Below are 272,573 nucleotides of genomic sequence, written 5' to 3'. Positions count from 1 at the left end.
ATTTTTCGTTGATGTAACTATATTGGCGACTAACTGCTGATTGTTCACCTTGAACTTCATTTAAATTGACAATTTTTTTTTTTGATAGTGCGTCTCGTCGTTTTAGTGTTGTGCAGAGTAGTATTTTTATATGTTCAACGATAGAATTGAAAATGAAAATTTTTTCTACTTACGCTGCTATATCTTTTGAGTTTTACATATTTCATACTTGGCTACGTCTTGCAAACCGAGATGAGAGTTAAAAATGTGAAACTTAAATGGTGTACCAGGGGGATCAATACTTTGTCGAAGGTATCGCAAATTACGATGACTTTGATGAGTGTAATAAAATGTTCCTCATTAAAGACTTGGAGTACGAAATTTTTTGGTTCCATTTTTAACGATGGGCTATGCTATAAGAACCTGAATTATTCAGGTTAAAGTTCACGTTAGGTAGAGTTAGGTTCAAGTTCAGACAGTTCAGTTTTTTGAAAATTCTCAAATTCCTTCAAATTCTTGAAAAAATTTTAATTCAACAATTTCCGAAATTTTTTACCAATTTCTGAAACTTTTGCAAGTACTCGAAATATCCCGAAACTCTTGAAAATACTTGAAGAAATTTTGAAAATAGGCCCTGAGTTCCTTTTAGCGAATTGACGAATTTCAGGTCAAATCAAACCTGGGTCCAATATACTAAGTTCGGTTCTGGTCGAAATCTGGTTCGGGCAAGCCTGAACTGAAACAGAACCCAAATTTCTTCTGAGCATTGCGTCACACCATCAGAATTAATCCAAACCTCGGTGAATTTTTATTTTCATTTTTTTTTACTTTGCAAACGATTATAATGAAGGGATCGTTCTCAAATGACGTCAAGCAACGCATTACAAATTATAGCCTCTCTCCGAATTGTCTCACAAAAGAGGTCAAACAAATAACGAGTGTCTAGAGAGGTGGAAAAAAAGTTTCCAAGAGAACCAGCCAAGAGAACTTCCCGGTTGAGACTTATAGTAAAATTTCCCGGTCATAAAAAATTAGTGTATTAGAAAGGAACATAACTTTTTCCCCGTTTTCTTCGCTAATTCGCTTCTAGAGCGAACATTTCGAAAAGAGAAAACAATTAATCTCCCTAGCGATAAACTGTGTTGAGAAAATTGGTTTTCGCAGTGGTTCTTTTCGCAAAAGAATATTGTTCTCTTAAGCGAAAACGGTGGACCGAATGTTGTCAGTCTCTTTGTAGTGAAGGATCACTCATGCAGTCGTAAATTAAATAATAATTACTCTTCCTAGCTTCCTTATTTTGTAGCGTTAGTTAATGATTCCTGAGCTCAGATTCATTATATTCTATGTAGTGAAAAATGATCACTTGCCAGACGAGCATAACAATAGTATTTTACAAATATTAGGATAAAAAGCAGAGTTTTCGTGCGAATTTTGTTGATCTGAGGCAAAGCCGAGGTCACTACACGAAAACGAGACTTTTCATTTTTATCCCGAGTTATGTAATGGATTTAACATGTTGAGGGCGTCGAAAGAAGTGCTAGAAACATGAAAAGAACGGTCTTCGACGCATGAATGTTAGCATGCAAAAATAATTTTCATATTACAGTAGTAGTTGTTATCAAACAACTACTGCCTGAGGAATGACACGGCCTGACTCAGAACAGGAAAGGAAACTGTTGATAAAAATCTGTCCATTTAAAGTAAGTTATTTACACAATTAAATTATTGTTCCGGTTGCAACCATGATACATAGCCAAAGAACAATCAACGATTTGTGATTGAATTTGTACGCGTAATATATGTTGGGCCTACGGAAGATAGACTTGATAAAACGTTTTTCTTTCGTACACATGTGTTGGCGTATTAAGCTTAAACAATATTAGGCAATGTGTGTTATAGACAAGCTTTTGAGTGAAGAAGTTCCAACGTCTTGTACGACATCTTTCAATTGACTCAAATTCAGTAATTGTTTTGGCTCAACATGCTCGTGTTAACGAATTCGTTTGATTGAAGAAATCGGATATTTTATTGAACCATCCACTCCACAACATACTTTCCAAAAATTGATATGTAGCTTTCGTCTCAGCTACCTACGTTATGTAGAATATATCAATGATGAAGAAAACACACTTATCATTACACAAGAACAAATTTAAAAATTTTAAAACTAAAAACCAAAACCAAATTCGATAATAAAAGGAAAATGTAAATTTAAACTAAGAAATTGAATGAAATAAAAATATAAAATTCTATCGATAAATAAAAATTATAAAAAGTAAATAAATTTAAAAAAAAAACGATCAGTGCAATGCATGTTTTGTATATAAAAGTAAAAAATGAGAAATAATTTATAAAAAAAAATTTAATGAATAAAACACACAGATAGAAATTTAATATAAAAAAAGAGAAACAAAGAGAAAAATATAAAAAATTAAAAATGGAAACAAATTGTCTAGTGAACACAGAATGAGAATGGTGTTATACGAGACAGCATTAAACGTATTATTGTAATGTATGATCTTTTCATTTTATTTTATTTTGAGATATTAAAGAAACCTATAAAAAATGGCTGTGGTTTGATCTTCTTCTCTTTAAACATAGTCATGCTGTCATGTTTAGACACCTTGATTGGTATGCAGTAGTACAATTTTAATTTAAGTCAATTCATTTATAGTTTTGAGTTGGATCTGTCTCACGATTGGGCTGAACGAACTTTAAATAAGAAGAGGACCTAACCAAACATTTTTCTTTAAAAAATGTTTTTTGTGCTAAAACAATTCTGGGCAAAAAAAATCGTCTACGGTATGCCTCTAATTTTTTGTTTTTTTTTTAAGCTTCACTTTCAGCAAAATTTTAAGCACAATAAATACTCGAGTTATATAAATTGAGTGGGACTGTTGTAGCAACACCCTCTCTAGCAAACAAACTTCGTTTTGACACAGTCACAGACACAGACACCACCTTATTTTGACAAATTTGACACTGGCTTTTTTGTGATGGAGTTGCCGTGCCGCGCTTTATCTAAAGCAATATCGACATGAACAAATTTTAAATTTTATTTCGTTTTTGCACATCAAAATGACTGAACAAAACACACAAAAAAAAGACATCCAAATCACAAATTATTCATTTTCGAACACCGTAATGTTGACAAGAGACATAATATTTTCAACATTAAAAAGGACATTACTGATCATACTTTATTTAATTTATTTTTAGAAGCGTAAAATGTTCTATTACTGCATACACTGTACAATTTTACCACCCTAATTGTCCTAGTTTGTTTGCTAGAGAGGGCATTGGTTGGAGTTTTGCAATTGATATAACTCATTCAAAGAATCACTGTAGCGAAACACTAGTGGCCTAAATGATTGAATTGAGTTTTAGGCATCAATACGAGGTTCTAGTGTAAACATCGGAGGTTTATTAGTGGTCCGGATTGGAATCCGTGAAATTCCAACAGTATGCTGTATCTTAGTACTAACATGATTCCTATCGGTCTAGGGACTATCTTTGAAAAAGGGAGGATAAAAGTGTGACAACTAGCAAAATTACTTTCTCTGGATGATTTATCACTAATACAACCAAAACTGTCCTAACATCACTCCTTATCATCACCTGGATTTTCAGCTTTTTCCCCATTTTAACATACTTACACCTTAAGAGAAACCTAAATCGAATTTTAGCGAGTCCGACCATGTATATTGATCTTACGACCTTATCCCTACACATTTTGATAGTCAAGGGACCTGACGCGCCGCTGGGTGCAAGTACAAAGAATTAAAAAAAAAATTAGAATTCACTTGAGTTATTCGCAAGGGCCAGGTAGCGTCCTCAGTGGAATGGTGCAAATTTAATTTCGATTTATCTTCATTCTATTCGGACTCTATTTACCCTTCACTTAGGGCTGAGTAGCAGCCTCAGTCCACAGGCATATTTTTGGTAATAGTGCTAATACATACATCTAAACTATGATGATAAATGTAAATTTTTATTGTGCATAATTATTATTTTCACTTTCTATAGCTTCTATAAGCAAGCATCGAACATTTCACCAATAAAAAACAAACTTAACCAATACACAAAACATAAATAGAATCCTAAAAAATATGAAATCAGCTGACACAACGCACTGCAAGCACTAGTGATCGTAGTGACAGCTGTCAAATAGAGTATTATCTTGTATGAAATGCGGCTTTACAGTTGTATTGAGAGTACCACTTAAGCTTGAAGTACGTTGGCTGACAACAAAACTTTTTTAAACAAAATGACCGCACAAAATGCTCTTTGAAGGAGTATATCGGCACCCAAACTGCTGGTTTCCTCTTCGAACTATCATTTCCATAGAAGTCTTGTCAACTCTCTTGTGTGACTCTATGCGGAAACGTTTTTGTACACGTGAAAAATTTTGACGCGTAAAAATATTTAAATATTTTGTCGTTAAATTAATCCCGAGCAAAGCCGGGTACTACACTAGTAATCGATAAAAAGGAGTGATCGTTCTTCATACTTGTGACTCATCGACTTTAAGGACAAATTTATTTTCGCCGTGATACTTCTTCGTCTGAACATACCACTTGCCTTCGAATTGGTTCAGTTTTGCCTCGTACGTTACTTGAATAATAACAAAATGACCCAAGTTCTGACCTGCATCTCCTGTCCCCTCTTTATACTGTTTTGTCAGTCCCATTCGTTGCGTTCTATCCGAAAAAAACCCTCCAATTGTATATTCACCGACATCATCGCATCCAGATCCACTAACAGTCATTGAATGTGGATTAAATGATAGGTGCAATTGATGTGGTCCATGCCATGTTCCATGTTGATAAAAACGACTTGACCACATGCCTGTTTGAAATGCATTTTTTACAAGTGCGTACTGTTGATGGGATAACTCAGAGTTGACGAATTCTGCATGGTTTTTCCTTGGTCGACCCTTATGTTTATGGTGACAACAGTAGCAAAGAAAAATCGATGCTCCTATGCCTGTACAAATCCCCATAATAGCTAGGAACTGTTTCAAACATTCACTACCAACACAATTTGATTTGCCACCTGAAGGACAGAATAATTTGTGGAAAATGATTTCATCTCACTCGAAAAATAGTTTTCATACTGTTGTTGTGGTAACTGCTTCTATAGCCTCCGCCACCACCGCCTCCACCACCTCCTCCTCCACCTTGGCAATTTATTACAATTGCAGAGTAGACAATGAGAAAAAGCACATAAAAGACTCTACGGTCGACGTTATGCATTGCTTATTAAAACCGAGATAATTCTGGCCAAATGTATATTGTAGGTACAGAAGTCAAAGAGTGTATTAAAATCAACTGTAGTCAAAAGCGTTTCACTACTTTGGCTAGTCCTGAATCTTTGCAATCACAGTAATACAAATCGTATATTTTTAAACTAATCTCCAGATTATGCATACAAAAATTAGCCGATGCACAAATACAAGTTAAAAATTTGCTTGCAGCTTTGGTTTGTACATGTCTTGATTGTCTAAATACTTCTACGAACTAAACATTTTTAGAATTTTTTTTTGACTTGTTTTCGATGGCATAGCACTAACGAATGTCGAAAATGAGAGCGAAAGTGTATGTATCTGGATGATTCCATATAAAAATAGAAAGTTGTATCGTAGTCAGTTGTATTAAAAAAGCTATACCATTAGGATGACCAAAAAATTGATCCCGATCGTGTATCAATTAGCTTTCTACATTAACGTGTCCTTCAACCTCATTTTGGCTAATAGATTTTCTATACAAACTCGAAACCAATGTTTCGTTGAAAATCATGTAATATGCCATATAGACAATTTTACGAATATATCAACGCGAAACGTTTTTTTCGTTGTTTTTTTCGGTAGACCGGCTCCTATAGCCGGCATATATATAATGTGCATATTGATATGCAGTTTGTATAAGTTCCTAATATGATGTCATTTATATATATCAAGGCGTCACCTTAGTAAGGCACCGTGACGCAAGTCCTGACCCACTGAAAAAAATTGAAAAAGAAAACATTTCCGTAGGACTGAGGAACTTTTGCCACCCCAAATTATTTTATTTGTATTCAAATTTATTCAAATTATTTTTTTTCAAATGGTCCGCGATTCGTGCAACAGATGGCTGAGGTCAGCTACCATAATATGTGGTCGGTCCATCAGAACAAAAATGTTGCAGAGATACAGCACTATTTGAAAGTTGACCATATTTTGAGTGGGTGGTGAGTGCGGACGACAGAGTGGGCTCCCTCCTCAAGTTATTGATAAAAAAATGTTTTGACCACCATCTGACATCACATGACATCTAGACACATTGCACACAAAGTGGATGTTATTTGAAGAAAAAGGCAGATAAGTTCGCTAGAATTGAACGACAAATCGAATGAGCTATAACTCAATAATATCGGAGAGAGCTTATTTTAAAAATTGAAAATTTAATATAAAACAAAGAGAAAAAAAAATAAAGAAGTTAACACAGGACGGTAATTAAACTTATTTAACGTATTATTGTAATGTATGATCTATTAATTTTATTTTATTTTGAGATATTAAAGAAACCTATAAGAAATGACTGTGGTTTGATCTTCTTCTTTTTCAAACTAGTCATGCTGTCATGTTTGTAGGAAGCTTTATTGGAACGCAATAAACCGTGATCCTGTCGCTACATGGATTTTTAATCCAACGAACACATTAAAAAAACACCGTAACTGTACTTTATCGCTTGAAAAAAATTTAATTTGTATTTTTAATACACGTCTAAGTGCTTCTCAAGATTTTCGATGATTCTCGCGCTTTAAAAAAGTACTACTTTTAAGGGTTACCAATGTAAGAAAACCAATCAAAACTGTCATTGACACTTTGTTGTTGATAATGATGTCAAATTTTTATTGTGATTTCAACATTTTCGTAAGGAGATCATTGTGATAGCATAAAATTCTGAATGATTGGACCCGGAATTTTCATTGCAATAGGTAAGCATCGCATAGTATTTCATGGTCGATTCATAGTATATCAAAAATACGGAGTGTAAATAACTTTAACCAAAATTTGAATTTAAATGACAACAAAACATCAACAAACGAAATATCCCCATCAGCTGGTAAAAAATTTCCCATTTAATTTTTATTTAGAGTTTCCGTACTCGAAAAAATATCTTTCTGTACGAGTCCATTCCTACAATGATTTCTTTTAATTAATTTCTAAAAAAAAATGTATAAGGATTTATTAATGGTTTTTCAGCTAAACCTGTTTTTTATAACAACGCTAAACTTTTATTCAAAAAGGCTCTCGATCTATTTAACACAATTTCAGTTTTTTTAAGTCAATTCATTACTAGTTTTGAGTTGTACCAACTGTATCTGTCTCACGGTTGGACTGAACGTACTTTTAATAAGAAGAGGCAACTCGGTGTCGGGGAATCTCGCACACGCGATCATAGTATGCGTCCTTTTACGACATGTAACGAAAAGTCATGACTGTGTGAGATTCACCACTTAGAGGTGAATCTCGCACACCATGAATTTGTGTGGTGTGCGAGATTACCCTACCCCGGCAACTCACTTCAAGTAAAAGTGGTACTGAAACTTGACAGTGCATACAAAATTTTACACTGAAAAAAAGAGTGGGGTGTCATAAATAGCACTTTTGCTTGAAGTGCGTTGGAAGAGGACATAACCAAATATTTTCCTTTACAGTTTTTAACATTCAAAAGTATCGACATATTATACATGTCTTATTTTGCTTACTTCTCTCATTTCTCCATATACTCGTTATGGAGAAATGAGAGAAGTTGGAGAAATAAGTTATGTATAATAAAATGAAAGCAAAATAAAATGATCGAGTCTGGTTTTTGACATTTGAATTTCAATTGTCAAAAACCAGACTCGATCATTTTATTTTGCTTTTACCTTAATGAACCCGTTATTACATTGGCGACGAGTATTATCGAATCCAAACGAGAACGAATAACAGTTTAACCAAAGAAAATAGATCGAGAAATAAACAAAATAAATAGCGCGTATTAAAAGCACAGCCGAAGTGTTCAACACTCACAAATATTATTCCGACTATTTTAATGAAAATAGGTTAGAAAACATAAGGGGCGGATAGCAGCCTCAGTCCACGGGTATATTCGTTGCTATTTGGTATACCACGCTATTACATTGAATTACATACATCTAAACTGGGATGATAAATGAAAATTTTTATTGTGCCATTGTTGCATACTTATTAATTTTTTCACCTTAGTTTTCTATAGGCATTGAATATTTCTCTATTAAGAAACCACGCAATATAAAGCAAACTTAACCAATAAACAGAATGCTAAAAATATGAAATCAGCTGAAAAAAAAAATGAACAAATGGCTACTGCCCGCACCGAATGCTTTTTCAAGTAACATCGACACCCAAAATACTGGTTTCTTATCAGAACCAGCATTTTCATAGAAAAGCGCCATCTTGCCAGCTCTCAAATGTGTAAACATTTTTGACGCGTGAAAATTTTTGACGCGTGAAAATATTTTTAATGCGTACAAATATTTAAGTATTTTGTCATTTAAATAATACCGAGCAAAACCGGATACTACACTACAGTAATTGATAAAACGAAGTGATCGTTCTTCATGTATATGACATATCGACTTTAAGGACAAATTTATCTTCGCCGTGATACTTCGCCGTCTGAACATACCACTTGCCTTCAAATTGACCCAATTCTGCCTCGTACGTCACTTGAATAATGACAAAATGACCCAAGTTCTCAACTGCATCCCCTGTCCCCAATTTATAGTATTTTGTCAATCCCATTCGTTGCGTTCTATCCGAAAAAATTCCATCAATTGTAAATTCACCGACATCATCGCGTCCTGATCCAATAACAGCCATTGAATGTGGATTAAATGATAGGTGCAATTGATGTGGTCCATGCCACGTTCCATGTTGATAAAAACGACTTGACCACATGCCTGTTTGAAATGCATTTTTTATAAGTGCATACTGTCGATGGGATGACTCAGAGTTGACGAATTCTGAATTGTTTTCCACTGGGCGACCATTATTATTATGGTAACAACAGCGGCAACAAAAAATCGTTGCTCCTACACTTGTAACAATCCCCATAATAATGAAGAACTGTTTCCAACATTCACGACCAACACAATTTGATCTGCCACCTAAAAGACAGAATTATTTGTCAAAACTGTTTCGTCGCACTCGAAATATAGTTTGCATACTGCTGTTGTTGTTATAACTAGTGCTGCTTCTATAGCTTCCGCCACCACCGCCACCATGCCCTCCTCCTCCACCTTGGCAATTGATTACAATGACAGAGCAGACAATGAAAAAGAGCACATACAAGACTCTACGCTCGACGTTATGCATTGCTTATTAAAAGGGGTAGTATCTCTAAAAAAGCGAGATAAGTATGGCCAAATGTATAGAAGTCAAAAAAGTGTATTAAACTCAAGTATAGTCAAAAGCGTTTCGAATTGTTCCACAACATATGCTAGTATTGAATCATTGTACTATCGTAGTATAAATTGTACATTTTAAACTAATGTCCAGATGATGTATAAACCAATTAGGCGAAAAAATACAAAGACAATTTAAAATTTGCTTGCAGCTTTGTTTTGTACATGTCTTGATTGTCTGAACACTTATAAACTGAGCATTTTTAGAATTTTTTTTAAACATGTTTTCGATGGCACTAACGAATGTCGAAAATGAGTGCGAAAGTATAGGTATCTGGTTGATTCTATATGAAAATAGAAAATTGTATTTAACGTGGTCAGTTGTATTAAAGCAGGTACACCTTTAGCTGCACCATATAGCAATTAGCATATTACAGGGAGGTGTCCTGTAATCTCATTTTGGCTAATAGATTCTTTATACAAACTTGCAACCAATGTTACCTTGAAAATCATGTAATATGCCATATGTCCAATTTTACTAATATATACCAATGCGAAACATTTTTTTCGGTAGACCGGCTCGTATAACGTTTATATATGTATATTGATACGCAGTTCGTATAAATTCACAATATGATGTCATTTTTATCACAGTTCCACGTAAAAGTAAGGCACCGTGACGCAAGTCCCAACCCGTGACCGAACTTTTTTACTGTTGCTTTCACCAACCCCAACGAGGCATTACACATTAAAATCTGTTAAGATTTGGCTGATATATTAAATCTCGTGCGTCACAAGTGGCAGATGTTGAGGAAATCATTGCAAAGAAAATTTGAGAACACAGAAAATATGTCCTGGAAGAAATACATTCATAAAGTCGAATCATCTGCCACTGTGTGAAATATAATGAAATAGTAATTTATTTTTAATAACCAATTATTTGAATCAATTGTTTATTTTATACTATCCTCTATCCCCTAATATTGAAATTTCAACGCGCTAAGGTTCATGGTACTTTGATCATCATGGACGGCATCTCATCTGATCTATGGAAGGTATGAGTTGATGTCTACTGGGCGTTACTAATGTGGTGGAATGGAAAGCGCCTACCCATCGAACAGTGCCTAGGACCGGACAGTACGAAAGGACGGTTGTAAAGTAAAATGTGTTCTCTCTTTTTAGCCCCGTACGAAGTACTGGGGGCTTATAAGATTAATATGCCGTTTGTAACACGTCGAATTGGAAGCAGACAGTAAGGGCAAAGCATTTGGTTATGTTAATAGATGACGAATCCGCAATAAAAAAAATGTCCGTCCGTCCGTCCGTCCGTTCGTCCGTCCGTCCGTCTGTGACCCCTCTAGCTTGAGTAAATCACAACCTTTTTTGAAAATTCTTTTTTTCCCCGATTTGTATCGACAAAAGTAAGGTCAAGTTCGAAAATGGACATGGTAGGGTCGGCCCTTCCAGAGCTAGGGCCTTATAGGTGTTTTTCAGTCTTTCGACGATATCTACCGAAATACGCACGCAATAGCTGCTTGTGATATATCAAATGAAAGGTATTGACGAGTAGAACAAAGTTGCTGAACATTGTTTTTGGGTAAGATCCAACGTGGGCTTGTTGGGAGAGCTCAAAGGTCGTTACTAGGCCCTAAGTGTTTTTTGCACATAAATCGAGTAAATCTCATCCGATTTTGCCAGATTTAGTTTTTTATGGAAGGTAATTGAATACCGAAAAGAACGTGGCGAAAAAAGTTTCAAATTTGGTCCCTTGGACTAAGGCCGCTACTCGGCCCTAAGTGTTTTTTGCACATAAATCGAGTAAATCTCATCCGATTTTGCTAGTTTTTGTTTCATTTGAGAGATAATTGAATGCCGAATAGAATGATGGCAAAAAAAGTTTCAAATTTGCGCCCTTGGACTAAGGCCGCTACTCGGCCCTAAGTATTTTTTGCACATAAATCGAGTAAATCTCATCCGATTTTGCTAGTTTTTGTTTCATTTGAGAGGTAATTGAATACCCAATGGAAGGTTGGCAAAAAATTTTGGGTTTCTAAAATAATGTCGTAAATTGTTGGTTTCATTTGAGAGGTACTTCGCACGGGCTTTCGTAATTGCGCTATGCGCAATTTTAAAAATGAACACTTTCAGTAAATTTGACCGTGCCCAACTTGACTTGCATTTTGGTAACAGACGCATTAGAGGGTTGTAGACGTATTAGGGTTCCGGGCGTATTACGGGTACGGACGTATTATGGTTACGGACGAAATAGGATTACGGGTCGTACGGGGCTAAGTCGCAGCAAACGCTCCGACTGTTCTGATGCCTTGTTTTCTACTTCTTGAAAATTGACAATTAGTTTTGGTTATAAAACGGGGCTCACCCATTCGGCCTAATTATGTACGTCTAATTTCAATGAGTACTAATGTATGTAATTAATTCAGACCCAATAAACCTAATCTAATCTAATCTTATGTTATCCTCATAATCTGTCATTTGTGACGCATTTTTTTTTGCTTGGTGTCGAAGCTATGAGCGTCACCCAGCCGATAACAGTTCTTTTGTAAGTGGATAAAGTGACTTGCGTCACACATCCACTGTGAGTGGTTTTTGGAAGATGTTGACTTCTCAAAACATTTTGCTGATTATTATTGCTCGTACGAGGGTGAATCGTAAAAATTAAAATCGACACACTCTATTGAAAAAACAAAGTTGCGATATTTCAACGCTAGTTGGGAATAGGCTATTTCGACCTGTGCGTTACCGTAGCAAACATTAACTGCAGTCTAGTCGATAAGGGCAAACGTTTACCAAAATCAGTTGCTCAAACAGCACTTAAAATTCTTCTAAACTTTTTCTAACAAGAAGAGACAAAAAAATTTTGCCTAAAAATTTATGTCTCTTCTTGTTAAAATACTTTTAGAAGTATTTTAAGTGCTGTTTGAGCAACTGATTTTGGTAAACGTTTGCCCTTATCGACTAGACTACTGTGGATTCGGCAGCTTTATTTGAATAATTTGTGATTGTTGTGTTTTTGGTGTGACCCACGGTGTGCCTGAACCAAATTTAATCAAAAAAATTTGCATCTCTGATTTCTCGTCGTGTTTTACTTTCTTCAAACCACTTTTGTTCGAACGGTAGAGTGGCGCAGCGGGCGCTTTTCGAAATAATGTAAAAAATTAGGCGTGTTTCATCGATTTCCATACATTTTTACGAGGTACTGAAAGTGGCGAAAAAAAATCTTCTCATTTATGGAATCTGTTGATTGAATGTTGTTTGTGGACACAAATTAAACATTTTTTTGTATGGTGACACCAATGGTAAGCCGATAGATTTGGTATAAAACTCCCTTCAAACACGTTCTGAACGTTATAAAAAAACATGAAAAACGTATACTTCGACGGCAGTTATTTCGAAATCTGTACATTTCCCATTGGTGTCACCATACAAAAAAATGTTTAATTTGTGTCCACAAACAATATTCAATCAACAGATTCCATATATGAAAAAAGTGAAATACGAAGAGAAATCAGAGAAATTGATTAAATTTAGTTCAGGCACACCGTGGACCCCTTCGTCTTAGATAAAAGTAATTTAAAATCATAGGGAATCTTCAAGTTGACGAGAATTTAGTCTTTGGGTGACATCCATCAGTCCCCTTTCTTAATTTAATCTGTTTCTGGTGTTCTGGTAATAAAGACATTACTCGTTTTGACTATGTTATACCGTGCCATACGTATCCTCGCCTTAGTCTTAGTAGTTTCTGGTTTTCATATGTGACCCAAATGGAACTGGAAACTCTTATTGTTTAGGATTAAAATGGCCAAATTTTGGAATTTCAAATACTTATGAGATTATGCACAAACGAACAATTTCCATGGAATCACTTACAACCCGACAACACAATCGGACTAGAATAGAGTAAGTAATTCGTTCTCGCATTATTCGTTCGTCCATCCTGAAAACATGTGGAAGCATAATAAACGCATACTAAGCTAGCTAACCTTAATCTATAGCGAAATGGGATTGGATTCAAATAGTACTATTTTAAAGCACTTGCTCGTACTTTTCGTACATTTTTATCGAAACTCTAAATTGAAATCGTACTTAACGAGGATATGCAACGACCACCGTATGCAATTGAACGTTGAACGAATAAAATAGAAAAATCCAAAATTTAAATTGAAAATCAAAAACATCCACATGCGATGTTCTCCTGTGGCATAATTTATTCAAAACGACTACAAAACCTTTAAAACTTTTGCTTCCATTTTTCTTTTTGCTTCTTGTTATTCCATAATTTTGCGGAGATTCAAATTTCTTCACATTTTCCGTAACAAAATAAATTTCTTTTTTCATCTCGGTCATTTTCAATGATTTTGTTGGTTTTTTGGCTTAAAAAAGTAATGAACTGGTGTGTGTGTGTGTGTGCGTGCCTCCACTCTCCACAAACATTTTGTGAATTGTCACTGTTCGATATTCGATTCCAGCGGCCGAAGCCTCTAGGCCACATAACTGTATTCATCGCCGGCGCTCGGAGTTCGTTCAATATACTGTTTATCGATGAGCGATTCGATGCATTTTTTTATCATCGGAATGCTGGGCGCAAAGCTGACTCTCGATTGCGATAATATCTGTGGCCAATGAGAAATTTTCCATTGAAATTATCATACAGACACTGACCTACCGGTACCGGTTCACTCACCTCCTGGATCAAAGCGTTATGTTTCAAAATCTTTCTCGATTTCATTATTCGCACAATTGCCGCCTGAAGATACAATTTCCGGTCATCGTCGACTGAACTCAGCGTATGTTCGACTTCTTGTGGGGTTTCTTTTTGGAGAGCAGCTGTGATTTTGAACTTTGTTCGCTTATTTGAATAGTCCAAATTCAATTTAACTTCGGTGTCGTCATCGAGTGCTTCGGACGAAGCAATTAATAATTTCGCCTCCAGCAATCCCTGCAAATGTTTCTGGAAAGTGTCCGCGTTCAATTGCAGAGTTTCCTGAAAAATGATTGTTAAATCGTCAAATCGTTCAATTAGTCCCTTCCCGTTGTTGTTTTGGAATGGTTGGCGTCGAAAGTACCTGCATCTCTTTACAAGTCATTTGATTGATTGATTCAAACAACAGCAGCATTGCCATCTGATACGTTTGCATTATGATAATGTACTCCTTGTTGAGGTACGACGTTTTCAGTTCTCCGTGACACAAATGGTGCAGCCAGGTCAATTTACGGCCGTTGAAGTTTAGGTGGTAAAAGTTTTCGTACTGAAAAGCACGTTCAATCAGAAAACGAAACGGAATCAAATGAACCGCATATTACCATTCGAATGGACCGTTCGAACTCCTGCGGTATGGAGAACGGGATAACAACCTGAGTGGGACCTAACGGCCAAGCACCAGCCTGGAGCACTTTTATTGACAAATTAACACCTGCCGGCGGAGAAAAGTTTAATTTTAGCGTTAGTCACGATGGTCGCAAAGGTGACACCAGGCTCCACCAGTCTTTTACCTATTTCACCGCACGTTTCTTTCAGATAACTATTGAATTTGTTGTTCAGATCGGTCGATACCGATATGTCCGTGAACATCCTATGCAATTTGTTTGTGAATTCATAGCCGCAGGCTTGCTGAAATGTTTTAGCAAACGTGATACAGTGAGCCCGAAAAAAGGGTTTAGCTGTCCATACCTTTAGCCGATTTATCATCGCTTCTTCAGCATCCATACTTTGCGACAGTTCGTGTATCAACCGTTTCGCCAACATTCTACTGTAAAATTTCTGATAAACATCTTTGTCCTCGATGTACTTGAATATGGTGATGCTGTTGGTCAGCTTGCTGTCGATTTCGTTTTCAGTGCTTTTCGATTTTTTCAGAAGGCTATCACAATATTTGGCGACCTAGGGTGTGCGAGAAATTGGTGTATTTGGATGGTCGGCGGTGGGAGGAAGTCGAAATCAATAATTCTTACCAATTCGGCACTTCGACACGCCTGTTTCTCATTCATTCGTTTGTTAATAACACTAGCGCACGCCTTGTCCAGCGCACTCAAAAACAGCGGGTCATTCTTAAATGTGTGAGCAATCAATTGTTCGTATTTGTGGTGGACTTGAAGCATATTTTCGACGAATTGAATATGAATCTGAAAACGAACGGGATCGTTACATTGAGACTGAAATTTGTCGGCTATTTGCATCTCGCCAATTTACATTTTCCCCTTTCAGCGTCGAAATCGTTTCGGTGCCTTCGTTTTTGATGTGATCGAGGAATATTTGGATGAGATTTTTTAAACCGTCCGGAATCGGTTTCAGTAAGATGTACATATTGCTCAAGTCGGCGCGCTTCTCTTGCGAAACCATCTCTTTACACTCCGAATATAGGAAGTCCAAATGGTCGGTGATCATTCGTTCTTCACATTGTTTTCGCAGTTTCGATATGGAGCTGAAATATTGCAAATGCATTAGTCGCTAATCATACGGCGTGTCATAGTCAGAGGTGCTGCCACAGTTAAAGTTGGCAGGAGAAAAACAAGGGGAAATGTTGCTTATGACACCGTCAAGTTTTTGAGTATTATCACGATCACTGGCCAAGCTTCCAATTTTTGTTGACCAGCAGGAGCTCAGATGGAAGTAATTTTTCGGCATTAAGAGTTCAAGAAAAGGTCATGCCCATTCGAGTGCCTTTTGATAAAAAACTTACACCGTCTTAGCTTCCTCATGGCTGGAAACAAATGTAGAAAATGACTGAACGATTATATAATCTGCCGTGTCTTAGGCAACAATCCCCAACTTTTTCCAACTTCGAATGATTTGATAACAAAACCATCAGTCGGAATCAATGGAATCGTTGGTCGAATAATAATACAGACTGATCATCCTACCTGTTGTGTAAATATTTTTGAGCTCGCTTGTTCTCATCCTCCAATTTTTTGATCAATTCTTCCATGTATTGACTAACCGAACATGTCTGCAGCAGTTTAAACGCTTCGACCCTATAAAATTCGCCGCTTGCTTCCAGCATCGGCGTTTCGAACAATTCCTGGTACATTTTCAGATTGCCTTTCTTCTGGTAGTCTTGGACTTGCACGAAACTATGAATCGAGCCGCGTAACACCTCGTCGAATGACGGATTGAAATTGGAACCGATTCGATCTTCTTTAATTCCGTTCAGAATTTGTTTGACCAATTCATCGCCTAACGACTGTATCATATACACTCGCCATATGTCCAGGCCCAGTTCGCCGATTTCCATCAGTTCTTGTGTTTCTAAGCTGGCGTTGCCGTAGATTATTTCCGCTTCGGACATTCGTTGCTTTTTTATGTGTTGTTGATTTAAATACCTGTAAGTGAGAGAGTGAATTGGGAATTTGCTGAGTAAAAACTCTTGCTGACGGATCGAGATACCCAACAAAATTCAAAATTCAACTGAGGGATCATGCAGGCCCGGACTGACTACCCAAAGTCGGTTCAGGCGATAGCCTTCCAGAGGTTCTAGAGTTGTTGGAGCTACAACACCTCAAGTCAAATTTTCGCGATTAGCCCGGTCCGCCAATATGGGCATTAAAGACGTCACACGTGCGAAAGCGACGAAAGATATAGTCACGCATGGTTTAGAAAGTTATAAAAATAGTCATTAGACATCACGAACGTTGTCTATAATTACACTTTTCGTCGTCACAGTGCTCGAACTGAACATCCAAGTGACACGAACGTGTGTGATTGATACCGGGAAAATTTGATAATTTCTGCTCATCTGACTTGTCATCTGTCATTGATATCGTCGACTAAATAATTGATAAACTCTCTCAGAGCCAGGGACAGATACGTTTTCTGTATGTGAATCTGACGATTAAATTTTTCTACAGCGGAACACTGGTCTAGCTAAATAGTGACCCTTTGTTCTTGTCGGCATACAAACCAAAAATAATGCAACTCTTCGGTAAATGAAAAAAGGATAACAGGATGGAGCGAGCTTCAGCGCTCACCAAGAAGCCATACCCATCTTATGATTAAATTAGATTTGAAAGTTACAACGGTTACAACTGAAAAATCCGACTTGAATATGACTCATGGTCCAAGCCGGATTTTTCAGGGTATTTAAGGAGTAATGATATCTCTAACTTAACAGGCCTTAGTGTTGGTACCGGTAAAAAAATATTCTTGCATGGTCTGAAATCATAAATTCAACGACTCTGACACGAGGCCATTTGGAACAATCAATTGATAAAATCGCAATGAAACCCACGTTTGGTTACATCTAGAGATAAAAGCCTGAAGATAAAGAGATTACGCGGATTAACACGATCAAGAACTCGTGAATGCTTCAAAGAAAGTTAAAAAAGAAAAGAATCATGTGACGTGACAGTTAGCTCGTCTGCTACGGCTATGAGCATCACTGAAACAAATTGTTCGAAGACTGACAAAGCACAGATCAACTTAAATTCGAATGATCTTGAATTTATGCATAAACGGTGTAGTCGACTGACAAAGTATCCCGCGTACCCGTTGAATCCGTGGGTTTTCCGGTCACATGCATTATATACGAGACAGATTGGACTTACTGGTATAAATAGTTGAGATATGAAATCCCTTTGCTGTACTCATTCCAAGCGGTATAATATCGTTGCAACAATGAACCAGTAACATCATTAGCGCCGCTATCCTCATCTATCCGCCCAGGCGGGGCAACTTGTGTGGCTAAGAAATTCTGCACATGATTTTCCAAGAACTGTTTTGTTTCCTGGTAAAGTCTGTCGGCGAACGGTACTGGATACGCCACACACAACGCATACACATCACTGCAATATGTGAGCGAACGCAAAACGAATTGAGTGTGAGAGCACGTCAAAGGGAACATCAATTTATTTACCCGAAACGGTGATTCCAAATACTTCGATCCACCTGTGCTAATGTGATCACTTCTTTCACAGTTTCTCGCAGACTTTGCCATGTTTCGTCGAAATTCACGTTTTTTGGTTTCAATGACATATTTTCTTAGCAATTTCCTTATATAGATCCACGTTCAAGGATGTCTTCTGTGTACAGTTCCAATAGCAAATATTTACGATTGATAGTGACAGACAAAGTCTTTTGTGTATTTGAGTCCGATTCTGTTTGTAATAGAGAAAATAAGACGATTTTACCGATTGATATACACAATTTGAGTGACGGTGCAAATTCTATAATTAGGATTTTTTGACTTTGTTCTTTTACTTTTCGTCGAAATCCAAACAACAATTAAATTACTGCGTTCATAACACTCTCGTCAACCTCCAACATCATAGAGATGATAATATGTTGGGGAAAAAAAGCATTGAGCTTCAAATTTCACTGCGAAAAACTCATCTGTTTCGATCGAACTAGCTACCAGATGATGCACATTCGATTGCTAACATACAAACGAAACACTCACACAACTTTTAGGCTCCTTTCCAGCACCATAAACGGATTCAAATTCGTATAATTTTGGAATAGAAACCATTCACTTAGATCGCGAGAAAACAATTTCACTTTACCTTTCAAAGAGAATTAGGTTAACACATCAAAATGACTGTGTTGAAGTTGTCTTTGTGAGCCATATATTATAAATGGCGGTGCCGTTCGGAGGTGATATTTGAATGGAAAATTGTTGTTTTGGCGGTGTGAAATTGTTATTTCGTGTTTTTCTTTGTCAACGCATTACCATTCGAAAATGAAAGATCAACTGTATGTCATGTCAGTTGAAATAATTGACTTCATTTTCCGAGTGCACTGAATGCACATAAAATTCACTGGAATTTTATGGAAGTGAACTAGTGAGTTTTGAGATCAAACGGACATGGTCTAACTGATCCAGAAGTCATTGGTTAACTGAACCTGAACCTATAAGGCTTACTGAACCTGAGCTCATTGGACCAGTATTCATATTTTAACTGATTTAGAAGTCATAGGCTAAGTGAATCATAAGTGATAGGTTAACTGAATGAGAAGTTACTAGTTAACTGAGCCTGAAGTCATAGCCTAACTGAACCTAAAGTCATGAACTGAACCTGAATTGATAGGTTAACTAAGCCAAAAGTCGTATGTTAACTGATCCTGAAGTCATACCTCAACTGAACCTGAAGTTTTGTCGTAACTGAACCTGAAGTCATAGGTTAACTGAACCTAAAGTCATAGGTTAACTAAACCTACAGCCATAGGTTAACTGAACCTAAAGTCATACGTTTACTGACCCTAAAGTCATGAATTGAGCCTGAAGCAATGGTAACTGAACCAGAGAAGTCACAGGTTAACTGAACCTGAACCTATGTTATAGATGAACTGAACCTATGCCATAGGTTAACTAAACCTATGTCATATGTTAACTGAACCTGACGTCGTACGTTAACTTAACATGACGTCATAGGTTATCTGAACCTGACGTCATAGGTTAACTGAACCTGATAGGATCCGAACCAAACCTAGAAGATTTGGTTTCGGTCAAATTTACATTCATTTGTTGATTTGTTCAAACATGCTTCATCAAGAAAAGTCACTTTTGTTTTTTATCTATTGGTTCATTACAATAATACAAACCTTCAAAACTGAAACCTCTAGTGAAATGAAGAAGAAAAAAAACGGAAATTCATTCAACGTATTAACTGATTTTTATTTATAATATAACAACATCGGATGTGTATTCAGGCTATTCTTACCATTTTTAAATATTTATTTTTTGCTGAAAAAACTTAAAATAGAACCTTGCTTGGAATTGGCATTCGGCGGGGAAGTTTTCTTCTTCTTTGTAGTCTTTTCAGATACTTCAGCTGGTTGAACTTCTTTGGCTGCTTGGACTGGCTCGGCAGCAACCACTTCAGTTTCGTCTTCGGAACAGGAATACTCTACGATTTCATTTTTTGTCACTGCAAAAACAAATGATTTTTCTTAGCAAACTTCGTCAGTTTTTTTATGGATTCGCTGGAAACTCGAGAAAGAGGAGAAGTAGACATACGAAGATGAAAATCCAACTAATAAAAAATTATCACTTTGAAACAACATAACTGCCAAACTTTCCCAGATAAGGCAGACCTAAAACTGTGAGAAAACATTTTCCGAAAGACTGCCGCCATCCATTTCAATCAATTCAGAATTTGTTGCCAAACAGAAATAATTATTGTGACAAGGTTTATCGTAAAATCGACTTTTTCGAATCGAAGTTGATCAATGCGATCAACTAACGACTCACCTAAATATCCTTCTTCATCTTTGAATGTACGCGAAACGGTTTTTTTGGCTTTTCGTCGTTTCCCTTTCTCTACTGCAGCTTTTTCGTTTTTGGGTGGAGTTTTGTTTTCCTTTTCTTTGACCGGAGAAGCCAGCAGTTTCCTTTGCTCTTCCTGATTATCTGTTTGTAAAAAAAAAATTAAATAAAATCTCGACACCTTGTGGAGTCAATGATTGAAGGTATACCATCGTCATCGCTAGAATCTTCCATTTTAACGATGCGGCTGAGCTTAGACTTTTCCGAAATTTTCTTTGTGATTTTTTTGAGTTTCTTCGTGTCCTGTGGAGTTCCCGGTATCTCGTCACTATCGCCATCTAAAAACAATTCAGAAAATCAATCTATCACTATCTGTTCCAAGTTCCGAGGTCGGTTCTTACCATCCACATCAACGATCGATCGCTTCTTGTTAGTCTTTGCACTGACTGGTTTTTTCTCTTCTTTTTCCACTTTCTCGACCGTAGGAACTTCGTCAACCTCCATCGAAGAGTGATCATCGAACATGTTGGACGATTCTTCCTTTTTCACCGGCTTAGGCAATGCTTCCTTCTTAGGCTGTGCACCAGCAGATGAAGACTTTGAGAAAAATGAGGAAATCGATGACTTGCCAGATGCCATTTTCGGAGTTTTGATGGGCTGAAGAGATAGGAAAGTTGCTAGGAGAAAAAAAAAACACAAACGGCTCATCGACCAACCTCTTTCTTTTTGGGTGACTGTTTTTTCGGTGTTTCCTTTTCCGTTTTAATATCAACATTTTGAGGTTCTGGTTTCACTTCCACTTTCTTAACTGTTTCACTGGCCGAGAACATTGATTTAATGCCCTTCTTTGAAGTGGCTGGTTGTTCATCATCTTTTACGGATTGAATGGGAGGTGGTGACTTATCTAAAATGCAGGACCAAAATGATTTTCAGTAATGGAAATGGGATGCAAGAGTTCCCTGATGACCACATTAAGGCTTTAAATCTTGGACGGGTTTAAGGGAAACTCTTCCGTGTCAAACAATTCAACACGCTCTAGAAACGTGACTGGTTGAACTTACCAACAATATCACGTTCAACATGTTTAGCTGGCAGATTAATCCTAAAAGAAACTGGGAATTTAGTCATTGCAGTGACGCAAACCGCAATTTGTTTACCATTTGCATTCATTCGGCTTGGCGACATTCAGACGTTTCACATTCGATTTGCTAGCCAATTCGATGCTGTACAGGGAATAGCAGGATTTCTCAAACTTTTTTTGGACGAAATCCAATTTATCTTCGGGTAAAACCTGTTGACAATAATTTCAAGTCACTTCGTTGCTTTGTGTTTCTGGTAATTGCGACGTATTTTTTTCACTCACCGTAATGACACAGTTTCCGCTATTGTCCACACCACGAATCAAAAACTCTTTGTTCAACGTTTGATTTCGATTCTTTTCGATCCATTCCAGTAAAACGGTCTCACTGTCTCTGTGCGATATGTTCCAGTTGTTGGATACATCGGAGATGTTAACCTTAAACGAGAGCGAACGGATTTGTATTGAATTGTCAGTGAACCAGTTGACGGAGTCTGTACCTTTTTATCGGCATCACAAATCAAATGGGTAATTTCATCGAAACAAGCACCCTTTAACGTCTCGTTCATTTTACTTTGGGAATTTTTTGTATTATTTCTATTCTGGACTCATCAACTCCCGCTAAATACACACTGTACACAAAAACCACTGACAGCTGTCGATTGTGGTAAAGCAAATGCTAACAACTTTGAAAATAGAAAAAGATTTTGAAATGGTAAGGCAGTTCGATGATGGCACAAACATTTGAAATTCTTTTATGTCGTCTTTCAGTGTACTAAGCCAAGGTTCTAAGCTTTGAAAAGGTGGTTGTTATTGAAGAATACATATTAAAACAATTGAAGTAAAAGATTTTGCTTCAATCTGTGGAAAATATTTAGATAAAACCAGTTGATAAAAGCAAGTGCCACTGTATCCAGATATCGGAGAGTCGCATTTCATTGGATAGTAGCAGGCCCGACAGACTTCTCGGGCAATCTGCTTAGATGCAGCATAAACTTATTAAAGGACGCAAGTTCTGCTCGGAGGAGGCGGTAAAATAAGAATTTTAAGTAAAATTCCAAGGGCGCATCGGGATGACCAGTCCGAGGCTGAATATAAGTTCTTTTATTAATTTGTATGTCCTAAAACATAAAGTTTCCCAGGGCCTAATATCAAAATAATTTTTTTTTTTAATCTCCATTGCGAGAAAATAAAGAAGTCACACTTTACAACGAATACAATCCAATTGATGTTATTCAATCCACATGCGATTTACACGTTATAAATACATATAGTTACATACGTAAATGTCGTAACATTGGTAATGTATGTGGATTGAATAAGGAGAATTGGATTGTAATTGTTACTTCTCATTTTTCCTCGCATGTAGTAAAATTTTGACAGTTGTTTCCGAAATGACTATACAAAGACACTGGTTCTTTCCTTCTCTTTTGAAGGCTGAATCATCAAGACTGAAGTAGACTTCCTTATGAGACGGACAGCTCTAATTTCATCTGTTATTAACAACGACGACCAATATAAGCGGTAAGCCTAGGTAAAATATGTCTTATAACACAAAATGTATGGTAAAACAAACGAAGTAATTGATTTTGTAACGACCTGTTGAAAATGGTTTGATCAAAAGAAGTAATAGATTCGATATCACTCTATTCGCGGATTTGAAAGCTTTTCAACAATAAAGTATTAGAAATCTATATACTGAGCTGCTCCCATAAGATACTTAAACTCAAAATGCTATTTGTATTGACGGACGGCCACACGTCTAAAACAGCTGTTCTCGAGTTATAGAGGAAAGAAATGACTATTTCTACCATTTGACTCCTGGCGGTGAGCAGTGAGACTCTAATGCAAAATAAGATGTATAAGAAAATGATTAACTCATCTCCTAGCACTGAACCACCCATCTTAAAACTCTCGTTCTTGGTTCATCTACAAAATGCACTATGCTCCACTAACAGTTCTGTTACAAAACTGTTACACGAAATAAGGATTAAAATTTTACGCTTCTCATCAATAAAACACGTATGATAAACCACATCTGTTCAACTTGTGCGCAAGACCGCATTTTATTATGCGAAGGAAATTTATTTGAAAAGATAACATTCGAGGGAAATGTCAAATTAGAAAAATTTTTGTAAATATTTTCATGTACACAAAAAATATTGGTAAAACGGGCAAGTGTTTATATCGCATAGACTAACAAATTCAATTATGATTTTACGGGAATTAGTTAGATTGTCGTCGCAAAACCGAACGCTGTATTGTTATTTGATATTAAGTGTATGGATTTTTCTTCTAATAGCAGGTGAGACAAAATATTAATTTTCGGTCTTCGATTTTCTCTGTAAAACAAACATGAAACACACATAAACAAACTATCGAAAATCTCTTTCCGATTTGAGAATCGGTATTTGTGCTAGATACTAGACGTAAACACTGATGAGATAAGATAATAGTTTTGTCGATTTAGATTTACACTATGTCTAAACTTGGTTCGCTCTTGTAAAATGACTAATCGACAATGGAACACGATAGAATCGTGAAATATTTAATCTCCGTAACTTATGTGTTTTACTTCTACGACGTGAAATTGAGAATTCTTTGAAGCAACGCACTCCAATAACAGGCACAAGAACAGATTTTTTTTGCGTCGTAGAGGCCTCCTATTTAATTCTGGCACCATCCAAGAACCTTGGTTGTCTGAAGCGAATGTTTCTTAACATGCTTCCATACGATGTAAGATGACATTTGTTATCAACAGGACAACTAAAATAAGCGATGAACTCTGGAAAATAACGTCTTTATGGGAATTCTCATGTTAAAACTAATGAAGTAAAAGATTTGTTTCCACTTGTTTGAAAATAGTTTGATGGAAAAAAGTAAAAGATTCGACCATTATACTGGTGACACAATGCTTGCCTTCTGTAAAAGGGTAACGCAGATATCTATTTATGATAGAAGTTGGACAAGTTGCTTAATGAGATAGATTTTCAGTTCATTCACGCGTTGACCGCTTCTCCAATTTTCACTACCGTAGACAGATTACACGACCACAAACACAAGCGATGAATAAATTGATGTTCATCGGTTCAATTTTCTATAGCAAAAACTAAAATATTTCTAGGAATGTACAAGTACATCGGCGCTAATAACTTCCAGTCATTCCTCACCGCTAAACAGTATAACCACTTCTTGCGAAAAGAAGAATCGTCACGAATCCAGAAATATCAACAAGACTGTAACCCAATACAGACGATAGTACGAAAAGAGGATGGGGGCATTTTAGATGGATGGAATTTGCAGGGAGTATTGCTACTGACACGACATGGTGACAGAGGACCGATGAGTCATGTGAAAGGAATGAGTCTGGTGGATTGTGGCCAGGAAAACGATCCACTGCTCAATAAATACAAAACGTTTCTAGCCAATTTAACGAATGGTGCCACAGGAGCTACAAGTCATCCGACGTGGACAAAAATTGGTCCGTTTCATAGTTTTCCATTATTGCCAGCTTTCGCGAAGAGTTGCATGCTAGGGCAATTAACATACAAGTAAGTCATTTGGCGGTTATTAACGTTGTCTAGTTAATAATTGGAAGAATTTGTCGGTTCTTTCAGGGGTATTGCTCAACTACTTCATGTTGGCGATGTTATGCGACAAATATATGGCAATCAATTAGGGTTATTGGCAAAGCCGTTCATGCAACGACAACCTAACAACACATCCCAACCGAATTTCATATCAGACGAAATAGTTGTATATTCCACTAGATACAGACGCACCTTTCAATCAGCAATGGCACTTTTGTATTCCTTTCTTCCCACGGACCGATGGCAGTCGTTGTCGATTAGGGAAAGTCATAGCCTAGCATTTTGTTTTCTGGATTGTGCTTGTCCGCAGGCAGATTTTTTAAATAATCAAATGGAGAAAGAGACTGTACAGCAATTGTCGAAGCATCCCACCGTGGCAGCTTCAGTTCAGTGGATCGGAGCGAATCTTTTGCAGAATCCTTCGCCGAAACTAAAAGCGATGGAAGTTAGAGATGCTGTTTTGTCGATTATTTGCCATAACGCTGCATTTCCCTGTAAAAATTCCTTCAACGTGAATGGAGAAATGAGTCGTCAACCGGCTAGCACAACTGATCCATCTGAGATAATAAATATCGATCAGGATGATGGAGGCAACGACGCGGGAGTAGAAATTAATAAATTTGGCGAACACTCCGATTCGTCGGAAACGGAGACATTATCAAATGGTTGCATAGAATCTAATCATGTTGCAGCACTTTTATCGTATACGAACTGGCAGGGACAAAGAGAATCTGAGCATAAATTTACCAAACATCAAGGGATACTAAGGGCGTATGGAATCATTAGGAGCATAGTCAATTACATGTTGAAAATGGTGTCTGGTGATAAAACGAAATTTGTTTTATACTCTGGCCATGATCGAACCATACAGTTCCTGACGGCAGCATTAGGAATCAAAAGTCAAAATTACATTGTACCGTACGCAGCGCGTGTCATATTCGAAGTTTACAAAAGTGATAAAGAGACAGAATTCTATTTTAGATTGGTGTACAATGGCATCGACGTGACGCGAGAAATTGATTTTTGCGAAGGGGGTAAAAGCTTACGAGTGACGAAAGACAGTAGAGGCAATAAGGCCGATTTATGTCCGATTGAAAATATCATTCGCTTTATACACGACGATTATTTTACCACTTTGAATGCGACTAATTTTAAGGATGCATGCACAGTGCAGAAGAAAAATGAGTTTTAGATAAAAATTATCATGTGAATATCGTTTATTCAGATCGAAAGTAAAGAATGTTATCCATGTTATATATGCGTTTGGTTTCTTTGCGTAACCTTAAACGATGGATATATTTACCTAAATTTCCCGAATTTTCCCAAGGATAATCCCTGCCTTAGACATGTTAAAAATGTTCAATAACATACAGACATAGAAATTCTGTTACCAGTTTCATCTGTTTTCGAACTTCATCATATCAAGATCGTCCCCAAAACGGAGTGCTAGAAGAAAAGAGGGGCCTGTCGAAACAACTTCAGTTTGTATTCCGCGCAATGATTATTATGGAATGATAAAACAAATGATTTGAAAAAAAAACTTCCGAGTAAGATGACGATTGAGCGGAGACGAAAATCGTCGCTTCCGGATTTGTGCAACAATAGCATCATCGTCTCCCCACGAATTTTTCCGCTGCTTTTTATCGTCTTCGTCCATATCTTTGGTGATGAGCGGTCGATTTCTTTCGAATATTAGTGATTTGTAGAACAGAACCACACAAGACACTGTCTTGAAGACAGATGGTTATTGATGGATTAAAAGCATATGTGCGTAACTATTAATTTAACTTGTCATTTCGAAAAAATGCATTTCTCTGTTTAATTGTAACACACATTCTGAATAAAACATTCAGAGTTATGTGCAACCTCACTCTACTACCGTAAAAACCATAAATCCGTTGGATAGTTAGGAAAACATTTCTTCCGAAAATACAGGCCACGTTAGTAAAATTTAGACATGAATTTGCTTCAGCTGTTTTTCAGCTGGTCCATTCATACAAAAAAAGTGCTCATAGCTACCTAAGGCTCTGAACAGGTCAGTTGAACCTGAAACCTGAACTTGAAAGCCTGAAACCTGATTCGACCTGAAGCTGAACTGATAGATGTTGACCTGACCTGAGAAAGACTGATCTACATCGACTTTTCTTATTGGAAAGTAACAGAAAACTATAAAAATATGGACCTAGTATAAGGTTCCCATTTTTGAATTTTGAAAAAGAGGACATTTAGGCGTCAAAAAACAGGACAAAAAGAAGACGCTTTCACATTCAAAAAAGAGGACGAAAAGTAAATTTATGACGCGGAATTACAACGACTGTACATACACTTTGTGCAACTATTGCGTAACTTACACCACAGTTCATACTGAAAACAAAAATATTCAAAAATGCTCTGTTCAATATGCACTGAAGTCGTCCTGATATTCTTTTGGATTCCTTCTCAGTGATAACATCCACTCCATATTACCTGAATAAAGACTTTGTTTAACCTTAACCTTGCGTGATCTTTGGTATCTTACACAACGCTACAATATTTTATTCCTTGTAATGCGAGCGGAGCGAATTTTTTTTTGAGATTAAGATTTCGTTGTATTATCTTTCAGAGATTCTCTGACAGAGAAGATTATTAGTTAATGCCGCGCAGCGAAAATTTTTCGTTCTTTAGGTATGAGCTGCATTTAATTTACTTAAAAAAGAAGAAGACCTGAAAAAAAAGAGGACATAGAGGACGTTTTCATCAAAAAAGCGATGTTCTTAGAATTTTTGTAAAAAAGAAGAACGAGACGAAAAAAGAGGACATGTCCTCTAAAAAGAGGACAAATGGGAACCCTAACCTAGATCTAAATATTTTTGGGGTTAACAGTACGTGACCGAATCTTTTCTAGAATTAAAATTTAATTCCTTCAGGGATTACTCGAACGTATCCCCAATTGAGTAATCTCTAGAGGAAATAAATTTTAATCTTTTAGGCTCTGACTTTTGACACTGATTTACTATGCGCTCTGAAATGAAAATCTCATTTTATCCGATCAAAATGTTATTTGTAGTGAAAAAAAAAACAACATTGTTCTAACCTTTCCTGACAAAATTTTGAACCTTGGACCTTCTGCACTCCAGTCAACGATCTTACCACTGCTAAAATTTGTTCTTAATTCACACGTGACTTATTTGGAACCGTTGTTTCAAAGAAACTAATTCCTAGTGGGATTAAAATGGAAATTAAAATGCAAAATGTCATATGGCAAGATCACCAGTTGGAACCTCAATATTTTTTTTCATTTATTTAAGTATTTAGCTGTTTAAATTCAAAAATGTCTAATGTCCCATAGTAATGTACCCAATGTACCGTTAAAATTGGTTTTCTTTCCTATTTCAATCTTAAATTTCACCTCATTTTCATACTGATTACACATATTTAATGATTTCTTGAAACTGGTAGTATCTTTTCAAACCGACTTAAAATTTTAATGCTTAGCCGGTATCGCAAGGCAGAATAAAGCATTGAAACATTTTAAGACCTATTTAATGTGTGTTTCAATAGAAGGAAAATGAGGAAAATTCTTAGCAACATTGGAGGACGCCAGCATTTTTCGACGAAAACGATAATGCCCCACAATAACAGTAATTCCCAACAATAATGCCCCGTCAAAAATGGCGACCAATGTGAATGCATTCACATGGACAAGTCAATTTTCTATTTATTTTTGATTTTTATTCTAAAAGTTCGTCCGGATCTATATTTTATCACAGCAATCCGTAGATCTAATCTGTAGCGAGCTAGCGACTTTGAGCTGGAAAAAATCTATTCACTTTACAACGCGCTGTACGACGACAAACCTCATGTGTTCCGCTTGCAGGTTAAGCACGTGTTTTTTGTGTAGTGGATGATGTTTGTCGTCGAACAGCGCGTTGTAAAGTGAATAGTTTTTTTCCAGCTCATTGTCGCTAGCTCGATACAAATTAGATCTACGGATTGCTGTGATAAAATATAGATCCGGACGAACTTTTAGAATAAAAATCAAAAATAAATAGAAAATTGACTTGTCCATGTGAATGCATTCACAATGGTCGCCATTTTTGACGGGGCATTATTGTTGGGAATTACTGTTATTGTGGGGCATTATCGTTTTTGTCCAAAAAAGCTGGCGTCCTCTATTATCATCATTCAATCCCCAAAATTGTTGTTTAGTCCTACCCTACCTACCCTACTATGTGTGATAGGTTGAGTTTCTCTTTATGCTGTAAGTAGCAAGTACATTGTGTACAACCCACAATGTGTTAAAGAAAAACGAGCTCTGCTGTATGGTAGAATAAATCATCATACGCATGCACTACACGACTATACTGTATAAAATGCGACACATTTTCTACACCTGATAACCTAATTTCAAAATTCTTATCTTGATATGTTAACGATTTCCAGCTTATATGCGGCATTAAAAACTAAGACGTCCGTATCAGCGACACATAATTTTTGTATATACGAAAAAACACCAACAATCTTATGCAATCTTAGAAAGTGCTAAGCTAAGTAATAAACAGAAAATGTTTACAATGATGAACTCTTACCGAATTTAGCCACGTGTTTCAAATGAGACGTAAACAATTACAGGAGACTTCCATGTATACATTGTCAATATATGTATCTAAGCGATGATCCATCTATTTAGTTTCAATGAAACTGGCCCAGTCTTAAAAGTAAAATCATGTCAATCAATTATCATTTGGGTGATCCTTTCTCAATCTATATTCTATAATCATCATCGCATTTCGAGATACAAAACGAACTCTGAGATAAAACCGTTTTGAAGCAAGGTCGGCGCACAATACAACAAAAAATTATAAAAATAAAATCGAAGGTTTCGACCAAGAGCGTGTGTCGCGATAAAAAATTAATAATTTTTTTTTAACTTAATGCATCTCTTTCATCTCTCCAACGACCTTTTTCCTAAAACTCACTACTCACAAGCAGTGCAAAAAAATAACACAAATTCTCTGATCAAAGACTGTTTTTAATCTTAATATGTGTTTCATAAACACAGCGAGCAATAAGTATACAAGATAAGCGTTCCACATAAACAAAAAGTAAGTACTTGTTACTTACGAAGTGCAATTGAAGTCAAGTACATGAATATACCACCGAATATTCTGGTTGCCTGTTACAGTACAGTACATTGTATTGCTTATTTTGATATTTTAAAATACATCAAACGCGGGTAATCTTAAGCCGCATTAAAATTTCCAATGTAGAGAAGAAGAAAAAACCGTCCACATACAAAATGTGATGCCCCGATATACACTCGCTTAACAGATGTGTGTTGTTCTGGTAGTACGATAAAATGACTGTAGCTGAAAACGGGGGATATTGACCTTTCATTGAAACGAGAATTTATTTACTTTAGCGAATGCATTGTGTACGTGCATGCATGCACAGAAATACACTTTCATTTTGTAGAATTAAATCTTATACTTTATCGTCCAGATACGATCAGCTGAAATCTTATACTCGTCGTTATGAGGTGCTGAACTAAGAAAATGTTGAGGTAAATTTTCCTACATTTAGAAACGGCTTATGTACGTGCGTGGAGCGTGCTCAATTGGGACCAAACGAAAAGGTTGGTTAGAGCAGTGAACAAATCCTAAAAGTCATACGAATACCCTATATTTAGCTCTGCAGTAAACGTATATAAATTTCATTAACTCGCTGGACTTTAAAAAGCGTTGTGTCGCTTATATATAACTATTTCAATTGAAACCCCCAAACCCTTCACAAAGATTTCGTCTTCAGTACCATTACTTCCATTTGTCATCTAATTTCATAGTCTGTCATAAACGGGAGGTATAGATTGGTAAGCTGAAGTTGCCATTTTTCTCTTTCACAGCGGTCAATTGAAACAGTAGCACAAGCTAAGGTCTTGAGGGATAATTTTTAATTGAATTATTTTGTCATTATTGAAGCTTTAGTAATGACACTTCAACATTTTAGCTATAATTCGCGACGGTTCTAGTTGAGTTATATCTGAGTGAATCAAACGGTCGAGAAACGTAGAGAGATATAACCGATGATAGAGAGGTGGCACATCATTCGTAGATATCGAATCTGATACCTCATTTGATCCGAGTATTTTCAACAAATCGAAATAAAATCTTTTACTTCATTTGTTTTCGAAAATATTTTGCTACATATAACACCATTTTTGTTCGAGTCGGTCGCTGATATTTTGCTGTTGATGTTGGTAACAGATGATATTTACGTACATTGGGCTCGGAGCATAAATTCTGTAGTTTTTGAGTCGGTATAAATAGCTTTCCTTAGCATATTTCACTGCAGGTTTTTTAAGAATGCGCGGAAATGGAGGCATGATGGGAGACACTCACACGTCAAGCTTTATTCCAAAACGACAAATTTATATGCTTGAATTTCCTGAAACTGTTGAAAGCTTTAGAAAAGTCGCAAAAAACAGACTAAAGTTGAGTTCACTTAGGATCAGGATTTATTTCACACCCACACACCATCTGAAGATTACGTTTCATGTGACAGTATTTTCAGTGATTCCAAACGTCCTGTAAAAGTACGCAACGATTGATATACACAGGATTTTCGTCTAAAGAAATGAAGTAGACTGCATCAATGTAATGTTAGTAAAATGAAGACATGTGTTGCCTAGCTATGTGTAGTGCTAACTGAAAACAAATTAGTTTCAGGCTCAACGTAAAGTTGACCTGTTTATAGGCTGTCGAATAATCGTCACTTCCTGTGTGAAAGAATCATGTGTCTAAAAGAACCGGAATAACGACTTGTTTCGTGCTCTACTCAAGACTTAAAAAAACTCGTCAATGTTCACCAAAAAACAAACATTTTCGCAGTTGTTATTAATTCTCGGTACACAGTCCAACCATATTTTTCTGCCGACAAGTAAAATTTAAATCATCATGCATATGAACAGTGACCACTGTATAAAAAAAACGTTGTTGACACCATGGATGGTTAGTTACATTTACATGGAAAAATACAAAAATGTCGAGAAAAATATAACAAGAAATTTTATAGAACTGAACAACAAGACTTGACCGTGATTTTACTTCGGGACACACGTGTCCTCAGTCCTCATGTCTCACAGCCTTATCTTATACTTGGCGCCTATAGCCTTAATTAAAAATTAAAAATTTCCATATTCGTCCGTGGTGTGGTATGACCTCTTTTTGAGAGTTTATGGTGCGTGCAATCTTACTGGTAATTTATTGTAGAACTATATGTCACAGAATGCACGTACACCTCGTTTAAATCAATACATATAATGTCGTACCTACTCCACAGTTGTTCTGTACCGAAACACTCCAAAAAGTTTCGTTTTTCGCTGAAAGAAATGATTGCCTCAATGAATGAAAATCGTAATACACTTTTACTGCGGCGATGCAAAATTCAATATTATTAATAGGGAAACATGAATACATTTCGAACAATCAGCATTCCAAGTATATAGTTTTTCGAACGAAATGTGACCGTTTCCGTAAACTTAACTTACAGATTTGTTAAAGTAATAAATTCCCTGATTTACCGCCGATCCATCCATCTGATATCACTATTCATACATTAAAGTATTATGCCAATTTAATCGCCACTACCGAAAACAGGTGCATTGCCTGACCGTGTACTTCAATAAATTCAAAATGTGTATGCAATGGCAAAAAGTGCATGTTAATTATGCTTGCCTTTTACTATACACGTACACTACAAAATGAATTTTTTCTAGTTGTGCAGCGGTCTATTAAATTATTTTATTATTATTATTATATTCTGCTTATTTAATTCTACCAGGACCGCATAAAAATCGCATGCGAAAGAAAGAAAAAAATTGGACTTCTTCTGGTGATATTGAAGACAAAAAAGACAAGCATCGACTTTTGGGTATAGACTTTGTATGCTTTCGAAGAAAAGTGAACATTTTTAGTGAAATTTTCGAATAGGCAATCATAATGCCGTTGGTAGATGATATTCTTAAAGGAATAACAATTTAGTACAATTTTATTGGTTTTTCTGTGCCAACATAACGTAAGTTTAATGGGCGAACAGAATTCGATGGTAGTGTGTGTATGTATATGGTGGATATATCTCTTTCGAATTTTGAATCGGTTGTGGTTCTCTTTGCTTATATACACGGCGAACATTTTCTTTTTTGTTTAGATCATGCGCCGTATGGTAGCTGCAAACTGTTATGAGCTCCTCATACTGCATCAGTCAACAATTCGAGCAAAAATTTTACATCAAAATAATTTTTATAGTTTTCCAATATTAGAGTGTGTTGAAGTTGAAAAGTGTTATGTGGTTCGTTTTTGCGATCAACAACAAACATAACATCAACAAGTGAATATACATTTTGAAAATGTTAACAGATTAAGAACAAGCAAGCACACATTTCAACATCATTTTCAGCCATTCAGCCTGCCGTTGCATGGTTTCTCGTCTATAAAATAGGGGGGCCAAGGTTTATACCGGCGCGAAAAACAAAATTGTTTGTTATTCAAATTTCGTTTTATATTTTATATATGGAATGCGAAGCGATGGTTATGATGGCCTGGTACATGATTAAGTCAAAACCTTTCTCAGAGCTTCTTTGTGGAAAAAAAAGTTATAATTCGGAAACGAACAGGCACATGCAAACTAATTAATAAAAGTTTTTTATACGATGTTTGCAGAAACTATGACAGATATCGTGAGTAGAGGTATGGTTTTCGTGCCTTTCGTCTGGTATTCTTCGATAAAAATAACGGACTAATTCTGGTTATCGTTTTCAACTAATGAAGTAACAGATTTTGCGTCGAATAGTGTAACAAAAATGAGTTTGTAAGTGCTTTCCTGTTGTAGGTCACAATGGGAATTTCTTGTTAACTTCTATACATTCGAAAGATTTCAGTGAGCTTTCGTAATTCAGATGAATAGATTCGGAGACGTTATCTTACCGCAACAAAATTATTTTGTACTTGTTGATGAACTGCGATGCCGTGTTCGAAATGGTTAATTTGAGTATTTGGCATGTTGAATTTGAGAATCTTTCGAATTTGATACGTAGAAAATTAACCTGTTATAGACGGATGTCATCTGTTATCGACAACGACAGCAATAATAAACGGCAAGTTCTAACTAATGAGGTCTTATGTAGCAAAAAGCATGTTCAAAACAAATGAAGTAAAGGATTTCTGAAATAAATCTATGAAAATCTTCGATCAAATGAAGTAATAGTTTGAATAGTAAAAGTGTTAATATGCTTGCCGTCTGTGACAGGTTAAGATATATGTGTCGGCCCTATTTTCTCCATTGGAATGTTATAATCTGAGCGTTAGCACAATGGGCCCAAACTGTGACTCCCGAGCATATTTAACTTGCTGAAACGCCTGCTTTTTTTAATAATAATCGGATCGAATCAACACTGAATTGAAATAGAGAAAATTTCATAAAAGGAAAATATTCTTTGCCACAACTTTCTTTTAATATCTTCAAATGGTTGAAATGGTTGAAAGCCTGATAGTTGCAAACTTCGTAAAGGAAAAATATTTGTTGCAACTACTTCAAAACATTTTTAATAACAGTATTTTACTTGCCACCCGAAGGTGACAAGAACACTCTTTTGAGAGACAAAAGATTGAATCTGCGTTCCTGATGCCATAAAACTGAATTTGCGTTCTTGATACCATTTTCAGTAGATCAGTACGAAATCCCAAGAAAAGATTTCTAAAGTCATTCTGACTATTCGTGCGGTTAATGCATGTCTAAAATTGAAAATAAACTCTCGAAACAACAAGGCCAAATCTTTGTCCATAGTCCAGTTAAAACGCGTAACCGTTAACGAAAACAAAAACAAAAGAAAAATGGTCAGTCAAGTCTTTCCCTAGAGTACCTAAAGACGCCGTTTCGTCCTGCTGATCTCAAAATTCACTAGTTCACTTCCATAAAATTGCCGTCAATTTTATGTGGAAACAGTACACTGGGGGACTCGTCAGGAACGACAGTGTTGAGAATTTTGTGTAAGTAAAATACTGTTATTAAAAATGTTGCAAACTTCGTAGAGGAAAAATATTTGTTGCAACTACTTCAAAAGTCTTTTTCGGCATTGATGACCTTAGGTATTTTCAAATCTCATTAATCAATAACATATTCACAGTTGTTAATACCTACTTCAAATTTGAAATATTCGTTTTTAAATATGTGCGTTTCGTGAACCTTCTAAACTGGGTGGGGCATTTACTTCGTGGATTCTCTGTCCAAAACACACAGTAGTAAACAAGTTGCAAAGGTGTTTTACACAGCAAAAACAATGATCTGAAATTTCTGAGCGATTTTCCAGATGATTACAAAACATCGCAATGTTTGTTCCAAAGTGAGTATGAATAGTGAGAGTTTCTTGCATTATATGAGAAGATTTAAATGCAGAAACGGAACGTGTCACATTAGCGAATTATAAGGAAAGTTAAATCTCATTAATTCAGCTTCGTTTCAAATAGGTTACCGATGTCAGTTGAAGTTTGGTTGACAAATTAAAACAAAAAAACATCGAAAGTTGTTTCGAAACGGAGAAATCAAAGAAAAGTCAATTTTCTTATAATTCGCTAATGTGACACGTCCCGTTTCTGCATTTATATATTCATTCATTATACATTTTCCATGCGTTGTTATTTGTTGTTATTGTTTTAAATCAAAATAGAACACTTCGCAGTTGATTATACCCATTATTATCTAATTTTACATTAAAAACAATCATCGAACGTAGCTGGTTTTATATCGAGCTCGTGCGATTATACAATTGAACTTACATGCAATTACAAATTCAAATTGACACCACTTATTACCTCTTGTTTTTGTATAATTTTATATTCCTCTCTATAACTGCTGAAAGTAAATAAGTTTTCTGTAAACAAACAACAAACACGTCATTTTCCCCCAGTGCGACTATTCAGTATTTATTATACATAACAATATAATATATCATGGTCAGCAGCTGCCTGGTCATTCGATTATTTGCATCAGTATAGATTTATCGTAGTAGTAAAATATAAAACTCTAGAATGAAATCAACATCTACTAATATATAAGGAATGTGAAGGCATGTCGTTTGTCACGGAGCACACCGTGTGTTATTTGGCACGAAGTCTATTCTATGTCTCGTATAACATTATATTGTCGCAATGAACGTTCCTCAATCAACTTTGTCGATTAGCTTACGTTATCACTAGTCAATTGTTCACACATTTATCACTAATGATGCCCAATATGAAACAGATAAACACAACATTGTATCAAGGCAATAAGTCTATATATTGTGACTTCCTCATCTGCAATAAAGGCAACATTTTATACATGCATGGCCTATGTCAACGCTTCTGTATTTTATCGGACAAGGTAAGCAATTTATTGAACTGGAAACGATTTGTAATTGTAATGAACCGCTGAATGTATTCAAAATTAGTAGTCATATTCATTCATTTTTTGTTTTGATCAACCAATTTCAACTTGAACCATAGCTTGAACTTTGTTGGATGCACATGTTCTCATATATTCGAATCCATTTCGATTAAAATGAAGATGATCGCCGTTGCAATTGACATCGCTTTCCTTTCTTTGTTCGGGAGATCCATTCAATTATACATTCATTTACTCCTCAGTGACTTGAACGATGAAATTGCAACTTTTTCAAACGAAAAATTCTAATTTTTTTCATTCGCAAACAAGAGAATTATCATTTTTCCCCATATTTGTTTGTTGGAATAATTTCGATGATATAAATTTATTGTTGGCCATAATTAGTCACGTAGCCTCTCTACCGTACTTTATGCTTTCCATCGGATCGATAATCAATATTCCATATGGCGAATTAAGATAAAGTAAACTTATAGATTGAAGGTCGCTTTTGATTAAAGTTTGTAATTAAATCAACAACAAAAAAACAGAGAAGAGTGCAACAGAAAATTGATTTTCATTCAAATTTGCAAATAATTAAAAGCAGAAACAATACATGTTATTTTAGCGAATTATAAGAAAAATGACATTTCATTCTAGCTTAACAAATGATATTTCATTTTTCTTATAATTCCTGTTCAAATATAATAAATATTCTTTGAGGCACTGCCTGTGTTTTAGAATAGTTTTTGAAAAAATCAAGAAAATTTAAGAAAATGTAGAAAATTTAAGAAAATCTAGAAAATTTTAGAAAATCAAGAAAATTTTAGAAAATTTGGAAAATTTTAGAAAATTTAGAAAATTTAAGAAAATTTTAGAAAATTTCAGAAAATCAAGAAAATTTGAGAAAATCAAGAAAAAATTTCTATAAGGTAGGCAGTGCTTTGAGCTGCAGTATGTACAGTAGACTGGCCCTTAGATTTAAAGGATACATGAAGAAATCCTTAAATATTGTCTTGAAGGTACGATAGGTCATTCGTCGTAAAGTTGAATAAAAAAAAATTCCTAAAACTGAGGACATCATTGGGAGGAACAGGATGGCTTAGTGGTTACGTACTAGCCTTCCACCAAAATGGTCCGGGTTCGATTCCCGTGTCAGACACAATTTCACATTGTATCGTATTTGTAACGTTCTACAGTTCACTCAAGCTTCACAATTTGGGTAGTTGCAGTGTGTGTGTCTGTAACGATGTACAAACGTCTAGCCTACATTTAGGCAAGATATCAATTACGCACCTAACTTTCCCTATAGAGTATTTGCATACTTCTAGGCATGGCTGCGAAGTCACGTTAGGCCGGTGGTCCAGACTACACTTGTTTTTGATCGTAAAAAGGTTCTTAACGAGGTCCCTAAAGAAATCCAATCAAAAGTGATTTGCTTCAGGTCATAGCTGAAGACAATATTTTTCAAGTCTACATTTATGTTGTTGTCTCTGTAAATGGTAAATGCTCTAATACAGTCTACTCCCATCCAAGTTATTTCGTCCTCGAATAAATATTGGTCAATTCCACAATTTACGTTACGAATTTAGATAATGTAACTTAGTCGCATTAATGATATCAAGTCCATCGCAACTGTATCACGTGAATAATCGCGTAAATCTCTTAGTTCTTGCTTTCGCATATTTTTCAGGTGCAAAATCTATTACTGCATTTATTTGATCGTACCTTTTGCTGTAAAAAGTCGACATTTAGTTCATTGATTATTTTTGTCGATGTTGTCGATAACAGATGAATAAGCGTTTCTGAAAGGATGTATCTGGGCGCTTGTTAATATTAAAGTGGCGAACCTTGGGTCCAATTTCATTCGAATCCGATCGAATTTGAAAGATTCGATAAATACAAATGAAGACGAAGATTGTGTTTCTATTGAACAGTGTACAAAAGACAACTTCATTTAGATTAGATTGTAACATTGTTCCATTGAGTTGCTTCTCAATTTGATGATAAATGTTTCAAAAGTCGTTCGGTTCAATCAGCCACTGCAAAGTTTGTGTATACATCGTATATGTCGCAAACAAACTCGTTTCACTTCCAACAACAAAGAAATTTTTTATGTTACAATCATAAACAATGTGCCAATTTTCCCTCGGAAATTCGTAAATATTAGCTGGTTGTTCATTTTTTTTTATGACAAACCAGGCGACATAAACGCTGTAGTAATTTGGCGCATGTTAAGTAAAATTCTCACACTTGTGCGTGTAATTATTAATAATTTTTCACATTTTCCCCAACGGTTTATTAACATTGAAATGGCGCGCGTGTACATCACCATTATTCATTTCTTTAACGAACTGAATTCCCAACTGAAAATGATGTAATATATTAGTCGATACCTACAGACGCACATGTTGTTGTTTCATTGATGATAAGATTTGACTGTCGATTGTTGGTTTTTTTGGTAGGAAAGCTAAAGTCCGCGTCGGTAAACAATATAAATTTCGTGGAAATTGGTTGAGTTTCTAATAGACTCAAAGGTGTTGAGTTGAAACTGAAAATAAGTTTGAGGATTTGAACAGAAAATGAAATGTCAGGATTTTTCTTTACAAGTACACTCACCTCAAATAGTTAGCAGGAAATTCATGTCAATATTGCTAATTATTTTGAGATCAGCACAGAATATCAAGTCACTAGAGTGCCTTAAAAAGTGTTCCCTAAACGATTTTAGTGAAATACCAACGATAAAAACTTAATTTTTATGAGACATTCTGATGGTTGCGTCGAGCAGGCCCCTTATTTAAAGAAAATCTATGTCAGAACAAATGAAGTAATAGATTTTGAATCAATCTGCTGAAAACACTTATACTTATCTAGTAACAAATTCAATAACTAACTGTAAAAGGGATGATTTTTGAAGAACAATTTCAAAAATTGTTTCTTTTCGGATCATCTATACTTTTTAAAGTTTTCAAGTTTTCAAGTATGCTGTGAGTGTGGATGGTCGCGAAAATTTTTGTTCCTTGAAACTAAATTTAAAATCAAAATAAAATCGTCTAATTATCACTAAATATTAATTAAACCGTCTCGAAAGTATCTTGGACGGATGCGCCTTGCTTAACAGTGAAATTTGCACGAAGTGGCTCTTTGTTTTGAGACTTTCGCAGTAGACTAATTTTTTGTCTGGCTTCATAAAAGACTTGCAGATCGCGATACCGTAGTTGAGGATTACTTAAGTCAAAAATTGTGATGCACTGATACACGGGAAGCTATGTTTGAAGATTGCGAGAGATGGTTGCCCCGTCTTGGCTTTGCTCCGTATCCCACTCAAAAATGCATAGGCGAAATTTCAAGCACTACCAGTTATTTTGAGCTCGAGCAGTTGGTTCATCTCCCCACTGCCACTTACGATGGGGATCCCCGATTGGACTAGAATGATCTTTGGACTATTGGAAGCTTTTTTTGGCGGATAATAGATTGAAAAATGAATTTGAGAGCAAGTCTACATGAAAACTGTTAATTTCCTATACGAGCTGTACATGAATATCAATCAATTTGGGTGGATGAATGGAATGGTTTAAATATTGGAATCAATGCTGGTAATAGCTACGATCTTCTTTTTTGCATATTTTATTATGACGACAAATCGAATGGGCAAACAAGGTACTAACTTGAATGAATAGATGCAACTGACTCAGGTAAATCAGGTCCTCTGATTACAGGTAATTTCATCGAAGACTATGTTCAACTATATTGAGACACATTTAGTAGCTAGTCCGGCCACAAGTCGAGCGACGGTGGTTGTTTTTAGTTTTAAGTTGTACATGTCAAGTTGCGCGCCAGCGCTGTTATTTTTGGACTCACGTCCATTATATAACTTGGAGGATCAAAAGGTGGTTCTGTCGGTAAAACTTTGTTCTACCAAAGTTCCAACGTTCATATCCTTCTGGTCGTGTGAAAAGGCACCAGGCTTGATTGTGTCAGGTCAGGTCAGGATCTATACTTTTTAAAGCCCGACCTGTCCCGTTACGTATTTCTGAAACCCAACCAAATAACACACGATTTCATACCAAAAATTGACCACGCCATACATATTTCATTTAGATGAATTTGTTTATATGGAAAAGGTGTGCTCCAACGCATCTAAAAAAGGGAGGTCGGTATGACCTCCTCAAAGTTTACAGCCAACCAGAAGGTTTATTTTAAAACCCGTACAAACTTGGTCGATGCCGAAATTTATTTTTTGAAACCCGATTATTAACCAACTAACAAACCGACCGCCCAAAACCCAAAGGGCTGCCAGATCTTCTGGGTCAGCCTGTTCATCTCTAATACTCAAGGCTCCCTCAACCTTTTGCTATTACGGTGTAATGGTGAGTAAGGAATTAATAATAGTATTGAGTTATTTTTGCTGACTGATTCAATTATTTAAATTCCGATTGTACGGTCGTTCAGACGTTGATCATACGATATAACCCAAAACAACAACATGCAACAAATCAACACAAAATCAATTCAATAATCTACTTTCCATTAAAAAGAAATATTCCCATTATACCTGACACAATACTCGTACTAATTGCAAATTCATTTCGATGCTGCATCACTGTCTGTGCATATATTTTAGTAACAGATAACACTCCGACTAATTATTAATATTAAACAATGAAAACGTGGAACGTAAACATTGTTCATATCGTACGTCGTTTTGTTTTCCGATATATACAAAAATAATTCAACCGTGACTCATGTTACTCGTCGATTTTTCCACCGAAATGTGGTTGTACCTTTTCATCCAATTTATTATAAAATAATGCAAAGCCAAACAAAATTCTTTTTTGTTTCACTTTATCGCAAATTCGAATAGAATAAAACCAAAAAACAAATATAATTCGGCGAAACAATTTTTTTTCGAAATAAATATTGACTTGATAAGTGTTTTTGATTATACCCAGCAACTGTATATATGAGTACCTACCTAATTTGACTTTATTTTTTGAGAATATTAAATATTTTAAAGAAAAATGATATCACAACAATAACACCAATATATTTATTGTGTCTATACTATGTCAATATAATGTATATACCTTTCATCATGTTTTATCAATACTGGAAGGCCATTCAATCGTTGTGATTAGAATTACAAAAAAAATGGTTTTAAATTTTCGCTTTTATCTATACCCAAAAAAATCGTGTGTACAGAGTTTAAGACCGAAAAGATTATGCTCTTCAATTCGCTGTTCGATTTATAATACAACGTATAGAGTGTGGAGTGGATATATCTCGTATATATCTATATCTTTATCTATACATTTCTTGTTCACATTGCCAAAATGATGGATTTTTATCTAAACTGATTTAAAAAAAAATTTAGCACCAATGCTGCTTATACTTGCGATAATATTATTCCGGCATGTGCAAAATAATATTTATTATTTGAAATGTGGCTGTGAACAATTTTGTTTTCTTCGGCTCATACATACCGACAGAGATGTACATTATATTACATAAAAAAGCATACCAAACATTATCAACGAAATGTATAAAATGTTGCGTATAATGCTTGGAGTTCTATATTTAAATGAATATGTACATAAAGTTAAAGGCGTGTTATATACGACTAAGAACCATAAAGAAACTACGTCGCAATAAAGCAACAGAACTGTATTCGGGTACTCATTCAGTGTATAGTACCAATGGAATCAATAGGTTTTTACATGAGAAGGGATAAAAAGACGAAAAAAATACTCTAGTTAATCCGAGGCGAAACCGAGGTCAATAAACACACGAAAACGAGACTTTTTATTTTTATTCCGAGCTTTGTAATGATTTGTATATGCTTTTGAGCTTAAAATCCATAATACTTTTCATCCATATGGTTGTAATAAGTCACTTTCGACCATAGGGAAAAGAAAAGTATGTAAAATAGTTATTTTCGTATCTGTGGACGGTTATATTTTAGGCAATTTCGCGAGCGACAAAAACGTGTACAAGTTTTCCAGCTGAGGGTCTAAATTACGAGAAAAAATCCTAGATTTATGTCCATGAAAGCCTTTAAACTCTGAACTCAGTGTAATAAGAAACATAACACTTAGTTGCACATGGGGTGCTATGGTTCGATTACATAATTCTCACGTCTATATCGTGTCTATCGATAGAAGTTGAATGAGTGAGGTGTTAATTTACATGTTACGTCTGATGTATTAGCATTCTGTAGCTGTCTGATGTTTCAGCTGTGAAAATTAATCATTTAGGTATGTCACATAGTGTGAATTTTGTCTTTCATAGAACGACATGCACATCATCGGTGTAATTATCGAATGGATGGTAATTAGCAAACGTTATTTATTGTTGGTCGGTCGTTATTGATAATTAAGTTGTTCAATATTCGAATCTGGTTGGTATCAATTTCATGAAAATAATATTTGCAAAAGAAAAACATTTAAACTTTATCGAATCTATTACTTGATCTTGTTCATATCTCTAGATTCATACAATAATACTATTTTATATAAAAAGGGATAAAGAGATGAAAGATACAGTTTTCGTGTGAACTTTGTTGATTTGCTACGAAGCCAAGGTCATTAGTAATGTAATGGAAACGCGAAAAGTACGGTTTTCGGCACATCTGTCTTGTACAATCTTTTACGTGTTACGGCATGTTTCATATTCATTTACATTGCCTAATCACGTAAAGCATTGTACTTACGAGGTTCCAAGTTGTTATTTGACAAGTGAGGAATAAAGCCCTCCCCTTCGGGTCGGGCTGTAACACCCCACTTATCAAATACACAACTTGGAACCTCGGAAGTAATATACTATTACTTCATTTGTTTTACCTATCATTTTGCGATATAGATCCTTATGCACCAGGTTTCATTGCTTATTATCATCATCACTACGAGAACAAATTAAAATGTTTGGAAGTAACGTTAGTAACGTCTCATGTATGTCCCACCATCAGATCTGAATTGTTGTTTCGTGAAACGGTTCAGCTCTTGCATTTGAAACAAACGAAAAGTTTTCACATATGAAACGAAATTTCGGGAGCAGTTGGCATTCGTTTCGACAAAATTCTAGAAATTCCCGGAAAACCTTCTGTAAATCTTGAATATTTCGATAAACATTCGACAGAACAGAAAGGGTCTAAAGGTCTCATATCTTTCACTGAAAGAAACAGTATGAAACATGCATGTACAATTATCGCACTATATAACCGCGTCGCATTTAAATTTGCTATCAAATCTGAAATGGTTCGAAGGTCCCTACATCTATCCCTCTGAATGATTCGTTGAGTCATGTTCCACTTTTATCTAATCGGATGTCTCAATCCAAATTCGTCTCTGACACACACTCATACAATTATATGAACGCGTACGATTCTTTATTGATAAACCAGCTCGTACACTCGACATTACAGCAAAAGAGTCTAACTTTGTTTTGTCAATGGTTTATAATGCTGAGCTTGATTCAATGAACGTTTAGTTTGTGTTCGACAATCGCACAGTACGGAAGTAAATTGTTCTCTTCATTGAGTGAATAAATAAAGCGAATTTTAATTAAAGCAAAAAATTTATAATCAAAAAACCGGATTCATATTTCAATAAACACTCAGCGGCATTTAAGAATTAGTTTTTTGAGCAGAGAAAAAAAATATTTTTTTTCTTTCTTTTGGTGTTTAACTTGTGTTTTAACATTTTGCCGGCGTATAACTATTTTTTGCGACTAATTTAAATAAAAAATATTTTGGAAATCGAAAATGTCAGCATCACCGATTGCCCGCCAAGCATGCTCGCATGCACAGACGATACCATCGAAACGTGTTCTTGTAACAGATGCCAGCCAGTTGCCCGAACTATATTCGTCGACGCCTGGTGGAACTTTGTATTCAACCACTCCAGGAGGTAAGAATTCTAAATTTAAAAAGAATTTTCGATGCGGTAAATTTGTGCGCGTTATATTTTAATACAATCCCATTGATACTCATAACGCACTGGGTATATAATGCATTTTGACTCGACCTTTACGACTATATTTACTGAAAGTGATTAGTTGTACGAATTGAGTGCGGTTATCTTTGAACGTGTCTCAGAAGCCAAAAGAGATAATTTTTTTGTTTCTGATATGCCTCCGATGATAAGAGTAATTTCGTTTAAAAAAATTGTATAGACAGGCCATGTCGTTTCAACCGTTTGATATAGATATGAGTTACATTAAGTCAACGTTAAGTCAACAACACTCACAAATAAACTATCAGCAGCACACCGCTTACATAACGAAATTTCATTTATTTTTAAATTAATATCAATTCCAAAGGTAAACAAACTCTCGTTGTATAATATTTACACATCTTCAACATAAGAAAACTTACATTTTTTTGCAAAGATAAAAAAGATCATCTTTGCTATACGTGTACATACATTCTCGTCTCTTTGTACGTGCCAAAATATATAACCAGAAACTTTTCTAATAATCTTTTTATATATAGAAAAGTTACTCACATATATAGAACCCAGACGATTATATTATTTGTTTCTTATTTACATTTTCGTACTGTACGTACGTATAGATATATGTACTGCGCACTAAATTTGAAATAATCATTTTACAGAACCTGATGGTGATAATTTAATTCGAAAAGAAAGAAAAATTTATTTTTATTTGACTATTTTGAGAGAAATAATTTCGATTCGTAGGCCAATTTTATGGAGGGGTAAACTACTGTGTGATATTTTGTATAGCTGTGACCAGACAAAAGTCACAAATGGCTTCAAAAACTCCTTAGAAAAATCTTAGGATCATGAGAAAATTCTCGAGGAAATCTTAATTTTTCTAAATTAAACCTGAAAGTAGCATTTTCACCCACCAGCTGAAGGTTTAGTTTCAATTTTAATTGAGTTTTGAGTATCAAAGATATTATTTCCTTGTTAAGGGTCCTGGCGTTAATCATTAAAGTCGTCCGGGTGTTGGGAATGGAAGGGGTTCAACAAACTGTTTTTCTAATCTTATAAGGTATAAGAAAATCTCGAACATGATGTAAAATATTTTCTTGAATTAAGTTCCAAACAAAATTTTTTTTATTTTTTATCGATGGAGAACCTAATTATAAGACACTTTGTCTCGTATCATATGCCAAAAAAAGTTAAAACTTTTTTTATAAATCATTTTGAAAGTTACTAAAAACACGAAAATTCGAATAGAAATACAGTATGTCGTGTTTTCGTGTTTTCAGTGACTTTCAAAATGATTTATAAAATTTTTTTTAACTTTTTTTGGCATATAATACGAGACCAAGTGTCTTATAATTAGGTTCGCCATCGATAAAAAAAAAAAAAAAATTGTTTGGAACTCAATTGTCGGTCGTAAGTTTTATCGAATTTTCGTAAACTATTTTCAATAAAATTATGAAAACTCACTAATTTTCACCAAACACTTGAAATTAGACGTTGGATAGAGGGTCTCCGAAAAAATGGGAAGAAGGGTAGATCTTTGCTATCGCATCTATTACTTCTTTTGAAGTTTTTATTTCATTTTGTGAACATGCTTTTTTGTATAAATAAGACGATACAAGTTACAACATATTATTGTCGTTTATTTCTGCAGTTGCTATCGATAACAGATGATAACGATTTTCAAATAAATCTATTTAGTTCAAACAATGAAGTAATAGATTCAATAGCAAAACTTATGATTGCCGTCTTAAGTTAAATTAATCCTAAAGATCAAAACACCAATTGTTGCTATTTCGATAGAAAACTGCTCCCCTTCAACAACATCATTATTCAACTGTAAATAATACCTCTCGAATGCGACTCCAAATGTCCGTTCATGCAAATTAATTTTGTGTATGGATTAAGACATTTTTCCTCTCTAAATTTGCATAGCCATAAATACCCCTCGCCATTTCATTGATAATGCGAACGATTTTTGATTGCGTCAACCCAATTAAAAAAAAAATGATCGTCAGTTCCTTATGTAACGAAACGAATTATTTAGAAATGAGGTGATAAATAACTTTCGTATGCTCAGAAAGAATTTCAAGATAATAAAATTTGCAAAAAAAAAAAATTTTGCACGTTACACGAGTGTTTCTTTTCTTAAGTGGGTCACGAATAGAAAAATTTACTCAAAATGATTATGGTGTTGACAACTTAATATTCATGCTAGTAGAGTAGAGACTGTTGCTCGGGTCTATAAAATTAATTTGGAGATAGAATTTGTAAGTAATAAAATGATAAGATTGTCGACCAGCACTCGGATGCTTGATTATGATATTCATTAACGAAGGCGATCAATTAAGAAACAAAAACTGAAATCTATGAAAGTCGAATATTTTAGCACATTTAGATGTTAACCCAGTTTATGAATTGGTGAAACAATTTGAATTTCCTGCAAAGCCAAAAGTAGATTAGAAATGAAAAAGATATCAAGGCTAACGATTATACGTATAATAGATTGTATATAAATTGAATTTTAGTAGTTTCTAGTAGTTTCCAATAGTCTAAACGTAATACTCCTGATACTCAATTTATTTGCGCAATCAGTATTTCAATGCTCATTTAACACATTCAATTTCTAAATTACTTCTTATTTATTTACAGGAACCCGAATCATTTACGAGCGTGCATTCCTCATGAATTTGAAAAATTCTCCACTCAGCCGAACACCTCCCAGTAACGTACCCAGTGGTCTGCTACGAGGTCATCCCAACGTACCAATATCCATAAAACAATCGCTACCATCGAGACAGGCACCGAAGCCGAAAATTGATGATCCTCAGGAGCAATTCGAAATAGATCTTTAAGTAGAATTAAGGGATTCGTTTAGCTTTTAAGGACAATTTTGTTGTTAAGTTTACTATTAAGTTTATTATAAAGTTTCATTTTTTGTTAATGAAAGATTCATGCACATAAATTGACAATTTCGGAATTGTTATTTTTTTGTAATTAAGGATGAAGAAAACAAATTTTCAATTATAAAATTAATAAAATAAGACTTCAGCCCTATGTGCTTCGAGTTTTTTGATTTTTAGTTTTGTGTATCAGTCAAAAGATCCTTTAGAGGATAAAGGGGACTCAAGTCAACAACTGATGTCGGTGGGACTGAACACTTTCAACAGTATCTATAGGAGTTGCTGGGTCTCAGTTTTCCATATGAATGAACATAAAATTTTCAATTATCTCAAAATACGAAATTTTGCTTGCACGAGCATTCATCGATTGCAGCCTTGAAACATGGCTAACATCAATCCTCTAGCACTATCTCTAGAGATAATTGGTTACTTATAAACAAAATCCTTCCTACACCTATACACCCTCTGCACCTACTATACTTCATCAGTTAACTATAGCGACGAAGCTACATAAATAGGTCATTGCGGCTAATACCGACTTACAGCAACATACACATAAAGCCTAATGAAGCAAATGATTTTGCATAAACTTGTTGAGTTTTGAGTAGATTGATCAAAAGAAGTAGTAGATTCGATAATTATGCGTACGCTGGACGATGTGATTACCATTTGTGAGTGGTTAATATTACAAAGGAACAAGGTTTATGAATAGACTATGCTAATAGTGAAGACATTAACTCAATATTTGTGTTTGTACGTGTGACCTAAAGATTGCTGTTTCGACAACAAAGATATTTTGGGTCTTGAGACGCTCTTCTTAGAATGAAGATTAGAAGCAAAAAAAATATTTTTGATTTTAAGAAAATATTGATTTTCAGTTTGTCGACTCGAATCATAAATTTCACAATGAATTTAGTCATTCATCCCTGGACATAGGAATTCTTTCCAATTTCCTATTTATAGTCACATTAAGGTCACTAAAATTCAGTTGTTCTTGCGAAGGTTAACAGATGAGTTTGCCGGTAGAAAAAAGCCGGCATAACACTTGCGAATTTTATTTCGATCAGTTTTTTCAATTGCAAAGTAAATACTCACTCATGGAATGTAGAATTTGAATTAATATTGGTTCAAGTGAACAACATTTTCACTTACTCATTTTTTCAATTTTTACGAAGCACATGACAAGGTCTCTAAGCCATGAGTTAGGCGAATGTTAATGTTGTCTTAAATAACAAAAATGTTTTTTTCAACTAATAAAGTAAGAGAGTTTTGGACTACTGGGAGAGCGTTATCCACACAGTATCTGTTACTCCTTCCTTCTTCGCTTGTTAATTTCTTCTAACCTTTCACAACCAATTTTCTAGTCTGTCTTCTTTTCAGTGAACAGCCTCAATGTATTGAGGATGTCTAATTATATAAAATCTTACAAAGGATAAGAAAACGTCAAAGAAACCTTTAGAGCGACTGCAAGAATTTATATTCAAAAGTGTAATAGACGTGCAGCATTATTGATACCATGCCGATTTTGCCTACAGCATCGGCCACCCATTATAATTTCGTCACTGATCGTTTCTCCATCTTGATGTATTCGGTTTGTGGAATGATTCGTTTTTCCTGTTCCAATAAAGCTTTGTCGTCGTTCATATAAACCTGTCACATACGGTTATTCATCTGTTGTCGATAACGACGACAAAAATAATGACATGCAAATAACAATGCTCTGGGTAGTATGGTCCTTTATATAGTATATAGCATGTTAACAAAATTGAAGTACAAGATTTGAAATCAACAGATTAAAAATACTCTGATCGATTGAAGTAATAGACCAGATAATAATTACTGGTCATATGCTTGCCGTCTGTAACAGGTTAATTGCAACCAACTTAGACCAACCAGAGTATCGCAGTCTACATGACAATTTACAGTATACAAACATCTGTTTTCAGTGCTGGTATTTTTGGTTCAAAGCATTTACGATGGCTGGTAAGGAGCCATTTAAAACGCATCGACGTTTTAGTAAATTTTCAACAGATTCCTGATGGATAAGTTGGAATTTTTGTACGGTTCTGATTGGATTTCAAAATTAAATCTCTGATCAGGTCGACCTGATTTAGTTTGGGTTTATCTGAACGTGAGCCCAACATAAAATTTCAGGTTCAACCTGAAACATACCTGATAAGACTCATTTCAGGCTGAGGTCAAAGTTTAGGTTGACCTGAACCCGACTAGAAGTTACCAGACCGGAAATACAAATTTCGAGACATGTGTCAAACCTGACCTGCACCGAGCTTGAATAAATCTTAAATTAAACCAGAAAACTCTTGTACCCACACAACTTTATCAAGTTCTCTTACCATGGCATTTACCACTTTTTAACTAGGTCCTGAAAGAACAGTTTAATACACCTTTCCTTTGAGTTGGTCATTGCAGCAAAAAAATGTATGGCTCCTCCATCAACGTAGAGCAGAACGGCTTATGCATTAAAAATTTTATAAAAACAATGAACTGAACTGCTGCCAGCTGCCTTTGTGAGTGTAACCTGGTCTTTTAGAAGACGTATTAATTTACGACATTAAGAAATTCTACTAGAGATAGGAGTCCTGTAGCCAGAAAAACTACGAAAGTGCTTTAGACTGCACCCGCATTGAGAGCTTAAAAGGACTATTTGACTCTTTTCCACCGACCAGTCGAAAGATAAGTTTTTTTACACAAAATTTTATTGAAAAGAATACAGAAATTTCAACCAGACTCTTTGGTCAAGTCAAAAATGTTTACCGCGAATTTAGATCGGTTCGTCTCCAAAAATTATGCAGCTCGGACAAAACCACAAGCCCTCCGGTGATTTGGTCAGTCCGACACAGTCAAAGTGGTACCACTTTATCTTGCAATTTGCATCGTCACATTCCACCATCTGTCCGTATTCTGGTGATCGGCAATGGCACAGTGCGTCCAAATCGTACTCTTCCTCTTCTGTTGACGCTGCTTCTTCACTTACGGAATTTGACGCCTCGCCAGTTCCATATCTGTAACAAAATAATATTCAATGGAACTGAACGAACATGTCGAAAGCGAATCATGCATCGAGTTACCTGTCTTTCATTTCCGAACAGATGCTGACCACTTTATCAATGAATGTTTGCAGATTGTCCATCTGAGGTGTCATATCCGAAGCTATATTTTTGGTCCTTTGTTCCAGCATTTCTTCCAACGTTATTTTCTTAAATTCTGTGCTGAATAAGTCACTGTTTCCATTAGAACCATCAAAATCTGATCCATGGTCTTCCTGGTCACGTTGTTCACTATCCCGGTCACGCTTTTCCATTTTCTTGATAACATCTACGACTACAGCGTCTCCTTCAACTGGCTTGTCCAGATGAAGTTTAATGGATGCTAATGTCTTTGCTAACTCGTCATCTTGGCCATCAGCATTTACCGGATTCGATTCAATACTTTCCACTTCTCGTCCAAGCGATGCAAAATATTTGTCGAGAATGTCACACGATTCTCTCGTCAGTGTCTGTTTGTAATCCTCAAGCGTTCGAATTTGTCGGACTTGGAAATAAATTTTTTTGATCTGGAAATCCCGATCGGCTACATCAGCGTGGTTCAATTTTCGCTTCTTTATCATGTCCATGACAAGCTGCTTGAACTTTTGTTGAAGGTCCGATGTTACCGTCTTTTTTCTTTCGACCACCAGTTGTATTAAATGTTGATTTAGTTGAATTTCTTTGGACAAAGTCGACAGATTTCCAACGTAAAAGTTTACGAACTGTGAAGCCATGTCGGTCATGTTGAAGATTTTGATTTTGTTTTCAGCACACAGTAGAACAACTATCAACACAAAAATGGCTGTTGAACGGGTTAAGTAACTGAATGATTTTCCGTCTTTTGTTTATTGCTGATTACACCACAAGTAATATGGGGGTAAAATTCCGTTATCCCTAGCCATCTATGACGTGTAGTCACACCAGACTGGAGAGCTGCCAAATTTCAGCTGCCGAAAAACGGCGGCTAGGTCCAAAACGACCCGCCGCCGCCGCCGAAGATTTTGGTCGGCTAATTGCAGCTAGCCGCCTTCAGCCGCCGCCAGAGGTTTAGGTCGGCTAACTCGGCGGCTGGTGTATATTTTATCCATAAAAGACAAAAAGATGACACAGACCAACAAAATTAAATTCATTTTTTGGGACAGTCACTTGAGAATGTACCCGTACTTTTAATGTCGCTTGCGATGCCTATCTTTAAGATATTTTCTACTTTGATTTTCGTACATTTTTTATTTTTTCTTCAAAACGACATTCAAAGAAAAATTGAGAAATTTAAGAAAATTTTCAAGAATTTGTTGAAAATATTGTCGAGGAACATGGTCTTTTGTTTGTGAAATCCCAAACTTTATGAAAATCGTGAAAATTCGTAAAAATTGCGAAAATTCGATTCGTAAAAGATATGAAACTTCATGAAAAGCGAAAAAATTCGTTAAAAGCATGAAAACTTGTGAACAGAGCGAAGATTCGTAAAAAGGGTGAAAATTCGTTACAAAAAATTGCAAAAATCGTGAAAACTACAAAAATTTGTCATCTAGCCGCCGCCAGCCGACCTTTCTGGTCGGCGGCTAGGCCCAGTCGCCGCCTGAACCTTTTTAACGGCTAAGCCGTACTTAGCCGCCGCCGCCACCTCTTTTTTGGACGGCTAGACGCCGGCGGCGTTTATTTTTCGGCTCTCCACTCTGAGTCACACATATTTGCATTTCTTTTATTTATTTCTCCCCGTTGTGACGCAGACCTCAATGCAGTTAGGTTGTGACACCGTCTGTGTCTGAAGTGTTCACGTGATTTTTGTGATGACAGTGAAAGGAAACAAAGGATCACAGTATCTACCGTCCACACCACCTACATAATGGTTATTTATGACATCGAGTGCAAAGTACTTTATTACTGGCCTTTTAGAGAGCGACGTATGGGCGACGTATAGCGTCAAAATTTTCAGAATTCTATTGTTAAACTATTATGTGCGTGAGTTGAAACAGATGTACACACACATCCAATTTTGTGTATTAATGCCAAAAAACTGCCTTAGCATTTACTCGCATAGTTTCCCCCTCGTGCAAACTATACCCAGGAATCCTAAACATCAATCATCTGCATGTACTCCAACACGACAGATTAAAATAAACCAGGCAGGAGCGGTTCATTTTCGAAACGTCAAATAAGGGACCTAATACACTGTGTGAAAATGAACTCAAATGAACACTGACATAAATTGAAAAATTTTGTTCGGAAAAAATATTGGACTACTAGATTATTCAGGTCACTTGTCAAATCAGCGCTCCTGTCTGGTTAACTTTACTCTGTCGTGACTCCAACTATCAGGTATAATCTAAGCCTATTATTTGGGAATCGATTTTGGGAATATTTGGGAATTTTGGGAATATTTGGGAATATTTGGGAATTTTGGGAATATTTAGGAATATCTGGGAATATTTGGGAATTTTGGGAATATTTGGGAATTTTGGGAATATTTGGAAATTTTGGGAATATTTGAGAATTTTTGGAAATATTTGGGAATTTTTGGGAATTTTTAGGAATTAATTCCAAAAAATTGATCCTTTTGAATATATTCTGCCAAAATGTTAGTTTTATTTTTTTGTATTGTTATCAACCAGGCTTTATGAATCGTGTCTAAATGCCACTGACATTTAATGACATCCATCAGAAGTTTTTTAGAGGGTATTCTTTTGAATTTCGACTGACCGAAATCAGCCCCATTTTTTTCGGAACTTTCTTATATGTAGTGGTAGTATATAAGAAAGTCCCGGAAAAAATAACGCTGATTTCGGTCAGTCGAAATTCAAAAGAAAGCTAAGAGTAGCTGTTCACGAGTGACTTAGGAATATCCAACGACATTACAGCAGGTATTTTCTATCGTATACATTTCTTCAATCTTCTACTTTCCAATTATTCCCAAATATTCCCAAAAATTCCCAAATATTCCCAAAAATTACCAAATATTCCCAAATATTCCCAAAAATTCCCAAATATTTCCAAAATCGATAACCAAATTATAAGCCAAGAACGACATCTATTCGCGAAGCAGCAAAGCGTATTTATATCGGAAGACTTGAAGAAGAGAATACGATAGAAAATAATTGCCGTTCTACGGACTCATCTCTACTGGATCATCTCTTTTCTAGAATCACGGCCGACTAAAACCAGATTAATTTATCAGAAATCAATTTAGGGACTTAGATGACAAGGTTTTTGAAGTCAAAGCAAAAATTTGGATCCTCGGACGTAATGTGCTTGACGTGATTAGGCAATGTCAATGCATATTCCTTATGAACAAAGTGTTATTTGCACTTAACACTTAAATCTTTTGGGGTTCCTCCATCGGCTTAAAACAGGTCATTTTGTGTATTAAAAAGTTTATAAGGATAATATCCACTGATCGTTCAAATATTTAAAGGGTAGTTCCTGAGTGAAAAGACATCTGCGTCTCTACAGACGACTTGTTCAATTCAGTTCAATATTTGGGAATTTTTGGGAATATTTGTGAATATTTGAGAATATTTAGGAATATTTGGAAATATTTGGGAATATTTGTGAATATTTGTGAATTTTGGAAATTTTGGAAATTAATTCCCAAATAATAGGCCCTGGGTATAATTACTGATTATGGTGAATGGACCCGTAAATTCCTGCGTCGTACATAGTTTAATCCCTTACCTTTGGACTGCTTTCCGATTGAACATGGACGGGCGAGCGGAAGTTTGTGAAAATTAAACATTTTGTACTAGAAGTTGAAAAAAGCGCCGCGAGCTGGATTTAGTTTTTAACTTCTGATTAGTAAATTTATATTTTCACTCATTGATCGAACCACTTCATTATGTTAGAGATAATCGTTTGGTTCTTGTCGAATCTGCTTTTTCTCTCAATGAAATCACACACAAAAAACTTCCATGAGTGAGAGCGGTCTCAATTTGCCTAGTCGGTTGGCCGGTAGAGGCGCCACATTTTTTATAGTACTTCAATCTCACTGGACTATTTTTTTGTGTAACAACCTCACATTGATTCATTCCTATGAAATGCCTCAGTAGTGAAGTTTGTTCATGAAAAAACATTTCAGTGACAGCAGTCTTTTTATGAAGAAAAGTACTAAATTGTACTAGATTTTACCCTTAGTTTCTAAACTCCATTCTCCTATAGGAACTTGAAGGTGAGCAGTTACTTAGCTCAGTATTCTATCATGTTCTTGAAATGTTCTAGAGCTTTAGAAAATAAAGACTATGACAAATCCAACAAAACTGTACATACAACTACCATAAAATTACTTGGTTCATAGCACTGAACCAAGCACTAGAATAGATTTTCTTAACGGATATTCTTAACAGCCACAAGTTTATTTAATGAGAGCCTCTAAAGTGGCACAAAAAAATGTAGCAAGTAGGTCATTTCAAACAGATCGCACAAATAGTTGTCAAATATTATTCTTTAATGAAAATTTGTCAATTAACAATCAGATGAACAATTTAATTATCAAAATCAAAATACTACCAACAACTGTGTGCCATGTGTGTCTAAAATATAGTACACTAGCAACTTTTATAATGACAACATAGTAGAGTTGCATTCGCAGGTCCCTCTTGAAAAATCTGTTCCACTGCTTGGTTGCAGATGCTATGATTGGTTTCATTTTCAAACAAAATGCGCACATTTTTGAAAGTGTAATCTATACACGGCATCATTTCATGACGGCTCTTTGCAGCGACAACAAAATCAGCTGATGTCTGTCATCGAATAGCAACTCTAAAGGCAAACCTTTTGTGCTTTCTGTTTACGATTATTAAATATTCTTTTTCTTGTTAAATTTATTAAATCATTTCGTAGAACATTAGAACCACATTCCGTAACCATGACCGATGATGTCAAACGATATTTCAACAGTCTCATGCAAAAGTTAGTTCCATCAAATTGATCGGTTTCGCTTTTTTTTTGGCAATTATATTTTCCGTGTATCCAATCCATTGCAGGATAGTAGGTCTGCAATCGGTTTTGGTTACCGACCGTGATGGCATTCCATTGATACGTGTCGCCAACGAACATGCACCGGAACTGGCAATGAAGCCCTCGTTCCTCTCCACATTCACCATGGCAACCGACCAATCGAGCAAACTAGGTCTGGGCAGAAATCAGACAATCATCTGCATGTACTCCAACTATCAGGTATAGCATTTTGATTTTCCTTTTTTTTTGGTCAACTCCAACGGCCGACTCTAATATTACCATTGTTCGCATTTTGTAGGTGGTTCAAATGAACAAATTGCCGTTGATCGTCACGTTCATTGGAAGTGAAACTTGCAATACAGGCCACATCCTGGCTTTAGAGTCTCAAATCGATAATTATTTAGACGATGTAAAACAAGCTGTAATCGAGGCGTAGCCATATGGCCCGTAATATAATTTCATTAATTTTTTAACTTTTTTTTGTTCTTTCTTCTGAACTTCGTAGAATATAAGCAAAGACTTGACCTATAGTTGTAAATATTGTCGAAAATTTTCCGCTGAATGTAAGTATCGAATATGTGAATGAAAAGTAATGTAGGTCTGTCACACCTAAATGCTACCCAAGGAAGCTTTTTGCTATTCGTTTCGTCAAGACTTTTTAAAGAATTTAACAAATAGTGAAAGAATAAAACGAATGTAAATTCTAGGTCATAAGGTTTGGCGTCCTCGGATACTATGGATCCGAAGCATTCGATATTATGGATCTCAAGCGTCGCATATTATCGATCCCAGGATGAGGAGCTACGATTTTCTGATTGAAATCACCATTCAAAACGTCTTATTGAAAACAATGGCAAATTTCCCTGATAGCAGTGAGGCCAGGGAGTATGGAACATAATTCTACATAGAATGAAGTGTGTTATGATAAAATGGGTAGGCGTCAATTCAATTCAAATTAAGATTAAAATACTGAACAGTTCCACCAATTTTACTTACCATCAACGCTAATCAAACAAATTTTATTCGACAAAGATCTTCTATCGAAATGAACTTATGGCGATAAATTTTACGAGAAAACGTTTCGTAGATTTCTGCTACTTTTTCATCAATACATTCAAATAAACTGTACAGCTCCTCTGCTACCATCAATAAGCTGCTATTCGTTACATAACCGTTGGACAACGAAAAAGTTGGCAACGAATCAGCCATTTTTCCAACCGCGGTTATGAAATGCTACTTGGGACTATGCCGCTACCATACTTTGGTAGATCGTCGTTCAATTTTCTATTCTCCAAACTTTACGATCGAATTTCTTTAGAATAAAAGCCAAGAATTGGGAAACAGTTGAAGAAGTCAAAATTGTTGCTCTTCACTACCATCTCCAAACTCGCAAGCGAAAGTGTCTAAAATCAATTATCCAAAGCAGGTGTAAGTTTTCATTAAAAGGGCCAAAAACTCTGAAAAAGATATTGAAAATTTCCCTCTTTTTCGGCCCTGAAGCATGAAATAGTATTTTTCATGTGTCGGGGCCGAAAATGGGGGAGTTTCGAGATTTTTCTCTGGTTTTCGACCCATTACATGAAAAATTTTTTGAGTATCTGTTTTGGACGATTGATTTTAGGCACTTTCGCAAGTAGCCCTCACTTCGTTCGAAATTGCAACGTCCAAAACAGATACACAATTGACTATTACTATTACGTCAAACTTGAAAAAATTAAGATATGCAAGCTTTTCGGACCTTCAAAGTACAAATTTTGTTCCCAACGGAAAATTGCTTAACTCACGAATACATTAGAAATCTAACAAAAGAGTTTTTCAAAATTGAGAGCAAAATGTCAAGAAAATTTGCATTTTAAATATGGTTTCAACTCAAAAAAGCAAAAATTTTAAAAATTCAATTTTGTCTCTCGCATTGAGTACTTTTTTGATAAGTGGAAATCAAGCCTTGATGCAACACAAATCCGAAAAGCTTCATGAACTTTGAAAAGTTATCTTTCTCACTTGGTGAATGTCTTTGTTTCTGAAATAGGTTGTCCTAGAAGAGGTTGAATTAACCTGTTACAGACGGCTGTCATCTGTTATCGACAACGACAGTAATAATAAACGACAAGCTCTGACTAAAGAGTTCTTATATAGCAAAAAGCAAGTTCAAAGCAAATCAAGTAGAAGATTTCTGAAATCAATCTATGAAAATCTTCGATCAAATGAAGTAATAGATCAGATAGTAAAACCGTTAATATGCTTGCCGTCTGTGACGGTTAAGCTTTTCAACGATACCTCGCATGCCATTGTAGTGTTACTGTCTAGAGGGATTCTTATTTGTAAGTGCTGTCCAAACTCATTCTACTCGCCTTTGATTCTCTCGTTGTTTGCATAACATAATCTGAAGTAAATTATGAAAATCCTCATCCCTTTACAAGGTAGCTCAAACAAAAATGTCTTCATATCGCGATCCTAAACGGCCTCAATCGAATTTCGAGCGGGTGACAAATTACGGTACTACGTGAAACAACGTTCTGCTAGCAACAAGGTTTTGTATCGAAGAGGCTGAATGTGCCGTAAATACCTAATTGTAATTGATAAAATCTAACGAAAACAAACATTTCTTGCACAACATCTCACATTTTTATTCAATAATTTTTCTTCAATTTTCATTTGCACCTTCGATAAAAAAGAAAATTTTCATTGATGGAATGCTTGAGACATTTTGTGAACCGAATACTTGTATCACGTTTAAGTTAAATAAAAATAAAATTTTGAATTTCAATTTCAATTTCTTGTTTGATTCTTCTGAAAATTGTTTTGAGTTATTTATGTTTATTTACATGCGATTAAATGATTGACAAATCAAAGTCCATCACGCACCAGTCCCATTGGTTTTTTATTGGGAGTTTGTGATGATGGGACTTGCGTTGAAGATGTGTGTTCATAATAAGTTTTTGTGCTTCAGCAATTTCTTTCAAATAAAATTTTTTGTTAAATTATAACTGGGGTAATTTGAAATGTTTCATACCCTTTTCCTGCCAACATTTTCAACTCATCAATACAACTGAATTACGTTGAAAAGTTTGACACAAAAAATAAATTAAATTTTATCGATAATCGGGTTCCTGTAGCCGGCTAGTCCGAGGGAAGTTATTAAATATCAAGCATCACTGGCCTGAAGTGGCCCAAGCCGTTGTTGGTGATATTTGCTTTTGGAATATCAAATGATCAAATTCCATTCCAAAAACGAAAGCTTTTCAAACCACACATCGCATCAACATTTTGGGCCATTTAAGGGCCAGTGATGCTTGCAATTTAATACCGATCAGAACAATTAAGTGAAACCACTTTCCTCGGGCTAAAACCAAAACATTAATTGGAAAACGGTTGGAAAACTTAAATGACCACACCTGTAGGCCGACGAATAGCTTTGGTTTTATGTCGAAAAGAAATCCGAAATAAAATTCCTAGTCATTGACACCGAGAAAAACGACACGACCCGATTATCGTACCGAATCAACCGAAACAAGAAATAAAAAAAATTTTGATTTCATTTATGAGTATAGACGGATTTACTTAAATTCCCATTTTTTTTTTAATTTTTTTTAAAATTAACAGTAAAAAATATAAACGAAAAAAATTCTCTTGATTTTACAAAAAAAAAGTTTAGAAACTTAGGCAGGTCAATTCAAAAAATTTATGATATTCAAGTTATTTATGCGATACGGATCGATTGGATGATCTGGAAGATAGCTGAACCACAAACGACAAACAAAAAGAGTGCCAGCAACCATGGACCAACTGGATATTGATCTTCTTTGCTTTTCTGAAAGTAAACAAAATGAAAATTTAGGATTAGAAAATTCATGAGAAAATCGACTAATTTATAAGGCTCAACCGGACCCCATCCGACACTTATGCCTTGAAAATATACGTCATAAGCAATTTTGTAATTAAATTTCTTATTTTCTAAAAAAAAATTGGCTCAAGAGCAGAGCAGTCGCAGTTGTCACGGCCGCCCGGGTCAAAATGTTAATTCTTTTTGTTCCTTCAAAATGCAATTTATCGAAAATTTGAATGGACCAGCCTCAGAAAATTTTCTGAATCCGCCTCTGCTCAAGAGGGAATTTTGTTAATAGAAAATAAAATTTCTAGAAATTTAATTAGGACATCCGTGAATCCATACTTAAGTCAAAAATATTCTACGTCTGCCTCCGCCGCCTATCTTCTCTCTTATTTCAATTAACTACCAGATTTTAAAGGCTTCCCACAGGAATTAACGAAATTATCAATCATGGATGTGTAACTGCTCTATTTTACGCTCCTTGTTATTGAGTAAAATTGTTGAACTATTCAACAATCATAAAGTGACGAAGGTAGGCAACAGCAGTGTATTCATTCTCAATAAACTAACTTTTATTACGGTCAAACAGAATGCTGCACGAATTGGTCATGCATGCTTTCAAATTGATCACAGTCAATGGAGCAATTGACTTTTTTTTTCACTTCTTGAGAAAGTGAAACAATTCGCTTGTGTAACCTCTATTACGTTCAAATGTTTTGCAAACGGTGCAATATCACTATCAAAACACAAAATTACATCGCCTCGCATGAAATAGATTTTTTTTAAGAGGTCGAAAACGTATGATTGAGACGTTGAGTAGTACTCTATTCGTGGACAGATTTTTCAATCCGATATTGAAGCAACGTAACCACAACATTATAGGAATGGAATCGTGTTTGCAAATCAGTTGATATTTATCTGCCGAAATTGTTAACGTCACAACTGTATTCGACGTGGAAAACCAGTTTGAATTTACTTGTAAAAACAATGTGCAACGATTGTAACGAATTGGTCTGGTCTGATAAGACTAAGTAGAGTAAGTGCTAATGCACTTTGAAGTAGTATGACCTAGAGCTGGAAAAACATTTTGATTATAACTTTTGGTGGAGTGAACTTTTGCAAATTAATAGTTAAAGATTGCCTTTCGTGACTACAAAATAGGGTAAATCTACCAAATACTGCTCCCTGCTAACAAACAAAAGAAAAGGTCATAGAGGGCTTGTGTTACAGAAGGCGCTCTTATTTCAGCATGGGCTCGTATTACAACATTCGCTCGTACTACAAAGAAAGCTCGTATTTAATGGGAGTATTTAGGAAGCAAATATCGTTTTCGAATCAAGTTAAAATGCTGTGAGTTTGTGCTGCTCATATTTGACAGCTTCTAATATCACCTCTGTTTTGAGCCTACAAAGTTTGTAGTACAAACTCTGAATTTTTTTGGAAAACACAGCAAACAGAGCAAAGATGGGCGGAAATTCCGTTCACTGCTTGTGCTTAACATGATAAACATTAGGTCAGACCCTAAACATATTTTCATCTAAAATTTCCAATCAAATTAACGCAATGTCCGGTGCGAATATGATACATTCACGCAAATAACTCGAATCGACGTTGAATGCGTTGCATTCATGTACGCCGATATCTCGTTGTAGATAACCTCATTGATACAGAAGGAAAGAATTGGTTTTTTGCCATAAAATCATTAACTGGCCCAAGACCGGCCCGTCCACCTGAGCTACTCAATTAAACGAAAACCTGGAACGAAAACTAGTTGATTCGGCGTTTGTCCCTACGGAAAAGTTTGGTCTAATTAATCCGTTACTATTCGAACATGGTATCAAAAATTAGACGTAAATTGCACAGTCTATTTTCACCGAATGCATGCACAGTTCCGCTTTACAAGCAAAACCAATCGATGACTCATTTTATTGGTCGTTAACTGCAGAAGCTTCAGAACGTGTAATTGTAAATTGATGTGATAGCAACTTCCGGGTACGTACTGTGAATTGAACATTCCAGCCATTATTTCCTTAATTAAAGTTCAAATAACCAAAATGTTTGCGATGGAACAAAGTTACGTTTCATGTACTTGGGCTAAACTCTCATCTAAAAGTTACGACTTCTTTGGTGTACATTTTCGTCTTCTCATTGTTGGTATGGATTCCAAGAGATTCAATTACAATCGAGATATGAACATCATGATGAATTCGTAACCCGGACTACGGTGTGAGGAGGGAACTTACATCAAAAGGAATGTTTACGAAACGCATTCAAAATGTTTGCTATACATACACAGCACACGGTGTACGAGCATTGGAAACTGCGCTGCAGGTTGATCAAATATGAACATTTTACGAAGTTAGAGTTTCGGATTTCGAGCAACAAATGAGAAAGAAATTTGATTTTCGGAAATTTTGTTTTTTGGCCCAATATTGCAAAAGGTTCCGATTTAAGGTCACCCGTACCAATGTAAAAAAAAACTCTCAGCGAAATCAACGAGAGACGAGCATTCAACACATGCAGACGACATTGGTTGGACGGAGATTGTATTCGATATTGAACAATTTACATTTGAAACAACACAAAAATGTACCACGTTGCAGATTATTTCTTTGTATTGGATGTGTTCAATATGTTGGTAAATGAATGCTTATCGAAACTAGCCAAATTGTGATAAGGCCGATGGAATTGTGCGAACAATATTGAAGATGAAACGGAGTCGCAATTTGTTTTTCCCAATTACATTTTGTGTCGCCTCAATATCGTCGCGTTTGCATTTCAATTATTATTGACACAACTGGCACCCAGTCATCAAAAAAAGGAAAATTTATAATTTCGGCAAAAACAATATGCCCATTCGACAAGGTAGATAAATACGAATAAACAGCAGACGTAAGGTGTTGATTGTTTTCAAGGCGACAAATTTAATGTCGTCGAAGCGAAAAAAAATAGAGAAACAATAAGGAACACTTGGAACAGCCGGAACGATAAAAACAAGACACGTAAATATGCAACATTAATTTCACACACACTCACCGATGTCTTGGGTACATTTCCTCGCATCGTGATGTATTTGCTGGCCTTCTCGTTGGCGATTTTCATCATTTGTTTTGGTGCCATTGTAACGAATTTGTTGTGTGTCTGGAGTTAATCAGGACGTTCAAAGATGTTTTCTTGTTTAGAAAGTTAGCTTTGCGAATTTCTTTTTTTTTTCTTGCAAAACTGATGAACCACAACCGAACAGCTTGCTCACAGATTGGAAACTGTATGAACAAATTTTTTGTAAAATGAAAGATGACACGTCGAAAGAATGAGTGCGTCCGATGGTCTCACACGTATGTACTGTTGTTCAAAAAAAAAAAAAAAAACTAGAGTTTACCGTACGGCGGCAATGGCGTGGTGATGTGAGGCGTATTGTACTACGTTATTTGAAATGCAATGCATTAGGTGTGGTATTTACCAGTAGGATTGTACGAGGGTTTCTATTCAAATTTGTGGCCTCAGAACAAAAAGAAAATTCGTCCAGTCAAGTCTTTCTCTAGAGTACTTAGACTTAGATACACTGTTTCATCCCGCTGATCTCAAGTTTGGGTCTTTTTAGGAGGAATTACCACAGTAGAACAATAAAAAATTCCTTTCGACTAGTCACGGGAGCCAGGCGTAATTTTTAGTCAAATTTTCATATTGAGACCATCGTGGTACGTCTTCCATTCTTGGTATCTCTCTGTCATGTGTAGCTTCCAAATGGTAATATATATAATGGCTCAAGAACATGTTATTGTTCTTATTGGTGTAGTTCCTCCTAAAAAGACCCAAAGCTATCCGCTACCACAGTGACTACCATCTAGAAGTATCAGAGTCCACAAATATAGATAGCAACCCTCGTATACGTAAAAACTAATGAAGTAGAGGATTGTATCAATCTGTGAAATTAGACGCTGGTAACTAATACTTGGGCCCTTTGAAGAAGATGCAAGTGTTGTTGCAAAGCGTTCTGAGGAAAAATTTATTTTACAAGTTTTCCAACCACTTCAGGCGGGTCTTTCAGCCCTTACGGTCATATTCCTCACTCTACAATTCTGTGTCAGAAGTGTCGGAGATACGCTGGGTATGATCTGAAGCAGGGTATATTATTGGTTTATTTACCAAATTTAGCTCGTTCAGAAACTCTTCGTTAAGTTTCACTTTTCACTTTTCAAAATATGTCAAAATCTTCACTTTTGGCAACGAGTTTGCAGTTCCTGAACGAGTTTCAAACAATCGTAAGCGGTAGCTCTTATCACGAAAGGCTCCAAATTTGACACTTGTCAAATCAGTGTTCATGCTAGGAGCAGTGCTTTGTCCCGACCGAATAATTTTTAATGAATAAATTATCAATCAGGGAATTATCGCCAAGGAATTATTGCTCGCTGGACATAGTGAAGTCGGACTAAGAGGATTTAAAATTTCACTTTCCTGATATAAACATCTCTTGCACCATATTGCCTTTGCAGACTTCCAAAAAGATCTTAGAGATTCTTAGAGAATTGTCTGGGTACTGATTTCTGAGTGCCTCCCCGGCAGGGCCTATTTTTGGAAATTTTTTTGGAGAAGATAATTGAGAGTCAGCTAAAACGCAAGGTTGAGTTCAGCAGTTGGCAAAACAGTTCGAAATGATGGAAAAATTCGATTTTTGGACGTTCCCAGTTTTAGGAAATTTTTGGCAATTTTTTGGAAATTTTGGAAAAAATTTCCAAAAATAGGCCATGCTCCCCGGACAATAATTTATTTAAATTGTTTTAGTCTCACTGTACTAAAATTCCCTTTACTGTCAAACTCACTTCCTCAATTCTCACATACTTCATCGTTTCATTTCCAACAGTACCACGTTGTGCTCTTCATGCAGGTATTCAGACTACATTTGCCGATGGTTAGGAAACTCAATAGTTATGCCGAAGACCGTTACTGCTGTCGGAGGTTAATAAAAAGATTTGGCAATTTCATTGCAAAATTTAATTAAAAATGGTTTGGCGAACTAAAACATTCAATTTAACGCCTCCGTCTATCCCCACTACGCTGTTTATGCCGTGGAGGAGATCTGCGCGAATACGGTTCGTCTCTGTAGTGCGGCCGACTGTTATGACGATTTTGCATCTTTAAACTGCTGGAATGTCTAACAGAACTATCTCTATCCGCGAACAACATATCGTAGGTGGGTCTCGTCGGCACATCGGACTGACGGCTATTCGTCTGCAGCATATTCAATTGCAGCATATTCGATCCCATCGATATCAATTTGCTTACATCTATGTGGCTCATGGCATTCGTCTGTGGTTGATTGCTAGTACGTTGAGATAACAGCGGTTGCATTTGCATTGACGCCTTTGTCGGAATCGGATTGAAACCAGATCGCAACGATGATAGTTGATCGGGACGATCAAAACGGCTGCTACCATTGTTACCGAATCTCGCATTGGAATCGAACGGATTTCGTAACGGTTGCGGTTGCTGTGGCATCGGATTTTCCGGTCTTTGTTGAGCATTCGGATTGTTACTGTTCCGTGGCTTAATTGTAAGTTCACGATTGAATAGCTGGGTCCCTTGAAATAAACTTACGGCATAGGGAACTGAGACGGCATGAACCTAGAAATCAAGACGAGAATTTTAGATCTCAGCGCCAACGAAACACATGCAACTTACGTATGTTACAAAGGCGAAGGCACGAGCACGACCATCTTTATCTTTTGGTTGTGACACTTTTTCGAGAGGTCCTCCCTGAAATTGAAAATCCATTATAGAGACGAATGCAGCGCGTTACGCTCGGACCATTTTACCTGCATAAACAGTTCGTATAACAGTGCTTCAGTCACTTTGTCGGATAAATTTGCAATAAATACGGTCCGCGAATCTTCATCTTCGTATTCAGACATAACTGAATCGACAACAAATGAAATTATTGGAATAAACAAATTTCGTTCGGAGATTCCGGTCAGTGTTACGTTCAACAAATGGAAAAATATGCAACGATATCCTTGAATTGAAAAACGTTTTGCCTGACACGTAGGCCGCTTTTTGGTTTGTTTCTAATTTAGGCAGGTACAACTCAAACTGAGAAGTTATTTAGGTGCAAAAATAATAACAATTTGAAAAGACGTATCAAGAACTGGACCGTGTTTGTAAAATAGATGAAAGAGTGTTGTCCTACTGGTATATGTCAAGTTGACACACAGCTTATGAGACTCCTTGCGACATCTTTGTTCTTTCAAACGAATCGCGTCTGAAATGGCGAGGGAATTAGTGCAATGTATTCGAATATAAATATTGAAGTTGGGTATGGGTAGAGAGACGATATGTCGCGATTAAGCTTTACGAAATGGCTAGAATGCATGTACGGGTCAAATTATCGATGGAAAAGGTTAAAAAATCTCAAGTATTGCTTCTCAACAGCTTTTTAGCTTATAGGATTAGGCATTTAGTGAATCAAAAGACTTAAAATTGTTTAAATTGAAGTTGGGTGCAGAGACGGTATTTCGAGATTAGGTTTCACCGAATCGCTAGAATATATGCATGAGCGGGTCAAATTACCCATGGAAATGGTTAATAGATCGAACGTTTTGCTTCACATCAACTTTAGCTTACAGATTAGAAGATCTTTCGCATCTAGTTCGATAATATACCTTCACGTGACCCTATTTGCATAAATAACTATGATTGACCACAAAATGTGTTACTATATGTGCAGGTGTCGAACATTATGATGCTGAGTTACATAAAATATAGAACTATTTACATGCGTAGAACTGGAAAGTGGTATCTCGGTTCGAAGTGGCGTAAATGGTTCGAGACGAAGTCGAAAAAATGGTTTACAGTTCTAGGTATATAAAATACTATTACTTCATGGTTTTCACATACAGTTTGCTCTAAAGAGAAGAGACCTCTCCTCTAGCTGAAGATAACGTCTCATTTGTAATGTTTCTGTCGATAGGAGCAATGGAAGTATACTCTATAGGTATAGTCTAATGTCAAAATTTGTATGGAGCGGAGGAAATAGCGTATTCATATAAGCAAACTCACCTTTCAATGAAAATCATTGAATCATACATATCTCAGTTAGTTTACGCATTATAAAATTGAGAAACAAAACTTAAAGAAAAGGAGATGCGATAAGTTTGCAAAATATATTTGAAACAACAAATAGTAAATTGAATGACAAGGGGCGAAAGTAAAAAAATTCAACCGTGTGCGAGAGTTGATGCCCGCGCCGAAGGCAAGTACCTCAATCGCACAGTACTTTGACGATCATTCATAAATGACATCCTCGTTTTGCAGTGCTGCCAGCCGATATAAATATTAATAACTAAGTAAATACGCGTTTTGGAGAGTCGAATGTGGGTTCCGCACCAATTAGATCTGTTTGGGAGTACAAGTTAATTATTAATGATATCAGTCTGCTTCTGCTGGCAGTATTGAAAGAAGAGGACGTCATTTATGATTGAGCTTTGCAACTGCAAATGCAGTAGGTAATAGTGTTTCTGTTTCTTAATCATCATGTCAAAAGTTAATTGATAACAGTGTCGCAATGCCTATATTCGCGAAAATATTTTCAAGAAATTTCTCAAATTTTCGCGATTTTTGTGAAAATTCACGAAAATTTGAGAAACTAGTGGAAATTTGAGAAAATTTGTGAAAATATTTTCGCGAATATAGGCACTGCAGTGTCGACAAGACTCTCTTCTAACAAAATGGCGGATGGTATTGTCTCTACAACAGTATACAGACCTGCGATACCTGCATGCAACTGGACCCACAGAGGACACTTTGGTGCCTGAAGAACACTAATCAAAAAACCTGCCAACTCTCAATTCAGAAATTGTTTACTCTATTCTTCAGCAAATTATTCAAACACTTTAGTTATTACGTCGGTTACAACAATTTCAAATATAAAATCATTCCTTAAATCTCATGGCACCCCGTACAATCCACGTTTTACAGAAGTGATTGTACTGCGACTAAAATTAGCACAAATGTCGCTACCGCAATTTTATTGGCTGCAGATTTTTGCAGTACCACTGTACTTTTGCCGTCATTGCCCGAGGTAAAAGCAGCGGTTTTTGCTGAAAGAATTTTTATTTTTAGGATAAAGCAGCAGGAGAAATACAGTATGAGCATAAATACCTATGCATGCGTCCTTGCACGCAGCATCATCGCAAATTTCACATAAATGATTTTTGGAACTTTGGTAGAACATCGTTGCTTTCTTAGCTGAAAAGAAATATTGTGAACGTCGATAGGAACGTCGAAACAGAGAGAGCTTATCCTTTTACTTACAAGTGTCGTAGTAATCATAAATTATGACCGGAGACGGCTTTTGATTGGCCACCTTATTTGTTCGATATCCATCGATGGCGAAGCAAAGTTCTTCCGTTCCCAAATTGTCAATGTACACAACGATGGTGGTATCCCCATTTTTCGTTTCAACTTTCTTCACGCCTTTGGACGATTCCAGCGAAGGAATCCGTTCGGGATCAGCAATGACACCACTGGGATATGAGACTTCCATAACAGCCATGTTCGATTCCGTTTCATCACCGGATGGAACGAAACTGGTGCAAACGGTCAAGTGCAAATAGTCTGCATTTGAGTTTTTATTGACTTGCGGATCGAGCACAAATCTAGGCCATGCACCGGTTACATTCAGATTATATTTGTAGGACAGCTGGCAAAGAGCGAAACCGCTACCGGTTGCTTTAACGTTAATCGATCGTACTTCGGGCGGGATCTGCAGACATTAGGCAGAAAATGGAAGATATTCGATAAATCGACAAAGAACGAGGAAATGTACCTCTAGTGTCTGCAACAGCAGTGAGTTCTCCTTGTTTATTCGAATTGCTGATTCGCTGCCGTTTTTATATGAGACGCCAAGTACAGCATTACTGTCACCGAATGCTATTTTTTCAGCATATTTGGCCAGAGCGGTAATACCCACAACAGTGTCCTGAGTCGATTGGAAACCACCGTTTTCATTTTGTTGGCTCAACAGCCACTTCATAATTGGAAGTCCTTCCGTAATTTGATTATTGTTGACCAATGTTAACAACGCATAGGCAGTCATTTCAACGTTGATTGAATTTGGCTGCGAAAGCCATGGGTTCTTGGCCTCTTCTTGTGGTGTTGACTTTTCCCAATGTTTCAGGTCACCTGAAAAAGTTTTGCTCAGATGAGTCTCACTTCCGGCTTCACAGAATATAAGGCTTCGGATGAAGACTTTCGACCTCTGCATCACACTTTACCGTTTGTCTTAGCGCTAGCATCTAATTTTTGGAATAGGACGGTGCGAGACTGATCTTTGGCCAGTTGAGTGGCATACGAAGCTACTGCCAAGGAATATGCATCATCGACGCCTTCCAAGTTCCTAATAATGTACTCCAGTGCTCTAGTGATGGTGTCACGATAAGTAGCGATCTTGGTCGGATCCTCTAAAAATGCAGTAACTACAAATGCAGTTAGTGCTACACCTTTGCTAGAACCTCCTTGCATATCCTTATGGATGACTCGACCCACTTCCGGGAAACTTCCATCCGGAGCCTTCATTAAAACAACAACAAAATTGAGAAATGAATAGCGGAGACCGCCGGAAATAGCCGTTTGAGCACTAACCTGATTGTCATTTAACCAGTTCAAAGCTTCTGTGATAATTTTGTCTTGGACCATTATGTGATTTCTGGCCTGAAGGAACGATCGCACTACGAACGCCGTCAACCATGTACTTCCACTGCTGTCTGTTTTACCAAATGCACTGAACGACCCATCGTCATGCTTGTAGGTCAATTCTCTTTGGTATCCGATTTCCATGAAGTTTAGCGCTTTACTTTCGATAGACTTAGTTAGTTGACCGGTATTCTTCAAGTAGTTAATGGCCACAATGCATGGAACGAAATTCAACATGTTCTGTTCGCCGCATCCGTTTGGCATTTGAATGAGTTTATCGAGATTTTTGATCGAACTACTCATAATGTCGCCTGGAAAGACAACTCGTTGCAGTTCGCTTTGAATCAAATGAAGCTGAAACTACTTACCGACACCAGATACAGTGATGCGCGTTGAGTCTGGTACAGCATTTTTCGGTATCTCCATAGTGAACTTATCACTGAACTCTGATTTGTCTCTCAAATCAATGAAGAACGCCTTGGTTTTGTGTTGTGGCACACCTTCCGGCACAACCAGCAGAGTCTTTTCAATTGCATCACCAGCTAGTGATGAAGTGGCTGTAACCTTTATTTTAATTGGACCAGCTTTTGTGGGCGTAATTAGGAATGATACTGGTGCGCCGTCATTCGATTTGATGTTGATGTTCTTCTTACGACTTTTTTCGATTTCTATTTTCGGCAGAAGTAAAAATCCCAATTAGAACTCTTCCCACCGGGCGAATCTATAGACAAAATTCTTACTTGGCTTCTCTTCGACTTCATTGGATGGATCCGAAAACACGAATTCCTGTTCAGCATTTTCCAGTGTAACAGTCGCCGAAACCGATTTGTCCATGTAGTTGAAAACAACGATCTGTATGGCAACGGCTTCACCTCGTTTTATCGAATAAGGAAGGTTCAACGAGACGAAGAACGGTTGGAACACCTTTAGAGTGCTTGGCGATTTTGTCAGACCCAGTCCGTACACATCGTTCATGGTGAATCCAGTAATCACCCATGATGTTATTGTGTCGGGAACTTTTTTCTGGATCGTTTTGGTTCCGGTGCTGTACAGCGTAAAAATTAGGGAATTAAAATCCACTTTTAATGGCACACAAAATGAGTTAGTTTTGAAGCGTAACATTTAAGGTGCAGAGTGCAAAAATAGTTAGAAACAAGTGGTGATTGGTTAGGTAAATCTAAATACAATGTGGTTGGTGTAAATGAGTGCAGAGTATAATCATCTAGGGTTATTACTATCATGCAAAAACAGAAATCACCAGAAAAAATAAAGTTTCTACGTTTCGTTACAGTCAATTAGGTAGGTTTCCCATGCTAAGAGTATCAGATTGTTTAAATTGTTCTACCAGAAGTCTTTCAATTCTATACTTTATACTGAACGATATTACGTTCAAACATGCAATAAAGAACTAGACATTCGATAAAATCACATCCTGAATTGAATACAAAAATTTGGATAAAATATGGCAAAATCATTCGCTATCTACCAATCTTACTCTACCATGCCATTAAATTTTGAATTTGATGGCATCTTTGTCCCATTTTGTCACAAATTTTACTCACACAATTCAACTAGAATTTCGAAAAAAAAGTCAAACTTTCACTCGCTATTCGAAAAATATTTCCAATCCGGAAGTGACAATCGAAATTTGTACTCGTCCTAAAATGTTAAACGGTGTGATCCGTGTTAATTTTTGAGTTCATGTACTTGTCCATGGTAAAATTATAACTGCATCGTTTTACAGTCGACGACTTGGAAATAAATGTCGCATTTTGTGTCAGCTGTTTTTCATCACACATGCAAACAAAAGTGTTTCTACTTGTTTATACGCATTGTTAGTAAAACCGTTTAAAGATGTAAAAACACATTCGTTTGTATGAGTGGATCAGCTGAAAAACAGCTGAAACGAAATGCGGCACTTATTTTCAAGTCGTCAACTGTAAGTGAATTTTAGTCAATTAGTGCTGTGATATTAGATCGTTGAGATATTTTAAATTTTGTAAACAAATCGCAGATTATAACCGTCTCGATGATGCAATTTATTTTGAGTTTCTGACGTTTTTTACTATAATTTATAAAACTAATCGGGCTTATGGCTAGGCCATGCATAAGATCTGCCAAAGAGTACCTTGAATCATCTTTGAATTTATATTTATTTTATATCGAAAATGTAATTTACATACAACTAGTCACCAACATGGAAATGTAAAACATAGAGGAAATCATTGAAGATGCAAGCAGATGAATTGGAATTTGATTGAAAATTATTGAAAATTTTGGTTGATTCATTTACATAAAGGAGTTTAATGTCTGCCAATTTTTAAAGCAACACGCGTTTTCTATTATATCTTGACGAGATAATCTCCAAGCTGTTTTTCGTTTACTAAGATAGGGAAACAAGAGATATATTGAAGTAATAGATTAAATGAGAAACTTTGGTTGAGATGCGCTTGCCGTTTACAAAAAGATATGAAAAACCTCAAAAAAGGATGTGAAAATATTGAAGTAATAGATTTTGTATCAACCAATAGGAGAAATCCTACAAAAAGAAGCCTAGATTTAATGATTTGAATGCGAACGACTCCAGTTTCATATCGGTCGAAGGCAAAAAAACAAACAAATTATTCCTAAATAAAAAGTAATAAAGACGCAGTAGTGAGTCAGTCTTGTCCAGTTATGATAGAAAACCGATGTTGACTTTAAAAATTTTTGGTGACTTTAATTTTGTTTTAATTGAATGGGTCGACCACTTCTTGTACCATGCATGCTGCACTAAAATTCAATTTCTATTCCTAACAAAATGGTTTCTCGGAATGTTGGCTTAAAATTTTGAATAAATTCGATTTGGTTTTATGACTGTGCAAGAATTTTCTTTAGAATCGACCACTGGAAACAACTGTCGCTCTGTCGACTATATCCAATTAAATTCGGTTATGAGATTAGTTTGTTCGTTAATTATAATTATTTGAAAATAAATAAATATCCAAGAGGATCAGTTTCATAACTGTTCCAACATTTACCCGGAATAAATATCACTAAACAACCAAGTGTCCCTAATTTCATGGCTAAGCAAAACTCGATGTCGTTTCCATTTCGATTTTGGTATTCTACTGAAAGCTGCATTTTGATGAAATTTTAATTATAAATTACACGTGAACGAGCACATTTTGATTATACAAACAGGAACACAAAACTAACCATAGGGCCCTGCTAACGGTGGCTTCGTATTGGTTCGAAGTATATGCGCTGGACCAATGTCGGTTTTCTTTACGGTCGTTATTTCACCAACACCAAATATTTCATTTTCGTATGGGGACTTCGTCGGCTTAACTCTAGCTATAAAATTATGATTTTTTTTGTCTTAAAATTTTTTTTTATTTGTGGAATTGTTGATGTTGCATCAAGAGACCTTAATAACATTCTCAGGATTTTGTCGGTAACGAGCTAGTGATTGTATCAACGTCTTTATACAAGAGCTTAAGCAATCACCTGAAAACTTTCTAGTTTATATGAAGAGTAAATGTAGAAACTGGGCATGTCACATTAGCGACTTATAAGAAAAATAAAATTTCATTCATTTAGCTCAACTTACACTATTTCTGTTTTAAAAACAATTTCTTTTGACAACGTCAATCAATTTGAAACGGGGCTACATCAATGAAGTTTCCATTTTTCTTATAATTCACTAAAGTAACATGTTTAGTTTCGATTCATATATCGGTGGTAATGTTGTTGATGAATCAAGAAGGGGACAAGGGGGTGATAAAAGTAAATGTTTTTGGTCATCTTGGAAAACACACCTTTCTACGATACACTGAAAATGTTAACAGTTTAGTTTTAAAAAAAGTTCTGAAAATAAAAGATTTCTTCTACGGAAGGCGTCCAATCCGTGTTCCATATTGTTTTTATTCACTACAAAACTACCAACCTATTAAAATATGTCCAAATCCAAGTCTCTGGAAAGTACTGTCTCACTAGTTGTATATTATTTACGGATGCTACATTTTTCTCAGTCACACTACCGTCATCGTTCTGGAATTCTTCATACTCAATGTCCTGTAAAGCTATACTGAGGGTCGTCAATTCTGCGAAAGAAAGCGGTCCACAAAAAATCCTAGTGGTCTATAGACCCCAAAAAACAACTTTTCAGGCTTAGTTTTTGATTTTTCGCCACCTTTCAGGCCATAATCTTAAAAGTGGTTTTTCGGTGTCTACGTATCAATAGAATTTTTTGTCGACCGCTTTCTTCCTCAAAATGGACGTTCTATACTTAGCAGATAAAATTGGCTTAGAACCAAATTTAAGCATTTTTCGTTCTAAAGTTTAAAAAAAAGCCGGTGACAATTTTGCCTATCCAAAAAAAAACAACCGTCACCACAGTGTGATCTTATTAGAAACGTCTCATGATTTGAATCACACGAACCCATTATTGAGAAACGAATGAGTTTCCCAGATGAACGTCTCAGGGAAATCCTTACGTATCGTTGGTATCACGGATCCGCTTGAAACGAATTCAATAATACCTTCAGCTTCTATTCTATTGAATGCTATTTGTAATTCAGCTAAAATTCCAAATTTTAAAAGGAAAAATTAACAAAAAAAAAATTGAAAAAAGCGTTGCTAAAACTATGAATGGAATCTAATTTGAATTAGGTAACAGTGTCGTTTTATTCTATCCAGGAACATGAGTACGCCCTATACGTAAGAGGAATAATATTATCCAGTTTCTTAAACACCCAGTTTCACTGTTCATTCATTACGAAACAAAATGTCACATGCACCCATCTTTAAGCGATCCAAAGTCATACTAGATTAAACGATACGCCACAACATGTAAATCTATTACTCCAGTCGTTAAAATGTGTTATTCTATGACTGTAGATACTGGATAAACAAACCTCAAGTTACTGTTAACCACTGTCCAATGACTGTCATTAATCAATTCAAATATCCAGGTTTCAGGGAATTCGACTCGTACAGTAGGACTTCGTACATCTCCTTTTTTAACTGAATCCTTTTTTGAATTATCATTGATTCGAGTGGTATCCATGAAATTCGAAGCGTCATCATAGTCGTAATACTCAATGACCTCTCCTAAATCATTTTTTTAAATTTATTTTATACCCGTCACTGGTGGGTCCTGATGGACAGGGTCTAAGGTTTCGGTCATTTGTACATTATAACTAAACATTAGTTGGTGAAGATGAACTTGAACAGAATCATTGTTCACATTGTCGCTGATTCTTCGTGATTGATACCAATAAACCGAGTAATAAAATTGACGAATATGAGCTGTTCCTCACCCATCAAACTTTTTCAAACGATTTTTCACAAATCACCAAGAACGTTTTCACAATGTCGAACTTGATGTCGAAGGTCGAATAACTATTTCACTAATCTGAACAGTAGTGGTGATATAGAGGAAAGATAGACGTTTCAATCAATTAGTTGCATTTTTGCAAAAATCACCAAATGAACTTGAAAATATAGCGCAAGCGCAACAAGGAGGACCAATACTATGTTGTAAAGGAGAAATAAAAAGTTAGTAATTGCGATTCAGTCAATATTATCATGAGTTTGGGTTTTAGTTTCTCGTATTACCAAAAGAAACCTCTATAAGAGCGATTCCGATATATAACTAACGTACCTCAAGATCGAACTATCGTCAAGTTGGAATTGCATCCAAATCCAAGTTTCAGGAAAATCTCGTCGAACACTACTTATAGCACTCATAGACACTTCATCCAAATCTTCAAGTGCTTCTTCCTCAGGGAACTCACAACATTCACAGTTTGGACAATCGTCAAAAGCTAAAAAAAGTGTGTGCGAAGTGCAGAAAAGTCTGAAGTTAGGAAGTAATTCATTTTTGTCTCAGTTCAGTCTTTTTGAAGAGGAAACGAAAGAAGTGCAAGATGTAGAACTAAATTTGTGTTGCTTTACTGTGAAAAATGAAATTTCAGAAATGCTTCCTTAGGCACACAGGCTAACCTATCTTCGGCTAAAATATCGTTCCATATCCATGTCTCACTAAAATCTTTTCGTAATTGTACGGTAGAAAATACTTGTAGAGTCGGAGCTGGAGTTGTGATTAAAGTAGTTGAAAAAAAAATTGATGACGTTTGAATAGGAGTAATCGTGGAGGTGATATCTAGAAAAGATGCTGTAGAAAGAGGAGAGTTGCGTTCAAGTTCGTAGTTTCTTCAGTGCTGTCATCGAAATTAAATCTCAAATAACTCGAGAAATACGCACTCTGCAAAGTTATATATATTATACACCTGTTGCCAAGATTGATATTTTGACGTGTAGGACATTATTGCCCTAGCCGAAGGCGTAGGCCATAATGCCTACACGTCAAAATAACAGTCTGTGTCTGGCAATAGGTGCATATCATATTTTATCTTTCGAGAAGAGTATAATAACTCTGCAAAGTTATATATATTATACACCTGTTGCCAAGATTGATATTTTGACGTGTAGGACATTATTGCCCTAGCCGAAGGCGTAGGCCATAATGCCTACACGTCAAAATAACAGTCTGTGTCTGGCAATAGGTGCATATCATATTTTATCTGTCGAGAACAGATATATCGAGATAAACAAAAACTCCCTAGAGGGATAAGCTCGAGATTATCGTTCTAGACAGATAAAAACTATTATCTACCCCATTTTTGAGGGAATATCGGTCTTAACTTCGAAGAGTGTATATTTCTCGAGTTGTTTAATATTTAATTTTGATGACAGCACTCAACCAACTTTATGCAATTTATAAATGAATGAGCGCACAATGTGGAGATGAAGATAATTATGGGAACCGATATTTCAATCCAATTTTCTTTGCATTCCAAATTTTACATGGACTACCCCATGAACACAATTTTACGAATCGTATAGCTACCCCTAGATATCGCAATCGGCGTGAATTTGAAGCCATGTGAAGAGAAACGAACAAGAGGAAAGAGAAGATAAAGAATTTTATGCTTAATCAAAAGTGAACCAAAGTAATTATTCCAATTTGGCTGTTATCTGGTAGTTAAGTACAGGGGACGACAGTAAAGTTTAGACATAAATTTTCTGCAGCTGTTTTTCAGCTGGTCCAGAGCAGTTTCACCCATGTAATCAATGTAAACTAGCTTTTGTTTGGATGAGTGTATCTGTTGAAAAACAGCTGAAGCAAATTTATGTCTAAATTTCACTGACATCTCCTGTAAAAAGTAAAACTCAAATATTAGACAAAATAGAGATTAATTTTCAATTTAACAAAAGGATCAACATAGCTGGATTCCCGTCAGAGTATTAATTGGACAGTTGGAAAATAAAACTTTACGATAAACTGACACTAGCCTAGAAAATTCAAGGCTGTAATAATTTTGATAAGATAACTTTACTCTCTGGAGTCAACTAATAAACTCTGACTGAAATTGAGCTATTAACCAGAAAAGAAATTGTTATTTACAATTTACTCAAAAACTATCGATTAAAACCCATAAATTGTAAAATATTTGTGCAAGAAACCTTAAACGTCTACTACAACAAGTAAAACTCGTATTGTGATAGCCATACGACAAACCTAAAATCGTCCAAAATATCCCAGATCCACGTTTCAGGAAAATCTTTTCGAACGATTGGAGTCGAAGTTTGAGGGTCTGGCGAAAAGTCCTCTTCATCTTCAAAACCAAATCGATTTACCAAAGAAAACTCTACCTCAGTAAAATCTAAATGGAAAACCAAATTTTAGTTGTAAAATGTTGAAGTATCGGATTTAGATTCCGATACGTCGCCCGAAAATTCTTTTTGCCTCGACTTCCAATTGAAAAGCTTGCAAAAGTTCCTTTAATAAAAATCCTGTTGTGTCGAACTACACTCACGTAAGGGACTCAACTTACATCTAAAAACAAAAATGTTCGCTGGTTTAAGGAGACAATACACATGCTTTAGGAATCTTAAAATATGCGAAAAATTCTAACTCGAATGCAATCTATACCTTTAAACATTCAAATATTTATCATGGCCACAATCCAACAATGCAAAAATTGATCGAACAACTTCAATTTTAAATTTTTGAAAGTGTCTCTTCTTCTGGGGTCATTCACAAACAACGTATGCACAAAGTTAAGAGTAAGTTTCCAAAATAATATCTCCCACATGTAGGAAGTGCGTAATTTGTGAATGACTTCGTTATATTAGGCTTCGTTACAAATTACAAACATAAATATTATCAAACGAGGTTGATAGATGCACAAACCTATCAATGACGGTATAATCCCAAACAAAGGTTTCCGGAAAATCCTTCCGAATAATCAGCGACCCAGGTTTTGAATCGCTTTCTGGAGGAGGACTATTGGTGAATCGACTTTTAGGTCGTGAGCCTTAAAAATAGTATAAATCATCAAATAAGAATGTCGTATCACTAGGGCTGCGGGCTCACATACTCGGAAGACCTTGGTTGTTTTTTGTTAGTTCGGAATATATTTGAGATTCTTATAGTTTTAGAAGTCATCGATATTCCCAGTCAACAAAGTGTTTCCAGGTTATGATATTTTGGCACAAAATTTGAAAATCCCTGAGCGAATTCAAATTTCACGCCAAAATATCAAAGATTGGGAAGAAATTAATTGACTGGGAATATCGACGACTTTTAAAGCTAAATTGTGATTTTTAAAGATGAACAGTCAATGTGTACATGTTCGAAAAATTCAACTAGAACCTCAATTCAAGAAAATATTCAATTTTATAGGCTACCGGACAGTAAATGGTAGATTGGTAGGCGTAGGATTAACTAAGGAGATAATCATGGTAGAGAAGAAATTCAAATCCATAAAATGAGAAAGTAAAATTAAAAGGAATTTGTACCCTAACCCTACGAAATAAGCCCTGACAAATATTTCATTCTGTAAAGCAGTAGTGAAATTATAGCAAAATTACAAGAGAATGTTACTAGAGAGCTAAATTAAAAACTCTCTCGCATACCAGGTACTAAAATCTCGTAACAAACCTCTCATCATTAAAGTAAATTGCATTCCAAATCCAAGTTTCCGGAAAATCTTTACGAATAACTATTGCTTGCGGCTGAGAAGCAGCTGAAACATTAGCTGACGCTGGTAGCGAAGACGGACGAGGTTGAGATATGCCAGTAATTCCTCCATAACTTGCAAGTTGGTAATACACTTGTCCTACACGTTCGATCGAAAGTGAATTTTGAATTTATCGCGTTTTGCATCGCAATTGTTGCTATGTATAACTCGTTAATCGTTAATTATAAATGGGAAAGTGGAATTTCTCTGGACACGTTTATTTTTGAGTATTTTCCTCACAACGACGCTTCACATGAGTCACTGAGCTGTGGAGTGGACCAGAAACATTTTTCCTTTAACAGAAACGATTCACAATTATCCATTCAATCAGAAAAAAAAAACAACTTTGAGTCCAATTAGCTTGTTAGGCATACAGAAATTATTGATATTTAGAGGAAAATTGAACAGAAGGGATACTAACTACTTTAGCAATGATATCATGCACCATCAAAGGCATCGTAGACATATGAGATCACGCTACAGGAACAAGAGTCATAAGTTCGTTACCGACCACAGAGCAGAATACCCTATAGTTATGGTAAAAAAAAAAAAAAAAAATTGCATATCGTTGAATACTGTAATAAAGGCTGCATATGAATATGCAGGAAGGGGTCGTGTCCAATTAGCGAATTATAATAAAATTAAGATTTAATTTATTTAACTTTGTTTCAAATAATCTGACGATTTTAATATAGAAGTTTTTTGATAATTGGGAAGAAAAAACGTCGTGAGTCTATTCATTCCCAATGATCATTTTTTCTTATAATTCGCTAATTACACATATCTCCTTTCTACATTTAGATATTCATTAAAGGAAACGATTGTAAAGCTGAAAAGCTCATGTGAAAAGAAGTCATTTATTCCATAGACTAATGAAAGAGAATCCACCCGAAAACTTCTGTTCATGCAACACAACAGACCTGTCGGTGATGTTAAGGAAATCCAACATCCAAGTTTCTGGAAAATCTTTACGTACTTTTGCAACTTTTGCATGACTGACAATTGAGTCTAGCTCGATTACCGGATCGTCGAAGACAAGACCATGATAGAAATGTCGTCCTGTTTGGGTCCGGAAAGAATGAATTGCAAATCTTTGTTTGTATGTTTGTATAATAACTTAATAGAGCAGTGTGTTAACAGTGAATTATTGAATTGACAGTTGTGGGTTCGAAACTCAACCGCAGCACAAATAATTTGCTTCATCAGGCTGTCGTCCACAAAAATGACATCTGACATAGCACTGAATCAAGCACTAGAACAGATTTTTTTAACGTCATTTCAAACTTATTTATAGAAATTCACACAAATAATTGTCAAATATTATTCCCCTAACGAAAACTTGTCAATAAACAAATAGATGAAATGTTTAATTATTGAAACACCAAAATACTTTCAAGAACCTCTTGTCCCCTCTTGGAAAATCTGTTCTACTGCTTGGTTGTAGATGCTAGGCATCTGATTGAATCGGTTATTAGGTTGCTTCTTGGACTTAGTACCGATAACGTCTCTTTGTGTTACATGTTCGTTGGTAATGACATTCAGTCAGTTAGATAAAAAGCTCTTTGTGTTTTATCTTCAAAAAAATGTTTGGATGCTGTAATGCAGGTTACGGATGTATGAGGGTTCCACGATTTAACTATACAATTCGCATTTTTTAATTAATAAAGGCAAAAATGTATGTTGCTAGGGCTTCATTGGCGGGCATGGTGCGGAGGAGTGTCGATCTGTAAGCTCTTAAGGTGTCATAGAAATTCAAGCTCGACAACCGATCATCTAAATGTTTGTATGAGTTTCGAGCTTATTCTCAACAGGCAAACAATTTCTATGTCAAATTCGAGCGTCTGTATCACTGTCTGTTTCAAAATAAGAATTAACCTTTTCGAACGCAGGTGGTTTTTGTTTGGCTAATGAGGTTATCGATCGATCCTCTAGATTACGTTTAAAAATTAATCAAGACAAACAAGGAAACAAGGACAAACAAAAATGATCCAATAAGTGCAAGGCCACAAAAACCACATTCGTCATCACTATACGAATCCCAACTATGTCTAAAATCAAAAACGACCCCCATCAAGCAGGAATAATGACCACGAGTGACTAAACTTTTTACAATCCAAACGTGAAGGTTAGAACATATAAAATTATTGACAAGACCATAGTCTCCATGCCAGTCGCATACCCTGTTTCATTAGTCACATCAATCGACATCGACAGCCAAATCCAACTTTCTGGGAATTCCTTTCTTACATTTAGAGAAGTGCCAGGAGGCGTAAATGTTCGGATTGAGAAGGTATCACCATCAACCACATCTACGTCTTCTACAATTCCTCCACGATTTCGACATGTAATGCAATGGTCTACTTAGAAAGTGGACTTATAAAAGCGAGCATTTCACACCACTTCTTTCTAAAGTGGAAGTGGTCGCAGTTCGGAGATTTGTTTTTGTATCTATTTATCTAAGTTCATCTATGTCGTTTGCTACACGATATCTCTTTATCACGATTGACAAATCTCTCTCGATCACTTCAATCTAATGAACCATATAAAAAAATTGTCAGTACTCACGTCGTTCTGGTTCAATTGCATTGGTCAACAAGACAACATTCTAAAAAATAATTTTGCAATTAGAACTCCTGCATAACAATGGACGAGCAAATATTACTTTGAAGTCTTGCCATCCATTATAGTCGGTCCATTGGGAATAACGCCCTCGATTGTATTCGTCCAATTCACTCAGAACTTCAGATTTCGATAGATCGTTACCTACAAAATCGATATACGAATGACATTAGTTTGTTGGACACAATATTAGCTAACACAGCAGTTCTTCTCACCGTCTTTAAGAAGAATAACACTTTGATCGACGCCAAGAAGGCCAACGAACGATCCTGCCTTAGTTGAGACCGTGATATCGATATTCTGTCCTGGTTTAGCTTGAGTGGCTGATGTGTCGACTTTTACCTAATTATTAGAAATTGTGGCCTTTGAGTCGCTTGGACCAACTGATCTATCTGGATCGTTGGAAGAAAACTTACGAAATTGTGAAGTTCTTCGCCGAATTCAATCTCGATTTGGTCGGATATAATTTCGCCGTCCTTCATGTAATAAACGATCAATTGAGCTTTCGGAACCATTGCAAATGATGCCAGGAAGTTGAACACAAAGTGAGTGGTTTTAGGTACCTGTTACAAATCGATCAATTTTAAATGAGAATCTGTGGAATGTAGTAGTCTCAGCCAAAATATACCGGTTCCGTTCGGGTCACAATAATATCACCGCGCCCCAATATTTGATACGTAAAGTACTCCAGTGGCTCAGTGGAAGTAACTTCAACAGAAACTTCGCGATCTATGCGAGGACTGCAAATTTAGACAGACATTGAGATCATAATTATGTTTGCGGTGTCGCATGCTGATTCACTTACTTCGGCGTTTGGACTCTAGCTTGGATATACTGTCCAGTCTTAGATTCAGATTTCGTGTAGTAGCCCAAATTCACTTCCTGTTCCAAATATTTAGCCTGTGGAGAGGATGCGATAAATTCCATGTTCCTCTAACATTATAGCAACAAAATTCCTTACATGGAAGTAAACTCCTGAATTATTTGCAGGTATCGAATATTTGACATAAATCATTCCATTCGAATCTAGAGTGTATTCCTCCGACGTGCCCTTCGATGCGTCCCATTCATAGCTACGAATTATGTTTACTTTGTTGATTGTATCCACAACTGGTGCTCCGTCGTGATAAGCAATTTTAACCTAAACAAACATTAGTTTAACAACTTCTCTTCAATTCAAATGTGACACACTATAATCGAGAGCTAATCGTTTCTTTTAGTAATCGTTGACGATAGGACCGGACTGGCACTTCAGGCGGCCAATACAAAAAATTCCAGGTCGACCACAATCCATATAAAAATGCTGTGGGCTCTTCGACCGCCGCCCGATATAGCCAGAACGAGCCTCGAGTCATTGAAAAAATGAAATGGTACGTTACTTACAGTTATTACGGATGGCAGACCTGGCTTGTAAGAACTTTGTGAATCTACTGCTGTAATGGTGTATTTATACTTGTGAATTGCTACAGACGCTTTACCACTCTGCGTGCTTCCTGTAACACAAAAACAAAAATTTGATAGACGATAGAAGTTCTTAAATCGTCGACTTCATTTGAAGAAGCCATTGTCGTTATTACCAACCTGTTAAATCTTCCGTAACCGAAGCTTCAATGATAAAATCTCTCTGGTAAGCATCGTTCGCCTTCAAATCGTTCTTAATATCAAATTCAACATATCCTTTCCCATCAACTGTAATCGTTCGACGACTCAATAAATCTGATACCAATGGTTGGTAGCCACCATACACTTTGGGGCCGACAGTGACAACAGCTTGTCCTTTAACTGGTTTTCCGTATGTGTATCTTTGGAATGGAATTGAGATAGAACAACCTGTATTATCATCATACTCGACATATAAAACAAAGTTTTCTCTTACTTCGCTCTGACTGTTACGCGAATTTGACCGTCTTTGAAGGTAATGTCCTTGTCTGTGTCAATAGTCACTTCATATTTTGGCAGAACATACTCGGCTATTTCAAATGATTTCTTCTTGGTTTCACCGTTCACCTCCACATCTTTTGATAGAAAGTTTTAAAACTTAAAAATGCATTCCTTTTCAAAGCACGTGAGGTCTTACTAATGTTCCAATCGCCCAAATTCGGAAAGTCGGATAGTTGAAGCTCACCAATGAAGACACCTTTAGTGGTCGTTGCATTCAACCACTGTTTAATTCGATTGTTGGAGCTGTCCTAAAGGGTTTAAAAGTCCGTTTCAATCATTCAATCTTCGTCTGCCGTTTCAAAACTCACGCTCATAAACACTCTCATGTCACCTCTGATCGCATTAGGTTTCAGATTAAGATCCAATACTAAAATCCTGAAATTTACTTTATCACCCGGCTTGTACATGGCCTTGTCAGTTTGTATTAGAACGGTTTGAGCTTTCTCGTGCAAAGTAATACTCGATTCGTTGGTGAATATGATTCCACTTACACCTTCGGCAACGATTGAATAGTCACCATGTTGCAGGTCACCAGTCTATTGTGTACCGTCGAAATGGTTTGTTGAATTAAATTTAGAATAAAATTGATTTTCAAAGTAACGTACACTGAACGAAACCATTTTAGTGGTGTAGGGTTGAACGGTAACTTCCTTCGAATCTCTGAAGCCCCTATCGTTTTTCACGGTCAATCGAATGGTACTTGGCTCGTTGGCGTCGTGTAACGATGCTGAGACATGGTAGTCTGAATGTGCTCGAATGTTTTGTGGTGCAATGATGGTGTAATGACTGTGAGAGGTCGAAATTAAAGTGAATTTCAGTTGTAATTATTTTCATGCAAATTTTTGTGATACATAAGCCCTGTGTGCCCGAATTGCGTCATGAATAATATTAATGTAAATTTTCGTTATATTACTAAGATCACTCGTTTGCTTGCTAGTCATAGCCGGTTTTGTTATGTTGCTTCTCCATCACTCAACACAAACATCTTTCTACCAAGAAATGAGCATATTGATTGCACATATAGACGATACGAATGAACGTCGTCTCATTAATAATCCTTTTTTTGTATTATCCGAAAGGCATCTTAGTTAAGCTGTGTAAACTAGTTAAAAGCCAGTAGAACAGGCTCTGGTAATAATAATCTAAAAATTGATTCAACAAAAAAATTCAGACTTGTTAGCCAGTTTATTAAAATTGGTGAATCACGGTTCGCCAATGACCCTCAATCTTTGCCTAAATAATTTTTGCTAGAATCCATAATTTTGTAGTCAAATATACGTTTGGCTTGTGCACTCTCTAAGATGTGCAAGCCGTATTTGTCACAGAAAAAATTTCGGTAAAAGAAATCTATCGAGCAAGTAGGAGTCACAATAAAGATCATTGAGATTCGATAGCTAATGAACTAAAATCTCGGTTACAATTCACGAAAGACTTTTCATTAAGCGCTTCAAAAGGAGTGAAAGAAAACCGTCTTTGTTGTATTTGATCAGTGGTTTCTCATTTGGCTCGCTTATAGAAAAAAACAATCAACGATCCGTTCAAGCTGTGGCGTGTTGGAATCTTCCATTGGTTCTAAAGAACCCAACTGTCTAACATAATAAAAACAGTATTCACGACCCCTTCCTCTGACAAGGATGCACTTTTCGCATCCAGACACCAAAAACAGATAACTAATCGAAAAAATATGAGTTAGGTACGTGTTCTTCATCTGTTATTGGCAAAACAATGAATGATAATCTCCAACTTGGGTTATCTTCCACAGTGCGAAACGTATAGTTAAACAAAAGAAGTAGCAAATTGAATCTATATATGCCTGCCGTTTATAAAAGGTCAAAAGGAAAAATATAGAAACTGAACTATACTGAGTAAGTGTATCGAACTGGCTCATTACTTATAAATCGTAGATGTAGACTGGACTTATGTGTCACTCCTACATTATAGGTAGCTCTTATATTTTGGTTTTTATTTTAAGTTTAAAATAGTAAATTATTGCAGGAGGCCTCCGATGTGCCCACGAAGCAGCTGGGAATATACTAAGATTACAAAGGTCAATTTCCTCAGAAAGTTGATGCTGGAGACTATTTTTGTGTTTTACCACATAATTCCTTGCATTATGCAAGAATGACAATAACACCGGATGGATTGGAGTACAAATTCAATTACAGAGCAGTTTTAAATGAATTTTCTTTGTGTTCCCAATATTTTAATAAACAATAATATGATTACGCCGCAGTACGCATACGGTACTTGAACAGAATAAATCTCAATTTCGGAACCATTAGAATATAAAACCGACTGGGAAAATCCAGTTAAGCAATGACGAACGACCAATCTGTTTTTGTTTTTTCAATTTTGACAATAGTTTTTCATTTAATTTAACACATCCACTAATAAAGGTGAAAAAAGCTTATACGAAGGACAGATGGGTTGATCATGCACATACGTAGACTGTCATTTTAACTGCATGAATCACTAGAACGCACTGTCAAAAACAATTTCATACAAAATACTCTATTTGGCAGCTATAGACTATGATCACTTCCACTTGAAGTGAGTTGATAAAGATTAAATATTTCAAGTTTGAATCCAAATCTGTTGCTTCATTAGTCTAGACGTGAATTTTACTTGTGGTCTGACACTGATACTGATTAAATTTCATCACTTATATTGCTGTCGATTTTGATAACAGACTATAGTGTTCTGCAGTAGGTCGTAAATGTCAAGGTTCTGAAAGAACCAGGTTAAGACAACTCTGAGTTGATCACGAAGGCGGTGACACACAAATTGAGTTCAGCGGCTACGAAGTTTATATGAAAAAGGCAACGTAACAAAAACAAAATTCCGAATTTTCCTAAAAAACATTTTCTTCAAGTTGATTTCACACACAATCTGTACTGAGTGCGTGTATCAATTTCGGTGTCACCCGCTTGGACAATAGTATTTTTCCTAACGCATGCTATGACCTAAACCAGCACCAGCGTCATCTAAGGACTTCAGACTGCCGATCGAAACACCCTTACCAAAATGCAATTTAGCTTGTCCAATTTTCGTCCCCAATCATATTCGGACGATTCTCAGCAGAAAAGCTAACTGAAATCAATTTCTGAAATTTCCAATATTTCTTCAAATTGATTTTCACAACTAAATTCTTTGAATCATATTTCTGACATTCAGATGATACTCAAACAGATAAACAATCAACAAAAGTTCTAATTTTTCGAAGCACAAAAACTCGATTCCGATTTTCAGCTCTTTACGAAAATTGTTACAATTAGGTTTTCCCGTTCCTCGACTTAAGAAGTGGAACTACAACTTTAAAACCAACTACCAATTCAACATGTTCCAGTCGAATATCCGAAGCACCAACGACAGTTCTTCCCACGGAAAAGAACCCATTGAAAATTATTGGAGCACAACAAGCGAAACTTTATATTAATTTGTAAAATCTCTAAATTATTCCCTTGACTGAAAGTCACCAGAAACTACCGAAAAATTTGGGTAACAAAATAGTACATTGAATGACAAGGGGCGAAAGTAAAAAAATTCAACCGTGTGCGAGAGTTGATGCCCGCGCCGAAGGCAAAATGCGGGGGTCCAGGGGGCGGCAGCCCCCTGGTATATAAAAAATTTAATTATTTAGCCATCACAACAACAACACACACAAAAATTAACAAATAACTAACAAATCATTCAGCAACAAAAAGTATCAACTTCGTATGTTAATTTCAATAAGCGCACTGGCGCACGCTTTATTTCAATTTTGATCGCAGTACACTTGTTGACAAGAGTCGACTATTACATTATGTAGTCGACTTTCGCATTATGTATATTGACTTTCGCTTTATGTATTCTTTCTTTCTCCCCGCTCAAACACATAACTTGCATTTTTTTACTTTCGCCCCGGATTTCGAGGGCGAAAGTATCAACTTTCGATGTTGGTATCAAAAAAAGGTTCACTGTGATTGAAAATGTATGAAATGCTATGAAAAACGGTTAATGTGAGTAACAGTTTTTCGTTGAGGGCACGATAACTTGAGTAATTCTCAACTAATTTGGATGATTCTTTGATACGTGGAATTAAAATCTTGAGGCTAAGTTCGAAGATGGGCTATGTAGGACTAAGGATCTGGAAGCTATCCGAGAAAAACGGGATTTTATACTGTTGATCATAGCCTCAATTAAAAAAGATTACTTTGATGAAATTTGACTTTGTTTGGTAGTGTGTGTAATGGTTATTTGTGTACCTGTTTTGGACGATTGATTTTAGGCAATTTCGTGGATTGTAGGCCGAACGAAGTGAGGCTTACAAGCGAAAGTGCCTTAAATCAACCGTCCCAAACAGGTGCACATGTAAGTTTTCATGCAGAGGGCCGGAAACCCGAGAAAATTCGAAAAATTGACCTAATTTTCGGCCCCGAAGCATGAAATAGTCATTTGTGTACCTGTTTTGGACGATTGATTTTAGGCAATTTCGCGGATTGTAGGCCGAACGAAGTGAGGTCTACAAGCGAAAGTGCCTTAAATCAACCGTCCCAAACAGGTGCACATGTGAGTTTTCATGCAGAGGGCCGGAAACCCGAGAAAATTCGAAAAATTGCCCTCATTTTCGGCCCCGAAGCATGAAAATCATATAAGTTGGTTTTTTTGATACCAACATTGAAAAATGATACTTTCGCCCCGCATATGAGGGGCGAAAGTAAAAAAATGCATCCCACGGGGAGAAAGTACTTAACGAAGAGCGAACGCAACTGAACGAACAGCGAAAGTGACTGACGTCACAGAAAATGAGAGAAATGAGTCGAGTTGTCAACAAAATCCGCTCATATTATGCAGAATACTTTTCATGCTTCGGGGCCGAAAATGAGGGCAATTTTTCGAATTTTCTCGGGTTTCCGGCCCTCTGCATGAAAACTCACATGTGCACCTGTTTGGGACGGTTGATTTAAGGCACTTTCGCTTGTAAGCCTCACTTCGTTCGGCCTACAATCCGCGAAATTGCCTAAAATCAATCGTCCAAAACAGGTACACAAATGACTATTGATCAAAATTGTAAAACACTGTGCGCCAGTGTTCTTATTGAAATTAGCATACAAAGTTGATACTTTTTGTTACAGAATGATTTGTTAGTTATATCTTAATTTTTGTGTGTGTTATTGTTGTGATGGCTAAATTATTAAATTTTTCATATACCAGGGGGCTGCCGCCCCCTGGACCCCCGCATTTTCTGGCTAAATGCCTTTTTATTTCAACATTTTGTTGCGATGTTTGCGATACGTATCAATTTTCAATGTTGGTATCAAAAAAAATAGTATGAACGACTCGGGGCAAAAGTAAAAAATTCAACCTGTGCGATTAGAGCCCTTGCCTTCGGCGCGGGCTCCAACTCTCGCACACGGTTGAATTTTTTTACTTTCGCCCCTTGTCATTCAATGTACTATTTCGATGTGCATGAAACTAGTAGGAAGAATAATTTCATCAAATTTGATAGTTGACTATCAAGTTGTTTGTCATTTATCAAGTAGGTAGTTTTTTACTTCCTTTACAACCACATCTTACGCCAGCAAAGTGCCTGTTATCAAATTAGCACACTTTGATTAAAAAGTGTACGAAATTTTAATAAAAAAGTTAAATTTTTGCAGGCAATATAAGATGAATTATCTCAACTAATTTCTGAAGATTTTTTTAAATACATGGAGTTAAATGAATCAAAGAGAATATTGTAAAACTTTTACGAGTGTGAAGTTTGCGGCCAGAGCGAAGCGAGGGCCGTAATTCACACGAGTCGTGACAATTTATTCACGATTGAAGGTTTGAAGGTTTGAAGGAAATTGATGGATTATTTTTTCTCGGTCTAACAATAAATTTTTCCTTGTACAAATATTTTAAATCCCTTTACCATTATAGAGTCGAAATTTACCGAAAATATTGGTAAACTGAGTTATTTTTAACGATGAACCAAACACTAATAAAGTTCATTTATTACCATGTCACAATGTGAAGGTATATTAAGTACCGGGGGACTTCTTTTTTTTTCATCTATCGCACTGTTTTATTTCGTTTCACATTCACAAAACAAACTTCGCATATACTCTGATGTAACAAAAAGTCAATCAAACAGAATAATAGACAGCTCATACGAGTGGGAAGTTTACGGCCAGAGCGAAGCGAGCGAGTGAATATCTGCAGGGCTCAGAGATTGATAGTTTTTGGCTCACCGGGTGTGCCTGGGTTTCAGTACCTAGTTGGTCCAATTCAGCAAGTTCTCTAGAAAATCTTTAAGCAAAGAAACGTCTTAAAAATATCGCTTAGTGCTTGTCCATGACAATTTTTTGAAAATTTTCTACTTGACATTCTTGAAAATTTGACGTTCCCTTTTCACCATAAGTCTGAAATCTTGCAAGCATTCTCCGAACAAATTTAGCGTTCTCTTTCGCAAACTAGCATTTAATTGGTCTCCCATTTTTATATTATCCCAAACTTAGTATCAAATAGCATTGCTAGAAGCTGGTATTCAATATTGCTCACACATGACCTTCACACCAAATTACTTTTTATTGGCGCAGTTATTGCTCACACATGCACATACGCGAATATTTCTTCATCATTATCCTTTGTTCTTTGAACCACCCACCCAGGATGATCCTTTTATTCTTTAAAATTTTATATTGCGTTGTTATTGCAGTTGAAACCGAGAAAAGATATCGTATCATTGCCCAAAAAAAAGCTGACCAGAAATTACCTCATACGTTCGTGACTTATTTGGTAAATAAATATTTGCATTTGAATAGTGAGTGAATCATCTGAACGATTTTGAAATATAAATTAGTAAAATCGTCGAAATTGTTCGATGCGATTTCGATAGAATCACACCTGAGACAAAGTTTATTTTTATAGTAATTCAGCTGTAACATCAGCTGTAACAGAATTGCTACATTATTGTTGCGGTCATTATCGATTTGATCGAAGTCATTAAGTGTTTGTCAAGGGCATATCCTCAACCATTAGACCGGAACAAAGTAACATCAAGCATCACCTAATTTGCGTAGAATGCAACAACAAACGGTTGACAAACTAAACTTTTTTTTTGAACGTAGACAGTGAACCAACAAAGGTCACAAAATGAAATCTCTTCAACTCAGTGTCGATCACATAACAACACTTAAAGTGAAAAAATGAGATACAAATCGAACGTAGGTAGAAAAATGTTTTTTTTTCTTCACAAAAGAGATCTTATTCTTCTTGGAATAAATAATAATCGTCGCCAACACAAAATTGCTGCTGCAAACTTATTGAACTTATATTAAGAAAACTATTTCGTTTCGCATGGTCGATGGCATTTCTTAAAAATTTGATTGACCACTGTTAACCGTCTTTATTTGTATCACAAAATCGATAAAGTCCATAATTTTAACAAAGTACCAACCCTTCACCGTAACTGCTCGTAACAAAACACGCTAATAGCACAGGTATAAACAATTTTCGCAACATATTTTGTTGCTTCACACAAACACTTGTTGCTGATAGTAATACAGTTGGATGGCGTTTATAAGATGATCACTTTACTCAACGACGATCACCACTCGAATAAAATTGTTAAATGATCCAACCCACAACATATAGAGCCGACTGCTGGTTGACGGTGTAAAATAAAAATCTAGTTTTCGAATACATTATTATTTAACATTTTTAGCGAAATGTTTTATACTTGTGTAAGTTGTAGAGGTATATGTGTTGATAGTAAGGTGAATCGATAGGAAACTATATCTGTGATCTCGGCACAGAGTTTTTTTTCTGAATTATTTTCATTGAACACGAACAGAGTCAAACCAAAATTGTAATTGAATTGTAAGTGTTTGTCACTGTTTGTTAGTCGTGGGTGGATTTGTAAATATTTGATACTTCCGGTACCTTGGTATATTTATCTTTTACGCGTTTTGGTTTCTCAATTGGTGATGCATTAAATCAAACATTATCATTTACACACCGGCTATGTTATCTGCTATCGACGGTCACGACGAAATAACAATAAGCTCTGGCCGGTCATGTATTTATAGCAAAATGTTTACAGCTAATGAAGTAAAAGATTTTTTATCAATTTGATTGTAAATGTTAGAAGAAGTAGCAGACTGGGGATATACTTTAGGAACGTTTTTTACTTGAATTAAAAAAAAACGACTGCAGGCCCAGACTAAGTTCTTTGTGTGAACATACACCATGTGTAATATACATACCTTGAAAACCAGGTATGTATACAATTAAAATTCAGCGTATTCGCTCAGAAGAAACTAAAGTTAGTAATGAATGGTCATTTTAGTAGAACGTGTTGATAGTTTCAATGAGTGAAAAATACGTTTCAGTATTGGAAAATCATATATGTTTAAATTGTCTAACTTTTGTACCTTACATTCGATAATATAAATTTAAACTTGGATCGGCGATGCCCCGAAACAGTTTAACTAGAAGAAAAACCACCAAAAAGACTAGGTTAATCAAGAAGCTTTGGTTATTGCTTGTACGAATTGAAGCCTGATCGTCTCGGAGTTACAATATCAGTAAAATTAGTGATGATACAGAGTAGATGTTGAATCATAAAACATGAAAATTTCAAAAGGAAAAGAAAGGTTTCACATTTTTTTTATACGCAATCAAAGAGCTACAATGGACTTGCGAAACCTGTCAGGAAGGAAAAGAAAAGAACTCTATGAAAATTGTCAACGCTTGGCAAATTCCTCAACGGAAGGTTCATTTTTGTTTAACTACTTTCTTTATCATATCAGTCAAAAAAAAATCAGCCATAAAAATAGTGACCTATGTCCCTACGACCACTCATGCTTGCATTGCATTTGTAGAATGATAAAAACAGTATTCAGAGTTCTGTTGTTTGTTGTAGCTACTTAGAATTGAAATCATTGACTACTTTCGTCTTCATTTCTTTGTCAATAACAACCTCATCTAAAAGGTCGATTCAAACTTTGATCAAATTCCTATCTCACCATTCAAAATATCTATTTTCCAATAGTTGTAGATATCTAAAGTATAAATTACGCTAAAATGGTCGACACTTTTTATGATTTCGCTGTTCCAATCGTGTATGTAGTTTTGTTGATGTTTGGTACTTTCAATCTTAGAAATAAACCGTCGGTAAAAGTTTGTGGTCAGGTGTCAGGTATCTACGCATTATTAACCTGCATGGTGAGGTTTTTACAGACTGCCATATGATCTTTTATCGACAACCTTGTGCATATTGAAAAAAAGACATTTTCAGGGGACGCCAGTGAAATTTAGGCATGATTTTTTTCAGCTGTTTCTCAGCTGGTTCAGTTACACAAACGAAACTCCTACTCATACGGGATTATTCGGTTGTAACACACATGCCTGTACCTATTTAACCCATATAAATACTTTCGTTTGCATAAGTAGATCAACTGACAAACAGCTCAAGCAAGTTCATGTCTTAATTTCACTGACGTCCCCTGTAGTTTAATGTGTTAAAATAACAAGAACAAATCATATACGTAACAGATGTGATAGTTCTAATAATGATATGTCATCTGCGAAACGTTAAGCTTCTATTAATCTCTCATCAGTATACAAAATGTTTATGAATTGAACCTTACAATGTCGATTAACGAGGTAAAAAATTACTTGAACCGTATAACGCAATAATTAATAGTATTCTTGTCAGAGAATCGATTTTATCATTTCGGTTGGCACATGATTAGCCATTCTTTTTTTTCTTCTTTTTATTCGGCTCTAGAAAAACAACACAACAGAATCAAACGAGCTAGGGTTTAATTTGGTTCGTTCGTTCAGAGAATTTTATAGAATCACTTTTTTGATTGGGAAAATCCAAATTTATTTTGTTTTTGTTATTCAATTTTTTGTTGCGTTTGCATAATTATGTTGTTCGTAGAATTGTTTTTCAGTATAACAATAACATTTGATCTGATAAATGATTAAGAGGAGACGTTAAAGTGCTTTCTTTTAGGTTTTACATTAATGATCTTGCGACACTTAGAATAATTTTAGTCCCATATGATGTGTAATCATTTTCGAGATATTTTATTGAGTAAAAAGGTGTCGTTCCCCAACATCTTATATGATCTTCTTTCTATTTGCTTAGCGCTGATGTTTTAAGAAGTCAGTCACTAAGACCTAGATAAAACCAAAAGAATTTAAGTAACTGTGGGGAAGCACAACAGGCCCATCTGAGGCTTAGGTGCAGGTTATATTCCACCCACTTATTCTATCTATCTATCTAAGACCTAGATAAGCAGTTTTTCAACTTTTTCGGGGTGGCACAGATGGCCTTACCTGAACTGTTTTGCACATCTTTAATATTTGAACTCTAAATTATGAATTTGTTCAACTTACAATCGGGAAGTGTATCATACATTCACCTGCGTTGATTTGTTCTACTTTAATGACGAAGGAGTGAACGCTGCGATCTCCGGTTCTTCCAATCGATACTTTTTATACCTACTCCTATACCTTTAAGAAAGGGGCAAACACATCATCTATAGATGCCTTAAATTCCTTCAATTAAGACATAGAGACTACGTTGTGCATGTGCAACCCTCCGAAGTGGCCGCTCTGGGACCTGACATTTTAGACAAGTTCCTGATGACGACTGTAAGGTTGTCTTGATTTAAATGATGACCGTACCACCCTGATTAATCTAAATACCTACAGCGAATTTCCCCAAGCACCTGCTTCATTTTCAATCAGTATTCAATCCAAGTCCATATCGTCGTCATTGTTGAATTCTGTCGAACCAACGCACTGTCGGTGAATGATTAATTAAATTAATCTTTATTAGGAAGAGGATCGCCTGTCATTAAAAGATTTTTTTTGCCGCATTACCTTTTACGAACGAATATGTAACATCTGTTAACGGCGCTGCAGTGGAGACATAACTTAATTAGAATGTCACTTTGATGTGGACTTTTATTGTAAATTATATGATAAAGCTATTGAAGTAAGAGATTTGCTACTCCCTTCAAAATGTGTTAATCAACTGAAGTAACAGATTCGATAATTATATTGGTGATATTTTAGAAGCACAACAGGTCCATCTGAGGCTTAGGTGCAGGTTATATTCCACCCACTTCTTCTTCTATATTCGTGATATTTTTGTCTTCTATTAAAGTTTCTCAAAGATTCAGAAAGATTTTATGTAAAAATATGAGAAAAATGAATTCTCAGCTAAAAATTAGAATGAAAACAGCAAAACGTCAAAAGAAACGATCAAAATTTAGTCCTTAAAGTATTCTGGCGCATATCCAGCTAATTGTACGATTAAAGACCAATAATTTCCTTCGATTGCGGACTACGAAAAAGATATGATTATTTTTAAGAGGTCAGCTTTCATGTAAAGCTAAATCTTCAACTTACTTTGAGCCACACGTTGATGCCGACGCCATTGATTTTTGCAAATTCCTCCTTGATATTACCCAAATCGATTTCGCATCGTCCGACAATAATTCGATGCAGTACATTGTGGTTGATGCCGAAATTCGACATTGACTTGTTCAATTGTTCAGCTAAGAATTGAGGACGATTACGAGCACATTTTGCTACAAAAAGGATAAATTTTCACTTTTTTATATTTTCTTTCCAAAGATCATTGACCACCGTTCGGTGCTGCACTTAAATTAGCGGCCATCTCTTCGTTGGCGTTTGATTCGAATGCAGCACGAAGCAATGGTGGCGCTCTCTAAATTATACATTAATTATTATGTGTTACGTACCAACAGCTAGCAATGTTTTCTTGACATCACTACTGAATTCGTTCTCAATGTCGACTTCAATCTTGTGTCCGTTGCGACGTTCATATTCAGCAAATATTTCAGCCAGTTCAGTAAAGGATTTCTTACAGAAAATGTCGCGGATCGTATCCTTATTATTTGACCATTGTCCGCTACCTAACCGGTTCAGGGTATCAACTGTATATGAAGGTAATGCCACCGAATTCGGACTATTGTCAGGCTCACGTCCCTTTATTAATTCGAGTAAAAGGTCCCTGAAGAAACCGCTTGTATCGCCCTTTATGTCTTTTTCCAAAGTCTTTTCGTACATCTGCTGATATGCACTAGACACTCTACGCAACATTTGTCCATCTAAGCTCGCAGTCAATTCAATCAACGACCGCTCATCCGTACCCAAACCTTGAACAGCATCACGAAACTCTTTTGCATACATCTTCTCGGCGGGCCAGAACAGATACTGAATAACATCGAGTATGTTACCATCGAACTCGGTAAATAATTTTTGAACCAAGTCTTGGTTGTACAACGTTTTGTAGGTGGCAGCGATTTCGTAACGTTGACTGTATGTGTAAGTAGCGAGAATTTTCAATATGGTTTCAGAATCGCGGCCGATACCTTGCATGCTTAATTTCAGTAGCTCACAGATGTGTGTGGGATTGAAGGGCCTTGCGGGTAACACCGTTGGTATATTGAGTGTAACATTCTTCCCATTTGTGCCGAATATGCTACCCCATTCTGGTTGTAAATGTAAAATGAAATTAAATTATTAATGTTATGTCCACAATGTTAGGAGTTGGTAAATGCCAGAAGAATTCTAGCTGACCTACATGCATTAGACTACATGTAGTGCAGCACAACTGTAAAGTCTGAAAAATGGGTTCTACCTCTATAACTCTATAAAGTCTAACATAATCAGCCTTATGGTTGTTTACAGCGAAAAATTGCTGAATACCTCAGATACACAAGTCACTAGCACCTACATAATTAAGTGACATCATTCAGCGATTGTTTGGATTTAGTTATAGGTTAAGGTAAGAACCGATTGGAGCACTAAAAAGCATGGGCCAAAAGCAAATTTGTCACAGCTTCAACTAATTACTAAAACTGCAGATGCTGAATGGTCTTTTGCTCGGATTGAAGGCTGATTTTGGGCCAAATAGAAATCGGTTTGTTCCATAATTCACATAATAAGTCAAAGACGAAATAATTGAGGTGCCAACGACAGTTACCTAACGGTTATCGCTAATTTGATTTGATTTTATACGTTCCTGGTTGACCTCTTGATAAGCAAGTAAATAATATTCTACAAAAAAATGTCGGCCACCAGCATCACAAATGAAAAACGTTATCCTATTCACTAATGGATGATTTTAGCATGGAATGAAATGAAACAAAACTTTTTTTTATCTATCTCTCCATACTCCACGTAAATAAATTTTTGGAGCTTGAGATTAATGCTTTTGACACGGTCTCGTAGGGTCATGTTTTACGTAAATGAAAATTTCTCGGAAAGCTTTTAAGTCATGAAGTATCCAGATCCGCTCGAATTCACAATAAAACACGTCTTGATGAATTTTACTGTAAACTATATGCAAACACTTACGTAATTGACCATTAGTTTCTTGACAAATAATACTGAAGGCACCAACTAGCAGAATGTATTTTAGCATAATTGCAAATATTTACTTATTCAATTGATGGAATCAAATTGTTGTTTTTTTTTTGAGAGAAAAGCAGATCGTATTTATGCAATCGACGGCTGGCGATAAACTAAAGTTTTCGAACTGCTCGCAGTAATTTGAGCGAGATTTTTTTTGAGATAATGGAGTACGCATAGTAGGGTATTGATGACTGGGATCGGTTTGTTTCGTAGAGATTTATTTAATGAGTATTTGTTTAAAATCCTAGAATTTTAATATTTGATTTAATTTCTTTATTAACAATTTGATCGGTTTAACAATTGGTTGGTTGGTTGGATGTTGTTGGTTGGTTGGTTGGTTGGTTGTTGCTTCTTAGAGCGATTCAAACAGAATGACTATAACTAAACTCCGATTACCGCTCTAAACGAACATACAAATACTGATCATAATTTATAATAGATGACGCGCATCGATTACCCTTAATTCGGTCATATTTACAATAGCGATTCAAATAGTCGCGGCAATATTATACAGTATTTAATGAGTGTACGGGATCAATGTGTAATGACAAATCGTTATTTTAACTGTTCATAGGCATTTTCAGCAGATTTAAGAATTTTCAACAAATGTATGCTGTCAGTGTGCCTAAAATTTGAATTTCAAGTGAACGATTCGATGAAAAAGTGAACCGAAATAGTTATTTACGTATCTGTTGTGGACGGTATATTTTATAGGCAATTTTAGACCTAAAGCGAAAGTGCCTAAAATAAACGGTCCACAACAGATGCGTATACAACTTTTCATGCTGAGGGCTTATTTACGAGAAAAATTCCGTAATTTTTGCCCAAGACATGAAAAGTAAATTTCAACGCTTCCTTGTCGCTTGTTTTCGGCGGAACAACTGCTTGATTGGATCTTTGAATCCTCCAATTGGTGTTGGAAATTATTTTCTCATTTTCCTATTAAAATTGTTAAAGACAAACAGCCTTTGTTACACGTACGAATTTTCTTGCATAAATTGACCGAAAATATTCTTCCGACTATTTTAAGCCAGCCAAACATGGCAGAAATAAACGATGACCTCAGTCAAGAGTTCTTTTACGTAACAAAACGTAAGGTTAAATAAATAAGATTTTGTATCATCATTTATACAATACTGTAAACAGATTTAATCGTGGCGAATAAGCGACGTGTGTGTGTCTCAGTTAATGCTCTTTATATTTGGTTGAGTAGAACTCCTCTAAGAGTGAAGTTGTTCATCGTCTACCTTACCTTAGCTGGTTTTTCCACTGCTTAAAATTTTCAAATTTGGATTTTCTTACTTCAACTGTTAATGCCAACTGGCCACCGATATTTATCATTTTAGATTTTATTTTCCAAATTATAGTTCCACAAAGCAATAAATGGATCACAAATGAGTTTTTTGTTTGTTTGAATGTAACCGACAAATTTCCAAGCGAACAGTAATCTTTGCAGAGATGAACGAGTATGTTGCACTACCTTGATCATCTGAAAGTCAAATCGAAACCGTTGAAGAGCGCTCACCCCTTGGCAAATTTTTAGCCTACATTGTGCGCAAAAATATTCGTTTTTTAATGATTTCTCTGAATCAAAAATGAAAAATTTGGTTTGTGAGTTAAAACTTGACCTACTGGGAGAAAACATTGCAAAATGTGTAATTTACACATTTTGCAAATGTTTCTCCAAGTGTGATAAGCTATCAATCACAAACACTTTTTTCCTTTAAAAGTAACACATTTTTGCATGCTTTAATGGTTTTACTTTTTCTAAAAAAAAGATTTTGGTTCAGAGAAATCATCAAAAAACGAATATTTTTGCGCACAAATGTAGGCTAAAAATTTGCCAAGGTGTGAGCGCTCTTAACATGAACGGTTTACTGAAGTTAAGATGTTACATCTCAACACTTGAGATGTTTGTTTTGAACTAAAATGTACAATTATTACTAAAATGATCAAAATGGTTCATCAGTTACTCGCTGCACAAAGCTTTTAATTCGTACACTAAATGATTGTGCACAATTTGCTCAATTAGATATGAGCATAGAATTACTTTAGACTTATTATTTAATCAAATTTTGTTTGATTGAAGTAAAAACAGGCATCCTCGTTCATCGTGTACACAACACAATTAACCTACACTCAAAAGGAAACTACTCAACCATGAACAGCATACTTGTAACTATCTAATATGTATATGCAATGAATAGCACTGTTACTAGCATTAAAATCTGTCAAACAAGCCCAAAATTTTGATATAAATGATTTATTCGGAGGTGTAATTTTTCTCGGTTCTTGATGAAAGGATGAGCTATGATTTTTTCTAAAGTAAAAAAAATGTATCGTGTGGGGTCTCATTGTAAAGGGAAAGCTATCAGATAAATTTATATTTAGAAAAGCTGTCACATAGCACTGCGCAAGTGTTGTTTTTTTAATTAGCAAACACGGCATTCTTTTTTATTTACAGTAAGACGTAAAAAAATGGATGAGCAGCTTAGAAAAGTCGACATTTTTTTAACCCACGTTAGTGTACACTAATTGGTGTTGTGTATTTTAACTCACACGAATTAAGCATATCACTCATGTCTTAACAAAAGAACTGTAAAGCCCATTCTGATCCCATTATCCTCAAAATATTTTCTGTGTTAATGCTAGGAGCAGTGCTATGCCAGAATCAGTGAACAAAATCACTTCAACAACAACGTCTCAGCGCACAAATTACCTAATTTACGAATCAGATTAAATTACATTCAACCGACTTTGCTCGGAATTACTTATAGAGTTGTGCTCTTTGGGTTTCCTAATTATGACAAAATATTTCCACGCGCCAAAAGTATTTTCACGCGTCAAACAACGCATGAAAGTAAAAAAATTTCTAAATTTTCCTCCTGTCTATATATGCCAAGTTGGAGAGAGAGAGAGACACCAACAAACATTAAGTTTTATATTATAGATGCGTTTTTATTTTCTCGGCTGTTTCAGTGTACATAATATAGGGATGCATCGGACCGTGTTGAATCAGTCTACATTCTGAATAACACGAATAAGTTTCCTCAGAAAATGGCATTGTTCATTGTTTTGTTGTTTACCATCATTGGAACCGTTTTAGCTGGTAAAATTGTTTGTTTTTTTTTTAACCAGTAACAGACGGCAAGCATATTAACAGTTTTACTCACTGATCTATTACTTCATTTGATCGAAGATTTTCAGAGATTGATTTCAGAAATCTTTTACTTCATTTGTTTTGACCATGCTTTTTGCAACATAAGACCTTTTTAGTCATAGCTTGTCATTTATTATTACTGTCACTGTCGATAACAGATGACAGCCGTCTGTAACAGGTTAAAAAAAACATGACTATCGTTAGTTGGGCTTGTAGTTAAAAAGGTGATTTTTTTTGGTTTTCAGCTCCACCACTGACATCTGTGTAGGTATCCATAGACAAATAAATTATCTGGCCTCTGCTGCACTCTGTTCTTTCATAACAGCGCCTAAGGAATTTTAAATGGCATGCATCTAAACTGATCGATGAAAAACAGGAATTGATCGAAAGGAAAAGATGATTCGATCGAGCGAGGAACTGCTTGTCAAGTTTTTAATTTTAATTTTGTTCAAGGAAAATGTATTCTGCGATCGAATTTTCCTTTTCCTGCGATCAATGCTTCCCATTTAACAGTACATTTTCTACCTTGGTGTATATTTCGAGAATAACTTCGTATGTACAATTGTATATAACGAGTGCCAGCGAGTGTATATACAATTGTACATGAGAAGTGATTCAAAATTGATGCACAGTTTCCTCTCTGAATTTCTATTGAATATTGTTGTATCAAGAAATTTGTCAAGCGCTTTTCTCCAGTTTTTTGTTGCAACAGTTTTCCGATTTTATTTATGAATTTCTTAGTGTCCTCTCCCATTGGCCCGAACGTTTCGAAAGCGATAGGAGTGAATTTGTAGTCACGTTTTAATGCCATGTAGTGATTATGTTTATGACGTTCTGATTGATCTGCGACCGATCCAGCGATTTTCGCTGATTGGGCCAGGTATGATGGAGCAACGGTGTCGCTAACTGTAGCATCCCAAATCAAAGATTTTCCTCGTTCCCATGGAGTGATGGTTACACCGTCAACGCGCTTTCCGTCCGATCTGCTTATTCCAGGCGGTTCTAGCATGCTCGGGAAATCGATTTTAGATAAGGCATTCAATGTTATTTTATTGAATCCTACATGTCTCGGAATTCTGCCAGCGCTCCTAATGCATGATAAACCGTGGTGGCTGTTTTCTTCGACAGTTTTTCCACATCGGCAAGTGTGTTTTTCGCATACTTTCCCTCCCAAACGTATGGCAACCGCAATTCGAGCTGTATTGTGGTTCAAAAGTAGTCCCAACTCAGACGACGGTATCACTAGCAACCACTTTGACGATTCGTTTTTGGATGATGCAAGTAAGCGCGCTCTATCTGTTTGGTCAGCATTGCTCAACAATGTTTCGAAAATTAATTTCATATTCAGGTAATCCCAATTTGTTTGGTTTTCACGTTTTGCTTCTGTGTCTGGTACCAGGCTGGACGGCAGATCATCGATCAGTTTTTTTAATTTCAGTGTCAACGATGTCCAAATTCAATTGACCTAATAAAACATTTGATAAATTTTTTGATTGAAAAATTGAAGAAAGATATGCGGGAATCGCCAAATCTTCAAGTTTTCTTATGCCAATTCCAGCCAATGAATAAGGTAACGATGTTTGTCTCCAAACTTTCGGGGTCATTTTAATGTTGCAAATATTTTCCAATGTTTGTCGAAAAAGTTCATCAACTTCTTCCAGAAGATTTTGAAACATGAAAGTTGGACAAGTTCGTAACAGATAGATGAATTTCGGCGATGACATGCAATATCGGAACAGGCACAATGCCGGGTGGACATCTAGAAGTTTCAGTCTTTCGCACATCGATTGTACAATGTCTTTTTTCTGTTTAATGAAGTTTGGAATTAATGAATTATGTATTAACGATCCGAGAAGATCAATTTCTTCCTTCAGACGAATGCCGGGTAATTCTTCCGATATAGCAGCGTACATGGCATCTTTCTGTTCTTTGGTTGCGTTTATGATATGTACATCGCACTTCGATGGATTAAGTGTCAGGCCTGAAACCTCTCGTTATGTGATTTGTTGGCGCAGTGGTCAGCATGTTTGGTTGATATGCTGCTGGTCCCGTGTTCGCTTCAGCCGTTCGGCGATTTTTTTTTCAAATATGTAGATGGAAAGTAAATTTACCCTAGGTGGGTTATGTGTGAATTATCCAATCGTATAGGCTGTGGTTTTGTATGTGTTTGTGTTTATATGCAGAAACGCGTAATGTATGAAATATCAGCTTGCAGGAGATAAAAGCACGTTTCGTTTGAATATGAGTGGATCAGCTGACACAAAATGCGTGACTTATTTCAAAGTTGTCTACTGTAATTTGTATTTCTTTAAAAACAGGCCCTGTTTCATAGGGAGAATACGATCGTACTCGAATTTTAATTGCATTTCTTTAAAATTAACAGATCGAGAGCGTCAAGTCCGACTATCAGAGCATTAGCAAATGTAAGTTAATGTTTTTTTTAATATCATTAAAAGCTGTAGAGAATTCCCAAAAACATCCGTTTAATTGCAGACAATTTTTGGTGCTTCTCGTAGTACATTATTGCACGTAGCTGTGATCCTAGGTAATGCAAACGACGTTTTGTTTCGATGAATATTTACTTTTAATATGATTTTGATTAATTTAGATCACGAAGATCACATAGTTTCACTTATTCAGAAAGGCGTCGATGTGAACAAAAAAGACATTCATGGAATGGCATCACTCCATATGGCAGCTGCGTTCGGTAAACTGGTATAAATAGCGTAATATTACGGAAAATGACATTGTGTGACTTCATTGAATATAGGTTCCGAAACTGCCGTCAAGTTGCTAATTGCTAATGGCGCCAATGTAAATGAATATGCAGATTACTTCGATGAATACGAAACTGCACCACTCATTTTCGCTTATAAATATGGTAACTGATCAGAAAATTCCACTATAGGATTGACGAGTTATGTGAACTAAATGAAAAGATTTTCAGGCCGAGACGTAAATGTCAAATTACTGTTGGAAAATGGAGCAGACAAAAAATTGCTAGACCATTATCAGTTTGACGAGTTGCATCCTATCATGGCATGTGGAGAATACGCAGGTGAAACATTCTTCTCTCGATGATTCTCCGAAATTAAAAAAAAAATTATTCGTTCAAATACACAGATCAGTCGGATGAAGATGGCCCTTCTATCGATCAGATGAAGGAATCATTCAAACCTTATACAGCGGACTACGATAAAGTTGTGCGAGGCAAGAGATATTTGAATTTCACATGTATGTTGAATGAAACGAAATTTCAATTTGATTTATTTAGCTCTCGGAATTGCATAAAGTGAGGAAAACATTCTCCGTCCTCGATTTGACAATTTCTGTGACGTAAAACTGTAACTGTATCATTGTACATTGTCTCCTATTTAGACACGATTACCACAACGACGAATTATTTTATCGAAAAAGTAGGATGTAAGAATGGAGCGATTCGCTAAACGAATTCTTTTAATTATGCGCAGAGAAAACTATCTCTTTGGAAATGAGAATTAAAATTAATTAATTAATTAATATCTTCCAAACTAGTGACGATTTGGCTTTTAGCTACTAGGAATCTCACACCCATCCGGCATGCCGCGGCACATATTACCATTCTTATGAAGAGAACCTTTTGAAAAGAAGTTTGTACACCAGTCTAGAACAAATCACAAAATTGCGTCGAAAATTAATATTAAAGTAAGAGATACCATAAGTTATGCATGCGTCCTGACAACGCTTTCCAATCATGAGTGGTATTCTAAATCGAGTACTGATCATACAAATTACTCTATTTGACACCTGTCACTCGAAGCAATTTCGCTTGAAGTCCGTTGGTCTTGATGCATTTTTTGAATTTGATTTGTCCAAGGAGTGCTTGAAGAAAATCTTTCAAAATCGGCAAAATAGAAATTTGGTTCACTCATTGTGTACGAACAGAGTAAAGTTAATCAGGCAGGAGGGCTGATTTGACTAGGGACCTGAATAACCTAGTAGCCCCATATTTTTTGCGAATAAAATTTTTCAATTTATGACAGTGTTCATTTGAGTTTTATACAGTGTTTGAGGTCCCTTATTTGACGTTTCAAAAATGTACCGCTCCTGCCTGGTTTATTTTACTTCGCCGTGGTACGAACAATGAAAAAGCCAGCTCAAGCAAGAACATAAAAGTGGAATCTTAATTTTGATGCTCACTGTATTATACAGTGTATAGTCAACGAAGAACATTATTCGAGAAATTACGCCAAAATTTTTACCGAAAAGTAAGCCCTGGTTCGCAATGTATATAAACAACGCACTTCAAGCAAAAATGGTACTCTAATTAGGGTACTGAAACTTGACAGTGCTCCATACAAAATTTTAGACTGTAAAAAGAGTGGGGATAAAGTCTCATACAAAATAGTACTCTATTTGGCAGCTGTCATTAATAGCACTTTTGCTTGAAGTGCGTTGATATAAATGTTTAGAAGCGTTCCATTTAAAGAGATAAGATTAACAATGTCGGTTGTTACAAAATTTGAAGCAGACATTTCTATTAAAACTCTCGTTCGGAGGAAATAATGCAGTCGTTAGATGAAGCTATTGCACGTATACATGATGGTAAGTCTCGACCGAGGTCTTGACAAGCATGAATTGATTTTTAACAAGATCCAAGAAATCTCCTATTTCTCAACAGAATATATGACCTGTCAATCTTACTAGTGCTAGGCCTCGCCAATTTTGAAACAGCGCTAGAAAAATGACAAGCGCCCAAATGCTCTGTAAGAGACATGTTTTTACGTTATGCAAAGGAAATTTCTGCCAATGAAAATATAAATTTATTTATTTTCCATCGCATACATAAATGCGTGCAATGTAGCAAAGGAATGATATGTTCAACAAGATCAATAACCTAGCGCTGCCTCGTAATATTTCAAAATGAAGTGAGATCCCACTTCGCCAATTAGTATAGCAGGCAAATTTGTGTTTGTTGTGACTATAGATGGCTGAATCGAGTTATCAATAACTCTTAGTCCTGTGGTTTCAACCACCCTAGATGCACAGAAAATTTAATGAGCTGTCGTTCTAGTACACTAATTTGAAGATTTACCTTAACGTGGCATCAACTACTGTATTCTTGTCGAGTGGAAATCCCATTCTGCAGGTGGAAGTGTAATGCCTACATTAAAGAAATTTTGGTTTTCAAATCAAGCGAATTCTTTCGATTAACTATTTCATTTGAATTGCAACACCAACCACATTGTTTGCGTAACATGTCGAATGTAACATTCCCAATACGCGTCATTATCCTTATCGGAGTTACCATGCGATTCACATCCGGGGAATAATTCTGGTGTCAATTTCGCACCAATCTTTTTCATCGTTTCAGTCTCGGCCATTTTTAACGCAAACTTTACACCTTTTACAATTAGAAAACAATTTTGAATCAATCAGTAGGGACATAGGTCTAATGCTTGTACCTTCCAGGACTGTCTGAACATCTTGCTTCTCATCGAGATAATTGGGATCGATGTAAAGTCGTTGACGAGGATTTTTACTTCTGAGCTTTACCTGTCCCACAGACTTTGGTAGATTCAGAGAAAGAACAAAGAAGAAAACATCTTCACCAACAAGCGAGGCATAGTACTTCTGTAGAACGCCGTCCTTGTATCCGAATGTTTTTTGGAAGAGGTCGGCAGTGTCGTTTCGCATTTTTAAATTTTGAAAGTTATAGTAGAGACCCGGATAATGTTTTGTATCGAACGAACTTGCTATAAGTGCACCGCCACTTAAACCAGCTCCACCAAATGCAGCATATGGGCCTTCATCGAAATGTTAATGTCATTGAAAACCATCTTTTTTATTGCTTCGAATTCACCTGTTCCCCCATTCAAAAACTCGTGTAAGGTGTCTTCATTAAGATCAGCATCAAAATTCGGTTGTGCCGTCTTGCTTCTGTCATAGGAAAATGGTCCTACGAAAAACAGAGCATGATCTTGGAGTCCTTGACCAACTTGCAAGTCTACGCGCGTAGCGATATCATGGAGGGCCAAATGCATTTTTGGACCTATACCAGACAACATCAAGAGTTTGGCGGAGCCCAATGTTCCCGCGCTGTTTCATTGAAAGCACTTCGAATTTTTGAGATGTTTTATATGAAAGTTTTGGGATGCATGGTTTACCTGACTATCACTTCCCCATTGACAGATGCAAATCGTGTAACTCGCGATCCATCAGTCTTTGTAGTCTCGTAGTAAACTCCCTGTACGCGATTGGTATCATCAAACTTTATCTGAATGGAAAGAACACAGTAGTCAGTTGATCTTCTCAATTTTAGAAACCGGCAAAACTATACTTTATTGGCAGTGGAGTAAGGTCGGATGGTTAGATTCGGCCTCCGTGCCGCTGGATAAATATATGCTCGTTGAGTGCTAAATCTCGTTCCATCTTTCATAGTGAACGCATGCGGGAAAAAACCTGAAAAATTCTGAAAATTAGAATCACGTTGTCTGTTGACGGTTAACTAAAGACCTTCCTCTTGTCCAACACCATTGGGATCTTTAATATCAAAACCTAATTCTTTGCCGACTGCTAACCATTCTTCAGTTAGTGGAGCAAATCGGCTAACTTCGATGTTCATTGGACCATCCGTACCATGAACATCATCTGGAAGAGTACGTCAAGATTGCAAAATTTTGTAATTTTCTAGTCGGACCCTTTTTACCAATGGGAAAGTCTCCCCGATAGCTTTCCATTTTCTTGAAAAATGGCAATAGACTTTCGTAGCTCCACCGTTCATCACCGGTCTCATTTGCCCACCTATCGTAATCATTTGGATTTCCACGCATGGCAACCATAAAGTTTAAGTTAGATGAGCCTCCGATACCTTTGCCTCTTTGGAAAATGCAACCCTACAGCAATGTGAAGGGAAAATAAATTCTTAAAAACTCTTCACTGGGAGGAAAGTTAATTCAGTTCTTATTTTGACAAAATTCTTGCTTTTGCCGTGTAGGCCATTCCAAAGTTATTCCATTCGAAAAATATATCTTATCGTCGTCAATTGGCGATTTTCACGATCAACAGATGTCACTGCATTCTATGTATGATTGGTACTTCTTAGTATAGATATATGTAGCCACACCTTTTGTCGAAAACCGCCAATAGACCGGAATACCATAAGACTTATACTAGACTTTATACTAACATTGTCCTTAAAAGCCTGACAAGCGTTTCGTTGAGGTGCAATTTTGTCGGACCAGTCAATCTCAGGATTGTTCATTAGATCGAACACCAAACCTGGAACGTTAGATAACGGAAATGGATTCCCTCCGCTCTCCAGCAGAAGGACCTTGTAATTGTGATAATCCATGGCAAGACGATTAGCTACAACGGAACCAGCGGAACCACCTCCAACTAAATCAACGTAAATGTTTTATTTTCGAGAAATGTTTCATTTTAGATCCTTCTTTGCCTTTCACAGACGTGTATATCATCGGGTTATAATTATCGAATCTATAACTTCATTTGACTTAAGTATTTTTGATAGGAAATCTACTACTACATGAATTCGCAGTATACGGCAGAATTTTTTGCCAGACATCATTCTTTACCTTTACTAACATTTTCGATTACCGACGATGATACAGTCGTCTGCAAAATGGTATTGATATCTGTAACTCACAAACTTACCTACAATAAAATTGTATTCCTCGTCTTTTCCGTCCGACTCACAACTTAGCTCAGCATTACGTCTATCTGCCTCGTAAAACTCTTTAAAAAGATCGCGTAATGAGGTCTCTTTATAAAACAATCGGGTTAAATACTCAAAGGTTGATGCAAGTGGAGAAGAGTACATCAGATCCATTTTCTTTTGTGGTTTCTGTGAAGACAATATTGCATTAAAACGTGGAATGGCAATTGTTTGCATTATTGATTTTACCTCGTGGAAATGACTGGTTTCAATATTCGTCAAAAGGTAATTTTTATTGACGCGGCAGTCACCACTTGAAGCTTCATTAAATTTTTTTCATTAAATTGTCGAATCGCAAAAACTATGAGAATGTATTACCAGAACATGTTCCTTCGTTAGCCTTTTGACCTTCCGCAGAAACAGAACAAAGACAGGCAATAGCAAGGATTACAATTGCTACTGAGTAAAACAATTGAATAATACGTAAGTCGCCCATTGTTGGTTTGAACGTTCAGCTACGTTGATGTTTCAATAATGAATGAGTTAAATTGGAATCGGAATGTCCACGTATATTTCATAGAAAATATCTTATCCGCAGATTACGTGGTATCGTTCAAAGTATAAGGCGTAATCATTCGTAAGATAACACTGATTTTTGGATTGGAAGAGAGGTAAGTTTACCCAAAGCACCAGGTTATAAGTAAAATTTTCTACGCCAAATTGAGTATCTCAAACTCTAATTTGACCGAGAGCATCAAATTCCAAAAAAAATGTCTTAAATAAATATGTCTGATGTAACCTTTCACGGAGAGCAAGCATATTACCGGTATAAATATTTTTCTTGGTCATAGTATTTTGAAATTATTTAGAAAATCATGGTTTTCAGTTTACTTTCGATTAAATCTTTTCAGTACATTTTTCAACCATTTCCCTAACAATACGTTCCTCAACATCTGCCACTTGGGAAGCAAATTATTGTTGTGCACAAATTTTTTTCACAAATTTTTTGAGTCAATTTCTTGTTGATAAAACTTTTGCGTGCGACGTACAATGCGTCACCCTCAGCGATATCAGTTATTTTGTAAGTAAGATAAAGGACTTGCGTCACATTTACCCTTTAAGGGTTTTTTGACTGATATCACCACTTTTGTAAGCATGTCATTTCGACAACATCAAAAAACTTTATGGAAATTAAAAAAGGCTGGAGAAATCAGTCTGAATCCCAAAATCTAGAAACCAATCTTGGTACACCTCACTTATATTGAAAATAACCCAAATCAATCGAAAAATCCGATGGAAGTTAGGAAGTGCTAGAGGAATCATCTGTCATCCCAAAATTTAGGAACCAACCTTGGAACACCTCACTCATGTCGAAAATAACCCAAATCCATTAAAAAATCCGATGAAAGTTAGGTAGTGCCAGAGGAATCATCTGTCATCCCAAAATTTAGGAACCAACCTTGGAACACCTAACTCATGTCGAAAATAACTCAAATCCATCAAAAAATCCGATGGAAGTTAGATAGTGCCAGTGGAATCATCTGTCATCCCAAAATTTAGGAACCAACCTTGGAACACCTCACTCATGTCGAAAATAACCCAAATCCATCAAAAAATCCGATGGAAGTTAGGAAGTGCCAGAGGAATCATCTGCCATCCCAAAATTTAGGAAACGACCTAGTGGAAGTTAACACTTAATGATCCCAACAATGGGGGACTGAAGTTTCAATAATTTCGATAGACAACATTATTCTAAGCAACAAATTATTCTAAACTATCGCAAAATTATAAACATTTATATTTTTAATTAATTGTTTTCTGATTTTCAAGGATCAGTCAAACATAAAAAAGACTATACGTCTCTATATGCCTCTCTTTTCTTCTCATGTCATTTTTTCTTAATTCTCTCACGAAAAAGGTTTGCTTTTAGGTTGAATTTGGGTCGTAGCCGTAATTCAAATATGAATTAAAAGTACAAAACTTGAAAATTCTGTAATAGTGTAGAACAATTTTTTGTTTACAATAACATTCTTAATCAAAATACAAAAAATGTCAAAAGTTCAATGTCCCATTCCCAACAATAAATACATCCCAAAACATATCCATATCATGCAACAAAATATACAACTCACACACACACATACAAATTGGCTTTTATATGGCATTTGTATGGAGACTTTGGGGAGCTCCAGCACCCAAGATATGAGTTTTTTCAGACTTTTGAAAATTCCATCCTTATTTTTGGGCCAATATTAGCCTATAACCAAAATTTCAGGAAAATCTATAGAAACTAACGTAGGTAGGCGATTTCAGTTATCTGAAAAAACTAAATTTTGCTTATTTTCATACAAACATCAATATTTCGAAGTTCAATATCTCGGCCAATTTTGAAGCTGCAGTAACGTGTGATAGCTTGTTGAACTCGTATGGATTCCTAGATTCTAGACATTCTAGTATGTTGTTGGAGTTAAAGGAAAGAAGTCAAAAAGTTGCTGTAAATATGCTCCGCCGTCCTCAAAAAAATTTTGTTAAAACTTTTTGGTAGTGGACTTGCGTCACGCCCGCTTACTAACGTGCAGTCATGATTTTCAAGACAACGAAGTCGCGAAAAGAAATTATTAAGCAGACAAATGCACTATGATAAATAACTTGTCGTCGCTGTCGCTAACAGATGATATAACCAAACAAGAAAGGTTAATATTATGAATTTTCAATTTCAACATAATAGTTACGTGTCTTAATGTGTATATATGACGATTTATGGCCGAGTCATTGAATTATCATTTACTATCTTGTCTGGCACATTCAATTTTTATCAATGAGCTTTTACTTCAGTTTTGGTATCTTTTCGTTGTAAGCTGATTGGGAAAATCTAATTTCTATCTAATTTTCACTTTTTGTCACAGACGGCTTTTATCTGTTATCGATAACGACTTCAAGAATAAACGACTAGCTCTTACCAAAATGAGGTCTTATATATAGCGAAAAGCTTGTTCAACAAAAATGGAGTAAAGATTTAAAGACTTGACAACATACTTCACATGAAATGAAGTGATAGGTACGACAGTAATAGTAGATTATGTTCGTGGGTCCAAATTTTTATTTTGACGAGTTGGGACGTTATAGCCACACCCGAAGGGGAGGGCGGCTTTTCCTCTCGTCAAAATAACAATTTGGACCCACTGACGTACTGTGCTTTACGTGAATAGGCGAAGCATCATTTACATTGCCGTATCACGTAAAGTAATGATACACTGGCCGTCAGTGCAATTTAAACAGAAATCTGCTTCAATAATCCACTCATACAAACAAAAGTATTTCGGTTATTATTATTATACGGGTGGAATAGTAGCGTATTGTTTGTATGAGTGGACCAGCTGAAAATCAAATGACGATGTTTTATGATTTCAAAATGACTGCTTAACTTACTTTGTATTTCCCGAGGATCACCAAATTTTTCGTTGCCAAAGCTAAACTGTCTTGATACGCTTCCTTTAACATTGGAGAACACAAGCTAATGGTTGGAGGAGTAGATGACAGATCGCAGGTCGTGGGATGTGTACCAAGGGCGCCCTTTTTCTTTTCAGGCAGCCATCGACGCCGTTTAATGAGAAATAGAACATGGAACCATTGTCGAGGGCACACAGCAAATAGTTGCTATGTAATGGTCAACTTTCGCATACAGTAGGCAGTAAAAATAATAATTGTCAGTCGTTACCTTCGTATCAATTAAAATGTGAAAGGAAACGTTTAGCCATATCTCTCCGGCTGATGGCAGTCAGTATTTTACAGATTCAATTCCTTTGTTGAAAATTATGCTCGGCTCTGCACAGTAAAACCAGAAAAGAATTCGCAATCGTGTCATGGAATGTATTTTATTGATAAGCAAAATAACGGGAACAACTACAAAGATCAACGAGTGCCTTCGACTTAACTCTAATTTTTCAACATTTTAATGAACCAAAGTTTTCTGTACTATGGCTACGATGTCATCAACAGATGACGCATCAATTTTATCGAGAATGTCCATCGCCTGCAAATATTTGGTGGATTTCTTCTCATCATCCGATTTGTGATCATCAGTTTCGTCGTATATTTTCTGCGCTTCCTGTTCGATTCAACGACGAAAAAAATGTGAAATCTGTCCAGCTCTCTAATTTCATTGATTTTACCTCTACTACACGCTGCGGAAAATTGGCCAGCTTGGCGACGTGAATACCGAAACTTTTATCCATTACGCCAGGTTTCACTTGATACAGCAACGTGAAATTTTCACTATCGGCTACGGCTACCATATGACTGTTTTTGACGGTTGGTACGTAGGCAGCGAGTTCGGTTATTTCATGGAAGTGGGTGGCGAAGAGTGTAAAGCATTTCGTAACTTTCGCTAGATGTCTGAAATGAAAACATGACCAATGCTAGAAACATGTCAGGATCACCGACAATTCATCAAATTACTCAGCAATCGACCAAGCGATTCCGCATCCCTCGTACGTAGATGTTCCCCGGCCAAGTTCATCTATTACGACCAAAGAATTCTCCGTCGCAGTCTAATGGTCGCAGAAGCGTTCAATGTAAACAATTTTAAATTTTAGTCCAACGGACATCGCAAGCACTTACCCGAATAATTTGAGCAGTTTCAATCATCTCCACCATGAACGTACTCAATCCCTTGTTTATGTTATCGTCAGCACCGACTCGTCCCAGAATACAGTCAACGATCGATATATTAGCGTACTCGCAGGGAACAAACGATCCAACTTGTGCCATCAGAACAGCCGCACCAACCGATCGAATGTAAGTACTTTTTCCGCCCATGTTAGGACCGGTAATGATGCTCATGTGTGTTTCCTCTGCAATCGTAAATTCGATATTTGTATTGGTTGCGGAAGATGTGCCGGTGTCTTACCTTTTTTGAAGGAACAATCGTTTGGAATGAACGTTACATCTTCTTGCAGTTCCAGGCATGGATGTCGTAATTGTTTGAACTCCATTACTCCATTACCTTCGGGGGACATTGTTGGCCGAGTGTAACAAATTGGTGCTGAGATTGCCGCAATAGCAAAGCTTAACAGACAGTCCAATTGTGCCAATTGACCGTTCAAACAGCTAAGCGGAGCCAGGTAGCCAACTGAAATGTTTGATCGATTTAGTAGTCGAACGAAAAATTCAATTTTTCTTAGGATTTCTTACGAGCGACGCGAATCACTTCTTCAACAATGCTTTGCTGTTGTTCCTCGTACGCCTTTCGCGCTTCGTTAAACTCATCATTTAACGCAACCAATGCGTCTGTGTTGAATCGAACGCCACCCTTAACTGCGTCCAACGTTTTGTACTTGGTATTCTTTCGTAGAACGCTCTCATTACTCAACGTTATGCGAAAATGATAGCCGTGATGTGCGACATACTCCAATTTTATTGCTGTACCAGCGTCGAGATTCAGATCACTAGCGGCAGCTTTGAGTTTTTTGTTTATCTTCTCCTCCACTTCATCCATCGATGCTTTGACCGTTTCCAATTCGGTGTCGAACGATGGTCTTATGAAATATTCGCCTCGTTTTATGCCTTCTGCATCGATAACCTGTTCCACCATTTGTTTGAATAACTTCAGATCCTAAAAGATTGGAAGAAGATTAGCTTAATGCTCATCGAAACCGGTCGGTTGGTTTATCTTACTCCAAAAGTTTCCTTCATTGGGGAGACAATGACACTGTCGACTGCCGGATTCAGCAGATCCGATAGGATTGCTAAAATTTTCGGAATGCGAGCAACCACTTGATAGAGTCTGTACAGGTCTTTCAGGCAAGCCTTCTTACGCATAAGCTTCTTGCACAAAACCTTCACAACGAAATGTTGGGATGATGAGTGACTGAGAGAAAGATAAAGATTTGACAGACACTCACCATAACATCCGGCATCCTTTTCATATAACTATCATGAAGATCCGTTCGCGCCGTACTGGCGTCAATGAAACATTGGACAATATCATGACGATCTTTGATGATCGATTCATTTCGTAATGGCTGCTTAACCCACTGTGCCATTAATCGGTGTCCCTGAGCTGTTTTACATCTATCCAGAACGCCCAGAATACTATGCCATTTGTATGCGGACGAGTTTATCAGGGTTCCCGGCTTCGGATGTAAATTTAGAGCGGAAACAGCTGCAGCATCCAAATGAACAAATCTAGGAAAGAGCACAAACGATTAAGCGGGCCAGTGTTGGCATAGAATTAACGTTCCTGAACATACCGTTTCAGGTCCAGTAATTTCATTTCGAAGTGTCCCAAATTACATGAATCACCAATGAGATTCAAATACTTTAACGCCGCTCCCAATGCTGACATAGCAACCGTTTTCGACATCTCTGGTAATGTTTGGGCATTCTCTTGTTGTCCCTTTTCGAATTTTAACAACTTGTTTAGGTCCTGAACTAAATCCGACTTCTCCAAATTGAAATCCGTCTTCTTAGTCATGGTGACCATCACGTTATTGCGATCCAATAACTTTTTGATCGTCTTGAACTCTCCGTCAGCGGTTGGCAGGACACATTCTTTCGGTCCCAACAGTACGATTATAGCTTCCAGTTCGCTGAAAAAGTCGTCGTCAATGAATTCGATGATCGAAATGACTCTTTCGTTCGCATCGACCGACGCTACACCGACTTTCTTCTGTTGGTCCTGGAGTTTAAAGTTCAGTGCAATCAGTGTAGTGCCGATATCCATTTCGTTGTTGTTGAACAAAACCGACTCGAATTGGATTAAGTTTCCTGGTGAGCCCTTGGCCTCGAGATGCCAGTCATTCGATCGAGAATCATTATTCTGAAAAATAGGACATTGAGTTCGTTCATTCGTATGTTCCCTAGTCTCTCCAAATTACCTTTCTTTTGAACAATTCCGCCCTGAACAATTTCACGAGTAGCAGCTCACGCAAAAGGATTTCGTAATTGCCTTTACTCAAGCATAAATAATCCAATCCGGCGTTGCTGTCCGGTTTCATTGTTTTTATATTCGAAACCGATTTGAAAATGCATTTTGCTGCCAAATGAGAGTCCTCACCGTGGACGCTGTAATAGTCGGTACGGTCGAAAAATCGGACTGTTGTGCTTGTTTTCTGGGAAAGAAAAAATTTATAAATTACAGCCTGGTCACCACTCGCACCTTGTTCATGTTAAATGTTCTTTCAACGACCGTTACTTTCTGTTCAACTAATGAAAGGTTTTCATCGCAATCAATTCAATTCGAAACATATCTGCCGAGTAACGAATCCATTCAATCTATCATCATATTTCTATACCGAAATGGTGGAAAAACCTAAATTATAAAGAGCTGGCAAAGACCATTTTTTGTTCCAATAAACAACGTTGATTTTAAGCGTTTAAGTAATTCTTAAGAAACATCTTTTTGGAGAGCTCATCTCATTTCTCTTCTTCGAACAAATTATACAGAAAGATCGACACAAAAAAGCACCGAGTGAAAACAGAATATTTCGCCGAAATGGAATTAAAAATAACGAATCCACAAAAAAAAAACAACGATATGTCGTCGCAGCCACTTTGTCGTGCAAGTATACGCATATAATCTCTTTATTTTTTTTACAAATGACGAATGGATTGGTGTGTCGTAAATCATTATTAGAGACTTCTTATCCATAGGTAAATTAACATTCGTACAGTTCTCAGTAATTCACTAATTCACAATTGCGTATAGTTAGCGGCCCACTCATATGATTGAAGAGGTGAATAAGATGCAGACAAGTAGTCATTATTTAGAATTTTAGTCATAGAGATCTTGCATACCATACCGTTTTAGTTTAGCGAAATGTGCATCATCTTATTTGAATAGATGAGGTAATTAAACGTATACATCGGAAATGAAACGATTTATGAGATCAGTGTCTACTTATAATCTTGTTTGTGGTCTTTAATTCATTTACCAGAAAGTTCGGCAATGATTGTTAACATTTTACAAATAGCAGGAACATCATTTCATTAGTAGAATCTATGTCATCTTTTGTTTAATGAAAATATTTTCAAGAGACTGATGAATACATATTCTTTTACTTCATTTGTTTTAACATTAATATCTCAGCTTTGGTCAACATCATTAATTATGCTATAAAGGAATCAGCTCATTGCTTACGTAACTGTCGATAACGGATCATAACTGACTTAGATTGATTCTGATGACTCTTTGACGGACGTCTTACGCATTAAAACATACTGTAAGTTCGAAATTAAAAGCAGTCGAAGAACAATTAAGCAACAAATTCTATTCTCATATTGCTACTGGACTAAATTTATTGACTAATGATCGTAATTTCATTTAAAAGACCCAGCCTGACTAAACCATTTCTTAAAGTTTGGTTGAATAAAACACTGTTCGGCAATAAGAAAACTTCTTGTAAAATAGGCGTATGGTAATGACGTCTATTAGATTTTAGTCTTTATGCGACTAACACGGATATTTATGTGGAATGGTCAAGTCTGTTATCTTTCACCTCTCCTCGAATCCTAGTTTCTGATAAAATAGGTTGGGCCAATCGTGAAGACGGCTGTCAGCAAAATTTGAATGGTTTAGTGAAGCTAAAGCTCAAATGTAATAGATTTTTGTACAGTGCTACTACATTTCTAGTACATTTCGTCATAAAATTGATAATGTCTGCGCTCTATTTTGTTGTGAGCCAACTTCACTGCTATCGCATTCCAGAGTTAAGTTGTTTCACCTGTAAATATAGCAGAAAGAATGAAGCACTGGAGGAAATTTTGTCGTCTCCACAGGCCAACAAATGTTTTCTAATTTCAGAGATAGTAAGCCTCGGATGGTCTGTAGAGGCGCCACGATTTTTTTCAGTACTTCATTCTTTGCGCCAGTACCTATATTCGCGAAAATATTTTCAACAATTTTCTCAAATTTTCGCGATTTTCTCAAATTTTCTCAAAAAAAACTTTTTGGGAAAATTCACGAAAATTTGAGTAAATCGTGAAAATTTGAGAAAATTCTTGAAAATATTTTCGCGAATATAGGCACTGCTTTGCGCTCTATTTTCTGGTGAAATAACTTCACTTTGGTTGGTGAAATATCCATGAAATTTGATAGCAGTGAAGTTTGTTCCGCTAACATCAGTACTTTTATGACGAAATGTAATAGAATTCTATGAAAATCTATTACATTTGAGCTTTAGTTTCCAAGCGTCATTTCCCCATGAAAATGGTTTAACAAAGTGATTAAACTACCCATGTAGTAATCGCTTTGTCGTCAACATTTATGACAACTCTTCAGAGTTATGATACTCACGTTTCTATATACAAAAAGCAATGGAAAATCGGAAAGCAAAATTTTAAATAACTTTGCAACTGAAACCGTCAACATATTTACTATTAAATCTGTCTGTCGATCAGTCCTTCAGAATCCGCGAACGGTTAAACAGCGTTCTTTAAAATAGAATTCAATTCGTTATCGTTATAGTTAGAAGATGATTTTGTAAAATCGTCTATCGACTTTCGTGAATAGTTTAAGCAAAAAGGTGATCATCTAAACATTTTTATTAATATTTTAATTTGGAAACAAACTTTTGTGTAGTTCGTGAACAATTTTTGATTAATTACGCAGGTTCTTCACATTTCTCAGAACATAGAGCAAGTATAAATATATAATGGTTCCGCAAGAGGTTATCAAGTGTTAGGTTGAGTTACACATAAAATTGATATTGCGGCAAATCAATTCCAGTGTTTTTGTATTGGATCTAAATTAGCTGACAATTTTTCTTCTACAAAGTTCGTTAAACGTAAACGACTTAATGATGTTTTCCAAGAATCAAGACTATTGATTCAAGAGTTATCCTTGCTGTGGCAATTAATTGAAGATCATTAAGATATTTCAAAGTCTTGGGATCATGTGAGAATCATCGTCTGTCCTAACATACCTATGTGATCTGCAATCTTAGGGCTACAACAGATAGATTAAGGAATAAAAACACTCAACATAAATCACGCGTTCCAACAAGAATCATAAATTTGAAGACGGTTCTAATTATGATGCACTAATTAAATTGATTAGTTTTTATCAGCTCATTGCGTTTTTTTACTGATAACAACTCCCATTAACATTAGCAAAATTTAGAAAAAATTGGACGGGAGATAGAATGTGAATACAAAAAATTCTCTTTCATTATTTTGTGATGAGGTTGGGGCACGTAGTAAGATGTTTTTACAATAATCAAACTAACAAAAACAAAATAGATGTGATTGCCTAGCTTCGTTGACTATAAGTGAGTTTATTAGTTGAGGGTGGATCTCGCTTTGTTTTTAGATGCGGTAGCAATTATTGTAATTGAGATGAATCACCTTGGCAAATGTTTTTTATAACGACAACAGAAAAGGCACATGATCTCAGATAGTATATCACGAAAGCTAATTTCATTTTATTTATTTTCTAAAAAAAAACTTTTAACAAATGAAAAGCGCAGCTTCAGCTAAGGAGCTACATAACGTTAAAACTAATGAAGTAAAAGATTTTATTTTGATACATTAAAAATTCCTATGCCAAAAACAGTAATAGACTTTACTATGCTGGTGCATGTAATGAGACTATTACATGTATAGGCAATAGCCTTTACATCACTCGCATAGTAAAACGTCGTACTACACACGGAAAATAAAGTGATATATGGTATCACGATGAGTAAATGTACCTCGGGCTAAAGCCCTCGGTTACTTTTACTCATCTGGATACGAGATATCACTTTACTTCCCTTGCATAGTAATGTACTATTACAGTTATACTTTTGATGAATAGAATTCCAACATATTTTATAATTTATGGTTTAGAAGTGGTTTGGAATTGTTCACACATATTGCTATTAAAATAGCTGAACTGTCGGTTCAATTGAACATGCACATACACAACATTAGTTAATTAACCTTCGAGAAACTGGCAAGCTTTCCACGACTATAATCGTTAAATCTGCTACTTCCTTGGTTGTTTTAAGAGTCGCAAAGTGATTACTACAAAATAGGAACCACCAACGCTTCATATTTGTCAGACCAAAATAATGACCGTTGATTTGAAAATTGTGTATTCACTTCAGTGATGTACAAGTCTGAGAAAGATCATGAGAAACGTATAACCATAGACAAGCAAAGCATCGCCTTTAATTTACTAAAAAAAAAAAAAATTCAAATTTACAATTTTTTTTCGTAGAATAAACATAAAACCGATTGGCCAGAATGGGGTCAAGACGATTGATAACAGTGCTTCTTGTTTGTCTTGTTATATACAACGATATACCAAATACACAAGCAAATGTGGGAAATCATCAAGAGGAGAGACACGAATATCAATATCAACGTTCATCAAAAGTTGTCGGTGGTACAGGGTAATTGTCTCGAATCCCTTGAACTCTTTCAGTTTTACAGATTAATTGAAATATTTTCATTTATTGTGTCCAGCTACTACAACAGCAGGTCGGGAAATGCTGAACAAACTGCAGAAAACTTCGATGGTTGGACACAGAGCCAAAGAGACCAAGTTGAGGGAATGGCTGAAAAACTGAGGACTGAATTAAGCACCGCTCAGCCATACTATGGACAAGGATGCAGTAAAATTTGTGCCCTAATACCTGGATTTGCAGGCAGAAGTCAGGAGGAAATCGACCAAATAGCCAAAGAAATGACAACGCAAATTATTGAGGATTTGCAAAGTGGTAAACTAGTACGGAGTCAAATGAATCAACCGAACTGGTTTGAACATCAGGTTGCGCAGAAAATAATTGACCTCAGAAAGCATCACGAGGAGCAATATCAGCAAAACGTTTACAGAGCCACAAGCCGATTCCATGAAAACCAAGGCTCTCAAGTACAGCCGGATATGTACGCTGGAGGTGGAACTTACAACAAAGAAACTGAAGACGTACAACAACAGCAGGAAAATGTTTTCACTGATGATGATTTGAGGCAGATACAACAGAGTGTTTTCGATCAACGACAACAGCAGCAACAGGGCAATTTCTACCAACAACAGTCACAAAATCAACAACATACTGTTTACACACGTCCAGTGAACAGATATTACAACACTCAGACTACCAGCAGAGATAGTACGAATGAACAAAGATTCCGAACAGTTTATCCTACACCAATGGTTGTGACAAACAATGTAAAAGAAGAAAAGAACTTTACGTCTTCCAGTAGCACAGCCTCCGTTCCACAAATCAATGTTTACAATCAGTATGGTCGCACAGACAAAGAAATGGAAGATACAGAATATACTCGAACCCAGACAATACCTGTAGTCATTCCTACTCAACGCACTACAACAACTACAAATGTCCATGTTACACAGGAGGAAAAAGAAGTAAGACGACAACCGCAATTGCCTCGTGTTTATAATCGAGAAGAGAACACTGCGGAGAGAGAAACAATCTATAATCGAAATCGGCCAAGCATTGTACCTCCACCTCGACGAACAAGCTACGAAGTTCATAATACCGAAGAAGAGCAAAAAATCGTAGAAGTGCATACTCCATCTCCAGTGCCAGCTACGAATAACAGACACAGCATTTACAATCATGTTGAAGAATCTGAAGTAGTACCGAACTACCAACCACGAGTAACAATCGACAAGAATACGGAATTTGAAATTTTGGATCACCGACGAGATTACCGACCACAAGTAAGTTCCTCAAGTCATTTTTCAATCAGTTTTAGTGCAGAAAATTCATTACCCAAATCTTATTCCTAGGTTCCAACAACACACACCCAAACTACTATTCATGAACGCCAAGAAGAAAAACATCATCAGCATCACATTCCTGTAACACCAGCGACGCCAGAGACAACTTATTGGGAAGATCGCAATGATGTGGAAGTGACTCAGGTAGTCCAGCAAGTAACTCCCCGTTATCAGCCAAGTACGAGTCATCATGTGATCACAGTGAAAAACGAAGAAACCAGTTCACATCTTCGTCCACGTCCATATCCAGTTTACCCAAATCATGGCCTCACATTTGAACGAAATCAGACATCAACTTCGACATCATTTGGGCGTCCAACATATCCTATTTATCCATCATTTAGAACTAATGCCACGACATTTGAAAATGGCGATACTTACATCAGGTACGAATCACACATACCCACAACGTATGTTATTAAGCTGACTGCCGAAGAGTACGAAGAGAGATTGCATCACTTAAGAAACGTAATGAGTCATCTGGGCTACGCTCGACTGACAGACGAAGAGTATAACGCGACTATTGCTGCTGGTGGGTTTACGCATAATGGTTACAAGTTCATTTACAATGGTGACTCAGGACGTTTTGAGAAGATCACAGTTACTGATTTAACTGTCGAAGAGTACAAAGACAGATTGTACTGCTTAAGGAACGAACTAAATTTACTGGGCTACACTCGAATGACAGAGACAGAGTATAATGAAACCATTGCTACCGGTAGGTTTACATACAATGGATACAATTACGTTTACAATGGTAACACTGGACGTTTTGAGAAGACGACAGTAGTTATGGATTTAACTGATAAAGAGTACGCAGATAGGTTGTACCGTTTAAGAAACACACTAAATCAACTAGGCTACAATCGAATGACAGAGACAGAGTATAATGAAACCATTGCTACCGGTAGCTTTACGTACAACGGATACAATTACGTTTACAATGGTAACACTGGACGTTTTGAGAAGACGACAGTAGTTATGGATTTAACTGAGGAAGAGTATGCAGATAGGTTGTACCGTTTAAGAAACACACTAAATCTACTAGGCTACAATCGAATGACAGAGAGAGAGTATAATGAAACCATTGCTACCGGTAGCTTTACGTACAATGGATACAATTACGTATACAATGGTAGCACAGGACGTTTTGAGAAGACGACAATAGTTATTGATTTAACTGAGGAAGAGTACGCAGATAGGTTGTACCGTTTAAGAAACGCACTAAATCAACTGGGCTACAACCGAATGACAGACACAGAGTATAATGAAACCATTGCTACCGGTAGCTTTACGTACAATGGATACAATTACGTTTACAATGGTAACACTGGACGTTTTGAGAAGACGACAGTAGTTATTGATTTAACTGAGGAAGAGTACGCAGATAGGTTGTACCGTTTAAGAAACACACTAAATCAACTGGGCTACAATCGAATGACAGAGACAGAGTATAATGAAACCATTGCTACCGGCAGCTTTACGTACAATGGATACAATTACGTATACAATGGTAGCACGGGACGCTTTGAGAAGACGACAATAGTTATTGATTTAACTGAGGAAGAGTACGCAGATAGGTTGTACCGTTTAAGAAACGCACTAAATCAACTGGGCTACAATCGAATGACAGACATAGAGTATAATGAAACCATTGCTACCGGTAGCTTTAGGTACAATGGATACAATTACGTTTACAATGGTAACACCGGACGTTTTGAGAAGACGACAGTAGTTATTGATTTAACTGAGGAAGAGTATTCAGATAGGTTGTACCGTTTAAGAAACGCACTAAATCTCCTGGGTTACAATCGAATGACAGATAGAGAGATTAATGAAACCATTGCTACCGGTAGCTTTACGTACAATGGATACAAATACGTTTACAATGGTAACACTGGACGTTACGAGGAGGCTACCAAAGTAGAATACGAAGCTATTTACAAAATTTTGCAACAGAAGTTACGAGAAATTGGATTCGGAGAAATGTGCCAACAGGAAGTTCAGCAAGCCATCACTACTGGAGTATTCATTCGTGATGGCAACAAATTTGTTTACGATTCGGGACGCGAGCAATACGAAAAAATTCGAATAACGAATGAAGAGCGCAAGGAAATATTTTCTAGAATTCAGGTGTTGTTGCGCCGAGAGGGATTACGTTTGTTGACGCAGAAGGAGAATGAAGGTGTTCTAATCAACGGACACTTCATACGAGCCGCGCATCAATGGATCTACAATATTGTTAATGGCACGATCGTGAAAACGATTTTTGTGGGTGACTTTGCTGAATTCACAGATGATGAATACAGGGAAATTTACCAGAAGATCCAGGAGACATTAAGAAGCATAGGATATGCACAGATGAGTGACGGTCAGTGTAATGCAACAATTACAAGTGGTACGTTCGAGCGGGGTGGTATTTATTGGAGTTATAATCCGGATAATGGGAAGTTTGAGAGAATCCTTCTGAGTCAAGAGGAGTATCGGGATCGAGTGCAAATTTTAAGAAATGCACTCCACCGGCTAGGTCACAGAAAGCTGTCTGCAGAAGAATTTAGAGAGATAATCTATCAAGGATACTTCTATCACGGCGGCTATCGATACGAATACGTCAGACAACAGAGGCGATATAAAAGAATTGAATTTACAGCAGAAGAGTACAGAGAAAGACTACGACAACTGCAAGAACAACTAATTAAAATAGGTTACGGTATAATGGATGAAGCACTGTGTAATTCAACAATAACAACCGGTAAATTCTACTTTAACGGACACGAATGGGTCTACAGTTTCAAAACCCGCGACTACCAAATCGGAAAAGTCAGTAGTGTTAGTGGTCGAGGAGATATACCTGCAACGTTTTTCGGGGAAGATTATGGATCGGACGAAATGGTAGAATCAGAACCGGGAGTGGGATACTATCCGATCGGTAAGAAACCTGAAGTTGGATTATCTACACCCGAACCATTCGATCGAATTCGCGAAAATACGGAAATACCAACAACCACTCGACCTGAACCGACATTTATTGTTCCCAATGAATACCAACGAGATCGCTACAAGCATGAACAACATTTGACTACTCAAATGTGGCCGACTCAGCCTACAACCGTATCTGAACGACGCTATCACAGAAAGCAAACAACTTACACACAGACGACTGGCGTACAGGTAAATGTCTTTGAACCAAGATTTCCCGTGAGATAACCCGATTGTTTATCGTTTGTATAGCCTCAAACGTTTGCTACACAACGATCTACGAGACATGTACCTGGCAGTGAATTTGGTGAAGACAACGAACTAGAGGAAACCAGTACTCCCTTTGAACCGCTAGTTGTTTCTACGCAAGCCTACTTGGTGTATGACAATGGAAATGGAAATGAACGACCAAGACCGTACAGGCCAGACGATCAAAGCGAAATCATTGAGCGTTATTTGAACAATGAAAGACCATATTCACCAAAATATTATGGTAGTGACAACAACGAATATCAACAACAAACAGATCCGGTAAGCTTTCCAGGGCAGATTTTGTTGCTCCTCGTCCAGAAAATTATTTTTCCGATTTCTTAATTACAGACACCTGAAAATATTGAAGACCTTGGTGATCTTGACTTCAATGGTCAGGCCGAAGAAGACGTTCAGCAGCAATTGGTCGACTTGGACTTTGAAGCTGAAGATTTGCGACAGCAACAAGTTGATGTGAACAGTGATGATGACCGAAATGATCAACAGAGACTACTGGACGGTTATGCTAGAGAATCTGGACGAACCGAATACAATTCCCATTACCATGGACAAAAGGAGACGGCAGACGAATATGACGCTCAGGTAAAGTTATTTTTCAGTTAAATAAAACGGATTGGAAAATTGAATTTGTTGGTTTCCGTGACAGGTGGTTCAAGTTACCGACAAAGCTGATGGGGATAACAAAGAATCGCCTGGATTATGGACGAGGTTCAAGGACAAAACGAAAGATATTTTCGGTTGATTAGACTAAGCATTAATGTGTAGAGAAGCTGTTAAAGTTAAGAATTGAAATAAATGAAACCTTGTCACGATCGAGGTCACGATGATTTCGGTTGTTCCATAAAGAATAAATTTGTCAGAGTTTTCTTTCACGTGCCAAATCATTGTCCTGAAATTTCGACGACATGAGTATCGGTGACTTCCTGAAGAGACGGTGAATTCTTGAAGAAACGACGAGAAGAAACGGTGACTTTCTGAAGAAACGACAAGAAAAACCGGCCACTATACCATTTCTGTAGGATGTCACCGTTTCTTTAGGAAGTCACCGTTTCTTCTCACCGTTTCTTCAGAAAATCTGGAGAGTCGTCATTACACGTCGCCGTTTTTTCAGAAAGTCACCGTTTCTTGGAAACCGTCAAATTCCTGAAGAAACGACGAGAATAAACAACGACTTCCAGAAGAAACGGTGAAATGAAACACGCAACTAAAACAAATAAAATAAACACTTTCGTATTTTTTTTAAAAATCTACCTACGTACAGTGGCTTATTCTTGAGTTGAGCTGAAATTTCGATTTCAAGAAAATCTTCAGATGACAATCTCAACTCAAGATTACTAATTCAGTTGATATTGAGATCCCAAATCTACTCTAATTTTCTTCTCGCCGTAAAGGCGTTTTGTTGGTTTCTATGGAATTCATCCTTTTACGAAATGAAAACCAATTTTCATTGCACCTAAAAAGCGTTGAAACTGTGAAACTTTTATATGAAAAATTTAAATTTACAGAACCGAATTATAGACTGCAAATATATATATAAAACCAATTTCATAGACTAAAAACGATGCGAGAGAAAAAAAAATTAACTCCAGGGCAATGGACCGGATCGCTCAGCGTGTTAAAACGCTTTTTATGTACAATGAAAATTGGTATTCATTTTGTAACAAGAAAATTGGAAATTGAAAATTGGATGGACTGTAAGTTTGGCAAGAACGTTGTCCATAACTTCAGCATAACTGTACTGAAGTTACAGACAATGTACCTGACAACTGGCTTTTGATACGTTTCGTAAAAGGATGAGTTCCATATGGTTGAACAATCGCTTTTTCGTAAAATGGAAAATTGCCTATGGTTAAACAAATTTCTTTTCGTCACATTTCGTAAAAGGATAAAATATAGCGGTTTACCATAGGGAATTCATCCTTTTACGAAATGTATCAAAAAGCAGTTGACAGGTACTTTGTCTGTAATTTCAGTATTATACATGCTGAAGTTATGGACAACGTTCTTGACTTTCATCGCCTGGCTCCACTTCAGCTCGGTCGGTTTGTGTGGCCTGTTTGTGTTTATTGGGAACTTTTCTAGTTGTTTTGTTTTGTGCTTCTACGGTCTCACTTCTTCCGAAAGTCAAAGCTTCTTTAGAATGTCACCGCATCTTCGAAATCGTCGACTTAATGAAGAAACGATGAGAAGAAACTACGACTTCCTGAAGAAACGATGAGAAGAAACGGTGAGTTCCTGAAAAAATGATTAGAAACTTCCGTCGCCGTTTCTTCAGGAACTTGTCATTTCTTATGAATTCATCATTTCTTCTCGTCGTTTCTTCAGGAAGTCATCGTTTTCACAGAAAGTCCCCGCTTTTTACAAAAAACGGTGACATCCTGAAGAAACTGTGACTTTTTGAAGAAACGAAGAGAAGAAACGGCGAGTTCCTGAAGAAACGGTGACTTCCTGAAGAAACAGCGACTTCCTGAAGAAACAGCGACTTCCTGAAGAAACAGCGACTACTCGCCGTTTCTTCAGGAAGTCGCCGATACTCATGTCGTCGAAATTTCAGGACAATTGCCAGATCGAACTGGGCAATATCTTTCTTGCACAACGAACAGAATTTCACGCCGGTGGCCCAATTTTGGAATTTTTCTCGTCACTTCACTTCTTTGAATGAAACGTTATGTCACTCAGTTCGAGCTACTCCCAAAATTTCCCAAAACTCTATCTATCTATCTATTTACGAAAATTGTAAAAATATAATTTGACCGGTCAAAGGAATGGATTAGTCGGCAACGTATTTTCAATCGAGAAAACAAATATTATCATCACATCTACACTGCCACTATTTTGCTTATCCAGTCACAAACAATCGACACAAATAAAATGCGAACTTACCTCACCGAGGGACTCCCAAAATTTGATGAAGTTCTTTTGCTGTTGAACGTCTGTAATAAAGAGGAACGAAGTCATTGCTTGTAAAGCGAACGAATGCATTCCAAACCGTACCCAAATTCAATGCCTGCGATGGCTTCACGGCGCTCTTTACGTTGGACATCGTCAGTTTAATTTATTTCGGATAAATTTGATCGAATTTCGATAAACACTGCACTTCTAATAAACACGGCGGAAGGTTATGTATTTGTTGTTGATTTGCGCTCGTTCCGCTTGTTCCTTAATATTGTAAAAGATGTCGTTGCTGGCGGCACGAGCTTGTTCAGTTTCTGAAACGTAAACGAAAGCGCGGCCAGAGCTCATACGTTTTACCATCAATGTCCCCAAAGTGAAGGCAGATGAATATCCGCAAAAACCCACGGAGACCTAGTTTCGGGTAAATTCGAGTGCAAATTCGCTTCATCATTGCAGCACTTGCGATTTCAATAGAATTTTTGCAGTGAAATTCTTCACAATACTCACCACATTCCATCAATTCTGTAGAAATAGATAGTGCTTCCTCAAACGATGTATTTTCACTCGGAATTTGGATTCCGTATTTTTTGTAATACGCCAAAGATTTACATTAACTTCAGTGTTCAATGTTCATTTTCTTTCCAATGGCACAATGTAATCGTCGAATCTTTTACTTATTTTGTTGAAAGTTGTAACTAGGATTTGGTTTAAAATTTTCAGCTTCATTAGTTAAAACATGCATTTTGCTATACTGGGTGATTCGTTTGAATCTGGTCGGTAAAACTTTTCAATGAAATTATAAACCAGGTATGGTCTGTACATACAAATCGGAGGACATATTCTCATGAGAGGTGAGTTTGTTTATCTGAAATCGCTATGTCCTCCGCTCCATACAAAGTTTGACATTCAACCATACCTTGTGTTGACGTTCATTGGAATTTTTCGACGTTCTAGTAGTTAGGGAAAATTTTCTATTTCCAATGAGAAGTTATGTTTCTGTGACCAGCTCACAGCGGTTTTTGATGTAAGCTACAGGACGCTATACTAAGCTGATTTTAGTCGTCATTGTCAAAAATAGATTGTTCCAAAGATCGTCGATCATTCTTTAATTTTTTTTATTTATTTATGTAGACATCAGTAGACAAATTCAGAAGCGCAGCGACTTTGGTTTTGCCCATGGGGGCAAGATAATTTTTCTGAAATTTGCCTAACCAAAGTCAATGTTAGGAATCTGTTTTGGTTGCTACTCCGCATCGAAATGTTTAAACAATCCTCTAATTTTATTGGATGCCCCACAAACTTTCCGCAGCCCCCATCGTCTCGTGGACTCTGCGCCACTGGACAAAACGCGGTCATTTTTGATTTGAATATATTGTGTTATTCATTGACTGGAAAGTGTACTGGAAAATGGCCAAGGGCTAAACAAACGCTGCTTTGAATTAGTCTAGTTCACGATCTGGCATAATTTGTATAAGAGACTCAGTAAAAATTTTAAACAAAAGAATTCTTTTGTTTACATTTTTTCACTAAGTCCTTCATGCAAATTACGGCAGCGATATTCTCTTGTATTAAAGTGCGTGGAAATATATTTTTCAACTCATTTGTTCATCTTTTGACTTAAAATTTAAATCCTGAAACGCACTTACGGCGTGAATTTCATATTTGCTCATTATTCTGTTTTCTAGAACACAGAAGTTGGGTTCATAGACTTCACAAGGTTAAAATTGGTTTGGAAAAAATGATGTTTCTTTGGTTGTTACAATTACAACAGTGTGTTATGTGCACATACTCAGATGTACTTATCTTACCTTGAAACAATGTTGTCCCAATTAACAGCTGAATCTGATGTGCACATAACTCATTTTACCATCAAAAATTTCAAATGAAAAACCATTGCTGCAACCTGAAACATCTGTTGCCTGTTTTGAATTTGTATACAGTATGAGAACTTCATTCAAGTTCAACCTAAAATAGTTTACTCAAACAAATTAGAAATTATCTGTTAGACGAAATGCAATATTTAAACAGACGTTATGTTCGATATGATAGAATCGATAATTAGCTGATGGTCCACTCTTCATATATCTGGTATAAATACCACACAATATTGCTTCAAAGGATTAGTTTAGTTTTGTGGATCGAAAAGTACAAGTGATTGCCAAGATGATGAAAATCGTGCTCTTTACTCTAACCTTGGTTGCGCTATTTGCAGCAATTTCCACTTCACCTATCCCAGAAGGTAAAAATGGCAAACCTCTTTCCTATGGAGAGAATAGATTTGTATTTGTTGACCAGAATCAATTGTGAGAATTTTAATTTTTTTTTCTTTGTATTTTCATGGGGTAGCTGAGCCGTGCTTTCTTTTAAAACTTTTATTTTTTACTACAACGACAACCACTACCACCACTACAACCACCACGACAACGACGACGACTACGACAACAACAACTACAACTACAACAACAGTAGCAGCAGGTTGATTGAAACGTGAATATTGTTGAAAAAATATTCGTTACAAGAAAAAATTAGGAGGTGGTTAGTTCCTGAATTATTAGAATAAGAATAGTCATATGGTTGTAAATAGTTATTTAGTTATTAAATGTCATTTTTACTGAAAACGAAAATTGTGTTGCCTAGTTCCTATCCTATTTCCGAATGTTCTATTCTTATTGTGCTAAGGGTCCCAGAATACGCAGGGTCTATTTTTAGGAATTTAATTCTTACAAATTCTCACTAAATTCATAAAGAAACAACGTTTTTCGTAAACGACGGGGGAAATACGCGACGAAGTAACAAAACAATAATTCCCTTGACTGAAAGTCATGGGTCTTATGGATGATAAACACCCTAAAATGTTTGTCACACAATGTTTACTACTATGATTGAAAATGCATGAATGTATGACCAAAAACCTTAAATATAGAAAATGTTTGTCACACTTTGATGATTCCTTGATAACACGATAACTTGACTAATTCTCAACGGATTTCCAAAAACTTTTTTTTAATCGACGGGGAATTGAATTCCTGAGGTTAAGTTCGAAGATGGGCTATGACGGTCGGGTGATTCCCAAAAGAATTTTTGTCTTGTCCCTTGATAAACACGATAACTCGAGTAGTTTCCAACGGACTTCCAAAAACTTTTTTTTATTTCACGGGGAATTAAATTCCTCAGGTTAAGTTCGAAGATGAGTCGTAACGGATGGGTGATCTTAGAGATATTCCCAAAAAATTTTTTGACTTGTCGCTTGATTCCACGATAAATCGAGTAGTGTTCGATGGATTTCCAAAAACTTTTTATTAATCGACAGCGAATTAAATTGATGAGGCTAAGTTCGAAGATGGGTCGTAACGGACGGGTGATCTTAGAGATATTCCCAAAAGAATTTTTGTCTCGTTTCTAGATAACACGATAATTCAATTTCTTTTGGATGAGTCAGATCCCTTGACTGACTAATTTTCTCAAGAAGATTTTTGTAATCCGTGCAAAAAAAAATCACTAAAAGTTATATAAAAGTACAAGGGTCCAGTAGCAAAGAGCTTAGAGATTCTTATTCTCTTTACTTAAATACCACAGATTCTCAATCCACATAAAAAACTTCGTTCATATCATGTACTTCAAAATGGCTCATACGTATTTTCAGTACTTAAGAGGTCGATGCATCGATGCTTTGCTGAAAAGTATACATTTGGGTGATTTTTAAATACTGTCTTTTGATGATATCTTTCCGCCAGAATCATTTTTCAAGTATGTACGACTGCAATAACGACCACGAATTGTTAGCTTTCTACATAAAACAGATTAGGTTGTAGCAATACTCTCTCTAGCAACCAAACTCTCAATTCTCTTCTCTTTCTTTGTATTTTACAAACACTATTCTACATTTTGACTAACTACGCTGTAATTTACATGTAAAGGCTACTTTATTCTTTTACCACCTTAATAAAAGTAGTTTGTTTGTTAGAGAGGGTCGAGAGGGTATTGGTTGTAGCAGTTTGACCAACCATGAGAAAACTAAACAGTTTATGAAAATTTCGTTACACTGCCCACTTTTTTTAGAGCTGGTAAAGTTTTTTTTATAAAAACATGGAAGAATGAGACCATGTTTTGACGCCTTTTATTGGTATGCTATAGTACAATGGTAACTTATATGTTAATTTATTACTATTGATGATAATTTTTCCAACTGTCTCTCTGTGAGAGACACCCAGCCGAACGTGTGCGAGTCTTTCCATTATATTGATTAATACTACAATTTTAGCTAACCACCGATGCCTCTTAAGTTTTATTGTCTGCTAACAGACCCTGGAAAGGGGCGAATTTCTCGCTTACCTCTTAAATAAAAATGGAACTCGTGTGATTACGGAGGTGGAACTCGCTTTGCTCTGGCCGCAAAGTTCACACTCGTCCAAACTTTAATTTTTTTCTTATCATCGATACCAAGATATTACACAAAATTTTTTTTGGAATAAATCCTAGAATATTATTCCAGTATATTCCATTAACGAACTTAACCCAAAAATTTATTTTTTAGTATTTATAATTTTCTTTTGTGGAAAACCATTAAGAATTACTAAACTTAAACACAATAATATCACGGGACGATACAAAAATTCTTTTGGGAATATCTCTCAGATCCTCCGACCGTTATGTTATAGCCCATCTTTGAACTTATCCCCGGGAATGGAATTCCCCGTCTAATAAAAAAAGTTTTTGAAATCCGTTGAGGATTGCGTGAAGTTATCGTGTTATCTAGGAACGAGACAAAAATTCTTTTGTGAATATCTCTAAGATCACCTGTCCGTTATGACCTATCTTCGAACTTAACCTCAGCAATTTAATTCGCTGTCGATTAAAAAAAAACATTTTGGAAATCCATCGAAAACTACTCGAGTTATCGTGGAATCAAGCCACAAGACAAAAATTCTTTTGAGAATATCTCTAAGATCACCCATCTGTTATAGTCCATCTTCCAATTTAACCTCAGGAATTCAATTCACCGTCGATTAAAACAAAGTTTTTGGAAATCCGTTGAGAATTACTTAAGTTATCGTGTTATAAAGAAACAAGACAAAAATTCTTTTGGGAATATCTCTAAGATCACCCGTCCGTTACGACCCATCTTTGAACTTAGCCTCATCAATTTAATTCGATGTCGATTAATAAAAAGTTTTTGGAAATCCATCGAACACTACTCGATTTATCGTGGAATCAAGCGACAAGACAAAAATTCTTTTGGGAATATCTCTAAGATCACCCATCCGTTACGACCCATCTTCGAACTGAACCTGAGGAATTTAATTCCCCGTGTAATAAAAAAAAGTTTTTGGAAATCCGTTGAAAACTACTCGAGTTATCGTGTTTTCAAGGGACGAGACAAGAATTCTTTTGGGTATATCTCTAAGATCACCCGACCGTCATAGCCCATCTTCGAACTTAGCCTCAGGAATTCAATTCCCCGTCGATTAAAAAAAAAGTTTTTGGAAATCCGTTGAGAATTAGTCAAGTTATCGTGTTATCAAGGAATCGTCAAAGTGTGATAAACATTTTCTATATTTAAGGTTTTTGGTCATACATTCATGCATTTTCAATCATAGTAGTAAACATTGTGTGACAAACATTTTAGGGTGTTTATCATCCATAAGACCCATGACTTTCAGTCAAGGGAATAAAGTGACATTTTTGGTCCGCCTGAATGAAATATGACGTTACTTCATTGCGGTGTCGAATTTCGTTTTGTTTATTTGTTGCTTTCTTGAGTAAAATGTCCTGTGGGGAAATTTGTTTATCTTCGAGGGTTAGGCTTGTATCGAAAGTCGAAAGCCGATTTTGTACTATTACTCTTTATTTCCGACTGAAAACATCATTCTAAGACCTTTGCCAGTCTCCAACGTAACTATACGTTCGTTCAGAAGCCAGTTGACAGTTGGCTTTTCATACAAAAGAGCACACCTTAATAGATTCGAATTCAAAAACAAATGGATCAGCTAACATATTGTCGCCTCTTTTCAACGAAAAGCAAACGCGTCTGCTAGTGACCACGGAACAGAGCTAAATTCCTTAACCTGTTACCAACGCACTCCAAGAACAGGCACGAGAACAGAATTAAATAAGAGGTGTCCACGACGCAATAGTCTAAAATTGTCATATAAATTCAGTTTTTTTTATGTTGGTATAGGCCACTGCGTTACGGACGTTCTATACAAAATAAAAGGCCAAATGACCTTTAAAAAAATCTGTTCTTGTGCCTGTTATTTGAGTGTGTTGTTGTTCAATTATTTTTGATTGGCAGATTTCAAATCTTGTACTTCCATTTTTGTTAACATTTTACTATATAAATGACCATATTACCCAGAGCATGTCATGTTTTTGTCGGCGTTATCGATAACAGTTGAATGGCAGTATGTGCCATTATCATTAATCCATCTTTCTATCGTGCGTAGCATTAGACCCTTCGACACTTCAGAGTCTTCTTTTAACTAAAAGGTACTACAAGAAAGCGCATAAAAATGTTGAAATAAGGGTGAAGTCATCATCCCGATCGATGCATTTTGCCAAGCCTCGAATGTAGAGCAACTGTAAGTTGTACGACATACAATTTTTCAAAGACAATCAGGGAAAATGTACTTGTGACTCCATTCTTACGCTTAATCGAAAAGACTCGGACAACTGTGTAAATATTGTACCAACGAATACACTTGACACGAATACTATTTTGCGAACTGGGTGATATATAAGGGTACTTCGGGGAACTGTCAAATTCTGGGTAACGTCTAAGTTTATTGCAAGAAAATCTAATTTGACGATGTGTCGAATTAGATTTTTCTCATAAGACCATGTGTCCCAGAAGCTGACAGTTGAGGTTCAAGATATACCTTCTCGTTGAGCTATTTCGAAACACCCATTCAGTCGAGCATTCAGTCGTTTAATTTGGATCATAAAACAAGTCCACGCGGATCAGTTGTTGCACATGGACTAACGGTATAAAAGTGATGCAAAATATATTTGAAATCACTTGGAATTTTTCGTTCCGTGTACACAAAACGTGCAATACAAAAATGTTTTTTCGAAGACTTCTTTCGACATTAAGTATTTGCTTATTGGTAAATAAGTTTGAGGCTCGTCAAGACGTCATACAATGGATTGAGTCGAATAGAATAACTAACTGGGGTGACTGGGGTGCAGCCGACTTTTGTCCTGAAGGAAGTTATGTCACTGGCTTTGACCTAAAGATAGAGGATAACCAAGGAGGCGGTGACGACACTGCAGTGAATTCTATAAAGCTTATCTGCACGAATTTGAAAGGAGTCTATCAAAAAGATATTGTAAGTAGTGAGGGAAGCTGGGGCAATTATCGAGGGCGTAAATATTGCCCTAATGGACTTGGTAATGGTTTTGAACTAAGATCGGAGTCTGGTCAGGGTCGTGGTGACGATACAGCTGGTGTGGATTTTAACTTAATCTGCGCTAACAGCGATGGTAGCAGTACGATTATCCGAGGAGGAGAGATTTTAACTTACGGTGATTGGAGAACAACGAACAGAATGTGTCCACCCCAGACAGCTATTTGCGGAATTCGTACTCAGGTCGAACGGCCTCAAGGCAGTGGCGATGACACTGCACTGAATAATGTTGATTTAGCTTGTTGTCGCGTACCACATCCCGCCGAGACATGTCAATTACAGCGAGGACGTTGGGAGACGGTAATCGGATGCCATCAAGGAATTTCACAGTGTAATGTAAAATTCAAAAGTGGACTCACAACGTCTTCACAAACGACAAGCACCTTAACGGAATCTGTAAAATTAGCTGAAAAACTGGGATTCAGTATGAGCGCTGAAGGATCAATTGGTATCATACAATCTCGACTAGAAGTGAACGGCGAAATTGCAAAAGAGAAATTTAATGAGAAAACTTTGCAGACTATCATTAGTCAAACGGATACTTATGAAATGGAATGGTCGTTTCAAATAAGTTGTGTTGGCACAGCACAGGAGCTGGTTTTGGTTTGTGGTCCGTTTAAAGTTAAAACGAAAGAGTATCGCTGTGTACCTGACTCAAGATAAGCAGGAAGCATATCGTTGGGACAGTTATCGAATACATTAACTTGATTTGAAAGTATTTTCAACAGATTGAAATAAAATATTTCGCTTAAACTTGCCAACTTGCCTTTCGCTGTGTCTACTTTTTTTTGTCGTAGGTGTCGATAAAATTGTATATCTGTCTGGAAGATGCGGGAAAAGGCAATAAGAACGCATAAGATTCTATTCAGTACAATTAGGCCGTGTGTCACCGCACATTCTTTAAAAGAATTAAAAAATTCTCAAATAAGTTGACATTTTTAGTCCGAACATTTCTGACAACAAACTTGATGTAAGCCTACACGCCAAATTTTCCAATTTTCAACAAACTAATCCTCGCCGAGTTAATACTGCAAAATACGAATACGACACACAATTTGCGACAATTTGTGACTTGGACTTTGCCAAGCAAAAACAAATTGACAATATAATAGCATTTCAGTTGATCGCTAACAAAAATCGAATACACACAACATTGTCCTGCAAGTTCACCACACTAATTTTAACTGAAAGCCAGACTTCCACTTCCAAGGTCTTTAGGCAATATATACCTTGCGCTTTGCGTATTTGTGGGGAACATGCAAAAGCTCATCACAGTAGGCTATTGAACCCACTAAAATCTAATTTTAAATCGCTAGAATAATTCCATAAATCTAAATGTGATACTAAGAAACCACGTGTTTCAATAAGTCCTGGGAGCGATCCTGAAGACATGGACCTAATCTTTTTGGGCTGAACGGCGTACTTTCGTTCACTTTTCCAAGCCCTTTCAAGAAATATCACTAAATAACTAAAGAAATCCAACATTACATCTACATTACACATTACATTACACATTGCACATTACATTACATTGTAATGTAATGTAATGTAGCGTTACAAACTGCATCTTTGATTTCTGAAGCCAATCGGCGAGATAAATTTTTTTGGTTTGCGAACTTTTAAAGTACTCACAAAAGTTCACCAAAGTGCGCTGCTGAACCCAGAAAAAGTTAAGCCCGACTGTCTAGATTCGCTCCCTGAACCTTGCAATATTACGTAATATTACGTAATATTCGAGGGGTAACCGACTGGCCAAAATGGTGTCAAATCAATTTCTAATTCCTTTCAATTCCGCTTAATTACCTCAATTACCGGACCAACTCGTCTAATTGCCGGATTCGCTCTATTTCCTTTCAATTCCGTTCAATTCCGTTCAATTCCTTTCAATTTCTTTCAATTCCCTTTCAATTCCCTTTCAATTTCCTTTCAATACCCTTTCAATTTCTAAAGGTACTTCCTGTCAATTTCTTTTAATTGCTCTTAATTCCTTTTATTTCTTTAATTAACGGATTAACACCACTACTTGCCGGATTCGCACTTCAATTCCTATAATTTCAATCAATTCCTTCAATTCCACGAATTTTCGAAATAATTGCTCGATACTTTCAAATAGATATAAATTTAAAGTCAAAGTTAAACCCATAAGCATTTTGGAAAATGAATCGTCAGATTATATCAATATAAAATTTGGAACAACTATGTTGTCCTACATTTGTGACTCATTTTGTTAGAATCTTTAATTTTTACTCATACTCTTTTAGAAGAGATTTTTCAATTTCAATTTAGATTAAACCGTCTAATTGACTGCAGTTTTGTTTAAAATGATTTCACATCGCACATCGTTGTTTATTTTAGATAAATAGTATTTTTCGTATCAAGCTAGGAAATGACGAAAAACTTTTGTGCATCCGACAACTGAAATACGACATATTTTGTCATGATTTTTCACTAAGAAATGTCAGTTTTTCCCGAACTATATATCGTGCAGGAATAGTTATTTACGTATATGTTGTGGACGGTATATTTTAGGCAATTTCGCGGATTGTAGCACGAACGAAGTGAGGGCGACAAGCGAAAGTGCCTAAAATAAACCATCCACAACAGATGCATATACAACTTTTCATGCTGAGGGCCTAAGTTACGAGAAAAATTCCGTAATTTATGTCCTAGGCAAGAAAAAAACTTTATTTCTTTACGATTTATGGTGCGGGAAAGGAATTACATGATCTTTTCCATGACTATACATTTATTAATTTGATATGGTGAATGTGAAGTGTGTATGTTTTCAAGTAAATTGCTGTGTTTTGTCTATTTCAGTTGTCCGATGCACAAAACGTTGTTCGTACCTCGACAGGAAATGGATTTGTTCAGCACACGTCAGCAAAAGCCAAAGCACTCAATTTTTTGTTTCGCTCAAGTGATCGACATCGTAAGATTTTAGGCTTTTGAAAAGTTGATGGAATAGATGATATTGTCGGTGATGCATTTTTTTGTAAATTTGGTTTGAAACTGGAGCATTTCGCATCGGCAATGCCCCAGCCTAACCTCCCCCTGACGAATATTCACTTGTTTGTTGCGGCTCAAACTCTTCCGCATCTGACTCACAAGAATCCTCTGAAGAAGAATCCTTCAGTGTGGATATTTTGAACATAAAAGGACGTTGGACCTGTTCTAAAATGGAACTGATCAACACTGTACACTGTTATTTATTGTGCGGGAGCTTTTAAAATTAAAACAAAAAGGAAATAATGTGGTTTTGCATTCGCTGGTCCTTCTTTCCGATAATCACACTTATCAGCATTTACTTTCAATTCCTTACAATTCCACATATTTCCAGTCAATTCCTATCAATTCCGATCAATTCCGATCAATTCCGGTCAATTCCATCAATTCCAATTATTTACCGGATACTCCGGCAATTCCTTTGAGGGTGTGTAGTCAATTTCCCGAGTCGGTTACCCCTCGGTAATATTGCAAGGTTCAGTGAGCGAATCTAGCTACTAATACCCAACTTTTTCTGGGCACTTTGGTGAACTTTTGAGAGTACTTTAAAAGTTCGCAAACCAAAAAAATTTATCTCGCCGATTGGCTTCAGAAATCAAAGATGCAGTTTGTAACGCTACATTACATTACATTACAATGTAATGTAATGTAATGTGCAATGTGTAACGTGTAATGTAGATGTAATGTTGGATTTCTTTAGTTATTTAGTGATATTTCTTGAAAGGGCTTGGAAAAGTGAACGAAAGTACGCCGTTCAGCCCAAAAAGATTAGGTCCATGTCTTCAGGATCGCTCCCAGGACTTATTGAAACACGTGGTTTCTTAGTATCACATTTACATTTATGGAATTATTCTAGCGATTTAAAATTAGATTTTAGTGGGTTCAATAGCCTACTGTGATGAGCTTTTGCATGTTCCCCACAAATACGCAAAGCGCAAGGTATATATTGCCTAAAGACCTTGGAAGTGGAAGTCTGGCCTTCAGTTAAAATTAGTGTGGTGAACTTGTAGGACAATGTTGTGTGTATTCGATTTTTGTTAACGATCAACTGAAATGCTATTATATTGTCAATTTGTTTTTGTTTGGCAAAGTCCAAGTCACAAATTGTGTGTCGTATTCGTATTTTGCAGTATTAACTCGGCGAGGATTAGTTTGTTGAAAATTGGAAAATTTGGCGTGTAGGCTTACATCAAGTTTGTTGTCAGAAATGTTCGGACTAAAAATGTCAACTTATTTGAGAATTTTTTAATTCTTTTAAAGAATGCGCGGTGACACACGGCCTAATTGTACTGAATAGAATCTTATGGGTTCTTATTGCCTTTTCCCGCATCTTCCACTGCAAAAGGTTAAAATTAATTTTGAAATGAAATATGAAAATGTCAGCGACAATCTGCGAGTTCTTCCTCAAAGACAAAAGAGCTTTTGTCTGAATTTTTAATGGAATGGTAAAGTTTCAATTCCCCTCATTCGCCCTCTATGTAACACCGCTACTCGTAGATATTCTAATAGTCTGTTGCCAATTCGCAACGTTAAAAATATCGAAAGTCTTACTCAACAAAAAGTTCTCCGTGAGAAAGCAAGCTGTCAAATAAACAAAGTAAAAATTGAAAAACTTCAATTTTGTCTCTCACACGGAGTACCTTTTTGGTAAGAAGAAATTAAGCATAATTCTGAACCGATATTCAAAATTCGACAGTTTAAAGTTGCTCAAACTTTTGCTGCGTTTTAATTGGAAACAGTACACTGATAAAACTATTTCAAATAATTACCTGCAGTGGGCATTATTTTTCAAACCGTTTTGTCTAGCCGCTTGACACTTGGAATTAAAACAAAAGATCATCTTCAAGGCCGTTTGAAATGCCATCCACGTCAAGAAATGCTATCCACTCCGCCTCCGACTCCACTATACCCAGCGAGCGATGTATTTTAAACACTATGAATCCTAGATTATGCTAGCAGGTTTTAGTGGTAAAGGACAATCACACAAGGAGCTGACCCTCAATTGGCATACAGTCCAACTAACTACAACATTTAGGTTCAGATTACACATTCAAAAGATCCTCTGAGAGATTTACCAGAGCCTTATAAGTCATCCGATCTCCTGAGAGATTCACCAACATCATAACAGTATTTTCGATGATGATTGCTGAATTGTAAATATATAATTAACAATGAGATATATACAAACTGACTCAATGCTCCTCGTCTTCTTCCGAGATTTGTCCATCATAAATGGCCTGTTCTACTTCATTCAGGTTAAATTCATCGTTGGTCATGGCGTCAAGTAAGTGACTCGTGCCTGTTTTCATTGATTCTTTGCGCAGTGTATCTTCCCAGATGAAGCTTACCACGTCAAGAAATGCCATCCACGTTAAAAAAATCTCATACAAATGAATGAACGAAAAATTTAACGAAACTTAAGTGAAGTTACGTCTGAAAGTACCGCATGATCGTCACTTGATATTGAGGTTGCGCTCGACGACAACGTCGCTATTTCCTGGGGGTGCAGTGAGTAAAAGTCTTTTGGTACGTCACCGAAAAACTCTGTCAACAATAAAATATTTTATAAAATTGTAGCAAAATCATTAGCCACTAGCGGGGAAACATGTCACGCCCCAAATCATTTCTTCGTTTACTTTTTCTTATCTCATTTATTTCAACAATCGCAACATGCCCCCCGACTACTTACATTTTCAATCTTTACAATACACTATAAAAAAACAAGAAATTATAGAGGAAAAAAACGTTTTTAAGCAGTAGACAGTTTTTATTCGTATGACCAAGGAACAAGAAGTTGCGTTTAATCCATCGAGCCACCTGAAAAAGAACGGTTAGCGAGGCCAATCGACTAGAGGTCCGATTTTGCACAAGTCGATGAGACTTGCAATTTTACATTTAGTTTCGTGAGACCAGAATCAGATTAGACTAATGGATACAGATTAAAGATAGAACCATTGGTCCATAATTGCATGCTTGCAAGATTAAATCAGTGCAAATCATGATTCTTACCGTTCAATTTGATTGGAATCTTCAACGTAGGTATATTTAGTCCTGTGTTCATGAGTATTATAAGATATTTTACCGGTAAGGCCTTATGCAATATTTGTAAAACGTTCTAACGAGAACAATATCCTTACTTCGTTTGTACACTAAGAAACTGAGAAACTTAGAGGTGGTCGAACATACCACATTTTCCCAAAATTACACAGACCACTCAATGCCTCCAAGAAGTTTCAAGGCTACTCAAAAGGGCCTCCTCTGAAATGACTCCTCGAAACCTTACAATAATCCGGGAAGTCGACAGCTTTTATAATTTTTCGAATTCTTAGCAAAATTGTAAGACAGGATTTGTCTAGTGGATCTGTAAACAAAATGCTGTCGGATGGTATGCAGTCTCCCAAAAAAGATGTATGTAGGGCCTACAATGTAGGCTGCAATTGCGGTGCACTGAAAAATATCGTAACAGAAAATTTTGAAAAGACAATTCCCGAAACCGTATTTTGATAAAAACCAATCGAATTTATAATTTATCTTTTTTGGGAGACTACATACCCTTCGGCTGCATTTTCAATACAGATCTCACGCCCGCTCTACAATCTCTGTAGAGTAGAAGTAGACAGTGAATATGACCTAATTCATCTATTTGATCTGATGTGTTTATGTACTAACTCTATTTAGTTATGCTAAAAATTTTAAATGCAAACCATTGCTGTAACATCGACATATTTCATTCGTTAATTATTTTTTTGTTGTAGCAGAACCTTGTTCAAGGGCAACGAAAATATGTTTTTTAACCGAACCAATTTCATAAGAGATTACAAAATGTTGTAGATCAAATAAAATATTTTACAAACCGTTGTCCTTGCTATTAAATGAATCGATAGCTAGCAATTTTCAGTATAAATACCACGTCGCATCGCTTCAAAGGATCAGATAAGTTTTGTGTATTAAAGTGTAGAAGTAATTTCAAACTTTGTTCAACGAAAAAAAAATGATGAAAGCTGTCCTATTCGTTCTCGTCATCGTAGCTCTATTTGCAGCAACGTCGACCTCACCTAACCCAGAAGGTATATAATCTGAAAACCAGACTAGATCCGCTGAACGAACGAATTAATCTGACAATATTAATATCCAATTTCACTTCGATTCGTAGCTGAACCGTGCCTTCTTCTGAAATTGTTATTTTTGACAACAACAACTACTACAACTACAACTACTACAGCAGCAGCAACTACAACAGCAGCAGCAGCAACAACTGCTGCGGCCGGAAAATAAAAGTCTCACAATTGCGAAAAGCTGTAGGATTTCCATCGTCCAGGTAACAAAAACGTAAATTTATTTGTAATGAATTCGGTACAAACCAATTCGAAAGTTACAGGTTAGTTAATATACCTACTGGACTCCGGAAGTTTAACCTTTTAGAAACGGCAGACGTGTATATTCGTTTTCATGTATTTGTAAAAAAATTTCGTTCCCGTGGAAGTAGGCTGGTGTCATTGGATTAATCATTATAATCATTCTTTTGACAGTCGCCATTTTACTATAAAAAATCTAGCGAGCATAGTCAGAATGGGTGAATTCACTGAATTTTATTATAATTGTGAGTCTGAGAGTGATTCAGATGTTGAAGATAGTATCTACAGTTCGTCAGCAGATAGCAGTGATGAAGACTATGAGCCAGTACAAAAGAAACGAAAAATGTCCACAACTCAAAATTTATTGCCAAAAAAGCGTACATCGATCAGAGGTGAAAAAACTAACAATAAAAAAGAAAAGAAAAAAACCGGCGCGTGCAGCACACGTTCGAAAATTGATTATCAAAATAAAAGCGGAACGCCGCACAGTGGTGCATCATCTTCATTTGAAAGGCACACCGGTGCAAGCAGCACTCGGTCGAAAATTGATTATCAAAATAAAGACGGAACGTCAAAAACATCTGCCTATCGAAATGCACGTCCCATGAGATCTTCGAAGTATCCGAAAGCGTCGGTCCTACCGACGAAACCCAAAAATATTGTCTCGGCTGGAAAGAAAAAACGAAAACGATTGAATGTAACAACAACAACAACTATTCAACAAAAAAACAAAGGACAAGTAAATGGATGGAAACACGGACACTTCACACCAACACTGTTTGATTTCGACGCATCTGCATCAGGTCTTTCACCCAATGTTCCACAAAGTTCCAACTACGACGAACTTTTTTTCTTCGAATTATTTTTTGACGATAAGCTTGTGGACATGATTGTCGAAGAATCGAACAGATACCATGAGACGATTCCAATACGATGCAAGGATTCAAACAAGAGAAAACATCAAAAGGCGTGGGAACCCATCGATCGGAAAGAAATGTACGTTTTTCTTGCAACATTCATGTTGATGTCGGCCGTAAAGAAATCGAAGATGCAGGAATATTGGTCGACCGATCCTTTGATCGAAACGCCCATTTTCAAAAAAATAATGCCGAGGGACCGCTTTCTCGAAATCCTTCGAGCACTTCATTTCAATGACAACGAAAAACAGGTGCCAGGCGATAGGTTGTTCAAAATCAGACCAGTTATGGAGTTGCTGAAGGACAGATTTCCATTTTTCATCAACGCATACAAAAATTTGGCGATAGATGAAAGCTTGATGTTATGGAAAGGCCGTTTATGTTTCAAACAGTTCATCTCGTCAAAACGTCATCGTTTCGGAGTGAAACTTTTCATCCTTTGCGATTGTTCGACTGGAGCCATACTGGATTTCATTGTTTACACCGGATCCAATACAGAAATTATATCGTACGAAGAACTCGGAATTTCAGGCTCTGTTGTCATGACACTTTTGCAGCCTTATTTGGGGAAAGGACACAGCGTTTTCCTAGATAATTGGTACTCGAGTCCAAAGCTGTACGATGAACTTCACAAACAACTAACAGGCGCGTGTGGTACGGTAAGAAAGAATCGACAAAATATGCCGCAATTCGAAAATCTACAGAAAGGAGAAATCATTCATTTGCATAAAAACAATTTGATGGCTTTGAAGTGGCAAGACAAACGCGATGTTCATATGCTCTCAACATTGCATGAACCTGGTTTCGGCCCGACTAAAAAGAAGAATTACAAAGACGATACTACAATTTGGAAACCGTTTGCAATAATTGATTACAACGCGAATATGGGGCCGATTGACAAGTCTGACATGCAAATAAGCTTTGTAGAATGTGTCCGGAAATCCGTCAAGTGGTACAAGAAATTTTTTTTTCACTTGGTGGACATGACTGTCTTCAACTGCAATGTAATGGCTACCATACAATCTGGACAAAAATGCGGCCTGGGAAAGTTTCGAAACGAATTAGTCCGCAAGTTGCTTTCGAAATATGGACAAATTCAAACACCGAAGCAACGGATAGTTTCGGCCGCTTCAACTCCATATCCTAAGCGCTTGATCGATCGTCATTTTCCGTCGAAAATTTCTTCCGACGGAAGCTCACGTTTGAGAACAAGAACCTGCTTCGTATGCAGCCATTCAAAGAGAAGAGAAAACAAAAGATCATCGTCAAGGTTTGAATGTGTCGATTGCAATGTTGGGCTTTGTGTGTCGGAATGTTTCAGAGAATACCATACCTTGTTGCACTTTTGAAATATGCAAAATAAATTATTGAAAACAAACAAACCTTTTCTGTATGAAAGCACGAAACCGAAATGTCAGCCATTATTTATCGACTAAAATTTTCTTTTGTCGAAATGTGTCAAACTCGATGCTCCATCTGGATATTACTTTTCGAAAACAATAATTCAAGTGCAGCCAACAAGATGGCATTATAATGTTGGCAATTTTCAAAATTGCCATCATCATCATCAAAATGATGACTTAGGACTTGACACTAAGTTTTCAAGTGTGTCCCGATTTTACAATTGAAAAAATCACTCGTCCGAAAACGAGCCGTTTCTAAAAGGTTAAATTTAGAAGTTATGGTTGTATTTGTAATACTTAGAGTTATAGTTAATAAAAGTCATATCTAGTGAAACTCTGTTGTCATGTCTGTCTAATTCATACGATCTCTTAGTTCCAAGTATTTTCGGTGCCAACTGTTACGACTATTAAATGTATTTAGAGTGATTATCAACAAGAAAAATGCCAAGGTTAAATGACGTAAGCCGCAGGTGAAAAGTCATGTTATCGACTTCGCCTTGGAGTAAAAAAAATTACACGAAAACTCAACTTTTCTTAACAAAGCGGAAAACCCTGCTTGACAGTACAAGTAACATTTCAACTAACAAATAGTTTACCTTTACTATAATGGTAAAAGTAAAATAGTATTCTCCGACCACTGCCGGATTTTTATTTAAACTTGAAGGATAGGTCTTCAGTGGTCGAATAAAGTTCAAAATTCAATACACAGGTAATCGGAACTGTCTTACGACTATTAGTCTGTTACATACGGCTATTCATCTGTTATCGATAACGACGACAAAAATATGACAAGGCCTGGATATGGATGATATGGTCCTTCATATCGTAAATTGCATGTTAAAAAAATTGACGTACAAGATTTGGAATCAACAGTTTATAAATAATTTCATAACTGGAAGTAATAGAACCGATAATAATAATACTGGTCTGTAACATGTTGAGGTATTAGAAAATTACTTTAACTGCAGGAATTTCATATGACTTAATAGGTCTTAAGTGGTAGAATTAAATTCAGAATTAGAAATTTGGGATCGGGTACATAGGAAAAAAGATCGGAAATGTCTTGGTACCGTTAACCAAATCCGGAATAAGGTATGTACAATACAGAAAATCTGCGGCAAGCATTTGACCAATATTATTATCGGGTCTATTACTTCCATCGATCAAAGTATTTTGAATCAGTTGATTTCAAATCTTGTACTTCATTTTTTTAACATGTATTTTTCTATATAAATGACGATATTACCCAGAGCTGAGCTTGTCGTTATTTTTGTCGTCGTTATCGATAACAGATGAATAGCCGTATGTGACAGGTTAACACATTTATAGTCAACAGAATAAGCACAAATTTGATTGAGCTGTTTTGTCAGGTGGTCCACTCATACAGTCACATTGCTTATGCATTCTTAAAAATACGGTTGTACTACCAGAACGAGTACAAGAAAAAATAACACGTATGTATGGGTTGATCAGCTCGTCAAACATCTGAAGCAAACTTAACGACATAGTCACTGGAATGTTGACACCAGTTTGCTAAACCAACTCTTAGTTTCGTGTAAAGCTCGGTACAAGAATGACTTGACATGAAACCCGAAAATAAGAACATCTTGCCTGACCTCAAATGTCCGGAAAATTGGAATGAAAATTCCAGCTTACCTGAAATCTGACTTGACAGTGTTCAACAAAGCGAGGAATCGTCACCAGGTGACCCAGTCCTCATATCTTGACCCTGAAAGTCTCCGCCTTTTGCTTTATCACGATCGAACAACGTAATAGTAAAAACGCAAGTGAATATAACATTGTAAGAACTATGTATTGACTCCAAGTTACAGCGTAAGCAACGAAGTGTTAGCCGGCAGTTTCAAATTGTGAATCTTCCGCAAATGTGACCGTAGATTGCTGTTGGTGTTGAACGGTTTCTTGCAAATATGACAACGGAAATCTTTATGCGTTCGTATGTGCTCGTACAGTTCTGTGGGCAGCCGGAATCCTTTCAAGCAAAACTGGCAAACGTGTGACTTTTTCGTGTGTACAATTAAGTGGTGCGACGAAGCAAACGCTGTGAAAGGGAAGGAGTTATTAGTGTCGATTGCCAGTTAGATGCAGTCATACCTTTCGGACAGTATTTGCACATGTACATTGAGTCCTTGTCATTTTCGTAGTCTTTGCACAAGAAACTGTCGTTGAAGTCCAGATTGTCGCTGGCGATGTGGACGGCCGCTACGTCGACTGTTTTCACAATAACTGGTGTGGTTCGATCTTTCGATAGCAGCGATATGTCCGACATGTCAACCTCTTGCGGTTGAGTCGTGATAGTGTATTGGGGAACCGCAACATAATTTCCAATACCTTCCGATAGTCTGTTTTGCATCGTTCTGCCCGTTTTCACCACATAGCAGCTTTCGTCATAGTCTTGTTGGTCGTGATCCGAAACGGTTATGCTGTCATCCAATTCATCCACATTCGAGATGTCTGCCATTTCGTTGAATTGAACAATTTGCGGACTGACCGCAGATTCCACCTCATCGACGCATTCGATTATTTTCGACACACTCGATTCGTCAAATAGATCGACGAATCGTTTGTCAGAATCGGAAACCTTCATGGCGAAATCGTAAGCGGATGCAAGGCGATTGGCACAATTTGCGCATATCATCGGTGCTTCGGAGATGCAATCCTGTATGGAGTAATGTGCTTAGCGTTACAAACATCCTCTTTAATAACAAACAAAACAAAAACATCTCACCCTCAGCGATGAGAAGTAGAAGAATGCATTTTTGATTGGCGTCGTAACATCGTCCTGGTCATCGTCAGATTGTTTGGTCGAGATTATGACTCGATTTTCGTCTGTTATATCAATGCAGTCCTTTTCCGACAAACATATGCGGCACATAGTCCCAAAATCAATTAATTTTTCCATTCTTGATGTTTACTGATCTGTTGGTTCCGTAAATCTTATTTTTGTTGATGTGAAAGATGTCAAAATAGCCGTTTGCTCATTTTAGTGATGTCAGGTGGCGCTTAAAAAAAGCTGAAATGACTGAAACCGCCAATTAAGTGAACATACCGCTTCAAATTCAAAAATTAAACGAATCTCCAATTTCAACGACTTTTCCATAGCTTGTTAGGAACCTTGTGAACAACCACAACCGGTTTGTTTCAACGCCTTAAGAATTGTCGAATTTCTTCCATAGAAAAATCGCGGTTTTGTAGTTTTCAGTCAAAAAACCCTTAAAGGGTAAATGTGACGCAAGTCCTTTATCTTACTTACAAAATAACTGATATCGCTGAGGGTGACGCATTGTGACACAAAAAATTTGTGAAAGAAAAAAAATTACAAAGCGAAATTTGCGTCGCAAGTTGCGTCAGTTTAAATTCTTTCAGTACATTTTTCAACCATTTTCCTAACAATAGGTTCCTCAACATCTGCAACTTGTGACGCAAATTTCTTTTTGTAAAATTTTCTTTCAAAAATTTTCCAAATATGTAAGGTTGAGGGTCGTTGGAGTTGAAAGGGGGAAGTCAAAAAGGTGCTGTAAATATGATCCGCCGTGTCACCAAAAAAAAAGTAAAACAATTTTGGTAGTGGACGTGCGTCACGCCCGCTTACTAACGTGCGGAGATGATTATATGAGAAATTTGAACTACTGCGTCGAGCTGTTCCCCTATATCTGTTCTGTTGCATGGTTTGCAGTACCTTGGTTCTATTAATCGAATCTCATGAATTTTCGAAGGCTTAACCATGTAAAATCCATTACAAAACTTGAGATAAAAGTGAAAATTCACATTTTCGTATGTTTATAGTTTGAATGAACTCGGCTTCGCCTCGGAGTAACAAAATTCTCACAAAAACTCGAACTTCTATCTTTAGTAATAGATGTACTTGGTTCACAACAAGGGCTCTAACTCACGAGCCAGTCATTTGATTTCTATAAACTTTTTTTTTGTAGATCGGCATAGTCAATACCTTTCAAATCAGCAATGAAAGTAAATTGATAGGTATGGCCAAACGTTCAAATTTGTTCTAGCCGGAGCACATACGGATTTGCATGGCGCCACCTCAAACGAACTCATTTCTAGTGCAAATTTCCACTAGAAATGAGTTCGTTTGAGGTGGCGCCATGCAAATCCGTATGTGCTCCGACTTGTATGGACTGGCCATACCTACTTATCTACTTTCATTGCAAATCAGTGCCTATATTCGCGAAAATATTTTCAAGAAACTCAAATTTTCGCGATTTTCCCAAATTTTCACAAAAAACTTTTTGTGAAAATTCACGACAATTTGAGAAACTAGTGGAAATTTGAGAAAATTTGTGAAAATATTTTCGCGAATATAGGCACTGTTTCAAATAGAACAGAAACAGTGAAAAACTGCTATAATTTTCTCTGCCTACACGCTAAAAACAACTGGGGCCTAGTGTCCACCTCACTCTTAGGGCTCTATCTTACGGACCACTGACCTGATTTTAGCAGACTTTTTTTTTTCTCTGATCGGCATCGTCAATACCTTTCATTTGACGTGCCACACGCATTTGTAAGCTTCTTATTTGAGTAGATATACTTAAAAAACCCTCGAACACTTATGAAGCCCTAGCTCCGGTCGGGCCAGTCCTACCATGCCCATTTTAATTTTTATTCATTTCATTTGCATTACTGTACAAATTAAGACTAATTACGGCATTAAAAAGTCATTATAAATCTGTCTAACACTGTAAAACCAATTCCACCCAAAAAGTGGGTGGTGGGTGGTGGGTGGGGTTTTTTCAAGGTCTATTAATCGTTTTCGAATCAGAGTGGCAAGCTGTATCACTGGTCCAAATTTCACAATTCTACTATGAACTGAACTATTTTTGGACTTATACACTAGCATATGGACCTCTACTAATGGTTTACTCTATGACCTCACTCTATGATTTACGCGCTCTTCGCTTTTCACTTGCCAAACGCTTCCTATAATCTGTCAAACACCGATAGTTTAAGTAAGTTTCATCGGTGACGGGAAAAATCTCCGAGTGCATTATCGTTGCAAAAACGATAATATCGTCACACCTGGCGATATTATCGTTAAATCGTATACTTGTTGAGTGTGCTGTCAAGTCGAGACGTTATAATTTTTGCTGGCACCGAGTTTTGCTCATTTACTATTTCGTCGATCTAATCAGTATATAAATTGTTGGTGAATTGACCCACTTGCACTCGTTGCACGTCAATCAATTGGAGTATTTGCGTATTTTCGTCATTTGTTCCTGAAATTGCCGCTCGCAAATCTCATCATCAAGATAACCTAAAATTCTTCAACGTTGAACGTCATTCATCAAATCGGTTGTATTCATCGTCCATTTTATAGACTTCTCAGCTGTTCAACATACAAAATGTCAACGATATGTGTTGTTTGCAAAGATCCGATTGTCAGTGTGGATTTTATCAAGTGTGAAGGAATTTGCGCTGGTAAATTCCATTCCAAATGCGTATCACTAAACAAGACCACTTTGAATGCAATTACCAGCTGTCCGAACGTACACTGGCTGTGCAACAATTGCAACACTGGTGGCAAAACAATCAGCTCATCCATCGACAATATGCGTACCGCTGTTGATAACTTGACCAAATCGCTGACTAGCGATCTGCTCAGTGGATTCAAGATGTTAACCGAAACTTTAGCGGCTAATATTACATCGATTCATCACTCACCGAACAGTTTTGGCACTGATAGCCCTAATCCAGGGAAAAGGCGTAGAGAAGACTCGTCAGACGTAATGGAATTAGATGGTGGACCCGCCACTAGGAGAGTGCGTTTCAATAACAACGATCACAGCAAACATAATATCGTCGCCACGTGTGATCTCAGTGAACGTAGGAAAAGTATCGTCGTGTCTAACATCGACAAGGGAATCACGTCAGACTATTTAAACAAGTACTTGTCCAGCGAACTTAACATCGACGTGTCAGTTATTCGAACCACGCTGTTGAAACCGGCTCGACTTGCCGACTGTGATATGAAATTCCTTCAGTATAGAATTTCGGTTCCGGCGAATGTTTACAACATAGTCACTGCACCAAGCACTTGGCCAGCTGGTGTTAAAATCAGAGATTTTGTCTTTACTCATCGTTCCAATAACATTGCCTGCGTGTCGAAGGAACATTTTTTATCGAAACGGATGCCTCAATCAACTGCTCCCGACATACGCAATCAGCCGCCATTAGAGGAGCCGACACCGATTTTACCGACATTAGAAGCATTTCCGACAGAGAATCTTATAGAAATAGTCGACCTAATCGACCCATTGATCAACCGTTCGGCCTAATTAACAATTCGCACGTAGTAACTGACGAAAATTCTAATGACGATGCTTATCCTTTGCTGATCAGTGATGAACCATATGACGATGATGCTATGTATACCAGTCCAATGCTTCTACCTTTATCGTTAACGGATCGACGTGATTTATCGGGAATGAGTAGTAACGAGTTTACTCAACCGATTGCTGATGTGAATGACAAAGTAAATACCACTGCTGTTTTATCTATCGACCAACTGCTAATAGACGAAAGTCACATGACTGTGACCGACGAATGTAATGAAACGTTGAACCGACGTGCACGCCAAGAAACATCGATCGACGTTGCCAATCCTAATCCAACCGCTGACGAATTGCTGTATCAAATTGCAATGAATAGAATAACGATGATCTACCAGAACGTGAGGGGTCTCCGCGGAAAAACAAAACAATTCAAACTATCGTCAACCGGATGTGACTCTGACCTAATTGCTGTGACTGAATCTGGCCTCCACCCTGGAATTTATGACGGTGAGTTATTCAATTGTAATGATTTTAGTGTCTACAGGTGTGACAGATCGGATCTGAATAGCGAACATGATCGTTTTGGCGGAGTCTTGCTAGCCGTGAAGTCGTACATTCCTAGTGAGAGAATCGTAGTCCCACAGACCGAGACCGTTGAGCTTATAGTTGTCAAGTTGTCGTTTCGTGAGATGTCAGTTTACGTGTGTTGCTTGTACATCCCTAGTGGTTCGCCGGTATCTGTTTATTATGAGTATGCCACTGCGTTGCAAAGAGTGATTGATTTCGTTGACTTGAACGTTGAAGACAAGTTTTTTGTGTTGGGCGACTTTAACATGAGGAATGTTTCTTGGATCCGCGAAGCAGATGAGGGCGGCGTGTTCTCATCTAATAACCTGTTGGCAAGCCACTCGTCCGATGTGTTTCTCCCGTGTAATGTTGGCTCCGGTGCCGTCGCCGATATATTGTACTGCTTGTTGGGTGCCGATCTGAACCAGGTCAATGGAATTAGGAATTTCCAGGGTAGGACGCTAGACTTGGTATTCGCTAGTGACCCGGGCGATGCATCAGTCAAGTTGTCCGCTGTTCCTCTCGTTAATGTCGATGATTATCACCCTCCGCTAGAGATCGAATTTTCTGTCGGTGTCGACATCGCTGACGACTGTGGGTCCGATGACCTTGAGTATAACTTCAAGAAGGCTGATTTCGTCAGTCTGAATGCTTACTTGGAATCGATACGTTGGGACGATGTTCTGTTCGGCGTTACGGACGTGGATTTGATGGTTGACCATTTTTATGAACGGTTGTCAATTGGTTTTGAGCGCTGTGTTCCCACTAGGAAGAAGTTGTCGAAGTCTCACCCGCCTTGGTATAGTAAAAACTTGTTGAAATTGAAGAATAGACGAAGCAGAGCGCACAAGGTTTTCAAAGAAAGAGGCGATAACGCTAGTTACTTAAAGTTTTGCGCTCTTCGGAACAAGTTCGACGTGTCTCAGGCCAGAGCTTATCGTTCTTACTTGGACAGGACACAAGACGATTTGATTGCGAATCCAGCAAGCTTTTGGAAATACGTGAATCTGATGAAAAAATCTTCGGGGTACCCTAGCCTGATGCACCGTGGAAGCAGACGAACAACGAGTGCGAAGGGCAAATGTGATTTATTTGCCGATTTTTTCCGTGACGTCTTCGTCAATGAACCCACACCCGTTTGCCGAACGTTTGGATTGGATAAATGCGTTGACATTGGCTCTCTGCATTTGAACGAAGAACAGGTCCTTGGAGCACTGAACGCAATTGATACATCGAAAGGTGATGGTCCAGACAATATTTCGCCACTACTCCTGAGGAATTGCTCCGATGCGCTGTACAGACCGCTGCTTAGAATTTTCAATTTGTCGCTCGCAAGCAGTTTCCCAAAACGTTGGAAGGATTCGTATGTTGTTCCTATTTTTAAAAACGGCTCCAGGTCAGACGTAGAATGTTATCGAGCTGTAGCGATCTTACCGATGTTTGGTAAGCTTTTTGAATCGATTGTCTGTGACGTTCTTACGTGCAAATTCAGGAAAGTTGTGTCGGTTTTGCAGCATGGTTTTATGAAAGGACGGTCTACTTCAACGAACTTAGTCGATTTTGTGAATGAGGTAATCGGAGTGGTCGAGCGTGGACGTCAAGTTGATGTGATCTATACGGATATGAGGAAAGCTTTCGACAGAGTGCACCATGGCTTGTTACTTCGTAAGCTGAACGAGCTTGGCGTACATTCATCAATGTTGTATTGGTTGCAGACGTATCTCAGTGGTCGCACTCAGCACGTAAGGCTGTTAGGATGTAAATCTGACCAGTTTTCGGTAACGTCTGGTGTTCCCCAGGGAAGTCATTTGGGCCCTTTGTTGTTTCTCATTTTCTTCAATGACATTGTGAGGGTTTTGCGTTCCAAGTGTTCGTTGTATGCTGACGACCTCAAGTTGTACCGTGAAGTGAAGTCTTTGGAAGATTGTATCAGTCTGCAGCGTGACCTTGAAGCGATCAATCGCTGGTGTGAAGCGAATTTCTTGTGCCTGAACGTTGGGAAGTGTGCCTCGATGTCTTTCTTTCGGATTCGTAACCCGATTCGTTTTTGCTACGCGATTGACGGAACGCTTATTAAGAGAGTGACTGAGATTCGTGACCTCGGTGTGACGTTCACCGAGAATGTTTCGTTTAGTAGACACGTTGAATTAGTGATAGCTAAAGCGTATTCGATGTTGGGCTTTGTGAAGAGAGTGTGCCGTGACTTTGACAATGTTGAGGCTCTTAAGAGTGTTTATTTCGCGTATGTGAGATCCCATTTGGAATATGCTTCGGTAGTCTGGTCACCTTACTACCAGAATGGTGTAGATGCGATTGAGTCGATTCAGAAACGTTTTCTGATCTATGCCCTGAGGAGGACAGTGAGGAGAGATTCTAATTATCGTCTCCCGTCGTACGTGAGTAGGTGTACGATGATCGGCTTGGACAGCTTATCTCGCAGACGCATCAATTTGGCAGCGATGTTTGTCTACGACGTTTTGACCGGTCGCGTTGACTCTCCCAGTTTGGTTGGAAAGTTTAGGGTTAATGTGCCTGCCAGGGATTTGAGGAGTGCCAGCTACCTGGTACTGGCAAGGCATCGTTCGAATTATGGCCTGTTTGAACCGGTCAATAATCTGTCGAGGATATTCAACTTGTTTTCCCATCACAGTGCTGTCTCAGCCACTCGAGGAGCGTTTCGGACGTCAGTGAGGCTGACATTGTTGACTGATGCCGTATTGAAGAGACACGGCTTCCTGATATCGGCTGGATGAACCTGTCAGTAAGCCAACTCGTGGCCATTTTCGCTCCTTTTTCACCTACACCATTTTGAATTTTGAATTGTTGCTTTATCATTCAGTGACCGACGTTTTTATTTTTATTTTTCATGTTGAATGCACATGTGGCCTATATCCATGGTACAATCGAACTCAGTGTCATCACTACGCTCGCTGCGGATTGCTGGTAAAACGCTGATCGTCCGTAATCGTTTTGCACCGAATACACAAAATCGTGAATCACATAACGAAGGATGGATTAAGACTCCGACGGGTCGACTGGGTCGAAATCTCATCTCCGGGTTCGTTATCAGACGTGATGCTAAAATACGTCAATTTTGAATTTGTGCACGTTGTAATGTATAGCCAGTAAGCTTTTTTAGCCGTTGGCTAGTAATAAAATAAATAAATAAATAAAATAAATCTTTCACTTTAAACAAAACCGGGCATTTTCACTCATTAACTTTCAAAACCGTATCTGAACGGTTAATGTCACATTGCTGTAGTGAACATTGGTCGAAGCATTGAACGAATCGTCAAATGTTCACTGAGTGAAGAATTTTTCGTTCTTGGAGCTCGTTCAGCAACTCTTCGTTAAGTTTCACTGGTGACGATTTTGACACTTCTTTCATATAAAATATGTCAAAATCTTCACTTTGAGTAACGAATTTTTAGTTCCTGAACGAGCAGCTGAACGAGCTCCTGTCATCGAGTATGATAATGTCATAATGACCGTTGGATATATCCAATATATGTTGGTTGTGCTTGACACTTTGTTTTGGCAAAACAAATAAAAAAAAGTGAAAAGTGCATTTCGAATTTCTTTTTGGAAAGTGTGAATTTCGTTACAGTACGTGGTAAGTGGATAAGCTCAAAATTTGATCTGGTTTTCATTTCGATTAGTTTCATTGCTATAAATTCCCAAAATCGATAATCTCATAACAAAATTTTGTTTATAAATAAATCAATGTCAAGATAGGTATTGATCCCTAGAAACAAGGCAAAGATTGAAATGAAAAGTGTGCCGGGTAGCTCAAGTGGTAAGAGCATCACCCCGGAAAGGTGAAGATTGCGGGTTCGTCTCCCGTCCTGGCACCAATTTTTCATTTCAAATTACATGTCCACAAACACACTACCAATCATTTACAGACATTCGTAATGATTTCTACATTAAAATACAGCCATATATACTGTCCACTTCCCAAATCATAAGAAGCTGCCTTGCTAGAAACCAAAACCAATTTCAAAATAAATTCTTTGTCGCTCGTGTGGCTAGTGGAATGCAATCAATAACCCAAAACATCCACTTTTCTTATGAAAATATCTACGGGTGCATGCGACGTAAATGATCGTGCGTGGTGTCATTAGAAAGGTAACTGCATGTTCTTTCAGGATGATATAGGAGTTAAAATTCACCCCAATTGTGATATGAGCAGTTGAACATATGAGTAAAAATTCTGTTGTAAGCAAAACGCACCGGAAAAATCGAAAAACTCTTCTGGATGACTACTACTGGTTTCAGGTTCCTCCTAAATGTTAATTTAAGAGTTTTCAAGGGTACGCTGAAATTGTAGCCTACATTTGTGCGTTTCGACATGTTTGATCGCTGATATCTTTTTACGAAAGCACATTTTCGAGTAAAAATATGTCAGCTTTGAATAAAAAACCAAGCAATAGAACAGTCGGAGCGTTTGCTGCGACTGAGCCCCGTGCGACCTGTAAACCTATTTTGTCCGAAACCATTATAACCCTAATAAGCCCGTAACCCTTATTCGTCCGTTTCGAAAATGCTTTCAAAACCTTATTGAGTATTTGACATTATTGCCCATTTTTGCAAATTTACTGCGCTTAGCGCAATTACAAAAGCCCATATGAAGTACTTCTCAAGTCTCTCAAGTCTACGATGTAATTTTAGTAATCCGAATTTACAACTTTTTTTTTACCATTTTTCTTGAATTATCTGTCAAACGAAACAAAAAGTAGAAAAATCTAATGAAATATTCTCGATTTATGTGCAAAAACCACATAGGGCCGAGAAGCGGCCTTAGTCCAAGCCAAATTTGAAACTTTCTTACCACCATTCTATTCGGCATTATATTTATTATCTCGCAACTGGAACAGAAACTAGCAAAATCGGATAAAATTTACTCGATTTATGTGCAAAAAACACTTAGGGCCGAGTAACGGCCTTTGAGCCCTCCCAACAAGCCCACGTTGCATCCTACCCAAAAATAATGTTCAGCAACTTTGTTCTACTCGTCAATACCTCTTATTTGATATATCACAAGCAGCTATCGCGTGCGTATTTCTGTAGATATCGACGAAAGACTGAAAAACACCTATAGAGCCCTAGCCCTGGAAGGGCCGGCCCTACCATGCCCATTTTCGAACTTAACCTTACTTTTGTCCATACCAATCAGGGAAAAAAATTTTGAAAATCGGACACGTTTTACTCAAGTTATAGGGGTCACGGACGGACGGACATTTTTTTTTATTGCGGATTCGTCATCTATGAACATAGGCAAATGCTTTGCACTTACTCTTGGTATTAAATTATCTCTCAAATGGAACAAAAACTAGCAAAATCGGATCAGATTTACTCGATTTATGTGCAAAAAACACTTAGGGCCGAGGAGCGGCCCTATGCCAAGGGCCCAAATTGGATTTTTTTTTTGATAATTACTGTTGTACAATCGGCTGTTCTGAACAGAATGAAGAAAACTAAAACTCTCCTCAGAGTGGTGAGTGCAAATGAACGATATGTAATAGATTAATATTAGTCGTTAAGTTAAAGTGAGGCAAAATAGTAATTCAAATAGATTCGTAACATTCGCCCCTTTGAAGGGTATCCTTCAACAATTACAAAGCTCGGAATTTACTTTATACAATTCAAACTCACACACCCTGAACCAAAAGCTTGTTAAAATAGTATTGGGCTAATGCCTCTTTTCTGAAAAGCAAAGAAGGTATTCCCGTCGGGAACCATTAAACTTTGCCAAAACGTTATAATGAATGCTTAATCTAAGTTAGTAATCCTAATTATGCTAAGTTAGTCGACCATCTCAATAGTAGAATGGAACTCAACTCAACGCTGACTAAAGAAAAAGGAAATTCGCTGTCATGTCTGCAGCCTATTAAAGTTAAATTATCAGTCAACGACACCTCAATTAATTGATATGAAAATTACATCAAAATCTCAGAACAAATTTTTAAAATTACTTCAATTTAAATTACCGATCCGACTTTCGTTTTGAGGAATTGTTGTAAAAGATGTCAGTACTCTCAGTGATCATATAAAGTTGATATGAACAGTGCAGTGAAGTGACGACAACTTTGACAAAATGACTTCGTCAGCTATTAAGCCATTAATTTTGTGTGAGATTCCTTCATTATGTTCCGTGCTGCCAATAAAATGGATTTCCATCAGCTCAATTCGATGCATGAGCTTCTTTTTTTTCAATCCATCCTCGTAACAAATGTTTGGAATTATGTTGTTCGACACGCTGACAACCCGCAATTTGTAAATTTGAACAGTTTTTGGCAAACCCGAGTCGATGCAATTGAAATATGTTGATGATTTATCATATCAATTGCCTGCGAGCTCATGTTTACCACATTTTGGCCTTCTGGATCGTAAGAAATTAACGCTGACAGCTCATCATCAATCCCACAATGGAGTCTAGAGAGTCCACTTTTAATTTCGCTTCATGGATCAAATTGCTTGATCCATCCCATTTTTTAAGACTATCAGTCAACGTATGGCATGTATGGTTTCTACCCGTCTTGAAACTGAACAAATTCCACCGGAATGCTACAACAGTTTCCAGAGCGCGTAAATACGCCCTACAATGCGGGTTTTTGCTTTTATTAGAACAAACTAAATTCCGAATCTTTCCGCATTTATGGTTCAATTGAAGTCCGTTCACCGTCAAAACGTAAAATTTTTGACTTTCACCACTTACATGCAAATAAACATAATCATGATTTTCTGGCGCTGGAATCGCAGGAAATGGGGCTTTAACGATGATGTCTCTGGCCGATTTCACCGGACTCGTCGTTGGCACGTGAATATTCGGAACTTCGAGCCGTGATGATTTCGCCACGTTGACCGATTGTTGCGGCCGATTGTCGTTTTTCAGTTTGCCTCACCCAAAATGCGGGACCATTGAACGGATTTGGTTCTTCAACCACAGTTATGTCTTTCCACTCCATTTCATCCGACTCCTCATCATCAAAAATCAATTGTCGTTGCACCGACATCAAATCAAATTCCGAATAGTATTGCGTAGCTGCGTTGTTTTGTGATGGATTGAACGGTTCTAGACATGTCACCGGACTTTTCGACTCTCCGTTTTGAAAATTCACCGTTGTATCGATTTCTGCGAACTGGTTATCTGATCGGCCAATTCGATTATTGCCCTCGCAAACAGCAGTTATCAAATCTATGAATCAATGCATTTCCCGACTGTCCATTTTGAAAATTCACCGTTGCACCCGTCACTCCGATATCGGTCCAATTAGCAAAATTACGGTTATCTGATCGGCCAATTCGATTATTGTCCTCGCAAACAGCAGTTATCAAATCTACCGCCGTCTGGATTGTAAGAAATTAACGCTGACAGCTCATCATCAATTTCCATTTCTACATCAGTTTCCAGTCCAGCATCAACTTCCAACCTCAATTTGATCGATCGGACTACACACATTCGCTGGACTATGGACCTCATTCACACAATTAATGTTTGTGTCGTAAAAACCGTTCTCATCCGGTTCGGGGTCAAAAACAATCATCGCGTTGTTACCGTCGAACGAGGTTGGACTCTTGTGGCCATTTACTTCAACAGGACTTTCTAACGCAGTCGTGGAGCTACTTGAATAATTTTTCCACTCGGAAATCAAGTCATTAACATTAGTCAGCATTGCTAAACATTGATCTGGTTCACAGTTCGCCTGCAAAGAATTTGATCCGGTAATGTTGTTAATAGTCATCGTTGTGTATCCAGCTCGATATTGAGTAGCAGTCGATTTGTGATTTTGATTGCACGACTTCACGCACCCAAAAAAGTTCTCCAAACCATCTTGTGTCTCTGCAATCAAGAGAATATGAAGATGAAGATGATAGCTCACGACAGTCATACAGAAAACATACAGAAAGTGCGATCGTTTCTGACTTTTTCGAACCGACCTACGTAGCTAAACAGTGGTTGGGGACCTTTCACAAATTACGCACGCGCTTGAGGAAAACGGGGCGCGTTTATTTATTTACTAAAAAAGTTCTGAATTAGTACTTATGATTCCAAGATGCATTTTTCTAGCATCCTTCTAGCTTCACACCCTCAACGTTTCCATAACAGATGAGAGGTTTTCGAAAAACGTGCGAAAGCGTGCAAGGGGGAGAGAGCGGTCAAAAATCTGTAAATGGCCCCTTGTACGTACTTAATGGAAGTATACCAACGCATTGATGATAAAAATCTCAATTCTGATTATTTGAGCGAACGAAATCTTAATTCCATTTTCATGTTATCAAAGATAGACGCTGAATGGTTTTTACCTGAACTTTGGAATTTCTGCATCGAATAATATCTTCGCTACTACTTTGTAGCCTCTGATGGTGGACTCATACTTCTTTAAGACTGATGACCGGTCATTTCGTTTCCCATCAGTTCTATCGACGAAAAACATGTTTGAAAAAACCAACAGGGCGTAGTCCCAAAATTGAAAATGAATCGAATTCGGTTTAACGGCACTCTTAAGGTGAAGCTAAAGAAACAATGAATCAAAATGGTCGTTGTCTTTGATAAGTTCGGATACGTACATTTAAATACGTATAAATCGATATCGATATTGCAGATTTTGGATTTTTTTTCCATTGGGTAACACATAAATATTGTTTATGAAATATGGGGTACACGGTAACGGCTTTAGTTTGTAGAAAATTTTCTAGCCATTTTCTCGATGAATCTATCGTTTTATTTCAAAATTATACTAGATCGAGCCAAAGTTTGGTAATTCCATTTTAGCTACGTCAACTATTTGCGCTACCTCATTCACACTACATATGTCGATATACTCACCTCTCATTCACACCAGTCAGCCAGTTACATCTTTGATACCTCAGTTCGGGGATGAGGATATGAATCTTTAGATATTATTGCAAGGGGTCATAGTGTTAGTAAATTGAAAGACCTTACACAAGGTGAGGGTTATAGAAGTTGGATGTGCATTGCGGTTACAGACTTTTGAGAAAAGGTTGTCAAGACCAAATTTTTGTTTATTAGTCAGCAGGCGTTTAATTGCATGTAGGGATGGTAAATCATTGAAATGTATTCAGTTGTCTATGAGGTACGATGTAAAATATACGTATACATGAGTATAGACTACAAACCTTTATAATTCACGACGTTTCGTTCATGCTTTCATTGTTACAAAATAGCAAATACAAAAAATTGGTTTTTATATGGGACATAATTTTAACGCTTCGGTAGCAAAATCGTTCAAAATAGCTCATACACTATCATGTGTGTGACTAAAATATAGTTGGTCGAACACATCATCCTTCACCATCAGATTTAATGTTTGTAACGAGCCAAATAAATAAAACAAAGCCTGGAAACACTTCTGCTGTAATTTGCAAAAGAAACGATTTCCTGAATGAGAACATAGGAAATATTTTATCCTCTTTTAGGAAGTTGATGAGGAAGTAGCCTCATTGTAAAAGTACACTAATTCGGCTTCCATTTTTGTCCTCCAGTACTCATCGTCTCATTCAATTTTTTCAATTTTAAATTCAGATGATCCTAAATACAAAGTATATAAACACTGAAGGTAATGCAGACCCTCAGCGGATCAGAGAAATTACGGATCCAAACTTTCAGGTGAATTCATTTTCGTATGTTGTCTACCTTAGACTTGTGCAACATGACGGCCCTAAATCCTTCCAATTCACCACTAAATACAACTTGACGCAAACGAATTTTATGTGTGTGCAACATAACGCCGCTAAATCGTTCCGAATTCACCACTAGATGCAACTTGACGCAAACGAATTCAATACGTGTGCAACATGACGGAGCTAAAATTCACCTGAAAGTTTGGATCCGTGTGTAACTGTGGATTTGCATTACCTTCAGTGTTTATTTACTTTGCCTAAATAGACCACTAAGTAAGCATATTTTTTGCGACACACATGTAATTCACCTTGAATTTCTGTTTACCAATGGCTGTTAACGTTCACCACAACAGCATCAGATTCTTTCGATTTTGACCAAAAGTTTTCTTTGTACTGCATCGTTTATGCTTTTCTTGAAAACATTAGGACATTTTACGACAACTGTCCCATCCCGTCCAAACAATCTAAACGGAGAAGCAGCAAGAAAGCTAAATTGTGCGTCTATGAAAACACCACACACATCAATGGATTCATTTTTATATAGGCTTAAAAAGAGCTCTAAAGCTTCCTGCTCATATAACCGTTGATGGACTAGATCGGCGGAGTTACTGTATAGTACATTGTGATATAAAATATCCTCCACGATTTTTTTGTAGCTTTTTCGATTTCTTGCGTGTAAGACTCGACTAAAATAAGATGAAGTTAGCAAATCTTGCATGATCTGGCAGTATTTGTCACTATATCTCTTGTCTTGAGTCTGCCGCTCTATACGAAGACGATTTAATTGGTCTTCCTTAATTCTGTCAAGAAATATTGTTTTTGCAATTTCGTACTGGGCTGGTGTCATGTCCACGTCCTGATGTCCTTCGCCATAAGCTTTTTTCTTCTTCTTTCCTCCTTCATCGTCTTGCACTCTGCGTTTTTTTTTTGATTTTTTTGCTTACTGATTGCAGTGAGTACCACTTTTCTTTTTCGTGTATTCTCCATTTTAATCATTTCTGGAAGAACTTTCCCATACTTGAATTGTTGAAATGTAGAGCCACCTCGGTATCCGGAATTTAAATGAACACCCGCCATCGCCGTTCTCGACTTGTACGAACGGGCCAGAGCATTGTTTACTCGTTTACCGCCTAGAATGTTACATTCATGAATTCACAACATATCAAGTTAAAGGCTCTCCAGCATCTTTAAGAGAATGCAGGTTAGACTTATAGGCCGGTATGCATCTGCCATCGCATAAGTCGGTTTACCTGGCTTTGGAATAAAGATAACGTTTACTTCCTGCCATGCTTTCGGAATGTACGCAAACGCTAAGCTGGCTTGGAACAAGTTGACTAAATTTGGTACCAGAATGTTGCCAGACTCAATAATCAAGGCAGGTAAAATCTTATCTAAGCCAGGCGACTTAAAAGGTTTGAATGTACCTACGGCCCATTTCACCTTTTGTGGTGTGATTAATCTCTTTGCTACCGTCCAGATTCTGTTTTTAATTCATTTGTTCACATTCGAATCATCCAGGTGGCAATGGATAAGGCATCCCTCGATTGGGTCAGTCAAATGGTCAAAGAGGTGCAAGATGATCCTGGAAAAATGATCGAAATGCCACCTGAAGTAAGAGGATGAGTTGGTCAGCAAGTCACACAAGCTCATCGGATTGTGTTTTTCAGAATCTTTGTAACGACGCGACCCTGAAGGCCATGCTTAATATGGCTATGATGGACACAGTTGCCACAACGGCTCGAAATGTGGTATTACTTTTCGCCATTCGGATGGGCGACGACCGTCGGCTTTCGCCATTTCTACGGGCCACATTAAGAGAAAAGCTTTGTGAAGCGACGACCATGCCGACCGAATTGAAGTTTGCGTATTTGTCGGAGGCGACCCGAATTTGTAGCCATCCGCGTTTCAAGGCCAAGCTCGCGCAACTAAGCGCACCGAAAACCGCCCGGCGTCAACTGGCGGCATCTCTAGCACGTAAGTAATTTTACCTAATTCGCATAGCCTTTCTTGGCCCACTCGTCTACTCACTCGGAGGAACGGGTCAGATTCATAACTTCATTTGAAATGTTTCAGCAAACCAATCAGCAACCGTGGAGCAAGCAGTGTCTTTCGGGCCATCTTTTGCCGCTGTTTTGTGTGGCGCAGCACCTCCACCTGTAAAGAAGACAACCGAAGTTAAAGGTAAATCTTTTATATTAAACTGGGCTCACTAGGTCCGTTTTTCCACATATGTTGGCCTCCACCGACCTATCTCTGAGCATGTTGCTGACCCATCTCACCACCACACGTCCGACTCCCCTTTCTTCCAACGTCAAAGCCCGTGTTGTCGAAGGCCCCTTCGATATCCATGAAACATCCAAGGGCCACTTCACCAATCACGAGCGACTATCCCACCTTCGCTACCAGTTTGTGCCGCGTGTGCAAATAATGTATATCCTTGGTATCCGGGATACCAGGCAATTTTTTTGCCGAAAAACCGGATACCGGAAATCTACCTGGCCCAGCGCAGCGTTAAGAAATAATGAAAAGGAGAAAAGAAGCGAGAAAATGACTAGAAATCGGGAAATGACCGAAAATCGGCAAATCACTAGAAGTCGGAAAATAGAGGAATAGCCAGAAATCAGGAAATGACCAGAAATCGGGAAATGACCAGAAATCGGGAAATGACCAGAAATCGGGAAATGACCAAAAATCGGGAAATGAACAGAAATAGATGAATAGCTAGAAATCGGGAAATGAACGAAATGAACACAAACATAGAAATAGCCAAAAATCGGGAAATGAATGAAATGACCAGAAAGCGGGAAATGAACGAAATGAACAGAAACAGAGGAATAGCCAGAAATCGGGAAATGACCAGAAATTGGGAAATGGACGAAATGAACAGAAATAGAGGAATAGCCAGAAATCGGGAAATGAACGAAATGAACAGAAACGAAGGAATAGCCAGAAATCGGGAAATGACCAAAAATCGGGAAATGAACGAAATGAACAGAAATAGAGGAATATCCAGAAATCAGGAAATGAACCAAATGTGCAGAAACAGAGGAAGAGCCAGAAATCAAGAAATGACCAGAAATTGAAAAATGGACGAAATGAACAGAGATAGAGGAATAGCTAGAAATCGGGAAATGAACAGAAACATTTCGTTCATTTCCCGATTTCTGGCTATTCCTCTATTTCCGTTCATTTCCTTCATTTCCTAATTTCTGGTCATTTCCCGATTTCTGGTTATTCCTCTGTTTCTGTTCATTTCGGACGGACAGACGGACAAACAAATTTTGTATTGCGGATTCGTTATCTATGAACATAGGGCAAACACTTTGCCCTTACTTAGCTTAGCTTCTTTGTACTTCGTACAGGGCTAAAAATTCAATTGTCTCTCACACGGAGTACTTTTTTGGTAAGAGGAAATTAAGCATTATTCAACAGATCTACTGTCCAAAGTTTACAAAGAGGAAAAAATTGTGTGATCGTCGGAAGTCAAAAAAATGGCAGCAAATTATCGCGGTATCAGTTTCTTATATTTTGAGATTTCCACACCCTCGAATTTATTATTTAAGGGCCCAATGTAACAAATCTCACGAGATGTTGATCTCGTTTTTTTTATTCGGGACTCACCTTCTATCAGTCTTTGGCTTGGTCTCATTTTTTCGCCTGCGTTGTGAAAGAAAAAAATTGTCTGGTTATTAAATTTATTTACTAGTGAGGTAATGTGGCCTTTCCCTCACTAGTGAAGACCCTTTCCCTCGCTCGTAAAGTAAAACGCCATACTTTACACGTGAAATAATTTGATATCTCGTATCACGATGAGTAAAAGTACCTCGGGCTGAAGCCCTCGGATACTTTTACTCATCTGGATACGAGATATCAAATTACTTCACTTGTATAGTAATGTACTATTATTTATAAGTAGGAAAAAAGGACGAAAAAAAAATGTACTAAAATTAAGTTAATTTCTTTCAGAGAACATCGTTTACATCGTTTACGAAGGAAAGTTTTTTTTCTTACTTTTTATTTTTAAGTTAGACATTTAAAGATAAATCAACAGGTTTGTTCCGTCGTACGGTAAAAACGATTTTTGCAAAGCCGAAAACGAACGAGATCATAAACATGTGTGAAAATTCGTTTTATTGCTTGCCCCATGCGAAAATTGATTCATACATATCAATTTGGCGCGTGCGAAAATAGTCGATTACATGGGAGACATTTGCGTGACACTATCGTCAGGGAAACTCTATTTTCGCGGGGTGTTCACGTAAAACAAGTTTTCGCGGGGTGCAGCCAGATGAAGAAGAATGAATCAGCTGAAATATTTAATGCTTTTCAACATCAAATAGACAATAATTATTTTTGTTTTGTGTTTTCGGACACAAATTTTGCAGTGTCGTGAGTTCAATGTAGCAAAAGCATTCAAAACTGTTTGAAGAAAAAAAAATATCAGAAAACTGAAAGTGTCGGCCATTTTTGTTCTAGAAATAATTTCAATGAACACATATGGCAAACACGTTTAGTTGCGTATTTTTTACTTATATTTGAAAACACTGAATACTTTGACCAAAATTCACTTCACTTCACTGCAAAATTTTTAGTCTAAATATTTAACAAAAACAACAAAATTATTGCTCAAATTATCATAAGCCGGAAAAACAATTCAATAGAATGTTATGATGAAAGAGAAAGAAATATTTTGACAAGTACCCCAAGTCAAGTTATAATAAACTGGTCTTCGATCCTCTCGCTCTCAACGTAGCATGTTGAAAGAGAAGCAAATACTTTGACAAGTACCCCAAGGCAAGTTATATTAACTAGTCTTCGGTTTTCTCGCTCTGATCATAACAGTGTTGTTTTCGGGATTTTTTTTGTAGAAGTGAGAGCCGATTTCACCGGTATACTAGATTCGTGTGCAAATGTTATATCGCAACTTTGTTTTGTTTTGTTGATTTTGTCTACGGATAAAATCGTATTGAGAGAAGTTTTGGTTTCGCGTTATGCTGAAAACAAACGAGGCATTCAAAACGTGTTTTGGTCCTTGTTTTCATGACGAAATTGTAGCAAATGTCAAATAAATTTAGAAATTTCTCTATCGAAAATTGCGATTTCTGCATTTGTCAATGAAAACTAGGACCAAAACACGCTTTCAATGTCTCGTTTGTTTTCAGCATTAAGAAATTGATGTATAAGAATCAATTTTCGCATGGGCAAGCAATAAAATAGACTACAGTGCATGCTGCTGGCATGATTCATTACATGAGGAAACAATTTTGAAACTCGCAAACTCACGCGTGTGTTTTAAGCACCTCGGTTTGAAAGCTGTTATTTTGACACGGGTTGTTGCATACCTCGCCTTCGGCTCGGAAACTCTACCCTTGTCAAAATAAAGATTTTCAAACCTTGGCGCTTAAACACACACTCTTATCTCAAGTTTTTCTATGACTATACGATTGATCAAATTTAATATGGTGAATGTGAAGTGTGTTTATTTCCAAGTAAATTGATATGTTTTGTCTATTTCAGTTGTCCGATGCACAAAACGTTGCTCGTACCACGACATTAAATAGATTTTTTCAGTACACGTCCTAATTTTCCTTAGAAAAAGTTAGAACTGGTGCTGAAAAAATCGTCATTTCACGAACAATTGCACGAAAAATACTATTACATGACTAGGGATAAAAAGATGAAAAGTAGAGTTTTCGTGTGAATTTTGTTGATCCGGGGCGAAGCCGAGGTCAACAACAACACGAAAACTTACTAATGTAAAACTTTCCCCTACACTATTGTATGCAATGCGGTAATACATGGATATTTTGTAAAAAAAAAAGTTTTTCATTCGGTAGGTTACTTTTCACTGCAAAGCAGTGCCTATATTCGCGAAAATATTTTCACGAATTTTCTCAAATTTTCTCGATTTTCTCAAATTTTCACAAAAAACTTTTTGTGAAAATTCACGAAAATTTGAGAAATTCGTGAAAATTTGAGAAAATTCGTGAAAATATGCACTGCTGCAAAGTTATCACTAAAACATTAAGATGAAAATGTCACATGTATGTTTGTTGGTTCAGTTGAAGATCGGTAAGTATGATTCGGAAAAGGCAGACCGAAAGGTTTTTCTAAGATCGACCATCGATAGATAGCCAGGCAGATAGAAACATACAGGGTAAGTTGAAAGATTTGGATTGTTCGGAAAAGTCAATTTATTTAGTATCAATTAGTATCAAGTTTTCTTGCAACGGGGTGGGGTTACTTCTAAAGTTGCTTTCTAATTTAATCTCAGATTTTCCATTAAATTATGGCAATTATTTCCACGTAAATCATTCGATGCTTGTTCGACTGAATGATTATTGCTGTCTCCGGAAGAGCTCAACGGAAACGACTGATGATGACTGGCCCTCTCTAGTCTCAGACCGCTGTTGTGACTCGAGGTCGAAACAGTCCGCTTTTCTGTGTACGTTGCTTCACGCAAGCCCTGGGAGGGAAGAGAATCAAATTCTCTGTTTGGTTTTGTTGCTTTTACTTCAATTAGGCATTTCAGCTGGGGCGCTGGGGGTATTTGTCAAGGCTGTATACTTTGGGGAGGTCACGCAGATCGCCATTTTATTAGATACGCGGGAACACACCTTTTCCATACAAACAAATTCACCAAAATTGAATTTGTATGGCGTGGTGAATTTTTTGTACGAAACGTGGTGTGTAACCCGCGTATCTGCATCTGTGTAACCTCCCCAAAGTATACAGCCTTGGTATTTGTAGTGACAAAGTAAAGTCAGTAGTGTGTCTTTGAGCAACGAGCTTGCTTCGGTAACTGTCTTTTCTAAAAGTGTAGAGTTTATATTTCTGAGCCGAAGACCAGTGAGTTTGCAAGTATCCTAGAGTTGTTTTCGAAGTAATGAAGTACGTAGCAGCACCCAATGAATCCGAGTTCACTACCTGCCCCATGCAAAGGTGGTTTTCCATAAAGGAAACAAAAAATAGTCCACATGGACAGGTGCAAATTGCTATGTAATTGTTAACTTTCGCATGAGGCAAGTAGTATTATTAGTACATTACTATACCAGCGAAGGAATTTAATGTCTTCAGATGAGTAAAAGAATCTGACGGCTTTTGCCCTAGGTACTATTACTCATTTTGATACGAGATATCAAATTATTTCACGTGTATGGTACGGCGCTTTACTTTACGAGCGAGTGAGGGAATAGTATTTTACATGACTAGGGATAAAAAGATGAAAAGTAGAGTTTTCGTGTGAATTTTGTTGATCCGAGGCGAGGCCGAGGTCAATAAACACACGAAAACGAGACTTTTCATTTTTATCCCGAGTTTTGTAATGGATTTTACATGCTGAGGGCGTCGAAAGAAGTGCTTAAAACATGAAAAGTACGGTTTTCGACGCATGTAGCATGTAAAAGGTACATAACCTCCCACGGTGCGGTTGAAAAACTTTTTTTCGAAAAGTTCGTAAACATGGGGTTTTCTTGTTAAAAATGATTGGGGTGATCCTAACGATCGGGCAAAACATTTTAAATTTAGGAGAAAAATAATCGTTAGGATCACCCCAATCATTTTTAACAAGAAAACCCCATGTTTACGAACTTTTCGAAAAAAATTTGTTCAACTGCACCGTGCTCCTGTTGACTTTCAAGGACCAGCGAAGTTTCCGAAGACTCACAAAAGAATAATTTAGAGACAAACACGTCTATTCCGAAAGATAATTTAATTTAGAATGATTTCTCTTTACTTCGATCACTAGATTAGATTCCAATTACCGGTGACTATGATTCTATCAAATTGATAAATCAACACCTCCCGAGTAAAGTGAACAAAAAACAAGGCATCAGAACAGTCGGAGCGTTTGCTGCGACTGAGCCCCGTACTACCCGTAAACCTATTTTGCCCGAAACCATTATACGACCGTAGCCCTAATAAGCCCGTAACCCTTATTCGTCCGTTATCAAAGTGCTTCCGTAACCTTATTGCGTACTTGACATTATTGCCTATTTTTGCAAATTAACTGTAAGTGTTCATCTTTAAAATTGCGCTTAGCGCAATTACAAAAGCCCGTACGAAGTACTTCTCAAGTATAAAACAAAAGTTTACGATGTAATTTTAGGAATCCGAATTTGCAACTTTTTTATCAATTTTCTTTCGGTATTGAATTATCTGTCAAACGAAACAAAGCAAAGTTTGATGAAATATTCTCGATTTATGAGCAAAAACCACATAAGGCCACAAAGCGGCCTTAGTCGAAGGGCCAAAATTTGAAACTTTTTTCACCACGTTCTCTTCGTATTCAAATACCTTCAAAAAAAAACTAAATCTGGCAAAATCGGATGAGATATACTCGATTTATGTGCAAAAACCACTTAAGGCCGAGTAGCGGCCATAGTCCAAGGGCCCAAATTTGAAACTTTTTTCGCCATCATTCTATTCGGCATTCAATTATCTCTCAAATGAAACAAAAACTAGCAAAATCGGATGAGATTTACTCGATTTATTTGCAAGAAACACTTAGGGCCGAGTAGCGGCCTTAGTCCAAGGGCCCAAATATGAAACTTTTTTTGCCATCATTCTATTCGGCATTCAATTATCTCTCAAATGAAACAAAAACTAGCAAAATCGGATAAGATTTACTCGATTTATGTGCAAAAAACACCTAGGGCCGAGTAGCGGCCTTAGTCCAAGGGCCCAAATTTGAAACTTTTTTCGCGTTCACGTTCTTTGCGGTATTCAATTACCTTCCATAAAAAACTAAATCTAGCAAAATCGGATGAGATTTACTCGATTTATGTGCAAAAAACACTTAGGGCCGAGTAACGACCTTTGAGCCCTCCCAACAAGCCCACGTTGCATCTTACCCAAAAACAATGTTCAGCAACTTTGTTCTACTCGTCAATACCTTTCATTTGATATATCACAAGCAGCTACTGCGTGCGTATTTCGGTAGATATCGTCGAAAGACTGAAAAACACCTATAGGGCCCTAGCTCTGGAAGGGCCGACCCTACCATGCCCATTTTCGAACTTGACCTTATTTTGTCGATACCAATCGGGGAAAAAAAGAATTTTGAAAAAAGGTTGTGATTTACTCAAGCTAGAGGGGTCACAGACGGACGGACGGACGGACGGACATTTTTTTAATTGCGGATTCGTCATCTATGAACATAGCCAAATGCTTCGCCCTTACTGTCTGCTTCCAATTCGACGTGTTTGTGCGGTTTTCTTCGGGACGCATCTTTGAATCGTTGTGAACGAATACGTTAAAGTTGCCACTCTAGTTAGTTTACATCAGTTTGACTGACTCTTAATAGTCCGAAGTAACTTTTTTGTTGACTTTGAATAACATCTGCTGCTATACCATTGCGATGGTTAAAAAATCAAAAATTTAGAGGCCCACAAATAATCGTTTCCTTCCCTAGATTTTTGATTTTTTTAACCATTAACTCATATTACTTATGAACAAAAACACCGACACCGTTTCAACATACACTCTTCAGCATTTATTATCTTAATTATTTTCAAAAAGAAATTTCGCTTTCAATACAAAGAACTTTTATTTTTAACGTACGCCAATAATGGATTTCGATCCGCCGGATCGCGTAGTGTATTCATTAATTCGTCGACTTCTCTCGCCAATTCCTTGAACTTGATATATGAAAGGTCATCATTAAATTGCATCCAATGCATACAACGACTCTTCAAACATTTAATGTTGTAAACACAACCTAACTTGTACATTTCTAACGCCGATGAGGTGGTAAAAACTGGGTGTGGATTTCCTACGATTGTGCCAATAGTTAGATCCAAGAGTTGATGAGCTGAGTAGTAATGACAAATTTTCAAGCGAGAAAACAGAAGGTCAAAATTGTCGCAATTTATCTCCATTTCTCTATTTGTCCAGTCACCATACAAGCCATTCACAAAGTCTTGAAAGATCGGAAGTGTGAACGATTCATCTGTAACTGGTATTTCCCGAGTTCTTGCTTCCATCATATCAGACTCGATCATACTGTTTAGCATATCACTTCTTCCTTCTCGCAATACCTCCTCATGAACTGGAACCGTTTCACCTGACTTTAATTTGAAAAGCACGATCGCCTTTTTTGTTTTATCCCTCAGCATGTCTTGCCGTCTAGAGCCGAGAACAAAGTCTGTCCTCATCATTGACCATTTTTTCTGTCTGTCGTCAGCAAACGAGTGATTCATCCAAGAACTTTCGTAGTTTCTCCGTCCAAGTACTATTTCAACCTCAACACGGATTTGATCCACTTCATTTATCTGTTGTCTCTTCAATTTTTGGATTTCTTTTACTGAACAAAATTCTGCATATTTTACCGTCACTGTCATGTCATGACGTTCAGACTCTTTATCGTAAAGATTGCATTGCGGATCGCCCATGCATTCGAATGGTTGTTGTATGAAGCAGCCGCAATCTGCGTATTTGCGAAATTGATCCAAATGTAAATATCCTGTCAGTGTGCTCTTGTTGTCATCCGAACAGAGCTTGAGTTTAACGAGGCAAAATTGGTAGGGCTTGTCGTTCGACACTTTCCACGACACTTTCACATCCCAAAATGCAATGTAACCACTGATTAGCGCATATATTTCCCTACCAGCGATCAAACTCATTGTAGTGTCATCACCTGCTCCACTTGGCTCATCCAATTTTTCATCGAGCCCATTCGTACGACTGTCATCTGATTTTAATGTGAAAAGGAATGAATTGTTTTCATCAAAAGCCGACACCTTCATTGATGTAGTCCACTCATCTCGCTTCTTCTTCAAACACATTTCACGACTTGTGTAGTACCATTCGTCATAGTAGCTGGAACGTTTTATTACTTCTGATCTGCCACTAGCAAACGAGACACACGGTCGCACATTCTCAAAACGCTTCATTTTCTGTCGTATTATTGCACTGATCTGACTCTTCTCAACATTTTTCCGCCTTTACTGACAGATTGACCGATTGACACCACCCAATTTCATTGACTGAAAGTCAGGGTCTTACACCAGAAAATACCGAAATATGTGGGGAACAAAAATGTTCCTAATTGACTACACGCCCTTAAAGGAATTGCCGGCGCATCCGGTAAATAATGGTAATTAAAGGAAATAATACAAGGAATTGACCGGAAGTAAGAGAAATTTATATTTGAAAGTAATTGAGAGGAAATACGGATGAGTATGATGATCAAAAGAATCAACCAATCCAAAAAAAAGTTGTTCTTCTCACTCGTTACACGTTTTATTGCGAATTGCGATCATGTTGATTTGGCTCGTTGAGCATTTTTGAAACGCTAAACGGAATCTGATTATCGGCTTTGGTATTTCAAATTAAAACCAAAAGAAAACACAGTTCAGTCGCTGGTTCTTTCGTTCATCACGTTTGAATTCAAAGTACCGTCAATCATCCTTTCTAAAATTCTGAAAATTTCGAACGCTTGTGGAACTAATTCTCGTAAAAAATTCATGGTTTGGACTTTGCCAACACTTCGGTCACGCACACCAAATAAACGTCGGGAACTCTATGGAACTCTAGGTCAACCTGAATGTTACCCCGATTTACCTGAAATCTAATTAAATGAATTTTGACCTGAAACCTAATTTTTGATCTCAAGTCGGATCTGTCAGGTATTCCAGGTTGAACTGAAATTTTTGCAAAGCAAAAACCTGACCTTACCTGAATTTCAGGATTTCAGGTCACACAATTGTTTGGCCTCTGTTGACCGTTTCTGAGCTTTACGGAAACACTGCTCATTCCGTGGATGGTTCTAATAACTTTAAAATTTAAAGTTAAAGGAGTTGTATTTGTACATCAGTGAAGCTGCTAAGCTACATCAAAAAAAATATTTAAAAAGGTTCTGATGACTTGAAAGAAGCGTAGGCAGCTGGCAGCCTTTTAGCCTCAGGAGGCTTTTTACAAAAGAATTGCTTCCAAGAATATCCATCTGGTTGGATGATACGCACTCGAAATCTTAATATGAATCGATAAGATAACTATTGAAGAAAATGCAATCAAATTTCCAAACACCTGATAGATTTTCGATTACAAAAAATCGATGTCCACACCGCGTTATCTTATCATTGGACTTTAAAGTTGACAATTTTTTTCTTGGCTCTCGTAATTTTTTAACGAATTCATTCTTTCGGTATCCAACACATCTAACAGAGTGACATAATCGGAATGTATTTTCAATTTGTGTTCGCGATTCTGGTTGTTCTGTTCTTATACGCTAAAAATGTGCGGACCCTGGAACCGATTTACGGAATTTACCGGGATAGTTCCAAGTATTTCTACTTGAAATTTTGTGCTATGTACCTCTTATTGACGCTACGAAGACGTAAAACTGCTGATATTGAAGAGCTGGAAAAAAGGCATCAATTGTCGGAGAATCCAATGGTCTGGTTTTTCTTAATTATGAGAATGAGTTCTTACGACAACTCCCAATAATTTTCTATTTAGGCAGCTGATGCAGTCTACTTTCATGGTGTCTCTGACGATAATTGTATTTTAGCTCTGGCTACTGCCCAGCGCAAGAACAATCGAGTGAATGCCTTTGTCATTCTTCGAATCCCAGAGTTCAGCGATCAAATTCTGGTCTCACCTAAGTGGCCGGATTCGACGTTAATTCAAACCGACTCTGAGTATAAAGATGACCATAATTATGCTGTTGAAGGGATCAAACTGACACCGATTATACCAATGAGAACATGGAAGTTGTCATACAACGGGAAATTGAAGTAAATTTATCAATATGATGAAAAGAAAGGAGGAATAAGGACTTCATTAACGAAATAATTTTCAATCAATAGACTCGAAAAGGATCAATCTCAAACGTTTGATGTGAAAATTGATGCAATTTGGACAACAAATCTGCCGCATTACAATTTCGATACTGATATGCATCCGAAGCCTATAGCAAAAGCTATGGCAATGGTATGTATTCGATGGGACATTACACTAGAGAGCTTCGAAATTATGCGATTTCAACAGCCGGAATAACACAATTATTTACGGTTTGTTCTGTTACTTCATTTGGTTTAACTATTGATCAATTTTTAACTCATGTTTTACGTCATGAGTTTTTCCTATCGTTTACGACATATGACACAACATTAGCCAATGCTCATCACTTCTTTTTAATGTCGTTGTCGATAACAGCTGTTTAGAATTGCACGATGAAAGTGGATTCGTAAGTTGGCAAAGTTTCTCTTTAAAAAAAACGAGAATCCCACTTCACAGAATCTTGTTCTTTTAACCGAAATTTTCACATCTTTTGCGCAAAATTTCCATTACTGCACTGGCTAGGAAAATTGCTATTTTATACATCACCCCTAAATTTGTTCATATTAGTATGTCTACCAGTCTACCACATCCATCTATTGTAGTAATGTGACGACAACTTGTGTATTTGAGAATGCAGACAGGCAATGTCAATCAAATTTGTGTCACCAATACTCCCTCTAGCAAACAAACTCTCAGCTCTCTGTGTCAAATTCACAACTTATTTCTTTGTATTCTACAAACACTAGTCCACATTTTGACTGACTGCGATGTAATGTACATGAAAATTCCAAAGGCTACTTGATTCTTTCACCACCTTAATAAAAGTAGTTTGGTTGCTAGAGAGAGGGTATTGATGTCACAGATTGCTTTAGGTGTTTCACCAGCTGGTGCACTTATACATACAAACACACGGTTTATACGTCTTTATAGCATCATTGTCACACGCTCGCGCTTCTTAGTGGTGAGGCCGTATAAATACTATTAATAGAAGAATAATTGTATGAGTGGAGGTAGCTAGACAGAAATTCGGTTCCTTCTACTAAAAACTCGTTCTTGGTGCGGCGCTGTTTGAAATATTTAGATCATGACAATGAAAGCTCGCACAATTTTTAAGCTTTCTAAGTGAAATTTAAGCGACCTATTCACCACTGCCCTTTCTATTATTCAGGAACCATGGAGTAAAGAATATTTTAAAAATCTTGAACGGTAAGTGGATTTGTATTGGTCTAGATAATCAATTAATATTAAAATTAAAATTTATGTCTTAAGTTTCCATCAAACCCACTACGAGCAACATGGTGACGTAAGAGGAACAGCTACAATTGACGGCAAAGACTATACGATATTCACAAATTCATTAAGAGACCATACCGTTGCTGATTTGAGGGATTGGAAGAATTTTCATCGATATGCGATACATTTCTTAACGTTGGAGAATGGTGACCGATTGACCGTTGGAGCCATTTGCACTCCAGTTTTGTTCTCGAGGTTTGAATCTGCCGATTCGTTGCGCTCGTTTAACAATCATTTGAGTTGATTTTTTACAGTTTTGTAATGGGATTCATCACGAAAGCTAAACTTGGTGTGAATCATGCCATTACCGATTGTGACTTCAAGCTTTATCAACACGGAGAAGAGGAAAAACCTCCAACAGATTATGGTTTTACATTTTGGGCAGGTAAATCGAAGCGATAATTAATCATTTGTGTCATTTCCATCTCACAAACGATAATGTAGTCCAATAGTTTGAACTAAATTTATCTCAAGCCACGACATAGTAAATACAAGACATGGTAAAGACACTCCCGTATGTGTATATTATCTGTACATATTTACTATGTCGTGCTCAAACTTATTTTCTTATCTATTTCCAATCATGAACCTTTCACAGGCGACAAGCACTAGGATATCGATTCTATTATATTTCTTTTGAATTAAATTTTTTCAAGTCATATTGATGCAAAATCTATTACTTCATTAACTTTAACATTAATTTGGCGACAATCTCTTTTAAGAACTCATTGTAATTCGATCAATTTTTCCGTGTAGGTGGCGAACGTTACGTAGTTCAAGCGCTTGGATATGAAAAAGTTGAATTTTACATGGGAACTGAAGCTGAGGCAAGATTGGTAGAACAATACACTACTTGCACCGTGAATGGAGTTCGCGGTTGGGGCTTCTGCGAATGGTGTTACAGACATGTGGACGGGCTACCACAATAGGAATATTTTTTTTGGAAAAAATGAGAAATAAAATATTTTTTTTATTGAAACTCCTCTAATACATCGGAAAAATGATTTCTATCAAGTCACTGAAATTGACTAGAAAGACTACACTATCTATACACCAGGGCTGACACCAAAAGTATATCGAAATTTTGCCTATTTTCCAATAGGTATGGTACGGCTCGTTGAGACTATTCGTTAAAAAGATGAATCCAGAGATTAACGAACGAAGTAAAAGATTTCATCGTTTTTCCACTACAATAGATATAAACTCACGACTTGAGAGGGGATTTTTTAAAGTCGAGCCGACCCGAACCCAGCTGGAATTAATTGGATGAATTATAAGGCTTCAGTGAATCTCTCAGGAGATCTTTTAAATGTTTAGAGTATAAATGTCGTAGTCAGTCGGACTGTACGCCAATTGAGTGTCAGCTCCTTGTATGATTGTGCTTTACCACTTACCAGGGCGGCCGAATGTAATCTAGGATGCATAGTGATTAAACTCGCAAGGTATAGTGAAGTCGGAGTCGGACGTGAATTACGGGGAATAGACATTTTATTCCAAAAAGTTCTATTGGAAATTCCGTTCAAGAATCCTACCGTCATATCCACTCTCTGTCCAATTGAGAAGAGGTATATAGAAAAGGTAAGCGAGACTACAACAAAATCGATTTGATGTCGTCATTAAATTCTGTAGATTCGGAACCAATTCATAAATAGCCCAAAAATGAATCTCGTTTTGTATGTAAGCTCCGTCTTTATTTGTTACAAAAAATACTAAATTTATAAAAATTTCATTTATATGCTGACCTTACAGGCTAAAATACGATTTGTGATTTTCTTATGGATGTAAAAAATTGATTTTGTTATGCCTAACTAAAAACGATCATTTCTATCAAATTATAGTACGTGTACGACGAAATAAACGGTGATCTCATAACACTGAAAATTTCGAATTTTCCAGAGAAAATTTTTAATTTTCGTTACGGTCGAAAATACGTCTCTATCTATCTTATCTTGCTCTAAGTAGTAACAATTACAAAAATTTTAATTTATTTTACACGTAAAATTTACAAAATTTTAAATCAAAAACTTTAGTCTTTTGAATAACAATCGGTTTGGTACCTCTATCCGTTTCAAGAACTAATTTCAATCAACTTTTTCGTTCGTTATAAAGTTTGCGTCTTTCGAACAAAATTTTTCACGTTATTTAGAGGACGTTTCAGGAGCGACATGAAGTCGATAAGTCGGATCACACAACATTAATCACATTTATGTCGTATAAATGCATATAACCACATGCGGTGGACATAATATGTCCCTCAAAAAAATAATTAATTTTTAACCTAAACCAATTCAGATATGTAGCCTCAATGGTAGTTTCCATTCGAGTGTAGTCGAAAAAGAATGACGGCAAAGAATACTTACTACAACTTCTACTTACTAGAGAAGAATCAATGGGTACCAAGCGTTCGAGGAACGAAAAGTGTCCAGTACGAATTGAGGCTAGATTCGCCCGACCTAGAAGTATAGTTTTTGATGCCGAAGTAAAAATGAAAAATGTTGGAAGGAATTTCGAAAAGCTGTAAAGAAATTGATGCCCTGTGATGATCAGGGCCTATTTTCAGGATTTTTTTTTTTGAGAATTTCGGGACAGTTCAAGAATGTCATCAATTTCAAGGATTTAATATTTTGAAATTCTTGAATATTCTCGAAAATTCTTGAACTTTGTAGTTTCGAATGTCCAAGAATTTTCAAGAATTTCAAAAATTTCAACAATTTCAAAAACTTTTAAAATTAAAAAAAAATGATTTTCAAGAATTTTCGAGAATTCACGTCGTAAGTGCGCCAGTATCGTTAGAAAGGTATGACCTCTGACTATAAGATGAAGATTAGCTTCGATCAAAATATGTCCACACACTGAACTTTTGTGACCAAACGGTTTCAGAGAGGTGTATGAAATTTCATGAAATGAAAAATTTTGTATGGAGAAGGAACTGGTCCGATTTTACTGTGTTCTGAGTTTTTGGGTGCATTTCGGAAAAACTTCTTTTTTGTTGAGGTGAACGATTCGATGAAAAAGTGAACCGAAAAATAAATTTCAACGCTTTCTTGTATGAAAATGACGCTGCGTTAGAAAGTATTACGCACTTTCCATTTTGAAGTTTGACCGCACTTATGGCGTCAATTTTAGGAGTTTTTAAGAATTTGAATGTTCTGAAAATTCTAAAGAAATCCTGAAAATTTTTTAACTTTAGAATTTTAGTATCCAGGAATTTTCGTGGATTTCGAGCACATTCAAGAACTTTCGAGAATTGAAATTCTTGAAAGTTATCAAAATTCACAAAAACTCTTTAACTTTCACAGAATTCTTAACTCCTAATGAAAATATAGGGCATATTTGGGAGTGTTAGTGACATTATTTCTAACATGATTCTTACTATCTTTACATTAGTATCCGGAAATTTCAAACTTCTAAAGAAATGAGATCTTCGCTGCAATTAGCTAGCGATCGATAATAATGGGTTTAGTGGTCGAGTAGCCAACAAGGTTATTATTTCGAAATTTAAAGATTTTTTTTGAGAATTATTTCTTAAAAATTTACAAATTGAAGAATTTTCAGATTTTTGTAAAAAATTGTTGAGAATTTTCAAAAATTTGGGAATAAAAATTTCGAATAATAGCCCCGATTAGTCAATGTGTAGCAGCCACTGTTCCCTAGCCAGTAACTACAATCACAGAATGGTGAAGACACACACGAAATTCTAAAAGTCTTGATCGATGTATCCATTTTCAAATTTTTCCGGAGCGAAAATTGATTTATCGACCTGATGACTAGAAGCTTTTTGGATAAGTGGAACCATACGGATCCCGGAACTTAATCTATTCATAAAATAGGTGCAAAAACATCACATCGCTTATCAACACAAATCGTCCGTTCGCCAAATTAAAGTGAAAAATTGTGCTCGATCGTTGCTCTTATTCGTAGCTTAAATTTATTGAATTTCATGTCATATCTTCATTTGATTGCTGGTGGATATACAAAAATATCGTATTTATCCAATCCTTTCTCATATCTAACATTAAAAACAGTCTCTATCGAACACCAAAAGTAAAATTTTCTTACAAAATTTTCAACAATTCATCGAATTTTACCTAAACAACAAACATTCCTGTAGATCAAATTTCCTTTTTCACTGCACAGATATGGTGGTCAAATGAGCACTACTCGACAAACAAAATACTTTCCGTGTTGCATTGCTTGTAGCATCCTCATCATTTTCGATAATAAAATTCTAAAAATAAAAAAAAATCGTTTCCCTACAACTAGTGTCATTCTAAAAACTACATTGCAGTCTCCAGCGGTTGGCTGTAGCTTCTGCTATCACTTGTGAGCGGATTCGGAAGTGATGTTTCGTCATCGAAATTCGTTTCCAATATGGCTTCAGATTTGGACCGTGCGTATGCTCGTCGATCGTCCGAGGCCTCGTAAACGGTTTTCGGTCGATTTACTGGCGGTGGTGGCGGTCTCGATTCCGGTGCGGTTCGCATTGCCGTGTAATAGGAGTCCGGTCGTCGGATGTCCGGTGGTGGACTTGTGAATGCATTCGGCCGTCGAACCTCCGGTTTCTGGTACTCGTGTGTCGTTTTCTTGGGTGATGGAGTGTTCACTTGTCGTTCGTATTGAGATGTATTCGTACTGGAACCGCGTGGGTACGGTGATTCGGGTGGCGTTGGAAGGAAACTGCTTTGAACCGGTTTCTGTTTCGGCAATTTCTCGTAATCGGGCAATTTGTGCTTCAATTCGGTTAGGAATGACAAATTGTCCTGTTTGACTCGCATCGGTAGAGTGCTCGAGTTGCCGTAATAATCCGAGTTACTGTCTTCCGGATCAATCTGATGAATAATCGGTGTATCCTCATTGATGTAGGTGCCGACTGAATTGTTCCTTGTCCCAGTGTAAGTCGAATTGTCCTTGAATCCTTCGTTTCGGAAAGATAGCTCAAAACCCTGCGGACTATAATCAGGCAGACCGTACACTTTCGGTTCAGCTGGTGCCTTTCGTTGAGTATCCGGAAACCTTGGGTCGGCATACGCAGGCTTCCCGTTTCCGAATTGTTGTTGATGTGCCTCATAGATGTCGTAGCTTGTCTCTGAGCTCAGAACACTTTTGTCCATTGAGTCGATGGAACCATTCGAAATCATTTTCTTGTAGTCAGTAACTGTTGATTTCGTCAATGTGTCCGTAGACCGGGACACATTCTGATGAACACAAAAAAACAAAACCAAAAAAAAACGAAAAATTAAAAAACCAAAGAAAAAACTGAAAATCAAACAAAAATTCCTACAAAATTTCGTCGTCGCATTGTGCCCGGATCAACACCAATGGTATTCAAACTGCGCAAACTCTGTCGAATGCTGTTACGTCGCTCCAAACGTTGAACATGTCGATGCCGTGATTTTGTGAACCAACAAATTCCGAACAGCAGTAATAGCAGCAACGCAAGGACAAAGGAACTGATGACGCTGATAGCGATAATGTCGGCTTGCCACGATAGTGGATTGATGACGACCTAACAAAATATTTTCCGTTGATAATCACTGGACCATCAAGAATCAGTTCAACAAACAGATGCCTACCCTCGGATCCATTTCGCATAGGAATCCCCGTCGCGTATCGCACGGATCAATTTCCACATTACGATAAATAAAGCTCGTACACTGTTCGAGATAGTCAAGATCTTGGACCCAAACCTTTTGCGGATAACGCAAATCAATCATTTGCCGCTGCAGGTACATCCACAACGACGTCAAATCACCGCGGATGAATGGTAGCGAAGCATTGTCCGATCGACAAAAGTCTCTGGCTTCATGGAATGTCATCGGGGCACCAATGTACACGTAACACGTGTCGCCGAGCAATGACCATCCCGGCGGACATTTACCATCCAATATCGATTGATTGTTCATGTGGTATGGCATGAATTGCACTTCGAGTAGAAGGGGATCGTCTGAATAGGGAAGGAGTTTTTCTTCAATCAATGGTTGTTCTTTCGTAAATTTCTGATAAACCAACCTGCACGATCACGTATCCGACCACCAACGGCCAACGTGGTGTTGTAATTCCAGTAATTGTGACTTGCATCAATTTTCGTTTTCCATAAATCGACCGTACTGTAGAGAATTAGAACATTAGGATTATTTGGTGCTACAGTGATACAATTGGCTCAGAACAATTAGTTCGAGGGCAACATAAAGGGCATATATGCAATATCTCAGAAACTACTGAACCGAATTTGATAAAGCAAAAAGGACTGAATTTTGAGCCCGACATGAAGTTAATCGGCCATATAGTTCGGCAGATATTGTCGAAAAATTTAAAGGCCTCTAGATAATAAGACGAAAAATACGAATTTTACTGAAATTTATGTCGGTCTCAAAATTCATTACTTTTTACTACCTTTCAGGGAAGAAAAGTTTATTAAAATCGGTTCAGTAGTTTCTGAGTAATCACAGATATGACCTTTAGTGATGCTGACCTCGAGTTGTAGACTGTCGAGAAAAGTGGAAAATTTGTGTCTGAACGTATAGACCCAGCTTGCTTGGTATAGAAGAGACAAGTATGCACAATCTGCTATCGACAACGACGACAATAATAAGTGATGAGCTCTCGCTGGTGTTCTCTTATATAGCAAAATGTTTGATAGAACAAGTGAAGTACAAGTTTTTGTAGCATACGTTATGAGATACTTTAAACAAATGAAGTAGCAGATTTGTTGTGATAAGCCTTCCGCTTCTCAAACGATAAGAAAAAATCGAGAAATTCAAATAAATTGCGGCAGTTTCTCTTGTCTGTAGAGAAGAAGTAACATTCCGGTCCTATTCTCCGTAAATTGATCCGTTGCCTTTAAATTAAATGCATCTTAATCTAAGTTTAGAGGAGTCAGAGGCCGAAATGTAATCTGTTTTTGGGGTCATCTCCATTATCGGAAAATTGAAAAATAAAGGGAAAAATACCTGTGTGATGGGATACGGTGCCTGGAATATATCATAATTTTGAAACCGTGTCGTTATAAATGAAAAAAGCAGTGGGAAAGAGACAATGGCATAGATAGTTCAAATGATACTTAAGATGCTCTGATCAAACATTCATTGAAGATCAACTATAGGGAATTTAATTAGTCTAAGGAATAGGCCCACCGCTGTCAAAAGACCATATGACCAGAAATTGATCAAATCAGGCTCAGCTCAAATCAGAGTGTTCGAGGTAAATTCAGATAGGATTCAGGTTGGCCTAACACTCCATCAGTAGACCAATAATGTGAGTCAAGCATGTCTATACTGTCATATTGCCTGGTTAACTATCTAATCGTGATATGATGAGGTAACAATATCATCAGCTATATGGAAGTTAATTGGGGTAAAGAGGAGATGGCAAAAGTTACGGAGGTCTGAGTCGGATCTGGTAAGTCCACAATGCAGTAAACATCACTAAGGAAACCTTAAATTCTTACATAATATTAGTCCAGCGCTTGACAGCACTTTGAGTCCCTCATAAGAACGGGGATGGAAATCCGTTATAGGACTTTTGTTATCTAGCACTAGAAGGGCTAGAACGAGATTAGCCCTAGTGTATATATCAGCAAGCAGTCTCACATCGTAGAAAATCCAAATTGGTGTCTAAATGAAGGTAGCCAAATTAAGAATAGAATTAGAAAATAAATTTTCGTTGGCGGATTGGACATGCCTGACAAGTCAATTTTTCGAATTTTCAACTTGTCAGCCGCGCCTACCGTCACAAAGATTTTTTTTTTCAAATCCATTATCATTTTCGACTCCAAACATTTCGACTTCCTACGATGTGTGACTGCTGTTATATACACTAGGGCTATCCTCGTTCTAGCCCTTCTAGCGCTAGATAACAAAAGTCGTAGAACCAATGTTTTTCGTGTAGGGTAATGTAACAAATCGGCATAGGTATCGAACCATGGTTTGTTTAGGGACTCAAAGTGCCGTGGGGCACTGGTCTAGACGTTAACATTGAGATTTAGGATCAAAATAAATTTACTTTCCAACACCCATATTTCAATCAAAGTTCATCAGACATGTTAGAAGTCTGGTGGACTGGTACGCCCTCGTCTAAACAGAGAAATTCTCAAAACTACAACACACACGTTTCGTTGATCTATCTACTAAAGACGATTTTCCATTACCAAACATTCGAATAGAGAGCACACACAAAACTGAAGTACAAAAATTCAAAAAACAAAATTCAAATTACCTGTTCCAAAACTGGAATTCAAATCTACTCTCATCCAACAATGCGAACAAGACAGCATTTGTTGAAGATGATGAAGGAAGACATGCAAAAAAATCAATTAAATTACGTTATTCATCAGGTTCGTATCAAATCTACAATTTTCGTCTAAACCCACATCAAATCCCATCGCAAATATCAACTGAACAACAAAAACTTACATTGACCGATTCACCGTGATCATTTCGTAATCGTTGTCCGGATTGTAGAAAATGTTATCGATATAGTGCTGGCCAGCTGTTCCCGCCACTATCGTTGCACGACCACGCCAGTCCGTAGCCACGTTGCTAATAAAATAAATTTAGAAACAAATTGTAGTCGACCATTCAACACCGAAAAGCGTCCAGTCAACTCACTCATAAAATCCATTTCTGGCCGTTGTCTGATAAATGGGCAATCGAACCTTGTCGAAGCCGGAAATTTCCACAATCCGTCCACCACGGTTACTGTGCACGTAATTGTGGGTGAAATTCGATACGACTTGCCGCAATGCGATCACATCCGCATACCCGGCCGCATTTTGTGTGAAATAATTTTTGAAAATCGTTATCTGTTGATACGGCGACGATTGTCGGCCCTCTGCGAACAGTGTCGGTCGATTCTTATTGCCCGAGAACAGATTGTGATGAATGAAGGCACGTAGCGATGTGGCCGAACCTCGTGAATCGGCCCGGATGTACAGTCCACCTTGATTGTTTTGCACGAGATTATTCTGAAAATTATTTGGAAATTTTTAGAACAAAATCCGGGTGAGAGGCGTTCGTATCGCTTACTCTGAAGTGAATTGTCTGCATGTTCTGCACATCAACTCTAATAGAAGATTCACATGTCGAGAAGTTGCCGTACAACTGACGGCAATTGTTCAAAATTCGATTATTTTCCAATGTTAGAACCGGAGACACTTCTCCAGCCGTTGTATAAGAAATCGCTCCACCAACTGTCCCGGATATTTCTGAGTTAGAAATGTTGTGCTGGGCATCACGATCTGTGTACAAACAAGCGTTAAGTTATTCACGTAGCCAGACAAACTGACAATCGAATCACTTACTGAATCCAATCGATGAGATGGGTAGCGTAACAATCTCAGCAAAGAATCCGTGCTTGGCCGGAGCACCGCTGGCAATCAATCGAACACTCAAAATTGGACCCTGTGTTCGGAACAAATTTTTGTCGTTGCCGCCTTCCGCTTCAATTCCGCCAATGTATTTCGCCGTAATGTTGTAAATGTCACCGTCGAACAGATGAATCGAGTCACGTCGACCATACTCCTTCGAATGATTGAACAAGTTCGATTGAAGTAATCGGAAACCCAACGGCTTGACGCGATAGGCACTTTTGAATATTTTGACGCAATTGACGGGATTATTGTCGTACTTGTAATACACGATCACTCGTTCTTCGATCGTTATCTCCTTAGCCGTATCACAGATGTCAATCAGCGAGAACAGGTGATACGGAAGATCCAAACCTTTTAATGGTATGAAGCTCGACTCATCACTTTCACGCCCTTCACCGGTCAACGAAATAGCATTGATACCCTGACCCAATGCATTCGTAATGTTTACCACCCGTAAGTGGATCGTTTCACTGGGTGACACCAGATTGATTCCATGGTGAGCACTATCTACAATCGTCACGGAACTGATCAGGGGATTTTTGAATATCGTTTGAATGGCCGGCGATTTTTCATTGTGCAGCATACCAGCTCGTTCGATGCGGAGAAATTCTAGATGACTTTCCGGTGCTCGTGTACTGCGTGTTCTGACATCGTGCAGTCTATCTTCAAACGCATTGCTCTCGAATTCCGAATGGGCGAATCTAATACCGCCCCAATACTGCCGGGAATTGGCGACACCGTTGCAACTTACAAACACAAATTCATCGCGCCATTGACATTCGTGACGACGACCATACAATTGGCCATTCAATCGTTCGGCGCATTCGCTGAAATGTGATTCAGTTCCGGTGCATTCTAAGGGTTGCACCCATGACCAAATTCGCGTCAACGAATTGGTGTGATATTCGATCCGTTTGTCATGACCGAAGAAAACATCCAACGGATCGTAGCCCAATTCACGGCACACAACCTGGGCATTTCGTTCGGTGAAGCGTCGATCACAAATGGGCACCCATTGCAAGGTGGTATGGTTGAAATATTCCAGAAATCCTTGATGCGTCGGGTCGATTTCATTCTCGTCCAATGTGCAATTTCGTTCCGTACACAAGCGGATTGTGTCATAGTTCGTCATGTGTTCGATGGCGCGTTTCTCGATTTTTCTTGTCTGGGCTGCTTTTGGCGTTTGAGGTCGAAGAACAATTTCACCGCTTGCACCACCACGAGCAATTAACGTTCCCAAAACCAATATGCCGACGTTCGGCGCAAATTCCATTTCAACACCCGGTCCAATCGTTAACGTTACACCAGGCATCACAGTTATATCGGCGTTTATTATGTACGGAATGCCCTTCTGGAATATTTGCACATCTTCGAAAATTCTTCCTCCAATATTGTCCAGGTCAGTCACTCTGTTGTCATCGTACTTCACAGACACACTGCCATCAACATTGTCTTCGAGTAAGAATGGCCTGAACTGCACTTCGGCATGATTGTTCCAGTCGTCGAAATCAAATATTCTCGTCAGTATGTGGTCCGGCTCTATCGATCCCCACCAATTTTCCGTCGCATCTAAGAAGTTATTCAATCTAGCGGACTTAACTCCAGCCACCAGATCGTAGTTCATGTTGTTGTTTGAGATCAAATTTCGGAAAATTTTCACTTTCTGCACACCGCCGAATCCTATCACACACGTTGGATCCATGGTGTACACACGACGTCCTCTCGGCGGTAAACGAAAACTGCCTCTGGTAACGCTGGCAAGCTTTTCGTATCGATTGTTTTTGATTTCGTTGTACGCGAATATGGCCGGAACTTCACCCAACACCTCGCTCAAACTATCCGCTCGGAATTCGACCATATATTTGCCATTGTTGCCAGATATGCGATTGTAGTCGATTTTGAATTTCTTCTCCATTCCTTTGAAGCCAATCAGTCCGTACTCACAGTCGTTATCCGTGAAGGCATTGCCGGTGATATTAACAACGGCATAATGGCCCATTATGTTCACACCGAATTGAACGTTTCGCGTCCAAGTGTCGTTGCCCAGATACACAGAGTGTGTAAAGTTCTCATTGTATTGCCATACGTACGGTAAACTGATGTCCAGGCCACCTTGACGATTGCCTTCAACCGTTGTGTCTTGGACAACATAATGGAAAAGCTGAAACGAAACATTGATTATTGAATCGCTCGTCTTTTGATTGAGTCAAGATCTCTCGTAAGCTTCAGCAAGCTTGCAGTTTCTTTCTAATTCGAGTAAAAATTGAACTTCCCGGACCCGAATGCTCATAGCAATTGGAAGGAAAGGTCAACAATTCAACTCTCGCAAAAGGTCTTCAAAGCTGACAAGATACTGTTGGCCTACCACGGCTCGTAATCAAAGTGATACTTACATTATTCGACGACCGGAGATCTCGCGAAAATTGATGAATTCCTTGCCCATTACTCATGATCAATGTGTTGTTGATGTGGATGGTTATCTCCGACAGATTACTGGTATGGACATCCCAGAATGGTGAATGAACATAGAATGCTTGGTCCTGGCTGTGCGTTATTTCACACTGAACAATTTTGATGGACTCGTTAGCCTTGCGCAAGTAATGCTCGCCTCGATCACCCAAATAACGATTGTAGTACGTGGCTGAGATGCCGCGTAAATTTCGTTGAATTTTTGTGGATGTTACAAGAAGTGTTGGTACTGGACCACGAACGATGCGTCTGGGGATATTTTGAACAGGAGCTGAAGTCGTGGAAATTACAAGCACAACGCCACCCAGAGCATTCAATCCACTTTTGTAGTGCAACACAATTCCATAACTGCTGCTCGATAGAGGAAATACCGACAAATCACGGCTGAGTTGATACACATCTGATTCGGTCGTTCCAGTCTGTGAATCATAGATCCAAATGTCTTCAGTGGAACCATTTTGAATGGGATTCAGAAGTTGCAGTCCCACTACATAGCCCGGTTGGCATCTGATGTGAATTGTTTTCTCAATTGGATCGCCCGAATGCTTAGCAGTTAAAATGTGTCGATTTTGCCACATATCAACGTCGATATTTGAACTTTCCTTTGGGAGAACCATTGGATGGTAGTCTGATTCCTGAACGTTGAAATCGGGTGCTAGATGAAACCATCCAGCTAATTCACGCTGTTCGATTGCCGAGATAACAGAGTCATGTTTGATGCCAGAGCCGAGATTGTCCTTTATGATGGAACCATGAATGCGAAGTCCTAACTGTTTCAAACTGATTCCACTTCCGCGATTATTTGCGAACTCCGAGTTCTTCACGTTGTTGATGGATCCGCCGTATATGTCCGAGTAAATTATTCCCAATCCGTCATGCAAGTTGTTGACGACACGTACATTTTCCAAGTTGTGTTTAGCAAAATCCATCTGGACAGCGGGCTTGAACGTATTTGTCGCGTAGTCAAATAATCCGGCCTTTTCAATTGTCACATACTGTAGATCAGCTCGTTCCGCTAAGACACCGAATCTTAATCCAGCCCATGCACCTTCGTAACATCTAATGCCGACGTCGTACTCATGGCTACAAGAATTCAGAAATTCGCCATGTGAAACTCGCTCTGCTCGACATTTAGTGATATCGATGTCATGTTCCGTGCACCGTACATTCGACAGAATTACATCTTCTGTAGTTCCGGCATTTGGTACTTCGGAACGTAGTAGACGCCAGTCCAATGGATTCAATGCAAGTCCTAACTGATTGCACACCAACGCAGCGTTTATCTGAGTCCAGCCATAATCACATACCGTACCCCATTTTCCACTTATGTACACCTGTAATCGTCCTTCGTGTTCCGTTGAACCGCCCAACAATCGCACGGGAACTGTTGACGCTGCCTCTGGCACTTCAATTATCATTTCTGTTTCACTGTCCAAATTTTCCGTTTCGCCTTCAACGGTTTCGTTATCGAATGTCATCACAGGCGCTCGTTTCAAGGTGAAGAAAATGTCGTCGGGACTTCGACCTCGCGCTTCCAGCTTACCAGCAACCATCATACCGACAGATGGTGCAAAGTTAAGCACAACTCCAGGTTGAAGAATCAATTTCCCGCCGGGACGAATATTGATGTCACGGTCAACGTTGTAAACGCCAGTTGGTAGAATTTCCTGGCCATCAACTTCACCGCCGACATGGTCGGAACCCTCAGTAAAGAATTTCGGAACGAATGTCGAAAATTGCATTATGGTTGTCGCACCGGGATTCGAATTGTGTAGCAGGTACGGAAGGTATTCTATTTTAGCTAAATCGTATCGATCTTTACGATGGAACAGTCTCTTAAAAATTTGCTCTTCTTCACTGTGTCCCAGCCAATTGTAGGTCACATTTATCACTTGACTTTGGTCGGATATTTGCGATCCGACTTCATATTTCGAGTCCAAGTTTTGGATTATATTTCGGTAGACATCGACATTACTAGATGAAATAACGACTGGAGCTGCGACTCGTGACCTGGGACTCAATCTATTCTCACCAGATTTTCCTTCGCCTTCATCCTCGACAGGTCCGAACGGCTCGCTAATTTTATTCATGCGAACAAAGTTTCTGGTGAACAGCAAGGATTGCACTTCCCGATCGCCGAACGGAGACAGGCCTAACGAAACCACATACACACCGGTGTTCTGATAAAATTGATTATTCTGCACGGTAAGTTTCACTGGTAGTCGAAGGAATTCTTCCCACGGTTTGTTCCGGATGAGTAGAGCTCCATATTTACCGTGCCGGAAGTGATTGTATTCGATCTTTCCGATTAAATTCAAAGCCGGACTTATAATCACGCCAATCTTGTTGTCGTGTTCGAATACGTTGTGTCCGATCTGTAGTCGCAGGAATTGTCCTTCATTCCGGGCAAACCAACAAGTCTGAACATCTAGTGAGTTCGACAGACTTTCGTTGAACAGATTGCCAGTAATGTTAACGTATGAATTGCCACAGAAATTACCGTGCAATATTCCCGTCTCCAAATTCTTGATAATCTCCGAATATTCAACCACTGAGGTCTGGTTGAATGACACGAACTCTTGACGATCCTTATTGATGGTTTCATTCAGCCATACCGCAACTCCATAACCAACGTTCGAGCTTATCGATGACCTCGAAATGTTTCGGTTACCACCGTAGTACGTAACATTAACACCTCCGCCGTGATTGAAACTAATGTGACTCTCTGTCACATTTACATCACCAGCACCACTTGTTACATGGACTCCAGCTGCATGTCCATTATTCGATACAGAGCTACGATGCACATGTATCTGAGATCTTAAATTGTCGATGGCAATGCCACGACCACCATTATCAGCTACCACAGATTTTGTCACATTCAAGTCATAAGCCTTAAACGGTCCAGTTGTCAGCCGTAAGTATCCAACCACTTGCGATCTAGGATCCGCTCGAAATCTTACGTAAATTTGATTTCGCGTACTCGTCACACTTTGCGGTCTAGTGTTGTTTCTTAGTAACCACGACGTCAGCAGTCGATCATTGGTAGACTGTCCGTCGTATATTTGTAGTTCAGCCGTTTCGTTTGTCTTTAACACAAAATGAACAAAGCTCACGGTCAGAAGGTAGCCGGGCTTCGTGAAAAAGTATTTTGCGCATTCTTTGGTTGCGCCAGCGAATTGCGATTGTTTTAGTGACACCGATATCGGATATGTTTGGCCAGCAGTCGTGGGTAATGTACAAAAGTCGAAAATACTGCTGCGATCCATTCGTTCGTCGGATCGTAGATCATGTCCAACATACTTGATGCCATCGTCTCCGTTATTGTCCACTTTACAATCTTCGATATGTGCAAATCCATAACTGGAATTTACAAAAATTCCAATACCTCTACTCCGGCGAACCGTCACTTCCCGTATTGTGAATGCAGAGTCCGGTCGTGTGATATTAATACCCGTAAATGCAGAATGATCGACGGTTACAAAGCTCATGACTGGTGGATTGCCTAAAACTTCAAGCGAGGCCACAGTTGATCGACCACGTCCCGAGCCAGCCCGAATAATATCCACGTATTGCAGTTGTGATTTGGAGACGGATTCATAAACAGTATTGTCCCAAGCTAATCGCAATTCCGTTGGAGCATTCTCGAATCGAATGCCTCGCCAATTCGACGATGCTGTTTCGTGTAGAGGAAGGCACTGTACCCCGATATCGTTATGATAATCACAGCTTCCTGCACCGATTTGTCGTGAATCCCACATGCATTCCGTTAATGACGATTCGGTACCGCGGCAAGCAGGCTCTTCATAAATCATTCTCGGATCAAAATTTTGTATTTTTTCCATCCAATTCCAAAAACGTCCACCCTGGAAACCCATTTGCCGACAAGTGGTTTCGTAGTCTGGTATTGTCCAGCTAAGGAAAGTCATTTAAATCATCAGTTAACATCAGACCAATAATAGAAGGGATATAAAGGACTCACTTCCTGGAATTTGTACAAACGGATCGCCATTTTCCCTGATGGAACAATTGTAGTCTACCGGCTAATGGCGAGGGACCATCTACTAAACGTGCACCCAAATCCTCTGGAGTGATGCTGCTGCTAGCATCATACCCAGAATTCGATTGTGTGGTTAGAATGATGCGTTGTTCCGGTGTTCCCTGAAATAATAATGAAATGACAAACATTATAATCACGATCTCCAATTGAAAAACCAGATAAATCATTGACTCTTTTCAAGTTCAATAACATTCTATGTGCGCTCCTATATAATTATAAATGTGTACATGTACGTACAACGTACAGTGGGTACGATAGTAACGTATACAGAACTTGCATTCATGCACAATTTCATGTCGTCAACATAAAATCGATTTGCAGAAAAGCGAAAATGTGACCCCGTTGCTTTGGCGCCGTATAAATTAAAATAACAAAAACTGCTCCACCAAGCGCATAAAATCCTTTTTATGGACATTTGCCAACTGCTAAATGAAACAAATTAATTGAAGTAATGTCTAAGCTGCTATATATTTTGACTATACTATAGACGACGTCATATATATCTGTTAGACGTGGCATTAAAGGTACAATTGGATTGTGTATGCAACAAATTCGTTTTTTACTTCGTATAGAAGTGATTTCAGTCCAACGATGTGAGTCTATAATTTGATATTTCACTTTCGCGCTTTGATTATTATGCATATTATAGCATGGCTTTCATAACATACCTTCGAAGAATTTGTTATTCCGCAACTCATTCTAATAAATGTTACATCGGTATATTAGTCAATGAAATGTTTGCAATTTCCACTATCCGGAAACTAATTAAATGAAGGTATTTACTTCACTCTTGGTGAAACCGTTTTTTTGTCTGCTTTTTATCTACTTCGAGTCACATATCCTAGAAGTGAATTTGCCTGGGCTTATATGACTCAATCGATTGAAGACGTTCGCTGTTTCCAGCTGGCCGGCCATGATTCATGTTCAGGAGCCTGAGATAGTAGTCTTGCACAGACATTTTATCCCCATTTCTACATATCTGTTCAAGGATTTGGAAAGTTCAATTTTACGACGTTATTCACGATTTAATCACGAGAAAATTGCAATTTACTTTTACAAAAGTTTTTTCGTGTGGCATAACTATTTCATTTCCGTTCTCGTTCCTGATTAAATGTTTTTGTGACTGCTTAAGGAGTAACTCCAAAGTAATGTCTAATGCTGACGTTCCTACTACACTAGAACTGACGTTCTGGACACTAGACATTTCTTACGTTTTTGCCATTTTTTCAACTATCATTTGGACTTAATCAAATTTCAAGCAGCGCCAGAGTCAAATAAAGGACGTCTTCATGGTTCACTGTTTCCCATAAAGAGATATTCCGAGTTCCAACCTTTTTTTTTCCGTTTAGAGATGTTTATTCATTTTTATAAACCTAAATTTGTATCAGAATATGAAACAAATTCCACCCATGGAGTGGCTTCTATTCTTAACAAAAGTTACCCTAATCTATTTATCCAGAACCATGGAAACTGGCCTGATTCAGGAGAAACAGGAGAAAGATAACTTAACTTAGCGAACTTAAAGTAAACTAATCTCACACAAACACAAAAGAAAAATTACAGAATATAATAGACTCCATCTAACTTCTTCAAATCCCCTTCGAACGTTCCCATGATACAAGCGGCGTTAGAACGTTGAAGGGCAATAGAGATTCTTTGCTTTAAATACATTTTCGATTTCTTTTCGTTCGTAACATTTGCTAACAACTTTCCCAAGATGTCAATGAATTGAATTGCTTCAGTACACCATGGACCTAGAGTCTCTACTATTGCAAATGGAATGATTATGTAATTGTCTTCTTTCAATTTCTTATATTTGCTCAGTTTAACGTTTGCTGCCTTATTTGCAACTCGCCCGGGCGATTTGCTTGACAAATGTAGATACGATGGGGCCAGTCATCGTCATCAGTCCATGAGAACCGTCTTCACTGACGATATCTACACTTATGACGTTTACAAATTTTAGCTCCAATACGTAAAACAATTGAAATTCTGAATGCATTATTGTGTAAAGCTGAAAGCCAGGCGCTTGATTCATGGACTGTTGATGTTAAGAATCTTGCTTTTTCTGTTTCTGAACTGAATGTCAATGAATTAATATTTTCTGAAATTACTACGTTATCCCAGCTCTCTTGGCACGTTTTATCCACAGGAATAAATATCATAGGTGACGACCATTTCTCCAAAGCGCAGTTGTAGTCAGACACCATTGTCTCATCTGATAAATCTGAGTACATCGACAACTTTAAATTCATGATGTGCATGATTTCCACAATTTACAAAACTGAGTGCTTTAAATCTCTACTCCTTCATTATTTTTACTAAATTTGTCCTGTCCAGGACACTGAGACTCAGTTTTTTTTTTAATACAATTAAGAAAGAGACAACGTTCCGGAGATTGTTTTCGGTATAATAATCGAAATCAAGACCAATTTAATCTGCAAATGCATAAGCAAAAAAAGGAACTCTCCTCAGCCATTGGCACCGAGTTTATGGAGGCGTGGGTGACAATTGCTTCCCATGAGACGACAATTTTAACATTTCATTGAGGAGTAGCTACCAAAAAACAGATTTCTAATATTCACTTTCGGTAGGTGGAGTCTAGAAAAATAATCTTGTCTTCCATGAGCTGAGCATTAACGATTAACTCAACTCAGCGCCTCTGTCCTATGTATAACGTAACAATCGTTTAAGCATTAAATATGTTTAGAGTCTCGATTTCACATGAGCTGGTCGCCAGATTTCGCAAAGTACTCTTAATGAACTGAATGTTAAAATTAATGAAAATTTCTTTCTTTTACGATCATTAACGGCAATTTAAGAGAAATGAAGTCATTTGTCATTAAAGCGAGACGATGATGAAGAGCTGGGTATACCTCCTACAAAGTAAAATTATCTTCAGAATCGTCTATAGATTTGAAACTGAACGTATGGACTGTGTGGTGCTAACGTTTAGTGCGAGTTAAGGTCAATGTTACAAGTAACCCTGCTTCCGTTGTACAGTTTTTAGAAGTTTAACTTAGAAGTTTAAAAATTCCTGGATTTTCAAGCAAACCTTTTGTACAAGAAACAAGCAAATTATTTCCTGCATATCGTCTACGATTGAGGTCAATCATTGGCCAGAAAAAATTCACGCTAGACGCGAATGATATAACCAGACAAATAATGGATATTGTTTTTCAGCTGAACAAAAATCAAAATAAATTTCAAATGGCATTAAGTGCCACATGCTATGGTATATGGTATATGTAGCACTAGAGTCTTAATCATTTTAATGTGTTGAATATGAATATAAAGATGTTTATGAAATGAAACGTACAAATAAAATATTTCCAGCTGAACTTGGTGACCGTTGGAATGAATGAAATTAGTGTAGACAATTAAATTAAATCTAATAATTCGTTTATGACTTCTTGCTTGTTACATTACACAAATTGCATGACTTTGGTCGCGTGGGCTAATTTTGTTTGAATAATTTTTTTTTTCCTTCTTCTCTTCGTTTATCTCGTAAAGTACATAAGTCCCCCCTTCATTGTCTTCAACTTTTCCGATAAACGCTACGGCGGTATGCATTTTTAACATCAAACAATTACAGTAACTTGATATTTTAAAATTATTTTAATTATTTCACTAATTAGCATGATGAATGGCTTTACAAGACATTTAGAACATTGTATATAGAATCCAACACATTGTTACAACGAACAATTATTCTGAAACAAAGGGGATCACACGATCAAAATTCATTACATTACTTGAGAGCATTGCACAACGATAGTTATTTGAAGGTACACTCATGTACGTACCCATGTCTTTATTGTATTAAATATGTTGTTTTTAATCAAAAATATTGACATCGTGTGCCAAACAAGAATGAGAGTAGCTCCAATTAAATTTAATTAAAGGTGTCAGATAATCTCGTTTGGGGTTAATGATGCATTAATGAATTAATCATTTTTCATCGCTTAAAAAATAGGATGTTTTAAAGTGATTGGTATAGGAAGGTCGGCGCTGTTTGACGAAACGATAATGGGTGTGGAAGTGTATGGAAGGTTGCATAAATGGAATGTGCAGCTGATTATTTGATCAGTAAAGTGAATTATATTGTAACGACTAACGACGAAGTTGAAATTTATTTGTTTTAATGGAAAAGCTGTTTATGGTATGACACCAATGTTCCGCAACAATAAAATTGATGCGATGATCGAAATTGATTCGATTAAATTGACTGTGACATATAAGGACAGGTTAAAACTAAAGACAATCATAAACGTAGTAGTGTAAAGTCGGAGCATTATAATTTGATCGATTCTACTCATTTAATTCATTTCTAAATAATTGTAGTTTTCGAAGAAATCATTTCGAAGTATAAAAGCTTAGACACGTGCATTTGAACCGATTACCGCAGGTATACCGCGAGTAAACAGCTCTAATGCGCATGTGTAAGCTTTTATACTGTAATGTTTTCGAAATGATTTCTTCGAAAACTACAATTATTTAAAAATGAATAGAATCGATCAAATTATAATGCTTCGACCTTAGATGTTCAATGTTCAAATACAACTGTTACAACAGCATCATAGGAATTAATTATAAATTGACCTGTTCCATGAGTCGATTCGATTTGTTGAAGCTATTGACAATTGTACAGACACTAAGGCAGAAGTCCTAAATCACTATTGGTCTACGGTACCGAATTCCCCATGAAAATTTTCCTTCTGCAATAAAAAACGCTTTGTGCTATAATTAGGGCGGGAGCGGGTCATATTTTTGACTGTGTGTTTGTTCCATCGAAGTTCGAAGTCAATCGATAATTACTGGAATTGCCAGCAGGTATCAAGTTGTCCTTCGATTGCGCTTCAATTCTCGAAATTGCCTAAGATCAATATTCCAAGACGTATACAACTTTTTATGTAAAAAGGTGAAATCAGAGGAAAAATATTCCGAAACTCGGCTGCAAGGCATGAACTAGTTATTTCCACTTCTGCCTTTTAGTTAATAGTAGAGTTGTCGACAGCTACATTAATAAACGTTTTCTAAGCATGTTTCAGTCGACAACAAAACTCTCAAGAATCATCATAGCTCATGCACCAGTAATCCTTTCCAAATAAGCAATAATAAAGAGCCCTGATGTATTTGGAAAGAGGATACAGTTTGGTCTATTGTCACAACGATGAAGTATTTTGTGAGTTTGGTTAATATTACCCGATAAAGACAGCATTTTCTTAGGTTAGACAAACCCAATATAAACCTAATCCGTTTTGTTACCAACTTCTAGAAATCTCTATCACACACAGGTCTTCGAATGAAGTCATTTACTATAATCATTAGCTTCTTAGCAACTGTATCATTCCTATGAAATGATCTGCTACTTCTTATGTTTAAAGTGTCACCAACGCACTGTCTCTATTTGAGTGACGTCAAAGTCAGCTTCGGTGCTAGACAGTGCGTAGGTGTCACCTATTGTACAAAAACTATGACTTCATTTGAATTAACACATTTTGCATCATAAAAGACTAAAAGACAGTTCAAGAAACAGATTATTGCTTTATTTTCCCATCGTTGTTTTTGGAAGGTCAATGAATCTGCCAAAAATCGATGTCTACCTACCTACATATCTACAGCCGGCTGAATGAAAACAATCAACAAATCAAATAATTTATTAACATTTTTCTACTAAAAAAAACATCATCATCACACGTCACCACTAACACCTTGTGCCGATATTTGCTAAGAGTGATTCATGAATGATAAGTGGTTATACTGGACCAAGACATATTCGACGTATTAGCTAAATCTCAACTGGAAAATATCTTTGCTTTATTGTTGAGATATACAAATATCTCACGAAGTGACTCATATCGCGCATAGACCTTGAATAGAACCGCTAAGCATGCATCAATAAATAATCAATAGATTGGAGATTTTGATGTCATATCATATTTGCTTACGCGTAGCGTAACATATGCGTAACATCATTAGCATACGTAACGGTCAAGTTAAACAAACAATTTGAAAAAAGTTTGCATGTTTCTCATGGTTAATGGGTCGAGCCTTCTTTGGTTTAGGCATAGTAAATATCGTAAAATCACCATATTGGGTTTGGTGTCGTCGATTATTTCTCATGAATGAATCGTGTTAGAATAGAGAATAGAATAGAGAATGTAGAACTGGACTAGGAAATCGAGGGGTGATTTTTTGTACTAAATCGTAAAGGGAGTCATAGACTATTATGATGAGAGAGAAAGAAATATTTTGACAAGTACCCCAAGGTAAGTTATAATAAACTGGTCTTCAGTCCTCTCGCTCGCATCGTAACATGTTGAAAGAGAAGCAAATATTTTGACAAGCACCCCAAGGCAAGTTATAATTAACTAGTCCTCGGTTTTCTCGCTCTGATCCTAATAGTCTTGAATTCTAGTTAAAAACATGAGTTACTCACCACAGCTGTAATTTCGCCTTTGACTGTAATCCCAATCATAGGAGCAAAATGGATGTGAACACCCGGTTCGATGAACAATCTGGCACCATTCTCCACAATCAAATCCGTTTTTAACACATACGGACTCTCCGCTAATCGTAACGTTCTTTCGCCAACAATTTCTCCACCTTGGAGCTCTGTTTCACTATTCGAATTCAATTCACTGTCGCTGTTGATTTCATTGTAAGACACTTCTTGACTATTTACAACGACAAACACTAATATCGTTAGTAAGACACATTTTTTCACTAGATTTTGATACAAGTTTCTCGGCATTTTGATTGTTTTTAGTTCAACTCATTTTTCTTGTTGGCTTTCAATCACTGGAAATGCAATTAAAAATGTTGATTTTGTGTTAAACGAAAATTCAGTTTAGTTCTGCTTTCGGTATTTTTAATTACAAATTTTAAGACGATCACCAATTCGCTTCGAATTTTACTTCACACACCCAACAGCTACGTTAAAAAAATGTAAATTGAAATTCGTCAGCCTACAAGCTAATCTCTCACGGTACACAAATAAAACGGATAGCACTTCCACACTACTATCAAAACAGCTCTTATCAGCTCAATATCGAATTTACGGACGATAACAGGTTATGACTCGCTTAACAGATAAGATATAATACTGGAAACCATTAGAACAGGTGAAATTCTTTATGTTAAGTTATCATTTTCGTATACACATATTGATACAAATATTTGTTTGTTTGCTCGGCATTTGAATGAACGGTGAAACAAGTGTGGAAATTTGTTTGCGATTTGTAAATTGTTAATACGAGCCGTATGTTTGAATTTATTTAAATACAAAACGATCAGTCTTCGGAACAGACATTCTATGCTGTTCTCGTTTAGAAATGTGCTTCGATGTTGGATACCGTTCCAATTAAATTTATTCCCGTAAAGTACTTGCTATATAGTTAATGTTGAAAATGACTGTGTGGGTGAGGTTGGAATGGTTTCATTAATTACTGAACAATAGAGGCGTTTCACTGGAAAATGACAAGATAAACTTTGCGAAATTTCAGTCGTTTTCCTCGTAACAAAGGCAGGTAGCTTTTACGATTTGTAAGTGGTTTGAAACATTGTCAATTTGCATTCCACAGTAAATGAAAAGCTCCAGTTGAGATTTGAAAATACGAAATCCACGACAATTTTATCCATGTTTGATTGGACGTTTATCGGTTTCTCCCACAAATTTCGATTACTTGTCTGAATCAATAGTTAAATGCAGAAACAGGACGTATCACATTAGCGAATTATAATAAAAATGAAATTTCATACAATTAGCTCCGTTTCGAATAGGCTTTCTGTTTCAAACTATTTTTCTTACAATTCGCTAATATGACATGTCACGTTTATGTATTTAACTGTTCAATATGAATTAAGACTGTCTCGTTTATCTAATAAAGTTCTAATAAAGATGAGAAGTTGCTCCAAGTGGAAATTTGTTGACTTGTTGATTGCTAGTTTATCTCTTATATATTGAATATTAGACAATCCCCGACAACGAGAACGTCGAGTAGTTTGATTTTAAAATCGAAATTCCTAAACACAACACACCGAAGAATTTGTCTTCATCAATAAATAATTCGATTGACCTTTAATGTGACTCTCAAGAAATGTTAACTTTAGCAGACAATTCTTCGATGGATCCAAATGTTTATACATTCGTGTGCTGCACTGAACATATAACAAAAATAAAATAAGAAAAGTACCGACCAAAGATCGCAAATTTAAATGCCAAGTCGGCTATTCAATAAACAATTTCATAACATAAACAATAGGTGAAACACAGCGTAATAAACCACACGAGTGGCGAGCGGTAATGGGTCAAGTTGTAAGGACGGCATTATTGTAAATTGTGAATGGTTTGTATTGATTTTGTGTGCCGTGTTTTGTTTCAATTGCTACAGTTACACGTTCACATTATATATAACACCAAAACAAACCCATTTTACTATGTAGGTCATTTGTATAAATGCAATGAAAACAATTTTTTTTACGTTCAACAATATGATCGGTTGTAGGAATGAATCACAAGTTGATTATGTTTCATTAAATGACGAACAAATTGAATTAAAATTTCCATGTAAATTAATGATAGACGATTCATCATTCACGTATACATTATACGAACGGCGAAGACAATAATCAGTCGCCTTCTGTAAACCACATTTAAATATCACTTGCCCATTAAATGCAAATTATTCCCGTGAAACAATAAACGATATTCATGGAACAAGTTTTATATGTTATAGTGCCAGAAACGGGTGTGCGTACATCAACGACACAATGCATTCGATTTTAATTTCGTTAAATGACAACATTAACCTTTCTCAAACCAAACTCCCCGAAGCGTTCACAGACTAACAAGCTAACGAACGTTTCAGCAAAACTAAAAATTATATTTTCTACCGACCGTGGTTCACGTTAGACTGAACAGAAAAAATCCAAACTGTACTCAACGGTCGATACAGCAGAGAATATAAAATTCGTTTTTCGTCTGGTTTGCCGTTCAAAATTACGTTTCACGCGCAAACGAATGCTTGTTGTTCTTGAACGCGACACATTATTAACGTCTTCAGCAAAACGAAACAAAATCAAGAATTGTATGTGGACTGTGGAAGTATGTTTCGAACTGTGGTTACGAAGAAAGAAAGAAAAAAAAACCTGGTAGATCACAAGAAAGAAACCAGTACGTCGACACCGTCCCCGCACGGCATTCAACCAACCGTGGATACCGTCACGTCATGGATCGTCATCGATGGGCAATGATGAAATCGACTACAACGATCGCGATGGTTACAAGCATAACATTTATGCTTTATGTGTATGTTAAGCATGTTTTAATGTCTTTAATGGTCTTGGATTGTCGTAGGCTTTAATGAGGTATTTATGTTATGTATAAAATTGTTGTCTCTGTACCTTCGTAAATAGTAAACATCATATTGAAGCGAAAGGTAACAAACCCGAGCTCTGTGTAACCGAAACATTCGAACATAAAGCCGGAGATATCGTTCTCTCAAAATTTATGATGTTATTGTTCGCCAAGACAATATATCATCTGTTTCGGTAATTTGATAATATTAACGAATAATTGGCACGGCGAACAAAAAGCCGTGAATTTTTACAACATTTTTACCGTTTTAATGATTCGGCTCTTTCCATTACATAAATCAACAAATTGAATTACTAATTAAAATGTCTTGATGAAGAGAAAATTCATGCAAGAATCTTCAACACAACGAATGTTATGAGGCATCGGTAGCATAAAATTAAGAAGAAAGAAAAATGTTGGTTCGGTTGGTTCACGATAACTATCATTTTAATGGCAAGGCGTCGATAGAAAATTATATGGTTAGAATAGCCAGGGCGTAAAGAAATGTGTTTCTGAATTAAAAATGCACATTTGATGAAGTAGACCTTGACTGGAACGATTTGGATCTCAAAACCCAAGTTAAATCTGGAATAAATTATGAAGCACCGGCTTACTCGCCGATAGAAAATTAAATAGTCCACGTCGTCATACTCCTAAGAACTGCACCATCTTAACTATTCATGAACAATTAGATATCTGAACCATATTAACTGGCTATCTCATTTGTTATCGACAGAAGGGACAAATGTAAATATGCTCTGGGTAAGTATGGCCTTACATAACAAAACATATGGTGAAATTTATGAAGTAATTGATTTTTACGTGTTACGGCATGTTTCATTTTCATTTGCATTGCCTAATCACGTAAAGCATTGTACTTACAAGGTTCCAAGTTGTTATTTGACAAGTGGGGAATACAGCCCTCACCTTCGGGTCGGGTTGTAACACCCCACTTATCAAATACACAACTTGGAACCTCGGAAGTAATATACTACTACATCAATGCCTTGAAAATGTTTACATAGAAAGAAGTAACATATTCGGCAATTAATCATACACTGGTGAAGTGGCTTCTGGCACAGTAACCTCTGTAAAAGTTCTCGGCTAAAATGGCTGAGTGGCTTTTAACAAATCCGAATCTCTCACGAAGTGTAGTGGAGAATTTAACTATGTTTCATGTCGTTTAAATGCCGTATAAATGACGTTTACACTGAGTTTCTAGTTCTATAGAACCCCCTCCCTCTTGTCCTCTATTCTCCTACACATTTAAAATGGCGGTCACAAGGACATCCCCCTACTCTGTCGAATCTTAAACTTTGTAATTCAAATACAATTTCCCTCTGAGAACTTTTAGCGAATAAATGATCATGGGCTCAGGGTGGCGGGGTTAGAAACGCGATATAATCTATTGAAGTGGAGCACCAAAACAATGTTTGTGTCTCTTTCGAAACAACGAATATGTTTGAAGCCACAAACACTTTTATTGGAAAATTTCAACGAAACAAATTGCTCAATCGTTCAATTTTCTTTTCAATGCTATTCAGTATTTTCAACTCATCTGGGATATCCATAGAACAAGATTCGGCCATGCTATGGATATCTTCATTTCGAATCGCTTCCTCGAACAGTGCGTCATGATGTTGTGCTTCTTTTTGATGGTGATCAAATCCGAGATAAACTTGACGACAGTCCGCATTCATTGTACTGTCATTTCTTCTGACTATATCCTCAAAGATATTATGCAATTCGAACAACTTATCATCGATGTGATTGCGCCACGAATCGTACGCTATTCGTAGACCTTGCGTCGCAGAAACATTGTAAACGGTTCTGGCAATGGTTTGTATAATTTTCCGTTCGGGTTTGAAGTTGTTTTCAATCATTTTCTTTAATATTGGAACGTTCCCGTCATTGCGCGCCAAATAGAAAGTCTTATCCGTTTGGTCGAGGCTACAGTTCAGAATCGAAAACGATTTTTCAATGTTTTGGAGTGTGTTTGGATCTACTATTCGCTTCGATTTTTCTTCGCTTAAATTTTCTATTAATTTGTCTAAACTTTCATGCAACACTGTGTATTCCGTGGCGAGTTCGTTGACAATTTGGGACATTTATGAAAATTTGTTAATAAACTCCAACTACAATTTTGACTGTTGAAGTATTGAAAAACTTTTGTGTCGCGTCATTTTCTTGCTACTTGCTATGATCGATCAGTGGAAAGTTAGTTAGAGGAATTGTCTTGAAAATAATTATTTACTAGTGAAATAGACAACACACTAAGATTGGAAAAGATGGGTCGACACCAGTGTGACGACGTTCTGAAGGAATTGAAAAAGAGCCAGGAAGGTATAAGGAAAATGTGGGGTTCTACCTTCTATTGTCGCTCTGTTTCCTTCTTTTTCTTTTTTCCTTTCCAATAGCAAAAGTAGCACCTCTCCCAGTATTTTGCTCGTGTAGCTTCCCCCTCACGCACCGGCTCGCGATTCGTTGCACCAGCCGAAAATCAGCAGCAATGTAGAACTGTGGTGCAAACAACCTGAAGATACTGGACTTAAAACGGCTATGCAATTAAAACGGTTGTTTGAATCTGGTTTCTCATTTTGCTGCTAGATAGAATTTTGAAGAACCTGTTACTATTATGTGTTGTCGATAATTACTTTAGAAATATACGACAAACTATATCTAATGCGGTCTTGTAGAGCCAAAATTACGTTCAACAAAAATGATGTAAAAGATTTGAAATCAATCTCTTGAAAACACTTATACCAAATGAAGTAATAGATCCAATAGTAAAACCGCTGATATGCGTGTCGCCAGTGAAAGATTAAACTTTAATTGAAAACTGTGACTGCTCTCGTACAGTGGCTTTTTTTACGTGTGCAACCGAGTGCAAAACAGTACCAAAACCTTAGCTAAAAGTTTATCGTAACATGAGTTTAGCCTATTAAACTGTCGTTATGCAGATTGTTAGCTTGAACCTCAATCGTAACACTCGCCGTTTCGCAAGGTAGGTTGAACGTTTTTCTCACAATGATTATTCGAAATTGATTAACAAATTTTTGGAATTTTATTTTATAATAACTTCATTGCTGGTGGTCAGTGGCTCATATAAAAAAAAAAAACAGAAAAATCAGAACACTTGAAAGGAAGTGTAATCAGTGATGATGACAATCATAAAATTGTTAGAAAGTTTGAAACAGTTTTCAAATTAACAGAGAAGTAAAAAAATGAATTGCTGAAAATTGGTGCGGTATGCGAGACTACATGTTATGTGACTCATCATTAAAAAAATGGTCATAGCGAAACTAAATATACGATAGATTCAGTTATCTGTACGTGATTCTATGTATTCTATGAGTCACAGACATTTTTTTTTTCTACAGAGAATCACCCACTAAATTGTCAAATGTAACATTTATCATAGGACCGTGATATTACTACGCTTTCATTAAGTGTATACATAAACATAACAAAAAGCTGTCGTCGTCGTTGCTCGACCGTAATGAGTTCCGATAAAAAATAAACACAAAATCGAACAAAAGATGAAATGAGTCTAATTGTCACTGAAATTCATGCACTATCGCTTTTTGGTGCACGAACATAAAAATTAGAATAGTTATTCGTTGTAAGTGTAGTGTAAAATCGAGTCATTTGAATGAACGCAACAACAGCACTTATTGTTGTAAGGTTTAGCATTAGTGTATACTAGTGATAAGGTTGTGACAATGATCAATGATGCAACAATAAACACGCAAAAGGCGAAACAAATTTCACTTCTAAAACCAAATATTTATTTTTGAAGCTCGACTCGTCGTTCAATTTTTTTTTGTCGATTCGGAATTCTATTCACTTTTGAAGTGGATGTCCAAATAAACAAAATTCGAAATGTTGAAACTATTCAAAAATTGAGCTGAACAATCTAAATTTACTGAAGCAGATAGGACAATATGGAAGAAAGTGACTGAAATTCTCTATCGTCAAATTAATGATGGATCGAAATGAACAAAATTTTCGTTGAGAATGAAATTCTTGAGTTCTTGTTAATTTTGAAAAATAATTTCAGGAATACTGACAGTCTCTAGAGCTCTCTCTCCTACCACCCACCAAAAGAAAAACTAATTTTGGGCATTACATAAGGGCCTAATATTGAGTATTGAGAATCATTTCACTAAAAAATTCAATAAATTTGGTGAATTTTATAGTGAAATTTGATTGCGTCTGCATGGAGCAAGGATACGACAAAGGACACATATGAGAATATGTGAGAATAAAATAACCAAAAATGAAACAGTGTCCACGCCCACGCGCTAATCTTTGTGACTGACACTGGTAAGCTGAAGATTTTCTCTAAATTGCAGAATTGCAGAATATTATTATCGGCTGATTTTGCCCTTTGGTGGTTTCGTTGACAGTTTTTTTTTCTAAGAATATCATTCCAACATTTTAGCAATCGTGAGAGCTACGAGGATGTAGAATCGACATGGATGTATATTGACATAATCATCTGTTGTCGTCAAAGAGACAACGATAAATAAACGGTGTGCTGCGATGGAATGTTTTCTTATGTAGTAAAAAACGTATGTTAAAAAAATGAAGTAATAGAGCTTCTGCGTGAAATACTGAAATATATTGTTAAAACAAAGGGAGTAACAGATCTAATATCACCCCATCACATACACCATTACATTACATACTGAAAGACATACGAGATTCGTGTGTTTGGTAGGTAAACATCGGAATGTTAATTTTAGTGAATGACTCATGACCAATTCATTTATTGAACTTGTTGAGATTTCAAAAAGGAGAGACAAAACCTCTACCATCGTCTAGAAACTCATTATTCGTGATAATTCTTCCAGTAAACAATAGACGAGACTTCGTAAAAAGAAATGAATTTCAATTCGAGAAATAGATTATGTTATCTCTGTTGACGGTCGTGTAAGGTGAGCATACAAATAACGATAATGACTCCTACAAATAATTCCATACCAAAGCCGATTTTGTAGTTAGTTGATTTCCAAATAAAAAAAAACGAAAAACAAATCAAGAAAAAAAACGATGACTAAGTTTCATAGGCAAAACCTACAGCAAGTTCGAGCAAGTTACATTGAACTTAAAGTGAAGGGCCACACGATTTAGATTGGATGAAAGAAATACAAAGAAATGTTGTGCATTGTTCGGAATTAGTGACATTCTTTTTCTGTTTGATGTCTGAACGAATTTGGGTTATTAGTTGGATGTTAGGTGAACTGAAAAATCAATCAATGGCTGACGAACTGAATTAGGAACACAATTTTCGTTCTGAGGCTTCTTTCGAATTGGAATGTATACAATAAATATTAAAGCGCCAGATTGGGGGGAGCGCATATCCTGCATAAATGTAAACTTTATAACAAAGAAATTAAATTTTCGTTTAACAAAATATCACGTTTACGTCGATTCACTCTACGGCATCAACACAATGAGATTTAAATTATATTTTCTTTTGCACACAAGAAACACAAGAAACACTGGTAATCCTGGGTATCCGCATTCAACAATCAGCCATATTTAAAATTCAAACTTTTTTCAATTTCAATTTCAAATGCTGTTTGGCAACAACAAAAAATTCACGTCAGTTATTCTCCGCTAGATTCATCGATAAAACACTGTAACACACCAACGATTCACAAAGAAACTCTCAAGCCTCTCAACTTGCAATGGAACAAAAAAAAAACGTTAAAAGGAATGAAACACATTCGGTCGTCACTTACATTATATTTTATGCCCGAATTCGGTGTTACACTTTTAATCGATAAATTTCTAGTCAATGCACCCGTTCAGACGACTTAAAGACAATAAAAAAATGCAGAAAACACTACGCACAATGTTTTGTTTATGAATTGAAATGGAAAAGTCAATTATTTAATCGATTTTTTAACCGAAATAGTTCGCGATTTTTCTCAAAAAGGTAAAAACAATTCGTGTCGCTCTAAGGTGCGGTCTACGATTAAATGTTCAAAAAGTGGTTTAACTGGTGTGGTCACGTGACGCGGCAACGTCATTATATTTTTCTCTTCTTACAATACAATGTTACGAACTCACTTACTCGAATGTTACATTATAATGCCTTTAATGTGTTTTACCTGGCGTAATATAATAACAATTTTTACCTTTCAATAATATTGTACACTGAGCGACCATCGCGTTATTTTCCCCATCGTCGAATATGTATATTATTACAAAACTCTTGTTTTATAAAAGAGAGCGGCGGTTTCACCTGTGTGTGTTAGAATGTTAGATGCATTTTTTCACATAACTCACTTACAGTAAAGACAATAATGTTTTCGATTCAAACTGTATAAGTATCTCTTACCGTGGATGTATTGTTTCTTCTGATCGTTTCTTTGCCATATGTTGGAGATCTGACAATGATGACGTCTCTGTTAAAATTTTGAATATTATTGACCGGTTTCTTTCACAAAACTTTCTGAATAATTTAAACGTTTTTTATACGAATCGAGACAACTTTTTGCTTCATTGATCAGTTTAACCTAATCAAATAGTTTAACAAAACGTTTAACATTTATCTCTCGTCAATGCGACATTCATAACAGACATACTTCCGGTTAGATTTACTCCAACATGTTTTTAATAACATGTGTGCAATGTGTGCACAGGTAACTTATAATTAGTGCACCTATAACAATTCCCGTTACATACAAAATTCTAATTTCCTCATGCACATTGATATTTTCATTTTAAAAATCATTTAACAAAACGCTCGTCCAATCCACTTTTCATTCATTTGTTCCAGAATCAAATGACTCTCTGTTCGAAGATAGAACCAAAAAAATAGTAAAATGAAATACCACAACATGTCATTGACCTATTTTAAACAAACAACCACTCTATTCCATTCCACATACCGGGGTCATTGCCGTCGAAAAATACAAAAAAAAATCTTTCATACCCTCGGCGACTGTAGAGTGTGCTTGTGCCATAGATCGTGTTAGCGTATGAGATGCAGATAAAATATCATGAATAGAAATTAGAATAAAAAATTGGATTTTTACCTGTCTTTTGTTAGGGTTTCTTTTGAAAATTTTTGAAAAAGGCAGGTAGGCTAAGTACATAATTAAGGGTGTCGTGTGTGGGTTTTTTTGTTGTTAAATACAAAATTCTGAAACATATTTATCAGTTAACGAAGATGTCCGCGCTGTTAAATAGCTTTGAAAACATAATATTCGTTCGGCTTTAATAATAAAAAGAAATATTAGATTTTAAATGGATGTAACTGAAGCACGAAAATGTCGACAGGAAGAATAATATTGAATTGAATGGAAAATTAATGAGATTCATGACTCACATGTTTTGGATTGAACGTTGATGATTTTAATAATTCATTAGTTTATGAGAAGGATATCACTATCAGTATAAATATTACGGAATCTGTTACTTCGATTGATGTAAGTATTTTTAACAGACAAAATCTTTTACTTCAAAAGTTTTGACCTTAAATTCTCCTATAATAAGATGACATTATAGATCTTCGCTTCTTTTTACCGTCGCTGTCGATAACAGATGGTTTGATCAAATTGCTGTGGTAACTTTCCAACGCACTGACTCCGTAGGTTCAGTTACGGTTTATGGCTTCAAAGACTAGATTGAGTCTGTTTTCTGATGTTTCAATTATAAAGCCGGCCAAAGTTGATCTTTGCAGATCGAGTGCTAGCGAGTCATTCTCTGCAAATTGAATTTGAACGTTTTTTCATTGAAGACGACTGGTTTATCTTTACAGATTGAGTGCTGGCGAGTCATTCTCTGTAAATAGAGTTTCGTCATCCAGGATTTTGGTCCGATTAGTGTAGCTTCACTCACTACGAGATTTTCTCTACTGATTTTGTTAAGTATTGTTACTGCACAGAAGGCTAAAGAACATTTTCAATCAAATTGATCAGACGGTTGGTGACGTAAGAATCGTGAGTACGACGCATGAGAATTTTTTATTTTTTACTTTTGCTTTTGGAGCTAAGGCTCAATGCTTTTGTTTGCTTTGCTGAATTTTTTGGTGATTTCTTAGCAGCTTTCCACGATTCCCCAAATTTTCCATCAGCAGATGGCAATGTCTCAATGCAAACTATCCTACACTTGTTCATGGAAAGTTTTGCTGCTGTCTTGTGTAAGAGGCTAGCGGAAGCATCTGAAGATGGTCAGTCCACTCTGACCTGTGACCGCCGCTAGTTCTCGAGGTCGAAACAGCTTTTCTTTCTTCTTTTTTGTCACTTTACGTGATGTGTGGGCAAGGGAAGAGCTATAGCTCTGTTTGTCGTTCCGAAGGATGTTTCTCCTTGAAGTTCAATAAATGTGAAAAGGAGTCTTGTTTTGGTTTTCTGTGTACGGAAATTCGGTTCTTGCAATTTGCGCCCCTGAGCTTTTCGTCTCAGGTTAAACAAAATTGGTATGTACGAAGAAGTGCGTTGACATTTCGCGTAAATAAAAATGTCATTTTGTAAGTAATTTGAATCGTGGTAGATGGTGGTAGAAATATCATCAACGAAATACACTAGGGCTGCACTCTTTAGGACCTTCATAGCCTTGTTCATAGCGCTCTATATCGAAAATCGTCAGACAAATGTTTTGCGTATCGAGTAAAGAATAGTTATTTGTGGTTCTGACGATTGATTTTAGGCAATTTCGCGAAAATAGCTCAACAACTCGTCCAAACCAAGTACTCACAAAAAATTGCATGCAGAGGGAAAAAATTGAGAGAAAATTTCCAAAATTGACCTCGATTTTACCCCAACGCATGAAACAACTCACGAAAATAGTTTGAATACATCGTCCAAACCAAGTACACAAATAACTAATTTCATTCTTCGGTACGGGAAATTCACGCCGTAAGTGTGCCTAAAATTTGAATTTTAAGTGAACGATTCGATGAAAAAGTGAACCGAAAAGTACATTTCAACGCTTCATTGTATGAAAATGACGCTACGTTAGAAAGACCTCCGCACTTTCCATTTTGAATTTCGACCGCACTTACGGCGTGAATTAGGGTAATTTTTGATTTTTTTTCTCGGGTCTTCGGTTGATTTAAAGCACTTTCTCTTGTAGACCTCACTTCGTTCACGGAGAACATTGTCCGTGCATGAATTTAAGCAAGAGACTAAATGTAAGAATTTTTAAGTTGTTTTTTCTTATTCTGGTTTTAAATAATGCTGAAATTGAAATGGTTCAGGAAAATTGGGTTGTTATTAGAATTTTTTGTCAAAACTTCAAAGTGTGTAAGGGCTTTGACTTTCTTGTCTCTTGTTTGTAACTTTTGTTTTTTTCTTCAAGTGGGCGTGGGGTAATCTGTCACACCATACAATTTGATGGTATGCCAAATTCACCTCTAAGGAGCGAATCTGGCGCAGTCATGACTTTTCCTAACATGTACAATTTTGTTAGTATCTTTTATGGATGTCGGATTTTACAATGAATGTATGGTCGAATGTCAAACTTTGTATGGAGCGGAGGACATCGCGGTTTCATATAAACAACCTCTCATGAAATCGCCTTGTCCTCCGGTCTCTATGAACAGACCATACCTGGTTTATGCTTTCATTAAGATTTGAGGCTTTTTTGAATGCATCTTTCGCTTCGTTCGGGCTACAGAAAACAAAATTGCCTAAAATCAGTCGTCCAAACCAGATATGCAAATAAATATTTTGCGTCCAACAAATCATATTTCAGACACATGTAAAATGAACCGGTTTCTTTTGAAAATTCGTTACAAATCTCATACAATTCATTGCGTTTAAAATTGCAACGCACGTCACGCACGTACCAAAAAAATGCAATGCGTTCGCTCAAGACGGCTCATAGTTTGACAGCAACTGAATGCTGATGCCGTCAATGTTTGTGACATTAATTTCTTAGATTTTTCGGTTGTTGTGTTTATTTCTGCCGACAAACAATGGCACAGTCCGTAAATATTTCCGTAGAAGCAACGATAGAGAATGTTATTCAGGAGATTACCTACGACGGAACGGAAATATATCAACCGTGAGTACAAACATCGAATATGGCAGGATGAGCATTGTATAATTACAGACACAATTAACCGTACTTTTGCAGACCACTCACTTTGTCGGAAAGTCTTACGAAAAATGCATCACGAATTGACTTCAGTAAGTCTGCGCTCGAGAGCGATAGCGTAACAGTAAAATCCGAGGATGTAAGCGATCAGAAAGAAGAAGATTCAAAGGATCCGGCCGCATTTCAATCCAGTCTGTGGCCGTGGGATTCGGTGCGCAATAAATTGCGTGATGCATACACAGAAGTGTGTGTGCTGAGTGATGTGTTAGCAATTGCAAAGGAGAAACGATACATGGTATTGGATCCAGTTCCTCAGGAAGCACAAGAGACTAAGCCGATGGTGCAAGTGTATGCGCGAAAGAAAGCCCTAGCGAATGCCGCACACGTTCTGTTGAATGGTGCCGAACGACTTCGTAACTCGCACAGTGAACAACGGAACAATCGCAATGTTTCCGACTTCCACATCGAATTGTTGCGCCTGCGGCAAAATTGGAGACTGAAGAAGGTGTCGAACACGATCATTGGCGATTTGAGCTACCGCACGGCTGGTTCGAAATTTAACCATCCCGGAATGTTTGAAGTGACGAAAGCAGAAGACGATGATAGCGGGAGCAATTCACCTCCACCCAGTCCAAGTAACGGGCAAGCGGCTTTGCCGTGCCCCAAGAATAATTCGGCGTTGCGTGTCAACGTTCCGTCCGAATTGCAAGGTGTTGCTTACATAAAAGTCATCACACAAAAGGATCAGGAGGACTTGTGCACAGCCAACGTTAATTTACTGGGAACCGGACAAAATATAACCCATCAGGTCGGAGTGTGGCAAAAGACTCTCGAGTATGCGCAGAACATTCTATTCTGCAAAGAACTATTCAGTCAACTGGCTCGCGAGGCAGTACAGTTACAAGCTCCAATACCGCATGTCGTGGTCGGAAATCAAATTAGAGCCACTTTGCTACCAGGAATCCAGCTGATTATCAGCCTATGTCATACAACGTCTCTCGAACCAGGGCCATCAGGACCAACCAATGATCATGATCACGTTTTAGAGCACTCGCTGCATCAGCTGCTGAGGGGAGTTCATCACAAAAATACTCATCATCCGTTTCCACATCCAGCCAGTGGACCATTGGGACCGAGTCAGAAGCGAGTGTTAGCTGGACCATTGGCAGCCGATCGATATGAACTGATCGAAATGACGAAAACTCAGACACTGCTCGAGCAAATCATCGCTCAGGCTCAACATATTTTCATGCGCAAACGGACCCAATATGTTCTCGACACACTAGCCAGAGATGTGAAAGACCCGCAGATCATTTCCCATTGGAATGCCATGAACAGTCCAACGATGTCGTGCGTGAAGATAAACATCATCACTCACGGATACGACACAGTGTGCCGAACGTCATTGCTCATTCACGTCAAAGAAAGATCATTGAAATGTATCAGTCGCGATGGTCGTGTGATGGATATGTCTTATGAACCACAAGAATTGCGCGACTTAATACTTTGCCAAATCAATCAGCATCAAATCTCGGGCCTACAAAATGTGGCCAAATTGATGGCATGGCAAACGCTGTCCAACAGCAATCATTTGGGAATCGGATCTGTTGAGCCGCTGGGCAATGCTACGTCGTGTGTGTTGGCTTCACCGAATGGCGATCGATTGATCGCAGTGCAGATACGATGTGATCCACCACAAATTGACGTGAAAGTTTATATTGCGCAGAGTCCAAGAAAGGTAATGTGTGACGCAGCTAAGACGAAAACTAATTTCTGTAACGAAAAACTGAAATTGCAGGACTTCTTCCCCGGACCGTTGGTGCAGGGTAAATATTGGGAACATTTGGGTGGTCATTTCAAGGAAGTTCGATTCGACAAGTTGGAAGGTAAAAACTTTTTGAACAAAATGGAATTTTTGATGGCCAGTTTGTCCAGTTCATCTTAAGGTGTATTTTCAATTCTTCTCATTTATAAATGTACCGAGTTTAAGCGAAAGACAAAACTATCGAAAAAGTGCAAAAAGGGGTTTATTTACCTATTAGAATCGACGAGTAATTCTCTTGTTAAGCTTCGATACATACACAATACACTAGTAGACCGCTGATAAAGGATTAAATCCTATTATATACCATCTTCACCACCTGATATGAAATATTTATTGGTTCTACGACCTATGAGCACTGGAAGAAGACCGTAGTCCTAGCGTACCTCTCAGGATCCCTATTTTAAATCATAGGAGATGAATCTCACTGGAAAATAATTCGGTTGGTTGGTTGGTTTGATTTGGTTTTATTCGTCATTTAGGACCCGGTGTACCTTCATTTTAACACCAATACAGGTTCTCAGTCTGTAGAAGATCTGGCTTCAAGAAATCGCTATCGATAGGATGGTCAAATTACTTTCATCATCAACATCTAAACAATATGCGGGCTGTAACTACCTACGTGTCAAGTACAGTACAGTTTTTCGAAGTTATAAAATTTTATGTGTCGAGTGCTCGTTCGTAAGGTTCTGTGAAACCATTCATACACTTAATGGTCGTGTGAACATTGAAGATGTTGGTGGTGGAATGTGATAGACTGAATAGACGGGTTTCCCGATTTTTGCGGTGTTTAGTTTTGTGGATTTCTGAAGTTGGAAGGACGGAGAAATCTATTGATTCCTCGTGACGATTTCAGTGAAAATATTTTTCGTAAAAACGGACACTTGATCACAGACATTCACAGATTTTAGTTAAATTACAAAGAAATTGATGGAGCTCACAAAAAGTCACGCATGAATTACCTGCGTAATCGACAAACTTGAATTGGCCCAAAAAGCCTAAAGTCACAATCATCCCCGATATCTTGTAAATTGATTTATTCCATTTAATAAGTGCGGCACATAAATTAGTTCCATTCATTACAGCCAATCCATTAAGTATCTCCAAATTCGATTTGGTATAACAATTCTTGCACTTTAACCCGCGCCAACGAATTTTTCTTCTGCGACAAACGTTTTAAAATCGGTGCACAGCTCAGCAGAAATCGTTCATCCGGATCGGTGATGGAATATCTGACCTGTGTTGCTTCACTTTTGCGCGGAGTCGGCGGTTTCGGTTCCTTTTCGTTACAGTACACAATTTGAATCTGTGAATTGGTGCTTTCGTGTTCGGTGTCACTTTGATTGATAACAATCGGTCCGGCAAACACTTCTCCTCCATCGGTACGTTCGTACAATTCGTACGATTCCTGTTCTTCGGCGTCTTGTTCGATGATTTCATCTGGATCGTTACTGATACTATCGTCGTTCGCTTCATTTGGAGCTGGTTTCTGTTCACTTTTGATGTAAGTTTGAAATTTACAGTCGCCCTCTTTGTAGAAATTCGTTTCATCGGTTTGCTCGTATTCCTCCACGTACTGCACTTCCATCTTATATCTACGAAGAGTGGGAGTGTTATGGACTAATGTGACTGACAAAGGCAAAGGTTTTGGTTAACGTACGAATCGTCTGGCGACACAGTGGCATCCAGGTATGGAGATAAGAACTTCATGAGATCGTAAAACAGCCACTTCTTTTTCTTTGGATTGCCGTACATGTCATCGTTGGCATTCTGTTTGCACTGTTTCATAAATGCATCGCGAAGGCTTCTCCATCGCTTTTTACTCTCCTCAGCTGAAAACAGAGATGGTGAACATAATTTAAGACTTTCACGGCTGGTTACTGTGAGAACAGTGTCGTTTCTCCAAGACAATTCGTAAGTTTTTCTATGACGTTATGACCTTCAAATACCTACAAATTACAATTTGAAATTCAAATTTCGTTGCACTTACGCGTACAATTCAAAGCATAAGCAACTTCTCTCCAAGACTGTTCGCGAGACGATGGTTTTCGGTAGCCTTTCAAGGATTTATCGTATAAAATTGGTCGCTTTCGGACTTCTTTAATCAAATTTTCTTCGTTGATCAAAATGAATTGTCTCGTTCCTGGTTCGCGTTTCACTTTAAAACTGGTTGTCATTTTCGTTGAATGTTACGCGAAATCAATCTTTGAGATATTGTATTTGTTTTGTAAATATGAAACGGAACACAACGCTGCACAACGGAGAAAAATTCTTATTTTTAATTTCGCACTTTTCTTCGCTGCGAATGTCTGACGCTGTCACGCAGGGTTTTTTTTAATGCTCTCGTTTGCCTTTCGATGCGGTACAAAACGGTACGAACCAGCACGAACGAAGTCATGCGTTAATCTACGCCATCTACGCGTGCTCTACGTTCGTTCGAACATTGGTATAGCAGTGCTGTGAGGCGCTGGAATTCTGAAAAAAACAAAGAACATAGCTAACGCCGACCCGTACGACACACCTATTCGTATCAAAAGCCTTTAATGTGAAACTCTTCATTTCTCTTACTTCATTTTCTTCTCTGCTGAAAAACTATTCTTCCTTTTAAATCACATACATTATCCACTCTTTGCCTTGTTATCATATACAATTAAATTGCCGGAGGCAATATAGACAGCCCCATACGAAGTCAAATTTCATAAATTCCTATTTAAACAGCTATATACCGCTATATTTACCTATATTTCACTGTAAATAAACATTTCACAGAGGAATATGCTATTATATAGCTCTATATGCCTGTATATAGCTCAATATAGCTGTATGTAGGTATATATAGATGTCCATATATGGAATCCCTGAAACCCCTCACACTTAACACATTATTTCCATGTTAACAGAAACTCTCTAAGCATCATTTTTCCCACTTTATATCGTTTTACTAAAATCCAATATGGCCGCCGGCAGCCATTTTGTTAGGAGACCGGAAATAGTACCGACGCTTTACATTCGTTAATACCTTTCAAACAAAAAAAAATCATGAAATTCGGTCAAAATTTACTCGAGATATTGTCAAAATACACCACGTTCACTGTACTTCCGAGTAGCCAGATAAGAGCTCACTCCAAGAGACCTAGCTCACGCTCCGGAGAACATAATTTCATAATTTTTTTTTCCCTGATTGGTACGGTCAATACCTATCTAATAAAGCTAAAACAGACGAAATATGTTCAAATGTGGCCGACCTACAAGCAAAAACTGCTTGCCGCCCTGTGCCTGTTCCACACCAAGGGGTCTAACTCACGAGTCTGTCATCCGATTTCCATAAACTTTTTTTTTGTCGATCGGTATTGTAAATACCTTTTATTTGACGTATCACTTACAAGTTTAACGTTTAAATGTCCGGAGATATCTTCGAAAAACCGTAAAGCACTTATTGGGCCACAGCTCTGGAGGGGTCGATCCAAAATCACTCATCTTCGTACTTAGCCTGTCTTTTGACATTACCAAACGGGAAAAAAAAGAATTTTCAAAATCGGATGCGTTTTACTCAAGTTATCGTGCAGACGGGCAGACGGACAGACAGACGGACATTTTTTTTTCGCGGATTTGGCATCTCTAGACAACCACAATAGGTTTCCCCTTACTCAGGGAGTCCAATTCGACGTGTTACAAACGTATGCGTAAACCTATACGACTTCGTACGGGTCTAAAAACACAAATCTCCAGACACTATTACCTAGGATGTGTGCCACACATTGTGTGGGAGTTCACATGAACCGTCATTTTACTTGATGGAACACTTCTTCTCCATAATTCCACACAATTCTTACTCAGAATGGTCCATAGAATTTTTTTTAAATATGTTTTCCTATGCTTCTGTGAGCGATTGAATTACCGCTGACTGTAGTTTATAGCTGGAGATCGAGTATAGTGTACGTCGTCTAGTTTTTACCATCGCCAAAAAATTTCGACTTTATTTTCGGATAAAATCTGCAATAGGTTTGTTCCAAGTTACTGTCTTTGACAACCGGAAAAACGATAATTTCATCCACAGCAACGTCGCTTACGTGATATTTCAAACAAATTGAGCAACGTCGCCTACGAGATTTACGCAGAAATATTGTTGAAGTTATGGTTCTGTGGATGAAATGTGACAATTCATATGGCCTTGGAACAAACCTATGTCGTGGGTATGCGTGAATTTAATATTTTTTAATATGACGTTGCTGTACATATGAAAATGTTTTCTCAATGTAAGAACCCAACAATATAGATTTTAGAAATTTTGTGAAAAATCTAGTACTTAACACATTGAAATTAGTTGCGGCTTGCCAACTTTCGGCACCATGGACTTTACTTAAATAGTCAAGGAATGCCTCCAAATAAATTTCTAAAAATCCAAAACTGAATTCCACGACTATTTAAGTAAAGTCCAGGGTGCCGAAAGTTGACAAACCGCAATTATTTTGAATGTGTTAAAAAATTCAAATAAAACAATTTTTCATCATTTTGTAGGGTTTCGGCAATTCCATCTCCGACTTCCTTACTTGATGGTCAAAACTATGAATTTTTGCATCCCTGCTCCATTGGATTTTAAATGATATGTTTGATTCAAACATGAGTAACCATATTAAAATTGCCATATGATTTGACAGATAAACTGTGAAACAAATATTGAGAATGTTGAAATGTATGAAATATTAACTGGCACTTAAATGTGTAAAATTCAGATTTGGTGATTGGATGTGTAGACTATCATATTTGTTAGTTGAACTACAAACCACAAAATTCTCAAATGACGCTTTCGTTACACATTTCACTTTTCCGCGATTGTCATCTTCAATGGTGACACTCTCATCTAACTACAGTTAGCATAAATCTTGACCCAAAATTAGTGCATATCAACGTCTTTTGTGTCTCCCCTAAGTTCTTTTAATTTTCCAAGTATTTACTGAAACTTTGTAATCAGTTTCAATGCGATTTAATGATTTTGTTCAATTTTTTGTCAGATTTTTCCGGACTTGGCAGCCGTTTTGATTGTAGTAAAATTTTGTTACGAATTTTTGTTGGAAGTGGAGGACTGGCTGCAGGATATTTCGGATAAAACGTTTATCCGGACTTACAATAAAACACGACTTTGCATTTCGGTTGGTTATTGAAAAGTGATTAACAACATTTTGCTCTTAACTAAGACCACTTAGAGCTTGTGATCCATTTAGACTGCTTGTCTATCACTAGATAGAATTATATCAACTAAAATTGAGTAGACAAAAACAATGGGCCTCCCACCAGTCTTCTAACTAAATGTTAGGAAAACCCTATCACGTTCCTACATACACGGCAGAGTAAAAGTAACCTTTACTTTTACTCTGCCGTGCTACATACAACGATTACGATTTTGAAATATAACCAACAGCACTGTGCTCATAAAAGTCGGCTCGTATTCCATGCCAAGCTTGCCAAATTTCATTTTCGTCCGAAAATATACCGCACACCCATACATCAACGCAAACACCGGCGCATCTTAATATAGCCGCGTACAATTAATTTTCATTCATCCGCAAGCCGTCTCTGTGAACCGTGTGAGAAATCTATTAACTCCAGAAACATTATTGAGGGATTACCAACAAAACTGAATTCAAAAGATCGACGATAACCACGACGACGACGGTAACAATTCTAAACAGTTCTACGACGTTAAATCGCTTTGTTTTATGTTGTTTATTGTAAAAACTATACCAAAAAGGAGTGACTGTGCCTTGTTTTCATAAGCCGCCATTTTGAATTCCAACCGAATAAACTAGTTTTCCGATATGAATGAATTCAATTCAACGTAATTAAAAGCCACCAAATCGCTATCGATACATCAATCTTCGATTTGCTCGTAATTTGCTAACTATATCTGCGTTAAAATCTAAATATTCAAATCAATGGCATCGAATGTCGCTTCGCTGCGTCTATGTTGGCCATTTTGCTTTGCAAAGAAAATTCTAAAATTGCCAGTCAATCGAAAAAAAATGTAAAATTGATCTTCGCGTCGCAAGAAATATAGCAAAAAAAAATTCGATTTTTATGGAACGTAAATTTATCGACGAAATGTGCATTTATATAACAAGACACAAACACCGAATAAAAAATCAAAACCATCACCATCTTCAAACTACCCTACTATCAATGTTCAAGTCAAATTGATTTCATGTAGAGCTATATCAAATTTATATACCGAAAACAATCGAACTCGGCGAATCAATTCCAAAAAAAGATATAGAATTATGATTGTGTTGCCCACATACACACACATATATACATCGTATTATCTACTTAATAATAGTACTGCATGAATGATTTTTTTTGTAAAACACTTTGGTATTTTTCATTGACAAACAATGCTGCTAACATTCTTATTATCAAATTATCATCCTCTAGATATCTTTGATTCAAATGTTTTTTTCAACTAAATTTTTTACTACACTTACCAATGTTTTCGTTTTTCTTTTTATTTTTGATTCTCATTTACCAAAAAAACAAAAATTCGTTTGATTTCTCTCATGTTTTTTTGTTTTTCTTTTTAATTTTGAAACGTTGGCTTCATTACTCACCCCTAATTAGAATTTTTTTGAAAACCAAAAAAGTACCAAAAACCAATTTAAATTAAGAATTATTTTTTTTAATATAAAAATTAACCAAACGACGTTTGTGCACTTCACCCGTGCAGTCACAATCTTCGATTTTATAATTTTTTTTTCTCTTAATTTCTTTATACCAAAATCATTTTTATTATCAAAGAAAATCAAAAATATGTCCACAGTACTACACTTCGATTCTTCGACGACGACGATCTACGTGCAATATAAAATATAAAAAAAGCTAAAAAATATCATCTGCGACATCCCACATCTTCGATTTTAAATTTAAATAAAAAGAAAAACGAAAACAAAAGTTGAAAAATAATGGGCGACAACCGTGGCACACGAGTATACGTTGGTAACTTGTGCGAAAAAGTTAAGAAAGAAGATTTAGAAGGCGAATTCACCAAATATGGTAAATTGAATTCGGTGTGGGTAGCATTCAATCCGCCAGGGTTTGCTTTTGTCGAATTTGAGAGTCGCGATGAAGCTGAAAAAGCTTGCGACATATTGAATGGCACTGAAGTGCTTGGATCGAAACTTCGAGTCGAAATATCAAAGGGACGTCCAAAAGGTGGAAGAGGTGGTGGTGGTGATCGATTCGGCGGCGGACGCGGAAGAGGTGGTGGTGGTGGTAGACCAGGAGGAGATTTTCGAAATGGTAGCGGCGGACGTTCAGGTGGTGGTGGTTTTCGTTCTGGCGGCGGAGGTGGTGATAGATTTGGTGGCGGTGGAGGCGGCGGTGATAGATTTGGTGGCCGTGGAGGAGGTGGAGGAAGAGGAAGACCATCTGGAGGCGATTTCCGAAGTGGTGGCCGCTCGAATGGAGGAAGTGGTGGATATGGTGGTGGCGGTCCACGCAGAGACAGCGGAGGACGAGATTTTGCCAGTGGTAACGGTGGTTTCGGAGGTAGAAATGGCGGCGGAGGTGGAGACAGATTTAGATCAAGATCTCCAGTTGGGGGTCGTGGTAGATTTTAATTTGTAGCTGTAGTGATTCCATTGTAATTTATAAATTGATCCTAAACCAAGGCTAACATTAACAAAGTGGCCATTTTCATTTCTGGAATTGTCGTTTGCGTTTGGCCAATGACATTATTATGAAAAAACAATTTTTTTTTATTATTTTCATTTCACTCAATCTCAAGATCATTTTTATTTTACTTATTATACGAAATGGTTTAACGTTTAAGTTTGACCACAAAAATCACATTTAAAAATTAAATTTATTTTTATTGTAAGCTTAAAAAGAATCGACAACCACTTCAAGATTATGATTTTTTTAAGACGTCAATTTAATCATAAAATTAATGTTCGATAACGTGTTTTAGTATTTTGGATAATGTGTCGCAAAAAAAAAAAAAATGTTTTTTTTAATTTACCAAGAAAAGGAAAACAATGAATTTTTTTCTGTGTCGTTTTTTGTAGAAGCGAAACACTTAATCGATTATATAAATTAGGCGGGCGACGACAAGTACAATGTAATACAAAAGCCCACAATTTTGTTTGAGTGTCAATAAAATTGTGAAGAAAAATTACTTGATGGCGTTTTTGTTACATCAGTCGCGGACCGGTACCAAAAAGTTTTCAACTTCTTTCGCCCGTATTCAATTCAACAGTCAGCTTCATTTTTCGAATAATATCATTCTCCCTAATGAGATGTTATCAGTGTAACGTATCGACAGAAAAGGAAACAAAATTTGCAATGTGGAATATCTTCATTCAGGAACTCAACGACTGAACCAAAGAACATCGTATGTCGTCGTAACATATTAGCCACTCATACTCAATGAAACCAAGGCTGTAAACTTGGAGAGGTCACGCAGATCGCCATTTTATTAGATACGCGGGAACACACCACTTCTGATGATTTTACATGTAAAAAAATTCACCACATCATCAAGGCGACGAGAATCATCACAGGAGATGAATTTTTGTATTAAATCGGCGATTTTATCATCAACTGTAGTGTGTCACCCTCGTATCTGTATCTGCGTGACCTCCCAAAGTTTACAGCCTTGAGTGAAACTATTATTTATACTTCAGGCAGTTAATTTTCGGGTGAATAGCAGATTGTTTACATCGATTGAAATATACATAGAAGCGCTTGCAAGTCCCTTATACATACATTGGCCCATGTAAAACGCTTCTTCATCGTATTAAATATTTAAGTAACACAAACAGAGAACGACCTAGAATATTCTTTGCATAACCTTTAGGACTCTTTTACATAGCAAAACTTATCTTCTGTAAAGTCCACTTAACGGTAGAGCAAGCGAACTTTCACACGCTCCATATATAAAAATATTCATGCTACTGGAACTTGAAACCTGTATTTTGGTTTTCGATGTAGTAAAGAAGGGTCTTGACCTCGACCTCATCTCGAACCGTTTACTCCATCTCGTACAGATATACCGTTTTACAGTTCTAGTAACATAATAGTAATAATCTGCAACTGCGATGAGAAAATTGAACTTTTCTCAACTCACTGACGAAAAGCAAAACTTTCGTTGCTTTTTTGAGAAAAACGTTGTGTACAACTCGGTGATAATAGCATTTTTCGTCACAAGTGAGGAAAAGTAGAATTTTTCAGGACTAGTCTCGGCGAAGCCGAGTAGGACAATCTTAAGACGTGTCCTGATAAAATTCTGCTTTCGTCACGAGTCACGAACTACGTTTTCTGTACCGTAAGGATCATAATGAGACGAAAAACAAAACAAAAACATTACAACAATTTCAGCTTTTCTTAGCAATCACTTTTCGATCGTAGGTGTAGTGACGAAATACGTCCAATTATGATTCTAAGGCACAGAAATGATTTTTTAGGCACACGATGTGTATTGTCACAATCGGCCTACGGCCTCGAGTGACAATTTACACATGTAGTGTCTAAAAAAGCATTTATCACTCGGTTGTATAAATTACTATTTCATGCGTGATTTGGGTGGCGATCGAAGGGTCTCTCGTTTTCTATGTTTTACCTTTCACCACTAGTGGTGAAATGGATTTTCATCTATCAATTTTTGAAGCGTTTTTTAATGCAGTCTGCTTGATCGTTCTTACCATATTTCGTTCATACAGTAGAATGTATGTTAAAGGTAGAGTTATGTTTTGCATTTCAAAAGTTCATTTTTCGCAGCTGGTTGTCTGTAAATCTGTAAATCACTGACAAAAAACACCCTTTCTCGACATTCGAACCTTCACCACTCGCTAATTGCAATTCATGAGAATATGAAAATTAGGCGACAGTGGTTTTGATCCATGGCTGTTTGTGCATATGCTTATAACCAACTGACCTCTAAAAAATAGCTTCGAACAGACCAGATCCATTTTAAAAGAAATCCCTCTACGAGAGTCTCCACTTTTGTGAAGTTGGTTGTTTAAGGTTTTTAAACGAAATCGTGGAAGTGAACTATACATGCGATCGTCCAATACCCTCTCTAGCAACCAAACTAGGAAGATTAAGGTGGTAAAACTGAACAGTGTATTCTGTCATAGAAAATTTTACACTTTTAATATATTTTTGACCATTTTCATTGTTGAACTTCCGAAGCATCACTGATACAAATGCCTACATTTAATATATCGACAACATGACAACGAAATTTGACAGAAAAAGTTCTTCAAATAAACCTTCGAAGACCGAATGATCTTTGAGTTCTCATTTGTCTTATAAATTTGCAGCAAGATTTTCAATCAACCACAAATCGTAAATAAAATGCGACTCATATGAGCTATCTATTATTCTGTTTGATTGCCATTTTGTCAAATTTAATCAGAGTAGATGCGAAGTTTTACAAATGTGGAACGATGAAAGAACTCTTTCACTTTGGTAAAAAATTACAAAAAAACCCGATAGATATTCTTCTCTTACAGTTTTGTACAAAAAGGAAGTCCCCGGTATTTTACAAAACCGTCACTCGTGAATAAAATGTGGATGGTAATAAACGACCGATAAATTATTATTTTTTTTTTTCGTTTCTTCACTTTTGTCGATTCAGAAAACGACAAAAGTGAGGAATTGACAAAACGTCTTTAAGTTACATTTCGTAGAAGGATGAATTTCCCTAGGAACGAACAAAACGTCTTTAAGTTACTTTTTGTAAAAGGATGAATTCCCAACGAACGAACAGAACGCCTTCCCATTACATTTTGTAGAAGGATGAATTTTCTTGGAACGAACAAAACGCCTTCTCAATACATTTTGTAAAAGGATGAATTCGCTAGGAACGACCCGCCTTTGCTTTATATTTCCAAAATCGACAAAGAGTGAAGGAAAGACATTTTTTTACTTTTTACTGATTTACTGAAGAGGTGCCAGCGACATGTACCACATTTCTATCGGTATTTTATTATTTTTTATCGGTAAAATTGAATTTTTCTATTGGTCGAATATAATATCCCATAAAATTATTACGACTCGTGAGAATTACAACCCTCGCTTCGCTCTGCCCGCAAACTTCACACTCGTATGGGAGTTGTAACATATTTTGTTTGATTGTTGGAATAATGAATTTAAAAAAAATATTCAGAAATTTGTTAAGATCTTATATTGCCTACAAAGAATGATGGTTAAACTTAACGTTTTTCATAAAATTTCCTACACTTTTCAATCATAGTGTGCTCATGGCATTTTTCTGCCGTAAGACATTGAGTAAAAAAACATCTTTCTTTGGTAGTAGACGCATTAAATTTGTTAGTCAACTATCAAATTTGATAGTCAACTATCAAGTTGTTAGTCAACTATCAAATTTGATAGTCAACTTTCAAGTCGTTAGTCAACTATCAAATTTGATAGTCAACTTTCAAGTCGTTAGTCTACTATCAAATTTGATAGTCAACTATCAAGTTGTTAGTCAACTATCAAATTTGATAGTCAACTATCAAGTTGTTAGTCAACTATCAAATTTGATAGTCAACTTTCAAGTCGTTAGTCTACTATCAAATTTGATAGTCAACTATCAAGTTGTTAGTCAACTATCAAATTTGATAGTCAACTTTCAAGTCGTTAGTCTACTATCAAATTTGATAGTCAACTATCAAGTTGTTAGTCAACTATCAAATTTGATAGTCAACTATCAAGTTGTTAGTCAACTATCAAATTTGATAGTCAACAAATTTGATAGTCAACTATCAAATTTGATAGTCAACTATCAAGTTGATAGTCAACTTTCAAGTCGTTAGTCAACTATCAAGTTGATAGTCAACTTTCAAGTCGTTAGTCACCTGTCAAATTTGATAGTCAACTATCAAGTTGTTAGTCAACTATTAAATTTGATAGTCAACTATCAAGTTGTTAGTCAACTATCAAATTTGATAGTCAACTATCAAGTTGTTAGTCAACTATCAAGTTGTTAGTCAACTATCAAATTTGATAGTCAACTATCAAATTGTTAGTCAACTATCAAATTTGATAGTCAACTATCAAGTTGTTAGTCAACTATCAAGTTGTTAGTCAACTATCAAATTGTTAGCAGTTCACTAACAAGAGATGTTTACCGGTTAGAGGCTGGGCATGTAGTTTTGAATTTTTTTTTCTACTTGTTTCATGCACATTATCGAAAACATACTTATACGATTTACACACACTACGCAACAAAATCAAATTTCATCAAAGTAATCTTTTTCGATTGAGGCTATAATCAACAGTGTAAAATCCTGTTTTTCTGGGATAGCTTCCAGATCCTTCATCCCACATAGCCCATCTTCGAACTTAGCCTTGGTATTTTACTTCCACAAATTAAAAAAAAAGATTCATCCAAATTGGTTAAAAATTACTCAGGTTATCGTGCCCTCAACGATTTTTTGTTACCCACATTTAACGTTTTTCATACCATTTCATACATTTCAATCACAGTCAACTTTTTTGTTACCCACATATTTCGGTATTTTCTGGTGTAAGACCCTGACTTTCAGTCAAGGGAATAAATTAAATGAAGTATGAGCAGCGATGTCATTTTTTGTGTTGAAAATATTATGTCTCCTGTTGCCATTTCGAAAATGAATTATTTGTGATTGTGGCGTGTTTTTTGTGTGTTGCTCTGTTAGTTTGGTGTGCAAAAATGAAATAAAGTTTAAAAATTTGTCTTTTTCTCTATTACTCTATTACAAAAAAAGTCAGTGCCACATTTGTCAAAATAAGGTGGTATTTTGACTGCGTCAAAACGCAGTTTGGTTGCTAGAGAGGGTATTGGATCGTCATGCCAGTCAGTGGCCAAAGTTGTGATTTATTTTACCCTGTTTATCTTGCTAATGAGCTGTCATTGTGATCTATATAGCGTTGAAACTGAAACAAATTCAGAGGCTTTTTTTACGTTACAATTTCGGCAATATTCGGAATATTGATTGTCTGTGAGTCTTTTCGTCCCAGTTGAATTTACCAAGGTAAATATAGTGAGGAGGTATGTGTTCGCTGCTGTTGGTCTCATTTATAGTCGTCAATGTCAAGGTTCTGAGCGAACCTCATCAGTCATGCTCAACAATCACTTTTCACTCTAAAAGAGAGAAGAAATGGTACTACGTGAACCTTGGTCAATGTGGTTATAACCTTTTATTTCTTGACACAATTCATCGCAGGGATACGCGCGTATGGTTTATTTGAATATTTTTCGCTATGTGAATTTACAACGTAAGCCTGAAGTAATTGCAAAAGAAGTTATACAATTCGTAAAAGGAAAATGTTTCTTGCAACAACTTTTGCAACTACTTCGAAAGCCTGAAGTAGTTGCCAAAGTTGCAAAATTTTTGAAGGGAAAATATTTTTTGCAACAAGTCTTGCAACTACTTCAAAAGGCTGAAAACTACAAAAGAAACATCATCCTCTTCATAGCTGAATACGGTTGTTTCTTAAAGTTTCATCCTATACACTACAATGCTATATTCAGCTACAGAAAATTTGCTGACAAGAAGTAAAAACGTCAACAAGATTCATTCGCCAACCCATTGATTAACAATTTATTACGTGGCGCATCGATTAACAACATAAAACGTCAGTACTTGTTACCATTATCTAATAAATTGCAATTAATTCAAAGTGTAAGTCCTTGTGATGATGAACAATACGCATTTATCAGTCTTGTGCAGAGTGCATGATGCATTTTATTAATTTCTTCCAGCTTCGCAAACGCCACAATTCAACTGTAATCATGACAGAAAAGTGGATTGTGTTTGACAACAAACGGGATCGAAAAATCTATGAACTTTATTTGAATCCGAAAGGTGCAGACGTAAACTTTGTGTTTGATGGGGATACTGATCACGCCGTAAAAGTTCAGGCACACAAAATCATCCTTTCGCTAGATAGTCCAGTTTTTGACACCATGTTCTTTGGCGCGATCCCAGAAAGAGGAGATATTGAAATTGTCGATGTGTCTGTCGAAGCGTTCAAAGAATTTTTACAGTTCTTTTACTCAGACGAAGTGCACTTGTCTTTTGCAAGTATTGTTGAAGTGACAAATTTATGCAAAAAATACGAAACGAAAGATTTTTTGAAGCTTCGCGAAAAAGCTTTGCAAAGCTCATTAACAATTGATGAAATGTGTTGGGGATATGGCATTGCTGAATTGCTGGAACAAGAAAATTTAAAGACATTTTGCGAGGAACAAATCACAATGAATGCAGCCACAATAATAAGATCGAAAAGTTTTCTGGAGTGTGACAAAAGATTATTGACTCAGATATTGAATTTGGTATCTTCAGATTGGGGTGCGTTGGATAGAGTAATCGCATGCATGGAATGGAGTAAGGCTGGATGTACTCGTAACAATTTGGATTTGAGCTCCAAGAATTTAAGGAATCAACTCAATTGCGTATTTAACCAAATTCCCTTCGATAAACTGACACAGGAACAGTTCTCGCAACATGTTTCCCTATACAAAGGGTTTTTCACCGCAGAAGAGCTCGAAACATTCATTAACTCGTCAAGTTCACAGCGTTCACAGCGACCGAATCCGTTTGATCTTCAGTTATTTCAATGTGATCTTCCAAATATACCAGCCAATGAACTCTTGGAATGCAACCGATGGAGAATGAGAACAAAACGCAATTCAAAAGAATTGTGTACCCACTCCGACAGCACAACCGTATTCTCTTCAAACGTAACACTTTTGCTGGTAGAATTTCATTTACTTGATATTGGCCTTTATTTCCAATATTGGGTGTGTCAGAGTGGCGCTGACAATGGCACATTTGATGAATTAATTTTGGAAGGGAAGTCAGGCAAACCTGTTATTGTATTGCCAAAAGCAGTTGTAATTAGTCCAGGAAAAAAATATGTTATTCGTGTTGCTTGTCTTCATCCTACTGGATCGGAATACTTAAATTATGATTTAGAAGATAATTTTGAATTAAAGTATGGAATTAAAATTCGCTTCTATCCCACACATGAAGATAATATGATAAAAATGGTCTTAGAAACGCCCGTTCGTGTTCGTTAAGAGTGTTTACTTGTTATTGAGCACAGTTACGTACGTCATCCCAAATGTTTATTTTGACGAGTGGCTATAGTCATTATGTTCAATTGTAAAAATATGTCGGATTTTTCATGAATTAAAAATCAGCTAATAGATCCAGAGTCCTCGTTTATTTTATCATCGCATCTGGTCCGTTCCTGGAAGTGCAGTACTCTGATCTGGGGTCACAGAATGAAACTATTGGAACCAAATGAAGAGTGGAATTGAAAGCATGATTTTCTGCTCATGCAGAATTGGACTTTGTCTAATTAGGTTCTCTCCTAAAAATTTTTGTATTTTATTTGGATGTCGAAAATTATTTTCAGCGTTTTCATATTCTATCATACATCAAAATTTTGCTTATTTGTTTTCCAATTGTAAAAGTATTGGTAAAGTTAGCAGAATTATCAACGTTTGTCAACATGCGACCAGCGCGCCATCTTAATTATTCACAAGAAGCTGTTACAATTATCGGGATTTTTCGCAAATGCTCAAACCAAATCTCCTTTAAATTTTAGAGTTTGACCCTTTAAATTTAGTTATTTAAATTCGTCACTTTTAATCAACTTTATAAAAAAAAACACATTTTTTGGCATAGTGTTTGTATGTGGAATTGAAATAAATTCATATGCGAGAGCCTAATTGTCTAATTGTCTAATTGGACTTTGCATTGTATTCGGCTGTAGTCTTGGTTGTAGTTTACAAAGCTATAGACTGTTGGTTCTAACACATCTCAATTTAGGTATACCAAAACGTCCTGGATAAGGACGCAACGTTTGAACTACACTGGATCTTCAATCAACCGGATCTTCAATAAACATTACACTAACAATTAATTCGTACACACCAACAACATAGCAACATTTAAATGAAAGTTTTTTTTCGTCTGAACCTATGACTTTGGCGCTAGAGCTCTCGACTCATGTTCAAATCCGCGGCTGGGCAATAAATTTTCTTTCATATGTGTCTATGTAATGCATTTATCCACTTCCGAATTATGAGCATTCTATGTAACACTTACTCACAGGGTGTATTTTTGGAAATTTTTTCCAAAATTTCCAAAAAATTGCCAAAAACTACGAACGTCCAAAAACCGAATTTTTCCATCATTTCGAACTGTTATGCCAACTCCTTGCGTTTTAGCTGACTCTAAATTATTTCGATTGATTCTTGACACTATCAGCTTTCAAATGAAGTCGAGCATGATTAATTAATAAGATCAGCGCGTCAATAATCAAACAAAATCGTTGAGAGCCGGCTAAAACACAAGGCTGAGCTCATTAGTTGCCAAAACAGTTCGAAATGATGGCAAAAAACCGGTTTTTGGACGTTCACAGTTTTTGGAAATTTTTGACAAAAATAGGCCCTGCTTACTCATATGATATTCTAATGTGTCCGTTGCCAATTCGCAACGTTAAAAATATTGAATGTCCTGTTTAATTTCCATACAGAAAGACCAATGTATACCCAAGGTAAATATATGCGCGGATGTAATGCCATTCAGCCTAGCACAATAGTGCGCGGTCTATACTAGCACAATATTTCGATGCTAATGACCCCTTTCTGTCAAAAGGTTGACTATGATTTACTTGTGTTTCACAAAAGTGTTGTGCCTATCACAAAACAGATGGCCCAGGTTTCTAAGCAATTTTGTGTTTTTAAAGAAGTTGAAAGATGGCAGTTATAGCAAACTTTCGTGCCACTGCACATCTGATTCGGTTATGTATGACATTACCTTCCGCCCATATACACCTTGTGTATACCGCCTTGGTAGTTTAGGCTTTTGCAGCAGTGGCTTTTGGATTATTATCGGAACAGTGAGTTCTGATGACCTGTGGCGAAATAGTACATTTCGTACCTAGGACTAAAAGTCTTTTTTAGCGTGTGAGAGGTTTAAAAAAAAAAACTTTTAGTCCGTGGTACGAATAGTATTTTTCATATTGGATGGAGAACTTCGTCGCACTTTTCGGGTCCTAGGTATGAAAAATGTTTTTCGCATGGAGCGCAATTTTTTTTGAACTTCCAGTGGTGGGCAAAATTATTTTTCAGAACTTCATCTAACCCAATGTTCTGAAAGAACAGTTTAAGATAACCACGAAGGCGAGTGACACCGAAATTGATAAACGCTCTCAGTACAGATTGAGTGTGAAATCAACTTGAAGAAAATGTTTTTTTAGGAAAATTCGGAATTTTGTTTTTGTTACGTTGACTTTTTCACATAAACTTCGTAGCTGCTGACGAAATTTGTGTGTTACCGCCTTCGTGATCAACTCAAAGGTGTCTTTCAGAACCTTGGTTGGCTCCAATCACGAAAATTTTGATGCCACCGTCTTCGTGATCAACTCGAAAGTGTTCCTTACCTGTTCCTTCTGAATCTTGATCTAACCAAGTCAGTGTTAGAAATCAATTTTGATCGCTACTCTGCAATGAAATGTTAAAAATGACCGTTTTATTCATTGTGCACACACAAAACTTTAGACGGTTAATATTTATCAGCAGTTTCGAGCGCTGGCGCTGATGGGGATTGGACTAATATTTTAATCTCACACAACGCACTTCAGACATGAGTGGTACTATAAATAGGGTACTGCAACTTGAATTTGGGTAAAACACTCCGTTCCACTCAAAAAAGTACCCTATTTGGCAACTGTTCCACTATGATCACTTTTGCTTGAAGTGCGTTGTCTCACAGTAAAATTTGAAATTTAAAAATTCCCGCTCTCATCTGAGACGTTTAATGTTGTTTTAATGATGCCAATGCTGCCAACAGTAAAATATTTTTGTTCATTTGACAGATTTGACACAACAAACACACACGCACACTGACGCAGACGGCTTGACACTTGACATCGTAAAAAAGTTCTTGATTCAAAAAAAAAGTTCAATTGTTCACAATGCTAAAAGTTTTGAGGTTATCCAGTGTGTTAAAAAGGATATCATTGTTCCAAACAGCGAATACACTTCAATTCTCAATAAAAAAACATTCGACTATGGCGTCCACCAGTTCGGAAGACAGTTTAAGTGGCCTAATAAAATTTCTTGAAATAGTGGGCAATCTCAAGGTAAGAATTTTCGCAATTTTCAATATCCAAGTTGAAGGCTGATTAGCAGACTAAAACGAAAAGTCACGAGCTTGTGTGTGCTAATCAAATGCCACAACAACATTGATTTTTTTGCTCACATCATTCTGCTGTGTCGACACCTCGGTTCAGTTTATTTGATTCCGTGTCCGAATGCAGACTGTGATGCAAACATGTTTTATTCTCATTGAAACTTCTATGTGCAGCACATCAAACGGGCAGGATGGGTATTGCGAGATGTACCGAATTGCGAAACTGTAGCTGGACACATGTACCGGATGAGTATCATGACATTCCTATTGGACGGAAGGGAGGGCCTCGACAGAACGAAATGTTTAGAAATGGGTAAGCAGTGCCGACCCGGAAAGATATTCGATTTTGAACGTTTCATATCTTTGCTTAGCTTTGGTTCATGATTTGGCTGAAAGTCTAGTGGGCGACATAACACCGTACTGCGGAATATCTAAAGAAGACAAGAAAAAGAAAGAATTGGAAGCCATGCAGGAGATAGCTAATCTGATCGAGCCACGAGGAAAGCATTTGATGGAATTGTTTTTGGTAAGCAAAAAAAAAATTGTTATCGCTCACGACACGACGACACCAGTGGTACTGTATTTTTGTGTGAGTACGATTATATCGATAATCACAACAAAGTGCCTGGATTCGATAAACGCGTCGTCGTGTTTACAATTTTATCAGATGCATTCGGATAGTGTTATCATCCGTTCACACATTTATTGTGTCACGCATTCAGTGTCAGTGAAATGTTTAACAATTTTCGTTTGTAGGAATACGAAGAGAATCAAACGGCTGAATCGAAATTCGTCAAAGATTTGGACCGTTTGGATATGGTTCTGCAAGCGTTCGAATACGAGAAACGCGACGAATGTCCCAAAAAGCATCAGGAATTTTTCGACTCAACGGAAGGTAAATTTAATCATCCATTGGTTATCGGTCTGGTCGAACAAATTAAGGCGCAACGGGATGCAGTAGGCGATACGGAAAAACAGTTGTCCACAAGTTGATGATACGTTGAATGTTGAACTAATTTTTTTTTGAATCTAGGCAAATTTTTTACGTTCCTTTACGCCCCTACCGCCCTTCGCGCTGATTTTTTTTTTTTAATTTTCCTTTCGTTACAAAAAGTGTTGAACAATTTTCATTTTACGTTTTAGAGCTTTTACAAAACATGATTTCTAATTCGGCTCGACAGTCACTATCAACTTCCTGATCTATTTTTAGACGCAAAATTTGTTTCGTTGTACATCAACGTTCGTGTGTCGATTTTTTTTTGTTTTTCTTCATTTCTTTGTTTGGTTCACAAACAAACACCTAGTCAGTTTATTTCTAACGTCAATACAAATACTCTCAAAGGAAAATTATCGATTTTTGAATGCACGTTGAGAATGTCGGCAGACAGGCAGTTTGACACTAGTGTGAGATTCGAAGTTGGCAAAATGTTTCAACGGAAGAATTAAATGTTTGAACGAAATAACCGAAGAGTGAAATAGTAGCGCACCGATTGTGCAGATTGTTCTTGGGTGCTTCAGAGTATTTCACTTTTTTACGATAAATCTTTCAGTTCAGTGTGAGGTGGATTGGATACCGGTATCGATTTGTCTTTTAAGTAGTTTACGTCGATCATTTTATGAGACTGTTCACTAGACTGGGTCGATTTTTCCACTTTGAAAGTCAATACCCAGTCCCCTATTGCAGCTTGCTAGGACAATCTACATCTTTATTTATCGACTAATTTAGGTACACTGTGTCTGAATATGACGATCACCTGCCATCAGAGCACCTGATTTTCTACAGCATACTCCATATGTCGTGTAAAGACGGAGTGTGACATATTTACACTACGAAAGTTCTCTTGTGTCGTCACTATTAGATGTATGTGGAGAATAAGTGGAAAGCTTAGGTAACATCAAGTATTCCTAATCTTTACATGGTTTGTTACAACAGCAGTACTTATCAAAGTTTACAGTAACTCCAAAAGATCGTTCATACATTCGAGTGATATTCAAAAGTTGTCGAAAATGGAATACTCAGAATACGCAAAATGCAGATAAGTTCTTTCCCGGCAAGCTGCAATAGGGACTGGGTGTTGATTTTAAAAATGGGAACGGATGGACAAAGGAATGAAATTTGATTTCAGCATGGGTTTCATTCGATGAAAAAGTCAAACAGAACAAATGCTGCGCTAGATTCGACAAAGGATAGGCCAAAATACCGTCACTGGCTTTGAGTTAGATTCAAGAAACTTTCCCTTGATAATTGATATCCAATTGGATTATGCTTCGAATGCCAGTTCAAAGCTTTGAAGTTTACAAACCACTCGAAATTAATGTTCAGTGATTTTCCTTGTCCATTTTATTACTTTTGAGAAAATACTCCATAAAATTAAAATTTTATTTCAATTCATTCTACAGAAAACATGCTAAAGAACAGACAATCAAAATTAATTAATTAAAATTTGAGTAAATTGAAATAAGGAAAATGAGAACCTTACCATTGTGTAAAGCAGTTGGGGAAATGCAATGGCGATCCATTTGACCATTTTCAGAGTCAATCGAATTTAAATATTTCTGGCTGTTCTGCCTTTCCCTTATTCAATTGTTGCACATTTGCAGCTTGTCACAAATTCCAACTTTTACCTTTACCGATTCAATTTGCGTCTACAATTTTAATGGAATTATCATAAATCAAAGAGAAAATCAGGCTCAATTTTAAAATCTTGTGTGAAATAGACCGGAATTTGAGGAAACACGAACATTTGATGCAGAAGAAGTGTCTACTCTGGAATGGATCCGATTACATGTAGCCAAAATTACGTAGGGTAGATTGTGTTGAACTGAATAGGATTGAAGTTCAAAAGGCATCGATGTTAACGAATCATTTATTTAAAGCTTGGAACTCTTATTGGGAGTTTTATTTACCGAAATTTACTGAATGACGTTTTCGGTAAATTCCGGTACACACATTCGCATGTGTTTGAGTCACAACATATGAATGTGTATAACATGGTGGACTAAATCAGAAATTTCTAACATGGCGGCACTTTAAGGTATTCATGACTGTAGCGAAATTCACCACAAATTTACCGAAAAGTTCTTCGGTTAATTTCACTCAATTTCAGTATTTTTCATTAATTTCAGTAAACAAAACTCCCAATAATGAACTCTGGCTCATTCAGGTTCAAGTTCAATCCGAAATCTGAAAGTGGTGAGCAGATCACCTGAACCTTTGGGTTCATAACATTAATTATGAAGCACAATCGGACTCAATTAATCGATTTTCTCACTCTTGTGACGCCTTCGTCTATTATTAATCCGAAAGATTTGTCGATTCGCACGGAAATTCTACTCAAAAATTATTGTGTACTTACGCCTTACCTTCTCGGTTGAAAATGGAATCTTCAATTCGTCAGAATGAGCATACTCACTCTTCTCACAGGACCTGTTTTCTAAAACCTAGGCACTTTTCACGTTCTATTTTCTTTTGTGGAGCGAAGTTGTTTTTTTCGACACTCTTAGGCTTGTGGTATCGGCTTAGTTTGTAATTAACAAAAGTTCATCCTGACGTGAATTTCACTTCGTCTCTTACAGCAAATATTGTTGGTGTATCTAGCGTCAATTTGCCTTCTATTTTTGGGAAATCGATTTCCCATAATTTATTAAAATTTTCCAGAAAATCAATTTCCCAAAAATAAGCCCTGCCTCTCAACCGCTCAATCTATGCCCAAATGTAGATTACTTTAAAAGAAATCGTACGAAAGTGCAGTAAGTCATACCGGGGAACCTCTTTCCCACGCAACGTGCAGTCGAAAATTGTGTGCAATTAGCCAACGGCTATCAGAGATTCATTCTCGAACGACAGAAAAAAGGTTAACTGCAACAACTGAATATAATCAACGTCGCGATATTAACCACATAACAGTAATTTGCCATAATCGGTCTATAAATAAAATGACTTGGCTTGAATGAAACAGAAATTCGGTAAAAATGCAATTTTGTTTAAATTGCTGTCTTTAAATTGTCGCTGGTTAATTATACATAAATTGCAGTCATACTAGGCATCGAAATTGAAAGCTTAAACTTAATTATTATAAAGTTATCCTCACCGAAAATGTTGTTAATTGATTCTGTTTTTTATATGAATTCACTTGTTTTTGGACGTCGATGGCAATAAATTTTAAGTTCGTTTTTTTTGTTGTGTTGCGGCTTCGCGAGTTGTAAGATGTAATTAAAACAGAAAGTACCTTCACGATTTTAAAGTCGTTTAATTAATCGTTTAATTTGTACATAATTTAACTGAATATATTGAATTGAGGAAAAAATATATTTTTTTGAGATTAATTTTTAGTTAATTTTACTTAATTCGTTTTCAGTTCTTTTTTCTTTTCTTTTTTTTTTGTTAAATCTTGTTTTTCATAATTTATTTTTACTTAAAATTTGTTGGTTATGTATGCATCGGACATAATTATTTTAAATTAAATCTTAAGACAAATTAAGCCTGGCAATACAACATAATTGTTCGGCCAACAATTTCTAGTTCTTAAAACGATTTATGTTATTTATTTGAATGCACAATAAAATGTTACATTCATGAATTGAATCGTTTATTTGGAGATGATATTACCGACAAAAAATGGACCACAATGTGGATTCTGAAAGATTGTTTCAGGATAATTTGGGTGAGCTGATTCGAATCCGAATCATGCCATCCACCAGCTGATATCGTTAAATTTTTCGTGTCTAATTTGGTCCCAAATTACAGATTTTGTCACGTAATTTAGACGCATGAAATTTCATGCCTTGGATCTAAATTTCGGAATTTTTCTTTTATTGACTACTTACGTATATGTTGTGGACGGTATATTTTAGTCAATTTCGTGAATTGTAGCCCAAACGAAGTGAGGGCGACAAGTGAAAGTGCCTAAAATAAACCATCCACAACAGATTCGTATACAACTTTTCATGTTGAGAGCCTAAATTACGACAAAGGAATTCTGTATTTTATGCCCAAGGCATGCGTATCTGCTGTGGAAAGTAGATCTTAGGCAGTTTCGCAAGTTGTAGACTGAATGGAGTAAGGGCGACATGCGAAAGTAAGTAACGAAAGTAACTCAAGAGTGATATCGCGAAATCTTCACAGATATTATTGACTTATAGCTCATTCGATTCGTTGAACTTTTGCGAGAAAAACGTAGTACTACGTTTGGTGAACTTTATTTTGTTGTCAACGCTCGAGGTCATGAAGTAAGGGTCTGCCAAAAGAACCCAAATTCGTGAATATATCAAGTAACTCTTTACTTTAGTTTAGTTCACTTCAGATAACAATTTTATTGAAAATAAATATTGAATAGCCACAAAAAAGTCCAAAAATGCCCCACTTTTATATAGAAAATAGTCCGAACAGATTGAAATTTGGGTTCCAAGAGTATAAAAACAACGTGAATACATCAAAAAGTTAACTCAGCAATAAATAATGAATAGCCACACAAAATTCCTCAAAGAAGCGAAAGACAAACGAAAGAAAGGGATAAAATTTCGTCGACTTGGGGTGAACTTCCGCTAAAGTCACTCCAACCCTTTGTAGTGAAACTTATCCAAGGATGTTTTTACATGTTATGGTACTACAGAGGCTAGGCTCTCTCACCATACATACCATGTCTCGGACTTATGTCACTGCAGCCGGTCAGGGACTTGAGAAAATCACCTATTTTTTCACCTAAAATAATTGATATCACCAACAGGTCAACATGGACCTGGTGGTGTGTATACTCAAAATGTGCGTCTCTTGAAGGCCTACAAGCCTAGCTTAAAAAGTTTTTCTCAAAATTGTTTTGCTCGACTGATCGCGAGAAAACGATTTTGGGTCCCTTTTGGCAGACCTCGAGCGTCGACAACAAAATTAAGTTCACCAAACGTAGTACTACGTTTTACTCGCAAAAGTTCAGCGAATCGAATGAGCTATAAGTCAATAATATCTGTGACCCTTTGTCCCAAAATGTCTGATTTTCTTCGATGTTTTGGCGATATCACTCTTAAATAACTAATATCTGCTTACTAGAAGTAAGATTTCAGTGGCTGTGGAAATCACATCTGTGTAAATTGAAGAAGTGAAAGAAGGACGAGAGGTGAAGATAAGTGAATCTATTATGATCCACTCTTCAGTAATAAATCTTCTAGATACGCAATCCTGCGTTATGAACTTGCAGTTAGTAAAACAGCTTCGCTTGTTAATCTTTTAAAAATCCAATACTTTTCAATGGTTGCCCAGTTCCTGTCCATGCCTTCGACTGCATTGCTTCTTTTTACACTTCTTTTAAGTTCTATTGCATCGAGTTAGGGCTTTATGTATTCTAAGCCACCAAACCTACATCGATAGACATTACATAATGCAGAAACTTTCTGTTTCACAGAGGAGTGAACATGCGAACAATTTTGTGGTGTTTGTCCACTTCCTGGGGTATTATCACCAAATCCTTATTGAGAATTTAGATTTCTAAAATTTCCGAAAAATTCCTTCAAAAAATTTCAGAATTTTTTCGGAATTCTGTCAGAATTATTCGGAATCAAAATTCTCAATAATAAGCCTTGGGCTGAGCCCACCCTGAGAATTGCACAAAACCCGTTTCACTTCAATATTTCCATTCCGCCTAGAAAAATCTGTCTGGCTTCTGGCTACGTTCCTTATCAGTCTGCAATGGTAACACAAGAGTTTGTGTTAAGCGAAAATTCATTAGATTTCCAGAATATCGAGTAGATTTTGGAAAAATTCATTCTGTTAGGATCATATGTCGCAAATATTTCGGCTAAAATATGAAGCAAGTCATCAGTTCGTTTACTTACAACATTAGACAATTTACACAGATGCAATGGGTCGTACCGTTATAGAGAAGAAATCTACTCAGGCATTCGGAACATTAAAACTTGACTAAGACTGAGTCCAATTAACTGAGTAATTAAGCAATTACGGATGAAATGTAAAATGAATTCCGTTGTACGGTTACAGCGATGCGACTAACGAGATTCCAATAACTCTGTACGCACGGTTTGTTGAAATTCAAATGGTATATAATGAAATAATTGCATGTTTAATAATAAATTTCATTTTAATAAATTAATTTTCGAATCCTGAACCGCACATATGTGTGTACATGCATATAATTGAAAAAAAAAAAGATTTTTTTGCCATAGTATAAATAATTACTTAAGAACAAAAATAAATATTTAATTCTGCGCATTGAAATGGTTTATAGCTTTATAATGTATGATATTTACACACACGGACAAGAACATGCTATAAAATTTATTCGTTTTAATGTTATACTATGTATACGTTGGCTTGGCATAGCTTAATTTGATTTATTACCTTATTTAAACGCAATCATTGAAATATAATAATTAATCGTGTTGTCAACTGGCATAGCGTTGCACGCAAATCTAAAATTTATTTTATTTTATTTTCAACAGCCATTAATTTATAACAATTTTATACAGAATTTAAAATATCTTTTACGCTCGAGTAAGATGAAAGCTTTGCCAAGGGAATCAAAGTGGTGTAACGACTTGTTTTTTTTTTCGCTTACGTTCTGTTTTAGTTCATACGTTTATTGTAACGCATGTAAACTCTTACCGATTATGGTAAGTTATGTGTTAACGTTATGCAGCTTATGCTTTGCGATTAATTGTCCAAATGTTCACCAGCTAACGTTTAATCGATAAAGAGAACATAGTTCGTGAACAGAGAGCATAACTGACAGTGGGGGCTTACTAGACTTACTAATTATCAGCAGCATTTGTAATCATACTAGTTTCAAATTTTGCTGCGTCCAATCGATGGTATCTTTTTCGTGAAAATTCGTGAAAATGTGGGAAAATGTTTTTTCAAAAATAATTGCTGATTGCTGATTAAATATCATTTCCACATGTTCAGTAAAAAAGCCTGAAATTTTCAAATTATTGTTTCGTGGGGTGAGAAATATTAAAAATCAGAAACAGATAGTTATCTTCACAATAGTCATTTTCTCCACTACGCCAGTTATTTACGTATCTGTTGTGTGTGGCTGGTATATTTTGGGCAATTTCGCGAGTTGCACCCGAACGAAGTGAGCGACAAGCGAAAGTGCCTTAAATATACCGTCCACAACAGACTCGTAAACGACTTTTCATGCCTAAATTACGAGAAAAATTCCGTAGTTTATGCCCAAGGCATGAAAAAATAGTTTCTAAATCTTTCATTCTTTTATTCCCATTCTCTAACGAAACCTTTAATTTACCTTTAAAGTGAGCCATCACAACATAATACCAACTGATTTTCGACTATATTTTTGAATTATTGAATTCAGTAAAGTAAATCGACCATCAGGAACTTAGGATAGGATAGGATAAGATGGGCAGGAAAGCTGATGCTTTCCAAGCACCTAAGCCGCCAATGGGCCTGTTGTGCATTACCAATATTTTCGATAGATCATGTCCGGCGCGATAGTGGAGGACTTGACGCAGTCTGACCACCAAAAAAAGAACGAAGAATATTTTTTTGAGACGCGTCAACTATGTATATGCGAACATTCTACTTTTTACCCTTTGGTCAATATCACCACAAAACCTATTCCATCAACAAAGCTGAAAGCGTCAACTCCAGCGATATCATTCATTTTAGAAAGACTGCGTCACACTTTTCTCGTAGAGATTTTTGTTGGGATTTTACATTTGTGAATTGTAAGTTATGTGGTTCATCTATTAGAACATAGGTGTCACTAGTAGTTGAGATTTTAGAATCACGATTGTGACTTATTCGTATGACGTACAAGGACTGTATTCAGCGTTTTGGTGTTTTCTTAGAGACCTATTACGATCAATAGAGCTAACTAGTGTTAACTAACAGCAGAGACTAATCTTTTATGATTAGGAAAAGCCCTATGAACTATGTCTGACACGAAAGTCGAACCCGCGACATATAGGCCGCGAGTCTATCGCTCTACCGATTGAGCTACCTGGACGTATCGGGAACTTAAGTCACATACCAAGTTTTCCAAACTTTTCTCATTTTATTATGATAGCTACGATTGTATAGAGTAAAAAGTAACAAAAAAAGGGGTCGAAAATATCTCAAATCTTTTTTTGTGAAGTGAGGTGAGAATGACCCAATGTACCGCTACTGGAAAATTTTCAGTTTCTCTTTTTCCATTCCAAATTGATTGGCCATCCCAGTCAATCCTTAAAATTAACTGAAAGCTGTTCAACACAAAACGACACGATAATTTCTCCGAGCTACAAACAAGCTGTAGAGATGGATAACCTCATACCACATTCAATATCCCACCAACAAATTGAGTGAAAAGAACTTAAGAAAGTTTTCGTTCCATCATGTTCGGGGTTCTCGGTTTTGTTAACACTGACGAAAAGAACGAACATTCAATGGGGTATCACGTAGTTGGTTGCAATTACGTGCAACAGAGAGCTACTACTCATTTAGTATTTTTGTTGAGTTACATTACATTCGACAAGTTGAACTTTCAGTTTTTTTTTTGCTTTTGCCATACCAAGGCTGTCGAAGCTCAAGATATATTCACCTCTGTATAATAAAGCGTGATATAACCCATACTGGTGTTATATATATGTATGGACGTGTACATTGTATACATAAATATTTGCTCAAACAACATATACCGAATGGTTGGTTATATATATAAATGATGACTGCAAACTTCAGCAAAGTGTGTTAATTTGTTTTCGATTGCGTGCTGATGGATTTTGCTTTATTGCTTAGTGGAGAACTCAAGTATATTGACAGCATGATTAATGTTTTCCAATAAATTATTTAAACCATTCTGTTATTTTAGTAGACAATTATTCAACGTGACTTATACCTTTTAACTTCAGCTTTTTAACATGTTATCATAAATAACAGACTGACATATTTAGTACATGTTTAATGTTATGTTTTTCTCTCGTTTCTTGTGTGACTAACTTCGAGAGTTCGTTTTTTTTTAATAAGACAGCCAATTACACGTATTTATGGTAGGTGTCACGTAACTCAAATTTTACCCAACATGAATACATCGCGCAGTTTTAAATTAAATTGTCTGATTTACGGAGATACAATGCATAGTGCATATATATATATACTTCGCATATTATCGTGGAGATGATACGAATATATATGTGAACTTACTGTAGGATATCACCGCGAAAAACATACATAAAGTTTCAGCATTATAAATTCTACACATCTATATATACCACCCATAATGCAAGAGACCATTTTTCTTACCTCGACGTCAAATGTACTCGGCTTTCTTTCTGCATAAATAATTCAATTCAATTTTTTATCTTAAAGAAAAAAGGATAAATTACCAGCCACCTCCCGACTTTATACTTTCTGAACCGCGTCTTGTATTGTACGATGTACACACTTATCTTCAGCTAACATTACGAGAACAACACACCACACACACCATTCTCTTTCTCTCTCTCTCTCCGCCGGGAGGTGCGGTAAAACAGGAAAATTGGGAAATATGCAGTTTTTCTTGCTTTCTCACCAATAGCTAATGTTGTATGCACAAACCGGATTTTCTTAAAAATTTAATATTTTGTATCGTCTTGTCAATACCTTTCATTTGCGGAAAAAAAAACTAGTGAAAAACAGGCAAAACAAGCAAAACACGCTGTTTTGTTTGCTTTCTCGTCAATAGCTGCTGATCGACAAACCCGATTTTCATAAAAATGCAATATTTTGTTTCGTCTAGTCCATACCTTTGACGTATCGCACACGATTTTTGAGCAACAACATTCGGAGATACGCTTGAAAAACCAGTGAATAACCGGCAAAACACGCCTATAACTACAAATCGACTAACTCGATTTTCCTAAAAATTAAATATTTTGATTTGCCTCGTCAATCCCTTTCATTTGATGTATTGTACCCCAAGTCAAAACATCCGGAGAAATCAAATGAAAAGTATTGACGATGCAAATCCGAATATCGAAATTTTAGGAAAATCAGATTTGTCGATTAGTAGCTCGATCGGCGAGAATGCACTAGTTTTAAAGCATATCTCTGGATGTTTTGACTAGACTAGACGAGATAAAATATTTAATTTTTAAGAAAATCGAGTTTGTACACACAATAGTAGCTATTGGTGAAAAGGCAAGAAAAACTGCATATTTTCCAACTTTTCCTGTTTTCCCGCACCTTCCCATATATTTCATGTGCTTTTCTACATCAGAAAAGATTCGTTTTATTCACATGTTGGAATATCAAACGCGGCTGTCACACACCAGCGGCAACGACAGCTTAAGTCTCCTGGAGCGAAAATTATAATTTAGGATCCTTTTTCATCGTTTCTTTTTTCATTTATACGACATGTTGCCTGTCAGAAAGTCATGTATCACATTCACAAGACATTCTTATTTTATATTGTATGGTATGGAGAGAGATTGAGAGCGAGAAACACAGAGGCATGGATAAAGTTTTATTTATGTTCAGTCAACGCTGTATATGCCATGCCATTTGGTAATGAGTTGAAAATGGGATAAGAATTAAACAATGTCAGTGGTGGTAAGATAGGAGTAATTCATTTCAGTTAAATCAAAGAAACGAAACAACCGGCACGACCGCTTTTTTAAGGTATTTTCACCCCGTCCATTAAGGTTGCACTTTTTACAATACGTCATTCTCTCAACAGACGAAATCTTTTTTGACATCTTCAATATCTCTACCGATATTACATCCTTGCAATTCTAGGCCTTTCACAGACTATTTACTTGCAAATCAAACATACAAAATCTATTACTTCAATTGTTTTAACATACATTGTACCATATAATACATCATTAACCAGAGCCCATCCTTATTTGATGTCGTCAACACATGATATATAGTCGTCCGTTGTCTATTATTCTGGCCAGTGACGAGACTCATTTTGAATATTTGAATGCCAAGTTAGAGCAGCAGGTTAAGTAAGTAAATCGGTTTTTCATTCATTACCAGAATTGAGGTTTTGTCAAATTTGTTCATGTCAAATAATCCCAGGAATTCTAGCGAAGTTACAAAGTGGATTGAGGTATTACTTGAAATCGAACTCAATCTACCCAAGTCAGAATACAGAAAATACTTCGATAAAATTAAGTGAACGGACACAGCGATTGCTGTGAAATTGTACCATATTTCCATATTAATTACGTATTTTTGGCAAGATATGATGTTCACCTGTTATCGACAACGACGACATATAGAATAATGAAAACCAGCTGACGTCGTCTTATATATCAAGACGTATTTATGTTAAAGCGAATGAAGTAAAAGAATACTTTTTTTCAATCCATTGATACTGACATCAAATTAAGTAACAGATTCGATAACTATTATGCCTGTCGTCTGTGTAATGTAAAATTAATGTCTTGCTACTACCACAACAACCATATATCTAACTGAATCCTACTAGCGAAATGTCTGTAGTCATCGGTGGAAAATATTGAAACTTTCGAAACATATTGATAGTGAAGAAATAAATGTCAATGTTGAGTTGAGGCTAAAAATGAATGAAAAGTGGCAGGGGAAATGTTGCAATATCATTATATAAAGTGTACTTAAAACTACTTTGCACAATGAATATAAAACGTCACACGATAAAAATTCACTTAGCCTCATGTTACAGTGAGTCTCTACTTTATATGTCGATAAAACTGACAAAAAAAATTACATGACGACGACGATGAGGCGAATGGCATATCTGTCTTCATCTATCAACATTTTCTTCTTCTTCTTTTTTTAGATATTTACCCATAAATAGGTATTATCCCATCATTCAATTTTAAAATCCATCATTTTGGATGATGATACGTAACATGATATTTTAAAAGTGAGTGGTTTATGTAAGTATATGTACAAACATTATTGACATGTTCTCTTTCTCTCTCACTTTCTGCTATTCTTTTAAGGATTTTTTTTTTTCGTTTCGTTAATGTAAAACGTGTTCATATTTATTTCGAAACTTTTCCCAACTTTTTTTTTTACAGCAGCCCGAGCCTCTCTGGGGGTGTGAACATGTTATACCATATTAAAAATAATTTATAAAATATAGAATTTCGTAACGGCGTGTGACATAATACAAATATTATTATAGTCACATGGTGGTAAAATAGAAAAGCCGAATCATATAATGTAACATTCATAATAAAGCCACAGTTTCGGTTTGTTACGTGGATGCGGAAGGGATGTGGAAAGATTAGAAAAAATATTTGTTTTCTTGGTGCATAGAAGCTAGATCCCCAGTAGCACATAGTGTACGACAGAAAATTATGCACCAGCAATTTGATTACGTATGAAGGAGTTACGTTACTTTCATTACGTTACGTTACGCTCAAGGCATCTAAACAAAACTTTTTTTTTCTAATCTAACAATACTTGGTCTTGGCATAAACCCTTAACTTCTCAGTGCAAAGCTTCTTAATTATTTAAGCCTAGTCTACATCGAACAAATATACATTCATCAAACTCAGTCCATAGTTACTCGACTCATCGTTGTGACAAGATTTCATAGCACCGACCGACCTAATTTTTTGTAACTTCCGAACGGTCATTTTCACTAGGGTTCGTCCTTAACCTGAGCTAGAAGAAAAACATAGCTAACGCCGACCCGCACGAAACACCTATTCGTATCATAAGCCTTTAATGTGAAACTCTTCATTTCTCTTACTTCATTTTCTTCTCTGCTGAAAAACTATTCTCCCTTTAAAATCACTTACATTATCCACTCTTTGCCTTGTTATCATATACAACTAAATTACCGGAGGCAATATAGACAGCCCCGTACGAAGACAAATTTCATAAATTCCTGTTTAAACAGCTATATACCGCTATATTTAACTATATTTCACTATAAATAAACATTGCACAGATAAATATATGCTATTATATAGCTCCATATGCCTGTATATAGCTCAATATAGCTGTATATAGGTATATATAGATGTCCGTATATGGAATCCCTGAATCCCCACACACATAACAAATTATTTCCATGTTAACAGAAACTCTCTAAGTATCATTTTTCCCAAGATATTTCTATTTTACTAAAATCCAATATGGCCGCCGGCAGCCATTTTGTTAGGAGACCGGAAATAGTACCGACGCTTTACATTCGTTAATACCTTTCAAACAAAAAAAAATTCATGAAATTCGGTCAAAATTTACTCGAGATATTGTCAAAATACACCACGTTCACTGTACTTCCGAGTAGCCAGATAAGAGCTCACTCCAAGAGACCTAGCTCACGCTCCGGAGAACATAATTTCATAAATTTTTTTCCCTGATTGGTACGGTCAATACCTATCTAAAAAAGCTAAAACAGACGAAATATGTTCAAATGTGGCCGACCTACAAGCAAAAACTGCTTGCCGCCCTGTGCCTGTTCCACACCAAGGGGTCTAACTCACGAGTCGGTCATCCGATTTCCATAAACTTTTTTTTTTGTCGATCGGTATTGTAAATACCTTTTATTTGACGTATCACTTACAAGTTTAACGTTTAAATGTGCGGAGATATCTTCGAAAAACCGTAAAGCACTTATTGGGCCACAGCTCGGGAGGGGTCGATCCAAAATCACTCATCTTCGAACTTAGCCTGTCTTTTGACATTACCAAACGGGAAAAAAAGAATTTTCAAAATCGGATGCGTTTTACTCAAGTTATCGTGCAGACGGACAGACAGACGGACAGACGGACATTTTTTTTTCGCGGATTTGGCATCTCTAGACAACCACAATAGGTTTCCCCTTACTCAGGGAGTCCAATTCGACGTGTTACAAACGTATGCGTAAACCTATAAGACCCCAGTACTTCGTACGGGTCTAAAAACATTCATCAAATTCAGCCGGTAGTTAATATACTCAATGTGGTGGTAATATTTTACCAAAAAAAGTAACAACATCACTGACTTTTCAAAAATGGTTACTGGCACTAATATCGGATCCCTAGTCTCTGAATTTCAGTTAAGGGGACAACGTCTCAAAACGTCTAGTGTGAAATTTGCTGATCCATTTACAAGCGAAAACAAAAAGTAATCTTCCACCCGGTAGAAACCTTTAACGAATGTCTGACGTACCGCGAAGTTAAACATCGCCGAATGTTTATTAGAAAATCTATTACTTCGTTCTTTTAAAGATTTACTTGTGGTTGGTATATGGTCACGCCAGAACACAGCCTATTTTAAGGTAATCAAATTACCTAAAATTCCTTAATTTTTCAGACGTTTTTTTACTTATTCCCTTCTAAGGCTGTAGCGTAAATATTGAGAATCCTATGGATTTTTAGTTGTTTCTGATCTTCGAAATAAAATTCAGGAACTTTTAGGAATTTTCGGGACTTTGCGCCAGAATCAGCATTTTTTCGTTTCGCAACACAATGAAAGGTTTTCCTTTCAAAAAGTGGACATGTTTTCAGATAAGGAACTGTTAGAAGTTCAGCGGAATAGCCTAAAAAAAATGCAATTTTATTCTCCCACATCTCAGTGTAGATTAATTTTAAACCAAATAAGACCATATATTTGCCCGATAGTACATGGAGAAACTTCCACAAGAAAAGTTTTCGGTTTTCGATCACTACCATTGCAGATTTTTTAAAGAAGTTTTGGCTTCTCATGTCACTGACACGACACATAGATAAAATTTCGGTATGCTATTTTTCAGAAGAATCTCTCGCATAGACGTTGTTTATTTTGAAGATAATTTTCACAATTTCCAGCCTACCTTCAAAGCGATAATAACCAATTTTAGTACAATAGTCATTGTTGCAGTTCACCAGTATACACTCGTCGAGTCTACTACTTTGTTTTTTGTAAGTATTTTACAAAATGTTTTATTTCATATATTTTGGCATACATATTGCTATGATGTTTATTTATCTCCAACTCCATTTATGTTTTCTTTCCACTCAGATAATGGAAACGGGTCTGATTGAATGCAATCATAATCAATAGTGTCACCAATGGTGACTCACCATCCCGTTGTTCCTATGGATAGTCATAATCAATTTCTCCAAAAGTAATTACAAAGTCTCCGTACAAAATGGAAGAATAATTATTCACTATCTACCACCGTTTTGGGCCATGTATGGTGATTTTTAAGTGTTTTGTATTACATACCTATTTACGTGCTACAAGTTTGGCCTAATGTTACGTAATATACGAGGTACAATAAAACACACTTCTATCCTGATACAATAGTGAGAAAAATATTTAATTAAATCAAACGGTAGTTAACCTCATAAATTCATTCGTTAGACATGCCTCTCTTGGCCTGATAAATGGGTGAATTTTATTTATCAGATCGTTTATGTTTGAATAAAAGTGCATTTCGGTTAAATATATGGGTGGCAGTTTAAACGGAAGAAGGAAAGCGTTGTTTGTAAATTGAAGGCAATATTTAATGAATGTAACGCTTTGTTTACCAAAGCCTGCATAACATCAAAATAATCAAATTGTTGATGAAGTACTTATCGAGTGAAATATTAACCTTGTTGTTAAACTTTCTCTCAGATCGAAACAGTTGTCAAACGTCATATTGTTTGTAAGACATTGTACCTATCTAAAGGCACGGATTCGTTGTAGATGTGATGAAAGGCTAGACCCTAGAGTTTGATGTTAACCAAATATATTGATGATCGATATATCATTCAACAAAATAGATACGTTGCACTTTGTATCTATCGTATCTATAGAAGAATCAAAACCGTCACATGTGCGTATGGCTTATGAAAGCGTGAAAAACTCAAAACATAACAAGGAAAAGTAGACTCTCGGTCTTTGTCCTTGTTACGTAAATGACTGTCCTAAGTTCACATTCGTATGAGACCGATGGGCAGGTATTTGTAAATTTCGTTGACAAAGGATTTTCGAAAAGACAATCATCTAAGGCTTTCCGAGGATTTGCACATAGTTTTTCAAGTTGGATTTCTAATTGATTCTTGATGAATTTTCAAAAGATTTTATTTTATTTTAAAGAACTTTCTTCTTTTGTAAAATTTTGAAGGATTTTCTTTTGACTGGCAAAGGATTTTATTTGAATGAGACAAAAAGTCAAAACTCCGTAATTTATTAGGTTAGCGATGAATGCAAAATTCATTTCGATTATGATTCGCTACCCCAGTGAAAATGTCGGTCTCACGAGACCATGAAATACGTATTCTCAACGGTCTAATTCCAGTCTCAAAATTGCTGGAATTCTCAATTAGGTCTCAAAATATTTTTGTTTTTGCTAAAATCATTTCGGATGAACAAATGAGAATACCGTAGACCAAACGAGTAGTCTCTTTTCGAATATTATTTCGCCAGACTGTGCGAGACTGGATGAGTCGTCTCGTTGCAGTAATATACTCAGATCGCTTGAGACGAAACAAGTAGTCTCTTTGCTAACATTTATTGGTGAACTGTGCGAGACTGGATGAGTGGTCTCGTTGCAGTTATATGTCCAGATCGCTTGAGACGGAACAAGTAGTCTCTTTGCTAACATTTATTGGTGAACTGTGCGAGACTGGATGAGTGGTCTCGTTGCAGTTATATGTCCAGATCGCTTGAGACGGAACAAGTAGTCTCTTTGCTAACATTTATTGGTGAACTGTGCGAAACTGGATGAGTGGTCTCGTTTGAAGAAAATATTTTCTTTGATATCTGAGACCGGTTGAGTGGTCTTGTTTGAAGAAAATATTTTCTTTGATATCTGAGACCGAGTGAGTGGTCTTTTTGGAAGAAAATATTTTCTTCAATTACTGAGACCGGTTGAGTGGTCTCATTTGAAGAAAATATTTTCTTTGATATCTGAGACCGGTTGAGTGGTCTCATTTGAAGAAAATATTTTCTTTGATATCTGAGACCGGTTGAGTGGTCTCATTTGAAGAAATAATTTTTCCGATTTCTGAGACCGGTTGAGTGTTCTCATTTGAAGAAAATATTTTTTCAATTCTTTGAGACCGGTCGAGTGGTCTCTTTTGAAGAAAATATTTTTTCAATGCTCTGAGACCGGTCGAGTGGTCTCTGTTGAAGAAAATATTTTTGGCAATTCTTTGAGACCGGTCGAGTGATCTCTTTTGAAGAAAATATTTTTGGCAATTCTTTGAGACCGGTCGAGTGGTCTCTTTCGAAGAAAATATTTTTTCAATTCTTTGAGACCGGTCGAGTGGTCTCTTTCGAAGAAAATGTTAATTTTAAAAATAGATGCAACCGAATAGTTGAGGTTTTGCGTTCTTTTGGTTCGTTCTGCAGATCCAGTGAGACAACTGTTTTAAATTAAATCAAACGTTTTATTAACAAAGGAAATTGAATTGGTCAAAACAACGAAAAAAGTATGAAAACGACGCTTTTTGCGTCAACAAAATGAAAAAAGATAAATGCGAATGTACACTAAAGGTACGAAAATGACGTTTTTTGCGTCAACAAAACGAAAAAAGATAAATGCGAATGTACACTAAAGGTATGAACACGACGCTTTTTGCGTCAACAAAACGAAAAAAGATAAATGCGAATGTACACTAAAGGTACGAAAATGACGTTTTTTGCGTCAAAAAAGATTCATGCAAATGTACACTAAACCGGTCTCAGAAATCGAAAAAAAATTTTCTTCAAATGAGACCACTCAATTGGTCTCAGATATCAAAGAAAATATTTTCTTCAAATGAGACCACTGAACCGGTCTCAGTAATCGAAGATAATATTTTCTTCAAATGAGACCACTGAACCGGTCTCAGAAATCGAAAAAATTATTTCTTCAAATGAGACCACTAAACCGGTCTCAGAAATCGAAAAAAAGATTTCTTCAAATGAGACCACTCTACCGGTCTCAGAAATCGAAAAAATGATTTCTTCAAATGAGACCACTCTACCGGTCTCAGATATCAAAGAAAATATTTTCTTCAAATGAGACCACTCAACCGGTCTCAGATATCAAAGAAAATATTTTCTTCAAATGAGACCACTCAACCGGTCTCAGTAATTGAAGAAAATATTTTCTTCCAAAAAGACCACTCACTCGGTCTCAGATATCGAAGAAAATATTTTCTTCAAAAAAGACCACTCACTCGGTCTCAAGCCGCCTGCCAATGAGACTGCTCATCCGACCTCGGAAATTGTAACAACGGTTCAAAATTAGAACTCCAAATAGATATATCTGATTTAGCAGCACGTGAACGTCGACGGCCGTCCAAATTGAAAGTTAAGCATCATTCGTCGCGGTTAGTACTTGGATGGGGTGACCGGAAAAAACATTACAAATAAAAAAAGGTAAAATAAAAAAATTCAAATATTACTAACGATTCTACAATTTCAGTCAGTTTGGTCTAGCGAATTATAAAAAAAGTAAAGGGTAGTGGCCATCTGTGAACTCAACATAGAAGTACAAAAAAAATCTTCCGATAAATAACGAACGAAGAAAAAAGTTCTAAAAAGAAATCAAATATGAAAAGTCTCAAACGGTCTAGAAAAAACTGAAAAAAGAGAAGTCTCAAACGGTCTAGAAAAAACTCAAAAATTAGAAGTCTGAAAAAGTTTTTTTTTTTTATGACACTCATTTATCCTCATCCAGTCTCACAAGGTCTAACAAATCCAAAATGAGACCACTCATCCATTCTCACAACGTCTAACAAACCCAAAAGGAGACCACTCATCCAGTCTCACAAGGTCTAACAAATCCAAAATGAGACCACTCATCCAGTCTCACAAGGTCTAACAAATCCAAAATGAGACCACTCAGTCAGTCTCACTACGTCTAGCAAATCCGAAACCAGACCACTCATCCAGTCTCACTACGTCTAGCAAATCCGAAACCAGACCACTCATCCAGTCTCACTACGTCTAGCAAATCCGAAACCAGACCACTCATCCAGTCTCACTACGTCTAGCAAATCCGAAACCAGACCACTCATCCAGTCTCACTACGTCTAGCAAATCCGAGACCAGACCACTCATCCAGTCTCACTACGTCTAGCAAATCCGAAAGCAGACCACTCATCCAGTCTCACTACGTCTAGCAAATCCGAAAGCAGACCACTCAGTCAGTCTCACTACGTCTAGGAAATCCGAAACCAGACCACTCAGTCAGACTAGAACATCCTCAAATGAGTCTAAAGAGAGACGTCTCATGAATTTTGGATGAACACCGATGAACTATTTCGATAAATTCTCGGTCTCAAATATTCTCAAAGGCTCGAAATACGTAGTCTCACGGCCATACAAAAGTTTCGGTCTCAAAAAGGGTCTCAAATACGTTTTTTTTTTCACCGGGGTAGACAGTTTCGTGTGCAAATTGGTAAGTGTTCGCCATGGCCTGATGAAAAATTGTATTTTTCAACTACGTATTAATGCAAAACGACAAAAGACATATTTAATTCAATTTGAAACAGTGGTGTCATAAAGCACGGTGGGGTTGAACAAAACTTAAATAGAGTCGCGACACCACCTCTGATTTTTTTTTATATTCTTATTGAGGGACTCGAGTACTATAAGGAACCACATTCAGTTCGCAAAATTTTCCAGCCGTTTCGGAGAACCGGCACTCATGGCCGTGCGGGACCGACGAGTCAATTTGAATACAGATTGTTATCGCAACGGATAGAGGGACTAATTCTAAGCTAATTCGTATTGAAATGGCTCCCCTCGACAACTTCACCACGTAGCTACAGCCAGCTAAAGTCGAAAATTCGACATCTTTGAATGGTGATATGTCCAAGACGAAGAAAGTTTGAAACTCTTTGAATGGCGATATTGGTAGAGGATTCCATGCTCTATTAAACGCCGAGAATGGATTTTACAAAATTTGTTTGAATTGTACAATATTTGAAAATTTTTATTTTCACCATCCTCGGCGAAACTAGGACTCATCTGTAATACACACGTTGACCCTGTCTGCAACAAAACAATAATGCCTGATCAGCCTGCTGTCTAAGCTTTACAACGATACCACACTCGCCATACCAGCCTCACAACAAGTATCTGTTAAGACATTTTGTTTGTAGGCAAGGTCACTCTACGACGAAATTTTCAATTTACTATCTATCTTCAAGTGCCCGTTCCTTTAGAATGAGTGGAATTGTTATGCATTCTTCATAAATAAGTGGTTTAAGTTATTTAAAGCATTTCTTACATTAATTACGTGTATCTGGAGTCGGTTAAAGCTGATTTCGCTAGCCATTAGAGGAAATTTACCCTAAAAATATGTGGAAATCAGCTTTAACCGACTCCAGATACACGTAATTAATGTAAGAAATGCTTTAAATAACTTAAACCTCTTATTTATGAAGAATGCATAACAATTCCACTCATTCTAAAGGAACGGGCACTTGAAGATAGATGATAAATTGAAAATTTCGTCGTAGAGTGACCTTACTGAAAACAAAATGTCGCAACAGATACTTGTTGTGAGGCTGGTATGGCAAGTGTGGTATCGTTGTAAAGCTTAGACAGCAGGCTGATCAGCCATTATTGTTTTGTTGCAAGAAGGGTCTACCTGTGTATCACAGAGGAGTTCAAGTTTCGCCGAGGATGATGAAAATAAATTTTTTCAAATATTGTACAATTCAGACCAATTTTATAAAATCCATTCTGGGCGTTTAATAGAGCATGGAATCCTCTACCAATATCGCCATTCAAAGAGTTTCAAACTTTCTTCGTCTTGGACATATCACCATTCAAAGATGTCGAATTTTCGACTTTAGCTGGCTGTAGCTACGTGGTGAAGTTGTCGAGGGGAGCCATTTCAATACGAATTAGCTTAGAATTAGTCCCTCTATCCGTTGCGATAACAATCTGTATTCAAATTGACTCGTCGGTCCCGCACGGCCATGAGTGCCGGTTCTCCGAAACGGCTGGAAAATTTTGCGAAGTGAATGTGGTTCCTTATAGTACTCGAGTCCCTCAATAAGAATATAAAAAAAAAATCAGAGGTGGTGTCGCGACTCTATTTAAGTTTTGTTCAACCCCACCGTGAAAGGTATACGACAAAGTTGAATATTAGTGGAACGAAAAAACCTGTGTTGGTAGTACCGAATTTGAGCTAGTTAGCTGTCAAAATTGTATGAGACGATGGTGTAGCGATGCGCTGAAGCGCTGTAGAAGCTACAAAGCTACATTTTGACAGCTAACTAGCTCAAATTCGGTACTATCAACACATAAAATTTTAGCCTATGTTTTTCTTCTACATGTCGTATATATCTCTCATTCATATATGGTCATACTACCTGATGTTCATGTTAGATAGTATAATGGTATTGTGTACGGAGCAAATTATTGGAAATCATATTAATAGAGTTGTTGGCGTACATTTTCCAAATCCCTGTGTGTATTATCACCCTAATAATTTTCCAGTTTATTATCACATAAATTTACCTGTAAATATACGAGAGAAGAAAAAAGAATGGAACGAAAGTCTCACCGACAATATGTATAATATACACAACAAATAAATAAGAAAATAGCTTAAAATCGTATCTTTCACGTTTTAAAGATTAATACAATATTTTATGCCACCCTTGACTTTTCACTCTCTAAAAAAAACATAATATAATGTGCCTGTGTCATATATACGTACGTACATATATATCCATATATCCATCTGAAATATTATTATAAAACCTCTGGTATAGACAGAGAGAGAGGAGGCAAAAAAAATGCCGGGCATAAAAATTCAGTGAAATTCAGCCCTGAATATATAGATCTATTTTAAAAAGTTCCTGTGACGATCGCAATAAAAATGAAATATGAATGCTATTCGGCGTGCCATGAAATCGGATAACATATTTTTATGCGGAAACATTATTTATTGCTCGCAGAGGGCGTTATTTTCTGTTGAATTTATGACATTTTTAATATATAATTCGCTTTTATTTTTCTACACTTTATATTTTTCATCTTTTTTTTTGTTATATTTTATTTCAAGAGTCATAATATTTCATGTTAGAAGTTTCCCATAATTAACTTAACTGAAACATGCAATTGTTTCCACTTATCAAACTTTGTGTTAGATGTTTATGTATATACTGCACACAAAACAGTATTTATATAATATGTATGTGATGATGGCGATGATGATTGTGGTAGGAATCGGTAGCACAACATAATATGTTCTGTTGTACACCATTAATATATAATTCCACATGCATTCAGACGAAAATTGGTAGCTGGGGATTTGTTTTTCAGACCAAAACAAAGGAGTGTCATCGACGTATTTTATTTGGTTTCAGAGCATTACTTCCGCGAAATGTAGCACATCGGTAATAATTATCTTTGTAATATTGTCCAGAAAAGGACAATCAAATTTAAGACGACATTGACTTCAGCTGATTTACTCAACCAAACCAAACTGGTAATGCTTGTTTACACACTCACATACGCATCAGCGAAAAACACTCGTATTAGCCGGTTTTTTTTTGTGTATGAGTGAACCAGCTAAAAATCAGGTGAAGCAAAGTTAGGCTAAAATGGGATTGTCCTTTTTATACCTGTTACAGACGGCAAATATATGACCAGTATTATTATCGGGTCTATTACTTCCATCGATCAAGGTATTTTTAATCTATTGATCTCAAATCTTGTACTTCATTTTTTTAACAAATGCATGTTACTATATTAAGGACCACATTACCCAGAGCCTGTCATTGTTTTTGTCGTAGTTATCGATAACAGATGAATAGCCGTATGTGACAGGTTAGAAGTTTTAACCGATGTACTCACTCCAACCCACTTAAACCTGATTCATTTACCTGATGACATTTGCACGAGTATCTTGTGTCCGATAAAAAATCTTTTACTTTATTAGTTTTGTCACACATTTTGCGCTGCTGTTAAAAGGTCATAAAGTATATAAGTGTGTCGGCATCTGCTACATCATTTTCTAGCCGTGGTCGGCAGGCACTGTACTCTATCTTCATCATGCCAATGAAAGTAGATGCCTAAGTACGGCCAATCGGCCGATGAATCAATCGTTGACAAAGCTGATTTTACAACAACTGATGTTGAAACTGTGCAATGTAGCTTAATTGGTTAGAACATCACCCCGGCAAGATAAAGATTGTGGGTTCGGGTTCCACCTGTGCACCCAATTTCTCACCAATTTTGTGAACTTGCGAACTCACTTTGGAAATTGTTATTTTGACACCTCTAGTTGCATACATCTACACTTGTAAAAATAACAGTTTCCAAAGCTTGCTTTTTTAAGCCACAGTTGTGAGTTCCGCTCGTATCACAAAATTGATCCCTCATGTAATGAATTACTTTTACAGCATCCAATGTAATCTACTATAAAAATGAATGTCGCATTAGGCCTTATCATTCACAAGAAATATCATCACCACGCATAGTTTATGATATGATAGCAACCTTTCGACGATTAATTGGAAAGCTATGGCTGATAAGAAACGATAGCAGCTTTTTCAAATTTATTTAACTGTGGTACTATTTTAGCAGTCACCGTCACCCGAACGACGAGCTAACATGAGGCAAGTATATTATTTCATGATTGATTCATTTGTTGTTTTAAAAATTGCATTTTAGAAACCTACGAGTGTACCACGTAGTATCAACGGTTTTATTTATTGTTTTGCTGAACCAGCATGAAAATGTTGCTGCTACATGTACATACTCTCACAATTCCGGCGATTACATATGTGACATTACCGAAGCGAATGTAACAACCGAAATTGATTTGCTAACTATTGATTGCGAACACATACCTGGTTATAACGATGAAAATGTGACTATTGTTTCTGTGTGGCAAACAAACTTACGATACCTTCAAAGCACGATTTTCGACAAATTCTCTAAGGTAAAAACAGTTGGTATTTTTCACTCAAACCTCACTACGATTTTGGATGATGCGTTTCATTCGTGCAGTGAACTTGAGTCCTTGTCCATTGAGGATAATTTAATCACAACAATTCCTAATTCTGCTTTCAAAACGTGCAAAAAGCTTCGTCGAATTACATTGTCCAGCAACCGAATTGAGACTGTTAATGAACATATGTTCGAGGAAGCTGAGAATATCGAGCAAATAAGTCTTACTGGCAATCAGCTATCTTTTATCGGCGAGACGACATTTAGAGCTTTGCCAAGGCTCAAGCGGGTAGATCTAAGTAACAACCTGATTGTCGACATTCAGACAAACGTATTTGCTCATCTGACCGAACTGGAAGGCGTTAACATTGATAGGAACCTGCTTGCTCAGTATGATCCTAACTGGTTCAAAACCAACACCAAAGTTACCTCTCTCAATTTAGGCTTTAACAAATTTACATCATTGGATTTTGTTGAGTTAGCAAGTTTAACAAATTTAACTTCATTGAATCTTAACGGGTTGAAATTTTTATCACTTCGAAACGACGTATTCCATAACATGCGTGGACTTCAGGAGTTATATTTAAATGAAATGGATTTAAAGCAAATCGATGGAAGCATGTTCGTGGATAATATTGCATTGCAAACGATTTCAATAACTAACAACAGTATTGTTAGCCTCGATTCATCAACCTTTAATGCTCTGACTTCTCTTGGAACTTTAAATTTGAGTAGTAATCCCTTGAGTTATATTGACCAGAATGTCTTTGACGGTCTTCATAATTTAAAAATTCTTGACTTTAATTACTGTAGAATTATGTCTGTCCATCCTAACGCATTCCGAGGTCAACAAAATTTGATTAGTCTTCACTTAGGATGGAATGAGATTATTGGTCTTGATATTTTCACTTTTCGTAATCTGGTCAATTTGGAATCCTTAAATCTATCAAACAACAAAATTACTAGATTGAATACAATCACTTATCAAACAATGGAAAATTTAAAAATGCTAGATTTTTCATTCAACCGAATTGATGCAATTGAACGAAATTTTTTCTCGACTTTTCAAATTTTCAATGTAACTGTTAAAATGGAAGGAAATCTATGTATTAATTCATCATTTATCGTAACACCGGATTCAGATCCTTCAATGTTTAAGCCTCTTGAAGACTGTTATATAAATTGGGATATTTTGAATCCCTCGTCAACACCCACAACTTACAATCCAATAACACCCACAACTTATCATCCAACAACAAGTATTGCATCTAATTCACGAGAGTCTATAGTTTTCTTTGCAGTAACAATTCCAATACCCATTGCTCTACTTATTGTAGCATGTGCTGTTAGGAAAAAAATATTTTTGACACAAAATACCAGCTAGGTACGCCGTTGCATTGAGATTAAATTTATTTTATGTTATAATATTTTGTACATTTCCCAAATATTCAATAAAGTTATTTGATTTGGAAACTGATGAAATTCTGGTAGAATTATGTCATTATTACAACTTTGTGGGTTTTGTTTCTTCGCCGTTCATGTAAATGTTGAGCTTTTCTTGGACATTACAATACAACGCCGCTAGATCCAAGAAAAGCTCAACAACACACACACACACACACACACACATTATTACAACTTTTTCATGCACTATGTCCACATTGCAATTCATGTTGTAAGTCAAGACTTCTAATATCTCTGTACAATAAGACAGTTTGAAATAAATTAAGATTGGCTCACCTAGTTTGTGTATATTACGTAGGTGGAAGCACGGGGTTTCAGGGGGTTTCGAACATTTAGTTTTTTCATGTTGCAGATATTGCAGTGTCAAATTCTGTCCAAGATGTGACATATTTGCAAGGTATTGGCCTTTTTCACAAAGTATAATCAGCGTAACCTTCGTAAAAAGAATCTTGAATCTGACAAGAGCACGTGTGCCAACGTGTAAAAAACAAATGTTCAAAACCCCCTGCTGAACCGTGGCGATCCTCTTGTCAAACGGACAGTACATAAACAAATTCCATCATTTATCGTGAACATTCCTGCGAGAATTTGGGTGTATCTCAAAACATCACACTTTCTTCTGTATAAAGTTTAAATATTCAAGGATATAAGATTAAGGTATAACGTGAACGGAGCGAGCGAATTTTTTTCGCGCTAAGGAATTTCTGCGCGTCACCGTAAATCGGATTTCTCAAAATTCTCAAAAAATTCTCAAATTTCTCAAATTTTTTAAAGCAAAAGCATGGTTTAACAACGTAATTTTATGTGCAGACAGACAAAAAAGTAACCAGAGAACTCGTACAGTCGAAAAAGAGCAAGAAGAAGTAATTAAAGCCTTCGATATTCAGTTTTCAAGTATTTATCAAAACTAGCTGTCTAAAGCAGTTCCAAAAACGTTTAATATATTGTCTACATCGTTATACATGTAACAAAGTTAATTTTCCTAAATTTTATTCAGAAGAATAAGAAAAAATTTGTGTAAAATTTTGAGAAATTTAAAGAAAAATTTCTCACATTTTTCAAAGAATTCTCAAAATTCTCAAAAAATTTCTCAAAAATAGTACCTGGCGTCCCGTGTCAGACATAGCTTATAGGGTTTTTCCTAATCATAAACGATTAGCCTCTGCTGTTACTTAACGTTTGTCAGCTCAATCGACCTCCAAAAGGTCTATAAAAAAACCAAGATTCTGAACACAGTTCTCATATGTCACATCCGTACATAAGTCACAATCGTGATTCTAAAATATCAACTACTAGTGACACCTATATTCGAATAGATCAATCATACGATTTACAATTCACAATTGCAAAATCCAAGGTATCCGAATCAGATGTGCGGTGGCACGAAAGTTCGATTCAAACGCCATCTCTCGCTTTATTTAAAAACACAAAATTGCTTAGAAACCTGGGGCCCAAGTTTTGTGAAAGGCACAATATTTTGTGAAACACAAGCAAATCATAGTCAACCATTTTAAAACAAGGTGTCATTAGCATCCAACTAAAGCTCTTATGGCGTTACCTCTACCCATATATTAACCTTGGCAACTCTCTAAAATATTGGTATACAAATCAGTCCCATCGGCGGATTAGGTGCTCGGAAAGCATCAGCTTTCCTAACCATCTTATCCTATCCTATCCTATCCTACCCTAGTACGGGTCTGACTCCTCTTTGAAGTACATTTGAAGCTTTTCCCATTCGATACTTACCAATAGTTCAAGGTTTTCATTTTCGCATTCACTTGAACTAATAAAAAAAGTCTTTCCATTTTAAAGCGAACTAAGCTAATGGCCTATACACTACTATTACTATTTATTAATACATCCACCTCAACATTCAGAATCACATATTTTATTGTAAAAGTTTGCGCATTCATTATTTACCGAAAACATTCTACAGACAGCATTTTAATATGCCGACTTGCCTTATAAAAAGGAATAAAAACTCGATTAAGATGTTAAATATGCTAGCAATTCAGTTCAAAATTGCATTAATGCGAATAAAACCGCACAAAAACATTTTATGGAGATATGCCGCGATGTAGATAATGCATAGTTTGTATGCTTACAACATTTTGAAATGGCTCTCTCGATGGTTATAGTTAGTATATATGTATATAGAGGTGTATATCGTGTAGACATATCGTTGGTACATCTAACCATTTTCCATGTCCATATATATAAAATATAAATGTGATAAATCATTACCACTATTAGAAATAATTAAATCCGTCCATACAGCTTAAAACAACACCATACAACACAATCATTAATTATAATTTCGAAATTGAGTTCAGATATGTATAGTCAACGGTATGTTATTTAGCAGCATTAGATGGATCTATATAGCGGTCGGTGTGTAGAGGTATAAAACTATTTTATGTATAAAAGCAGGCAAGCCAGCAAAACGAGTGTTAATCGCTTAATAAGGCTGTCGAATGATGAATTCAACAATTTTTTTTTGTAATTAAAATTGCATTTTGCGACAGATATTTATTGATCTTATTGTTGGGTCATTTGTGAACAGAGGCGGAGATTATTATCTTTTGTATTTTATTAATGTTGACTGGCGATATCGTTTTGCATATTTTAAGCAATTCGTTTCAATTGCCACACCTACATGTATAAACAGTGTGCGGACCATTGTTGCAGTTCAAATTGATTTTTTTTTCAACAAATTTCCTTAAATTCTAATTTATTACGAAAATCACCATTGTATGAGTCATTACTTATCTGTTGTTTGTCCAGGATGTTTGGATAGGATAGGGTATGTCTGATACACTCATTTACTCAATTGTTTCGTTGGTGGTATCATATCGCATATCGGTCAGGTAAATTTTGTATGTTTTTCAGCTGAGTTTTAGCAAGGTTGAAAATGTCCATAAATGACCTCACCCCACAAAATGGCACGGAATGTTTAAGAAAGTGTCATGACTAGCTCTTCATATAGAGTTTGGCCTATTTCGCGTGGCGAAGGGAGAGTGGATTAAGCCTTACTATCGGGTCAAGTCAACCTGAAAATTTCAGGTCAGGTCAAATTTTCAGGTTGACCTGAAATTGTTTTGGTATGGAAAATGAAAAACTAAGATTATTTGATGTCGGTGGGAAATGTTTATTCTAGAAAATTAAATTTTTAAATTTCAACAAAAATAACTTAACAGAATCATTGAACTCCTTGAAAATTTGTGTTAAAAGTTGTTGTCCAATACGAAGCCGATATTGGAACCGGTATGGATGGATATCTGAATACGTTTTGTATTGCTTGATTTTTCAAGATTCTTGTATAGGTTACAGTCCGTATACACACCTTGGAAAAAATGGCTAGTAACAATTAATAATGTCCTATTACTAACTTGATAACGATTCCGGTTGACTATGGACGTTTCAAACTTGTTGGTGCTAGTAATTGGCACCGACCAAAGAATTCGATACAAAATCTTTTACTTCATTTATTTTAACAATCATTTTTCTACATAAAATTACATCACGCGGAGATTATTGCTCATTTTTAGCGTTGCTACCGGTTCCTAAAATGTTAAAAACCATTTTTAGCATGAAAATTTAGTAAAAAATGTCTTTTGGTAAGCCACTGGATGTCAACAAAGAGATCATCTGTTAGAGACCGCGACGACACATGATATATTAGTTCTATAAAGCAAAATAAGAGTTTCAACAAATGAAGTAAAAGATTTCGTATCGGTCTTTTGAAAATACTTCCTTCAAAAGAATTACAGTTCCGACATACTGGTGAAATGATTACTGTCTGTGAAAGATTACAGCAAGCAACAAATGATACGCTTAACTTTCGATGAAAATCGTGCCCGTATATACATCTAAACTGTTATTGACGTATTATGTCTATAAACATTTGTCACTCATCGACATGTTAGCAATTTGATTTTCACTTTGTTGTAAATTGTTGAATTAACACAGCCTGTAATTTACAGGTATAATTTCAAAACAAACATTTTTTTTATTCATTGAACTAAGGCTACACTACTTTATGTTTATGGAAGACGTAATAATCGACTGGTCTTTTTTTATTGATATTAATTGATTATGGACTTTTGAATCTACTCTTGACGTGTTCAATGTTCACGGTGATAATTGTGTTGCTACTGTTAAACTGTTATAATCGTTAATGAAAGCTGTAATTAATGTATGAAATCTTAGAAATGTATAACTCATAAGCCTCTTTGCAAAGTATTTCAAATTTTAATTCGCTGCGATCACTGTGCTGGATATTATGTCAATCATTTGCGAATATTTATAGAAATGGAAGTTGTAGGTAAATAAATAATTTATTTAGACGTGATATTGGACTTTATCCGTCAGTTAGACGAAGTCAGTTGACCCAGAAAGCTATAACAGAAATTCGGAGAGATTATTTTTGGAGAACTTAGACATTTTTCAATGGTAGGCATTTTTAGGAAATAAATTCACTAACTGGCTCACTAATAATCGAATTGTAACCATTTCATACGGTGCCTATATGATGCATAGAGAAGGTACTCATATGTTTTTGGTTTTTTCTTAAATGAAGCCTGTAGATTGTGTATAAAAGGAAGGAATTGGAGCAGCACACCTTGTTCATCTAATTTATTGATTTTTCTACTCGTAATCACCGTAATCACCACACGTGTGTCATTCGTGGAGAACACGACGGAATGATATCCTACTTCTTAGAATCGTTCCATGGCATTGTTTCTAATAATGCCTTCGCGATCGTTTAATAATAATCACGACCTCGTATAATAGTTTGGAGTTTAATTTCACTAAAATTAAATTTTGAGACCTCTTTCACGTCTTATCTTTAACAAACTTCCAAATCAACGATTTTTGGTCAAAGAATTTATAAGTTTTGATACAAAATCTACTACTTCATTAGCTGTATAAAGACATTTTCCTACATAACTACATTGACCAGCAAGGAATGTAGTTTATTCTTGTCGTATGCCGATAACAGATGACATAGACAGTACGTGAATGGTCTTTCAATTGTCGCATTTGTGAATGTACACGGAAAATCCGGGAATTTCGATAAAGGCTGTGTAACTTATAATATAGCTGTAGTTTTTATAATATAGCTGCATGACTTATAAAACTATAGTTACTAAACGCATATTCTGTTAATGTTGGTTATTTACGTGCAATATAAGTTACACAACTATATTATGGATTGCAGAGCTACATTATGCATTATATCATAGCTGTGTAACGCATATTTGACATATGAAAAATATAGCTGTGTGCTGCATATCAGAAAATGTATGGGACCATGAATTCAAGTTATGATTCGTACTGACTCTTGGTCGGACTCAATGTTAATATATAAACAAAAACTATTTTAAAATATCTTGGCTGATTGTAATGAAGCTTGATCATCAGGTTATTGTAATCCGTACAAACACAGACGAATGAAAATATCAGAAATTTTACTGCGTTAGAAACGAATTAATTAATTAACAAAGTCGTAAAAATCAAACTCGTCATTTCACAGAAAATAAAACGAATTAGCGATTCGCGTGGTTACAATTCACTTTCTTTCAGAACCGAAAACAATCCTTGTAGTGACAACTCACAAAAGTAAAATATAAAAACTACAGACTTGAATAATGCTGGGTGCCACATTATATAGCTGTAGAATTTATATTGCCGTACCAACGCTTCGAAATAAAAACGTGTTGAAGCACAAGCAAAGTTAGCACATCAGCAGCATAGGTGACGGTCGGATTCTCAGGTTAAGCATCATTCGGCGCGGTTAGTACTTGGATGGGTGACCGCAAAATTCATGAAAGTTTATGAAAAAAAAAATTTATTTCTCGTGATAGATTTGAAATGCGTCTCACAGCTATAATATAAATTACACAGCTATTTCACAGCTATATGCCAAAAAATGAGGGTGCTAAGTCCACTTATAGCTCTCACACGTATATTGGGATTTTCCGTGTAATAAAACTAGTTTAAATGCTCACGATACACTGAAAACACTCAGAAGAGATCATTTCAATTTGATTTCCCTTCAGCATTTTGAGTTGAACAATGTACACAAAATACACTTATTCAGTCAGGCTGATTACTCAAAACACTACTGACAATACGTAGAACGGCGACATATTTTTTTGAGATATAAAAGAAATTCTAACAGGAACAGAAAATTGGAAGCACGACTTAGGCTGTACGCGAGCGGAGCGAGTGAAGTTGTGGGTTTATTAGTTAAGCGATAAAATCAGTGAAAGTCTCGAAATACCGTCTCTAAATCATATCTAATATCTTGAAACAGAATATACTTTCAGTACAAAAGGTGAATGATTCTTGTCATACCTTACATCCACTTATAACTGTAACTTACATCATTTACTTCCATTTAAAGAATGATTGTCAATCAAATAACGAGAGAAGAAAAAACACCATCAAGAATTAAAACGATTAATTAAACGTGTCTGTAATTAATAGACTAGATAAATGACACTCATTCATGACACCGTAACATGTGCAAAATATTTCAGCATCACGTTTCATGTAAATAAAATGTTGTTTGTACCATATAACCCCCGATAACACAGCGAAATGGCTGTGACTGACCAGGGTTATATAGATCTCTACTCTCTACATATACTTCAAAAATGACATGTAAATTGTAGCTCACAACGTAACTAATATTAATTACCTATCGTTAAGTATGCTAATGTGATGTTGAATAAATTTCAAAACAGACGGTTAATTGATTGACTTAAAAATCGATGTGACTGCATGGATGGATGGTGATAGTATTTGCAATGCACGATTTGGAGACGGAGCGCAGAAAACTTCTCTTGTTTGGTGATGTGTTAGTTACTAGATGTCTTTTAGGTAAGAATATTTTACTTTACAAGGGAGGTAATAGGACCATTCCGTACCTCGGATACTTTTACTCATCTGGATAGGGGATATCAAATTAGTTTACTGGTATAGTAATCTACTATTTTATGCTGGTAAATGGACGGAAGAAACAATTACCAAATTGATATTCGAAAATTAGAACTGTAATTTGGAGATGGGTTTACATTCAAATCACTGCAAAAGTTACCTGCCAAACTCGATTTCAGATTTTGTGTGTGCCAAAATTGCATTCATTTCTACGGGCTGCTATTTAGGGTAAAGTCAAATATTCGCTTATTTCAATTTACCCCTTGGAATCTTGATCGGTTCCATGCACACTACTCAATTCACAACGATGCTGATCATCAAAGGAATCAACAAATACTTCTTTTGTTTAAGAGTGATATCACCAAATCTTCAGCTGATTTTTTTATCTTTCTTTGGGAACAAGTGGTCTCCGATTTTAATGAGTGATAGCTCGTTGGATTCGTCTTTCAATTCTAGGAAACACGTATTTTTCATTTAAAAAAAATAAATATTTTCTGTGAAAAGCGTTCAAAAGTGAAGACATGTCAGAGGGTTTCTCGACAATAACTCAAGAAAAAATTATTTTAAATTATTGTAATGTTGTACGAATGGAAAGACCTACAGGTAGAGTATACGCACCGCTTGGTGCTAGTAGATCCACGAGAGTTATGACTGAAAATATAGTGAATGTTCTGAGAGTCGACCTTCTCTCCAGCGTCGATGTTACACAGAACTGAGTATGGGGTGTTGTAGCTGGCCTCACCCACTGTCCACATATAAATAAACCCAGTACTTTTGGGCTACAAGCCTACAGAAGTCTTAGAAAAAAGTTGGTTAGATTTTTTCTTTCTTTCTGAGTGCCCAACAGCTGGAACAACATCTGGAACGGTACTATGGCAGTCAGTTTTTATCGTCTACTATTCTTTTACCTTATCAATAGAAAAACGCTTCGCTATGTCGCGAATATATGTCGTCCGGCTATTTCTTCCATAGGATCGTTACATCAGTAGAACGTCGAGTCTAATAATTTTAATTCGGATTGGGTTCGGGTCAGCTCCGGTTCCTCCGGTCTACGAAAAACGTCGACCCGCTCATCTATAGTCTTATACAAAATCTTCTGACTAGAAGAGATATCGTATATGTCCTCAACCCTTATTAATCAGGATGCAAGTTTGACTTTGGATAAGTTGATAATTTGAGAGTGTGTCTACATGTGTCTAAATATGTTTGTGTTCTTCTTCTAAGCTTTCTGCACACTTGAGTGAACCTTTTCACTCTAATATATTGTTCCGCATTACATTCTTACTTCGGTATACCAACTATAATGTTTACCTCTTGCTATCATATCATAACTACATAGATTGCAGGAGAGTTACTCTCCTATCTACTGTAGATAGGAGCATACATAATATGCCATATACGGTGGAGTTGGATATTCGTTAATGTGTTTGTACGAGATATTTAATCAGATGATTAACAAGAATCCATTTAGCTTAATGTCTTACAATTAAATATACTAAACGGTTACACATAAATCTTACGTTCTGCACATTTCTTTACCACTTTTCGGTATGGAAACATTATGTATGTTTTCGGTTGTGTTATTTCTGATTAAGAATAATTATACTTTGAGATTCATCACAAATGAATAAAAACCAAATGAATCGTCTTACATTTACACAGCATTGCCGTTTGTTTATTACATATAGTTTGCATATGAGAAAACGACGTCGGGTCTTTGAATAATCACATTTTGACTAAAAACGTTTAAACTTTAAATTATGTGCACACATGGTTTTGATATGTTTACAAGAACATTTCTGCTGATAAACAATTTCGCAAACGAAAACAAACAAACAACAGATGAAGCCAATACAAAGAATGTAAAATGCAGTTTGCATATCGTTTAGCGAAAATACTTTGAAATTCGATCCATTTCGCAGTCGTTTCAGTCTTTCTTTGAAAATAATTGACTCTTCTACCACGGCATGCCATTTCGCCAGTAGCCCTTTAAATATAAACATGGAAAAGTTATTATATTACGAGGTGGATTGCTGCGAACAAAATGACGTCTTTTAACGGTAAAGAGTAAGAAAACCATCTCACAGGTGATGTGCTATAAGCGACCCTACGTTTTGCATATTTGATTCAAAGTTACAGTGCATGCTGCAAAGAATTGGTGTAAAATGTTTTTTTTTCGTCAGGGCCGTATCTCTAACAATCAGATACATCATTTCCGAAAGCTGGTTAGAGCGATTCTAGAATTGTATTTTAAATATCGGGGTGATATTGGTCACAATTTTTTCTTAATTGCATTCAAAAAAGCAACTATATTGAACCTTTAGCTGGTAGATGAACTGTTGGAATCATGAGATCTCGGTGCAGGATCGTCACAACCGCTCTGAAACCGAAGGTGTGTATTTTCCGCCGGATTTTTTTTTTAATTCTTTTTTATGTGGAAGCACAAGCAGATGCATTAATTCCTAGTACTTTACAACTTGACTGGTGCCAAGTACTAGATATATTTAACCGAAATCAGATTTTTGTCATGGACTAGCACTGTGGCTAAAATTCTGGGACTAGAGAGCAGCTAGTTTTTCAATTTGGAAAGTATTGTCAATCTAAGTATTCTGCCCATGCCTAGGGCACATTATTGAAAATTTCAATTCTTAAATTCTTAAGTAAAGTAATTTTTGACAAGTTGGCTCGTCAAAAAATTCCTGAAAATTCTTAAATTTAAGAAATTAATTCTTAAAGTTCTCGAAAATTGAGAAAATTGCTTAAATATTCCCGAAAATTATTTTTTTTTTATTCAGAATAATCAACCCTCCTCTGCCTCTACTTTGGTAAAATTAGTTTTGGATATGAATCATCATCATCTATGGACACCATTTTGTAATAACCAAGTTTCTACCATTTAAAAATGTCTTTAAACATGGTTATTGCAAAATACTGCTGCTATAGTCTTACTACTCGAGGTAGCATAGATACTCTACAAATTGCCCCAATGTTGACCTGGGCATATGTCGAGTATTGTTATCGGGTCTATAACTTCCATCTATCAAAGTATTTTTAATTTGTTGATTTCAAATCTTGTACTTCAATTTTTTAACATGCATTTAACTATCGCCCAAAACCACTTACAGTGGAGGTGTGACGCAAGTCCTGTTATCCACTTACAAAAGAACTGATATCGGTGTAGGTGACGCTTACAGGTTCGACACGCAAAAAGGTATGCGTCACAAATGGCAGCTGATGAGGAAAGTACGCGAACGTTTTATCAACAAAAATTTACCAGAAAAATTTTAGGAAGAAAATTATAATAAAAAAGTTTGCGTCAAAAAGTGGCAGATGATTCGGCTTTCTTCCGTTTGAATTCCATTTTTAGGAATATATTTCACAATTTTTAAAATTTTCCTTCGTCAACATCTGCCACTTGTGACGCAAACTTTTTTATTATAATTTTCTCCCTAAAATTTTTCTGGTAAATTTTTGTTGATAAAACTTTCGCGTACTTTCCTCATCAGCTGCCATTTGTGACGCATACCTTTTTGCGTGTCGAACCTGTAAGCGTCACCTACACCGATATCAGTTCTTTTGTGAGTGGATAACAGGACTTGCGTCACACCTCCACTGTAAGTGGTTTTGGGCGATATCAGCTCTTTTGTAAGTTGTGCTTTTTTAGAATTTGGTCGCAGATAATGGACAATCATATTGTGCAGTTTGAACGAAAATATTCTTCTTACATAATTGTATAACTTTCTCTTTGATCTCTTTGATAAAAATAGAAAATTTGACGAAAATCGAAAATTTGACGCACTTAAAACGCTCATAGCTCCCAAATAGACGACTTTTTAGGAAAACCATGAAACACGTATCGACTAGAATCTAAAACTCTATAATTTTGTCTTTTACACGAGGTTTCTATCTGCCGTATTTTCCGAGTTATGGCTGACATAGCTAGCACTTAAAACGCTCATAGCTCCCAAATAGACGACTTTTTAGGAAAACCATGAAACACGTATCGACTAGAATCTAAAACTCTATAACTTTGTCTTTTACACGAGGTTTCTATCTGCAGTATTTTCCGAGTTATGGCTGACATAGCTCGCACTTAAAACGCTCATAGCTCCCAAATAGACGACTTTTTAGGAAAACCATGAAACACGTATCGACTAGAATCTAAAACTGTATAACTTTTTCTTTTACACGAGGTTTCTATCTGCAGTATTTTCCAAGTTATGGCTGACATAGCTCGCACTTAAAACGCTCATAGCTCCCAAATAGACGACTTTTTAGGAAAACCATGAAACACGTGTCAAATGAAATCTGAAACTCTATAAATTTGTCTTTTTAACGAACTTTCTATCTGCCATATTTTCCGAGTTATAGGTCCCATAGCTCAATAGGTTAACACGCTCATAGCTCCGAAATTATAAGCTTTTATAAAAATTCCTTCAAATTAGTTTCTTAGAATTACGTCCTTAACATACCCTGAAAATTTCAGCCAAATTCACCGGTAAATTCAAAAGTTTCGTTGTAACAAAGTAACAAAGTAACAAAGTAACAAAGTAACAAAGTAACAAAGGTTGGTAAAATTCATCAATTTCAAAATGTATGAAAATTAATTTCTTCATACAAATTTCTGCAAATTTCCAAGTTTTGAAATGTAATATCTCGGCCAAATCTTAACCTTATGAGGCGTGTGATAGCTCGTTGAACTCGTATGGACGCCCAGATTACGAATAAAATACTTTGGGGGTAGTAGGAGCAAAGGGGGAAAAGTCAAAAAGTTCGTGTATATATGTTCCTCAGTCCTGCGGAAAAATTTTTGTAAAATTTTTCAGTGTGAACGGACTTGCGTCACGGCCCTTCAACGTAGGGCCATGATATGAAGAACCATATTACCATTTTAGCTTGTCATTGTTTTTGTCGTCATTATCGATAACAGATGAATAGCCGTATGTGACAGGTTCCACGGTGTGTTTGGGCAAGACAGGTTTAGTCCCAAACCGAAGGGAAACTCACTTCGGAGTCAGTAAATCAAATTAAATCACAGTAAATCACAACAACATTTTGTAATGGCACTGTATATCATTTATAAGCATCTTGCCCGAGAACTTACAAAATAAAATTCATATACTAGCCCAACTTGACGCAAGTTGACCCAAGCTGATGCATATTTATTACAAACGACATTTTTGACTTTGTTACCGTGATTTACTGTGATTTACTAGAGATTTACTGGAGTGAGTCCCCCCTCGTCCCAAACACACCGAGGAAACTATAGTGACATTTTGACACGGCTATGCATTTCACAAACTGGACTCGGTCGTTCGCAGCGCTAGAAATGAAAATCAAAATAGAGGATAGTACAAATACATTTCTGAGACATTGCACACACGCAGAAATTCCTCAGTCGTTGGTAATGAAACATTTAAGAGACTTGATGAATGCAATATCCTTGACCCAAGGATGACATTACTTCCGTTGTTGAAATTATTTCCCAGATTTCCGTATGAAATCTTTTACTTCACTTGTTTTAACATACATTCTGCTATATTGGTAAATACAAGATAGAGGTCATCGCTCAGTTTTGTCGTCGTCGTCAATAACACATGACTTAGTCGTTCTCAACCACAAATAAAATAATTGAGGGATGTGGTTTTCGAAAATTAAATTTTGGCGTCTTCAAGTACTACCCTCGTATGGTATTCAAGATACGGCCCTGATAATGACATAATTCAATGACAATTACCTCCTTCAAAGTATCTTTGTATGACGTTGTCGAAAACCGCTTTAAAAGGCCATCCCTTTTTCACAATGTAGGACAAATAGTAGGACCTGGGACATTCTTTAATTCGATGCAGCAACACAGTGCCATCGTTTAGTTCATAATTTGCCTAAATTATATGCGTAACGCAATTAAGTGCATGATTAGCAATAACTTTTCACTCAACCATCCATCGTACCGAAATTATGACATTGATATCGGCCAAACGCTCAATGCAACAAATATCTCGGTACAGTGCCGTACGATCTATGACGAATTCGCCAGTCACCACTCTGTATTTCGAATCTAATGATTTTAAAATGGGAGTTCCAACGCCGGAAAATAAATCTTTTAGATTTGCCGATGACGTTCCAATCGGCAGTCCCGATTTGTCTAGTTCTTCGAGAGTGTTGATGTCTTTAAAGTAAGACGTTCGACTGTATGCGGTGAAAAGGCTTCCCTAATATAGAAATGCTTTAGCTGGAATTGTTAAATTCGAATGGGGTCGAGATTCAGTCATACCTGAAACGATCCAGCAATTACTATATTCGATACAAGACAAACGCTCAGTAGCACTCGTTCCATTGACCTATACGGCAATCGTTTCGACGCTCCCCCTAACATAATAATCCACATTTCAATGGAAATTACACTAACACTATCCCGTTCATGGTTGGTTGTCGATGTCCTGTGATCAGAAGAGCATTTGTTCGCCCACGACTTTAATAGGTACCAAATGTAGCCGCAAAAAGTATTGCTGAAAATTATCAACAGCCAGAGATGCATGTCGAAACATTTAAAGATCGCCATCCATTGAGGTATTTTCAATGCTTTTGGTGCTATAACACACACTTGATCAGAGTACACAGGAAACAGATACTCAATATCGTCGGTCCCGTAGTCAGAAATGAATCTGGAATTAAAAGAGGCGTACACTCGACGATACAGCACATCTCCTAATGATCCTGGAAATTGAATGAAATTGAAAAAGATGAAAAAAAAAATGGAAAAAAAAATTGAGACCTATAAAAGTGCCATTGTTCAATTTATAGCCATAGTTATTACCAATAGGCTCGCGAATATGTGGTCGGAAGTTGATGGCTTCTGCCATATTACCTAGGACGATTGCATCGATTCCTGAATACGAATCGACTTCATTCGAAACCCTGGTGAAGTAAGACTTAACAAATACTGCGGGAATCTGTTTCGGTAATAGTACGGATGGGTAGCGAGGGAACAATGACACTCGTAACGGAAATTGATTGAGTGAGGCCAACTTGCGAACTAGTTTATTGTTAAGCTCAAAATCGGCAACCGTTGTCCATATACATCTACCAAAACTGCTGCTTATTGGATTTGTGATGCTGTCGTTGAGATAGAAAGGATCATACTGCCCAATCATCTGCGGTTTAAATATATTTTTTTTTACATTTCTTTCTTATTAGAAATTAGTTTTGATTAAGAAGACTTGACAGCCATGGTTTGCCAATTTCCCATGTAACTATGTAACTAAATCACACTCAACATTTTCTCCTGTTTGCGAGCAAGGTGCCATTAGCATTGCATGAATGATTCCGTAGCTTTTCCACAGGCGCTCCAAAACCATAGCTCCGATTGCTTTCCATCCTTCTTCTACATGAGCCACCTAAAGATATAACGAACATTTTCGAAACATTTGAGTGACGAATAAATCGCAAAGCATTTCTGCAGAGTGAAGATAAGATCCTTTAGCGGATCACATAAACTATTTTCGGGTGAATTTGAGTGCAGCAGTGATTTCAATAGAATTTATGAATGTCAATTTGTTGAATACGGTAGGCCAGATTAGAATTGGTAAGTAGAGTCGATCTGGAAACTAAGCCTCAGATTTCCCGTGGGCTCCACGAAATGGGATCAAGCTTAATGTTTGACTTGAAATCTAGTAAATGTGTTTCCATCCATAGAACATAGATGGAGCTGCTGGTCATGATAGTGACGATATGAATTAACAGAACTTAACCTGAACCTAAAACTTTCAGGATAGATCATAGGTTCAAATAACATGTAATCTTTCGTGAAAAATTGTGATTTGTGGTATAAAAAGGAAACATTCTGGTTCAGGTTAAACTCGAAATATTTGAGTCTAGCTTAGTTCAGGCTTGGGTTGAAATCCGGTTCGGGTCAATGTGAATTGACATAGGTCAACTCGAACCCGATCCGAGCCTTAGTACTACAATGAGTGCTATAAAGGCGTTGCACCAGAATTCACCATGACTTACCAGCAAAATAAAATAATGGCGAGGATGCTGAAATGGTCCTGAAAATTCGAAAAGCGTCCAATAAATTTGAATCCGTTTTTTCTTTTAAAGAGAACCGCATTTCTTGTATTACTCAACTCCTTGGTGTACCAATTAAATATTTATTGAACACATCAATTCGCTGGGCAAAAACAAACGCTCCTTGTTGTGGTTCGTCCAAGCGACGTTGTTTCTTTTTCCTAACTGGTGTTTCAGAAACATCACTTTGTCTTTTATTTCTCATTAATTTCTCCGTTGTTCGTAGATCGAATTTCTGCCCTTTCCAGTCGTACGTATCGGCCAAACTAACTGGATCATCTTCGTTGTAATAGTCAACTTTGCTCAAGTAAATTGTGAGTTTTACTGGTAGGTAATTAAGTACAAATTAACGTATATTGTCAAATCGTTAAGATCTCATTTACATTTGGTTAATTGCTTTAAAAATACCGTTGAAAAATCTTGCTTCTCTTGGTGTCTTTGGTTTATAAATGTGGCGGCGACGTATGATGTCCGTTCGAAGTACCAGTCAATTATATCCCAATATTTCGAATTGTTAATGTCGCACCTTAAATGTAATTTCTCAAGTTTCTGTAAAATGCTTGTTTCACTTGCATCTGCATTGTACACAATGAACGTGAGAAATAAATTGATTCCAAAATTTGCCATCAATAAAAACTTATTCATTCCCGTTTAACACTTTGTGGGGACTAACAGGAAATCGGGTAATGTGCAGCTTTAGCTTCTAAATTGCTGTTTATATCCAAAGCTGAGGATACATCGACGAATGTACTTAACCGAATAGTCAACAAAATAAATACAACATTTCGTTAAGCACACTGATTAGGTGTCCGAAAAAAAACCTAATAAGAAAAACAGTAACAATGCACAGCAAACAACCGATTTTATTTGTTCAAGGTATTTATTTAGTGTTGAATGAAAAATATCAGAAACATGCTAGCGACATATCGAGATCCCGCACGTGTACTTACTAATTTATTTTTAAAAGACAATGAGTAAGAAACATACTTGAAACAGTTGTAGACATTGCAAAAAAAAAGGAAGTAAGGACATACACGTCATGATCCTATTCGTATCGAATCTTGTACTTCTCTTGATGTAGGCATTTGCAAAGATTAATATAAAATCTACTACTTCGTTACATACAATTTCTTATAAAAGACTTCATCAGTCAGAGCTCAAAGTTATTATTGTCACTGTCGATAACCGATGATAAAACTGCTTTTATTTTTTGGGATCTCAGAAATTTTCATATTCAACAGATGACACTAGTTCCATGTTAATAAAATTTTGATATGGGACACAGAAGTACTCTACTAATGTAGGAAAATTCTGTTTGGAATCCAATTTTTAACGGCGTGTTTGGAGTCATATCACGTGTCCCGTCACAGCACTGCTTCTAGCATGAATTTAAAAAATATTTGGATGCTCATAAAATCGTAGGCACTGCGTTTTGTAAAGATAGATGACTTTTTTTTCGTTGTTCAGCAGCCAACATCATATGGACAAAGATCACCACCTTTTTAGAAGACCACAATAGAGATAAGGACTTCAGTTATACAAACCTAACCACCCAAACTGTTTGAAATATTTGCTCAAATTGGTCAAATAGATTTTACGGTTGTAGCACATTTCGTTACAAAATTACTAATGTCAGCGCTCTATATTGTTGCGAGCCAACTTAACTGCTATGACCAGTGCCAAAATGCCTATACTGGGAAATCGGGTGAAATGCCGAAGCGCCTTTTCCAATTTTACGGAACTATACCCGATTTCCCCGAAAGGAATTTTGGTAAACAGTCCATGCTATTTCATAGATATTTTTCCAGAGTGAAGTTAGTTCACCACAAAATAGATCGCAAAGAATGGAGTACTAAAAAAAATTCTGGCGCTCAACAGTCCGACGCAGGTTATCTTATAGGAGTGAAGTCATATTACGTAGCAAACTTCGTTTACATTTGCTTGTTTGAAACTCCCAACAGTTTCACTTCTTACAATATGTTACGTACACACATTTAGTGCATACTACGCCAGTTGTGCCATATGAAACGTGTCCAAGAAAAACATGAACATTGGTAACTATTTTGAGGTGAGTGTAATTCCCCTGACTTCGCAATGTTACAAATGGAGTGATAAATCGTATAAACCATACACACAGGTTGGATGGCTATATTGGAAATCGAAAAACATTGAGGTATGATATTGCAAACAGTAATTAATTGGTTGGAAAGCAAATATTTACCGCCATCACTAACTTTTATGTGTAAAGTAAATTCACAAAATTATCGATGAATTATCGCCCATAGTCACTTAGCGCGTCGATTTGAAAAGGTTTCGATTTTACTCAAAACTAACATGTTTGCATTGAGATCATTGAAAAGATTAGTAAAATCAATTTGATGTAGCGTGTGATAAATTATAATCGTCACGAGTCGAATTCATCCAATCAACGACAATTATCTGTGTGAAGTTTTCGACAGAATTTATGATTTTTCTTTCAAATGCCAACCGTTTATCTTGACGACCAGTAATACTGGTCCAT

At 36.7% G+C, this 272,573-nt stretch overlaps 29 protein-coding genes and 2 long non-coding RNA genes across 48 annotated transcripts; 16 read left to right on the top strand and 15 right to left on the bottom strand.

Annotated features, from left to right (window-relative positions):
- Positions 1 to 4,098: 4,098 nt before the first annotated feature.
- On the bottom strand, positions 4,099 to 5,590 carry LOC119070851. Of its 2 annotated transcripts, none has more exons than XM_037175363.1 (2): positions 5,096 to 5,590; positions 4,099 to 5,034 (listed from the first exon to the last, which is right to left on the bottom strand). In XM_037175363.1, exons 1-2 carry the CDS (start codon positions 5,232 to 5,234, stop codon positions 4,484 to 4,486), a joined length of 690 nt encoding a protein of 229 aa, XP_037031258.1. In that variant the 5' UTR covers positions 5,235 to 5,590; the 3' UTR covers positions 4,099 to 4,483. The 2 variants fall into 2 exon arrangements, with proteins under 2 accessions (XP_037031258.1, XP_037031257.1); XM_037175362.1 differs by having other exon boundaries at positions 4,100 to 5,034; positions 5,093 to 5,589.
- Positions 5,591 to 8,506: 2,916 nt separating this feature from the next.
- LOC119070849 lies at positions 8,507 to 9,639 on the bottom strand. Of its 3 annotated transcripts, none has more exons than XM_037175360.1 (3): positions 9,580 to 9,639; positions 9,217 to 9,420; positions 8,507 to 9,156 (listed from the first exon to the last, which is right to left on the bottom strand). In XM_037175360.1, exons 2-3 carry the CDS (start codon positions 9,362 to 9,364, stop codon positions 8,606 to 8,608), a joined length of 699 nt encoding a protein of 232 aa, XP_037031255.1. In that variant the 5' UTR covers positions 9,365 to 9,420; positions 9,580 to 9,639; the 3' UTR covers positions 8,507 to 8,605. The 3 variants fall into 3 exon arrangements, with proteins under 3 accessions (XP_037031255.1, XP_037031256.1, XP_037031254.1); XM_037175361.1 differs by having other exon boundaries at positions 9,217 to 9,424; positions 9,601 to 9,625; XM_037175359.1 differs by lacking the exon at positions 9,580 to 9,639 and having other exon boundaries at positions 9,217 to 9,444.
- Positions 9,640 to 13,566: 3,927 nt separating this feature from the next.
- On the bottom strand, positions 13,567 to 18,955 carry LOC119070825 (cullin-2). Of its 2 annotated transcripts, none has more exons than XM_037175325.1 (12): positions 18,804 to 18,955; positions 18,261 to 18,501; positions 17,953 to 18,189; positions 16,273 to 16,731; positions 15,602 to 15,833; positions 15,364 to 15,534; positions 15,083 to 15,292; positions 14,905 to 15,022; positions 14,716 to 14,825; positions 14,478 to 14,660; positions 14,096 to 14,395; positions 13,567 to 14,024 (listed from the first exon to the last, which is right to left on the bottom strand). In XM_037175325.1, exons 2-12 carry the CDS (start codon positions 18,377 to 18,379, stop codon positions 13,893 to 13,895), a joined length of 2,271 nt encoding a protein of 756 aa, XP_037031220.1. In that variant the 5' UTR covers positions 18,380 to 18,501; positions 18,804 to 18,955; the 3' UTR covers positions 13,567 to 13,892. The 2 variants fall into 2 exon arrangements, with proteins under 2 accessions (XP_037031220.1, XP_037031221.1); XM_037175326.1 differs by having other exon boundaries at positions 18,759 to 18,926.
- A 1,038-nt stretch (positions 18,956 to 19,993) lies between these two features.
- On the bottom strand, positions 19,994 to 22,348 carry LOC119070834 (nucleolar protein 58-like). Its single transcript, XM_037175344.1, has 9 exons — positions 22,188 to 22,348; positions 21,973 to 22,125; positions 21,767 to 21,900; positions 21,671 to 21,711; positions 21,326 to 21,513; positions 21,011 to 21,266; positions 20,819 to 20,947; positions 20,595 to 20,753; positions 19,994 to 20,271 (listed from the first exon to the last, which is right to left on the bottom strand). The coding sequence occupies exons 1-9, from the start codon at positions 22,254 to 22,256 to the stop codon at positions 20,078 to 20,080; spliced, it is 1,323 nt and encodes a 440-aa protein (XP_037031239.1). The 5' UTR covers positions 22,257 to 22,348; the 3' UTR covers positions 19,994 to 20,077.
- A 1,269-nt stretch (positions 22,349 to 23,617) lies between these two features.
- On the top strand, positions 23,618 to 26,531 carry LOC119070832 (2-phosphoxylose phosphatase 1). 2 transcript variants are annotated; one of them, XM_037175338.1, is made up of 3 exons: positions 23,618 to 23,992; positions 24,812 to 25,238; positions 25,305 to 26,531. In XM_037175338.1, the coding sequence occupies exons 1-3, from the start codon at positions 23,899 to 23,901 to the stop codon at positions 26,467 to 26,469; spliced, it is 1,686 nt and encodes a 561-aa protein (XP_037031233.1). In that variant the 5' UTR covers positions 23,618 to 23,898; the 3' UTR covers positions 26,470 to 26,531. The 2 variants fall into 2 exon arrangements, with proteins under 2 accessions (XP_037031233.1, XP_037031234.1); XM_037175339.1 differs by having other exon boundaries at positions 23,866 to 23,992; positions 24,991 to 25,238.
- Positions 26,532 to 44,136: 17,605 nt separating this feature from the next.
- Positions 44,137 to 47,677, top strand: LOC119070858 (eukaryotic translation initiation factor 4E-binding protein 3). Its single transcript, XM_037175371.1, has 2 exons — positions 44,137 to 44,572; positions 47,270 to 47,677. Exons 1-2 carry the CDS (start codon positions 44,428 to 44,430, stop codon positions 47,470 to 47,472), a joined length of 348 nt encoding a protein of 115 aa, XP_037031266.1. The 5' UTR covers positions 44,137 to 44,427; the 3' UTR covers positions 47,473 to 47,677.
- Positions 47,678 to 50,221: 2,544 nt separating this feature from the next.
- LOC119070844 (PHD finger protein ING1-like) lies at positions 50,222 to 51,468 on the bottom strand. The gene is made up of 2 exons (XM_037175354.1): positions 50,610 to 51,468; positions 50,222 to 50,543 (listed from the first exon to the last, which is right to left on the bottom strand). Exons 1-2 carry the CDS (start codon positions 51,308 to 51,310, stop codon positions 50,303 to 50,305), a joined length of 942 nt encoding a protein of 313 aa, XP_037031249.1. The 5' UTR covers positions 51,311 to 51,468; the 3' UTR covers positions 50,222 to 50,302.
- A 636-nt stretch (positions 51,469 to 52,104) lies between these two features.
- LOC119070864 lies at positions 52,105 to 82,266 on the top strand. The gene is made up of 4 exons (XR_005086562.1): positions 52,105 to 52,247; positions 54,502 to 54,504; positions 78,714 to 78,718; positions 82,255 to 82,266. It is a non-coding gene; the product is annotated as an uncharacterized LOC119070864 (long non-coding RNA).
- Positions 55,310 to 55,990, top strand: LOC119070857 (ragulator complex protein LAMTOR3 homolog). Its single transcript, XM_037175370.1, has 3 exons — positions 55,310 to 55,469; positions 55,544 to 55,736; positions 55,816 to 55,990. The coding sequence occupies exons 1-3, from the start codon at positions 55,426 to 55,428 to the stop codon at positions 55,951 to 55,953; spliced, it is 375 nt and encodes a 124-aa protein (XP_037031265.1). The 5' UTR covers positions 55,310 to 55,425; the 3' UTR covers positions 55,954 to 55,990.
- Positions 58,279 to 62,631, bottom strand: LOC119070861 (stress-associated endoplasmic reticulum protein 2). Its single transcript, XM_037175373.1, has 2 exons — positions 62,383 to 62,631; positions 58,279 to 59,328 (listed from the first exon to the last, which is right to left on the bottom strand). The coding sequence occupies exons 1-2, from the start codon at positions 62,464 to 62,466 to the stop codon at positions 59,218 to 59,220; spliced, it is 195 nt and encodes a 64-aa protein (XP_037031268.1). The 5' UTR covers positions 62,467 to 62,631; the 3' UTR covers positions 58,279 to 59,217.
- Positions 64,324 to 65,536, bottom strand: LOC119070846 (RNA-binding protein 7). Its single transcript, XM_037175356.1, has 3 exons — positions 65,160 to 65,536; positions 65,026 to 65,100; positions 64,324 to 64,968 (listed from the first exon to the last, which is right to left on the bottom strand). Exons 1-3 carry the CDS (start codon positions 65,253 to 65,255, stop codon positions 64,375 to 64,377), a joined length of 765 nt encoding a protein of 254 aa, XP_037031251.1. The 5' UTR covers positions 65,256 to 65,536; the 3' UTR covers positions 64,324 to 64,374.
- LOC119070818 (CD109 antigen-like) lies at positions 67,182 to 90,286 on the bottom strand. Of its 8 annotated transcripts, XM_037175303.1 has the most exons (24): positions 90,088 to 90,286; positions 83,270 to 83,450; positions 82,973 to 83,200; positions 82,801 to 82,912; positions 82,600 to 82,738; positions 82,305 to 82,525; positions 82,107 to 82,216; positions 81,685 to 81,864; positions 81,529 to 81,623; positions 81,352 to 81,463; positions 81,140 to 81,286; positions 80,939 to 81,065; positions 80,767 to 80,867; positions 80,670 to 80,709; positions 72,232 to 72,369; positions 72,054 to 72,150; positions 69,774 to 70,078; positions 69,402 to 69,701; positions 68,983 to 69,344; positions 68,616 to 68,910; positions 68,168 to 68,523; positions 67,654 to 68,104; positions 67,501 to 67,587; positions 67,182 to 67,439 (listed from the first exon to the last, which is right to left on the bottom strand). In XM_037175303.1, exons 1-24 carry the CDS (start codon positions 90,150 to 90,152, stop codon positions 67,312 to 67,314), a joined length of 4,377 nt encoding a protein of 1,458 aa, XP_037031198.1. In that variant the 5' UTR covers positions 90,153 to 90,286; the 3' UTR covers positions 67,182 to 67,311. The 8 variants fall into 8 exon arrangements, with proteins under 8 accessions (XP_037031198.1, XP_037031201.1, XP_037031200.1 ...); XM_037175306.1 differs by lacking the exons at positions 72,054 to 72,150; positions 72,232 to 72,369 and adding an exon at positions 80,284 to 80,461; XM_037175305.1 differs by lacking the exons at positions 72,054 to 72,150; positions 72,232 to 72,369 and adding an exon at positions 78,026 to 78,203.
- Positions 90,287 to 93,593: 3,307 nt separating this feature from the next.
- Positions 93,594 to 96,235, bottom strand: LOC119070838 (annexin B9-like). Its single transcript, XM_037175348.1, has 4 exons — positions 96,036 to 96,235; positions 94,415 to 95,167; positions 94,059 to 94,240; positions 93,594 to 93,993 (listed from the first exon to the last, which is right to left on the bottom strand). The coding sequence occupies exons 1-4, from the start codon at positions 96,100 to 96,102 to the stop codon at positions 93,919 to 93,921; spliced, it is 1,077 nt and encodes a 358-aa protein (XP_037031243.1). The 5' UTR covers positions 96,103 to 96,235; the 3' UTR covers positions 93,594 to 93,918.
- A 2,889-nt stretch (positions 96,236 to 99,124) lies between these two features.
- On the top strand, positions 99,125 to 102,743 carry LOC119070854 (26S proteasome non-ATPase regulatory subunit 10-like). The gene is made up of 9 exons (XM_037175367.1): positions 99,125 to 99,201; positions 99,498 to 99,516; positions 101,636 to 101,675; positions 101,746 to 101,797; positions 101,861 to 101,959; positions 102,023 to 102,133; positions 102,200 to 102,310; positions 102,376 to 102,462; positions 102,527 to 102,743. Exons 1-9 carry the CDS (start codon positions 99,150 to 99,152, stop codon positions 102,541 to 102,543), a joined length of 588 nt encoding a protein of 195 aa, XP_037031262.1. The 5' UTR covers positions 99,125 to 99,149; the 3' UTR covers positions 102,544 to 102,743.
- Positions 102,744 to 104,044: 1,301 nt separating this feature from the next.
- On the bottom strand, positions 104,045 to 107,452 carry LOC119070826 (glucose dehydrogenase [FAD, quinone]-like). Its single transcript, XM_037175327.1, has 13 exons — positions 107,285 to 107,452; positions 107,156 to 107,226; positions 106,906 to 107,095; positions 106,421 to 106,629; positions 105,941 to 106,127; positions 105,748 to 105,882; positions 105,572 to 105,693; positions 105,399 to 105,508; positions 105,095 to 105,330; positions 104,697 to 105,038; positions 104,473 to 104,635; positions 104,327 to 104,395; positions 104,045 to 104,268 (listed from the first exon to the last, which is right to left on the bottom strand). The coding sequence occupies exons 1-13, from the start codon at positions 107,400 to 107,402 to the stop codon at positions 104,121 to 104,123; spliced, it is 2,100 nt and encodes a 699-aa protein (XP_037031222.1). The 5' UTR covers positions 107,403 to 107,452; the 3' UTR covers positions 104,045 to 104,120.
- A 3,310-nt stretch (positions 107,453 to 110,762) lies between these two features.
- Positions 110,763 to 126,038, bottom strand: LOC119070823 (DNA mismatch repair protein spellchecker 1). 2 transcript variants are annotated; one of them, XM_037175323.1, is made up of 12 exons: positions 125,880 to 126,038; positions 125,769 to 125,818; positions 113,785 to 114,018; positions 113,158 to 113,726; positions 112,810 to 113,092; positions 112,583 to 112,744; positions 112,100 to 112,520; positions 111,816 to 112,037; positions 111,527 to 111,759; positions 111,365 to 111,456; positions 111,079 to 111,301; positions 110,763 to 111,014 (listed from the first exon to the last, which is right to left on the bottom strand). In XM_037175323.1, exons 1-12 carry the CDS (start codon positions 125,926 to 125,928, stop codon positions 110,859 to 110,861), a joined length of 2,694 nt encoding a protein of 897 aa, XP_037031218.1. In that variant the 5' UTR covers positions 125,929 to 126,038; the 3' UTR covers positions 110,763 to 110,858. The 2 variants fall into 2 exon arrangements, with proteins under 2 accessions (XP_037031218.1, XP_037031219.1); XM_037175324.1 differs by lacking the exons at positions 125,769 to 125,818; positions 125,880 to 126,038 and adding an exon at positions 114,102 to 114,123.
- On the top strand, positions 116,290 to 123,733 carry LOC119070817. Of its 3 annotated transcripts, none has more exons than XM_037175301.1 (8): positions 116,290 to 116,430; positions 118,107 to 118,281; positions 118,355 to 119,064; positions 119,146 to 119,576; positions 119,646 to 122,807; positions 122,868 to 123,146; positions 123,216 to 123,467; positions 123,532 to 123,733. In XM_037175301.1, exons 2-8 carry the CDS (start codon positions 118,133 to 118,135, stop codon positions 123,625 to 123,627), a joined length of 5,079 nt encoding a protein of 1,692 aa, XP_037031196.1. In that variant the 5' UTR covers positions 116,290 to 116,430; positions 118,107 to 118,132; the 3' UTR covers positions 123,628 to 123,733. The 3 variants fall into 3 exon arrangements, with proteins under 3 accessions (XP_037031196.1, XP_037031197.1, XP_037031193.1); XM_037175302.1 differs by having other exon boundaries at positions 118,355 to 119,576; positions 119,646 to 120,634; positions 121,562 to 122,807; XM_037175298.1 differs by having other exon boundaries at positions 118,355 to 119,576.
- Positions 126,039 to 132,806: 6,768 nt separating the features above from the next.
- Positions 132,807 to 133,938, top strand: LOC119070841. The gene has a single exon (XM_037175350.1). It carries the CDS (start codon positions 132,839 to 132,841, stop codon positions 133,844 to 133,846), a length of 1,008 nt encoding a protein of 335 aa, XP_037031245.1. The 5' UTR covers positions 132,807 to 132,838; the 3' UTR covers positions 133,847 to 133,938.
- A 7,489-nt stretch (positions 133,939 to 141,427) lies between these two features.
- LOC119070706 (piggyBac transposable element-derived protein 4-like) lies at positions 141,428 to 142,807 on the top strand. Its single transcript, XM_037175158.1, has 2 exons — positions 141,428 to 142,074; positions 142,378 to 142,807. The coding sequence occupies exons 1-2, from the start codon at positions 141,428 to 141,430 to the stop codon at positions 142,805 to 142,807; spliced, it is 1,077 nt and encodes a 358-aa protein (XP_037031053.1).
- A 1,848-nt stretch (positions 142,808 to 144,655) lies between these two features.
- On the bottom strand, positions 144,656 to 146,027 carry LOC119070843 (transcriptional regulator ovo). Its single transcript, XM_037175352.1, has 3 exons — positions 145,608 to 146,027; positions 144,974 to 145,538; positions 144,656 to 144,920 (listed from the first exon to the last, which is right to left on the bottom strand). Exons 1-3 carry the CDS (start codon positions 145,779 to 145,781, stop codon positions 144,688 to 144,690), a joined length of 972 nt encoding a protein of 323 aa, XP_037031247.1. The 5' UTR covers positions 145,782 to 146,027; the 3' UTR covers positions 144,656 to 144,687.
- Positions 146,028 to 148,982: 2,955 nt separating this feature from the next.
- On the top strand, positions 148,983 to 152,902 carry LOC119070859. The gene is made up of 2 exons (XM_037175372.1): positions 148,983 to 149,673; positions 152,647 to 152,902. The coding sequence occupies exons 1-2, from the start codon at positions 149,259 to 149,261 to the stop codon at positions 152,829 to 152,831; spliced, it is 600 nt and encodes a 199-aa protein (XP_037031267.1). The 5' UTR covers positions 148,983 to 149,258; the 3' UTR covers positions 152,832 to 152,902.
- A 336-nt stretch (positions 152,903 to 153,238) lies between these two features.
- On the top strand, positions 153,239 to 163,730 carry LOC119070855. Its single transcript, XM_037175368.1, has 5 exons — positions 153,239 to 153,346; positions 160,897 to 160,989; positions 161,046 to 161,352; positions 161,452 to 161,559; positions 163,345 to 163,730. The coding sequence occupies exons 2-5, from the start codon at positions 160,903 to 160,905 to the stop codon at positions 163,413 to 163,415; spliced, it is 573 nt and encodes a 190-aa protein (XP_037031263.1). The 5' UTR covers positions 153,239 to 153,346; positions 160,897 to 160,902; the 3' UTR covers positions 163,416 to 163,730.
- Positions 163,731 to 171,501: 7,771 nt separating this feature from the next.
- LOC119070837 lies at positions 171,502 to 174,436 on the top strand. The gene is made up of 7 exons (XM_037175347.1): positions 171,502 to 171,774; positions 171,838 to 172,115; positions 172,188 to 172,311; positions 173,330 to 173,367; positions 173,431 to 173,649; positions 173,709 to 173,839; positions 174,211 to 174,436. Exons 1-7 carry the CDS (start codon positions 171,559 to 171,561, stop codon positions 174,381 to 174,383), a joined length of 1,179 nt encoding a protein of 392 aa, XP_037031242.1. The 5' UTR covers positions 171,502 to 171,558; the 3' UTR covers positions 174,384 to 174,436.
- A 932-nt stretch (positions 174,437 to 175,368) lies between these two features.
- LOC119070816 (protein bark beetle) lies at positions 175,369 to 204,717 on the bottom strand. 3 transcript variants are annotated; one of them, XM_037175295.1, is made up of 13 exons: positions 204,462 to 204,716; positions 195,793 to 196,154; positions 189,273 to 189,451; positions 185,215 to 189,205; positions 182,753 to 184,982; positions 182,478 to 182,689; positions 182,061 to 182,416; positions 181,866 to 181,991; positions 181,669 to 181,692; positions 179,464 to 179,561; positions 179,028 to 179,398; positions 178,736 to 178,960; positions 175,369 to 178,649 (listed from the first exon to the last, which is right to left on the bottom strand). In XM_037175295.1, the coding sequence occupies exons 2-13, from the start codon at positions 196,105 to 196,107 to the stop codon at positions 177,732 to 177,734; spliced, it is 9,045 nt and encodes a 3,014-aa protein (XP_037031190.1). In that variant the 5' UTR covers positions 196,108 to 196,154; positions 204,462 to 204,716; the 3' UTR covers positions 175,369 to 177,731. The 3 variants fall into 3 exon arrangements, with proteins under 3 accessions (XP_037031190.1, XP_037031191.1, XP_037031192.1); XM_037175296.1 differs by lacking the exon at positions 204,462 to 204,716 and adding an exon at positions 198,165 to 198,248 and having other exon boundaries at positions 177,510 to 178,649; XM_037175297.1 differs by lacking the exon at positions 181,669 to 181,692 and having other exon boundaries at positions 177,510 to 178,649; positions 204,462 to 204,717.
- Positions 204,718 to 208,548: 3,831 nt separating this feature from the next.
- On the top strand, positions 208,549 to 210,765 carry LOC119070829 (mediator of RNA polymerase II transcription subunit 17). Its single transcript, XM_037175331.1, has 3 exons — positions 208,549 to 208,737; positions 208,810 to 210,508; positions 210,569 to 210,765. The coding sequence occupies exons 1-3, from the start codon at positions 208,649 to 208,651 to the stop codon at positions 210,713 to 210,715; spliced, it is 1,935 nt and encodes a 644-aa protein (XP_037031226.1). The 5' UTR covers positions 208,549 to 208,648; the 3' UTR covers positions 210,716 to 210,765.
- Positions 210,766 to 211,616: 851 nt separating this feature from the next.
- Positions 211,617 to 212,960, bottom strand: LOC119070845. The gene is made up of 3 exons (XM_037175355.1): positions 212,583 to 212,960; positions 212,253 to 212,424; positions 211,617 to 212,187 (listed from the first exon to the last, which is right to left on the bottom strand). Exons 1-3 carry the CDS (start codon positions 212,767 to 212,769, stop codon positions 211,686 to 211,688), a joined length of 861 nt encoding a protein of 286 aa, XP_037031250.1. The 5' UTR covers positions 212,770 to 212,960; the 3' UTR covers positions 211,617 to 211,685.
- A 3,148-nt stretch (positions 212,961 to 216,108) lies between these two features.
- On the top strand, positions 216,109 to 218,759 carry LOC119070852 (RNA-binding protein Rsf1). The gene is made up of 2 exons (XM_037175364.1): positions 216,109 to 216,265; positions 217,404 to 218,759. Exon 2 carries the CDS (start codon positions 217,546 to 217,548, stop codon positions 218,200 to 218,202), a length of 657 nt encoding a protein of 218 aa, XP_037031259.1. The 5' UTR covers positions 216,109 to 216,265; positions 217,404 to 217,545; the 3' UTR covers positions 218,203 to 218,759.
- Positions 218,760 to 224,076: 5,317 nt separating this feature from the next.
- Positions 224,077 to 225,787, top strand: LOC119070835 (BTB/POZ domain-containing protein 2-like). The gene is made up of 2 exons (XM_037175345.1): positions 224,077 to 224,256; positions 224,337 to 225,787. Exon 2 carries the CDS (start codon positions 224,367 to 224,369, stop codon positions 225,654 to 225,656), a length of 1,290 nt encoding a protein of 429 aa, XP_037031240.1. The 5' UTR covers positions 224,077 to 224,256; positions 224,337 to 224,366; the 3' UTR covers positions 225,657 to 225,787.
- Positions 225,788 to 228,483: 2,696 nt separating this feature from the next.
- On the top strand, positions 228,484 to 232,629 carry LOC119070848 (5'-deoxynucleotidase HDDC2). Its single transcript, XM_037175358.1, has 4 exons — positions 228,484 to 228,733; positions 228,958 to 229,096; positions 229,155 to 229,309; positions 229,540 to 232,629. Exons 1-4 carry the CDS (start codon positions 228,566 to 228,568, stop codon positions 229,774 to 229,776), a joined length of 699 nt encoding a protein of 232 aa, XP_037031253.1. The 5' UTR covers positions 228,484 to 228,565; the 3' UTR covers positions 229,777 to 232,629.
- A 12,887-nt stretch (positions 232,630 to 245,516) lies between these two features.
- LOC119070863 lies at positions 245,517 to 261,605 on the bottom strand. Its single transcript, XR_005086561.1, has 3 exons — positions 261,592 to 261,605; positions 250,553 to 250,555; positions 245,517 to 245,587 (listed from the first exon to the last, which is right to left on the bottom strand). It is a non-coding gene; the product is annotated as an uncharacterized LOC119070863 (long non-coding RNA).
- LOC119070836 (leucine-rich repeat-containing protein 15-like) lies at positions 253,227 to 255,054 on the top strand. Its single transcript, XM_037175346.1, has one exon. It carries the CDS (start codon positions 253,764 to 253,766, stop codon positions 254,958 to 254,960), a length of 1,197 nt encoding a protein of 398 aa, XP_037031241.1. The 5' UTR covers positions 253,227 to 253,763; the 3' UTR covers positions 254,961 to 255,054.
- Positions 261,606 to 272,573: the final 10,968 nt, after the last annotated feature.

Source organism: Bradysia coprophila (genome assembly GCF_014529535.1).
Source record: "Bradysia coprophila strain Holo2 chromosome IV unlocalized genomic scaffold, BU_Bcop_v1 contig_106, whole genome shotgun sequence".
Classification (NCBI taxonomy): Eukaryota; Metazoa; Arthropoda; class Insecta; order Diptera; family Sciaridae; genus Bradysia; species Bradysia coprophila.
Note: the sequence above shows the minus strand (reverse complement) of the source record. Positions and strands in the feature narration are given on the sequence as shown.

Coding starts and splice junctions, on each gene's coding strand:
- LOC119070841 (XM_037175350.1), top strand. CDS start 132,839: ATGTTTTTTCGAAGACTTCTTTCGACATTAAGTATTTGCTTATTGGTA.
- LOC119070829 (XM_037175331.1), top strand. CDS start 208,649: ATGGCACAGTCCGTAAATATTTCCGTAGAAGCAACGATAGAGAATGTT. Junction 208,738..208,809: donor GGAACGGAAATATATCAACC/GTGAGTACAAAC, acceptor GTACTTTTGCAG/ACCACTCACTTTGTCGGAAA. Junction 210,509..210,568: donor TTGCGCAGAGTCCAAGAAAG/GTAATGTGTGAC, acceptor CTGAAATTGCAG/GACTTCTTCCCCGGACCGTT.
- LOC119070843 (XM_037175352.1), bottom strand. CDS start 145,781: ATGGAAAAATTAATTGATTTTGGGACTATGTGCCGCATATGTTTGTCG. Junction 145,539..145,607: donor TCTACTTCTCATCGCTGAGG/GTGAGATGTTTT, acceptor TACTCCATACAG/GATTGCATCTCCGAAGCACC. Junction 144,921..144,973: donor GTGCAAATACTGTCCGAAAG/GTATGACTGCAT, acceptor TCCCTTTCACAG/CGTTTGCTTCGTCGCACCAC.
- LOC119070835 (XM_037175345.1), top strand. CDS start 224,367: ATGACAGAAAAGTGGATTGTGTTTGACAACAAACGGGATCGAAAAATC.
- LOC119070855 (XM_037175368.1), top strand. CDS start 160,903: ATGGATAAGGCATCCCTCGATTGGGTCAGTCAAATGGTCAAAGAGGTG. Junction 160,990..161,045: donor TGATCGAAATGCCACCTGAA/GTAAGAGGATGA, acceptor TGTGTTTTTCAG/AATCTTTGTAACGACGCGAC. Junction 161,560..163,344: donor GAAGACAACCGAAGTTAAAG/GTAAATCTTTTA, acceptor AATTTCTTTCAG/AGAACATCGTTTACATCGTT.
- LOC119070823 (XM_037175323.1), bottom strand. CDS start 125,928: ATGTCCAACGTAAAGAGCGCCGTGAAGCCATCGCAGGCATTGAATTTG. Junction 114,019..125,768: donor TTTGGGAGTCCCTCGGTGAG/GTAAGTTCGCAT, acceptor TTTCTTTCCCAG/AAAACAAGCACAACAGTCCG. Junction 112,521..112,582: donor CAATGAAGGAAACTTTTGGA/GTAAGATAAACC, acceptor CCAATCTTTTAG/GATCTGAAGTTATTCAAACA.
- LOC119070817 (XM_037175298.1), top strand. CDS start 118,133: ATGGGGTCAAGACGATTGATAACAGTGCTTCTTGTTTGTCTTGTTATA. Junction 118,282..118,354: donor AAAGTTGTCGGTGGTACAGG/GTAATTGTCTCG, acceptor TATTGTGTCCAG/CTACTACAACAGCAGGTCGG. Junction 123,468..123,531: donor CAGACGAATATGACGCTCAG/GTAAAGTTATTT, acceptor TTTCCGTGACAG/GTGGTTCAAGTTACCGACAA.
- LOC119070849 (XM_037175360.1), bottom strand. CDS start 9,364: ATGCATAACGTCGAGCGTAGAGTCTTGTATGTGCTCTTTTTCATTGTC. Junction 9,157..9,216: donor TAGTTATAACAACAACAGCA/GTATGCAAACTA, acceptor TCTGTCTTTTAG/GTGGCAGATCAAATTGTGTT.
- LOC119070837 (XM_037175347.1), top strand. CDS start 171,559: ATGTATTTTCAATTTGTGTTCGCGATTCTGGTTGTTCTGTTCTTATAC. Junction 171,775..171,837: donor AATTGTCGGAGAATCCAATG/GTCTGGTTTTTC, acceptor TTTTCTATTTAG/GCAGCTGATGCAGTCTACTT. Junction 172,312..173,329: donor TAGCAAAAGCTATGGCAATG/GTATGTATTCGA, acceptor TCTATTATTCAG/GAACCATGGAGTAAAGAATA.
- LOC119070825 (XM_037175325.1), bottom strand. CDS start 18,379: ATGTCATTGAAACCAAAAAACGTGAATTTCGACGAAACATGGCAAAGT. Junction 15,023..15,082: donor CGATGATAAATCGGCTAAAG/GTATGGACAGCT, acceptor AAAACATTTCAG/CAAGCCTGCGGCTATGAATT. Junction 14,025..14,095: donor ATAACGCTTTGATCCAGGAG/GTGAGTGAACCG, acceptor CATTGGCCACAG/ATATTATCGCAATCGAGAGT.
- LOC119070818 (XM_037175303.1), bottom strand. CDS start 90,152: ATGTTGCGAAAATTGTTTATACCTGTGCTATTAGCGTGTTTTGTTACG. Junction 83,451..90,087: donor ACGAGCAGTTACGGTGAAGG/GTTGGTACTTTG, acceptor GACCTCTCACAG/TCATTACACCATCATTGCAC. Junction 81,287..81,351: donor TTGTGACCCGAACGGAACCG/GTATATTTTGGC, acceptor GATTTGTAACAG/GTACCTAAAACCACTCACTT.
- LOC119070854 (XM_037175367.1), top strand. CDS start 99,150: ATGGCATTGTTCATTGTTTTGTTGTTTACCATCATTGGAACCGTTTTA. Junction 101,676..101,745: donor CTATCAGAGCATTAGCAAAT/GTAAGTTAATGT, acceptor GTTTAATTGCAG/ACAATTTTTGGTGCTTCTCG. Junction 102,311..102,375: donor GGCATGTGGAGAATACGCAG/GTGAAACATTCT, acceptor TCAAATACACAG/ATCAGTCGGATGAAGATGGC.
- LOC119070845 (XM_037175355.1), bottom strand. CDS start 212,769: ATGACAACCAGTTTTAAAGTGAAACGCGAACCAGGAACGAGACAATTC. Junction 212,425..212,582: donor TTATGCTTTGAATTGTACGC/GTAAGTGCAACG, acceptor CTCTGTTTTCAG/CTGAGGAGAGTAAAAAGCGA. Junction 212,188..212,252: donor ACTGTGTCGCCAGACGATTC/GTACGTTAACCA, acceptor CACTCTTCGTAG/ATATAAGATGGAAGTGCAGT.
- LOC119070861 (XM_037175373.1), bottom strand. CDS start 62,466: ATGGCACCAAAACAAATGATGAAAATCGCCAACGAGAAGGCCAGCAAA. Junction 59,329..62,382: donor GAAATGTACCCAAGACATCG/GTGAGTGTGTGT, acceptor GTTTACTTTCAG/AAAAGCAAAGAAGATCAATA.
- LOC119070816 (XM_037175295.1), bottom strand. CDS start 196,107: ATGCCGAGAAACTTGTATCAAAATCTAGTGAAAAAATGTGTCTTACTA. Junction 182,690..182,752: donor CATCTCATCGATTGGATTCA/GTAAGTGATTCG, acceptor GTTTGTACACAG/ATCGTGATGCCCAGCACAAC. Junction 181,992..182,060: donor GCCAGAAATGGATTTTATGA/GTGAGTTGACTG, acceptor TTATTTTATTAG/CAACGTGGCTACGGACTGGC.
- LOC119070858 (XM_037175371.1), top strand. CDS start 44,428: ATGTCAGCATCACCGATTGCCCGCCAAGCATGCTCGCATGCACAGACG. Junction 44,573..47,269: donor GTATTCAACCACTCCAGGAG/GTAAGAATTCTA, acceptor ATTTATTTACAG/GAACCCGAATCATTTACGAG.
- LOC119070857 (XM_037175370.1), top strand. CDS start 55,426: ATGACCGATGATGTCAAACGATATTTCAACAGTCTCATGCAAAA. Junction 55,470..55,543: donor TTCAACAGTCTCATGCAAAA/GTTAGTTCCATC, acceptor AATCCATTGCAG/GATAGTAGGTCTGCAATCGG. Junction 55,737..55,815: donor GCATGTACTCCAACTATCAG/GTATAGCATTTT, acceptor CGCATTTTGTAG/GTGGTTCAAATGAACAAATT.
- LOC119070834 (XM_037175344.1), bottom strand. CDS start 22,256: ATGAACGAGACGTTAAAGGGTGCTTGTTTCGATGAAATTACCCATTTG. Junction 21,901..21,972: donor GCGGAAACTGTGTCATTACG/GTGAGTGAAAAA, acceptor TATTGTCAACAG/GTTTTACCCGAAGATAAATT. Junction 21,712..21,766: donor AAGCCGAATGAATGCAAATG/GTAAACAAATTG, acceptor AGTTTCTTTTAG/GATTAATCTGCCAGCTAAAC.
- LOC119070851 (XM_037175362.1), bottom strand. CDS start 5,234: ATGCATAACGTCGACCGTAGAGTCTTTTATGTGCTTTTTCTCATTGTC. Junction 5,035..5,092: donor CAGTTACCACAACAACAGTA/TGAAAACTATTT, acceptor TCTGTCCTTCAG/GTGGCAAATCAAATTGTGTT.
- LOC119070852 (XM_037175364.1), top strand. CDS start 217,546: ATGGGCGACAACCGTGGCACACGAGTATACGTTGGTAACTTGTGCGAA.
- LOC119070846 (XM_037175356.1), bottom strand. CDS start 65,255: ATGTCTGAATACGAAGATGAAGATTCGCGGACCGTATTTATTGCAAAT. Junction 65,101..65,159: donor TATACGAACTGTTTATGCAG/GTAAAATGGTCC, acceptor TTTCAATTTCAG/GGAGGACCTCTCGAAAAAGT. Junction 64,969..65,025: donor CCTTCGCCTTTGTAACATAC/GTAAGTTGCATG, acceptor CTTGATTTCTAG/GTTCATGCCGTCTCAGTTCC.
- LOC119070844 (XM_037175354.1), bottom strand. CDS start 51,310: ATGACCGACATGGCTTCACAGTTCGTAAACTTTTACGTTGGAAATCTG. Junction 50,544..50,609: donor TGTTCGGAAATGAAAGACAG/GTAACTCGATGC, acceptor ATTTTGTTACAG/ATATGGAACTGGCGAGGCGT.
- LOC119070832 (XM_037175338.1), top strand. CDS start 23,899: ATGATTTTACGGGAATTAGTTAGATTGTCGTCGCAAAACCGAACGCTG. Junction 23,993..24,811: donor GATTTTTCTTCTAATAGCAG/GTGAGACAAAAT, acceptor AAATATTTCTAG/GAATGTACAAGTACATCGGC. Junction 25,239..25,304: donor CTAGGGCAATTAACATACAA/GTAAGTCATTTG, acceptor CGGTTCTTTCAG/GGGTATTGCTCAACTACTTC.
- LOC119070826 (XM_037175327.1), bottom strand. CDS start 107,402: ATGGGCGACTTACGTATTATTCAATTGTTTTACTCAGTAGCAATTGTA. Junction 105,883..105,940: donor TCGGGGAGACTTTCCCATTG/GTAAAAAGGGTC, acceptor GTACTCTTCCAG/ATGATGTTCATGGTACGGAT. Junction 105,694..105,747: donor TGGTGTTGGACAAGAGGAAG/GTCTTTAGTTAA, acceptor AGAATTTTTCAG/GTTTTTTCCCGCATGCGTTC.
- LOC119070848 (XM_037175358.1), top strand. CDS start 228,566: ATGCTAAAAGTTTTGAGGTTATCCAGTGTGTTAAAAAGGATATCATTG. Junction 229,097..229,154: donor AACGAAATGTTTAGAAATGG/GTAAGCAGTGCC, acceptor ATCTTTGCTTAG/CTTTGGTTCATGATTTGGCT. Junction 229,310..229,539: donor ATTTGATGGAATTGTTTTTG/GTAAGCAAAAAA, acceptor TTTCGTTTGTAG/GAATACGAAGAGAATCAAAC.
- LOC119070706 (XM_037175158.1), top strand. CDS start 141,428: ATGATTGTCGAAGAATCGAACAGATACCATGAGACGATTCCAATACGA. Junction 142,075..142,377: donor TGGTACTCGAGTCCAAAGCT/GTACGATGAACT, acceptor CATGCAAATAAG/CTTTGTAGAATGTGTCCGGA.
- LOC119070836 (XM_037175346.1), top strand. CDS start 253,764: ATGTTCGAGGAAGCTGAGAATATCGAGCAAATAAGTCTTACTGGCAAT.
- LOC119070859 (XM_037175372.1), top strand. CDS start 149,259: ATGTATACCAGTCCAATGCTTCTACCTTTATCGTTAACGGATCGACGT. Junction 149,674..152,646: donor CCACCCTGGAATTTATGACG/GTGAGTTATTCA, acceptor AATCGAACTCAG/TGTCATCACTACGCTCGCTG.
- LOC119070838 (XM_037175348.1), bottom strand. CDS start 96,102: ATGCTAAAATACATTCTGCTAGTTGGTGCCTTCAGTATTATTTGTCAA. Junction 95,168..96,035: donor AGAAACTAATGGTCAATTAC/GTAAGTGTTTGC, acceptor ATTTACAACCAG/AATGGGGTAGCATATTCGGC. Junction 94,241..94,414: donor GAAAACATTGCTAGCTGTTG/GTACGTAACACA, acceptor TCCTTTTTGTAG/CAAAATGTGCTCGTAATCGT.